The following is a 288,358-nucleotide window of genomic DNA, read 5'->3' on the forward strand; positions in this document are numbered from 1 at the left end:
CTTATATTAATAGGCTTAAATTCCTTTGCAAAACATGTCATACTACAGAGAATGAAATTATTTTGAAAGTCCCTCATTTTAAACTTTTAGCAGTTTACTTCCTTTGTCTTTTAATCACGTGCAAAGAACTTGCACAGCATTTTGCAACACGTATGGCAGCGGACAACTCTACTGGCAAAGGTGTCTCAAGCTACAGGGCGTAATTGCAGCACTTCAAACTCACTGCTCGGTAAGAGCAAACTAAAACCTTCGCTCTCTAAGACCCAGCCCTGCGACGCTCAAATCCGCTCACCAGATCCATTTTAATGGAGGTTCGGGAGGGGGATCAAAGTGTTTTCTAGAGCGGCCCCTGAAAGTATAAGCCCCGCCGTAAATGTACAGAATATTATATCGAAGTAAATAACCAGAATACGGGAAGAAATAAAATGACCTGTAAAGGCTAAAAAAAAGAAAAATCCCCACGCAGTCAGGTGAAGGCCACCCGGGCCGGGGAGGGCCCTTCGCCGGGCAGGCCGCGCCTGGGGCAGCCCGGGCCCCGGCTCTCGGTTCCGCAGGGCAGCGCGGGGCGGAGCGGGCCCGCGGGAGCGGCCCCTTCTCCGCCGAGGCTCCGCCAGCGCCCCCAGCGGCCGCTCGGCCGCCTCAGCTCCGCCCCGAGCGCGGCTCCTGCCGCGCCCGCCCACCCCGCAGCGGGCGGAGCGCCATGGATGCCGCTGGCCGCCGCCTGCCGCGGGGCTCGGGCTGCCGCCGCCGCCGCGCCGCCGCTCCGGTCTCGGCGTGGCGCTGAGGAGGGCTCGGCTCCGGCGAGGAGGCTGCGGGAGGCTGAGGTGAGCGGCGGGGGTGGCGCGGGGCCTCTTTGGCCTGCGCTGGGGGACGGCGCCTTTCCCGAGCAGCCAGGCCGGGTCACCCTGCGCGGCCTGCGGCTCGCCGGGAACTCGAGCGTCGCTGCCCGGGCCTGTCGGGCCGGGAGGGAGCGGGCCGGAGCTGCGGGCGGGGAGAGGCGGCGGCTGCCGGAAAGTCTGTGCGAGGGGCCGGGGGCAGAGCGGGGCGGCGCTGCCGGGGAGCCCCTCACGCCGCCGGGTGCCCCGTGCGGGGGCGGCGAGGAGGCGGAGGCGGTGCCTGCCGTGCCCCGGGCGGCGCCGTGTGGGGAAGGGGCCCAAAGCCCCGAGCGCCGCGCGGGCCCGGGGCCCGCCTGGCTGGTGCGAGCAGGCCCGGGCGGCGCGGGGGGAGCTGCGCTGCGGCCTGGCCCCTGCTCCGGGCTCAGCCCGGCCGCTCGCCGCGCTCCGGGTCTGCGCCGTGCCTCCTGTACGGCCCGGCTGGGCTGGGAGAACAGCAGGTGCCTGGGCTGAACTTACCCCACTTTCGCCGTCTCTTAATTTTCTTGTTTCTCTCGCTATCACTCATCTCTGCGCTCCCGGAAATAACGATTTAGTGGTGTTAAGGCGAGGTAGAATACTTAAGATGCGATCCCACTTTTTTTGTCTGAAAGTAGTTTTATGTAGGATTCGAGCAGGAAATGCAGTCTGTAAACATCTTGGAGAATCATAGGCAGTGTTTAAAACACAGAAAACCAGTTTACTAATATTAAATTAGTTTTTAGAGTAAGATAATATCAAATATATAACTGGTAAGCAATAGCTGAGGGGCCTCTAATGTTATGGTCCTAAATTTTATAACAATCCTATCTGTTGTGCTTCTGTAACATCTCTGAGTTTTAAGCTGTTGTGAAAGAGCTGATTCAGTGTGTGTTTCTTCATGTAATACTAATTTCTGATTCCCTTTTGTATACATGCCCTTGATGGGGTTATTTTTTAACTATTAACTCATTAGCAGCAAGTAAACAAGTAGGCAGACTTTGTCCAGATCAAGCTTCTTCCTCCCACATCACCTCCCCCCTGTTTGTGGTGATACTGCATTTCATATTTACCTAGGAGTTTGATAAACTACTTCTTCTTCTCTAAGCTGTGTTTTGAAAGAGTATTATTTTTCTTGTGTGTCTAATTTGGAGAGATTGGTTTGTAACTCATTAGGTTTTACATGAAAATAGTCATGTGTGCTGGGTTTTTGGGCAAGGGAGGTGAATTTGACTGTTTGTTAAACACAAAGTTTAGGCAAGGGGACATTTTTGGTCTTCAGCTTGCATGTACAGCTCTGGCATTGGGCCAGCAAATAATGTTGTTTTCCTTATATGTATGTGAATTGTTTGAATTATTCACTGGATTTTTTGAAAGGTGTGAATTAAATATTTTTTTCAAAAAAGTATCCCAATAACCGAACAACCCCCTAACTCTTGAAAATTGAAGTGATTTTTAAGTTGTCTTTTTATATCCTTTGACATAAAAAGCCTCTTTTCCTTATGTTTGAATGTTGTTTTAAAAGATGAAGGATTTGAACTTTTAAAAGGTTTCTGAAGATTTTGAAAGTCTGGAATTGTACATTTTGGTTTTTTATTTTATGGATTTCTGTTTGAAATGTGAAATTAACTATCTTTCTACATTTGAATATTTTCATGAGGAGGTAATGCATCTCATAAAGCTGACCACTTTCTAATAAAGTGATATTAAAGGAGAGGATGGTCAGGACATCACTTTCTTTCTCTTAGCTTTAAGAATGCACAAAAGGGTTGAGCACAATTTTTCTAGCTGTAATTTTGAGTTATCCTCAAAGCAGAGCAAACTCTTTAGTATTTACCTGCTTAGAAAAAACTCCATTTGCTGGTAAAATATGTGAAAACTTCCTTAATTTCATCCCAAACAGATGCTATACATTTTAGAGAGGAGCAGATACAGAAAATTCAATGACAAGGTTGTGGTGGTGTTTACTTTTTTTACTTTTTCTTGCCAGGTGAAAACTGCAAAAGCGCGAGGCTGACTGAAGAGAGAAATTAATTGTGCTGAAGTTAGTCTGGCTTCTACAATTAAAGGATATTTTTGGTACTTTTTAATTGAAGTGGAGACGGCTTTTTTTTTTTGTAAAAAACCATGGCGGATGTGGATCCAGACACGTTGCTGGAATGGCTGCAGATGGGGCAGGGGGATGAGAGGGATATGCAGCTGATAGCACTGGAACAGCTCTGCATGCTGCTTCTGATGTCAGACAACGTGGATCGCTGCTTTGAAACGTAAGTGCATCTGCCTGTCCTTTTTGGAATGTTATTTTCCCCTTTCTGTGGCTGAATGTCATATTTAACATTCCTAGAAACTTTCAGCCTCAAAAGTGTTTTTGCAAACTGAACTTCAGTTTAGATCACTGAAATCAAGAGTTTATGTTAATGTCACGTGAAGTACTGTTGTCTGATTAAAAATGTAGTGTTTTTTGGGTGATACACAGTGCCTGTTCTGACTCAGGAGCTGGTTGCAACTCTGAATGCATTTCTTTCAATTAAATAATGTGCATTTGTATGTGTATATGTGTGGGATGTTGGTTTTTCTTTTGTTTCTTTGTTTCTTTTTACTTTTGGAGGTGGTTGTATTTTTGGTTTTTTGTGTGTGTTTTGGTTTGGTTTTGGTTTGTTTTGTTAGAGAAAAACTTTTTTTGCACTAGGATTATGATCACCTAGATATATTTAAGCATCCATACTCTCACAGTACTTTTAGCAAGGGATATAGTAGCTTTTTTTTTGAGTTGTGCAAGTCCAAGCAAAAATCACAAACAATAACCACTGTTCCCACAAATATTTTGCCCCTTGTTTGGGGCACGTTGCTGTTCATGCCACCCTCCTTCTCAGCTGCATTTGTACACTTTATACAGCACAGTCCCTGCACTCAATCCTTTTTACATTTCTCACAGCACAAAATGCTGATTTAATCACTTCTGTTACTGGAGTGTTGCTGGGCTTGTGTTACACTACTTCCTGTGAGAGCCCACCACTAGTCTGGAAAAGGTGGCAAAAGTGTAAGCAATCTCAACTTTTACTTTTTTGGTTGCTTTCTTCAGTTCTGATTTTCATGCTCTTCCCTCTCTTCCTTCCCATGGTTTTGTTCATTGCTCTCACTTTCTTTTCATAATAAAATATGGCCAGTGTTTTTGAGATACATCCTGCTTTTTAGGAGTGTGGGTTTAGAAGCACATGAGAAGGTAGCTGTCTGTTACACTGTTTAGTTTTGTAGCTCTGATGGAAACAGTTTTCAGACTTACCTCTTAGAAGTTCTTCTCATGACTGTATTTATTACAGGAAATGTAAAATCCATACACCTCTAATATTTGGATTTGTAGTAGTTGCAGAGCGTTGAGCACAATTTTGTACAGTGCTTTAGAAATTGAAGCTGCCTGTTCTTTGCCTTGGTGAACTTATGGCTAAAATTTTGACTTGAAGAGCCTTACTGTAGTGAGATCCATTCAACTTCCCTGTCTATCCTCATACTGCTGATGGAGGGGAGCCTCAGAATTCACCATTGTAGAAAAACACTTGGTAGTTAAGAATGAATTTTTCTGATTAATCTGGGCGAACTGCCTGCTTCAGGATATTCTGTTCTATACTGGTGCAGAACTAGGCATAAGCATTTTTAAGGTTTTCTCCTGGGTATTTGAGAGTCAGGAATGAAATATCAACTTTAAAAAACCAGTTGTGGGTTTTATGCATCTTGTTTAGAACAGGCTTTTATTTCAGTATAAGTGAATTAAATAGTCCAAGTGCTTCTTTTTTTCTTAAAGTGTATGTAATGAATGCTCTGTTATTGCACTGTTGTGGTTTTAAAATTATTTATGTGTGAAAGAAGAAATATTTAAAATGCCATTTGGCATTTTAATTTTTCTTTTGAGCGTCGGTATAGTGTAATTTTACTGGTCTTCTCTGTTTCTTTTGTCTTGTAAGTTTTCCTTAAAAAGAAGAGAATGAAATGTAGGTAGGGGAAGAAGTTACCAAAGTTCTCTGCGTGTTGAAGTGATTTTGCAATAATGTTGAAACTGCTACTGCTACTTTTTATTGGCTCTGTGACCATAGTGAAGTATGTGCTCTGGTACCATGGCACCTGGTGAGCTGACATGGTGCATCATTGCCTTCTTCCATTTCTCACCCACCCTTTTTATTCCTCCCAACCATACTGTTCTTCCTGCCACTCTCAGGGCTTGCCGGACTCCTAATTCTTGCATGTGCAAGCTGCTCATTGAACCTGCTGAAGGAGGCTGTAAGTTTTCTGCTGTTACAGTGAGTTACAGCATATAGGGAGGTGTCAGATGAGCACTGGGGATGGAACTGCACAACTGGAGGTATGGGAGAAGCAGAGAAGAGTGTACAGTCTTCAGTGGAGAACTCAGTGATTGTCTCGTGTGCTTATGTGTGCCTGCATTTCAAGGTGACTTTATTTTGGAACTCTGTAAGGAACAGATATTTTGGAAAGTGTATTTAAAATCTTTCCAAATGACAGTTAAAGTGTTGTCATGTGCTGAGAGGGTATAAATAAAATAATAATGGATAGTATTTTACAGTTCCTTTTCAGCTTGTTTTTTAAAGGAATTGCTGCTTGGTGAAACAGGAGATTTACTGTGTGACAGAGGGGCTGCTAAACTCTTTTTTCAGGAACTAATCTTGAAAATATTTTCAGCATGCCTGATCTAGAATATGGATGTATTTTTCTGTTGGTTAGAAAACTAGTCTCTAGACTTCACAAATTTTTTTCTTCTACTAAATAAGAACAGCATTTCCAAGTTTTTGGATGCTGTGCACATGTTATTTGAAGATCCTGGAATTGTTCATTTGTATTAGTTGTACGTAGACAAAACATTAAAGAAAATTTTTCATCTCAGCAACTTTGAGATGGACTTTTAAAACAATTTCTTGGAGAATGAAATGGGATGTTTTTCACATCTTATTTAGAGTAACTTTAAATATTAAGTATTACTCCACTTTTACGTAAGATATTATATGCTTTTGTGGTGTAAGCTAAGAAAAAGCCCATCATTTTAGTGAAGTACATCTGGTGATTGAAGCTGGGTATGGTGAGGACTGGCAAAACTGAAACAAGACCACATCAGAGTATTGACATGAATGCTGTGCATCTCTAAAACCACAACACAGTTTCCATACTGCTTTCTTAAGGAGTTTAGCATAATACACAATCTCACTAAGCCAAGGAAGCACAAGGCTGAACGGAAAAAAAAGGTATTGCAATGTTGGATTCAGAATCTTGCACTTCATTTTTGCAAGAGTTACTTGCAGACATGTTCTGAAGGAAATGATATAGCTAATAACAAAAGTAATAATTTGCTTTTGTACAAGAGTAATGGATAGTGAAACTAGTGTTTCAGGTCAGCTCCAAACTGGAAGCAGGCACACGTGCAGGATGGTGTATTTCATAATGTTCTTGCAGAGTTCTAGCAGCATCACAGCAGATTTCAGGGTATGCAGCTGATGAACAGGTAGAGCTGCCAAATAATTGATGTTTCTTTACTTCTTCCCAGATTTATATATTACATCCAATTAAAAGATTTTGGAAGTTACTCATATGTTAACATTACAAAAATCAGTGGCATATTCATCTTCTGGTGATAATGAGTCACAGACTCTGCTAGTCAATTGTCATGAAGAATGGCTAACATTTTACCAGCAACAAAAGCCACTAACTTGAACTACAGAAACTTAATGAATGAGGAGAAATGCTTTTGTTAAGTATTTTAGTTGGAGTAAAACAGCATAACTGTTGTGATTATAAGTGTTAGTCCCAAATTGTAGTTAAAATATATGCTATTAAATCCACTTGAATAGGAGTTTAAGGAATGCATTTAATATGAACTTGAAATTTTGGGGTTTTTTTTTTGTCTTTTAAATTACCTGTAACAGTTTAAATGTATGTAGAGGCTCTTAGTTGCAATCTCACATTATTAATGTAGCTTTTTTCTGAGTAGGCGTTTCAATTTATTCTTTTTTCACCTCGTGCAATTGTTTCACTTTTTTGGTGAAATAAAATTAGAGCTCTTCTGGATGGGCTTTCTGTTGCTGTCAGAGTTAAAGTACCTAGCAATTAATTACAATGAAAATTTGTAGATTAAGGCACTGCTATAACAAAGTAAGACCTGCTCAAAACCTTTTTGCAGCAGATGAAATAGGCCTTATTAATGCTGAGAAGGAGAAAACATCTTCCTGTTTGGCTGTTCTGTAAGTTACCTCTGTATATTTGGCACTAACAGATTGTAAGCAATAAATTATCAGGAGTTATCAGCTCATTTGACAAATACAAACAAATTGTACAAAGGGTCATATGTTAGGGTTCTAATGTGTAAAATAGAAATCCTTTCAGTTTATTTTTTAGATCAAATATGTTTACTTTAATTCACACTGAACCTTTTTCTTTTCAGAGTATCTGTTCACTGGGGAAGAAGTGTATATCTTTATATTGTATTTGCTAGCAATTATAAGAAGAAATTCTAGTGGACCAAAGACTGTTCATGTGAGCCAGTGAGACTGTTAGAGTAATGTGGAACAGTTTAGCTTTACTTCCACCTGCTTAAAACTACATTCTCCTGTCTTTATCAGGATTGCAAAACTCCAGTAAATCAAAATTAGATACATGGACAAAAAAAAAATCCTTTAGAGATAGGGATAGAAATCCAAAGTGCTGGTTTTCAGGAATATATTTACAATCTGGGCTGCCTTTACAAAGCATCTTTGTAACTCAGACAGTAAAGTGCCCTTTAATAGGTCTGATAATTATGGAAAAACTAACAGGCTGAGAGAGCTGCTCTGTTGGTATCAAGGTGCTTTCATGCTTTGTGTCTTATAGATTTGCTTGTTTTGTTATTCTAAGGAAAAAATAAAATCAGATCATTGTTACACTTTTGTGCTGGAGTGCAGCAGTGAGTAAATTAGATTAAGTATTGCTGTCAAAAATAGACTACAGTTTTCATTATTTTTAACCATGCAAAGCATATGTTCTTAGTGAATTATTGGCTTTTGTTGCTGGCTTGCACTAATGCAGACATCTCTCCCAAATGAAATTTTGTAACCTTTGCAGTGGCAAGTCTCATGTGATTCCTACTAAGCTTTTTTTCTTTGAATGAAGGCAGAGGGTATGGCAGCAGTGGAATACCAGTAATTTACTGTGTGGCCTCCAATACAGGGGGATCTTCATCATCCTATAGAGTGGTTTTCTGAGATGGAAGTAGGGGTGTGCTCTGTATTTTTCCAGTCTTGTTACAACCTAATGTTTAGAATCATTGCTGATTTTAGGGCTGTTTTTTTGTTGTTGTTTTTGGTTTTCTCTCTCTTTCAGTTACAAGAATTTTAAAATACTAATGTCTTTCTGGTTGCTCTTTGTAAAATGGGAATTGTGGACTCATTGTCACTGGTATTGTGGAGATTAATTAACCTTGTCTAGTTATTTTGAGAATCTTAATGGTTGCAAAGGTCAGAAGGGAAGATTAAGTCTAAATTGACACCTTCTTTTCTGTCATGGCCGTTATATTTTATATGGTTATTACTGGATTGAGCATCTTGTTTGATACAAGCATAGTGTGTAGCTAATGCTTTTGAGAGGGCATCCTACCTAATTTTACCCTCTCTTTTGCTATTAAATCTGCAGCCTAAGTTGTCTTTGTTGTTGAAATTCACTTGCTCTTTTCCATAAGAATTGGCCAGTCTGATGAATTCTGTAGACAGCAGTCTGTTCACCTTGTCCTATACAGATTAAAAGCCTGCTCTTACTGTAAATGTACCTGCACACAAAGGCTTCATCAGCTCTTGATCTTCCTCCCCTTCTCTAGTTCTTCAGTTTACAAGTTCTTCAGAAATGATTTCCAGTGTTGCCTTCATCCATGCTGTTTATAGTAGTGCCTCTGAATTGCTGTTACCAGTTAAACATGCCAAGTTGTGTTAGATGTTTCCAAAACTTTGTACAGGAAGTGTGGTTTTAGTTATCTGTCTTCAGAATTGCTTTCAAGGATATGAGTGCTTGCTGCTTAGGTATGGCTTGATGTATTACCTAGACTAAAATCTGTAACTTGGCATTTGTGTGTGTCAAAACACATTTTGTTTAAATGAGCCCATGCCTCTGGGTGTTCCAGACAAATCATCACATTGTCACTATTTACTAGTCTGGCATTTAAATTTCTTTTTCTAGTAATATCTTCAAATATTCTTTGTTTTGTTCAGAATTTTGTGTGTGAAATTAAGCTGAAGTGATTCCCACGAGTACTGTGCAAAAGTTGGGTGCAGGATGTTAAGGCATCAGGTTAATGACTTTTGAAAGTGTCAGCTCCTAAGAGATTGGAGACCAATAAAAGATGTTACAGGAATTTCAAATTGCAGGGTTCCTTTCTTGCATGACTAGTGGTCAAGTGATTTTTAATATTGGCCCCTTAAGAAGAGGTGTAGATAGCACAGATGTTAACTAGATTGCTAATAGGGAAGTGGAAGTTTTCTTGTGTAAGTCAGTTATTTTTTTTGAGCACCTGGGAATCCAAAAGTAGCTAGTGGTTATATGTGCATATTTAGGCAGGCACAAAAAATGATACTTTTTGTTTAAATTGCTTATTTCCTTTTGAAATGTTGACAGATGCAATCTGTACGCAAAGCATTATCCGTTTGCACAATTGAGGTTGCTACTAGTGGAAGTCATAGGCAGAAAGACCTGTAGTTTCACATTCTTTAATTTATTCAGCTATTGTGGACTAAGAGTCTGTAAAATATTTACAAAATGCTGGAGATTGGAGAACAAACATGTGGAGTTATTACCCTGAGGTATGGCATAGCTTTTATGAGATGCTGAAAAATGATAAAGTCAACCTAACATGTCCTTTATAAATTCAGGAATAAGGCAAATGGTAATTTATTTAGAAATTCAGAAATTACCTATCCTGTGGAAACTGTTTCCTCATATGGATTTTTCTTATGTTTCATTTTACACAGCTGATATTTATTGAATGTGTAGTTGAATACTAAATGTCCAGTACTAATTGTCTTCCTGCCTAGTAATGAACTCTCAGAAGAGGGTTCAGCTCCATTATTTATTTAGCTAAAAGAAAGTTTGAAAGTTTTTTTTAAATGTCAAATTCTAATTCTAAATTAATTTCTTCTAATTTTTAATAAAGTGGAGCTTGTACTGGAATGAATACAGGATGGAATTGTTAATTCTTCAGTTTAATTTTATTGGCCTGGGCTGTGGTGGCAATTAAGAGTAGGGATTCAGAGTTGTGCAAGTTTTAGTGTTTTGTAATTCTGGAAAAAGTTCCTAAACTGTCAGTTAATTTTTTGCCTTTTCTGTGCACATTTAAAATACAGTATGGTGTGTCTGATGTCTTGTACATAGTGGTGTTTTCTGGACTTAATTTGTATTGTAACAGTGTTATATGGAAACAGTGCAAAGTGTGTTTTGGTAATGGATCCAGAAGAATACATACAGGCAGTGCAGGTGTGTGAGTTCTCTTGTGGATGGTCTGGATTACTCTGCTGTTGGTTTTGGTTCATATGTGAAAACAAAACAGTCTTCCAGTGAAAGAACAGTGAAGGCAAAGGCTGAGATCTCTTCCCATAGAAAGAATTACATAGGAAAAACAAATTAATCAAAAATGAGTTGAAATGACTTTTGCTTTAAGAAGAATCAGTTGTGCAGGATGTTCTTAAAAGTTTCAGAGTTGTGTGACGTGTTGCTGTAAAAGCTTATCTGATAAATTTTTCTTCAAAAACTGTTACTAAAGGGAGTTAACTTCAGTATTTTAGTTTTTATTTAAAATTAATATATACTAAGTAGTGTAGACATATAATCCTTGTTTTCCCACTTTTAACTGGTTTCAGCAGATGGTATGCATTAAAGATCCAGCCATTGTTGGCAGGCAGCTGAGCTTGGTTTTCTGCCACAAGTCACATGTCTTGGACCAGGCAGCTTCGCTGAAGGCTTCGTCACATGCCAGGGGCTCCACATCGACTGAATCCAGCGGTTACTTTGGAATTGAGTGACACACCCTAATGCTAGCAGCACTTGTTAACTGTTTTGGGGATGAATTGAACTGGTCTTTTTTCCTTCCTTAAGTTCCTCAAGTTGTTTTTTTTTTCAAGCATGGCAGTAGTGTAGTCTTCACTATTACTGTTTCTGCTAAGGATTTTAAGTGCATTAAAATATGAAATGTAATTACAGAAATGAGTTTACAGTGCCTATTTTTACTTCCTTGGTATCTTTTTACATTGGCAAGCTGTAAAATCAGCTGAGTCACTTCATTAGAGTTTAAGGGATTAGCACTGGCAGGAGCTTACTGCTGTAGCTATTTAAGAATTTTGTATCCGTATGGATATTTCTGTTCCTAAAGAGGTGGGTGTGTGTGTAAATGTTCAGAAGTGTGTCAGCATATGGAGTTATGCTGATTATAGTGCTGTAAATTCTGTAGTAATTTAATTATTCTGACAAATTTTCTTAGTCTTTCTTGACATCAAGATGATTATGATATTTGGAAAATATTTTTAGGTCATGTATATTTTTCGCAGAGAAAGAGTGCATATTAAAGGATTAGTGTTTTATGGTTTTTACAACCTAATAACTCACTTTAACACTGAAAGTATGACTATATTTGTTTAAATATAAATTATACTGCTATATTTGTTTAAATATAAATTGTACTGAATCAGTACTTTTCAATGTGGTTTTCTTCTTGATGTCAGTACAGAATGCTCTAGTACCCTAATCTTAATGGATCATAATATAGATGGGAAATATTGATGAGGAATATTACCTATTTTGGACAAACCTATCTTTCAGCAAGATCTTTGAAACATGGTGGGTGGAAAATTTGGAAGATAGTAACTAACAGCAGCTCTTCTCCTGGAAGTACAGGAATAGAGTTGAGTGGACATTGAGAGCTGCAAGATTAAAGTAATTAGCAAGAGCTCTAGTGTGGGCTGTAGAGTAACCTCATTAACTTGAAGTCGGTCTTTCACTAAGGAGTAACACTGAGTGACCTCATTAATTCACTAAGTAGTCCCTAATCACTCTTCTAAAATACACATTTGAAGCACTTTAGGAAGTGCCTAATGTGGTATTAATTCAGCCCCCTAGAAATAAAAATCTAAAAATATTTTCCTTTCATTTTCATGTTTATTAAAAGAAGGGCCTAAATAGAAACCTGAACTTCAGAGGTACCTTTTTGCCATTATTTTCTGATTTGAAAGAATAAACACAAATAAAGAATTTTTCTGTAGTAAAGAAAACTCATCATCTTTTTGCTAGTTGCACTGCAAATAGGTAATTGTGAACAGTGATTCTTCACCTACAGCTTTAGGAATTTTTCTGTCATAGTTTCTTTTTTTTCTGAGATACTACTTTTAGTTAATGTGTGGTCTGTATAAAAGCAGCATGTGAACCCAGTTTTGATACTGGAATGGTTTAGAAATTATGCACTTAGCCTTTTTTTTTCCTTGGTGGGTGTTGATCCTTGCAGTAATGGCAGGTTTATTGGTGTATTTTTCTCTTGGACATCACAAGCATCATTTGTCCGTAGATGGAAGTGTACTAAAAGCTGACCATTGGTTTCTGTCCTGTCACATCAGTTCATTCAGTGCTGTAGCTTTGATCTCAGTTTCCCTTATGTCCCAGGAAGTTTTGACAGCCTTGTTTTTCTCATGTAGACTGTTTTCTAAAGGTGAGTCCAATGTTCAGCCTGTGTCTGTGTTATGGACACTCCTGGAATGTTTTGTTTTACTACCTGTCAAAATACAGTTTAGTTCTTAGCATAGCCTTAGTTGGAACAGAAATAAGGTCTATATTACTATAGGGTCCTAGTATTCCTCAGCCAATATTTGAAGCAGTTTTAGGTCCTTTTGATTTGTTTTGGACTACCTAAGAAAGCCAGTAAGGATTTACCTTGGAATTGTGGTGTAATAGTGATGCATACATAACATGATTTGTCTGATTCACTCTTTGGCTCCTGCTGATGTTGATGCTATTTGCTTACTTGGTGCTTCATTAAAAAGAGGGGCTGGTCCTGAGAAGGTGCTTGGCCTGTTTGCTAGTATTGCTTCCAGGTAAGCTGGAGATTTCTCTTCCCTCTGCTGCCTTTACTTATGCTTTAGTGCCTTTGCTTGGGATTGGATTGAGTGAAGTCTTAAGGGCTACTCTGAAAACCCATTTTCACAGTTTTGAGGTATGAAGACCATCCACTGAATAAAAGCAACACTTTCCCTCTCTTTTTATTGGTCAGATGCCTGCACAGAGAAAAACCCAGTGGAGCTGCCTCAGCAGTAGGGAGTGGCATACTTTGGGCATTTCCTATGCGGCTCTGATGATGTTGTACCTCATCTGTCATTGTGGGGCTGGTGTTCCCACCTAGCCCTGCTAGTGCTTTCTCTGGCACTACTCACACAGGCACATTCTTCTCCCTGAGACAATGCAGAGCTGATGCTTATGGTTTCAGCCACAGGAGACCCATGTCATCACTTAAAGCAGATTTGGGGATTAAAGGGGGATCACTGTAAAGCTGACCCGTGTGCTTTTGTTTGTATGCAGTTATTGATAGAGAAGTTAGCTACAGCATCAAGATTGAAGTCCCTCAAAATGGCAGCTAGGCAATTGTATACTGTAATTTTTTAGCCACCTGTTTGAGAAGATCATGGCTGGAGCACCAGGGATGTGTTCATATATCCTGGCCTCCTATTACAGGCTGAACCATGGATCGAGACTGCGTGTGAATGACACAACTGGTACTTGTAGTCTCTTGTTTTCAGGAACTTTACACCTTGGTAAGGCCTGAGGGAACTTCAGCAGGCCAAAAGAATCTGAACTTATCTTTATGGGCTGTGTGTGCTTATGAGTGTAATCTGTAGATCTCCAGAGGAGACTCCACAACCTTTCTGTTTGTAATTGCCAAGTCACTCTCCAGGAGGAGTCATTGCAGTCCCAAGTTACTAGAAAAAGAAAATTTTGGAAAGGAAATATTGTACCTATCTGTAAAGGTGGAAGGGAGGACCCTGGGAAGTACTGCCCAGTCAGCCTCTCCTCTGTGCCTGGGAAGGTCATTGAACAGATCCTCCTAGAGGCTGTGCTAAGGCACATGGAGGATAGGGAGGTGGTTTGGGACAGCCAGCATGGCTTCATCCAGGGCAAGCCCTGCCTGACTAACCCTGTGGCCTTCTGTGATGGGGTGACAGTGGACAGGAGAAGAGCAACAGATGTCATTTATCTGGACTTCTGTAAAGCTTCTGACAGGCTTCCTCCTAACAACATTCTTTCTAAATTGGAGAGAGAAGGGTTTGCTGTGTGGACTGTTAGATAGATTAGAAATTGGTTGAATGGTCACATCCAGAAGGTAGAGGTCAATAGCTCAGAGTCCTGACGGACATCAGTGACAAGTGGTGTCCCTCAGTGATCTGTTTTGGGACCAGTGTTATTTAATATCTCTGTTAATGCCATGGACAAAGAGATTGAGTGCAGCCTCAGCAAGTTTACAGATGACACCAAGCTGACTGGTGTGGATGACAAACCTGAGGGGTTGAATACCCTTCAGGGGAATGAACAAAGTTGAGACGTGTGCACATGGGATTCTCAGGAGTTTTAACAAGAGCAGGTGCTGGTGCTGCTCCTGGGTTGGGGCACGCCCCAGTCTCAGCACAGGCTGGGGATGAGCAGCCCCAGGGCAGCCCTGCCCAGAGGGACTTGGGGGTGCTGCTGGCTGAGAGGCTGCACATGAGGCACCATGGGCACTGCCAGCCCAGAGAGCCAAACGTGTCCTGGGCTGCAGCCAGAGCAGCGTGGGCAGCAGGGCCAGGGAGGGGATTCTGCCCCTCTGCTCTGCTCTGCTGAGAGCCACTGCAGGGCTGCACCAGCTCTGGGTGCCAGCACAGCAGGGACATGGAGTGAATTCAAAGGAGGGCTATGAATGGAGGGATGGAGCATCTCTCCTATGAGGAGAGGCTGAGAAAATTGAGATTGTTCAGCATGGAGAAGAGAAGGCTCTGGGCTGACCTAATTATGGCCTTCCAGTAGCTGAATTGAGCCTACAAGAAAGCTGGAGAAGCAACTCTTACAAGAGCATGTGGTGACAGGACAAGGTTACTGCCAGGCACTGATCAAAGCCTCTCTGTTGTTCCCCCCTGCAGTTGGACAGGAGATAGAGAATATGATGAAGGGTTCATGGTTGAGATAAGGTGTGGGAGAGAGATCACTCAATAAATACTGTCATAGAAAAACCAAAGTTTAATTTGGGATATTAACTGAATTTATTGCTAACAAAATCAAAGTAGAATAATGACATGTAAAGTAAATCTTAAAAACACCTTCTCCCCTACCCTTTATTCCTTTCCAATCTCTACTTCATCCCCCACCAGCAGTGAAGGGAGATGGGGAATGGGGGTTACAGTCAGTTTATCACTGATTGTTCCTGCTGCTGCTCAGGAAGAGGAGTCCTTCCCCTGCTCCAGTGTGGGGCTCCTCTCATAGGTAACATTCCTCAGGAACTTCTCCATCCCATGGGCAACAGTTCCCCTCAAACTCTTCCATGGGGTGCAGTCCTTCAGGCACAGCTTGCTTGAGTGTGAGTCTCCTGGGTTGGGAACCATCAACCCAGGGGATGGGCTGGCCATCCATCTGCTCCAGTTTGGGTCTCCTCTGTGGGCTGCAGGTGGATCTCTGTGTCCCTGTGGTTCTCCATGGGCTGCAGGGGAATCTCAGCTCCAGCACTTCCTGCCCCTTCTCCACCTTGGTGTCTGCAGAGCTGTTCCTCTCACGTATTCTCACCCTGCTCTCCTCTGGCCACAATTACATTTTGCAATGACTTTTTTTTTTCTTAAATATGTTATCACAGAGGTGTTGCCACCATTCCTGATTAACTCAGGCTTGGTGAGCAGCAGGTCCATCCTGGAGCCTCCTGGCACTGGCTCTCCAGGACATGGGGGAAGCTTCTGGCAGCTTCTCACAGAAGTCACCCTTGTAGCTCCCTCTGCTACCAAAAGCTGGTCACACAAACCCAATATAGTGTTCCAGAGAAGCTGTGGATGCCCCATGCTTGGAAGTGTTCAAGGCAAGTTTGGGTGGAGCTCTGAGCACCCTGGTCCAGTGAGAGGTGCCCCTGCCCATGAGGTCCCTCTCAACTCAGGCCATTCTATGATTCTGTGACGAAGCCTGGTTTTCTTATGGGGAGGCTGGAAATCATTCCTCTAAGTCAGAAAACAAAGGTACTGACAGCAAGTGGAGATTGTTCTGTACCCACTGATTGAAAAAGTGGTCTCTGATTAGTGTAGCTAGAGGTTCTGGCAAAAGGGTCATTTTAAAACACCCTTAATCCTTAAATTTGTGCTAGGGAGCTGTGCTTTTATAGGGACAGCACTGCTGATAGAGTGCACTGGCATCTGTGTGCTGACAAAGAATTCAGTATAAGTGATATGCTCTTAGTAACCTAGTATTTTACTGTGTCTGCTGGGTAATTAGTGGATGGGTGATGGAATTTTAATTCTTTCATTTTATTAAAAAAATACAGCTGAGTTTCTTTTGTGTTGTGCTTTGTAAGCTGTTAAATCATAGGAAAAAATGTAGGTTTTAGATTTGCTAAGTATGGTTTTTAGCTTTCTGCAACTGTGTGGCCATCTAAGAAAAATGCTCTTACTAGTATTAAAATAGACAGTGGAGCTCACTGCTTTCCACTTGGTAATATATCTGTGGGTTTGGTTTGTTTGGGGCTTTTTAAGATTTGTGTTTATTGGATTTTTTTTCTTGTAATATAGTTTGAAGAACCTTGTTCATAGCAATGTTTTAGTGATCTGCCTGGTGTTGCATAAAATTCAGTGTAAAAGATCCAACACCAAAACCCTTGAATACATTGTCCACTTGTAATTTTATGTACTGAAATGCTTCTTGTGTCATCATATGGTGGTCATCTAATAAGGAGTACAAATTCAGAATTGCAAAGTTACTGTTTAAACCCTCCTTAAAGATGTAGAGTTAAATAACAAATTTCTTAAGAACAACAGACAGTATAGGCTGGATAGGCCAATATAAGTTTTACATTTGTGTTTGGGCTTTGTTGAAGCTCAACTTTTTTTTGAACTTCAACTTTGTTGAAGCTTCACTTATCGATTTGTCATTAAGTATTGTTGGGTAATGTATTTAATTGTCAGACAGCATTATTAGTTACTTCACAAAGCATGGTAAGATCTTGAAGGAAGCTATTAGCATTTTGCTGTCCCAGGATTTGGTGTCTGTGTGAGTCACTGCATACCAGATGGGATACTGAATGACCTCTGAGTCTTCAGAATGATTCATCAACAAGTACTTCACCTGTCTTCCAGACTAAAAAATATGTTGTTATTCTTTATTTTTTGGATTTAGATAAGTTTTAGGGCATCTTTTTCAAAACCAAAGCCCTACTTGAAGGAAAAGTTGCAATATTTGCTTCCTGTGGATTTAGTCTGTTCTCCTACATCTAGGGTTGAGATATCCAGCTATTTTGACTACTGTTAGAGCATCTATCCCCTTCACTTAATTCCCCAACACCTTGGAAGTGCTTTACCACTGTGGTGAGCCATCATAATGCTAAGTTTTGCTAAATATGCTACTGGAAGATAAATTGATGTGAAATATAGCTCAATGACTTAGAACTTCTGATCCAAATCAGTCTTAGCCACAGTAGTTCTAATAATGAAAAGTATTATTTCAGTTTATAGTCTGTAATGTTAAGAGGAATAGAAGGAGGACCATTACAGCTTGCTTTTTTTTGTATTGAAGTTTTGGGGATATTCTTCACCATTCTTGCATATGGAAATGAGGCTAACAATAAAGAGGAGAGCCAGAGGCTACTGAGACGTGGATATGGAGAGAAAATGCAGTGGATGCAAGCTACATTAATTAAATACGTTTGCAATGTGATTAAGGGGAAATAATGAGGCAGGGGAGGAGACTGAGATAGGATAAAAAGACAAGGGAAATAACATAGGGAAGAAGGACCACTCAAAATCAAATTATGTATTAAACCCAAAACCTTTGTATATAAAATTTCATGATTAAGTAGCTATTAATCATCATGAACCTTGAAGCACTTTTAAAGAAACATGCATTCTGTTTGGTGACGTGAGGTTAATTCCCAGAAAAAAATCCCAACAGGTTAAATTTTTCCCCTGTATGACTGTAAAATTTCAAGAGTATCTTTTTCTTCTGGATTCTTAAAGCAACATCTTTCAGATTACCTATTTGAATTTTCATGTGTGTATGAGATGTAGGGTTCTAAATGAATGTTTTGAACCAACTCTCAACTAGTTGAGCAGATTATGTGTATGTGGAAGGTGTTAATGTGGGAGTGTATTAAATTGCTTAATGTAGAGAAGTGTGCACAACATAGTAATAATGTCTTGTGGTTTTTTTCCTGCAGATGCCCTCCTCGAACTTTTTTGCCAGCACTGTGCAAAATTTTTCTTGATGAAAGTGCTCCAGACAATGTACTGGAAGTAACAGCTCGTGCCATAACTTATTACCTGGATGTGTCGGCTGAGTGCACCCGTAGGATTGTGGGAGTGGATGGAGCTATCAAAGCACTTTGTAATCGTTTAGTAGTTGTTGAACTTAACAACAGAACCAGCAGAGATTTGGCTGAGCAATGTGTGAAGGTAAGTATACTTAAGTACCTCTTGTTTTTAAGGAGCTGGATAATTTGCTATTTCCAAAGAGCATCCTCTTATTCCAATCCTTTTTGTTTATTAAAATGTGATAAAAAAATATGGACTATGACAAAAGTGTACATGCGGATACTGCTGCTTATGCTTACTGTCAGTCTGGTGCTCTTCACAGCTCAAATTTTTCAAGAAATGTATAGAAAAGGAAACAAAAAATATTAGAAGGAATTTCTTGTTTGTCTTCTGTGACTAGAACGCTAATGGAATGCCAAGGGCTATTTTTATGCTACCAAAGAAATGAAGAATTGCACCAGATACTGATAGATTATCTGGTGTAAAATAATTGTCTACTACCTCTTCAATAGCATTAGATACAGCTCCCCAGCACCCTTGTGAAGTTTTTAGTGCAATTTAGAAGGCCTTAAATCTCTCATTTAAAGCATAACTCGTGGCCATGTGGTAGCATATAGTTGGAGTTCTTGATTACCATGGCATCAGAATTTATGCAAGTATTTCCTATTTACTGTATCCAGTCAACTCAGAAATGCATCACTGGGATAATGGTGCTCTTACAAGTTTCAAAACTTTCAGTTGTGTGTTTCTCCCAGGATGAGAATTTATTATCTACTTTCATGAACACTTGTTATGACCATGCCTTTGGGGAATGTTTTTGTATTGGCTCCCATATTTTTGAAGAAAGCTGTAACTACTAACTACTAGAGTACTGGGGGCTTTGGCCTGTTTTGGATGTTGAGGAAGAGAGTTGTGGTTTTTTTTCCTTATTGTTTAATTTTCTTAACCAGTTCTGTAGATGGATATAAGTATCTGACTATGGATATAAATAACTGACTTTTTGTGTGTAGTTTATTAAAATTAAATTTCTTTTTGGCATAGGTGTTAGAATTAATCTGTACCCGCGAGTCAGGAGCTGTGTTTGAAGCTGGAGGGCTGAACTGTGTTCTGACATTCATTCGTGACAGTGGACACCTTGTTCATAAAGATACTTTGCATTCAGCTATGGCTGTAGTATCCAGACTCTGTGGCAAAATGGAGCCTCAGGATTCTTCATTAGAGATCTGTGTGGAATCACTGTCTAGTTTATTAAAACATGAAGACCATCAGGTAATGTAATAGTTTGCTCAATGTGCTGTGAATTTAGCTTTCAGTATGTTTAATAAAGGAATGACTAGGTAACTTTATACAGCTTCCCTAATGGTGTGTTTACATAGGAGTTGTTATATTTGGGTATTATGGTAGTTTCCTTTATAGTTGTAATCATAAGAGAATAAAAAACACGCCTTAGTGTTTGGCTCCAAGTGCTCATGTTTGAATATAATCTTATTCAACCTCTGAAAACTGTATTGAAAAATATCTTGTAACTTTTTTCAATGCGTTTTGAGACAGTTTCTGAACTAATTATTGTTCTTTGACTGTACCTCAGTCATTATGACATTCAGCATAAGTAAGAGGCAATAATTAATTTAGTTTGTGTTTCTTTTGCCAAACTAAGAGAAGTAATAAGAACATCCATAGTCAGTGCTGGAAGCCAGCTTAAATGATAGGAGTAGAAATACTGGTCCACTTCTTTATTGCAGTTATAACTTATTTCATCTCAAGCTTCTAACTTGAGCTGAAGTAGTCCTTGTAAAAATCTAGAAAATGAATCCCAGAGGAATTATCTTTCTACTGGTAGAATCCTTTTGTGTATGTCATATTGCTCTGGAATAGCCATTTAGCCAAATTCTTGCTGTAGCCTGGCCAGGCTTCTTGTCCAGACTCAGAACTGAGTCCCCATTTTACTCTGACCTCTGTCCTCATTCCTTTCTCTACATGCACAGATCCAGCCTCCAGTCTGGCTTATTAAGCACAGCATATTTGGGAAACTAAATCTCTCTGCCTGTGAGATAATTTTTTAAAATATATTTTTAGATCTTGAAAATTTTCAGGGGGCTGTCATACACTAGGCATTTCAGAACAAGCTATGATGTTTTTCGCCATTAAATAATTTTATTAGTACTCTAATCATCTGAGGCAAGCTAAGCTTGAAATTCAGACCATTAAGTCTGTACTATCTTAACTGTTCCCCAATTTATAAGGTGTTAGAGAAAAGCACTTGCTGGGGCTGTTGGAGATCTGAATGAGAGTTCAAATTAACTTAATTGTTCAGCAGTTAAGCTTAGAGATAAGCATGCTTATGATGGGACCCAGATGATAGAAAATATATCTGTACTGGTATCTTTGAGAAATAGGTTACTCATGGAACAAGCCTCAGGATTACAGTGGATGTTGGATGTGTATTATGGATTTGTCCAGTAATGTCCCTAGTCAAGTTAGTTGCTCCCTACCTTGTCCTTTTACACTGCTGGGTTTGGTCACTTTTTGTGCAGGCTGCCAGTTAGTAACACCACTTGATGGATAAGTTCAGGCCAGATGAATGTAGCCCCAAGAGCAGCTTATCTATAATTTTGGGTTTTTAGACTTTGTGTTACACTTGCAATTTGGGAGAAGAAATGTAAATACTTTCCAAGTACTCATTCGCTTTGTAAGTACATTCCAAGTACTCTTTTACCAATGCCACTAATGCAGTGTGTTAAATAAGTGATCTTTTTTGTGTATTTCTGGCAGCTGTTAAGATACAGATCTATTGAGTACTTGCAATTTACATTAAGATTGGCAGAGTTGTTTATCTGTGTTGTCAAAGAACTGGAGCAAGATGCCAGAGGAAGACAGCAGAAAAAATGCAGTGCCAAAGAGTACTGATAATGCAGAATGTTTGGCATGTACAGACCATACCAGAAGTCAAGAAACTTAATGGAGAGTTAAGATTTTTGTCTTCCTGAAGTCTGGCTAATACTCTAATCTTGTTCTGTGTATTGATGAGTAACTGCCTTGAAGTCCTTGGTCTGTGATAGCAGACAGTTGTTTTGAAAATGGACTGTGAGTTGACATTTTGGTGAGTAAGAACTGTAGTGATTCAGAGTTTGGTTTGAGAATAGGTATTGTGGGGCTTTTTCTACTATTTCTTGACATCAGTCTGGTTTGCTACTGCACATCTTTAAAGCCAAATGTGCCTGAAGCAAGTTATCTCGATAGGCCGGTGCAAACCTCTTGATCTGAAACACTGAGACACTTCTAGTGTATAGATAGATGTTGAAGGCAAAACCTTCCTTTATTTTTAGTATTGACATGAAAAGATGTTGGGTCTTTTCCTGGGCAGTTGACCAGCAGTATTTTTTGCTGAATTGTTAAGAGGATCACCAGTAAGCCGTGTTTCCACAGTGTCACTGGACTTTTTAGTGTGCAGTTGGTTGGTTGGTATTTTTTTCCTTCCTTTAGTAACATTCCTAAATTTGGAAGTTTGTGTTTCATTATCACAAAAATTCTTGCATGTCCCTGTGTCAGGTGCACAGTGGATAATCTGCCTTATCCAAGAGCAAAATTTCCTTTTCCCCCTTTGTCCTATTTTTAGGCTTGTTCCAATTGAAAATTTATTGTGCTTAAGAGAAATATGTAGACCTTTAAATATAACTTGAATGATCAAGCTTCATGGGAAAATCAAGTTCCTGTATGTGGTCTGTATTCTTGTGGATATCCTCTTAGCACCTTCTCACCTTAAGTAAAAGATATTTCATTGCTTTTTCTTGCACATCTTTCTTAGGTTTCAGATGGAGCTTTGAGATGCTTTGCTTCATTAGCTGACAGATTCACAAGGCGTGGAGTTGACCCAGCCCCATTAGCTAAACATGGATTAACTGAGGAGTTGTTATCTCGCATGGCAGCTGCTGGTGGGACAGCCTCAGGACCATCTTCAGCTTGCAAACCTGGACGGAGTAGCACTGGAGCACCATCTACAGCTGCAGACTCTAAATTAAGTAATCAGGTGTCAACTATTGTAAGCCTGTTGTCAACCCTGTGTAGAGGCTCTCCAGTAGTAACACATGTAAGAAATCCTTTTATGCTACAGCTTTTTGTTTTCATGGGGCTTTTCCCTTTGTATACTTCAATATATGCAAGATCTATGTTGCTATTTTATAGATAGATATACACATAAATATTTATAGATCATATTTTTTAATAGATATACATATATTTATACACACACACATGTGTACACATATGTACATGTAAGTTGCTTTTAAAGAGGGGTAAAAAGGAAACATTTCATATGGAAACGAAACCCAATTCTGATAGTATTTTCTAAAGCCCTGTATATTTTTTATTGTTCAGACTTTTAATTATTTCCAGGATCTCCTAAGATCTGAACTTCCAGATTCTATAGAAAGCGCGTTGCAGGGTGACGAGCGATGTGTGCTGGATACCATGCGGTTAGTAGATCTTCTTTTGGTGCTACTGTTCGAAGGCAGAAAAGCCCTGCCAAAATCCAGTGCTGGATCTACAGGCAGAATCCCAGGATTGAGGAGACTGGATAGTTCTGGGGAACGTTCTCATCGGCAACTGATAGATTGCATCCGCAGTAAGGATACTGATGCACTGATAGATGCAATTGACACAGGAGGTAAGCAAAAATACTCCAAAAAGAAATTATATGCTTGCTTTAGCTTTAATTTTTGTAGTCTGAGTTGTCACAACAAATGCTGAGGTAGTTAATTGAAAATCATTATATACAAGTTGGCTTTGTTAAATACTCAACAATGTTGTTAGTAATCACACCTATGCCACCTTTTTATTGCAATTCAGAGCATAAATGCTTCTCCAGAATTACTGAGGACGCTTAATTTTTTAAGACCTTCTTTTTATTTAAAGAATACTGTTGAACTTTGTGGTTGTGGGAACTTTAACTATTTCATTTAATTTTATCTTTCAGCTTTTGAAGTAAATTTTATGGATGATGTAGGACAAACTCTTTTAAACTGGGCCTCAGCTTTTGGAACTCAGGAAATGGTAAATTAGATTTATAGACCCTTAAGAAGTTGCATTATTTATGTAAAGGAAGATAAAAAAGACTGGTTTCTTTTTTCTTATCTAACAGGTAGAATTCCTCTGTGAAAGGGGTGCTGATGTTAACAGAGGTCAGAGGTCATCCTCATTACATTATGCAGCATGTTTTGGAAGACCTCAGGTAGCAAAGGTATGATTTAAGCTGACTCTTATAAAACATTACCTGCTAACTTTTCATCTTGCTCTATTCAAAGTATCTTCAATGCAATATGCTGGACACATGCACTGTTAAATATTTATGTGTTCTTTATAGTATTTATCAAAACACAGATTTGTCATTATAGGGCAGTAGGGCAGTAATGAATAAAAGTAGTTTATATTAGCTCTACAGATATAAAAAGCCCAGAATACTTACAAACATGAGAACACTGTAGGAGTGATGTATGAAAAGCCCATTTGCTACTTTGGAAGAAGAAATGCAATTTTTTTTCATACATAAAAATATGTATTCTTAGACTCTCTTACGACATGGTGCAAATCCTGATTTGAGAGATGAAGATGGGAAAACTCCTCTGGACAAAGCTCGGGAAAGGGGGCACAGTGAAGTAGTAGCTATTCTTCAGTCTCCAGGTGAGTGCAATATTTAAGTCTGTAACACTTGCTATAGTAGAAATGCTGATATGTGTGAAGTTATGCAGTTATGATAATTTTGCTCTATTAAGGTTATTTAAAGAAAATAAATTGTGACTTACCTTCCTTAACCCATAAAGTATGCACAAAAACATTAGTATTTTAAGATGATGTTAAGTGAGGGGAATTACCAAAGAAATAACTGAGCAGGCATGAACAGTGCCTGCTCTTCAGCTGTGGGATCAGGCTAGGCTGGGATTTTGTTGTGGATTCAGAGCTTGTCAGCCTTGGTAGCTTCTCTGGTATCCTTTCTGTGTGGGAACTGCACTTTCCCTGTTCCTGAGAATTCTGGTGCCACAGGTGATACTTGCTATTAAATACTTTTATTCAAGAAGTCATGCACATGTGAATTTTATATTTTTAGGAATGCATGTTCATGTTCAGGTACTTGGATATTAGTAAAGAAAACTCGGATATTTACATGGTGGTTTTGTTTGGTTTGTTGACTTTTGCAATTGAATGTGTTGGGGAAAAAAATTTTCCAGGGGATTGGATGTGTCCTGTCAACAAAGGGGATGAGAAGAAAAAGAAAGATGCAAACAAGGACGAGGAAGAATGCAATGAACCCAAAGGAGATCCAGAAATGGCACCCATATACTTGAAAAGACTATTGCCTGTGTTTGCACAAACATTTCAACAAACTATGTTGCCTTCAATAAGGTAATATTATCATGAGGGACAGTTTGTTAATATGTCCTTAGAAAAGCCAAAGTAAATCTAAAAGTTCAAGTAATGCTAGTGACAATATGTATTTGAATAGAAGTGATTGTTTGGGAAGTGTTGCAAGAGTGATTTTTACTTAGCACTTTAAGCAAAATTTTTTCCTTTCTGGTGAAGTGTTGTGTTGGAAAAAGCCTGGTTAGTCATGGGAGAGCAGAGCATACTCTTGACTGTAGCAGCACGATGGAAGGGTGTTATGTTCATACAGTATGCTGTATACACTGTGCATCAGGATTTGGTTACAGTTGTTTGTAGCCACTGTAATGAAAGCTGTAATTTAGTAGAGGAAAATGAATAAAATCATGTCAAGATGCATTAACTGGAAAATCAGCAAGACTAGAAAAAGCTATTTTAGAAGGTTTTAGGAGCCTTACTTAACAGTGTATTAACTGGACAAGATGCTGCTTCTAATTCTGTTGAATTGCAGAAATGTAATCTAATTTATTGCTTAAAAGGGAATACTGTGCATGGCATAATGCTTGTGATAAGTTGCATCTGATCATAACCATTTAGCCTTTTATATTACAATATGACATTTATTCCAATCTCTTATGTTCCCAGTGTTTACAGGTACTTTGAGTGAAAATGCAAGATAAAAAGGCCTCTAGTAGAGACAGACTCCACTTGAGCTGATGATAGAAAGCTTAAACTAGGTTATTTTAAATAAAAGAAATAAGAAACTATATTAACAATCTCTGTGTGATTAATTGTTGTTGCAGATTGTGCAAAGTAGTTGGCTCTCTACTTGAAAGTTATATAGACTTTTGGAACTTGGTCAAAAAAATTAATCTTTAACCCTACAGGAGTGATTTCCTTTCATATTAATTATAGTTCTTAGTGGGGAAAACTGCCTAATCTAATAGCATGTTTAGAGTTAAAAGAAAAAGGGATCTCAAAATATGGGGAATACATGAAAGGCTGAATACTCTGAGGGTGACAAAGTGTGCAGAAGTGAATTGCCAGCACTAAAAGTGGGTAAAGACAGGACGTAGAGTAGGTTTACTTAATAAAACGTTGAGGAGAAAAGTGTATGTCAGACTGATAGTGCTATAAAATACCAGAAAAAATACCAGAGGTGCATTATTCTTGAAGAAAATCCAGAACTTAGTAAGAGTAATACAAGAACTGAAACAGGTTAAATTTCTTGTGTTTTGAAAACATGCATAAATAGTGTACAAAAGAAGTCTTATCTTGAACCTTTTTGCTTGCTTTATCACTGTAAGAACCTTTTTTTTCTATGATCTTTTACAGGAAAGCAAGTCTTGCACTCATTAGAAAAATGATACATTTTTGTTCTGAGGCGCTCCTGAAAGAGGTTTGTGACTCTGACGCTGGCCACAACCTGCCCACAATACTGGTTGAGATAACAGCTACAGTGCTTGATCAAGAGGTAGGAAGAATGAAGATGTTATCCTTTGTGAAACTAGTACAGAAAAAGGATTTACACTAATTGATTCCAAGTATTTGTTAATAACTAACCCTAAAAATTTTACAGTGTTCATCTGTGACCGCATGTGCAATTCAGTGTGTAAAGTAACAAGATCTCCTTTCTTATTTTCTTTACATCCCAATGTTTTGCAGGATGATGATGATGGCCATTTGTTAGCCTTGCAAATCATAAGGGATTTAGTGGATAAAGGTGGTGATCTTTTTCTAGACCAACTGGCTAGACTTGGCGTAATTAGTAAAGTGTCAACTTTGGCAGGGCCATCATCTGATGATGAAAATGAAGAGGAGTCCAAACCTGAGAAGGTAAGTGTGTGCAATGGATTTATTTGCTTTATTTGTTAGTGTAAAACTGACACTTCTAGTGAAATGTTTATTGTTACAAAAATAGCCAGGGCTAGGGAATTAGGATATTAAATTAATGCTTATTTTATACCACTTGTTTTAATAATTTTCTTCTCTACCTTCATTTTCTGTTAGCATATTATTATCTGCTGAGTTTTCCTATTCATACTTCCCTGTGATTGTTATTTGGTGCTTGATTTTACCTAGTGTTTGGAAAGTGACTGGTAAACAAAATGCAGCCTTCCTAAAGTATTTATGTCAGAAGTGTATCTCTGTTGATGTCCATGCATTAAATAGTTTGAGATGTTTTAAATGGTGTCATCAAATATGTTAAAAATATAAAAAAGAAAATAATTTTCTGCTTAATGAAAGCCAGGTGTATTGAAGTTATTTATCAGTTTCTAAGTCTTATTACCAGTCAGATGAACTGAATGGATAACAGACTTTTTCTGTTACCAATTCAATTAAATTTATAGCTAAATCTTAAGTGTGTAGTTCAACTTTTTTACTGTGGGGTTTGGGTTGTCTGGGGTTTCTTGGGGGGTGCTGGTTTTGTATTTTAGTGGTTAGATATTAAAAGTCATATGGACATGGTCCTAGATAACCAGTCATATGTGGCCCTGCCTGAGGAGGGGTTTGGACTAGATGGCCTCCAGAGATTTCTTCCAACCACGATCATTTTGTGCTTCTTTTCTCACAATTCAAGTTTTGAACAGAGGTGGATGTTGCAGGCAGTAGGCCATTGCTATTGTTGAGTAGATAAAGCTGTATGTGAAAGGAAACTTCTAAGAAGTATCTTATTCTATTAAAGAATACTTTTAAGGATATGTTTTATGGGCAGAAGTAGTATAGTTCCTACACTTTTGGTTTGAGTAAGTCTTCTCTCCTAAAGAGAGAGAATCTCCTCCTTTAAAAATGTCTGTGGTGGTTTTTTATGTTTGTTTGTGGGTTTTTTTTTTTTGGTTTGGTTTGGTTTGGGTTTTTTTTGGGGGGGGTTCCTCTTCTTTAAATGGATTGGAGATTTTTTTTGGTTCTTGTTATTGCTTAATACAATGTTATTGCAGGAGGACGAGCCACAGGAGGATGCTAAAGAACTGCAGCAGGGTAAACCATACCACTGGAGAGACTGGTCAATCATTAGGGGAAGGGACTGCCTGTATATCTGGAGTGATGCTGCAGCCCTGGAGCTATCTAATGGTAGTAATGGATGGTTCAGATTTATCTTGGATGGAAAGCTGGCCACAATGTATTCCAGTGGGAGCCCTGAAGGAGGATCTGACAGCTCAGGTAGACTTTTTGTAATTCAAGTCCAGGTTAAGTTTTGAGACTGTTACATTTGTTTATATAATTTGATTTGAGCTATTTTGTTTTGCAGGAATTGGCTTACTAAATAGTAAAGGATGTAAACAGGTGGAAGGTGGTCAGTTAATTGTGATGCATTTTATCAGATAGCATGTGTCCATAACTTGACTTTCTTGGTGAATTGTGTTAAGTAAACATCTTGCCAGCAAAAGCGTATTAACTTTTTGTTTTGATTCTTCTTCATGCGTACTTAATTTTTTCACCCCAGTCATTAAAAGCACTTTGTAGTGGCCATCCCAGGAAAAGCAGGTTGAAATGGTGATTTGTTGTTTGCTTCTAGCTAGCAGAATGAATTTGCATGTGTTTGAAGACAAAGTAATGGAAAGTTTCTCATCGAGATTGGGAAACAAATTACAGTGTCTTAATTGTTTGTTGGAGAGAGGATAAGGGAACAGACCTTATGCACTGGCAATGCACAGCTGGTTCTGATTTTCTGTACAGAATACACAACTTGTTCTGGATGCAGAAACAACCCTCCTTTTATTGTTTCATCTTTTTTTTGCAGCAGTTCATGCATTTATGAACCTGCAGGCATAAAATGCTTTGCAATATTATGATGTTTTCAATGAGCCATTGACTGAAATAACAGAACATATTATGATTCAGGATGGAAATGAAGTGCTAATGACTTCATGCATCAAGTTTGGGGCAAGAAGACAAAATGCAATATGTTTCTGATCGTAATGCAGCTGGAAACCACTTATAGATTTATTGGGTTTTTTGGTCAGAACATGTGACTTTGCATTCTTTTTAATAAGGTTAATGCCTTTAAAGGTAAATAAGTCCTGTATTGCGATACTTGTTTATCATACAGTACAGCTTTAAGAAGATTCATGAAGACAATTTCTTAAATTCTCATACAATTCTTAAAGTCTCATTTGGCATTCCCTGGATGCTGAATTTTTTTGTTTTCACTTCCCAATGGTCAAGGCAAGGGGATGAGACTATTTCTGTATAAGATGAATGGAATGGTGACAGCTCAGATGAATTTGGAGTGAAGAGAACTTAGAGGAAGTCAGTTTGAGCATTTAAGATGTTACTTCAAATCAGTCTTTCAAAACAGATTGCATAAATCCAAAGTTTTTTAACGAGATACCTTGTCTGAATATAATGAGGGAAAGGAGCTAAATGTAGGATTAAATGAGGCTTCTTAAAATATGTACTCAAATAGACATCTACTAAGATTGCTGATGTTGCAGTGTAATTTGCCTGAACTTTAACCATGAGCTCTAAGCATGTGCAGCAGCCTTTTTTACTTAAAAAATTAATACTTGTTAACTAAAATGACTACAGTACAGTATAGGCTAGAATGGTATCAAGTCCTGAACTGTACTATATGTTCTGCTGTCCTAAATCATTAATGATCAATCTTGTGGTATACTTTTTAGTAACTTCACAACTGGCAAAAGTATAGAGGGTTGAGTAGTGACATCTGTTAGTGTGTATTGCATGATGACAGTTGGGGTGGATGGTCAAATATATATACTGTGAACATTTTGGAAGGTCTGTACTCACCCCTCTCCACATTAACTCTGTACTTGTTTTGTTTGAATTTGTAGAAAAAAAAATTCAATGCAAAAATTGAAATTTAATGGTATTTCTGAAGCTTTTAGTAAGTCTCAAAATTTTGTCCAAGGGAACCTGAATTTATTCCCAACCACGTAGAAATACAGTACTTTCAGTGAACTGTGCTATATAAATGTATTAAAATGTAATTAAGGGAATCTGAAAACACTTAATTAACAGAATTTTCATCTTGCGTATCATATCTCAATTATTTTTATAAGCCTTCTCTGTATATGCTATGAAATTTAAACAGTAAGGAATGTTGTGCCTTGAGGGCATATTTATTTTTGCATAATTTTGTGTTATAACAAAAGGGCATATTAAAAAAGCCTAGAGCTTGTCATTGCAGCAAAAGGCAAACAGAAATAATCTTTAATGAGGTGCTTCCATTTTTACTTTAAATGGAATTTTTGAAGTTATGTACTTAGCATTTAAATGATTAAAATACAAATATATAATTTAATGAAAATTTTCATTAATGATATTATGATATTTAAAAAATTTCTTATTTCTGAAAACCCACTTTTGAGAATAGTTTGTGCTCACCATTCCGAGACCCATATTTCAAGGACTAAAAATTTATACTAAATTTCTTTGATCTTCCTATTATAATTGTAACAATGAATTAATACATCTCAATTGCATCTCTCAGAAAGTATTGCATTGTTGCATTGCAGCTTTGATGTGATCGTAGAATAAATCACTGTTGAAGTACAGAAATATACTACACAGAAATTTAGGACACTTTAAGACCCTTAATTTCAAAGTTAATTTTGCATTGAATGTACTCAGTTGTTTTACTCTTGAAAAAAAATCTGCATAATGATGGGAGCAATTGTTGGAAAAAACCAAATTTGTTTCTTTTTAAATAGAAAGTAGGAGTGAGTTCCTTGAGAAGTTGCAGAGGGCTCGAAGCCAAGTAAAACCATCTACCACAAGCCAGCCAATTTTATCAACACCAGGGCCAACTAAACTTACTGTAGGAAACTGGTCACTGACCTGTTTAAAAGAAGGAGAAATTGCTATTCACAATTCTGATGGTCAGCAAGCTACAATACTGAAAGAAGACCTGCCAGGCTTTGTGTTTGAATCCAACAGAGGAACAAAGCATTCGTTTACAGCTGAAACTTCCTTGGGTAAGTATGTAGGTATGTGTTATGTGCAGGTAGGAACAAGTGTATGTGAGAGTTTTATTTGTTGCTTTTCATAGCTATAAGAAAATGCAACTTTTCTAAAATATATGTTGCAGGGTCAGAATTTGTGACTGGCTGGACAGGTAAAAGAGGAAGAAAACTGAAATCTAAACTGGAGAAGACAAAACAAAAGGTTGGTGATCTGTAAATTTTATATTTAGAATTTAATTGAGCTTGTTTTATATTATAATATTCTTAGGGAGGTTTAGTTTCCTCTTAGAAGATTAAAATCTCTGATTTCAATGAGATACAATTTTATGTGAGACTTGAAGGGGAAAACATCAACAAGAACAAAACACTTCTTTGGGTGATTTTATCCAAAAGTCTTAGTAAACTGTGTGCTCCTTTAGAGGAAAATGAATTTTTAAAAAATGTAGGAAAATCCAGGCTTCCTGACTTGCATTAATTCTTTAGGTTTTGTGGTTTGCTTTTTATGTCCTTATTCTACAAGAAAAGATGTTAAAATCGATAATATGGTTGTGCCAGAGGCATATAATACTTCTCTTCATCTAGGTACTAATTTTAGACTGGATTCAGTGACAGGCTGCTGGAAGTAACAGTCTACATTGTTAAAGTCTACATTGTTAAGAGTTTGGTAGTGAAGCAAAATGAGTAAACGCCCTCATTTTAGTTATCTTTAAAATTCTTCTTTCTCTTCAAAATGAAGGGGGAAAAGGAGGAACTAAGAAATCAAGTATTAAGCTCTTTACAAAAAACCCAAAAAATAACAGTGCATTTTGTGATCCACTTATGCCAAGGGCTCAGGCTGATCTTTAGTCTTTATCTGTCTTGCAGTTTCTTACAGTGCAGCCAATATATCCTGTGCCTTATATCTGCAGCATTTTAGGACATATATCTTAGGAAATGTGCACTAAATTGAAAGCTGAAGTACTGTGTGTGAATGATAATATGTGGGATGATAAAAGAAAGACAGTGCTCTCTTATGCCTAAGACTGTGCAGTTCTAAAGCTTATGTAATGTATTATTGTAGCACATAGAATGATAATAAAAAGCAAAGATTTTTGGGGAAATTTCTTACAAAAGAAAGATGTTGTTTAATCAGAACTTACTTAATCTGTATCTTGTGTGAGCCAGACTTTTTAGAAAGAGTAATTCTTACTAAAAGAGGTTGCATAGGGACTTAGTGTGAATTGGTTTAAGTAATGTTGATAGAGCATTCAGAAACTGTATTAAAGCTGCTTATGTGTACATTTAAAAATATTACCTGAGCCATGATACAGTTCTAAAAGAAAGATTGACAGACTGAGAATCATACCTTTTCATACTACCCTTTATGCTGTAATCTAATACATGATGGTAAGTTCCATTTCTGTCAATAAGATTTTGTGTGTTTCCATTTATTTCTCCTGTACCTTTTTCTTTTCACAACCTTAGCATTCTGTGATGCACATGGGTTTTTATGCTTCCCTATTTGTCTGCCTGTTGGGACATAAAAATAATGACCAAGGTTGTGGTATCTGGGAGTGTAGTAATGATCTCATGACAGTAAGGTCTGACTTCTGATTATCAAAATCCATTTGTAGGTGCGCACTATGGCAAGAGATTTGTATGATGATCATTTTAAAGCTGTTGAAAGTATGCCTCGAGGAGTAGTTGTAACACTGAGGAACATAGCAACACAGTTAGAGTCTGCATGGGAACTTCATGCAAACAGGCAGGTAAGTGTATCTCCTTTATTTTTAATGGGTTACATCAGTGGAAATCAGATAATGTTCAGACTAGTCTGTCATGATGTGATGCAGAGTCATGAAGCAAAGGTAGCATGTCTGAGATGTGGAGAGTTTTAATGCATGTATTAGCTAGTTAGGTACTTTCCTGGGTAAGGAATGATTTTTCAACTGAAGCTAGTGGACAGATTACTTTGTTTCATGATAATGATCTTTTTGTCTTTCAGTGCATTGAGGGAGAAAATACATGGAGAGATTTAATGAAGACTGCTCTGGAAAACTTAATTGTACTGTTGAAGGATGAGAATACTATTTCTCCATATGAAATGTGCAGTAGTGGCTTAGTTCAATCGCTACTGACAGTTTTAAACAATGTAAGTTTATAGACATAAGTGTTTAAAGGAAAATTTCCTAACAAAATGAAGTTAAGATGTGCACAATGTAAAAGATCTGTTATAAATTTGTCTTTTTCTGGTCTTGGTGAAAATTTGGCAGACTTGCTCCAGTTACTGGTCTACCTATTGAAAATAAGATATTAGAGTAGATGACTAGTTTGAATGAAAATAAACCAGCTCTGTTCAGGTCTAATGGCTGATGACTAGCTTTGGGATTGGGATTTCAGTGAGACTACATAGATGTCTTTGCCTGTCTGTAACTTGGTTTTTTTCCTCCTAGAATGTTGATTTGGATGTGAAACAAGACTGTAGTCAACTGGTAGAGAGGATAAACGTTTTCAAAACAGCATTCAGTGAAAATGAGGATGATGAAAGGTAAAAATAATACCAAACCAGGAAAATCCTCTTTGAAATTTTGAAGCAGTATGGTATGTTAAAAACAATTTAAAGAAAAAGTATCTGTTCTTTCCATTTCAATGGAATAGAAAATTGATCTTGAAAGACAGCATCTAATATTGAAGTAGCAATTGAAAGTTTTTATCTCTAAGAGTTAACGTATAGAACATCTATTGACAAAATAAAGGTGACTTGTTCATCACTGTGCAGATTAGTATCTTTCTTACTGTGCTGTAACCATGTGACTAGAACAGATACCATCAGTATAAATAGCATGCTGAGATAGTTTCCTCAGGTGGATCCTGTTTTCTGAGATACTGTAACATTTTTTCTTTGTTTTGTTTTGTGGTAACATAGTACCTGTTCTCTTCCACAGTCGTCCAGCAGTTGCATTAATTCGGAAATTGATAGCAGTGTTAGAATCCATTGAACGGCTACCTCTCCACTTGTATGATACACCAGGATCTACATACAATCTTCAGGTAAATGCACAGTGATAACAGCATATCACACTGAGTGGTGCTCAGCTGAAGGTTATATGTTGCACACCTTGTCTGCAAGAATCACATTCTTGTAGATGTGGGTAGAATTAGGTAAACACCAAGCAAATTTTGGCATCTGTTTCCTCTAGTGCTGAAATGCATGGCTGTTCCTCTACTGTCACTTAAACACTGTGAGGTAAATTTTGATTGAAGAGATAATGTGTTCTTTGTTTTGTCTTCAAGTATTGTCTTTATAAAGGAACATGCCCTCTAGTTAAAGGGCACGTTACTGAGATTACGAGACAATTATTAATAAGAACGGGGATAGGCTTTAAAGCGTCATGTCTATGGCTCTGTGTTCAGTTGGTAATGCAAGATGCCTCCAGGCTCAGCAGCTTGTTCTACAGGAAACTTGGCAGTTTGGCTGAAAATATTACTTTTTTTTTCCCAGTTTGTGTGGAGTCTTATTTTTTTCTGTTTGAAAGCACAGTTCAGAGTTTTGCAACATGGGTTGGGAAGTATAAATCTTTCTGGTTTGATATTAAATGTCTAGGAAATAGTTGGAAAAAGTTGCGAAACCACTTTTGCTGTTCGGTATTTTTGAAAATAGTTTTCAGTTTCTATATTATTGTATTTGCTAGTCAACAAATAAAAGCTGTGAAGACATAGGAAAAGTGAGAAAATGTTACCTGAGTGTGTAATTGACTTGCACATCGTCATAGTAAAGAATTGTTTGGATAATTGAAGAGAGGTAGTACTAGGAGATGACTTTTTAAAGCATTTCATTAGAATATAGTGTTGAAGTAAAAGCAACAATGATACATGATAGGCCATTAAACAGTTGTAGTGAGGTACACTGTTTTTATTAAAATCCCAAACCTAAACAGGAAAGCCTAGATGAATGTTTAGCTGTTCTTTCAGATCCTGACAAGGCGCTTGAGGTTTCGTTTGGAACGTGCCTCGGGGGAGACATCTTTGATAGATCGAACTGGTAGAATGCTCAAGATGGAGCCACTGGCAACTGTTGAATCTCTAGAACAGTATCTGCTGAAAATGGTGAGCTGCATAGCACACACAGAGTTCCCAGGGAATACTTACATTCTGCTTCTTTAATATTTGACTTTTTTTCTTTCATATGTAGGTAGCAAAGCAGTGGTACGACTTTGATAGGGCTTCATTTGTTTTTGTACGAAAACTACGAGAAGGTCAGACATTTGTGTTCAGGCATCAACATGATTTTGATGAAAATGGAATTATTTACTGGATTGGAACAAATGCAAAGTGAGTTTTTCAAAGCTAGATGTTTTAAAGCCAGACACAATAAACTCTAATCCATGAGGCAGGATGGGGACAAGGAATTCATAATGAAATGAAATCTGTTCTTTCTTAGAAGTGGGAGATATATTTTAATCAATAGAATTAAATTTCTTTTGGATCTGCATAAATAATAGAAAACTATGAATCACTTGTGTTCAGAATTTGTTTTATGCTTCCGTAAGAAGATTGGGAGTGGGGAAGTTTGGGTCTTTGTTTTTGGTTGCCATGGTTCTATTTGATTTTGTTGGTTTGTTTTTTTTTTTCTTTGCTACAGTGTTTTAAAAAACACAAAGTGATGTTTGAAACATATCTAAAATTATATTGATAATTTTGGTGTGAGAAACTCAGCTGTTATATGCAATTTACAGTAAATGTCAAATATCGCTCAAACTAGGTTTTTTTATTTAAGTAATAATTGAACAATATATTTCTCTTCTTAAATACAGAACTGCATATGAATGGGTAAATCCAGCAGCCTATGGATTAGTAGTGGTTACATCCTCAGAAGGAAGAAATCTGCCTTATGGTCGTTTAGAAGACATCCTGAGCCGTGACAGTTCAGCTCTCAATTGTCACACAAATGATGATAAGAATGCTTGGTTTGCCATAGACCTTGGCCTTTGGGTCATTCCATCAGCCTACACATTACGCCATGCTCGAGGTTACGGACGATCTGCTCTCAGAAATTGGGTTTTCCAGGTATCTAAGGATGGACAGAACTGGACTACTTTGTATACTCATGTTGATGACTGTAGTCTCAATGAACCAGGGTATGTCAGTGTATTTTATTACTTTTCATAAGACTGAATGCTGTTAAAAATGTACTTGACTGTAGACTAATTTAGTGTGTACTGTGTTTGTAATAATGTATCTATCTAAAGAAGTGGTAAGTGATACATATTATCGAGGATGGGCTGGAGATTAAGTGATTCACAGGTTTTCTGTGTGGTGCACATAATGATGTTTGTGCTTTTTCATCACTGTAAATTTTGCATTTTGTTTTTTAACAAAATCATAACGCCTACACTCATCTGAAGTTTGCCCTGGTGTTAATAGGTTTATATATCTTGTAGTGTGCATATTTGATCGGTGTTAGGGTTTTGTTTGCTTGGGTATTAAGGTGTTTTGGTTTTGCCTTTTTCTTTATTCCTGTTACCTACCAACACCCCTTTCTAATAAACTTAAAGGTCTACAGCAACATGGCCTTTAGATCCTCCAAAAGATGAGAAACAAGGTTGGAGACATGTTAGAATAAAACAGATGGGAAAGAATGCCAGTGGGCAAACACACTACCTCTCCCTGTCTGGATTTGAACTTTATGGCACTGTGAATGGAGTATGTGAAGATCAGCTGGGTAAGAAAAAGAAATACATCTCCTACTTGCTCTTTTAAAATGCTAATGAGCATACCATATAAAAAAAGCAGTGTGAAAAAGGAAGTTAACTTTTGCAGTTGAACTTGCTTAGAAATAAGCTCAAAATTATTCCCTGTCCAATACTTTCAAGTGTTTTCAATTTACATGTCTTGTAGGAAAAGCTGCCAAAGAAGCTGAGGCAAATCTGAGAAGGCAGCGACGTCTGGTCCGTTCTCAGGTGTTAAAATACATGGTTCCAGGAGCTCGTGTAATCAGAGGAATTGATTGGAAATGGAGAGATCAGGATGGAAGCCCACAGGGGGAAGGCACTGTTACAGGAGAACTGCATAATGGTGAGCACGAATTGCCTGAATTTATGTTGTTGAATCACATCTGTCACATGATTACATCATGCAGAATGGGTAGCATTAAAGTACTTCCTTTGTAATGCCTTGATAAAGTTGATAAAAGTTCAAATACTTTGGAGGGAAGAGGCTTAAAATACTACAGCTGTTGGGGTCCATTTGTGAAATTCCATTTGAGCGCATAAAAAAAATTCTTGCTGTAAATGAAACTTTCATACAGTTTTGGTTAATAAAATATTAAACTGTTATTCAAATATGAAACTTATTTAGACATCTGTTACAAACTATATGAAGGTGAGTGATGCAAAGTGATAAGTTAAGCTTTGGGTCTGCAAAATCTATAATTACCTTCCTCATTTCTTTTAGCTGAGCATTTGCAATATTTTTCTTGACTTTTGTTATATCCTGTACCTTTCCTACCTTGCAAGCTTCTTTGGGATCAGGTTTTTGTTTTAGAGTTAAAGCGTGAAAATTTATTAACTTAAGGAGCAAAATAAAAACCTGCAACAGCCAGGGAAGTCAGTACTGAGAAAGTTATTCAGGAGGCTCCAGGAGAGGTGGTTATCTTGTCAGCTGAACATGCTTTTCACCATTTCCCTGCTCTTCCCCCTATTTTGAGGTATATAAGGCTTGTCTTGTTTCTGAAGCACCTTCAGCTACTTTGAGGTTCATTTTTAGCTAGACTTGAGAGTTTCTTCTAGTTAGTTGAGTTGTCAGCTCTCAAACATGGAAAAATCTCCCAAGTACAAATCCTTAAAATGATTTGAAACTGAACTTTATTTAAGCTGTTCAATACAGCTTGTGGGGAAGTCTTCCATCATCAATATATTTTTCTTATCAGATGCAACAGTACCCATAGCTACATTATAACTTTGAAGACTTTAGGTATTATTAGTGAGTAGTATTCTACCAAAGCAGTGATTTTATTCCTGTATTCCAGTAAAACTTCCCCATTTAACCATAGGTAAAATTGAGGTTCATTTATCAAATGGTGATGCCAACTCATCTCATTCCTGTGACAGATTTTTTTCGTGTAGAATTTTGAAAATAGTGTCTAATTTACTTTCTTGGTTGTTGTTCACAAGTATAGACAAATGTTGCTTTATGGCTGTAATGATGGAGCAGTACAACTTTGAGTACATAATATGTACTGAAAACTTGTTCAGATTTAAAACTGCTTGTAATTAATATTTTAGGGAAAGAAACTATACAGAACAGGACCAGTTATTTAGTAATGCTTTGAAAAAAATACCTAGTTCAGATATTCATAAAGGGGAAAAATTATACTGTTGAGCTCCAGTATTGAGCTTTTTGTGTTTGATAAAAAAGGCAAATCATGGAAGAAAAAAAATTCAGATTAGCTTCACAAGTTTACCCTTCAAAGGTTTAGTGGCATGAAGCTACTCAACTATAGCTTGTGAAGAAGGAATAAAATCATACAAGAATAACGTGATCTAAACCTGCTTATTTGGGGATGAGATGTCTACTTACCATATCTGAAAACTTTATCCTTTTTTAGCTACTTTTCCTCCAGAGTGATATTTGTAAATAGCAAATTGCCTGTGATCATCTGTTTCAGTCTAGGAGTGGTGGTTTTTGAATAGTTAAAAGCTGAAGGTGTACGTGACAGTAATAAAAATAATATTTTACTTGATATTAGCTCTTTCCTGTTTTAATAAAGAAAAATATGTGTTTATCTGGACCTGATATTTGTTTTGACTTTGTCTGAGATTGGAGAAGATAACTAAGCTTTAGAAGTTTCATTTTTGGATGAAATGGGTTTCAAATAAAGTAGTTACACCAATATTTGCTGCAGTTAAGATACAGTGAGAAATATTAGAAGGAATTTTATAGGTGACTCATAGATTGTGGTACATATTTAGACAAGTAAAAATTAAAACATTTTGTCCCCATTTTTGTCCTAGTTAGCTAAATTTTGTATGTTACCCTCATTATTGCAGATTTATTATAGTTAGCTGTGAAAAAATTTTGCTACTCAAAATAATAATTTAATAAAGGAACTTAAGAGTAGCATCTTTTTGGAGTGTTGTTCTTGTCCCAGGATATGTTTCACAAAAAAAAACTATTCTCTTTGCAACCCTTGCAAAGAGTTTATGTAGCCCTTACCTGATTGTTATAAGATTTTTTTATGATTAAGGAACGTTTGAGTATTTGGAACATACTGAACTAAAAAGCTGGGTATCTATAAATTAGTTCTTTCAATCTAAGAATAAGAAATCTCAAACTAAGCAGTTTCATGACATGTCATCTGTTGGGTAAATATGCTTATCCACAAGCATCCAACAAAGAAAAATATTATTGAACGTTCATGTAATAATTACATCTTCTTGACAGATGCTAGTCAAGTTATGATACATTTTAATGTACATTTTTGTTACTAGAGATTCCAATTTTGATAGATATGAATAAAATTTTGAGAGATTCTAGTACATCAGGTCCCTTCCTGAAGGAAACTTTATTTTTGGCTGGATTCTGTGGCCCTGAAGATTAAGGTGGCAAGAATGAGCAGCCTCTAAATTGACAACATTATGAAGTCCTAAATTGTTTAGACTTAAGCACTTCCTTTTTAATTGGCGTTAAGGGTTACTTAGTGGTTTCATTGATTCAGACATACAGCCCTTATGAGAAGCTGATCCCACATTGTGGAGCTGCTATCTGACACGCCTCCTGTCTGCTTTCTGCTGGATCTCACAAACTCCTGTCCCTTTCCAGGCTGGATTGATGTCACCTGGGATGCTGGTGGCTCTAACTCTTACCGTATGGGCGCAGAAGGAAAGTTTGACCTCAAGCTTGCACCAGGGTACGACCCTGATTCAGCGGCATCACCCAAACCTGTTTCATCCACTGTTTCAGGCACAACGCAGTCATGGAGCAGCTTGGTGAAAAACAACTGTCCAGACAAGACGACTGCTGCTGCAGGCTCCTCAAGTAGAAAAGGAAGCAGCAGTTCTGTGTGTAGCGTGGCAAGTAGCAGCGACATCAGCTTGGGTTCGACCAAAATGGAGCGGAGATCAGAAAGTGTATTGGAACAAAATATAGTTTCAGGCCCTGACGTCCATGAACCAATTGTTGTTCTGTCTTCTGCTGACAGTATGCCTCAGGCTGACATAGGGTCATCTTCCAGTGCGAGCACCAGCACCTTAACAGCGGACATGGGAAACGAAAATGCAGAGAGGAAGTTAGGTCCTGATAACTCAATACGTGCTCCTGGGGAGTCCAGTGCTATATCCATGGGAATTGTTAGTGTAAGCTCTCCTGATGTGAGTTCAGTCTCTGAACTGACTAATAAAGAAGCAGCTTCCCAACGACCCCTGAGCTCTTCAGCGAGTAACAGACTCTCAGTCAGTTCTTTGTTGGCTGCTGGGGCACCCATGAGCTCCAGTGCAAGTGTTCCGAACTTATCATCTCGAGAAACTTCCAGCCTGGAGTCCTTTGTACGCAGAGTGGCAAACATAGCACGTACCAATGCCACAAACAACATGAACTTAAGCCGGAGTAGCAGTGATAACAATACTAATACTTTGGGAAGAAATGTTGTGAGTACTGCAAGTAAGTAAGCTGTTTTTATTTTTAGTTGATGATTTTGTTGTCTCTTTGGCTTTTGTTACACTTGAGTTTGGATTGTGTTGGCTTAATTGAGAAATGTACTTAGAGCAGACCTTGTGTAGGCCTGTAGAAATTATGAAGGACTCATAGAGTTCCTGTCAGCTGAAAAGTGTTACATTGCCCTGTAATGTCAGATCACAGGTACCCATCAAACAGAAAGGAATTTGAAATTGATGATTGAAATTGATGTTGATTATATGTTTAAGGAGAGAGTATGGATTAGACCAAGCGATGGAAGTCTAGCAACAGTAGCTAATGTCAGGTACTTAGGCTTTCTGACCTGTGTATATTTTGCATATTTCTGTTATTTTTCCATTTTCTCAGGAAGGGCAGTTTGTGCATATTGTGAAGTGTCTGAGCATATGAGCTAAGAACAAAGCACAAAGGAAAAAGAATGGCAGTATAATGAAATGTTAGCAGATTGCTGATTTTGTCAAACTGCATAACATAATGTACTCTAATACTGAGTGTGTTTTCTAGAGATTGTTATTAAGGCTTAGATTCGGTGAACTGTTCAGGAATATTAAATGTAGGGAAGTTTGTAGTTAACAGTGTTTTAAATGACATTATATACATGCTTTAAGCATTTGAATGCTCTTAGATTATATGTAGGAGCAAGGTATTAGCAAGATAAGTTGTAAACCTGCTTGTTGTGAGTTCACGCTTTTTTTGAGCATGCTCCCATCAAAGTTGTTGCTTGTTGGGTATTTTGTTCTCTGATGATGATAGTACTTTAAACAGAGAACTGCATTTCATGGGCTAGGCAAGTTAGAAAAAGTGAAATTACCCAAGCTAGAAAAAAGCATAAATTTCTTGTAAAGGTTTCATTCTTGTAATGATTGTCAGTGAAGCTGGTGAAGGGTCTGGAGCAGCTATGGGGTGTTTAGCCTGAAGAAAAGGAGCCTCAGGAGAGATGCAGTTGCTCTCTGCAGCTACCTGAAAGGCGATGTAGTGAGGTGGGGGCAGCCTCTTTTCACAGGTAGGAAGTTACAGGGCAGGTTTAGATTAGATAATAGGGGGAATTTCTTCATTGAAAGGGTGGTCAAGCACTGGAATGGGTGGCTCAGGGAAGTTGATTTGCCATCCCTCAAAGTGTTCAGAGGTTGTGTGGAAGTGGCACCTGGGAACATGGTTTAACAGTGAACATGGCAGTGCTGGCCTAACATCTGGACTCAGTCTTTGAGGTCTCTTCCAAACTTAACAATTCTATGACTCTGTGCTTCCTTATTTAGAAATGTGGTGCTTGCTTTTAGTATTTTAAAAGATTTTTAAATACTGAATGTTTTCTTTTTTGATGGGGAGATTTTTTTTAATGTATCCTTATATTTATGTTGTGATACTGGGGATGGGGCCGAAGTCTAACTTGCAATAAAAATGTAAGTAAGATACTCAAAGAAAGCTTTCCAGGAATTGATCCTCTTATAGACAGATAGTGGCTCTGGTTCTGAACTAGTTTTATATTGAGAGGAGAAAAAAATAGACCACCTTTAAAAAATATGGTAAAATACTTCAACAGCTTATTTAAAATTTCATGAATGTTTGATACTATACACTGCAAAAGCTAAAAATAAGAATGAGGCATCTTAAAAATTTAATTCTGTGATAAAAATAGTCATACTTTATATTATCTGTCATGTAGGAGTTATTTTGGTTTATGCTTTTTATATGATTAGAAACTGTAAATGGTAACTCACATTCCTAAAAGAGATCAGAGATTAAATTTGAGCAATCTCACCAATTAGAGCTCAATTAGAGCATTGTAAAAAATTTGATTTATTAAAAATTTTTTTTTTTTTAATTTTTTGGGTTTTTTAGCCAGTTCAGGTTAAAAAAACCCAACCAACCAAACCAAACAAAAACCCCCATCACCAAACAAACCCACAGCAACCCAACACCCCAAAAGCCAAGACTGAAATCATGGTTAGTGAGATAAGTCTCTCTGGACTTTCTGTACTGGTTGCATTGAAAACATCAGTATTTGCCAGAAGCTAAGTAGTGTCTAGAGTAGCCAATTTCCATTTGCTCTTGAATTCAGAGCAAACAGAATGCTGATGCTTAATGGCTTTTGTTTACTGTAACAGCAAAGAGTTTGCTGTTATTAATTAGCAGAAGGTAAAAGATGTGAATACTGAACAGCTTATTTTCAAGCTCTTGAGCAACAAAAGAAAAACTCTTTGGTTTTTCACTTCCATGCTTTCATAAAGAAGAACATAAGTTTATTAACAACCCTAAATTTAAAATTTGCACTTTCCCTCATCATTATGCTATGATTTCACACCCCCCTGCATTGTTGTATTTTTATTTGCAATATGTTAGCTATGTTCTTAAGGGGCAGGGATGTATGTAGTAACTGTATGTAACAGAGGAGGAAAGCAGAGATAGTAACTTCCCCCCCCCAAATAATGAAACTTCTTTTAAAACTGAAAAACTTGCATTTGATTAAGTTCAGAAAAAGTAGATTGAAAAGCCTAAGACTTAAATTCTTAGTATAGATGGCCCTTCAACTTTTTTTCTCCAAACAGTGAATTTAGGGTTTTTACTGAATTTAGTGAGTTTAGGTTTTTTATTGAATTTAGTGAGTCTACAGTAAATTCAGGTTTTTTTCAGTTGTTCACTAAAATGCATTTGATGTTTTATTTGAATGTACAGTAAGGTAACTTTTTAGTTGTTACTGGCTTATTCTAAAAATTATAAATCATCTAACAAATGACTTATGTTTCACAGTAGTGTCAGTTCAGGCGTGTTGACTGTGATGAACATATATCTTAGTACTTGTTTGATAAATAACTAGTTAGAGCTAATTTAAGAACCTTAGAAAAATGCACAGAAATCACAAGTTTCACATTTGTTTTAATATGTTCTGTTCCCAATTCCCTTATATAAAATTGTTTGCACTATATAATATTGTTATTTAGATGTTAAATTTCATTTTAGGCTTAAAGACAGATCACAATGTTGGAGTAAGAGATTTCAGAAATTCTTTATATATATTGAAAATGAAATTAAGTCATTTCAGGTTTATAGGGGGATTTTTGGGATTTATTTGATAAAATTATTTATTTAAAATGTTTGCAAGGGAATAAGCTCAGAAGTGGGTGTACATGTGTAAAGTGCACTTTTGCATTGGGAAACCCTTCCCCTTTATAGTCTGTTGTTCTTTATTATAAAATAACACACTGATAATTTTTCAACCCCAAATATATTTTTCAACACAGGAGTCATGCATGTAAGTTGTACTCTTCAAGTCATCAAATCATTTATTTTATCTTACCGTATCTTTATCTATAGCTTCTCCTCTTATGGGTGCCCAAAGTTTTCCTAATCTGACTACAACTGGTACCACATCAACAGTGACCATGTCTACATCCAGTGTTACTAGCAGCAGCAATGTAGCTACAGCAACTACAGTTTTATCTGTTGGTCAGTCGCTTAGTAATACTCTAACTACTAGCCTAACATCAACATCTAGTGAGAGCGATACAGGGCAGGAGGCAGAATATTCTTTATATGGTAAGTTTCATTTTTAAATGAACATAAGCATTAGACTTCCCATTAATGACTTTCCCTTTGATCCCCTTGTTATGATTTTCTCATATAGTAGCTTATTTACTGAAAAGCATTTGAAAGTTGAGCTGTTTGTATGTTACTTGTTCTGTAAGGCAGTAAGTAAAATAATGTTAATGTAGTAGTATTTTCTTGTGTTTTCAAATCTTTATTTTCAGCACTTTCTATCCCATATTACTATTATTTATGGTATAGTTTGTCTAAGCACTTGAATATTTTCCCTCATCAACTTTAGTTCCTAATGTAGTTTGCATATGTACTTCTAATTACAATCAAAATGTTTGGGTTTTTTTGTTGTGTGGTATAGGCATGCTACATGCAAAGTTTCATGTACCTTGTACTACTCTGATTGAAAAGCATCCACCATTAGGCACATTGTACCCTTAAAACAGCTTCCAGGTATCTCAATACCGTAATAGTAATTTCAAAAAATTGGAAAAAACACAAAAATTGTCAGGAGGAAAGAAATTACGTGATTTGACAAACAGATCCAGAGTTGTGTGCACACTATAACCTAGAAACAGACTTAGGACAGAGGGTACTTGAGACATATGAATACAGGGAAAGAAGATTTAGATCATTCGGTCAGTAATACACAGGAATCAAGCTGATAAAATCAAGTCAAGAAAAACGTGGGTTGTATATTGGAAAATACTTCCTAAGTAAAGTTTATTCATTTGTGAGATATTCTTGGAAGATACTTGATTTATTTAAAATATTGTTAGATTGTGTTATATTTTGTTGCCTATTGAAATTGCTTGAAAAATTTCTGGTCATTTCAATGGGTATTGGAATTGAACTGCTTGGAGGCAGTTGATTAATATATCTGCATATACCATTTCTCTTTACTCTTTATTTAAGTCTAATTTGATACTTTGATTGAGTGACATGTTTAAGATATATCACCAACAACTGAGCAAGTAGAGTGCATTCTCGTATCACTAGGGGTGATAGCAACAATAGGAAAGGTGTTTGGGCAGTACAGATGGTTTCCATGTGCATAGAAAAATGTAAAAGTTCAAAGCTTCATCCCAGTCCACTTAGATTGCTGTGAACTTCTTTTCTGGTTTTGGGAGGTTGTTTTTTAAATCTTAGTACTAAGTGAGTAAAATGGAACTTTGCCTTCAACTTCTTATTACAGTAATTAATTAGCAATTGAATCTTTAAGATATTTTTATCTTATATGTCCTTTACATTGTAAGTTAAGGTCTAAACGACATGTTTTTAGTGGAAATTACATCACTCACCTGTTTTTAAATTATTGAGACACAGAAACACACATGCATTTGTACACCCTTTTCTGGTGATCTTTTGTAATCTCCAGTAAGTATAATTATAAAATTTTATAATCAAATGAGGAACAGATCACTCTTGCTGATCACTATCAATTGTACCAATAGTAAGTGCTTCTGTAGTTAGGCTGTTGACTAGATCCATGGACTTTTTACCAGGTGTATACTTTTGTCAAAGATTTTATTCCTGTTCTGCAGTAAGTAATGTTTTCTTTTTCTGGTTTAAGTTTGAGATTTGTTTTTGCACTCTTCCCAATGCTTCTGTTCTCTATTTAAAAAATTCTGCTTTAAAAGTTACTCTTGTTGTTTGTTCTGTATGTAAATATATATATGTGTGTTATAGATTTTCTTGATAGCTGCCGAGCTAGTACTCTGTTGGCAGAGTTAGATGATGATGAGGATCTACCTGAGCCAGATGAAGAAGATGATGAAAATGAAGATGATAACCAAGAAGATCAAGAATATGAAGAAGTTATGGTATGATATAGTTAGCATTGATGGTATCTTAATTGACTGACAGGTGCTTTAAAAGCCCACAGATTTTATTTGGCAATAGGAAGTTCTAGCTACAATATTTCCATTAGTTAAAACAAGTTTATTTAGATTCATTTAGTTTCTTGCATATGGTCAAAACCACAAGTGTTTTTAAACACTAGCATACCCAAGAAACTTACAGGTCAGAGTTAATGTCTTAAACCAGGCTAGGAACAAGTTGACAGACGTTAGAAATGATGGATCGCTAGTTCACAGGCTGATGAAATGGTATAACTGTGGATATATAATGCATGCTGCTGCATTTGTAGTTGATTCAGTTTGGGGTGTGTTTAACTGTAGGCCTGTATGAAGCGAAAGTTTGCCAGAGGAAATCTCTCTCTTCTAAAAAATACTCCAGCAGAAAAATCAATGGGGTGGGGGTGGGGGGGGAGGTGCTGGACAAACCCAGCATGGTAGTTCACATGGTTCTTGCTTAGACTATCAGGAGTTCTGGCTTTTCATTTGGTTGTTCTTAACTGGTATGAATAGTGCTTGGTCTTATACTATCACTGAAGTGATCAGAATGAATATTGCAAAACCTAAGAGGAAAAATAGAAGACTTCACTAATGCTAATTTAATATTTTCCAGAATAAATAGAATATTGTTTTATGGAATTATAGAAACTTCATCTTGTAATTAATATGCAAATATTTTTTTCATTTGAACCAATATATATAGCATTTTAATTATGGTTTTAATAGAAACTCAGACACATGACTAAACATCTTGTTGTTTCACCTTCTGCACAAAGATACAAAGTTGGGAAAAAATCAAGCCAGTACAACTTAAGTGGATCTACAATGCAGACAGTAACTTTAGTTTGTAGAATGTTGATCCGTTTAAAAAAATGGTTTAATGGCGTTACTATTATTTAAAAGTATAATATATTATATTTATAAATTCATAAATTATATTTATAAAAATATAATATTATTTTAAAATTATTAAATGGAGTTACCACAGTGTGTCATATGGTCCAGCCTCCTTGCTCAGTTGGGGTCATCCTGGAGCACATGGCACAGGATTGTGTCTTGATGGTTCTTGAATATCTCCAGATTGGCACACAGCCTGTCTCAGTGTGTGTTTGCTCACACAGCAAAGTTCTTCCTCGTGTTCAGGTGGAACTTCTGTGCGTCAGATTCTGTTTCTTGTCCTGTTGCTTGGCACCACTGAGAAGAGCCAGGATCCATCTTTTTGACACTGTGTCATCAGATACTGGCAGACATTGATGAGGTCCCTTCTCATTTGCCTCTTCAGGAGGCCTCTCCAGGAGCTTCACATCTTCCTGACTGAGGAGCCCCAAACTAGATACAGCACTCCAGATGCAGCCTTACCAGAGCTGAGTAGAGTTGCAGTTTAGTGTGTGGCTGCTGTATTCATGAACTCTCAATTTTTTAATCAAATTATTCTCTTTAGCAGAATCAGAAAAACAGCTAGGATTTGTTTTTTTTTTTTAATTTGCCTTTTTTATTTTTTATTAGGAGGAAGAGGAGTATGAAACCAAAGGAGGCCGTAGGAGAACATGGGATGATGATTATGTGTTGAAACGACAGTTTTCTGCATTGGTTCCTGCTTTTGACCCAAGACCTGGTCGTACTAATGTGCAACAGACAACTGACCTAGAAATCCCTCCACCAGGTATGCTGACAAAGTATGTGATGCTTAATCTGGCTTTAGGATGGAGATTTACTGTTAAGTGCCCACTGGATCTGGGGATGCTGTCACTATTAATCAGTACAACATGCTCTTGTGGCTGTGTGGCTTTTCTCTGTTTGAATGAGAGTTTCATCTACCCCTGCAGATATAAGCATTATTGAGGGAAGAGTAAATTAAGTGCTGTGTAAAATAAGCATATTTAGGAATTTAACTAGGATCATTTCTTACCATGATAAATAATAAAATTTCTTGATACATTAAAGATGTGCTAAAGATGCTTGGCTTGACCTGCAGGGACTTAACTGTGTTAATGCTACCCAGAATAGTTTTGATTGGAGAGGCTGTGCTGAAACAGTGCAAAGCTGAGGCAGGGACGAGGTAATGCAGTGATGGAGAAGTGTGTACAGTCAACAGCACAGCACCTGATCTTGCTCCTTGGCTCCTTAGTTCATTCTTGTTCAAGCACAGTGGATGTACTCAAGAGTTCATTGCAGAGAGGAATAAATAGGTTTTAGCATAGATGGAAATAAGCCACTGCTTATTCTGAAGAACTGAAAGGCAGGTACTGTGTAGGAAAAGAATGCATGTGCTGTGATAATATATAAGATGTTACCAAGATACAGGCATCAGAAGGGATTTCAGAAATTTCTGTTAGTTTTGTTCCCATAAAGAAATGCTTCAGTCATAATTTAGTTCATAGTTAGAACTCTGTCTCATCTCTGGCATGTGTGCAGTAAGTCATTACACTTCCTTCTTGAACCATGTTATTGACATTGAGGCCACCTTGCCATGCATTATGTATTTTTTGGTAAGGGTTCTCAAATGATTTTTGCAGGTACACCTCATTCAGAACTCTTGGAAGAGGTGGAGTGCATGCCTTCACCACGTTTAGCGCTTACCTTGAAAGTTTCGGGTCTTGGAACAACTCGAGAAGTAGAACTGCCCCTAACGAACTTTCGATCCACCATCTTTTACTATGTACAGAAATTGTTACAGCTTTCCTGTAATGGCAGTGTGAAATCAGACAAACTTAGACGGATTTGGGAGCCAACATACACGTAAGCTCACCACTTCATTATTCTGTGTAGAGACCGCTGTGGCTGATTAGCAAATGGATGTTAATTTTTTAACTCTTCCTCTGTAATAAGCAATGCTAGAATTAGATTTTTTTTTTTTGTATTTATGTCAGGATGTTATTACTGGTTTTAAAACTACTGCTGTGCCTGCAAAACCAGGGGAAAAAATCATAACCTTTAGGGATCTGCTTGGGAAGATCCCATGGCGTTATAGTCCTAGCAAAAAAACAGCCAGGAGAGTTGGTTGATGTTTTTCCAGGATCACTTTCTCCAGACTTAAGAATAAGTCTATCCCAATATGTAGGAAGTCAGAGTCAGTAGGAGACCTCCATGGATTAACAAAAAAGTATGAAAGGGAAGCATGCAAGGAGTGGAAGAAGGGTCAGGTGATCTAGGAGGAATCCTAGTTGTCCCAGCTTGAATACAGAGCATTAGGAAAGCCAGAGCACATCTGGAATTGAATCTGGTGATATGTGAATGGCAAAAGATTAGTGAACACTTTTATACAAGTCCATGGGACCCAATGGAATGCACCCATAGGAGCTGGCCATTCTCAGTTATCTTTGGAAGGTCATGAGGGTTGGGAGATACTTCTGAGGACCGGAGAAAAGGAAGTGTCATTCCTGTCTCCCTCAAAGACAGGAAAGATCTGGGGAACTACAAACTGGTCAGTCTTTCATCCCTGGAAAGGTGATGGAGATAGTCCTGGAAACCATTTTCAAATGATGAAGGATAAGGAGGTGATTTGAAGTAGGTGGAATGGATTTATGAAGAGAAAATCATGCTTAACCAGTCTTATAGCCTTCTACTATATGCCTAGCTCAGTGGATGAGAAGAAAGCAGCGGATATTATTTTTCTCAACTTTGGGAAGGCTTTCATTGCTTTCTCTCTCAGTGACAAACTTAGAAAGTATGGACTAGATAGTGTTTCAGAAGTGTCTGAACTGTTGGGCTCAGATGGTTGTGTCCTTGGTGTAAAGGCCAGCTGGTGTTCCCGAAGGGTTGATGTGAGTCCAGGACCTTTTAAACATCTACATTAGTGGACTGTATGATGGGACAGAGCAGACCCTTAGCTTCCAGACAAAACAAAACTGGGGAGGAGTCACTGTTAGACCAGATGGTTGTGCTGCCATTCTAAGAGACTTCATCATGATGGAGAAATGGGGAGACAGGAGCTTTGTGACATTCCACAAAGGGAGATGTAAAGTATGTCAGCTGGGGAAAACAGCTCTGTGTGTTACGGCTCAGGCTGGGAGACAGCCTGGAAAGGAGGTTGGTGAAAAAGGCCTTGTGGATCCAGGTGGGCATAAAGTTAAACATGAGCTAGCAGTGGAGCCCAGTAGCAAGGAAGATCAGCAGCACCCTGGGCTGCATTAGGAAAGTTGAGTGAGGTGATCATCCCCATCTGCTCAGCACTGTGAGTTACACCTGCAGTGCTCTGTCCCAGTTCAGGGCTCCTCAATACCAGAGGGACAGGAACACTGGGGTGAGTCTAGCAAGGGGCTGCTAGGATGATTAAAAGGCTGGTTGCTTCTGTCATACAAAGAGTCTGAGAGATCTGTATCTGTCTAGCCTGGAGGAAAAAGGACTTGTGGGCTCTTACTGATGTGTATCAATACCTGGTGGAGGACATAGGGAAGCCAGACTGTGGACTTTTCTTTGTTGTGACATTTGAGAGGGCAAGAGTTAAAAAGGGCTCAAACTGAAATACAGGAAATTCTATTTACATGTGATATTTGAGGGCCCTTGCTGCCTCAGTTATTTTTTCAGTGTTAATTTGACCTTAATAGCTTTATAGTAATAGACAGAAATTGTATGGCTTGTGGTGGGGATTAGGGTAGTAAATGGGCTCCATTTACTACCCTAATCAATGTAACTTCTGTCATATTAGAAGAGTGATGTATATAGGAGTGACAACTGCAGTAAGGAGGGGTGCAGTATTTTTAACTGTAGTTCAGATTTTGTCAGTGCTTTTCTGTGTGCCTATTTTCTGAGTTGTCTTCTGTCAAAAATTGCATGCTGTAACAAACTGGTTTTTTGTTAGAAATAGTTGAGAAACATGAGAAATAGTTGTAAATGTGCATGTCTTCTAAGTTAATGCACAGCAAGCTTCTCTAGGACTTCAAAATTTTAAAGAGTTGGTGCACGTGTAGTGAAAAATCTAAAGTTGATTTGGCAAATTGGCACAATGAAGGTTGTTTGATTACTCCAGTCTCACTTAAAGAACATGAAAACTTTGCATGATTTATCATGAAAATAGAGCTTGAGAAATTTGCTGCTTCAGGGTATCTCAGATGTTTAGTGCAACAAAGAACAGCTGCTGTTGCTGTTTTACATCACAGTATCTAAATGTCACTGATACCTAACAAGTTGATGTATAGCCTCAGAATTTAGAGGATGTGCTATGAGTATGAAATATTAATTTATTGTTTTGATGTCTAGAATCATGTACAGAGAAATGAAGGATTCTGATAAAGAGAAAGAAAGTGGGAAAATGGTAAGATCTACTTCTGTGTCTTTGTTTTATGGCTGTTTAATAAAAGCAAAAGAATATTGTTGCAGTTTTTGAAATGCTACATTAAAAAAAACTAACAGTTTTCAATTACTTAAAGAATATTAGTGAGTGTATTTGTAAATGCATGCTCCCTTAAAAAAAGACATTACATGTTGCATGTGAAATCTTAAAGACTTTACAATCAGGAAAAACCAACATTTGGTGGTTCCTGTTGTAGGGTTGCTGGTCAGTAGAGCATGTGGAGCAGTACCTTGGCACTGATGAATTACCAAAGAATGACTTGATAACCTACCTGCAGAAGAATGCAGACTCAGCTTTCCTGCGCCACTGGAAATTAACCGGCACTAATAAAAGTATTAGGAAAAACAGAAATTGTTCCCAGCTCATAGCTGCATACAAGGTATACGTCTGCATCCAAACTTTTTTTATTATGAATGGCTATGTGCTTTGTTTTGCAGCTTTAAAGATTCTTGTTGAGGGAGAGCCATGATATTTATAGGGAAGTTGAATGTTCAAAAGCCAGTTTCAAGTTTAGGTTTTGCTGCTTTTGCCTTTTCATTTTAATGTCTTCTGTTAAACATAGTTGTGTTAAAATGCATTTGGATCATGATTTGCACCATGCACAATTTGATTAAGTGTTAAGTTTGAACACAGTAACTGTTTTGATTTTTTTTCAAATCAGTTTGGAGTACAGTCCTAAAGACAGCAACACACACAGTTTTCATTCTTAACCATTCTCTTTTTTACAGGACTTTTGTGAACATGGATCAAAATCTGGATTGAGTCAAGGGGCCATTTCTACTCTTCAAAATTCTGATATCCTTAGTTTGGCCAAGGAGCAACCCCAGGCCAAAGCTGGCAGTGGACAGAACTCCTGTGGAGTAGAAGATGTTCTGCAGTTACTTAGAATTTTGTATATAGTTGCCAGTGACCCTTACACAACACGGACTTCTCAAGAAGGTAACTTAGTTAATTGGCAGAGCTTCTGAAATACTTTAACGAAAAGAAATAAAGGAAAACTTTTCTCTTGATTATTTTCAGAAGGAGATGAGCATCCTCAGTTTAGCTTTCCACCAGATGAATTCACAAGTAAAAAAATTACTACAAAGATTCTGCAACAGATTGAGGTATTACACTAATAAATTATATGCAGTGTATATCTGTGGTATTGTTTTATGACCCTGTTATTCTATTCCTTACCATGACTGTTGGAAATTATTGGGTTTTTTGCCATTTTTGATTTTTGAATTGTTTCATAAATGTTTTATTCCTTGCATTAAACTACAGGAACCATTGGCACTAGCAAGTGGAGCTTTGCCAGACTGGTGTGAGCAACTAACAAGCAAGTGTCCTTTCTTAATTCCGTTTGAAACGAGACAGTTGTACTTCACATGTACAGCATTTGGAGCATCAAGGTAAAAAAAAATAAAACACAAGAAGTATGATTACTTCCTTTTCATTTTTTATGTATAACAGTTTGTAAATGCTGATTTCCAGAAGGACCTTAATCCTAATGAGACAAATTTTTCTTGCCAAATGTGAATAATTTTGGGTGATGGAAGCAAGAAGATGGAAAAACTCAGAATGACAAGGAATTTAATTTTTTAACTTCAGCTGAAGACTTGCTTGTGTACTTATATAAGCCAGGTTTTCCTATTGGCCAATTTGTCTGAGTTACAGTTCATTGCATAAAGAACTACAAAATAGAAAACATTTGGAGAATCATATGAACTGGAAGTTTTTTGGAAACATGTACATTTTTATTGTTCCAGCAACTTGTGATTGTTTTGGTTCATTTATTTTTAATTCATTAATGTTTTAACAAAACAGAAAAAAACTAAGAAAAATAGGTTATTTTGAAAGTTACTATAAGTTGCATAATGAAACTGGAACAAAGTCAGACTTTAAAACATACAAGGGTATTCTCTAGAGTTCTTTGTTACCTCAGAATCATTAATATTTTTATTGCAGCAGTCACAAATTTTAGAGTATGTAGACAGTGTACACCTTTTTGCTGGTATACTTTTTTTTGTAACAAGAAGGAAGAAGTAGGTTTTCTTGACAGTTGCTACACTTGATTTTCCAAATCAGAGGGTAGAGAGAGAGTTGCCAAAATGACAGTTTTGTCTTACATGCAGTAGAGGTGCATTATGAGGAATGTAAAATGAGGTATTTAGAAAGAAAGAAAAAGGAAGAGAAGAAAAGGTATTAACTTGCAAGACATCAGTTTAAATCTTTTTATTGTGTAAAAATTTTAACTTCTGCAGAAAGATGGTCCATATGTTGTGATCTTTTTTGTTTTGTAAGAAGGTTGTTTTTAGAGAAGCTGCATTTTTAAGAGATGCCTCAGGAAAGATTACATGTTAGTTACTTCATAAGTAAAAAGCTTTCTTAAGCTCTTAAAATACTGAAGTAGTTCTTGAAGCTCATATATTCTGTATGAACTCTGTGTACACTCTCTGTGTCTGTCATGACATTTGACTATTTTTTCAAAACAATCAACAGATGGCAGCTTTGAAGGTAGCTTATTGCTGCATAAATGATAATACATGCAAAAATTTGGAAATTTGACTTTGTGTAAGTACTGCTATTAAATGTAGCTGTTCTTCACTGATATGGGTCAATTTGTCTATGATTGCACTTGAACTTTGATTCTGTGTTGCTCTAAGGAGTGTGTAAGTAAATAACTGCAAAATGGGGTGATGTGCAACTGCCTCACAGTATATAGTGAAAGGTGTCATATGTGTCTAACAGTTTTGAGCATCTGTGATTAAAAGCTCAACAGTAAATGCTACCTTTTGTTCTTTCCACTGTAGTGTAAAAACTACAGAAATTCAGATCAAGAATTGTATGTTTTCATTGGTGCCATCATCAGAATCTGGCACTTAGAAATTATTTTGTTTTCTGACTTCATAAAATATGAAGCAGCCCATATTTTGGGGCATTTCTGGCTGATAAATAGTTTAGTTTGGTTTATACCTAAAAGAAATTAGGAGGCAATTAATACTTAAACAAGTCACTTTTTATTGGTGACTACTTTCAAGTTTTCATGCATGGAAGACATGGAAGTTTTAAACAGCTGGTGTTTGGTTTTTTTCCAGAGCAATTGTGTGGCTGCAAAACAGACGTGAAGCCACTGTGGAACGGACAAGGACCACGAGCACAGTGCGCCGGGATGATCCGGGGGAATTCAGAGTTGGACGCCTCAAACATGAAAGAGTGAAAGTTCCGCGAGGTGAATCCTTGATGGAGTGGGCAGAAAATGTCATGCAGATTCATGCAGACAGAAAATCTGTTCTAGAGGTAAAGCATATCTGCCTAGCAGAGCGAGGTTAGATAGCTGTTTCCAATGTACTGGACAGGATATTGAATATCCTGCTCCATTACCAACGCTGAACATTTCACTAGGATTTTCATTTACTATTAACTTTCCTTGTGTTTTTCTAGGTTGAGTTTTTAGGGGAGGAAGGAACAGGCCTGGGTCCTACCTTGGAATTTTATGCATTGGTGGCAGCAGAATTTCAGAGGACAGATTTGGGTGCTTGGCTTTGTGATGATGATTTTCCAGATGATGAGTCCCGACAGGTACATTTTAATTTGTATTTTAAACTGAGTACTTGTGTAAAAAAAAATGGAAAGTGAGCTAGACATCCAGGTAGGAAGAATACATGTTCATACAGCAGCTAATAATCATGGTCAAGAATGATCACTGGTCCGCAGCTTGTTTTTTTAATTCTTCCCTTTTTAACAGAGCAGTAGGGTATAAGAAGTTAGTGCAGATATCTAATGAAATCCACCTTTAATCATGTCTGCTTTTTTTGTCTCTCTCTTAAATCAGGTTGATATCGGTGGTGGACTGAAACCACCTGGCTACTATGTACAGAGATCATGTGGACTGTTTACAGCACCATTCCCACAAGATAGTGATGAACTTGAAAGAATAACCAAACTCTTTCATTTCCTTGGAATTTTCTTGGCTAAATGCATTCAGGACAATAGACTTGTGGATTTACCCATTTCTAAGCCTTTTTTTAAACTCATGTGTATGGGGGACATTAAAAGTAACATGAGTAAATTGATATATGAATCACGGGGTGACAGAGACTTGCACTGTACTGAGAGTCAGTCAGAGGCTTCCACAGAAGAAGGACATGATTCCTTGTCAGTAGGAAGTCTGGAAGAAGACTCCAAATCAGAATTTATTCTTGATCCACCAAAACCTAAGCCCCCTGCCTGGTTTAATGGAATTTTGACATGGGAAGACTTTGAATTAGTAAACCCACATAGAGCTAGGTTTCTAAAAGAAATTAAGGACCTTGCAATTAAAAGACGTCAAATTCTAAGCAACAAAAATCTGTCAGAAGATGAAAAGAACACAAAACTACAGGAATTAATGCTGAAGAATCCGTCAGGTTCAGGGCCTCCTCTTAGCATAGAGGACTTGGGGTAAGTTTTCATATTTATTTATACATAGGCAAATAATCTTGTGTTAGAGAAAGAAGCCAACACATAATTACAAATGAATTAGTAATAAAGCTTAGTTTTTAAATAGCATCTTTGCAAGGGGGAATCCATGGAGATGCAGCCATATTCTTTTTCTTTGGTTTGAGGATTTTTTCTTCTCACTTGCTCAGTTTCCTAATCTTAAATTTGGCTGTGTTGCAATGATGTATGACTCTGGAGACATAAATACTTGTAAAAACAACTGCTTGTAAAATTACAGCTTTAAAAAAAGGGTGATTCAGTAATTTCTTTGCTCTGATAACTTGAAATGTATAAAGTGTTTTGGAGAGCTTTTAAAGAGGACAGATTGACATCTCTGTTTGTGTTCCTAATACAATGTATAAATCCATGTTAAACAGAGCATGTGTTGAGTTCTAGCAACTTTAAAAGACAAACTACTCATACCTTTGTAAACCCATGTTAGGATGTCATCTTCCCTAGTTTTAAATACTTCCTTTGAAACAATAATTTTTCTACCATTATATTATAATCATATTGTGCCACAAAAATTGTGTAGTGTCAGAATTCAGTAATTAAGGCTTTGGAATCATAGACTGTCCTGAGCTGGAAGGAACCCCCAAAGATCAACCTGCACAGCACCATCCCCAAGGGTCACACCCTGTGCCTGAGAGCATTGTCCAAACACTTCTTGAACTCCCCCAGGCCAATGCTGTGATCCCTTCCCTGAGGAGCCTGTTCCAGTGCCCAACCACCCTCTGGGGGAAGAACATTTTTCTAATACTCAGCCTAAACCTCCCCTGACACAGCTTGAGGCCATTCCCCTCATGTCCTGTCACTGTCACCACAGAGAAGAGATCAGTGCCTGCCTCTCCTCTTCCCTGTAACTGCAGTGAGGTCTCTCCTCAGTCTCTTCTCCAGGCTGAATAGACCAAGTGACCTCAGCCACTTGTATGCCTTCCTCTCTAGACCCTTTCCCATCTTTTTAGCCCTTCTGTCAGTGATCTCTAATAGAGATCACTAATCTCTAATTATATCCTCAAAGAGCATGTGGAATTTAGCCTGGCTTGTTATAGAGAGAAGGCAAGTAGCACTGTTGAAGAGCCTAAATGCCTTATAGTTCAAATGGCTCTGTAATTGTTATTGCTGGAATTTAATGGAAATAGTTTTTCTGAATTTATGAACTAAATTAAATTATTTGAGTAGTTTTGAAGCTGATAGCTCTAAAAAAGCTGATAGCTCTAAAATTTCAATTTATGAAATTTTCAGTGGGTATCAAATCCAGGTAAATAGAGAGTAAGAATGTGTTTGCATACCATATGTTTGAAACACATATTATCTGTGCAGTCCATTACTGTTTGTAGTTCTGTACTTTTGTATATACATGAACAGTGGTTCAAAGTGATCCACTCAGAATGGTTTGAAATCCAGTGAGGTGCCTTTGGGTGTGACAGGTTGTAAATCTGGTGTGTTTACAAAAGCAGTAGCAGACTTGTTTTCAGTTATTAACTACTTTGTATTTTGAAGTTTAAATTTTCAGTTTTGCCCTTCGTCCAAAGTATATGGGTTTACAGCTGTGGATCTCAAACCAGGTGGTGAAGATGAGGTGAGAAAAGAACCTACCTTTACAATTTAACCATCAGTTCAATTTTTATGGTCTCAATAATAACTTTAATGAACAGTGAATTCTTAGAGTATCTATCTACTGTCTTTGCAGACTGTAACAATGGATAATGCAGAGGAGTATGTAGATCTCATGTTTGACTTCTGCATGCATACTGGTATACAGAAACAAATGGAGGCCTTCAGAGGTAATTGTAAATATAACAATGTATATGAGGTTAGGTGGAATAATGGGTGTTTAGGGGATGCTGGTTGAAAGTGGTGGCATAGAATGGCTTTCAAAAACAAACTTTTTACTTAAGAATGCAATAGGTAAGATACTAATTTCAGAATACATTTGCATTAGTTATGCTGTTTTTAATTGTGAAGATGTTCCACTTACCTTAATTAAGAAACTATTGATTGATTCTGGTTTGACTAAAATACAACTTAAATGCTGAGATTATTTTATAAACATTATTTGGACTCATGTTTATGACTGTGTCTTGTGTAAATTCAAGATGGCTTCAATAGAGTCTTTCCAATGGAGAAGCTGAGTTCCTTCAGCCATGAAGAGGTTCAGATGATTCTGTGTGGAAATCAATCACCTTCTTGGGCAGCTGAGGATATCATCAATTACACCGAACCCAAACTGGGATATACAAGAGATAGGTACTTTTATTCTGAGTGATTTTTAAATAGTAACTAAAGGAAAGTGTTAAGTGATAGAATGTCCAGGATGTTCATTAGATGAAGTTGCCAAATTAGATGAAAGCGGTGGTTACTGAGGAGCAGGTGATTGTCTAAAATTGCATGAAACAATGTGTTACAACAGATAGGTTAGAAAGTACTTGGTAGTTTTTTGATGAGAGAAGATTAAAAAATTCAAAGACAAGTAACTAATGAAAACATAATGGCAGCTAATGCAGATTACTAAAATTAGATTTTAGAGTTTTTCTTCTCATATTTGAGAGTAGTTATACTTTTTTTATGACCGTGCACATTTGTTACTTTGCTCATATTTCTTATTCCATTCTCTTGATGTGTAGTTAAAAAAAGAAAGTGTACTATGTAGGGGACAAATATACTTACTGGTGGTTGGTTATCAGAAGGTGGTCTTGATGTTTTTGGGTTTGTTGGGCTTCGGTTTCACTGCTTGTCATGTTTGGTAGCAATAACGTAAAAATCACTTCTGGAGCTGTGTTAGAATAAGCCTGCTGAAATGTTTGAGCTTTACTTCTCTACCCAGTAATATGCATTCAAATGCAAGATACCCAAATAACACCCCAAGATAAGTATGTACCTATAGTTTTTTGTCTAAGGAGATTAAAGACACTGCAAGGAGATTAAAGACTATTTTTTTTTTATTTAAGGATGTTTTATTCTTAATACTCAACAGGCCCTAGAATCTTACAATGTCTGCTTAAACATGACTAAAGATTTTAACTCTACTGTGTCAAGTTAAGAGAAATTTTAAAACTCCCCACGCTCTCTTCTAGTGTTATCAGAACTAATTGCTTTACTTTATTTTCAGCCCTGGATTCCTTCGATTTGTGAGAGTCTTGTGTGGAATGTCCTCAGATGAGAGGAAGGCGTTCCTGCAGTTCACCACGGGTTGTTCGACGCTCCCACCCGGGGGGCTGGCAAACCTCCACCCCCGGCTCACTGTTGTGCGCAAGGTACGGCTCTCACCCTTGGAGCTGCTTGGGCTGGCACTGCAGGGCGTTCTAATTAACAGTGATGGCGTTTATTTTGGTTATTCAATTTATGGCAGTATGCTACGGTTTTAGTACTAACCTCTTGTTTCAGGTCTGCTCTCCGATACCATATATATATTTTTCACGTATAATTAATATATTTAAATATCAAAGTATTAATCTACATGTAAAGCAAGTATATTTATAAATTGGCCTGTAGCTTTGCTGATGCTATTGTTCCTTGACAACTGGTGTTAGGTACGCAGCAAGTGCCATGACTTAGAGGACTTTACAGCTTTTAAATTCCATACTGAGTGCTGTCAACAACTGCTGTAAAATTATTTTTTTTCCTCAGGTTGATGCTACAGATGCAAGTTACCCATCTGTGAATACATGTGTGCATTACCTAAAGTTGCCTGAGTATTCTTCCGAGGAGATTATGAGGGAGCGTCTGCTAGCTGCTACCATGGAGAAAGGCTTCCATCTCAACTGAGCCGCTGAGTGCAGCCCGCGACATGGAAGTGTTTTTGATCCTAGCGAAGCCTCTTGTGTTTGTGTGCAAAAATACGATCTCCACGCTGTGCTCTGACGAGACTTGCCTTTTTTCACCTGTGAGGCTTTAGGAAAATGTGGAATGTTTGTTAGCTGCTAATGACAAAATAAATCCTTGTAACTACACAGCCAGCAAGAAATTGGCACAGAACACTGTGTGATGCTTCAAGGGCTTGCACAACTGGAAATTAAGGTGTTTCTGTTTGACTGTTCCAAAGAACAGATCATCAGATTTTCAGTGTTCACTGATACAAATTTCTAACAGTGTATTGTGTAAAGTTTGTCTTTTAATACCCTGTACACTACGGTTGCCATCACTGATCCCTGTTTTGCTGGCTTTAAGCTAACTGGTCAGAAACTTGCTTCCTTTAAAATTTAGACTTAATGGGCATCTCCAGCCTTTTCTTTTTTAATGGTGCCTGCACTATTGGAGTATTTTAGTGGGTTTTTGCGTATAATCATGCACAACAACTTTTTTTCTTCTTTTTCTTTCAAGTGGGAATATATTTTGATTTCTCAAATGCCCTGCTATAAAGATCAAATCCTTAAGTGTGTTTGTGCAGCTCAACAATAAAGCTAATAAAAAACACTGGTTCCTAGTGCAAGGCACACTTAAAGCAAGTTTTACTTTCGGTTGTATTTTCTTTGTATATTATAAACATTTATTTAACTTGTTGCAGTTTGAAGTTTAAAAAAAAAGCACCCAATGTGTAAGCTCAAAAGTAATCATTAAAATGTTTGCAACATATAAAAATGTCTCTTCTGAATACTTCATTAGTACTTGCTAAATCTCCGGACACGTTCTGAACAATGTGCCATGCTTTTTTAAAGGTTTCAAAGAACTACATAAGAGAACTACGGATCTCACAAATTCATCTCTGTGTTCAAATCTTTTCAGAGTAAGTGGAAATTCTTAAGAGTGATCTGGCAGTGATCACCTGCATGTGGCAGGTTTTGGTGCTCTTCAGTGAGCCCATGTGATTTGAGACTATAGCTCTTTATTGCACTGGAATAAAATCTGGGTCAGATGATACAGCTGATGCAGCTTTACTTGAGCTGGACTGGCTTTCTTGGTGTTAGCACGTGATGTTTATTGGAAGAAGAGTAGCTTACAGTAAGATAAAGCAAGATATGGTTTTAAAGATTTTCAAGTAGTTGATACCAAAAAAAAAAATCTATTGTGGTTGAATCTATGTAATAAGTTTTACTTTGTTGTCTTTGGTAACAACTTCTTCTCAGGCCACTGCTGAGAGGTGCTTGCTGAAAGATTCTGCCTTGCCCATACGCATCAGGCTGGTGCCAGATTTCTTTTCATGGCATTGTTTGTAAGACTTTACAGCATTGTTTTTTAGATTTTCCCTAATGCAGAATTGGAGGGGGAATATCCATCGTCCTGCCCACTCCTGTGCCTGATGTGCTTCAGACAAACACCTGTGTCCAAGTTCATGCAACTCTGCTCCGGTCCCAACATCACGTTGTTTTGATAAACATGTTGCTGTGTGAAAGCCCTGTGGATTATTCTCAGACACAACACTCTTTGCTCCTTAGACCCTGGTTTCTGAGTGGTGTTTATGTGACCAGGGTGTGCTTTCACACAGAATACGCTTGTTCTGTACCAGGTTGTATGTAGGGTTGTGCTGGAGGTTAAGGAGGAGGCAGATAACAGTTCTACAAAGGTAAGTGTGGAGGTAAGCTGAGATTGCCAACTGCCCCCGACTGACAGAGTAGTGTGCAGTGTGAATCAGCATGCTGGATGCCTGGGAATGCAACTGAGCGTGGCTGCAGCTTCCTGCTCAAGAAGGGAGACTTCATTCGGTACCTACCTGGTCCTGAGAACTTACATGTCTTATATTACTCACCTTCTGTAAGAGTTTTAATCTTGATAAATAGATAGCATATACAAGAGGAAAAAAAAAGTACACTGGTGTGCCAAAATGGATAAGATTTTGTGTAATTTATGAAGCCAACATGACAAAAGAGCATTAAACTTCTGATTTTAATTCTCTTTTATTAATATTATAATATTTAAGTGCTACATAAGTTACAACTTGCAGAGTATGCAGAAATACTTAATACATCTGTACTTTTCTTTTTGTGTCCATGACTTGAATGGCAAAGGGAGGGAAACCAGCTTTTTGATAAAGGATGGATATAGTCCAAAAGTAGGCATAAAAGTCACAGAACTATTATTGACAGTAAATTTGTATGAAAATAAATCAAGTTGGTGATTAGGGAAGGACTGAAGCTCAGTGTGAGTTTGTATTTCTATGTATTTTGTCTTCTAGGTCTGGCATGATACTACATAATTCAAAGGGATACCTAGTCAGTCATGGTAAGTTGCCATTTTTTCATCCTCAAAATGTTTTATAATTACTGACCATTCTAGGAAGATTTCTGCTGGGTCAGTGAAGCTGCATCTCAATGCATCCACGTGTTTAGCTGTATCTTTCCCATAGGGTACACAGAGTATAAAAGAAATGGAAAATATTTTCCAATTAATTTCAATGTTGCATGAGTCAGTCTTGCAACAGCAGAAAACTGCTGTGGGCACATTCTTGATGGTTTTGCCATCTTTTGTAAAACTGAGTCACTCTTGCATCTTCCTAGCCTTCTGCCACTTTGTCAAGCACAAAGAGAGGGGCAAGAATTCTGTTCCGGTTTGTTTCCACAATGCAACCATTTAGCACCATTTCATCCAAAATGATGTGCACTCTGTCCAAATTGAACATGATCTGGAAACATTTCAAGTTAAGTGTATTTTGAACAACGTGAAGATAATTCAGAAAAAAATCTCAGGCTCCTAACTCTTCAATGAAAATAACAAAAATCAGTATTTCTTAATTTATTCTAGTTTATTTAACATTATTTTAATAAAGCTAAGGAAACAGTTCAACTGATGCTTTTTTCTGATCACAGAGTGGTCAGAATCAGAGAAGTTGAAGCCCCAGCAGTATCCTGTCCTGGAATATAGCACTAACACATAGTGGCAAAAACCAGGTCAACTTACACTTAGATGTAGGTGGTTAATTTTACTGTCTGCCTGACATGTGTTGTCTAGATATGAAATGTTATCAAGGGGTCACAACCTTCTACGTGAAGATGCAAAAATTCTACATTCCTCCAAGAAGGTAATTAGCAAGTTCTTAAGCACTAGATTCTCAAAATTTCCTTGCCCTGAATAACTAACAGTATTTGATCTGCTTGGACATAGCTTAAGAGGAGTATGCTGATTCATAAAGTTGATCTAGCAGTAAATCTCATAAAGAAGAGGAAAAGTAAATAAATAAGCACATTGGTCCATAAGCACATCTACCCTAACTTTATCTAACAGCATCTGTGTCAAAAAAAACCAAACGATGACAGGCCTTCCAGGGGTATGAAGTGGGCAGTCATGACACATGAGTGTCCAGCACATCCACTGAACAACTGCCAAGGGTTATGCTGTGAAAAAAATATTGGGATGTTGCCATTTATCACCAGAACCTGAAATGGAAATGGGCACAGCAAAGCAGCCTGCTGGCTGCATCTGTTGTGCCTCACTGACATGCACAGAGCATGAATAACCCTTTATCTGCCTTGCTCTCCACCTGTTGCTACTCTTTACATGTGTTCTATGCTGAGCACAACAGCTCTGCATTGCCTTCATTTTGTACCTTCTAAACCCTCCATGTACTGAGGACTGCTGCAGTGGAGCCAGCAAGACTTTGTACGGTAACTGCTAAATACATCTCTCAACACTTCCCCCTCCTTTGAAGTGTCTCTTGAGTGTCTTCTCTCCCATTCTGCTACTTATGACACTGTGAATTGAACTCAAAAAGACAGCCTGGTTTTGTTCTAGTGTTTCTATTTATGTTAGTGGTTTTCCCTGCTAATCAGTGGAGTAGTGAGAATCATGTTTTTGAAATCATGAAGAATTTCCTCTGCTCTCTGTGGTAAATATCAGTCTTATTTTTTGAACACAACTCAGGCATTGAAGAAGACTGCTGTCTCCTGGCTGCCAGTGGCTCAGACTTTGGCAGTCAGCCGTACTGCTCTGCCAAAGAGCTGGAGCAGTGTGAGTACTGAACTGCAAATGACAACAGCTCAGGAGCCAGGTATCTATGTATTTGTTCCTCCTTGCTGTGAATGCTCTGGGCTGAACTTGGTGCTACTACTTGGTGTGTTTGTGCAGAAGGGGAAGCAATTGCAGCACTGCTCCAGCAGCAAGTGCTCTGCAGACCAAGAGCACAGCATGTCTAAGTATGTGTAGCAGCACAATTCAGGTCCCCAGATAACTCTTCTACTAATTACTGTTAGGTGAGAAACTACAGCTGTCAGCAGGGTCTTGGGGATGGCCATGGTTCATCAGCTTCCAATCTGCTGACCTAAACTTAACTACCTAATTTAATTCTAAATAATTTTTTAAATAGCAGACTTCTTCCTGAATCTGACCATAGGTCTGCATTGTTTCTAAAAATCATGTCTTTTGATACTGAGGAGCAGTGCTGTCCTTACAACTTCAAACAGTCATGATTTCTGTGGCACCAAAGACAGGTGGTAACTTTACTTGGCTTGGCAGTTTAAAGATTGAACCAAATTTCTTGCTGTGATAAACTTACTGAGTAAATCAGCCTTTACAGAAATATTTTAATCTGAGAAATTAGGATTTCTTTATTACAGTAATGTGAGAATTTTTAGAAAGACAGCTGTTCTGCTGCTTAGTTGACCTCTGGCACTGCTCTGCACTGGGCTACAGGATCTGTTAAGGAAATTAGATAACATTACATTCAGTTTCTGTTAGTGAGAAAGCTAACTCCTCCTGGCTTTTAATATTTACACTTTACCACTGATTCACACTGCCCCAGTTCCCATGGCAGAGCCCAGATATTCCTCTTCCTCTAACAGTTCCAAAAATCTAAAACCCAAACAACTTAATCAACCAAGATCAGTGACAATGCAGCAACCTGCCACCCCCATCTTATTATTTTGCATTATCCCATTCAAGAAAACATTTAAATCACATTTTAAATGACATTTTGTCATCACTGTTTATTCCCCTGCTGTATTTCCAGAAGAGCCAATACCACGTCAAAGGAAAACTGTACCCATGCAAAGAATCTTGGAGCTGGTTCACTCAGACCCAAAGTGGTTCAATGAGATGACAATTTCCCTGCAGGCCTTTCCAGGTTATTTCCAAATGGGCTTACTCCATTGCAGAAAAGTGGCATGACTTCTGTCCATCTCTAATATGGTAGTGTCACAGTCATCATTCCAGAAATAGTAATTTCATCTGCTGTTTGAATGGGGATACTAATACCATTCTGGAAAGATCTATCAACTTGATTTTGGAAGGTCCCAAAGCATTTAACCTTTACCCTCAACCTAACATTCCACCTCCCTTCACCACAGTGTTCTTGGCAAACAACTGAATTGCACAGGGAGCAACTCTGTCTTTTCCCCTTCCTGTGAGTTTCACCTATGCTTTATGGTTACATCTTGCCCAACACAGCTCAGCCATTCATGTCTGAATGCCCTGCCCAGGGAGGGATATGTATTTCATGCTTAGCAAGGCTCATCCTCCCCACCTGTTAACTTGTTTGGCAAGTGACCCCAAATTTCAGGGTTTAAAGCCCTGAAGTCATAATCCACACCCAACTGAAAGCAGCCAAGCAAACCAGTTTGAGCAGCTGGCAACAGGAAAAAGCTGTATTTGGTGTTTGCACTGCCATGTGCTCCACCCAGAGCTGTCATTTAAGGTGCTGCTTCCAGTAAGAATCCTGGCTGCCCACAAATGGAGCACCAAGGGACTTTCACTAGATCCAGGCTGAGGAGAACAGGACTTTTTAAAACAAGAATGCACAGGAAAACATGTTAATCTCTACATGCCAGCCTGGGCCAAGGGGAGTCCCCCCTGGCTTTGGCTTCCCAGTTTCTGGCAATGCTGCAGCAAGCTGCATACCAAGCAGTAGAAGTAAATGGTACCTACACAACTGGCATTTTAAATGGTACACTGGCTTTTGGTAACTTAGAGCTCCCCTTCTCAAAGACATTAATGTACTTTCTATTAACCCTTTTACAGCAAATGCATGCTAAGAGGAAGTACCTGTGACACAAGTATTGTGTATATTGACAGCTGAACAGGGAAGAGGGGAACGAAAGAAGGGGAAAAGGCACAGCTAGGACTTGCATGTAATAAATAACTTCTTCCTAGGGAGGCATTTTAAGAGACCTCAGGGTTTTCCAGACAAGTAATTGAAAGGTGTGTCCACACTTTAAGGGATGATGAAGTGCACCTTGTGATCACAGACCACACCCAGGAGCACAAACAAAGCTTTCTAGATAACAGTACAGGTACATATGGGGCAGAGGGTTTGCTACTGAATATACAGCACTACAAACCCTTGATTTCCATAATGTACATTCATCTTCAACTAGAGATTAGTTGGAGTTGCTTCTTTATTTAGTCTAGACTCACACATTCTGACTTATTTTTGCCAATGTTCACCTTCAATAACTTTTAGCCTTTCTAATGGGGAGGCATGTTTAAGGCACTGAAACCCATTAAATGCTTTCTTGACTATTTCTTCCTCAAATGACTACACTGATATTAAATAGGAGACAAAGGTGCCTTCAATTCTGTGAAATTCTAGAACAACTAAGCTATTTTTAAGCGAGTCTTATAGGCTTCCATTTTACCCACTTATGTTACAGTGCCAAGTGATGTGCATCCTTATAAATTCAGAGAATGAATTCATCATTCAATTTTCACACTCCTTAAATGCACTGTATTCTCAGTGTTATCCCACGGGGAACTGAAGAATAGTTGATTCACATGAAGTGTTCCCTGTATCAAAGCTTCTTATCTATCCTAGGAGGAGCAGCAGCAGCTAGTTGCAATAGAATGTAATGGCTTTTTTGGATCAAAACAACATTCTTCAGATGCTTAGTCCTAGAGCACTCTGTCACCCCCTCCCTTCCCACAAGGGGAGCATAAGTATATGTTTCTCTAGAAGTTAATAATGTCTTCAACTGCTTTCACCAGTTCAGGCAATAGAAAAGTTACCTTTAGTAATTTTAGAAACTGTCATACTTACCAGTGTTTTGTTCCTTATAAAGCTGCTGTCCTAACACGTGTTTTTATGGTCTCTTTTGTCGTCATCATAGCAAGAAAGTAGTTCCTACCCCACCCAAGCTGGAGTTTTAGTGCTTCAGAAAACCCTGCCCACTTATTTTATAGACAAAGTGAGGCTTATCCAGTGCTATTAACACATTAGGGCATAACACCCCAAGGACAATTTCAGTACTTGTTCATTCAGCTGGCCAAACAACGCTGCTTGCTGGTATTTTAAAAACAATCCAATATCATTCTAGCCTAGGTACTTGTAAGTGTGCAACTGACTCTCAAAATGAAAAGAGACATCATAAAATGGCTAAGTGGTTCACAATTCACACATGAAAGCTTCTATTAAAAGCTGGCTGTTCTCAAGTACTTAGCCAATAGATAATCTGTGTTCATTTTTGCAGAATACAGGAGAGAACTGTGCAATTGTTCATGCATTGTTTAGCATCATACCTGCTTATGTCACACACCAACATGATGTGTAAATCTTGTTGGGAAGGATTCAGATCTGCCCCAGTCCCTGCCTTGTGCCCAAGGCACCCTTCCTGACATCTGGCTCCAGACAGACCATGACATGAGTTATAGTGTGGATGCCCTGGATGAATTCAGGTGTGGACCTAAATGAAAGCTGGAGTTCTGTCCCTGCTGGAGCTGCATTGCCAGGAATACTGGGGTAATGCACTATGTCTGGGAGCTGCAAGAAGCAGTGCACGTGCTGCAGGCTTGGTGTGGGCTCCAGGGACATCTCAATTGTGTGATAGGCTCAGTCTTTGGATTTAACTGGGCTTTTCTCTGTGCATGGCTGAATAGCCTTAGTAATTATGGTCTATTTTAAATGGATTTTGAGTTCATGTAATTTCCTGCTATTTTTTTCATGTTAGTAAACACTACTGGCAATATAAAATAGTCACTATCACATTTAAAATAAACTTCCTATGGATCTGTACACAAAAATAATAGCAGGGAGTCAGGAAATTATGAGTCTCCTGCAAGATACTCTGTAAACAAAGACTCTGTAAATAGTACTTGGTGTTCACTGTTGCAGACCACAGAGGACACCTTCTCCAGCAGATATTTTGCATCCAAGCTAACTGCACTGAGCACAAGAGTTAGTGTGAGACCATTTGGCAAAGGCAATGGTTTAATCGCAGGTGAGGACATTTTCTTTCACATTATGAAAGGCAGGTTGATGGTTTATTTCTTGCACTGCAATAATAGCTAAAGGCACTTGCCCAGATTGTTCTTCTGGGTCAGCTATTCAAGCTGTTGTCAAAAATAAATACAGTCCTGAACAATCCACTTCATCTTAGTTACACCTCTGCTTTACATTTAATAAGGGAGGGTATCTCATTTGGACTATTTTAGGTAGCTTTTCAACTTAAGAATTAAGCTCTTCCTAAGTGGGAGGATTATTTTGTACATATATAAAAGTAAGATGTTTTATTGTAAAGTTGTTCCTGAAATGTATATCAAAAAAGTGCACTTCTGAATGCTAAAGCTTCATACTTTGTGCATATGTCATATGTGTTAAGGAGAGATGTATCAGACATGAGCTTTTCCAGTATTTTTCCACTATGACCAAGTAAGTTAGAAATACACACTCCTATTTTCTGAATATTTATATTCAGATCATCATGCAGATGAGACCCATGTAGATCAATTTCTGCAGGAATCATTTAGACATGGTATTGCACCCGTTTCCAACATTAGTGTTGGCATATAATGCAACAACTTCTCCAAACAGTGCAGACTAAGGACAGGGTGCCATCCACAGGGATCTGGACAAGCTCCAGGAGTGGGACCATGGGAACCTCATGAGGTTTAACAAGACCCAGTGTTGGTGCTGCAGCCCTGCCCAGAGGGACCTGGGGGTGCTGCTGGCTGAGAGGCTGCACATGAGGCACCATGGGCACTGCCAGCCCAGAGAGCCAAACGTGTCCTGGGCTGCAGCCAGAGCAGCGTGGGCAGCAGGGCCAGGGAGGGGATTCTGCCCCTCTGCTCTGCTCTGCTGAGAGCCACTGCAGGGCTGCACCAGCTCTGGGCGCCAGCACAGCAGGGACAGGGAGCTGCTGCAGTGACTCCAGAGGAGGGACACCAAGATGATTAGAAGGGTGGAACATCTCTCCTATGAGGAAAGACTGAGAGAACTGGGATTATTCAGCCTAGAAACGAGACTTAGGAGTGACTTAATTGGGGCATTCCAGTATCTGAAGAGGAGCCTTACAAGAAAGCTGGAGAGGGATGTTTTCCCAGGATGTTTACCAGGGATGTTTACTAATGATAGGACAAGGGGGAAATGGCTCCGAGCTGAAAGAGAGCAGATGTAGATTAGATATTAAGAGAAAAATCTTTACTGTGAAGGTGGTGAGGGACTACCCCAGGTTTCCTAGAGAAGCTGCAGATGTCTCATCCCTGGAGGTGTTCAAGACCCAGGGTGGATGGAACTCTGAGCAACCTGGTCTAATGGAAAGTGTCCCTTCCCATGGCAAAGGGGTTGGAACTAGATGATAATTCAAGCCTCTTGCAGCCCAAACCATTCCATGATATGCAGCAGCATTTTTCAGCTATTAAATGGGCTAGTGGGAGTAGCTCAAAAGTGTAGAGCTGTTGGTAGGAAATTGCTGAGCAGAGGCAGCAGCAGAATTCAGAATAGTCAGTATACCAAATGACTCAGATAATCAGGCAACTGCATAATCAAAGTACACTACATGGAAACATAGGGGATTCTTTTTATGTGTAATTACTAAATAGGTCAGATCAGTCTCTAATTTGGCAAAGCTCATATACATGAACACATAGTTCAGGATTAGAACTAACTGAATACAAAAATTGTATTTCTACAATCTCTCACACACCTTAAATGTCCCTTCACACTGGAATACCATTACTGTTCTTTCATAGTATCAGTGAATTTAAGGGGGTTTTACTAACACCACAGCATTTTCTAAATTTCAGGAAGGAAACCTGGATAATATGTGTGAATGTATGTACAAACATACATACATACACACATATATATGTATGTGTGTGTGTATATATATAGTCAGCAAATGAGGCAGAGTTACAGCATGTAGCAAGCTTTAAAATATTTTCAAAAGTGAAATTAATTCTTTCCTGTTGTTTTTTGTTTTGTTTTTTCCTTTTTCAGTAAAGAAGTAAGAACAAGAAAAATTACAGACTTTTTCTATGTTCTTCATAAGTGGTAATTCATAAATAAACTAAATAACTTGACAGTACTTAATTGCAAGATGGCAACTGTATTTCAGGTGTGTAACTGAAACTCCTTCTACCAGCAGATCTGCATTTAACCAACAACAAATATAAGCATAAGAACTGCTGGAGTAGAGTCATCACACAGTGCAATTGGAAGGACTGAGAAGGAAGACTGTGCTACATTCTCCTGGCTTAATTTTTCCAGTATTGTGTTTTATTTACTTGCTATTTGTGTTTAATTGTTCAGGACTGTATTTTAGTATTTGTATTTGGGTGAGTTTTAAATCATATTTTAATTAATACCCTGCAAAACATAAGCATGAAAATATAGCAGTGTAAGGGTAGGAGTGGGAAAAGAAGTTAACACCTGCTTTCCTAAATATTCTCCTCCCACGTTTTTCCCTCCTTCCAAACATACAGACAGTAAAACTCACTTCTTGCTTTCATGAAGTAAGATCAAACTGCAAACATAATCTTACAAATAGTGCTGCTATTTGACCCAAGACACATTCAGTTATTACAGTAATTTCAATATCTATTTTATTGTAACTCAAAGTGAAACCTTAAACTACTGAAGCCTCAAAGTTCCCCATGAATTTAACTTTTCATGTATTTAGCTCTCTCAAAGCAAGCTCTCTGTGTCTTACTTTAAATGGAACCAGGCTTATTTTAATGATGGAGGATTTAAATAGGTGAACATCACCTATGCTTTCCGAAAGGTGCCAAAATGGTGCTACTTACTCCAAGTGCAGAACTGGTGAACATCTGCATTGACTTGAGTGACAGTCAGTGCTATGAAGACAGTATGAACTGGAACATACACCAAAAAGTGATAACAAATGGATTTCTCATACTGAAAAGGATACATCTAATTCACTCTGCAAGGAAAAGAGACAGCCATTGGTTATGTTTTGATCTCTTATCTCAGATGATCTCATCTCATAATCATTAAACATAACACATCCCTTCAAAGGATAAAGAAAGTCTTCAAAACAATGACAGAAAATTTTATAGTGATTCAGATTTCTGTTCTGGACTGGACAATGACAAGCTCTTTCCTGCATCACTGCTTTGCTTTACATGTGGTATCTGTCTCTGTAATCAAAGCTAATGTTTTACTTTAAAAAACTCACTGAGGTCACCTACAAGCAACAATTTGAATATAGGCAGTGCCATCTGAGTGAGTGGGTGGAAAACCAGCAGCTCTAATCATGGCAGTTCCAGCCCTATATTCTCTCTTCCTCCTTCTGCAAAACCAGGACGTTAATGCCAAGTTTACACATTTAAAGTAGTTACTGCAGATCATTTCAACAGCAAAATCTAGACACTGTATATTCCCATGGCTGTGGTAGTGGCTGCATATATTAGGAAAGGCAAGACAACTCCAAGCTTTGGACCCTTAGCACTTCTAAGTATTCTCCAGCCCCAGCAACACAATTCTTCATATAGTCATAATTTCCCTTTTATTTTTGGATTCACCCCAAGCAGTATTACTCACTTAACCAAAATGTCTGAGTTAGAAGCCCTCATGGTCTCTGTGCAGTCAGCAGCAGAGATGGGGACCTTCCCCAGTTGACTCGGCACACTTGAGGCATGACTCACCTTCTCGGGATACTCATCGGCCTCCACTGCCAGTAAAGGGAGCTCAGGATGACCAGATTTCTAACTTAGGTGCCTCAGTGAAATAGCTAAACTTAGAAAGACTTAATCACAGCCTTAGCACTTAAGATCTTGCTGAGTTGGGTGGAGATTCCCCAGTCTCTAAAAGAGGGAATCTTTACCTGCTACTGAGAGAATTGAGTTTGACAATGTGGTTTTCATTCATGGTATAAACCTGGTTTTAAGGCAGAGTAAAGCTGGTAAGGTTTTACTGGTAAAATTGCTATTACTTCTGTGGTCTAAAGATGATCTAAATTGGACTAGTTCTAGTCTACAGGCCTCTGCTGAATAACTCTGCCATTCTTCAATCAGAAGTTTTTAATGCATCACAGAAATTGCATTTTAAGGGCCTGATCAGTTTAAGTTTTCTCAGCAGTAAAAAGTAGTTGGAGACATTGAAATTCTGACCAGTATGCAGAAATTTTCTTGGGTAGCCATATAAAAGTGAAGGGGACTCAGAATTACATCTCACAAGCCACTTTGAAAGCTTTCCCCCTAATTCCAATTATGTTTGTTCTCATATCTGAATTCAAGCTCTGTAAACTCCATTAGATAAAAATAGAGTACATGAGAATGTTTAAAGCTCTCAAGTCTAAAAATAATAGATGACAAAATGTCCTTCTAGAGTGGGACACATGTTCTCTCCTTTCCCAGGGTTCTGTCTCCATTGCCATCATCATAATTTGGGATTCTGCTAAAATTCTGCAAATCCTAAACAGTAATTTGTTGAAGTACAGATTTATCCTTTCCTGCTCTGTGGTTACTGCGAGAAACCCCACCTAGAATTACAGCCCTTGTCTTTGTGCTCTGCCATTTATTGTGTTATATGATATGAAAACTAGAACCATCAAATGGCATGAGATTTCTTTTAGCACCCCCCTTTTAGGTTCCTCTGTGTCAAACCCAAAAGGATATGGAAAATAAAAAAAAAGCCCTCTGGTATGATGAACTCAGCACATTTCCAGCAGCTATCAGTGGTTGGGTTATATGTGTGTTCAAAGGATTATATATATACTACATTTATATGTATAAGAACTACATCTATTTTTGCTCTGCTTTAATTGATAACATTTGAGAGGTGGTTGGCAACTATTAACTCAATCAGACAAATAAGACTAAATTTTATTGTGCATTCCTGTGCTGCTGAGATCTAATCCCATTCCTAGTCATCACTGCTTAGTCTGGGACTACAGTCAGCAATTTTAAGAGAAATTCTGAGCTCAGTGCAGTCAGAGAGGGATATACTTAGTGCCAGCAGTTTCCATGGCTGGGGCAACGTCGGTTGAGATAACAGCCTAAAGCATCTAAAGAGTGAAGGGAGCAGATGACTTTGTCAAGCACGTCCTTGAATTCACAGAGGGAGCTCTGCCATGCCTGCTACAGTACTAGAACTGGGAAAGCAGTTATAGAACCTGCATACTGATATTTTGTTTGTACAGTTACCAGTGTAGTACCCTCAAGTACATGGACTACAGAGGAAACTATCCAGTCCTCTTGTCTGAGAGGGATATCCAACACATTTCAGCAGAGGATAACTGAAACTGTGCCAAGTATGATTCCAGTCAATTTTTTTGGTAACAAGATTATTACAAACCCTATATTAAATAGAAAATATTCCAACCAGAATTACAATGCTGCATTTTCAGACTTTGTAAAACAAGCAAGCAAAAAAATCTCACCACCAAAAGGAAGAGTGTCATTTTAAATGGAGCCATGTCTGATGTTGAATCCTTAACAAAATTACTATCTCTATAATAATTGTTTTATCAGATATCCACTGTTGCCTGACAACAATATGGGGAGTACAAGTACAGACTGGTTTTTGAGGTTTCTTTTGCTCCATTCCTCTGATCTTGTTCAGTGAGAGTGATGTCAGTTCCCTGCTTCATGCTTACACCATCTTAATAATGAATGAAGTTCATTTGGGGAATATAATGCTATAAAGTGCATAAGAACTGCAAAGTATACCCACTTTATTTCTTTAAAACTTATAAAATGTCCATGGCTAACTTAAGAGTATATGACCCAAAGAAACCCCATAAAACCCATAAACCCTTTTCTAACAGAAATATTTCTGGTATTCCTTTTCTGATAATTTATAACCCATGTATACTTTCACTTCTCTGAAAAATCAGCTCATACTGCCTTTCCCTACAGTGATAATATTTATCAAAATTCTAAAATATTAAATATTTTTCTCCTTTGATTTATTCTCTGAAATTACACTTCCACCAAGTTTTGAAAGAGAAAAAATGTTTCATAACAGATTCAGTGTCTCACTCACCACTCTGCTGAAGTATTTGTCCAAAACTTCCACAAAATTATGAATTAGTTCATATACTGCCATCTCATTCTGAAATTAAAACCAACAGAATATTAAATCAACATCTACAAAATGTACTAGTATTCTTTGTGTTAATTCAGTTTGTGGCGAATGAAAAGCCATTAGGCAATGGAGCAAGCTCAGGCCATGCAGTCAGCCAGCTGAGGTGCTGAGAGCTGGGCACCCCTGGGCAGTGCTCAGGGCAGGAGCTCTGGGCTGGCCACACAGAGCAGCTCTGAACAGCCAATGGATTGTCCCACTGGGTGCTGCCACCCCCTGCAGCCCTTGTCCCACCCCCTCCCAGCTCAGCTCTGTGGACACACACTGCTAACTAGGTTAAGCTTACCCATGCTGAAGTCACACCAGCCAGCTGCAGCACAGAGCCAGCCTCTGCTGGGCAATTTCTGTAGCAAAGCCCAAATAATTTGTCCCAAATTGCCTGCCATGATAACCCTGACTTGAAGATACTGTGGTAGGCAGCAGCTACCTTCCACACCACCCTGTTAAGGTCTCCAACAGTAAGTGCTGAATTAATTTCTGAATTAATTTTTGAGTCATCAATGCAAACACTAAGACTCCCAGGTGCAACCTGAACATATGAAATAGCAGTACTTGTCAGGTTTCAGATACCTTTTTTTTTAATTTCCCTTTTTGAAAAGTAAAATAAATTGACATCTTTATATCTGACAGTACAGGAACTTTTTCTTTAGGACATTAAAAAGAGAGAATTTTTTACATTGACTCTTTGAAATTCTCTAATTGCAATTGAAAAATTCCATACTGGATGAAGACTTGAGTTCTAGGCTGTGATAATCACTATGAATGTTAAGTGCAAGAGAGTACATAATTTCTTACCTCTGTCTGGTCGATGCCAACAACTATGAAAAGGGCTGCATACTGTCGGTACACCAGCTTGAAGTCCTTATACTCAACAAAAGAGCACTAGGCAAAAGCAAAATCAGTCAAATACAGCAGCTGCCATTTAAGCATACAACAGTATAAAGCACATTGCTCAAAGGACCTGAGCTTTAGACCCACAGTGAACATGGATTTGCCAAGATTCATCGATTTTAACTTGAAAGAAATTTAGCACGGTAACTGTTATACCACACTTCATCTGCTGACAGAAAACATGCCACCACTTTTTAAATGGAGAAACTGAAACATGCAGAACTTAAGTGACTTGTTTGGTGATATAAAGGCATCCAGTACTTTCCCACAATTTTCATTTGCAAGCCCTTTCAAAAAGAGACCTAAAGGTAATTTTCCTATTTAAAAAGTATCGATATTTTAATGTAAAAATTAAAAACACTAGACTTCCAGACCCAGCGGGGAATGAACGTGTTTCCCCGCGGGAGGGAGCCAGGAGATGGCGCCGTTTCCCGCCGCTGGAGGAGCTGCCGCCGCCTTTGCTCTCCGTGTCGTCGAAATGGCAGCGGCAGCGCCGGCAGCTCCTCCTGCGCCGGAGCTGCGCTCGGAAATGCCCCGGCAGGAGCAGCACCAAGATATTCCTTTCTTCAGCCACTATCAAAGCTGCCAACTAAGGGGCTTGTAAGAACTGCTATTTTGATTGAGGTTTGCTAGAATGAAGTATGTGAGGAGTGCTGTGCAAGGACACACAACATTAAGGAAAAGTAAAGAAGCTGACTTCAGAACTGAAACCAATAAACTTCATTCACTGTCCAAGTCCCATACTTCTTCTCTAATTCAAGCCAATGTGCCAAAGTTTGGTGCTTTTCTTAAAGAACCACTGATTTAATTAAAGAGAGCAATGAAAATCTCAACTTTCATCCAAAAAATTTTTCAACTTCTATGTTTTCTTTCTTGCAGAACACGTAAAAACTTCTTTTGAATAAAGAAGTCTAATACAGAGGCCTAAAAATTTGTGTTTCCAAACTCTCCTGTGCTTTAGATAATGTTTTCATAATTTGGGATCCTCTCCCCTAAGTTTAAACTCGGAGCTGTCAGTACTCTGCCCTCTACCTCCAGGCAAAACTGTAATATCTCAGTAAAACCAGCAATAATACTAATAAAAATGAGTTTGTCATGACTTCTGAGCTTCTTCAAACAAAGAAGAGGAATCTTCATGACAGTGATACACACAACTCCAAAATCTCTGAAAGCCTCAGAAAAACATATTTATTCAATACAGAATAACAGGTCAACTGACTGAACCCACAGTCTAGAAACTCAATCTTTTATATTGTGGGTACAAATGAGATAATGACCTGTGATAGACACTGATAGGTTTCAGAATTATCAATAGGAAAGGTGTGAGATGTGGATAAAATAAAACCTACAAAACCTACCTCATCCTTTGAACGAGAGAGACAGTTTTTGATTACTTCAGCTTCCAGCACTGTCCGTTTATTAATTTCTACATGCTCATAATACCTGGACAGTCTTGTTTGACCTTGTTTGTTAACCATAAGAAAAAATTTTATCATTTCTTTTTTGTTGATTTTAGTGGTAGATTTCAATTTTGGGTGCAGGAATCAGGAGAAGTATTTCTGGGAGTAGAAAAAAAAAAAAAAGTAGTAATACATAGGAATAAAGACTTCCTAAAAACTATCCACCCCAGGTATGCATATACTTATGACCGAGTTTCTTGCCAAAATACACAACATTGAAAAAAAAAAATCTCAAATCTTTGCACACATCCCATGGAAAAACTCCCTTTTTTCCCCACACAACTATTCACAAACTATCTAAAAAATAACAGCTTTCACATTAGAAATTTGCACATTTCAATCAAATTAATTTTTTATAGGATTTGGGAAATTGGAGGAGCAAACAATTACTTCTTCATAACCATAAATCTACTGATCATTTTCTTCCTGCATGCTAACTGCTTTGCGAATATCAGAAATTTGCCCAGTACCAAACCAGACTAATGCACTTCCTAAGAGCAAAGTTTGCCCATAAGCACTTTTTCCCCTCCCCAACTTGTATTTAACAATTACATTCTTCCCATTGACACATCAAATTGAATGGAGAGATGACAAAGGGAAATGCATGGGCAACAACATATGGTCATTTCTTTAATGCAGAATGAGAAACTCCTAAATATTTGGGTATCTGCAGTATCAATATATATCTTGAGCTATTATATAGCTCCTGGATATATATAACTATATATATCCAGGAACTATTGAAATCCATCTTCTCTTGTCTGATTTCTCACCCTGATGCAAAAGGTAAATTCTGCACTTAATGAAAACTAAGTGTGGATCTTCAATAGCTGAAGAGAAATTGGTTCACATTAATTACTCAAAAGAGCTTTATCTCAATATAAATAAATATTGACCCACCCAACACCACTGAAATATAGCTTTAAAATACACCACATGCAACATACAATGAAAAAGAGCATTAAAAAGAGCGCAGCATATGTCAGAATCTGCTTGCTAAACAGCTGACATCTCTGATGTTTTGAAAAGCATGAAAATAGAGTAAGCTGCAGATGTAATTTTTTGAAATAGAAGATCTGGGTTATTTTCTTTAATGCCTGAGAACAATCACTGTAATGTTTTCCATCTGACTTTCTATTTGCATCCCAGATTTATTGGCCCAAATAATCTTGAGGTTTGTGCACTGGAAATAAAACAACTACTGCAATAATTATTCCTTTTTTTCCCGTTCTGAAGAGTTGGTCCTTACCTGGTGCACCTTAGGTCTCACAGCTTCTGTGACAAAGTTTAAACAGAAAAAAACTATCAGGAATCCACAATCTATATACAGTGTAGCTCTTTCAGTAAAAACAGTGTATCTTAATGCAGATAAACAATAGGAGAAAAAATACAAGGCAAGCTCCATAGGAGCTGCATCATATTACTAGCAACTTGAATAAACTGGCTATACACCATCCATGGGTGACAAATCTTTCATGACAGTGATGCAACAAGTCCCAATGTATTGTGTTGACATTAATTAGTGCTTACTTCTGATTCACAGTGGTCACTGTTTTCTGAAAAGCCACCTCTTTTGCCATCACTTGGATCTCAGGAAAGTGACCTTTTTTTTCTCAGTGTACTGTGGTTTACTCTATTTACAAAGAAGTTTAGATTTCCACATGTAATTTCAAATGTATTTTTACTAATTCAAGTTGATACTGAGAATTCATTCTTGAGTGACACATAGCTCAGGATCAGTCCTCAAGATAGCACAGTCTATTTGGAGTCATGACAGTCTCAGAGCCTTCTCACCTCCTCCAGGCACGTGAAGCCTCTCCAGGATCACACTCCTGCTCTGTCACTCCCCCAGCAGAGTTGTGGATGCTGGTCACTGCTGCTGCTGTGGCACACGTGGCTTGTGCACTGCACCCAGGGCTTCTGAACCAGCACAGTTTGGCTCTGAGAAACAATGAACCAGGTCACTGAGATAAAAAATGGCCCAGACAGAAATATATGATGGGACCTTCACTGTTGGAGGCAAGTAGACTGACATTGATGACTAAATGGGAGACTACCATCTACTATCTTTGCTGTGTTTAGTATATGGCTCTTTTCCCCCCCACATTCTATTTTGAAGTTAGAGTTGCAATAAGATGTATTACTATTTTAAAGCATAAGTTAAAATACTAAGATGATGTAGTCAGTTTTTGATAAAAAACTTCCAAGAAGGACAAGAATGAACAACTCCTTCCAGATCAGAACGAAGCCCCCTAGCAAGAGCCAACCTCATGACAGAAGGAACCCAAAACTGTAAAGCTGCTTAAAAAGGGGCATGAAAGAGAAACAATCTCAGAAATGCTGCCCCTTGTTTTAAGCAAGCTCAGACACAGGAGACCAACTGAAAAAGACGTCTGTCCATGCTAAACAGATAACAACAGGGGCGTAGACAGCTTTTCTTTTTTCATCTGAGTTTCACACTTCATCTTTGTGTTCGGTGCTGCTGAAACAGGAATTAATGGTTCTCTGTTTTGATCCAAGCTATTTTAATAATTTAGTCATAAATGGTACCAAGGGCTTGAGAAAAGGAGGACAGGGAGAACAGTACAACTACTCCAGGAGCACTGACAGAGCTGTTGTACTTTGAGTTACTGTTAAGCAATACATAACAGCAAAACATATGACAAATTCATATGTATGATCCTATTGCAGGATTGGCCCCTAATCCTAATTATTCCTTTATTAACCTAATCTTTGTACATGGTTAATCCCTTCCTGATGTTATGACTATTTTATCTGCATGTATCCTTATGAATGGCCTGGATTGTTTTACAGATGAAAATATTAAGACCAGACTGTTGTTTTTAGAATCTGCACAAATGCTCTTATCCAGAATAGATTAAAAAAAGAAAAAAAACTAATAAGGTTGCAACAGAGGTAGAACCATAGTAGCCCTCAAAACTGTTAACTGTAATATTCATAGGATTGGAAAACATAATCAACAACTTTTGAATCTGTAGGAAAGAGGTCCACTCTTTGTGTAGCCATTTCTTTATTTTCCTACCAGTCTCAAAGATAGGCTTCAAGATTTCAACCAGAAATTTTGTTCATATAAATGGCAGCACAATCACACAGTTTTGTGCAGAAAAAGAGGAATAAATTAACAAGTTCAAATAATAACTTTCTAAAAATTTACAAAAAAAGTATGCAAGCATAGTTGACTTTGAGAATAATGCTAGTGTTAAGAACATCTTAAGGGGTTTCTTTATTTCCTTTAGAACTAATTCTGAAAAAAACCCACTTGTAGTAGTAAAAGCATCTGCTTGTACAATTTAGGCAAAAGGGAAATGACTGAGTTTTGTTTCTAACAAACAAAATTTATTTCTTCTCTTTTCATCTTGGTTTCAAATACAGAAAACACATTAAAATTAATTTTGCTTATATAGGATGTACAGAAACCAGTGAAGTATAATAAAGAAACAAAAAGCATATCTGTGTATGTTGATGGGTAAAGAAACCCCATTCCACCAACTTCTTTGTATTTGAGAAGCTACCTTTTATGATCAAAAATCAGTAGTCTGCTTAAAAAGCCAGCTACCTTTCCTCTGGTAGAAGTCTTACACGCTTTTCTGAGCATTCTCACGCACATGTCTGCGTGTACCCACGCACACACACACAGATTACTATGCTTTTATGCATGCAGAGTCATATGGTTCAAGAGAATTGGTGACAAGATGCAAGCCTTTCATATCTCTGCCATTATTTTGCTCATTTTAGTAATGAAAAGACATTACTATCTGAAGGCTGTTTGTCAGAAATGAATAGGCTCTCTCATTCCAGGTCACTGGACAACTATCTGCATCACAAATGTGCTTAGGAACCAAAGAGTGGAAGAGACTGCCGAGATCCTGATGGACTGTCAAGTCCAACTCTCTCCATCCCAGTCAGCCATGCATTAGAAACTTTGTTCAGAACAGCCTATGGGATATTGCTGCCTTGCATGTCCTGCATACCCAATCTACAAAACACCTATGGAACTCTAGCACAGAATGAAGATTCCCTATAAACAAAAACCTCAGAAGGTATGGCTTGGGGAAGATGTAACAAGTCTGGAAACTGCAAACTTTCCTTCAAAAGAAATTACCTTCTGGAGTGACTATGTAGCACTCTCCTTTACTTCCCCTACAAAATATCCTGTCAAGATAATTTGGCATGCATGCAGATGACATACAGTTTTTCTACTGAGATTCAAATATGAGCTGTTACAGTGTGTTAGATCTCACCCTCATTAAAGCATCTCTTGCAGATAAGTATCTATGAGAGAAAATTCATATCATGATTGGCCTGTGTGACTCACACTGCCAGGCTGACATGGTTCAGGAGCTGCTTCCAGGACGTGTCAGCTCTGCAGGCTGCACAACCACATCAGACACCCCCAAGTAACTTGTCCCTGTTTGAGTGACACTCCTTTTCAGATAACAGCTGAGACCTCACAGAGAGGCAAAGCCTGCAATACCTGTTCTGCAGATAAAAAGATATTAAGTCTCCCAGGAGGCCAACCCAGCTGATTCTACATGCAGTAATATAAAGTATATTTTAAATACAATTTTAATTATTCCTCTGGTATAGATACAAGCACTGAATTTAGTTTGTCACAGATTTCGCCAATATTTATACATAATCTGACACATAAATTATAAAAAAAGAAACACAACCTAAGTTTGAATTGTACTTGCAGTACAGCTGCAATTCAAATTGAGACATGTGTCTCTCAAACAAAAACCACTCCAGTCAACGTCTACAGATTTAGAAGTATTTTAGTTATTTCAGTCTAAGAAAGGTTTGCAACATTCTAGGGCTCTTAGCTAGAATGTAAGAGATAAAATCTCACAAAGAAGAAATGGCATGACTACATATTTTCAGAACTGCTTCACCAAGAATTAAAAATAAATGTTAGATAGAGCTATAGGCAAATAATGTACTTCTCTGTCCAACTCCAAGCAAGTTGATTTTCCGGATGCAGAAATCTAATGGCACTTTATGTGTGTATGAAAGTGGAATCATAGGATATTCTGAGTTAGAAGGGACCGGCAAAGATCACTGAGTCCAGCTCCTGGCCCTGCACAGAAAATCCCGAGTCACGTCCTGTGCCCAAGGGTATTGTCCAAAAGCTTCCTGAACTCTGTCACTCACCCAGCTTAGCGCTGTGACCACTGCCCTGGGGAGCCTGTTCTGCTGCCCAACCACCCTCTGGGTGAAGAACCTTTTCCTGATATCCCACCTAAGCCTCCCCTGGCACAGCTTCAGGCCACCCTCTCAGGTCCCTCAGGACCTGTCACTGGGCCCCACAGAGCAGAGCTCAGTGCCTGCTGCTCCTCTTCCCCTCACAAGGAAGCTGGAACTGCAGTGAGGAGCCCCTCAGTGCTCCTCCAGGCTGGACAGACCAAGTGACCTCAGCCGCTCCCCATATGCCTTCCCCTCCACGCCCTTCACCAAATGTAGAATAAAATCAGTTAAACTGGTATTAAAGCATTAATGAAAATTTAAAAGTGGCTAAATGATACAGGCATGAAGCACAAGGAGGTGTAGCAAAAGTAACAAGTATTTTTTATATTTTTCTTTATTGACCTTCCTATAGATTTATTGCACAAAGCCATGTAGCAAATGAAAACCACATACAGAATCAGAACCCTTGGTCTTTCTACTTTTGTTCTGTCAGTGAACAAGGCTTTAATAAAACTACATATTATTTTAAATTTACCAGTAAGAGTAATTTTTGTTGTCTAGTTTATTACTCTGCCCATAACAATTCATCAAAAAGATGAAACAAGTATGTCTGCATGGCTTTAAAATAAAATACTGTGTTCAGTTTCAGGACAGGGATTTTTTAAAAAAGCAACCTTAATTATCTAGGGAAGTCAAGAGAGGAAGGAAAGAACAAAAATGTTTTCCTTTGCTGTTGTCAAAATGCTGGCTGAATATAGTAACAGAATTAAACTGCAATAATTCCTGTATACTCAGGAATGAGCAATGTCCTGAACAACTGCAGCTAAACAAAAGGTTAAACTAGTTATGAGCTAAGTCTCAGTTTTTAATAATGACTAGGTAACTGTCAGTAGACAATAAAAAGAAATCAGCTGAGGTGGAAAGGAGCTGGACTTAGATTGCCTAATCAGCATGGAATCAGGAAGAATGGACAATGACATTTTAGTAGGAAATGATTTAATGGAGAAGAAAGGAAGGACGGGATGAACTAACTGAACCATCAATACACACCTAAAGAGAGATTGGTAATGAAAGGAAACACCAGTACTAAGACAAACAGTGCTTTTTTCCAGTAATTAACAGAATTCCAGGTCTGTCAAGAATCGACCTTTTTTAGGAAACTACCCATGTAGTGAATGAGTACAGCATGCAAAAATTTTGAAGCGAGGCAAAACCAAAGACCTACTTTACTTAAAATGGATGACCTATGGATCATTTGAAATGGGATGTGATTATAACTTTAAGTATTACATTTCAGAGTGGTATTTTGCAATCAAGGCAATTTCACCATATTCAAACTACAGCCTCCAATACTGCATTGCTATCACTGATAAAGCTGAGCCAGATAAAACAGACCAACAATTTCTTGCAAAAGCATCCTCACGTGGAGGAGTTTTGAATAGCGACCATGGTGCACTCCTCCTCCTTAAGGGGGGAATGCATCATACACACACGAAGATGACCAGAGATTAGCCAGCTTCCAGAAACATAGCATAAATTTAATGTATCTATTCTAAACCACCTCCTTGTAGGGCAAACTCAGCGCACCATTAAACCGCGCAGAGTCTCAAACACTGAAGTGCTGGGCCCGCGCTGCGCTGCCTGCGCGTCGCTTTAGGCCGCAGGCCCCGGCCTGGCCGCATTCCCGCCGGCTCTTCCAGGCGTTGGGCACTCCCGAGCGGCGAGGCGAACCGAGCCTCGCCGCCACTTCCGACTGTCACCCGGGGCACAGAGGAACCCGCGGGCCGCGCCCCAGCCCCAGCCCCGACACCGACCGGCCCGGGGCGGGCGCAGGAGGAGCCGGGGCCGCCCCGCCGCAGGAAGCTCCGGGCCCCGCCGCCTCCCCGCGCCCGTCCCGCTCCCCCCGCGCGCGGCGCTCACCTCCCTCCCGCGCAGGCGCGTGGGGCGGCGCAGGCGGCGGCGGAGGCCAGGCCGCGGTTTCCCGGCAGGCGCCGCTCGCTCCCCGCCCGGCCGGGTGGGAGGGTGGGAGGGCCGCGGGGCTGTAATGGCGGCTGGCGGCGGCTCCGCGCTGCGCTGACACCCGGACCCGCTCGGCGCAGCCCCCCCGCCCGGCCCGCCCCCTCCTCCCCGCCCCAGCCAGCGCCGCTCGCCCCCTCCCCGGCCCCTGCTCCTGGCCCCCGCCGCGGGACGAGGAGGAGGGCTCCCCGCAGACAATGGACGAGCACCCAGGAGCCGGAGGAGGCGGTGGGATGGCGGCCGCCCCGAGACCGCAGCAGCCGCCGCCGCAGGCGGGTGGGAACATGAACCTGCAGTCGGGTGGGGGCTGCGTGGGGGTCGGAGCCGGCGGAGGAGGAGGGCAGCAGCCGCAGCCCCAGGGCCCCGCGGCCCCGGCCGGTCAGGAGGCGGCGGGCCCCGCCGAGCTGTCCCGGCCCCAGCACTACACCATCCCGGGGATCCTGCACTACATCCAGCACGAGTGGGCTCGCTTCGAGATGGAGAGGGCGCACTGGGAGGTGGAGCGGGCCGAGCTCCAGGTACGGGGGGCCGGGGCGATCTGGGACTGGCCCGGCCGGCTCCGGGGGCCGGGCCGCGCGCGGCGTGCGGGGGCAGCGCTGCCTGGGCGAGCGGGGTCCGCGGGGGCCGAGCCGCTCGCCGTGGCCCGGGGCCGGTACCTGGGCGAGGTCCGGCGGGCGGAGCGGCGGTACCGGCGGAGGCCCGAGCCCGGCTCCCTCCCCGGGGCAGCCATTTTGGTTTGTAGCATGGCGCCCGCCCGGCTCCGGAGCGGCCCCGGCCCCGCAGGCCGCTCGCCCGGAGCCGCGGAGCGGGGCCCGCAGCGCGGCCCGGGAAGGGCGGGCGGGCGGCGCTGGGCCGTGACCCTCCTCCCCTCCTCCCCGCCCGCGGGCCGAGCTGCGCTGCGCCTTGACAGCTGCGGCCGGCTCCCGCAGCACAATGACTCCGGGGCTCCTCGGGCCCGTGCGGGTTACCGGCAGCCAGAGCCTCCGGGCCTGGGAGGAGGCGCTGACGCCTCCCTGCAGCCCAGCGAGCTCTGGCTTTGGAGGGAAAAGAGGGAGTTAGGAGGCGGCCCTGCCTCCCGAGCTAGGGCAGGACGAGGAAAAGGAGTTCAGGAAATTCCTAAGTGAAAGACTTAGGTGGGCATGCAATTAGACACGGGTCGAATTTGTTCTCTCTTTCTTTTGGACTCGCTTCTTTGGAGATTTCATATCGGAGAAGAGCGAGGAATCGATAAGTCTGCGGTGTGGTCATTTCAGTATACACGAATAACCAGCTTCGTCTCGGGAACGAAAATTGGCTAACTTTTCAGGATAGAGAGCAAGTGTTGGAGTTGCAATATGCATTTCTTGCCACTAACGTTTGCTTTTAGTAATAGGATAATTTTGCTAATTATTTTTGCAAGTAAAAAAAAATCATGCATAGACTATTACCAGTTTATGAACAGATTGCGAAATCCACTGAATGTGAGGTATCCACAGAGGAGCTATTATCTTTTTATAGGACAGAAATGTACATAATAAAAATGTAAAAATATATTAGCAGACTTCATTGCTTCCAGAAATTTTTTGTGATTTTTGTACTGAGTGAATGTTTATGGTCTTGAAGTAGCATTCCATCAAATTGCACTGTAACAGCAGCTGGTGTTTGCAAGGCATGTACTTTCAGATTTAAGAACTAAGAAGTAGGCCTGAGCCTGGGCAATTCTTTAGGAACTTCTTGGCTCTATAATAAGCATGTATTTTGCATTGTTTTTGTTATAGCTATAATTAAGAAAGAATTAAAACCCAAAGAGGTTTTACTGTTTGTTTCACTTACTGTAAGTCTTACCATTTTAAACCTCGTGAAATGGCTGAATTTAAAATCCATGGTGAACATTGGTGGGTGTTTTTAGTGAAGAGCAATTGGCTGTTTCGCGTTTTCTCTAGCATCTTAGTGATATGTTAGATAGCATGTTATAAATAAGTTACTTAGTGTTATTCATTACCAGATAAAACCACCTTGAAGTATTTGTTTTAGGTATGGGCTTGTTACTTAAAAACGAGGTACCGGTGTACCCTAACATGAAGAGTACTCTGGAGACTTGAAAAGTTGTCTCTGACTGATCAAGTGCTTCTCCGAACTCAAGTGGCCTCTGGACTCCCTGATGCACTCTTAGCCAGCTCTGCTGCTTTTTGTTTGTGCTTGCTGTTTGTTGTCCATGGCCATACCATTTCTTTGGCGTGTGTGTGGAGGTACAGCAGCAGTTCTGACCCTGATTATGTATGTGCTGATTGACATACATGTGCAAATATCATGGCACTGAGGCAGCAGAGTTGCTGCACAGTGCCTGTGCACAAGGGTATTTTGGTTGGTTCTTTTATAACTTTGGAAGCCAAGGGTAGAAGGGGAGGAGGACCTCACTCTTGCATTTAGGTCTTACACTATACAATAGTGAAGACTGATACGGGAATGTGTTGTGAATATTTTTTGAAGATAGGTGTTTACTAGGTCTGTGGGTTTTTTGTTTGCTCTGCAACTTAATTTGTGAGGTAATAGCATATTTTGTGGCCAGTAAAACTAATAGTTTGGATCCCAAACAGCAGTTTTGTCCCTTGAAGCTAATGAGAATGTTAATCTTATGTCAAGTGTGAGTTTTTTGATGATTGAGGCCTTCTGGGTTGGAAGGAAAACAGGAATTCCATAGCTTGGCAGTGGATAATTTATGTGGAAGTGAGTATTGGATGATTTACCTGCAACTCACCTGATGCAGGTAATTTAATTCTTATTTCTTCATTCTCTCAAGATGACAGTAAACTCTATAAACAATGCTTCTCAGTGCTGGCCATTGCAAGTTCTTTACAACTTTGCTAAACATGCTTTATAAAAAGTATGTGAAAAATCAAATGACTTAGCAATGTGTGTGATTTTATTTATGTGTTCTGAATAGAAGAATTTATTTTTCCAAAGAAGAAGATGCTTTCTTATCTGTGTGTGAATTAATGAGCCTCCTGTGTGGTTTATTGACCCACCCCCTTTCTTTACCTGTGTAGTTCAAGTGACTGGGGGAATTGGCACCTCTAGTAGGAGCACTCTTTGCATAGAGGGATGATGGTGAAGGGAGATAGAATGATCAGTTACTGCAGAACCTGTCTGGATTCTTGTAATGACTTTTTTTGGTTGTTGTTGTTCCACCTATGGAACACAATTTTAAAATAAAGCACTTGTTACTTCGTTGGGTTGGGGTTTATGCCATGGCTGTGATGGCTGACAGAGGGTCTCAAACCTTTTGGACCTGAAGTCTTGTACTGGTAGACTTAGATCTACATTTACATCAGACTGTGAATCTAAAATGGTAATGGTTTTATGCTGTCTTTCCAGCTGCTCATGCTGTTCTGCCTGTGTGTAAAAGTGAAGCAGCATAATCATTAGACAAATCTGTGTGTGCAAACCAGTATCAGGCACAGAGATGTCAAATATCAGGAGTGCAGTATTTGAAACATAGTACACTTCTTTCCTTTCCCTGGTAATACTGGCTGCTGCAGTGACTGCTCAGGCTTTCACTGGTTGCTGTGTTGAAAATAAGCTGCCTGGCCTTGCATAGTGTCTTGTTCACTGCAAGTAATGGATGTGATCTGTTCACTATTTAGTGAACTAAAAGATTTTCACTGTAGCAATGTAACTTTGATCTGCCAGTCTAATGACCTTGATGTTGGTCAATAATGACCAGCTGTTAAGCTGAGATACATGGTCTTTTCTAAGACATGTATGCACTTCAGAGGAGTTATAGCAAGTCCATATTTAATGTTACATATTTGTTAGAAATAACCAGTTGCTTAAGGTGGTGAGTGGCTCCATAGTATCCTAAAAGAAAAAGAAACTTGGATGGGAAAACACTGGAGAGATGCACAGAAACTCTTAAGGAAGGTAAAGTTGTGTCAGAAAAGGAGTAGCATAGAAAAGCTTGTAACTTTGGGAGATCCACAGTCGAGAGATCCACTTTCTTATGGGGCTTGCAGGCTGATAGCGCTTGTCTGGAGTAGAAGTCTCAATTGTGCAGTTTATTCAGGTTCTCTGAACTACATGAAAACCATATTGAATATTCTCTGATACTTCAGAATCACACAAGAATATGTTGGGAGAGAATTGCCAGTAGATGCTGCTTCCAAGTCTTTAATTAATAGGAAGAATAATTAAGAAACATAAACACTCAGAACAAAATATATACGATTTTGGTTTACACATTATACAGCCTCTCAAGTAACTTAGGTATGTATAAAGATTACTAGGACTGTTAATAGCTTTTCTGTCCTATAAAATGACATCTTTGGCACCACTGAAGTTCCTAGTTTATCCTGTTTTACAAATGCTTTTCCCCAAAAATATTTAGAGACATTATGGAGCATATTTTCTAGTATTCTTTATTTAGATGTTTAAAAAACCCAAACCACCAAAACCTATGGATTTCAGATTTTACTTGCATGCCCCCCCACTTCCCTTTCTGCTGGGGATGACAAAGCAGACTCATTGAAGGAATTTTATACAGCATCTTCTTTAAAAGAGAAATGGATCTTCAGATAACATATGTAAAAGTGTTGATATCGTGAACAAAATGAGATAATGTTCAGAGTGTATATACAGTCATGCTGTACCTCAGTATTTCCAAAATGTAGCTGGAATCAATAGTTGAAATACTTTCCTGCATGTTCCTTGTTTTAGTTTGTTACAGGTTTGAAGGAGGGACAGGGATACTGTTGGGAATGTTTCTCTCTTAAACTTGGAAGAGCAATTAATTCTTTTCGTAACAGACTTTGGCTTGCAAATAATTTGTTTTGATGATAGATTGCAAGTAGAAGTGGTTATGAGGGTTATAGAATGGTCGTTAGTTTGTTGGCCACAATCTGTTTCTCAGCAACTAGGGGGGCATGCAGTAAAAAAAAAGTATTAAAAAACCTCCTGGCTTTTCAGGAATTAGTGGCATTTTGTGCAGGGGACTATTGTAAATGCTAACATTTTCTTGGGTCAGAAAGTGTTTGGATAAGTTCATTGAAGCAAATTTCCTCTGGATGTCTGAAAGATTCTGTCTTTTTGATTTACAGCTGTTCTGGGATTTGAAATGTTTTGAAAGGTTTATTCTTTAGTTTTGATGCTAGTTCTGTGGAACTGCCTGTTAGCCCATGGTCACAAGTGGCATACTGAGCTTGGGGGTCTATTGGTCTCACCAGGCAAGCTATTCTTATATTCTCTTGGCCAATAAGGTACCTTTGAAATGGACTCATATAACAGTTTGAGCTTGAAGGAACATTAAAAATCATATGGTTCTAACTTCTCTGCCATGGGCAGGAAAATGCTTTGATTTGATTGTTTGACAATATATTTAGTGCTGTTTTGATTCTATTTCAGTACTGTTTTTCTTAAAAAGCAAACCCTGATTGATATCAGGGTCATTAATTGTGATATAACAAGTAAAGTTAAGGCAGGAAATTCAGATGCTGCTGTTGTGAAATGCAGTCTTTTAACCACATGATTGTTTATCAATTGCTTTCTAGATAGTTGGAATAACTAATTAATAAACTATTTCATTGGATCTTACAGGTGAATCTCCATATTTATTATGAAATTAGCTTAACTGAATCTGAAGCAATCCTTAAAAAAAACCCCAAGGGATACTTGATCAACACTGACTAAAAATAAAATGAAGTAGGTAGTAAGAAGTTGGCCAGCATTCTTACTTGTGATAGTTGTAAATGCCACGAAGGGTGTGGGTAATGCATGCATCAGAACTGTCTGACTTCTGTTTGTGCAAACTGTTCAGGTGCTTGCTGTAGCGGGGTGCAGAAATACATCATGGTCCAAATAACTAATGTTTATTCACATGATAAAACATTTGAGTATTGAATACCTTTTTTTATAATGACAGTTTTTTCTGTATAAAATAGCGTACATATAAGATGTTAAACCCCATAAATTTCTGTTCATTAATCATTTTTCTAAGATAATGGTGAAAACAGCTGCATATTTTATGGAGTTAAGTTCCTTTTAAGTTTAAAGCACTGAATTGAGAGTTCTGTGTATTTTGGTTAGAGGACAATTAGACATAATCAAGGGTTTCCCTACTGTGGCTTCCATAGCTGTTTAGCCAACTGCATTAACAGGCACACAGTTTCTTGGTAAAACTTCAGGTGCCTGTTCCCAGGAGGTTGGAAGTCTGTTCTTCTGTGTTTCTGGGTAAATACTGTCTTTCTCCATAGGCTTCTTGGCAAGACTTCCAAATTAAAGCATGCAAAGATGCTTCCTTTTTTATATGGATAACCCTGTTCTTCCAATTTTATTTTTGATTTAGATCTTTAGCATTTACATTTCTGTAAAATTTTCTTGCAGTATTCACCTCATGGAGGCAAAACAATAAAGGAGTGCAGGACATGGAATTACATTAAGCTCCATGTAAAAACAGGAACAGGAAATACCTGGATAGCTCTGAGCTTTATGTACGGGATACTGGTCAGTGTAGTAGTTGTGTAACTTTTTCTGGAATATTGTTTCTAAATAATTCCCTTCTAGCAGCACTTGGTATCAAAGTGTTTTTTACTATGTAATAATTGCCTTTTCATAAATGATTATTTGCAATAATAATACTCTTAGAATCAGTGCACAGAACTGTCATTTTATAACAGTTACTCTGGTGAGGTTTTCTTTTAGGCACAGTGTAGAAATGTGTGGCAGATAAGTTATATAACACTTCCTGGTGAAGAATTACTTCTTTTTTTAAACACTGGGCATGCATTTTACTTCTTAGTTTCATTGCAATTATACCTATGCATATTTAATAGCACTTTGGGAAATCTCATTTCAGAGAACTTTTAGTGAGGATTGAAGTATCTGTGGGTATAATTATTTGTTTCATGCTGAAAGTAGGTTTTGAGGTAGTGGTGGGTGTTCTTGATCCTTCTTGTCATTTAAGAAATTAGGAGAAAATTATAATGGATTTATTTTTTCCTAACTGTTGAAGAGAGTGGCTAGGGAAGTTGGCTTCTCCAGGGATTTGATGTATCTTCAGGACAAACGTATGACTTGCAAGAGCTTTGTTTGCTTATCGGATGGTGGTTACTTTTTGTCACTCAGACTGTTCTTGCATTATCCTAAGCCGTGCTCAGCAGGATACTTAGTTTAGTGATACCTTCTTCCTTTATCAGTGCAACTCCTACAGATATTAAGAGCCAGTTATGAAGCTGGCTGTTCTTCAGGACCAGTCCTGAAGGTACAGCATAAATTTAAGCAGTCTGTAGGTTTTTCTACAGTATCTTCTACAGTATCCACTATAGTATCTTCATAAAAATGCCTGATTAGAGGTAGCCTGCTGTTGGCAATTAAAGGTAAAAATACATTTTTATGATTCCAGAACAAATTCCACTTGATGAGAGGTGAAGTGCATTCCTAGCTTTAAGTAACTGTATATGCAAAAATCCTGCATGTGTTGGCTGTAATGTTCTGAAAAAAAATGTGCTTTTCTGAATGCTAATTAAAATGATCCTGAAATAGAGAATGACCTTCAGTAAGTCCAGATGCCTGAAGGTCTTTCTGATTATATATATATATATATATTTAAATGGGTTGGTTGCTCTAAAATTTCTTCCAGTTGTTCACCTTGTTTTCTTTTCACCCAAAATACAGTCACTCCTTACCTGCTACCAAATTTGAGGTTGATGATCCTATAGTACTCCTCCTAGAAGAAGAAAAACCAAAGAAAGTCCCTTGACTTTATGCCAGTGACCACTATAAGAAGCTGGAGAATGCTTGACTCCAGTATTTAACTTGAAACTGTGCTGGTTTGCATTCCTGGAGGATGAGACCCCAGGGTGCCAGAACAGAATTCTGCTATATGCCTTGAGACCCTGGGAAAAGAAAAGATCCTGCTTTGGCAAGCAGGAGTCCCAGAAGAAAGTTTAAGCAGAGCATTTAAACAGGTTTACAAATTTTATAACACATATTCTGTTTCATACCTTCAGCAAGGTTAGTACGGTTGTATTGGTAGAAGGCAGGACTACTGTCTCTGTTAACTCCCTGGTGAAGTGGTGTAAATTAGACAGTGCTGGTGATGTTCTGTGCCAGGAAGCCAGATTAGCATTTAGGAGGTGCAAAATACCTGCTCCTTGTCAACTTTCTGTCATGCCTCACTGAAAATACTGCCTTACACACTTTTATTTTAACTGCCTTACTCTTCCATAACTTTAATTTCATTAACTTGATTATATTAAATTTTGTTGGTGGTGGTGTTGCCATTGCCTTAATGCAAAGCTCTGTACATTCTGTAAGATTCTAATCTTTTATATATATATATATATATATATATATATATATATATATATACATACATATATACATATATATATATATATATATATGTATGTATGTATGTATATATATTTTTATATGTATGACTTCTTACATTCAAAGACTTTATTAGTTCTTGGTCCCTTAGGAGTGTGTGCAGCTGAGCTGCAGCTGATGAACACTGGCATGAGTGTTCATCATTAGAACAGCCTAAGTCAGTTAGATCACTGTGTTCCCAGTCTGCTGTAGATTATGCTTTTGTCTTTATTTCTAAATAACAAATAGGTGTTCCTAATTTTGGAGAGGAAGGGTACATTCTTGAGGATGTTTGCCACACTGCAATTCCTCCCTTTCCTTTCCAACTCTGTAGTGACTGTAAGAACCTGCCACACTACAAAGTGTTCAACTTCACTCTTATTCATGTACTCTTGTACTATGAATACTCATAATAGTAAAGAGACCTAGCTTAATATTCTAATTTCTATTTAGTATTAACTGTCTAACAAAGCTCCAAATGTGGCACTTGGTCAAAAGTAGCTTCATGTTAATGGAATACTATACCAATATAGTGGTGTTAACAGTAAAGATACTTTTAATTTAACTAAATTGAAATACTGTCTTTTGGTGTGTATATATAATTAGTCTTATTGGTTTTAGCTGTCACATTATTGGAAAGAAATTTCTTTTACTAGCAAAATGTATTGCCAAAAATGTCAAACAATTTAAAAGACTGTGTGTGAATCCTTTTAGGTGGTGATGGTCCAAGGTGTGTAACTACTTTTGGGTTTTGTTTCAAAGATGTTATTTGCAAGATTCATGCATTTAGGAGAAATACAGAAAACAGAGGTTATGATGACAGAATGAGCAACTGCAACTGAAGATGAACTTGTGCTGATGTAGTCATGCTGAGTTGTTGTCTTCCATGACTCCTGTGAATTTCCTGCTAAAAGAAATTAATAAGACCTCTGAATGATCCTTGGCTTTGCAAGTGCTATAAGGGAGTTACAAATACTGAAACTGGGAAGTGATTTCTGTCTTGTGATCTATGCAGATCTGGCAGAATCAACATTGTAATATAATGTCTCATTGCTTAGTAACAGTTTTAAAAAGAATGCTGAAAATTCGATATAAAACCATTTTGAGGTCTGGAAATAACATCTTGAAGACTGATCCATTTAGAATTCAGTCTTCTCACTAAATCAGAAAGCAGTCTGTGAAGTAGCCTTATTAGGTGCCTCACTGGGTTTTAGACTTATTCAGAGGTTTTTTAGTTTACAGTAGAAAATAGTTTCATTTAAGGGGTATTACACAGCAGACTGGAACTTCACCTTAAAAGAAAAAATCCCAGTGAGAGTGTGATAGATATATGTGTGAAGCTGGGTAACTGCTTTTTGTTTTTGTTTCTTGTGTTCTTTGTGCGGGTGTTTTTTGGGGTGGTTTTGTTTTGTTTTGATCTTTTGTATTTTGTTTTGGTAGAACAGCCAGAGAAATAATCAAGCAACAAGTGTAAAACTTACTGACATAATTTTTATACAATGAAAATTTATGAATCCTTTCTGCATGGAGACACAGGAAGGAAATTGAAATGGATTCACAAGAAGCTATCTATTGCTCTGTAGTCTAATCTACTGCTATTGAGTTTGTATGTTCTTCCCATGCTTTTTCTTAAGGCATTAGACTTAAATGAAGATCTGGACCCTTGGAACTGAGGGAACTAAGGGATTTCTTGGTTAAATGAGAAGGAAGCCAGTGCTATCTCTACTGTAACAGGTGGAATGTAGCTAACATAGCTAGTGTCTGCTAAGGCAGGCAATGACCTTTTTGTTTGATAACTAAAGCAGAGACCTCAACAGGTTATGGATAGCAAGTATCAAAGTACAAGTAGTTTGATAGCTTGTTGCTGGATTGTTGAATATGCCTGTCCAGGGCAGAAAGCTGTTCTGGAAAATTAAAGGTAGAAGAAAATGTGCAAGAACCCTTGTGGTGTGAATTCTAAGCCTCAACAATTGCAAAGTAATCTTGACCTTTCTTGAAGAATTTTCCTTTACTGTTGTTCTGGTTTCATTGCACTTCAGTGTGTTTTTTGCAATCAGTTTGTGCTGTAAGTTGGGATAATTCCATAGCATTATGTGAAAGTTGCAGACCTATTTTCAGCACCCTTATTATTTGTATTTCAGTAATATAGAGGGAAGATAAAAGCATATTCAACAGTTTCTTTTGAATCTCTGATTATTGTTGCATGGTTAAATATGAGTTTGGGTCTGGACAGACAACTACTTTGGAGACTTCAAAGTAAAGTGAAATTTCCTTAGGCATTATTTTAGCATTGCTTTATGTAGAACTTGTCATGAATAAACGACATCAGTGATGATGCTAAATGTTTTCAGAATACATGCTGCACTGTGGTGACATGGCTTGTGATAGCCAAGAGTATTTCTCAAGTGTTTGAAACACTGTGCAATCTGTGGTTAAAGGGCATTTTGCCACTGGTTGTTGAACCTGGTCACTGGACTCATACTTGTCCACAAGCTTGTCTGTGTCTGTTTTCATTAGTTTTTCTGCACAGAAGGTACTGCTCACAAGCTTTGCATCTCTTAAGCAGTTCATACTGGAATAATGTAGAGAATATTTTAAAATAGAAAATTTACATAGGAAATGCTGTATACACTCTTGTTAATTGACTGAGGGAATACTTAGAGTTGATAGCTGATATTTTAACAAGAATCAGCTTTTGTCATTGGTATTGAAGCTGTGTTGTGGACTTTTTCCAGCAAAGATATTTGGAAAATACCATGACTTAATCGATTTTAAAAGTGCAAACCTGCAATAATTTCTTACCACATGATAGTCCAGTAAGAATTCCTTTTCATTTGTGAAAAAATGCTAATTTTTGGCTGACATCTGGAGATGTGCCAATTGACTGTAAGCTGACTAACATCCCAGTTTTCAAGAAGGGTGACCCTGGTCACAACATGCCTTTCAGTCCCTCTTCAGTGACTGGTGAAATCATAGAGAAGCTTATTCTGGGAGCTATTGAAGAACACCTGAAAGACAACGCAGTCACTGGTCACAGGCAGCATGGCTTCATGAGGGGAAAGTCCTGCTTATCACACCTGATTTCCTGTGACTGGGTAACCCTTCTTGTTGATCAAGTAAAGCCAGCTGATGTAATCCTTCTGGATTTCATTTAAGTTTTTGATTCTTTCTCTCAGAGGATAATTCTGGACAAAATGTCCAATGCACAGCTGGATAAACACATCATGCAATGGGTGATCACCTAACATCTTGTATAAACTTTGTTTCTGTAAAAGGCATATGAACACCTTAAATTTTTATTTTATTTATTGGAAAAACTGATGTGAAACAAATTAAAATTCCATAGAAAGTCTGTTAAGAAAATAGATTGAGTTTTAATAGTTTTACTTTGTGACTCGAACTTCAGGAAGTTCTTTGGGGGAGGATACTTATATTGTCAGTCTGAATTGTAAAGAGAATTAGTTTAATTTGTGTTTGTTTGCAGAGCTTTCTTAAATTATTATTAGAAACATGACTACCTTACATCTTTGGAGCTTGCTTTGAAACATGTTTCATGGATTACTTAACCTGCTTAAGAAATGCAGTTGAAATACTGAAAGCAGTGTCTGCTGCTCAGACACTTCATAGAATAGTAAGTGCTTATAACTAATAAGAATTACTTTTGCTGCCTATGTTTTACTTGGCTGTTTGATTATCTTGTGTGATGACATTTGATATTTGAATGGAATTATTGTAATTCCTCAGTAGAATTATATTGATACTGGTGAAAAAAACTTGGAGATAAAAATGAATGGGTTTGTTTGAAGTCAAAATAATCATTTGTGTCTGCTTAGATTATGTAGTGACTCCAAGCATTCCTGTTAGCTGTCAGTTGAATAAAGAAATGATGCCTGTTTAATGGCCTTCAGATAAAATCTGCTGGATCTCAGGTCTGATGTCTGATTTTGGGGAGATCCAGTATGTAGGGACAGTGACTGTTATTCTGACATTGTGGCATAGAGCATTTTGGTAGTTCTTTTAGTCTGTTAATGATAATGACCAGGTTATTTTCACTTTCCTGAAGTTAATATTATAATTGAGTGTTACAGAGTAGAATGTGCTTTCAGGAAGATGAAAGTTGTTTTACACATTCCTAGGCAGGAGCTTACTTTTCTGAAGGAGTATCTCTGGGACTGAAATTGAAAATAAAGACTAATTTATAAATTAAATGTGCTCATTGTTTGGTAAGTTTTAAACTGAAACAAAATATTATAAGCCTGTTCTTGCATGAAGAACACTACTACAAGAGTGGTCAATGAATGATAAACTCCCAAGGCACTTGCATTTGTTATTAAAAAAAAAGTTGTATAATTTCGAGTTTTTAGAGTTGTACATTTTAGTCAACTCTAGTCAACATTGAGGAGAATGCGACCAGAGTGTGAATCCATTGTTTTTAGGCCTTCTGCTTCTTTTGGACATGTGGTCTCTCTTTTTTTCCCCCTCACATCCACTGGTTTCTCTGTACTGGATAAAAGTGTAGGGACAGAGAGTTGGTTTGCTTTGTTTACAGACCAAGATGTTTAGAGAGTTGTTAGACTTTGAAAACACAATTATGAATTGTATGAGTTTTGTTACTGTACTGTTCTTAATACCACTTTGGTTAAGAGAGTGGTTGTAAAAATCCTAAGAAAGAAATTATTCAGTGAAAAAATTCTCAGGAAGAGTGACAGAATGAAGGCAGTCATATGCTGAATGTAAGCTGTAACTCAGAAGTTTGACCCTAACACAGAAGAGGATTTTCTCTGAGTTGGTTGAAGAAGCTGATTGAACTTGGCAGTAGTGAAGAGGCAGACCTTTGAGTGTGACTGATGTGGTGAGTGTTGGAAAGAGGAAGGACAGGTTAAGGAAAGGAGAAAGTTTTGTGAGCCTGGTCTTTCCCATACCCACTGCAGCCTGATGGGGACTTAGGAATGCATAAATCCTCCTGTATGGCAGCTGTGTCATTAACCTCCTTAGACCTAGCTAGGTTTCTTGTTTCTGCTGCTCTTGTCCAAAAGTTGCTCCACTTTTTTACATCACTTTTCTAGTGGTTAGGATTTGCTTTTAACAAGCTGTCAGAAACTGATCACTGGAGTTTTTCAAAAAAGTATAAATTGGGGAGCAAGAGATGATCATCAGCTCAAATGGAAAAGATCTGTAAAAGTGTAACCTTCAGGAAACATTTTAGCTTTGCTGCTCTTAAGTGTAGTAGTTTGCTATCCCCATATTTAACTGACCCTTCATAAGGTTGTGCAGAAAATTACTTTATTTAGTTGCAAATGTTGTTCAGATGTACACTGCTGTTAACCAGTTGTTAAAATCTTTTTTCCCCCCACATCTTTTACCTGAGCTTATTTTATGAAGCAAATATCTTCTGTTAATATATGAGGTGTTGTTTCTAGATTTTTTTTGTCTTCCAGTTATTTTTTAGTCTACAGGGTCTTTAAGAGTATTATGTCTTTAAAACACGTATGGTCCTGATGTTGCCATTGGCATGTATTGTACTGTGCAACTTACTAGAGAGAGTATCTCAAGACTTTAATTTACAAAATAAATATTTATTCATTTATTTATAGTAGTCAAGGTCTCTTCTTTTAGTCCTGAATTGACAGTTTTAAGGATTAATTGGATTCACGATAAATACATAAATATAAGCAGATCTGCAAGAATGCACTAAAACTCATGCTTTTAGTTGTTCTGAAGGAGTTGAAGTTTTAAACTGTGTTTGTTGAAAAATGAAGGTGAAGGCTTCTCTTATATTCAGTTTCCCTTTTGTGAATGGGAACTGGAACTTTGATACATGCACAGATGTGTTCACTCTTAAATGAGAGTGAACTACTACTACTACTTCACTTTCAGGATAATAAACATCTAAAAATCACGATTAGATTAGTATTATTGTGTGATAAAATGTTCCTGTTGTTTTGAGGTTTGTGACCTGCCCTATGAGGATAAGCACACGCTTAATGTGTGCACTGAGTAGTTTCAGTGTATTGCACTTCTTTCAAAATTTACTGGCAGGCTTTTCCTACCTTCCTCCTGGAAGTCTGAATGGACTTTAGAAAAGCAAAACAACAAGCAGTGCCTAGCTGGCATTACTTCACATACAGTTGAGTTTTTTCAAAATAAATTTACAGATATTGAGAGTTAACAATGTTTAGAACTGAAATTGAAAGAAGGTATTTTCTGAGTGTAGTCCTGTATCGGTAAACTTATTAGAATTTGATTGTTTGAATTGTATGGGAAAGTGGTAGTGCTTCAACAGCAGAAGAGAAGGCTTTTAATCAGTCTTCCATGCTTTACCATCCACGTTTCTTTTATGCCTGTTTTTCCCTTTAATACGTTTCACTAGGTTTGAGATGCTCAACAAGTATTTTAAATACGGCATGTCAGAATTTATTAAGAAAATAAAGACTATCAAATCCTATATGGATATCCTAACTACTATATAACCTTTAGGTTACATATGTAATTTTACCTTCCCAAAATGTTGTAATAACTTCCCTCTGTTTTCCTCAATGGTTTAGAGAAATACATTTGATCAACAAGAAGTTTGTCCAGCTTTTCTGGGCTGTTAAAGGAATAAAGTGCAATTTTAATGTGAATGCTACTATGCTTGGTGCTGTATGATGTGTAGAAAATAATTCTAAAGTTTTAGGAGCTTCTTTCAAAATAAAGGGGGGGAATCCTCATTTTCTTTTCCTTTAAATTTTCATATATGAGTTTCCAAATGATATACAATATTTTTAATAATTTAAAGTTATGTATAAGTAACTTAGTAAACTACTTTAAGTCTTCTGTTACACTTTCATCAAACAGTGTAATTGTGTACTAGGGATGTGGAGTATCAGTGAAATGTGATTTTAATTATTCTTATAATTTAAGGGAAAGTTTCTTGTTTGAGCTCTTAGTGTTTCTGTGGAAGGCTGTTGACTGTTTTGAGTATCGTCAGACTTCCTATTTAAAAGATGAAACCCCTTTCAACTACAAAATGCATGTATATCTTAAATGCAGCATGCTGTTAAAACAATACTAAGTTTGCAAAGTGTACAATATTACATGTTAGATTTTTTATTTGTTCCTTTCTTTATGTGCATTTTGTAGTTTTTTAACCCCAGATAATTCTTTGTCCTGAGATCCATACTGTTCAAGCAGCTATTCAGTAATTCTTTTTATCCTTGAATTCTATCTTGCCTAGTTTCAGGCATTATTTAATGCATCCTTGCACAAATACAAAGTATGTGTCACTCTAACTACTTCTCAAAGCTCCCTGAATTCTCTTTCCTAATAAAGCTGAGCAAGTTGGTGTGGTGGTACTCTTACTTGGAGCTGAGGGCCAAGGTGTAGAGGGAGCCCAGAGTTGTTTAAATGTCAGTTTTGCAGAAACATAGTAGATCTCAGGGCTTTGTGAAAATACTGAAAATACAAAAATTTACAGGCTGGTAGAAGAGAAGGAACCTCCCCTGAAAATTAAAGCCTTGGTTAAGCTTTGAAGAATTGAAAATACAGTCCTTACCCGAATTGAAAACTGTTCTAACAGAAGCTGTGCACAGCTAAATCCAGCTGGATTTTTGTAAGCCATGAGTGGCCATGTTGTTACTTAGAGAACTATTACATGCTTTATAAAAGAATGTGGTTTTCTCCCCCTTAAGAAATGTTCTTGCTAATACATTTTTTAAAATGCATTTTAATTGAATTTACAATTCAGAAGAGTTAAGACTCATATTTGACTTTCACAGTCTGTCTGCTCATGTTTTTTAAACCCTAGAATGCAGGTTATGATATCATGGTCAGTTTAGGCTGAACGAGGACAATGTTGCCACTGAAAGGGGTTGTTACTTCAGTATTCCATTTGCATGCCTTGTGCCAGGCTGAGTTACTCCCGTGGCTTTACAGACAGAGTAGGATCAGGAAACTGATGTAAGTCAGAACCAAGTAAAAAATAAACAGAATGATTTTCTCAGTAGACTTGATGTGTGTGCACACTAGCAGCTAAGTCAGCACAGTGGAAGGAACAGAAATAGGAGGTGGAGGAGGATTGGTCCTCTTGGTGCCAGCCTGACGACTTGCAGATCATTTGAAGGCAGTGGAAGGAATTCTGTTGTAACTGGGGAGGGTGGAGTGTGGGGTGGAAAGGTGAATACAAATTTGTTGTGTGCCATTTTGTTTCCCATTTTTGTGCTTCAATCTTAAGTCATCAGTATATTTACAAATGGTATCAACTCTATCTCTCCTGAGAACTGTTTCAAAGGAAATGAGTATGTAAGGATTGTGAAAGTTGTGTTATGTAGATACAATTTTTTGAGTATTTGTCTTGTGTGTGGAACCTAAGTTCATCATCCCTGAGGGCAATTTGTTTGCTTTGTGCTTTTATCGACCCTGAGATTTACTGCTTTTTTTTTTAAAGAAAGGAGGTGTGTTAATTCATAAGGCTCATAGTCATGCAGTGTATCAGGTTTGACACTTGTCCTTTCTCAGTTCAAGACTGAAGGAAGCAAGTTGATTAATTTCTAGAGCAGAGTTTTGGTGATCTGATTCTTGGTTTTGTATTGAAGATCTTGATGACTGAGTATACCTCAAATCTAAATTGATTTTCTGTGTTTCTAAAGAGTGAGCTCTTAACTGCTGCATAGCTAACTTCTGCTATGTTTTAGCCATGTGATGGTTACAGTGAGAAAGAATAATAAATCCCAAAATCAGTCAAACATGTGTACAAACAATTACAGAAAGCAATTCTGATAAAAGAAGTCAGATAATATTGACAAAAATGTCGGAGCCTTAACTGCATAGTGTGTTCTTGTGTGGTAGCCTTTCTGCTCAACCTATTGGACTCTGTAAAGATTGTTATAAACACTGTTGTATAGAAAAGTGGTTTTTGGGCTCTTTTTGTAAAGCAAATCTTTAGGGGTTTATTATACTTTTTTAGGTTTTGTTTTTATATCATTATTCTGTACTAGATTAATTCTCAAGATCATGTAGCTCATTAAGTTGTCTGATTGAAAAGTATGAGATCTGGGCAGTACTGTCAAGTATGGAGACTTGATTCTGTGTGGCCAGGTACTCCAGAAATGTTTCCAAAAGGAAAAAGTTGGGCTGTGAGCATTTAGGAAGCAGATGCCTCCCTCTGTGTAGGTTACAATTACATTATTTTCCTCTCTGAGGTTGCAATAAGAGTCAACAATTGCAGCTAAGATTTGTCAAACAGTTACAAAAGGGTGCTGGCCAATGGAAGATAAGTAAAGAGGAGAAGCTCAACGCTTAAAGAAGACCTTAATTTTGGAAAGCGTTGAGAACTGCATTCAAGTCAAAGGGCATAGGAGCTTTCATAACTCTCATTGGAGAACTACCAGAGTAGTTCTGAGTTTATTTTTGTAGATGGAGTCTGTGGGCAGCCAGTAACTCCCAAGTGTTTGTAGTATGCTGTTGTACAAATGTGCAGGTAACATTTTTTTAAAAAAAACCACATTTGTAACTCTTTGTGTGCTGTGGGACAACTGTGCATTGACTAGTGAAAATTGGGATAGTATCTTAGACTTGTGAAATCGATCAGTTGCTGCCCTAGGTACTAGAGGAGTGGAAATTATGGAAAATTATTGTAGTTTTCTGTAGAAGGCTGTTAACTTTCTTTTTGATTAGAATAATTTTTGGAGTATGTTTTGGAATCTAGCATAGTTGCAGTTGAGTATAGTTGGGTTTGTTTGGTTTGCTGATTCTGGATCTTGTTCTCTACCTTTTATCTTTACATATCTGCGCAAACAGTACAGTCTGTTTGGGTATATTTGCGGTTTTTTGGTGTTGAGTTGGTGTTGTTTCCTCCCCAGTCCCTCTTCTCTTGCAATACACTTTGGTTCCTTACTTTTTCTCACCAAGTGCCCGTGGTTAGTTGAGTGCTTTCATGACAGACTTTTAATTGCAATACTCTTAACTGCCTTGTTCTCACTAGGATTTTAATTGATTAAATCAGGAGTTAACTTATGCAAAGTAAAGAAACATGTTTGAATTTGGTTCACCATTGAGCACAAGGCCAGAGTGGCTAAGATGAGGGCTGATCTGTGAAGTCTTACACGGTGATATCGCTTGGGCTCAGAAAAGGAGCCATGCAGAATGCATCAATGCTATCACCCTGGTTAGCCTGTTTCAGGCTGTAACCACTGAGAAATGGAAATGTGCAACCACGCCCTTTACAAAAATCTTCTCAGATAGATTGGGTGCCAATTGTAGCACTTCCTTCCTCCTCCCCATGCCTCCTGTGGTAATGAAATGGTGGTGTTCTTGAGCTCAGTAGAGCAGTGTGGTCTCTACTCCTTAGTCTAAATCCCTTTTCCAAGAAATTTTATGTTGGATCTAGCACTCAATTAGCTATTCAATGACTTCAGTCAATTTAAAGTCATAGAGAGGACAAATGAGTTTGTAATGATGTTTCTGTGATGATGGCAAATCCACTAATGTCATTAACTGTTTAAATCTTGTATTTCCATCTGCTAATTCACTTGTCTTCCCTAGGATTTTGGCTTGCAAAAATCAAAACACAAGTCCTTTCACTTTGTAGTGAAGAGACTACTTTTTTCCTCTACAAACTTACTATGTTTATTTTTCAACTATAATTTTTTGCGCTAGTTGAGATGGCTTATATGTTCTGCTGAATTTATTATCTTCTACTAGGTTAGCAGGCAAGTAGGAGTTTTCCTTGCTTCTTTTTTATGTTAGGTGGGTAGTATGACTGATGCTTTGAAAAAAAGAAATCATTATTTTTCTTCATATAGAGCAGCACACTAAACCCAATTGTCCCTTGATAGTCTAAAATTCAGCTGTTCTCAGTATTAAATAAAATGTGAATCCATAAAATAGTTGTTTCCTGCATAATGGATTTATAAATTCTGTATTTGAATTTAGGTAATAATTTTTTAATCTGTTCAGTATGGTGGCATTAAAAGGTGAATTGCTAATTGCAGTGTAGCTAATTTAATATGGCTTTTGGTTTGGAAGAAAATGTATAATAGAACTTATGCTGAAAATGCTCTAAGGGCACAAGTGTTGTATATAAGAAAATGTTTCATATGATTGTCATTTGTGCCTTCTTGTGGAGTTACTACACAGGCTGTAATACCAGTTCATCTTGAAAAGAAAATAATTCTCAGTCTAGGGTAGAAATACTTCTGTTGTTATTGACTTGCTGAAATAATTAATAAAATACAGTTTTTTCTTTTTCTTTCTTCCATCTTATATTCTTCCTTGTGTGACAGACTTTGTTGCTTTATTTTGGGTACCAAAAGGAATAAAATATGTTTTTGCTTTTTTTGTGTGTTTTCAGGCTCGGATAGCGTTTTTACAAGGGGAAAGAAAGGGCCAAGAAAATTTGAAGAAAGATTTAGTGAGAAGAATAAAAATGTTGGAATATGCATTAAAACAAGAAAGGTAAGTATACAAACGGTTTCGTTTTTTTCTGACCTGAAAAACTTAGTAGACTAAGATGAATTCCCTTCCATTAAGTGAAATGCCTTATTAGTTTATTGTGATTTACTTTATGTAAACTTATCTTTAAGTTGAATGTCTTCACCTTGTGTTTTCTAACAACTTACTGTCTTTTAAAATAAAAAGACATAAAGAAGAATTTGCAAAATGTTTGGACTTCTGTCTTAAATAGACAAACGGGACAGTTTCTCTTCTCTAGGTTCAAGTTATGGTATACTGAGTAAGAGTGAACATACCCAAAGGGTTCATACCTTATTACTATACCTTCATCTGTGCTTCAGTTGTATCAAATTGGAAAGGATGAAAAATACTGCTCTCTTGTTCCTTTTCAACTATGTTGTATGTGTTGCATGATGAAAACTATTTTGTGAAGGACCAAAATCCTTTAAAAATTGATTTTTCATTTTGTAGATTTTTTTTTAATGTGGTAGATGCTTGCATATTTAGCCTTACCAGGTGTGTTTTCTGTAGCACTAATTTCCTGCTTAAAAAAAATAAAATTCCATTCAGTCTGTACAGGCTAATGTCCTTCAAACCTGCCTTCTTTTGTTGCCTGGTTATTTCATTTAACCAAAACTGGTAGTTAATTTTGTGAAATCACTTGGGAAATAATCTTGTCAAGTGCCTATACTTTCACTAGAGGACTCAGTTCTTATTTTTAATTTTAACTTGCTTCTGAAAAGTAGCTGAGTCCAATGTGAAACATCTTGACAATCAGGCAACAAAAATATGTAGTTTTTATTTGTGTACTTTGGTTTTGGGGGAACATTCCTGTCAGACTAAACTTAAAATTTTGTAGCAAAATGTAGTGAGATTTCACCTGGATATTTTTAAGTTAGTTGTCCAAGCGTAAGTATGTCTAAATATATTTTACATTATGGATCAGTGTTATCAGTAAGGGACTAGTACAGAAATAAGTTTCAGTTGTTTTCCTATTAAAACCTAATGTTTTGGCAAGATAGCTTTGTTCTTCTGTGTGAAGTGTCCAGTATAGAGGTGTTTCAGAAAACATTGTATATTCATACAGAAAGCCACATCAGCAAATCATATATTTTCTGGTGAAGTAATGGGCATAAAGGATCTATTACTTCATTCAGCCCTGTCCTTTTAATGAAAAGTAACTCAAGGTTTCCAGCCAGTGTATGGCTAAAAGTTGCATTGTCATATCAATATCTTCAGGTAATGTGCATGTCACTCTGGGTTCAAGGCAGATGAAGGGTATGCAGGGTCTTGGGGTGTAACTAACACCCCATATCAAAGAAATAATATGCTGTTATGGCAGATGCAGGTGTCTTGCATGTAAGTAACTTTCTGAAGTTGAAGGAAAAGGTTTTGCGTATTTTGGCAGGAATGAACTGTGTGCTCTGTAGGGACTTTCTGCAAATGTACACCATAAAGCAGTGAGAATTGCCCACATATTGAGATAAATCAGAGGCACTTAATATCACCTGCAGTGTGAAGGCATCCTATAACAGGATGCACAATTTCAAGTTGAATGGCGTTGGTGAAACCTCATTCCTTTCCTGAAATGAAGCTGCCCTTATAGTCTTCCCACAAAATTCTGAAATTCATCTGATGGCTAAGAAGCAGAGGAATACGAGCAGGAACGTACTATTTACTTTAGTTCTTGTGGCTATTGGGTGCAGTCCTCCACTGTAGCAGGTTTCAAGAGGAAGATCCTGGCATAAGTTTCAGCCGTAATTCTCATGAAGATTGCTAGAAGTGGGAATTGAAACTTGAGTTGACTGGTGAATGTGTGGGAGGCAACGAGGAAGCTACAAATGCTCAGTAGTTTGAAGGGATCTAACTGTGAAAGTATGATGGATTGAGTAATTGAAAGCAAGCAGGTACTGACTTGCCAGTAAATCATCCAAGAATTATGTTATGTTGGTTTCTGGCTTGTTGCACTCGGTATTCAGGATAATGGAAGTTATTTTTTTTGTCATTGTTCCCCTGAAGAATCACAGCTAAAGAAAATACTCCATCTCTGAAGCAAAAGAAATTCTGAGAATTTCAGACCTGAAGATTGTTGATAGCAAATCTCAGTGCTGCACCTGATTCCCCCGACCCTTTTTCTTCTTTTCTTGTTGCTCATTCCCTGATGCCATCAAAAAGTTTCATGCAGTGAAATACCAGTTATGAGTCAGGAACATATTCATTCAGACAACTGTTGTGATTTCTCAGAAAAAGCTTATGAGGCAGAACATCAGTGTGTAAGATTAAGTAAAATGCAGTAGTTGTTACAAAGTAGTTTGATATTTCTAGTATTTATCTCTAAGTATGTGTACTACTGTTTTAGACAAGTAAAATGTTATTATTTTAGTGTCCTTTAATGCTTTGATAGTTTATAATTTTTTAGTAATAAAATCAGGTCCTATGCAGTTTCATGCATGGGGTTCCTTGGTTTGTATCTAGTGTGTATTCTTTTATGGTGCTTTGCAGACCCAGGCAGATGTTGTCTGTTGTGTGCTCTGAGCCACTCTGAGATTTGTTAGCATAGTGTTGTGCTTAAATTAATGAGACTTGCTGAAATCATGAAGCTGTGGCTCTGTTTTGGCTTTGTGGGCTTTGGACTGGAGCTAACTTACACCCTTCCAACTGAGTGGTGTGATTCAACAGTTAAATAGCAAGAAGCAGTTAAATCAAGTTAGATGTTGTTTCTTCTGCTCTTTTTTACTCATAGAAGCCCACCCTTAGATAAGTCAATACTCCAAAGATTGAAACATTGCCCCTTGTAGAATTCAGTTACTCTGTGGTGTGGAGGAGTATTGTCAGTGACTCGTCAATGACATTGTAGCTTGTGCGTGTTTTTTAAGATATTTAGTAATACCCCCATCAGGGAAAGGAATAGATATGCAAATACATAGTTGATTGGAATTTAATAAGGTTAAATTTTCGCTGTGAAATTGAAGTTGTGATTTGAAAGACAACTGGTCTCATTGCATGCAGCAATATTTTCTCTTATTTGTAGTGGCTAGTCATTGGTATAATTCTAGATCAGATACATCGTTATCTGTGCTAATGAACAGTTAAAGTAGAATTTTAATTAATGTTTTGAAATTGTAACTCCAAAATGGAACAACTGCTCCTAAATAGTATGTCACAGCTCTAAATTGAAGAAATTTAGGTTGGATTTTCAATTATCGTGCTTTATTGGCTTCACTTATGAATTGAGTTAAAATTATTTTGTCAACTATATTTGACTTGAATTATTTTCATTTTAGTTACTTAGGGTTGCTGGGGTTTTTTACCCCCCAAATGGACAGTACTTTATAGGGCATATAAATTGTAGTATGTACTTGTAGAGCCCCAGACTAGCTTGACAAGTTTCTTAAAGGGGTTTAGGTTTTTCAAATATCCCGGGGCAGGTGCATGAGAAATTGTGACAAAGTTCTCAGGAGATTGAACAGCAAGGTTTAGAAAATAAAGGCAAATTTTAAACCAAACATTCGATCAAGAAAAAACATTTCACAAGGGATTGACTTAGCAAACTGTAGCCCATCCAACTTCAAGTTAACCGGACACGCTTCAGCTGTCTTGAGCCAATAATCATTTTCTCCGATCTCTCAGTGTACGTCTCATATTTGGGAAGCTTGGTGGAACATTGCCCTATTACAATGGGGCCCAAAGTTTTGTCTCTCAGTTTAAAGAGAGCACCTGAGGTAGACAGTCTAACTAGTGCAGGGATGAGCTATGAACATATTCATAAATAGTTGAAAAATATGCTTCTGTTTAGTTGGCAGTTGGATTCAGGTCACAAAAAGTCTTCAGGAGCTTTACAATTTTTCAGTTACAGTGTGAATCCCATGAAATGAGGGATTTTATCTTACTGAAAAGGGTCAATAGTGCCATCTACTGACAGTTTGTTAATGAGACTGCCTAATTGCAATTTTAGCAGAAATTTGTGTAGTCTTGAAGAAAATCCTTGCCATCAAATAAATAAGGCACCATTTGAGTATCAGCTTATACTTTCAGTTTGAAAATACTTGCAGTAGTGGCTCAGGCATTGGAGAAAGGTATTTGGAAATCCTTGATTTTTGTCCTGCACGTGTTCTATTATGTGTCTTTGCGTGAGAATTTTCATATTCAAGAATAGTTTTTATGAGTGATGGAAGCTAAGTGTTGTTCAGTTATTCTTAAAGCTTTGGTCAAATGTTTCATTTGGAGTGATAACTATATTGCTTAGAGGGCTTCATCAAAATATGGCTGCTAATGTTTTTATTGATATTTTTCACTTTGGCTCTAGTGCAGAACACCTAGAGCTCTGTACCATGAGATTTTGAGTATTTTTGCAAAGGATCTAGGAGGCAAAAGTCAAAATGTCAGAGATCAGTGATGAAATTTGAGAATTCTAGTATATAGGCATAGGTAGTTTGGATGAGATTCCTGGTTGTAAAGGGAGCTGAAGACATTGTGATAGGCAACTTGGGTAGAGGATTTTGAAGATTTTGAGGATTTTTAGAAGATTTTGAAGGCTTATGTATACTTTCATAGAAATACTACCACCAAGACCAGTATTTTACAAAGTGATGGTGTTTGCCCAATTGATGAGGGTGGTGGGATGGACACAGACGCCCGTGGAAAGAATGGTCTTAATTAAAGTTGAGGCAGATGTAAGGGGATACATTTGATAAAACAATAAGCATATTACTCATTTGGCTTTAGCAACAAGCAAAAATAAGCAAGGTAATACATCTAATCATTACTATATGAGAGAGAGAGACTAGTGATTGAGGAGGATACATCACCAATTGCCCAAACACTTCACTGTTATCCAGAGTCACAGTCCTTGTGCAGTGAGGACCTGGAGAAGCCTTCCCAGGAATTGGGAAGATCCTATGTGGTATGTGTCTGCTTATAGGTGAGGTCTCAGGTTTGCCCAAAAACAGGTCCAGCTTTTATAGGCCCAAATCAACAAGTCCAAGTGACTTGTTAGCCTTTTTTGCAGAAATAATCTGGTTCTGATGGCATGCTTCCTGACTAGCCAGGGCCAGAGCCCAGGCCATGGCTGGGAGGCTTTTTGCCTAAAATATTCCACTAACAAGTCTCTAGGGATAGTCTGGGAGGATTTCTCCTGCTAACAAGCCCTTAGGGACATTAGTTAGGAGAATTTCTTAATATATCTTACACAAGGTTATACAGATGTCTCTACAGCAGCCAGTTTGGCATTAAGAACAACTAATATAAATAATTTGATCATCTATTTTTAACTAAAGAATCTTGATGGTATTAATTGCATCATGTTCAGGATTCATCTTATAAATCAGCTCAGGCCTAGGCCTGCTGTTCAGGCCTTGGCATATCAGATGGAGAAGGAGAGATTAGGGTTAGTGAATCAGAGATCAGAAGATGGGAAGGACTGAGGTGCTTTTGCATAGGAGGACTAAGAAATCAGAAGCTAAGCCTCCTGTCAATGAGGAGGAGAAAATCCAGAAGAGAATACAGGTGGTGAGAGAAACAATCACTCTAACATGGCTCTTCTGAGGGATAGGTATCGTAACCTAAAACGGAGCAGGAGACAAATTGAAGCAGAAATCAAAAGTAGCAGATAGGCAGGAACCCCAAATCAGTTCATTCATTGTAGTGTGATTGGCTACCTATGACAGTGGTACAACTGGAAAAATTATTTCTTCTAAGTTCTTGAACCTGCTGGTTCTCTTATTAAAAAATACACAGGAAAGGTTCTTTTATTAGATGATACAAAGGAAAAACCCCACATTCTTGGAGAACACACTAAACTCTTGTCTGTAAGTTACTTGATAATTGTGAGTAATTGCCAAAATACTGTCTCAAAACTGTGTTCTTGAAAGACTAGAAATAATTGCTTGATGCAAGAATTATCACAACAGTTCTAGCTGGATTAATTGTACTATGTTGGTATGGTTGCTTTAAATGGGAACGGTAGAATGTTTTGAGTTGTTCAAAGTCTTGTCGACTAATTTGATAAACATCTGCATACTTTTTCAGGGCAAAATATCATAAATTAAAATATGGCACAGAATTGAACCAAGGTGACTTGAAAATGCCAACTTTTGAATCAGGTAACTTTTTTACAATAAATTTTTGTCTGTTTAATTTATTGCAGCTTTCTTCTCTGCACCCTTCTCATAGGTCTGTTATAGGGAATATGTCTAGGGAAGTTATGAAGTAAATATTTTTTTAATCTGAAAATCAAAATTAATTGACCTTTTTTTTTCATAGAAGCTGTGAATGTTTTTATCTTAAATCAAGGAAAAGACTCCAAAGAAGAAAAAAATAGGCTATCCTAACTGCTTTTCTGGAGTGCATCTGATTTTGCAGTTGTAAATATCGAGTTGATAATACCAGTTTTGCTCTTCAGAGTATTGCAGATGGAAGAAAGCATTTCTCCTAATAATGCTGGGCTCTTTGATAAGTTGAATTGTGTTTGACTTCTTTTGAAATGTTGGTCTTTGGGCCTGTATTTGTATAGTGTGCCTTAAAATTGTGGTCTACAGATTTATATGCCACCCGCTCCCTTTTTCCCTCCCCATTCTGATTTCCGAGTACCACATTTTGGGTACATTTATACCCAGTTGAAACTAGAGATCATGATGCATATTTCTGACTTGATGGGAGTTTTTGTTTGTGTCTAAAAGCAGTATAAATTAGATGTTAACTACGATGCTGTGTTTTTCAGAAGATACCAAAGATACAGAGGTTCCTGCAGTACCTCAGAATAGCCAATTGACCTGGAAGCAAGGCAGACAGTTACTGCGACAGTAAGTAGCCTTGTTGGATATTGGTGTATTCATACTTTTTCTTGCAGTTTGAGGAGCTATATGAAACATAACTGAGATGGGCAAATAGTGGTTTGTTCTTCAGGACCTCAGAGTCCTGAGCTTTAAGCAGTACAGAGTAAGGTTTTCCATGTGAGAGGGATTGCGAAGCTTATTTTTCCTTAAATGATACAACAGTGACATTCATTTTTAGCAGTGAATACTGAGTTTCCTTTTTCATTAAATCTGCTTTGTTCTTTCTTTCTTCTCTTAACATAACTAGGTATCTTCAGGAAGTAGGTTATACAGATACAATATTGGATGTACGCTCCCAGCGGGTAAGGTCTTTGCTTGGGCTCTCCAATTCAGAACCAAATGGTTCAGTAGAGACAAAGAACTTAGAACAGATCCTGAATGGGGGTGAATCTCCTTCGTCAAAACAAAAGGGACAGGAAATCAAAAGGTAAGTGAAGAGATAAGAAATGCATAAAGCTTGATTTGGTTAGTCATTGATACGTGCTGGTCAGTCCACATTGAACTTTTGGCTAGGGAGCCTGTGAGCACCTGTGAGTGTAGCTGACCACTAACAATTATGAACTTAACTGAAACTGATTGTACATATTACATACATACATGAATACTATACTAACATATACAGGAAAATTGTGTGTTGATGTTAAATTATGTAATGTAATCACTTTGGAGTCGTTATTTTAAGGAAGGAATCTGTTGAATGGTGCTTTTGTAATAAGGACTTAAGCAGATGTAGCAACTTCTTCATTCAGCGATTTCTTGTTTTGCTGGTTTTTAAGATATTAAGCTGTCAGGTAGCAATTTTTTTTAATCTGGTTAAGCTTCTAAATCTCTTCAGCAAGTAAAATGGATTCTCTCTTAATGTTTTTATTTTTATAGGAATTCTGGTGATGTTCTTGAAACATTCAATTTCTTAGAAAATGCAGATGATAGTGATGAAGAAGAGGAGAATGACATGATAGAAGATATTGCAGAAGGAAAAGAAAAGCATCGGATAAATAAGAAACACAAAGTAAATTTTTTTTTTCTTTTTATAATAGATCTGAAATTCCCTTTCAAAAGGAACTTTTTCTCTGGAGGTGATAGAAATATGTAATGTCAAAGTATTTGTTGCACTGTTGTTATCAGAGTGGATTATATGCAGATGCATTACTAATAGATGTGGTGGTTTACTTAATATATTACATTGCAAACTTCAAAGTAGCTAACCAGGCTGTTTGCAAATATGAATGCTGCGTTGGATTTTCCTGAATAGTTGGCAGTGTGAGTTTGGCTTGATGCAAGTCTTAAATCTCCCAAACTGATTTGTCAGGAAGGGGTTTTCACCATACCTTGGACTTCTGGTAAAGAGATTATTCAAGCATTAAGTTAAATCCCTTTTTTCTATTAAAAGTCTGGTAATAAGATTATCAAGTAAATCTCTAAGCATATATTAAGATCTTACACTCACTTTTTGACTTTTGACAAAGCTTTTTTTAATAGAAAACAAAAGAATCCTTTATAGTTATTTTTATAAAAATGGTCTCTTTCTGCAAAAGTAAAAATGTTGTGCAAATAACCTCATGTGGAAAATTTCTTGAACTGAACAATAAAATAAAACTTTTCACTGATGCCTTAGCTTCAGCAGAGAGTTTGTTTGTTTTGTTTAAGGTGAAGATATGGTTAGAAATAGTAAAAAGACAGTTTTCTTAAAATATATTCCAAGCTTATGCTTAACACCGAAATAGAACTGGAAAACAAAAAGAAGGAAAGGCTTCTGGACCATAGTTTGTAAGCTCTCTCTGCAGAGCTATTGATAGGGCAAGAAAATCAACAAAGTTTTCTAATTCTTGTGTTAAATAAAAAAAGTGAAGGCTGAGGTGTGTGGGATTTTTGTTGCTAAAGCTAGTGTCAGTGTTCTTTTTATTTCCTAACATTCAGCAGACGGCGCTGTTCTCTTTTTTGTTCTGATAGGCCAACTGAGATCAGTTTCTTCTTCTGCATTTTAAATTGGAAAATGTTTTCATCTGCAATAAATTACTCAGTGAGAATAGCCTATATATCTTCTAACCTAAATGACTAGAAAATCTGTTTATGATTCAAATGCAGGAAAATATTTATCTTCTTGCAGATTGGTAATGAAGGTTTAGCTGCTGACCTTACAGATGACCCTGATACTGAAGAAGCTTTGAAAGAATTTGACTTTTTAGTGACAGCTGAAGATGGTGAGGGAGCTGGCGAAGCTCGAAGTTCAGGAGATGGAACAGAGTGGGGTAAGACACTAACAAAAGCATTTAAATATAAAGGAAAACTTGTCCATGATACTTCTTAAGAGTTTTGTAATACTTACTAAATGGTGTGGATGTGTGGATGAATGTGATGATAAAACATTGATGATTAGAAAATGATATATTGTAGGTGAAACTTTCATATATATGTTGTTGTAGGTACAAGTACAATTGTAGTCACATTTCTTTCAGGTTTTGTTTCTGATTTCAAAACTAAGAGGAGAATATTTTCTTTGTTAGGTAAGAAAAGCTAGGATTCTGAATGTTTTTATACCTGGATTAAATTTGCTTTCAAATACAGTTTTGTTTTCTTTTTTTGTATTTATTTCTTATCAGGACCTTCAAACTTCTGTACCTAAGTTAAATTAATTTCTTGGGTGTACTTAAAAATGGACTATTCTTTTATTTTTCTAACTGAGATTTTTAGATGTTATTGCTAATATGGCTTGTATTAGTAAAATTAAAAAAAAAAAAAAAACCAAAACCTTTTCTAATAGCCCAACTTTTTATTAGTAACTTGGTGGGAAACAAAATATGTTAAGTCAGTAATTTCTGCAACCTACATGCTTCAAAAGAGGAGCTTGAAAGGAGAAAATTTGTATAGGAAAAAGAATAGTGATCCAAGTAATGGATATCTGCCTTTAAATGGTAAATTGCCTATGAGTGAAAAAAGCCCCAAACTGCCATTAGATTGTGTTGTTTGAGCATTTTATGTGACAATGAACTCATACTTCAATAAACATCCCAATGAGCAAAAAAAATAATAAAGATTTACAAAAATTAAGTAATGGCCCATCTTCCAGGAAAATAATACAGTCTTGATTTTGAAGGTAACAAGGATTTGAAAGCATTCTTTCCTAAAAACTAGTGTGAAAGGATTAGTCACCTTTATTTTTAAAACTCAGTCTTATTTCTAGTTGGAAGATGAAGCTGAGCAGGCTGTTACCTTTAGTTTTGGTAATAACTGTCTATTTTTAGTATCATTTTAGTTGCTTGCTGTTGTTCCCTTTTGAAGTTGATGTTATTTAAACAGTTTCTTGATGATCTTTTCATTTAGGCATACAGGCAGATCTCTTGGTAAAAGATATCTTATAGCACCTGAAGCAAGAGTTTTTCACTTTGCTTGCAACATCCCTTCAGATATATAGTGATGTAGAAAGTTGTGGTTCTAGTATCAGTCTTACTATTGTATATAAAAGGCAAGATAGTTTGATACTGTAATTCATGCAGTCAAAGATTTATCCAGACTTTGAAACCTACTGTTTGAACTAGCTTGTCCATTGAAATTCCCAGTCACTGTTTCCAAGGATTACTTTCCACTGTGTTCCATGTCTGGCATTTTCTCAAGTAGTTACCCAGTTTTAAGGTCTGTTTTAAAATTGACCCACCATGCTTTTCATACAGCTGTTTGAATGTTTATTACATTTTCAATGAAGCCATAGCACAGTAAGGCAGAGCAGTTTAGGAGTTTGTACACACTTGTGACAGCTGATTTAACTGCAGCAATCCCATTGCTACCAAAAAACTTATATCTGAGACAAGAAAAGTGGGAAGGAGGAAATAAAACATAAACTTAGTTTCATCTTTCAAAGTATGTTCTCAGTTTTGTCGTATGAAGACAATTTTCATTAGTTTTTTTATATTTTGTAACTTAATATTTAAATCAGTCAAAGACATGCCTACAAATGTAATAGTAATATTTTTTTCACAGTATGTCATTGATTTTAGTACAGGTGTTCTTTCCTTAAATGGGCATTTAAGGATACAGTCTGTCAGATCTTGGGATTGTGTTACTTTTTAACGATCAATGTAAATATGACAAGACCTCTCTGTTAATGATCACAAATAGCATTTTAAATATTGTCCCACTTAAATGCTTTCTAAAATGAAATAATACAGTGCCTAAACCAATTTATTTTAGTTATTTTAAACTCTATGAAACTGTTACTTCAAATATCAGGTCCATCCAGTTAGTTATTTATGTTGAGGGGAAACTTAATTTAAATGAATATGTACTGTTACTTCCTAAACAATTGCATCAGTCATGAACTTAAATATTTCAGTTTAAATCCATATTTTTCTTCATAATGTAGGAGTTGCTCTGTTTTGTTTTCATAGTTTTTTCTTCCTGTTTTTGTTTTCCTGTCATTAGCCTCCTTCTGTCTCTTCTTACCTTTGCAAACATTTAAGCATTCTGAAAAAAAAGTTTATATTTACTTCTCTAATTAGTTTTGTTTTGTATCTGGAAAGCATCTGATGTTTAGGCTTTAAATATATTGCCTAGTTTTGCTTTAGTAATATTTACATTACTTAATTGGAGAGTATTATCTGAAGGTCCAACTTTCAATATCCTAAAATATTTCAGCACCAAATTTGATAGTTACATTTTTGCTGTTGATGACTTCTTCAAACCTGTCAGAGTGTTTGGAAGTCTGGATTGCTTTTATTTTCTGCTGTATTACAGCTTTTTATGAACACATTAAATTTTATGTAAGTGCCTTAACGTACTTTGAGTGTTAAATTAATTCCAAACATTGTGATTTAAAGTGTTCTGTCATGGAGCATGGTTTACTTAGGAACAGCTTTTCTTCAAAATAGTGAAAGATGAGGAAGTTCAAGCAGTGTTAAATGAAGAGCCAATATGATGTGACAAACTTAAAAAATATGTACAGTTCTAAATGAAAAAAAAATCCTTGTGATTTTAGTATGAAGAAAAAAAAGCATTTATAACTGCAGTTTGCTTAAGCAAACAGCAATTTATACATATTGTTATATATTGTGCTACACATTGCAGATGTCACTTATTACGAAGTCTCTTTATTCTTCTTATGGTTTCACGTGTTCATCGCTGGATTTCTCTTCCCCATGAAACACAAAAGTTCTCTTTACAGATGGACCATAAGTCAGAGAATGACTGTGCCCAGAATTCTGGGTGGCAGTGTGTGACTGAAATTCAGTCTCTTGGGCCATCTTCAAAAAACTTCTGAAAAATAGAAAATTTAAAGCCAGCCTTTCTCTACTCAATTATATAGATCAATGGACATCCAGGGTCCTCTGTGCTGTCCTGTATCACTTTAGTGCAGGGAAGGCAACTCTTGGGGGCAATGGCAGAGGTCTTCTAGGTACATGGCTCTGTTCTGAAATAGCCTAATATATCTAGGCATGCTGGAGAGAAACACTGCTGGGTTTTCCTAAAATTCTTGTTTGAAATTCATTTCACAGCTACCCCGTTAATCCGAGTTTGTGTTTTATCTAGTTTTCTAAGTGCAGCCTACATTTTTGCAGCCAACAGGGTTGGTTTTGAATATTTATGTCTGCAGGCTTGTGCTTCTTCTGTTGACTGAATGAGCCCAGTTCCTTCAAATTCTTTGTCTTTATATTCAGTGCCCTATTTGTTTTGCACTCTACAGACATTTTCTAAACTTCCAGTGTAGAACACAGACTGAACATGTTACTTTAATTTTGTCATTACCTGCACTGTCCCAGTTTAATGCACTGCACCTTCTAAAATGTACCAAAATGGCATGTTTTTAGAATAGCACTACATTGATGTTAGATGTGATCATCTTCTGGTTCTGTTTATTTCCCTAATCCTTCTCTGCAATGCTGCAACCTAGCTGATTATTTTCATTTTACTAATGGTGCTTTGGAATTTTATTGATCAGTTTTAACTAGATTTTAATGGAATTTTTTTTTAATTGAGTTTTTAGCGGTTTCAGTTTTTTTCCTCTTTGACTGGGCATGTTCTCTGACTTACCTTTCTGTGCTTCTTGTGTTTCCTGAGTAATCACTCTTCCTCTCTGTCAGTGCTTAGGCCCAGTGATCAGAAAGACTGAGGTCTTTGTGTTTGCAGTTTGGTAGATGTAGCTGTAGTTTGGTATAGGATGTCATTGTTCCCTTCTCATCGCCAGGGCAGCTCAGGGGACTCTGCCATTATGCTCCTGTTTCATGTTTCACTGCCCTTGCCATCTCTGTATTCCACCCCTTTGATCAAGATTGTCATTGAATGATGACAGATGCATCAGTATCCTAGGGTATCTGTCTGCTCATTCATTGACATGTTTTGTCATGAAACATGTGCTTAGAATAACTCCTGTTTTTTTTTATTTTAAATGCATGCTACTTCATTTCTGCTGTGTATGACTCCTCTTGTGTACTTTCATGATTATAATGGTTATAACTTCAAAAATTGGTACAATCATATTGTAAATATTATTGGAAGTTGGGAACTGAGGAACTAAGTCTTGTGATTTCATGCCTAAAGAGTTTTTGAGTATAAAGTTAAACTGGCATACAAACCAAGTTTGTTTGCTGCCTGATTGTCTACTAGCAAAAGTGCTTCTGCAAATGTTATATTTGCCTTGTCATAGAAACAGGTTTATCTTTTTAGTAATTCTAAGTTTCCAGAAATTACTGAGATGGATAATTTAGAAAAGTAGAGAACTGACTTTTCATGAAGAATAATTAACTCTGAAATATTTGTCAAAAAGAAAAATATATGTCTTCTGAAACTACTGTGGAATCTTGTATTTCTCCTAATTATGATTTAATTTCTGGAATGCAGTGGGATGTCCACCTGTACAAATTACTCTTCTTCATCTTTGTGTGAAAAACTGTATTTATAGACTTGTTTCTCTGGTTATATGTAGGAGCAAGGTTTCTTTCTTGTGCATGTGGAATGAATGCGAAAGGATGCATGGTGGTCTTCATGAATAAACTGGCACTGACTTACTCAGCTTGCATTTTCATAAGAGATATAGCATGAATACTTTTATTTGCTTATTCAACACTGGCTGAATAATTTCTTAACACTGTCTTTCTAAAGATGCAGTAATTGCTTCTAAATACCAATGATTTTTTTGTGTATTTCGAAGTATCTAACACAAACAGTTACTTATGAAATTTAATTTGTTTGTTCTTTGGTAACAAATTAACGTACAATTTTCAAATATGTAACTGATAATATACAGTGCCTTGGAAAACTGTATTAAATGAAACTTGGTCTTTTATAAACTTAAAACGGAGACTGCACCTTTAAAATAAAGATTTATTAATAACTCTTATTAATGCTCTTATACAGCTATGACAGTAAATCACCAAGAGCTTGCATTGCCAATTGCTGATTTTTTTTTCTTTTAATAATATGCTGCATGTAGACAAAGATGACCTGTCCCCAACTGCTGAGGTTTGGGATGTAGACCAGGGACTAATAAGTAAACTGAAGGAACAGTACAAGAAGGAACGAAAGGGGAAGAAAGGGGTAAAGAGTAAGTGCAGATTCTGAATCTTGTAATGCAACACTTTTTTGCCTATTTATATAGAAGACATTTTTTCTCATGAGTTCTGTTTGTTGTTTTGTGTTTTTTTTTTTTTTGTTAAGCATCATTTTCTGTAATGGAGGCAACCAACTTTAACTTTCCACCTGCTGAATGTGAATATATCAAAACTTTTGACAGGCATTTCATAAATGAGAAATGTTGAAAAGGCAAAAATTCAAGGTTAAAGAGGTGAAGAAAACTAAATGCATAGAAATGTTAGTGTAAAAATAATTAACAACTTGCATTTTGAGAACATTGCTACTCTAAGAAGTTTTCTGCAAGTTTTTGACTTCATCTACTCCTTAAAGTATAATACTGTGATACTGTGGTGGGACTGGTGATTGTTGGGCTTTTTCTGGGGTAGTGGTTTGGGGTTTTTTATTTAGTTTTTGGGGTTTTTTTTCTTTTTTTTTATATGAACTTGAATCAAGTTCATATTAAAACCAGTTGCTATTTATGGTCTTGTAATTATTTTTACAGCCCCAGGCATGGAGAATTAGGAAATGTTTGTAATGTAAATACAAACTTTTTGGTGGCTTTATTTAGGAGATAATCTTTATTTTATAATGCCCTTCACTTTTCTGTGCATTTGCCAACATCTTATTTGATGTCTCTCTATTCTGGTCAATTTTCTGACCAGTTGACCTATTTTAGCTATGTAGTTTAAACCAAACTTCAGGGTTGAACTATCTGATAAAAATGCTTTTGGAAATTTATGTTATCAACTGTAACTATGAAGTTCTTAGTGCATAAAGTGGTATTAAATCTGTCATCATAGATTGGTTTGGTTTGGGAGGGATATTAAAGATCATCTAGTTCCAACCCCACTGCCATGGGTGAGGATAACCACCAAACCAGGTTGCTCAGAGGGCCATCCAACCTGTCCTTGAACACTTCAGGGATGGAGCACCCATAACTTCTCTGGACTCCTATTCCACTGCCTCACTACTCTTACAGTATAGAATTCCTACCTAATATCCAATCTAAACCTACACTTTTAGTTTAAATCCATTCCATACATCTGGAGTCACTGCAGCAGCTCCCTGTCCCTCCTGTGCTGGCACCCAGAGCTGGTGCAGCCCTGCAGTGGCTCTCAGCAGAGCAGAGCAGAGGGGCAGAATCCCCTCCCTGGCCCTGCTGCCCACGCTGCTCTGGCTGCAGCCCAGGACACGTTTGGCTCTCTGGGCTGGCAGTGCCCATGGTGCCTCATGTGCAGCCTCTCAGCCAGCAGCACCCCCAAGTCCCTCTGGGCAGGGCTGCCCTGGGGCTGCTCATCCCCAGCCTGTGCTGAGACTGGGGCGTGCCCCAACCCAGGAGCAGCACCAGCACCTGCTCTTGTTAAACCTCAGGAGATTGCCATGGACCCCCTCCTGGAGCTTGTCCAGGACCCTTTGGATGGGATCCCATGTCACTTTACAGGAGCTCCCACGGTTGCTGTGCTTTTATTTTGGAAGTATTTTTTAACAATTTCTGGAGATAACTAGTGAAAAGTTTTTGCTAGTTTGTATTGTATGGGTATACGCTAACTAAATTACATGATAATTAAAATACGACACTGACGACTTCTGTAATTATTAAGATTTCAATTTACTTTGTAACACCTAATGGTTACTGGTCAGTTAGTGCATGTTAGTTGTTTTTTCAGCATTTTTGCATGACTTGTACACACACATAAACATAAAAGTTTTGACAAAGCAAAGATTTTTAGTCTTTGCTTTAATGAGAACCTACAGTAGTCATCTGCATGCTAATCTGTATCAGCATGTAACATGTAAATCGGCAGTTGTCATCAAATTTGCATAAAATATATGGTAGCATTAGAAATTTATTTTTAATACCAAAATAAACTTCTTTTATTTGACATTTTCTTACTAAATTCTTTACATTTTAGACATTTTGAACCATAGTAGCTGCAAAGTAACAAAATTTTCTTCATCTAAAGGAATTTTGAAATCTTTGGTTCACAGAAGACAGTATTTAGGAGACAACTGTGTGACAGTGCTGAGAAATGACGTAAGTCATTGTTTAGCATTTTAAGTTTGAATTCTCCTTTGGGAAACCTTGAACACATATAGTCTTCAAAGGTGGTTTGTGAGATTCTTGGCTTGACACATTCATGATAGTTTCTGGTTGAAAATTAGCATCTACATCACTGAGCTAATTGGATGAGTGAACTCTGTACACAGAATAAAAGTATTCATTCAAGGTTGGGCAGATTGATTTAAATACGATTTTGAGACTTTTTCCCTCAGCTTTTTATCATTCTGAATCTGGAAATAATGTTGAAGGGCTTTTTAATTCCTGCTGCTCATATCTGGTCATTTGGGGACTTCATCCTGAATACATATCTCTTCCTTTGCCCTTCATTGTTTTGACTTCTATCAGAATTTGAGTCCCATCAGAGCTTATCTGCATGGTAATATATATCATCATAAATGTCAAACAAATGTGCATTAAATGTCATCTTTTGCAATACTTTGAAGACAGAATAATAAGACAGACATTCTGATGGGTTCTTTTTTTGGATATGCATCTGTAACTGCCATAATCTGTATTTACACTGTAACATAATGGGGCAGAGACAGCCCTGGTCTCAGGTATGGAAACTTTCATTCCACATGTACACATAAATAAGTGAACAGAAGTACATCTGATTCTATATTTTGATACTTCTCTGTATCAAGAGATACTAGTCTGTATCCTCATGTTTTCTTTTGGGTGGAACATCTTAATTAAGGTCATCTTCTGTTAGCACATACATTTTCATTGAGTAATCTTGTTTGCTGGGGAAAAAGAGGGCGTCTGTCCAGGTAGTCGCCATGTTATGTGGAGCTACTACCTCTTTATAAAAGGATCTTTAAAAATACCTACCAAAACAAAAATCCACCACCTCACAACTTTAATTTCCTTCACAATGCAAGCTGTAAAATAATGCAAAATCTGTTTATTGAAGATTTCTTGTGTTAAAAAACCCCAGAAGCAGAGAAACAAACCACACCTATCCAGGACTTACCATGATACATAGATAAAGAGTTAGGTTTGATGTCTACAAAAGCAGATGTCTACTTCTCTTTTCAGTAATATGCTGAATTTAAGGCCTCTTTCTTGCCCAAATTTGATAAGATCAATTTTGGCAGGTAAGTCAGGGTATGGCTATTTTTCAGATATAGCCTGTTGCCTTTGGAGGGTATGATAGTGGAGGTGTTGCATATCTCATTTCATTCTGTGAGGTCAGCATAATGTGTTTTCAGTTTGAAAGTTTTCACAGCTTGTGCATATATATATATATCACTGTAGAAATGAAGATACTTTTACTGTTTTTCTTTAGCTTTTTTGTGTTTTTTAAAAAACTTTCCTGCTCTTTTTCTTCAGTTTAATTGTTCTGAACTTACAAAACAGTATCCGTACTGTTCACTTTCCTACCCTTGATTTCTGGAAATCATATAATAGTTGATAGGATTGAAAAGAGATCTGAATTTCACCGTCTTCATTATCATCACCTCTTCTTGACATATAAGAAGCTCTGTGTTATATTCAGACTTGACTAATACATCTTCCACCTAATAAAACTCTGCTTAAGGCTTCTCAGACTAAAACTTTTCATCACTGTATATTCAGTTATCTTTTTCACTTTTGATCTCTGAAGAACAGTACACTCAGATGGTACTGTTAACTTTTGCTTCTGTTCATACCAGGTCAAGTTTTTTTTTTTGTCCTTGGCTTTTTTTGAGGGTAAAAGGATCATCCCGTTTTGTTCCAAGACCATAGTTTCTTATGCGGAGGTGACACATTCTTTTCTTTAAAAATCTCCTTGTAACATTTACTATACTTGAACATGAAGGTACACTTGCACTTACATGTAAGCAGAAACTTGGGCAGTCTTCTGTAGTGGCGGCACAGTCTGGAATGCTGACACATGTTTCAGCATGAAATGCACAGAAGTTATTCAGAGCAGCAGCTGCTCCTTTGTAAACTTCTCTCTGTATTGTATGATGTTTGAGGACTGTTCTGAGGTTATGCCTGAAGGTCAAGAAGTGCCCAAACATACTGAAAAACACTAAAAGGCAAGGATATCAGCCCCCCAATTAGTGACAAACTAAATGAATGGCTGCTTAAAGATAGCAGAGCAGAGGGGCTACTTTTAGTTTCTTCTGAGTATGCCTCGAGACAAACTTGTCATGCTCATATGTTTGGCATGAAAGCACCTGGAGAAGATGCTTTCAGTTCAGGTAGAGGAAGCATTGATTTGTGGCATTTTGCCTCAATGTGTAGAACTATTCATGCATAGCAACATGGAGAAGACACGCTTTTTCTTCTGGAAAGCAAAGCGTTCATGAAAGTAAACAGTTTAGTGTCCCAGTCATTACTTTTATCCTGTCATTTTATTGATTGCTCTGTAATATCTTCAAGAATATATCTACTCTGTCACTGTAGGTGCCTGGCTGATGGCTGACTGTAATAAAGATGAAGGCAAGCTTTGTAGTCTGTGTGGTGTAGAGATCTGTCCATTCTAAGAGTGACTTTTCTCATGTGAGATCTCACCTGCTGGCTGCAGTATTGAGTACTATACTTCAGAAATGAAATCCTTTCAGCATAGAGCCTGTTTAAAAAAAGAGTGTTTCATTCTCATTATTATCTTACATTCACTTCATCAGCTGGGATCACAGGTTTCTAGACATTCTTCTACAGGAGAATGAAATGAAACTTAACTGCTCAAGTCATCTGTTTTATGAGGAAAGCTTTTGGAAGCCAGTTTTATTCTCAGATTGCTTCTGGGTAGCAGTCTTTGTATATTTAACTAGAATACTAAGTGTTCTGTGAAGGAAAGAAAAAATTACCCAAAGCAGAAAAAACATAAATATAGTGAGTTTTATTACTTGGCAAAATTAGAATGTATTGCAAATATTAATGAGAATAGTCATACAGCATCCTTTTAGGGGTTTGTGAGGTATACTTCCTGTAATTCTTCTTCAATAAATACTTTTTGTTGTCTTCCCTCTCTGCAGGGAATTCTCCCATTATCTTTAGAGAATTCTGTTATTCATGGACACTTATTTTTGAACACATTGATTTAAACCAGTAACATCTGAAATGATCAGATACTTTGTGAAAGAGTACATTTTAGTGTTTAACTGTTTGAAGAACAGTTCTGAGTTTAAGTCATCTGTAATCATAGTATTTGCATTTAACTTTTTTGGCAATAAAGGCTTTGGTTTAGTTTCAGTTTCCTGTTTAATAAATGTGAGACATGTCGCTTCAATATAAGAACTTGTTCACTAATGCTTCCTTTACTAAATGGCCTACAATATCTCTGCTTGCAGTCCCAGGAAGAGCTGTTTTATTGGTTTAAATTTGGTTATGTCTTTCATCATTATGGATTGTTTTCTTTAAAGAGGTTCTCTCACTGAAATACACTTTATAATTGAAGCTTGACTTTTTGATGTGGAAGCTATAAAGGTGAAAGCAGGAGTGGATTTAGTAATTTAAAGATATTCTAAATTATACTTTTTGTTTGCTAATGTCTACATATTAATTAAGTGTACATATAATTCAGAATGCTTTGTTTCTAGAAGCTTGCTTTTATAATAATTTTAATATACATCTGCAGTTTCATACAGTGGTGGAAGCATTCTTCTGCTGTGTTCAACAAACATTTCATACAATTTAAATACCATTCAAAGCAGGGAAAGTTAATTGTTCGTTGCACCCCCATTATGAGTTGTCTGTACTTTTGCTCTCATTTTTAAGCTTATTTTTAATTAGCACTCTGTTTTTTAATGTTAAATTGTTTAGTATAGTTAAAGTTGTGTAATATTATTAGAAAATGTTTAAATCATACATTTTTTTGTTTAATAGTGAATGTTCTTTTAGTATTTGGCTTGACTTTCCAGTAGGGCTGTAAGATGATTTTTTTTCTCTCTCCTACAGGAAATTGTAGAATAGCTCTACGGAACACAAAGGAGTTATTCTTTGATTTAGTGAATTTCAATTGTTTGCATGTAGTTTTCAGATTTGGTGTATTAACTCCTGCTTTTGATTTCCAAACTCTTACTAAACAAAAGCAAAGCACTATTTATTTTAAGGAGGTCCCATCAGTAATTATTCTTATTTAATGGATTTTTAGACTTCAGTCAAGTCAAGCGGTAGCAATCAAATGAATTTTTGCTGCTGACATTAATTTACAGGAGTCAACAGGACAAAACTTCACGACATGATAGCTGATCTGGGCGATGATGAGATACCCCACATCCCTTCAGGAATCATTAATCAATCTAGGTCACCCTCTTCTAGAATGACTGATCATGAAGGTGCAAGAGCAGAGGAAGGTACAAAAAATTCAGCTACTTACTATATTTCAGGAGATTTCTTTTAGAAAGCACACGCTGTCATTTATTATCCCCTCTGTAAAGCTGAATGCAGTTGCAGATTGCCACATTATTATTTTACTTGCAGTTCTTCCCAAATGGTTTTATGAGAATATGGCTGTAGTTTTTGTGGCTTTTTATAACTCAGCATTGTTTAATAAGTTTTTTTAGATAACTTCATGTACAGCAGTGTGTTCTGACAATATTCACTATTAAATCCCTGTTTGGAGACACACTCCCATTAGCAAAACCTTTCACAAATAGGTTATTTATTGAGGGGAAAAAAGGTGAGTATAAACATTTGATGCACAGTTTGGATTTTGAAATGAAAAGTGGTGATTTAAGTTACGGGACTAATTAGTCTCTTTTCCTCAAATTTAATGTTCTCTTTTATAAAATTCCCTTGATCTATGTACACAAGTTTACAAATACACTATTTCTTTCTTTACAGAGTATTTATTTCAGTTTCAGGATTTTCTTTGAAATGAAATTTAGTGGCAGCAATGAAAATTAGTGGCAAGCTATTATATATAAAGTTGAAAATCTTGTATTTAGCTTTTAAATTTTTTGTTTTAAAGGAATGATTTTCCTGTATTAGCTTTGAAATTAGAATACCATTATGTAAATTTTCCTCTGCTTAGAGCATATTAATTCAGAATACTCAGATGTATTCAGATTTGGCTCTTTTAGGATGATCTTTGACCCATATGCCCTGGCATGGTGTCAGCTACGGCAGAAATAGAAATTGCATTAGTGCTGATTCCAGGAATCAATTGGTTCTCCTGTTCTTTTTCATCCTTGGCCTCACAAATACCTGTCAACAGGCAAGCAGAAAACAACCCCAAACCACACTTCAAGGAGGTTTTTTTGCTGTTCTCCAAGACTCTCATTTTACAACAGTCAGCTTATTTACTGCCTTCCTTTTCATCTTTGTTTTTATTTCCATATTCAAGATGAAGCAGTATCAAATTTACCTGTGGAGTGCAATTGAAAAAAATGTACAGATGAAAATCCACTTGCTAAAACTTGTAGACGTATATTTAGGTTGTTTTTAGATTCAGTGTTTACATGCTTTATGTTGCCTTTCAGACATGTTTAGGTATTTAGGCCATACATGTGCAAAGAAACACAGACACAAACCTTGTTATGGACAGGGTTGCTGTCTCAGGTAGAGGCCTTACATCTAAAATTATACTGGACAAAACCAGTATGTATTTTTGAAGAAATAGATGCTAGATTTGAATTTGATAGGGGCTGACTTTTATTTCCTGGTTCTTGTAGCACAAACATTGTGTCAGCCTTCAAGTAAAGATTGTTCACACTGTTCAAATAAACTGCTTTCATGTTTATATTTTCATGCTGTTTAATGTGTCACTGTCTTTTTAACTTGTCAGTGTAGTTTGCTCTTTATTTATTAAGTGTAATAATATTAATATCTCTGTCATCTTATTTGCTCATTTTGGTTTCTGCATAGTTTTTAAACTTGAATATTAGAGTGTAAGTTCTGCTATTTCTATCCTGAATGCCTTGTGGCTTCTGTACCATATGGTGCAAAACTGCAAATAAACAGGCAGTGTTTATTTGAATTCCTTCTAGATGTATTACAAGGCCAAATACTTCATTATCATAAAATACAGATTTTACTCAGTTATTTATTCAGCTGTGTTCTAAAAGCTAAGATTTTGCAGATAACTTCAGGCTTTCTTCCTAGGATACACTAGCCTATGCTGAGGAATTTTGTCAAGCTATAGTTGTCTTTTGACAGTATGGAAGTTTTATGCCATACTTTGAATATTACAGTTCTGACATAGTGGTTGATAATTTTTTCTTGAAGGGGGTTCAGAGAGGAACTAGCTCTAAATGGCTTGGAATATCTTTTTCATACCTCTAAAGGTGTGAGAGTTTGGGTTTGGGTTTTTCATTGTTGTTTGTTTTTCATTTGTTTGTTTATTTTTCACTCTGAACTGCCTGGTTAATTATAATGTTATGCCATAATCACACTTGATAATTTTGGCCATGAGAAATTGGAGTTTCCATTTCAACATATTCTGTTATTTCAGAAATGGTATCAACATGATTTTCCATCCAGTGTAGAGAAAATTGCTTTCTTCACTGATTGTTTTTCAGTTTTAATATCTATAGATTGCAGAGGTGTCAATCTACAGATTGACAGAAAAAAAGCAGTAACAGCTAATTACTTGGGTATGAACAGCTGCTTTTGATGTACCACATATTAGCTTTGTGGCAAACAAGATGTCCCTGTTGTACAGTAGACAACATCAGCTATATGAGTTTACATATGTGATCAGAGATTAAAGCAGTTTGTACAATCACTGCTTGATTTTGACTTAATTGTGTATGATGTGAAGAACTTGAAGAAGTGCTCGTTAAGATTGACTAAACAAATATTTAATTTTACAATTTTATATTTCAATATTTATTTCACCTAGTTTCACCTACAAACGAACTTGTACTATCACATTTTAACTTTAGATTTATTGATTGCAAACTCAGTTAAGCATTTATATTATACTATGAGAATAATATTGTACTGTGTGTTAGAAAAAATTTTTTTTTTCTAGATTAAAAGCATTAAAATTTCATTTATTGAACTATCATTTGCATGTACCTATTGATGCATTGTTTTGGTATCTGACGATGTGGGTCTTTATTTTTAGTAGCTGTAACATCATGCATTTTTCATTGTGTTACTATTCTGCCATTTCTTTTTTTGCAAAAGCAGTTTGCAGCCATTTTTTAAACTTATCAAATATGCCTCACTTTAAGATATAAAATTCACAAATAAATTATAGGACACATGTACATACATACTGGCAGCTTTACTATTCTGAATTAGTCTTCTGAATTTTGAGTAGCATGAATTTTGAAGCTTTAAGTAAAGAAATAGTCACTCATGCAAACAAAACTTGACAAATTTGTGCTATAGGTTCTTGATGTGGTAGTCCTTTTTTTTTTATTATAAAGCATAGGGAGGTTGATCTGTTAAGGTTAGGAGATGTTAGTTTTACAAAAAATTAGTATGACAGGTTACAGGGCTTACCTAAACTTTGTGGGCCTGTCCTAAAGATCAAATAGGAGTAAGGGGAAAGTAAATAGGTCTTTTGTAGGAATATATCTTTTTTGTAATACAAGTGGTTTGTAGTAGATCTTCAGATGTAGAGTTTTAGTAAATTACTGATGGAAATAAAAAGCTTATTCATATAAGGCCAAGGGAAGCCGTTTTGGGCTGTTAATGTAATGTAGCATTCTTATGAGTCAAACTTGTATGGATTGTGAATGTTTTCACAAGAGGTGATTGTGCGTAGTTAGAATATTGTTTGCTCTTTTTATGCAATTGTAGGAACAGCAGTCTGTATTCTTAGGTTATGTTCTTGGATTCTCAGAAATAGTTGTATTGACTATGCTAATGAAGTTACATTTCTTAATAGTACAATAGTTCTGAAGCATTAACACCTGTTTTATTCTTGGGAAGTGATGTCTTTTGATCTAGCTGGACTGGCTCCTGTTTGCCTAGCCCTAGCAGTGGTGCCAGACATCTGTAACTCTACACCTGGGGTCAGTCATTTTCGTTCCATGGGAGTGGATCAGACCTAGGTTACCATTCAGAGAGTGGCCGTATGGAATAATGGACATGTGTGTTCTAAACAGGAATGTGTTAATTATTAGTCCTCTTGTTTGGAACTGCTTCTAGAAGACAAAATCCCAGGAAACTGGAAACTCTTTTCGCTAAGATTGAAGGGTTTTCTAGGAGGATAAGAAATAAGGAGTGGCATTAAAGTGAGGCCATAATTCCCTCTGCCAGATCAGTGACATTCAAAAGTCAAGCAAGTTTAAGTTTTCAAGATGTCACATATAATTTAACATATTTTGCAGATGCTTATACTTAGCTGAAGTTCACACAGACCTTAATTTCACATACTCTACTTAAGAAGTGTTGCTATTTCTAAGTGGAAAAGAAAACTGAAAAGTAAAAGTAGCTTCTAAAATGTGCTGAAGCATTACAATGTTTAAGACTTCATTCCTGTTCCTTATTTTAAAATTGGTATTTGTGGGTCAGCAGAGATTTACAAAATCATTGAAGAGGGTAAAAAATATGGGTGAATATTTTAAACTTTATTATTCAGATGCAAATTCATGGTGAATGGTTATATATAACTTTTATTCATTCTAAATGATAATTAACAGAAATGGTTAAATTTTAATTGAAGTAGGCGCAGCTAGACAACATGAGTATCAGTTGAGTGTTCTTTAAAATTAGAATCCAAAATCATGCTGAGAAACTAAGAGAGGAAATGAATAAATAATGGATGCTTTCATTTTTTCAGTTGCCTGAGAAAACTCAAAGTGGAAGAGATGTTTTGCAGGAGTCTTTTGCTTGAGTGATTAAAAATATTTAGTGTACAAGTAGAAATATTTAACTACTATAAAACACAAAGACATTTGCAGGTGGATAGAAGGCAGGAAGCATAGTGTATTGAATGAAAAACTCAGCTGAGAATTTGGAAACCTGGGATGTACATTTGGTATTGCAGTGTAAAGTAATATCAGTCAAGTCACTTGTCAGTATCAACAACTCTGTAAAGTAAGTTGTAATCAAATGATGAAGCATGGTACAAGAGTTGTGTATATAATGTGTGTGTGTTTGCACATGTGTGTGTGTCCTCATGCTCTTGGTTTTTGTTTTTTTTTAGTTGGGGCTGTATGTAGTACATACAAGTTCAGTTTAAGCTCTGCTTTGCTGTTAAGTGATGAATAATGCAGCTTTTCATCGGTTGGAATTACTCTGTTGAGACTTAAAGAAACTGTTTTGTTCTTTGTAGCTGAGCCAATAACGTTTCCACCTGGAGGAGGCAAGTCATTTATTATGGGTTCTGATGATGTGTTGTTAAGTGTACTGGGCCTTGGAGACCTTGCAGACTTGACAGTAACAAATGATGCAGACTATAGTTATGATGTAAGTGCAATTTTATTTTAAAATTCTTTATACAGTTTAACCAATAGTAGTTGGGTCCCTTCTCCTCAATCCTGAACATTACTGATGCACTTCTTTAGTAAAAGCTGTTACTTGGAACGGAAGAGCACCTTGCAAATGAGCTAAGTAATTTGGGTTACCAGAATTAAGTGAGATAACTTGGGTTTTTTCTACATTAATAATTTAATTCAGATTTTGTCACTGGAGGGGGAATTTGTTATGACCTAAAATACATATTAATGTCTTAATATGACCAAAATTACAGTTATACATTGAAATGGAGTGTTGAGTAGGCATGGCATAAAACACAAATGTTGATATTAACTCATTTATTTGCTGTTCTTCTGATGGGTAAGTAGTGTTAACAGCATAGACTATATATATATAGTAGTATATTTCAGATGTAAGCTATTAGGGGGTATTTCTGTTGTAATCCAGAGTGTTCTGACATTCCTTTGACCATATTCATTAAGCATCTACCAATAGTGTTAAACAAATTTTTCCTTGGCCTGTAACATAGGATGGCTGGTTAGGGAAGTGTTCAGGTAAGTTTTGCATGAAGTATTGTATTTAAAAAATCTTGTATTGGCTTGACTGCAGATTGCAGCTTTGTATTGCTGTCTTTTGTGAACTACAAATTCTTTATAAAACAGTGTGTAGCCATTTTGCTTATTCTGAGATGGAGGGATATTTAGTGGCAAGCCAGGACTAAGGTCAGAAAGCATTGCAATTAATATACCAACTAACAGAACTGTTACATGAGACTCTGCTAATTCTGACAAACATGACAAACAAACCTGTCTGTGGTGTGGAGAGTGAGGCAGAATAGAGGTTACCTTTGCTCTTGGGGAACTTAAAGGAGAAAATAGCTGATAAATACACAAATATGAAGTGCTGCCTGAGCTAATAAGAAATTTGCAGCAAAAGCACACATTTGTTGAAGGTTGGAAGGTGTTAATCATCCTGTAGATGATCTTACTTTTTCAGTGTAGTTGAATTTTCAAAATTTTTTTCACTGAAACACTTAAACCCCCAAGGCTCTTTATTTTCACCTATTTTGTGCTCTAATAACTGGTGTATACAGGAGACAAAAGATAGAAGTAGAGTTTTTCTTACTAGGCCATTCACTGAAAATGAGTTGTAATTGACCATGATTGTCACTTGGTTTCCCTGCTTCTTGTCCAGTCCTCTCTTCCCATACTCACGGGATATTTTCTTCTTTTTAAAGCATAGCTGAAAAATGCACAGTGGCTTCTGACTTAATGTGTCAGAAAAAACAAAGTATAAAATAACACAGATGGCAACAATTTTTTTAATATTTAAGATGACCCTGACCTGTCACGACTTTGAATAGACTGAAATTCAAATGCTGTTAGTTTTTCATCACAATGTTTCTTTAGGTTAAAAATTCCATGATAGTTTTTAATTGCTGAAGTTGTTCCTTCATAGCTATGGATTTGCAGCACAGTAAGACCATCTCTTACCTTGCACCTGTAATGCAGTACTTGTAGGGCATTGTAGTCCAATGTAATCTTAGGTAAAGTCACTTCCTTTTCCAGTATATCTCCAGACAAGGAGGTGTGACACTAAGTTAATGTGTAAGTAAAACAGGAACAATGAAAAAACCTCAAACCAGAACACTTAATGCATTTGCTCCCAATAGGTGCATGCTCTTCAGATAGCTTTTGTGAGCTATTAGAGTGCATTAATAAATAAAGCCACAACAGGCTTCCATTAGCTTTCATGTGTCACTCCTTGAGGAGTGTTGTATTTTGAAAAGGAGAGGACATGAATACAGGATAGGGGTTAAGTATAAATCTTAAGAATTTCAACTACAACTCAAAAGATTTCTGTATGTTTGATTAAATTCACAGGTCGTGTCCAAGACTAGTCATCTGGTAAACAGTAGTCAGCTCAATTCATGTCTTTTTTATCATCTAGTTACTTAAATTGACCTCAGTGCATGTAGTTGTTTGCATGCTGAGGGAATAATGTTGCCAAATCAGATGCCTCCATTTGTATATTTTTGATTCCATAGCACCAGAGAATGGGGTTTTTCTGCAGTACAACTGACTGAAAAATGGAAAAGTTTCTTTATCAGATCATGTAAACTTGGAAATCTCCAATAAGTTACAAAATTATCAAGAAAAAGTAACATTAAAACACAAAAAGACACTGCAGCTACTAATTATTGTTCTATAAAATTTTTGTTTGCTGTTGGGGAGTACTTGTTCGACATAGGGAAATGCATGTCTCTTTACAATTTCTTAGGATTGTCTTGACTGCAGGGGCAAGGAAGATCTTCATTCCCTGATGCCTTTTTTTGGTGGGAAGGAGTTGTTGTTTATTTGTGTTGGTTTAGTTCAGGTGTAGTTTCAGTCCAGTTTGCCTGTGCTTTACAAGGCAGAATGAATGGGTTGTTTGATCCTTCTTGGTCTTTAGTAAAACCCGCTAAAGTCCACAGAAAAAGGGAGGAGCAGCTAGTGAAGTAGTCTGTGCTGTATGACTTTGATTATCTTGACTCTGTGTGTATGTATAAATACACACTTAGAGCATCCAGACTCAGTGGGCAGTGTTTCCATCCGCACCTTATGTTTTGAGAAGCTTTGAGGATGTCACACTTTTGAACATTACTATATACTGTCCCATTTCACCACTTTTCCATTATTCCTCTGGCCTGTTTTTTGAAATAAATCTCACATTTATCCTTTGTAATCATCAAATCCCTTTTCCAAATCCTTGACGGTGTTTTTCTGAGGTGGGATTGGGTTTTTTGCTTGTTTTTTGGAAATACATTACTGATTAACTTTTTTTCTTAGAGATTGCAAGGACCTCTTTGAAGATTTATCAGTTGTTCTCTTACTCTTGCAGTAAGGATATCAAGATCCATTAGAAACATGAATAGGGAAAAGAATTTTAAAAAATTGGTTTATGTATAGCTAAATTTCTAATAAAGTGTATGTGGTGTCTTCTAAAACAACCATGATGTTCCAGTCCATTTAAAAAAAAATTAAAACTTCAAAGCTATGCTTAAAATGGGAAATGTACCTTACTTTTCATAACTTATGTAAATTATATACCTTGCATTTTAGCAGATTTCTCTGTACTGCTGAAAACAAAATTACCCTTGCAACAATCCTTTTAAGAAAAAATTTAAAAAAAATAGAATCAATTCTTTTCATATTTTGAAAAATAAGGATCACTGTATCCAGTTCTGATTTTCTTGAATGACTTTTCATCACAACTGTGGTGGATATTGTTGTGTGGCTGCACATTGCACCCAAAAAATTGCTAGTCACCTGCATAATCTGGGATATTTCATGTGCTAAAATGAAGGATTGTTATTTCAAGTTTTTGGCTCTCATTTCTGTAAGCCCCAGATCACTGCTAATACATGAGGGAGCATAAGTTAGCTAAGTGGGTGAATATGTTACGTAATGACGATTTAAAATATCAAGGGACTCTATTTTTTAGAGAGATACCTTTTTTTTTTCTTTTCTCCCCTTGTCTTGTCCATTTGGGGAGGGAAATAAATCAATGGTTTGGTCCAAATTATGTTGATTGCAGAACTCCAGAATTGCACTCTGTTCTGTTTCCTAAAATGAAAGGTTATTCTTTTTATGAAGCTTGCATATAATATGCAGTGTAGGGCTAAATAACTTAAATCTCAGTAAAAATATTGCAGTCAGTATTCAGTGTACTCTGAAGTAGGAAGATTGCAAGCAAAATGCTTTGTTATTATATGTATTTCTTGGTTGGCATTTAAAAAACCCTAAAAATTCAGGTTACATGTCTGGTATAACAAGTTTCTGTGACTTGATTGGAATTAGGTAAAGTTTGCACTTAAGACAGAAATTTACAGTAATATAATGGAAAAGCAAATGTCTGCACTTCTGTAGCTCAGAACACTAAATTTTATTGTCTAGACCTCTTTGTTTTGTTGATTGGATTTGAATTTGGTTTGAGTGAGTAGTGATAATTCAATCCAGATTATAGACTTGGTCCAAAAATAGTTATTACAGTATATGCTACACTATTATCTGAATATTTTCAGTCCTGACAGATAAAAGGTAGTAAGATTTGATTAGCTATGGGAGATTTTAATTTCTTATTATTGTTGCTGAAATTAGTTTGAGATGTCAAGCTATTCTGACCTACAGTCAAGAAACATACTTTACAATTACACGCTGAAATAGATAGTGTGTAAGATGAAGGATACTATTAACTTCCTTTTGTGTAAGACAGAGGATAAAATTGGGTTCCATTTATTCTTAGTTTGCTTATTTTGTTCATCTAATTCAAGTCAGTTTTCTAAACTACCTTTAGGGGAGAAGAGAAATACCTGGATAAGTTGTTTCTTTATGATGGAGGCCTAGGATGGGATGTAGTCTGCTTGCTGCATAAATATAAATTGTATTCAAAGCTGTAAATTAGTCTCTTGGAATCGCTAGAAGGGCTTGTATTTTTCTTGTAACTCTTCTTGGTTACCTATAATGAGTATGAAGCAGCTGTAATTATTGTATTTTAGCCTAACAGTCTGCAAGTTAAAGTATGAATTGGATGTTCACAGTGTATAAATACGGAGTTTGCATATATTGTTTCACAAAGCAGCTAAGTTATTGTCTCACAGATACATTTGAAACTCATTAAAGACTTAAAAAATATTTGTGTAATGTTATGTTTAAAATCATGACAAATGTCTATTGAAATTTTGATTACTGTGTACTTGACTTCACCTGTAGAAGTATTCAAGAACTATGTATGTTTCTTGTCAACCTTAGTCAAGTTACTCATCGAAGGGAGATTGCTCACCAAGCACCTCAAGCTCATTTTTATTGTGTTTAAGTGATAAATGAGCTTTTGACGGCTGTAATCTCTTCCTTGGGTGCAGACAACATAATACACAATGAAACATTTCTCTTTCTGCAAGGAAGAGGAGTTAGTGTCATTGCACAAAAGGATTAAAATCTGTTCTGAAAATCAAGTCTTCTTTTCTGTGTGTTTAATATTATATATCATTCCAGCCTGTGTCAAAGGAAACTGTTGCAACAGAAAAATTTGCAGACTGTCTAGCTGGCCAGATAAGGTTGTAGATGGATATAGATAAATCAATAGATAAATACAAACTTAAGGTTGAATATATATTAACTGAATCAAGCATAGGAGGTTTTCCAGAAATACGAGGGGATATATATAAAATCCATATTTTAAAATCCAAGATAAAATGACTTCTTTCCTTTCTCTTTCAAGTTGCCAGCTAATAAAGATGCCTTCCGAAAGACATGGAACCCTAAGTATACGCTACGCAGTCATTTTGATGGAGTGCGGGCATTAGCTTTTCATCCTGTAGAGCCTGTGCTGGTTACAGCCTCTGAGGACCATACTCTAAAACTCTGGAATTTGCAGAAAACGGTTCCTGCCAAAAAGCAAGTATATGGGTTTTATAAAACATCAGTTGTGTTTAAATGCCTTTGAAATGGATTAAGCTCTTATAGTTTCAAGTTTTTCAGTAGAGATTTCACGTGGCATAATAACTCTTCTTTTTTTCTTTCAGGAGTGCCTCTTTAGATGTAGAACCCATCTACACATTTAGGGCCCACATGTGAGTGTTTGATATTATTCATGGCTAATAAATAAATTGTCATTCATAACGATGTATTCTATCCTGTAGGCAGTTACCAATCAGCTTTTTTCTGTCTCTCAATAGTGGACCGGTATTGTCATTGGCAATTAGTTCCAATGGAGAACAGTGTTTCAGTGGTGGTATTGATGCAACCATCCAGTGGTGGAACATGCCTAGCCCTAGTGTGGATCCATATGATACCTATGGTAAGTTCCTTTTAAAAGATAAACAACTTCTGACCATTGTCTTCAACATTATTTTTCTACTTGATGTTAATCTGCATTCTGGAGCTTTTGTGAAATATTACTGCCATTTCTCAACTATGCTGTATGTTTTCAAGTACTTATGTGTGGCAAACATTAGTTATTTATTCCTACTTGCACTGATGATGTACTTTGTGTAGAACAGTAATAGGGAGACTTAACAATTCCTAAGATTTATGCAGTAAAGAGAAAAATAATCATAATTTATATTTTTGAGAAGCCTAATATTTTGAACCAGAATTACAGCTTCTCAATAATTATGCATTTCGTCTGATGGAAATTTGCCAGAAAACCAAGATAAGTATGCTCAGATTCCATGTCCCATGTTTCTGACTTGCATCTCAGGTCCCTAACTTTAGATATCTTTAATTTTAGATCTCTGTAAAATTAAATAGCTTGTAACTGCTTGGAAAACTCTGCATAGATTTAAAAACCCTCTAGAAAAGGCAACTGTAAAGTATCAGGGAGACGAAAATAAGATTGCTAGCTCCACAAGAAAAAATTAGTCCTGTTTTTATCATTAGTGCGATTGAGAGTTTTAGACCATACCTGTGTGTCAGCAGAGTAAAAACTGCATCAAGTTTTAAAGTGTTAAAGTGGAAAGCCGATTTTGTGCACCTTGTACAAAAGAAGGGCTGTGATCAAGCATCCTTAAGATGTTGAATTTGAAAGGAAGAAATAAGAGAGGAGGTAGTAACAAGAGTGAATAATTTGGGGAAAAGGGACATAGTTGAGTTGTTTGTGGGGGTTTTTTTTTGTTGACTGGTTTGGTTTGGTAGGATTTTTTGGTTTGAGTTTGTTTTCCTGGTTGATTGGTTAGTTGGCTGGTTTTTTTTGGAGAAAGATGGCAATGGTTGTGCAAAATGACTTGTGCAATATTCTAGCTGTTGCTTAAAGAGAGAGGGCAGGGGGAATATTCAGCTGGTTTATGTGGAATTTAATATATGTTGAGGTACAAGAAATAATGAATGCTTCTTCACTAAAATGGTTTCCTTTCTCAACTTTTTTTTTCCAGAGCCAAACGTTCTAGCTGGCACATTAATTGCTCACACAGATGCAGTCTGGGGTCTTGCTTACAGTGGTGTAAAGAATCACTTACTCTCTTGTTCAGCAGATGGCACTATTAGGTTATGGAACCCACCGGAAAAAAATCCCTGTATTTGCACTTACAATGGAGAGAAAGGTAACTTTCTGCAGTGGTTTTGAAAATCTGTTATGAGGCAGCTGATGATGCATCCAGACTCATTGTCTCCATTTATCCAAACTAGGTAACATAGCTAAAAGAATAACTTGTGAAATAATCATGGTGCTGTAGCATTATTTTAAAGAAAAGAGCAAATATCTTCTTTAAGTATGACCTTAAATGCTTAAATTGTCAGGAATTTTTAAAGCGTTTTGTTCTTTCTAAAGATTTTTTTTGCTCTTTCTAGAGCATGGAATACCCACATCAGTCGACTTTATAGGTTGTGACCCTGCTCATATGGTGGCATCTTTTAACACTGGCAGCACAGTCATCTATGATTTAGAAACATCCCAGTCAGTGGTAATGTTTTCATCACAAGTAGAATCTGGTAAGTAGAGCTCTTCTGTAATAAATACACATCTTGAATGAGGTACCTGTTGCATCATTGTGGTACCTCATTGTATGGTGTAGTAAATGAAAAAATTTTACTCCTCCGCTGCATCATTCAGTTTGAAAGATGGTTAGATGCTTGGAACAAACACTGTGGAAAGGTGTTCTAACTCCTCTACTCTGCTTTTGTGAAACCCTGCCTGGAGTGCTGCCTCCATCTCTGGCGCCCCAGCATAAGGACACAGCCCTGTTAGACTGTGAGTCCAGAGCAAGGCCATGAAGATGATCCCAGAGCTGGAGCACCTCTCCTGTGAAGACAGGCTGAAAGGGTTGGGGTTGTTCAGTCTGGAGAGGGTTCTTGGGAGATATTACTGTGATCTTCCTATACCTAAAGGAGCCAGAAACTTGGAGAGGATCTTGTTTGTACAAGGCCATGTGGTGACAAGACAAGGGGGAATGGTGTCAAACTGAAAGAGGGTAGGTTTAGATTAGATATTAGGAAGAAGTTCTTTACTGTGAGAGTGGTGAGACACTGGCACAGGTAGCTCAGAGAAATTTGGGATCCTTCATTCCTGGGAAATGTTCTAGGTGAGGCTGAATGTGGCTTAAAACAACCAGATTTGGTGGATGGTGGACCTGCTTGTGGCAGGAGGGATTGGAACTAGGTTATGTTAAAGGTCCCTTCCACTCAAGCCATTTTATGATTCTGTTAGCAGGATTTGAAAGTAGTTAGAGGTAGTGAAAGCAACAGTTACTGTTCGCTAAGATTTCTTAAGATTCAGTTTTCTGATTTTTATATGAAACCACAGTTTTCATTATATAGGCTTGACATGGAGGATATTAAGTGGGTGAATAATAGGTGAATTAAACAGAATATTTAATTCAGTGTAGAATTCTGCACAGGTTGGGATTAAACACACTTTCTGGTAGAACTTTGTAGAAATCCTGTTGCTGCAAATAAAGTGTTACAGAGAGGTAGGTCATCAAGAATTAATTGCATGTATTTGATGAAACTCCTTATGGAGGACTCTTTTTGCCACGCTCCTCATGTGATTCGTAAGGAAAACCTCCAGTTTCTGCTCATTCCTTTCTAGAAAATGTGATTTAAAAGAATAGTGCAAGGGGAGAATCTGCTTCTCCCCTCTAAGTAGTGTAGTTTACTTTAATAATTAAACTTACACACTTCAACACAGGTTATAAAACTGTGTGAAAGCTATCTTATAAATACCTTTTGCAAAGCCTGACGTTGAAGTGAGAAGGAACATCATGATTTGGAGAACTACCTTTTCTAGTTTGAAGAGAGACTTTTAAATGGTTTTAAGAAAAATTAAGCACAGAAATTAAGATACCAAGATAGTTTTGTAAAAAGAGTATCCTGTAGACTTCTAAAGAGATTTTAGCCATTCATTGTTTAAGTTGAAGTCACAAATGTATCTGACAGAATCTAAGAGTGTTAGGTTGACTTCAGTTTCTTGGATTCTCTGGTCTAGTAGGTGTCCCTCCCAACCCAAACCACTCTGTGCTTCTGTCTTCACCCCCAGACTAAATATTTTTTGATGCAGAGGTGTAAGAGCTGTGTGCTAAACATACATTACTCATGCTACAGTTTGTTTCCACTTGGCTAGTGCTGCCCTGCAGTACTTGCTGGGTTTTATCTCTCAATAATCTCTCATGGGTGAAAACTACTTGTAAGCTTTAACCTTACAGTACCATGGCTAGAGTCTACCTCACTTTGCCCCATCCTGTGAAGCAAGAAGCTTTATTTCTTAGGAGATCCATTGGTCCTAAGATAATACTTACATAATGTTAAATAATATGCTAATCTTAAGTGTAATGCTAAAATACTGTCGTTTTAACTTTAACATTTTCTTTAAGGCAGATGAATATTCTTTTATTTTCAGGTGTACAATCAAATAATCATATTAACAAGGTAGTAAGTCATCCCACACTTCCTGTAACTATTACAGCACATGAAGATAGACACATCAAATTTTTTGACAACAAAACGGGTAAGGATAAAGAAAACCTAATTTGTCTGTATGAATATGTTTTAAAAAATCTGGATGATGTAGGGAGAATCTGTTTGTAGAAAACTTACCACTGATTTAGTCTTATGTAAAACAGAACTTTTGGTATTTCTAAGATTAAACCTTTTCAGCACATTCCCTGGGAAATAGTGATACCTGTTGCAATTGTGACTTCAGAAGTCAGAAAACACTCTCAAAACAAGCAGAGATAGTTATGAGGGACGAGAAAGTGGTCTTTAATTTAAAGCTTTCCTGATTTATAGAATATGTCTGCTTTCCTTTCCATGCTTTTAACTCTAAGCATGTGTCAGTTATGTTTTTCAATTCTTAGTAGTAAAAAAGATCACTTAGTACCTATTAGGGCAAGAAATATCCCTAAATTCATTGTGGTAATAAAATCCTGTGTTATACTTAAGTTGTTGATAAGGTTTATAAAATAGAAAAGGATCTGGAAGAAAGAGGGTAAGGAAGGCTATAGGAGAAAGCTGCACTGTCTGTTGTGACAAAAACATTAAAATAATTGTAAGGACAAACTTCTTATTTGTGAAATTACCTGTCACTTCCTACATGGTACCTATCAAAGTTGGAAGGAAAAAAAAATCAAACTCACTTTAAGTAAGCATGTGCAAAACACCTGTTTGAAGTGTGTTTGGTTTGGTCCCAGTAGGAGATGGCAAACCCCAGTAGATTCCTGGGGTTTTTGTTTTCTAAAGCAAAAAGCTGGACATGTTTTCTACTTTGCACCTGCCATGAATGTATGTATTTGAATTGTGGTCATTAAATGCATTACACTGGTGTTGCTGAAATTAAGATTTATTACTTCAAAGAAACAAAGAATAAGGAAAAAAAATCTGCATGAAGAAATAATTGGGTCAGTGACAGGAATCAGAGGGTAGAAGTAAATGGTCTGTTTGTGGAATAAAGTATCTGTGGATCTGGAGTGATGAGCAATATTTCAGCATAGTGAGTCATCAGAACAGGGAGCAGTATATTGGCAGTTAACTGACATTCGGTAATTCAGGTTATTAAACATGAAGGCTGACAAAGAACTGGAGATCTTAAAAGACATAAAAGCAGGCAAATTAAATTCCATGTGGATAAATGTGAAATTATACATGTAAGGAAAAATAAACATTGTAGTATAAAATAATAATCACTAGGCCAACTGTTCTTATTTAAAGTAAAACCTCAGTTATAATAAGAGGTTAGATAAAAATACTGCTTTGTTTCTTAGCAGTCAGAATAGCAAAATGCCTATTAGGAGGGAAAGGAATAAAAGGCAAAAGTGGACATTGTTAATACCTTTGCATGAATACTTTGAATGAAGTCTCCCTTACATCAAAGGGGATATAGCCAAGTTAATATGTTTCAGAGATGATCAAAGATCTTCAGTAGCTTTTAGCTTCTTCAGGAAGAATCTTAGAAACTGAATAGTCTGAGATTCTTCAGGAAGAAGAGCAACTGAACAAAGCTGATTTATGTTCTTCGTGTTGGTCATGGTCTTACAGGGATTTATTTGCCCTCTTTTTCAACACATGAACTGAGGTTCAGTTGCTAATCCCCAACAGGTGGCAGACTCAAAACAGGAGAGAGGCAGTGATTCTTCTGTGCAGTTAAACATTCTGGAACTCTTTCCAAAAAGCATCATGAGGTGCTAAAAGATGTTATCAGGAGTCCAGGAACAGAAGTCAACTTAAAGAAATTAGGAGTACTTGCATTAAGAGTACTTGAATGCAGAGTTAACTGTTCTGGACATAACCAAACAGTTAATTGTTAGAAGCTGGAGAGTATTTTGGGCAAGTATCACCTATAGTTGCCTTATTTTTCTCTCCTAGCAATGACAGAGATAGATGGACCATTGATATGGCTCAGTAAGTCTCATTTTATAAAGCTTCATCAAGACTCTCCTACTGGGGCAGTTATTAGGACATTTAAGAGATAAAGGTTCTCATTTAGTCATTTTAGGTCTTCACTGTTGTTGCTGCCAATAAAGATGCCAAGTGGATAAAGATTGTTTACAATGGGAATACCTTTTTGAGAGTTGTGTGTCATTTGCCCTTATGTTTATATAAGAGTCCGCAGTTGAAACTTTGTAATTTCTAATGGAATAGAATTATTCAAATATTACTGGACTCTAAATAAGCATGTTGTCTTATATTGTGTTTAAGGGCGATGGATTGATGATTTTTAAATAAACAATACTTCACAGGAAATTCACTGTTTATTTTTCTTTTAGGTAAAATGATCCATTCTATGGTTGCTCACTTGGATGCTGTCACAAGCCTAGCTGTAGATCCTAATGGAATCTATTTAATGTCTGGAAGTAAGGGTTGTTTTTTTTCACATTCTATATGTTTTAATATAAATTATGCATTTATGATGCACTACATTTCTGACAAATATAATCTTTTATTTTTCCTTTCTTTCTTTCCTAAACAGGCCATGATTGTTCCATTAGGTTGTGGAATTTGGACAGCAAGACATGTGTGCAAGAAATAACAGCTCATAGGAAAAAGCTGGATGAATCAATTTATGATGTAGCATTTCATCCATCAAAAGCATATATTGCCAGTGCAGGAGCTGATGCCCTTGCCAAAGTATTTGTGTGACATAGCAGAACAAACCTGCATCATAACAGCAGGTCTGTTTGGACAAAAAAGAGGGAATGCGTCACTGCCATCAATTATAAGGTTACCAATAAGACACTACATCTGATCTGCCTGGGTGAAGGCTCTTAAGTGGGGCAGGTAGAAGTTGGTGAAAAGTCACCACATCCTGAACAATGTCAGGCTCATTCATTTAACTGTAATTACTGTATTTGGGGGGGTGGGGACAAATACAAAAAAGAAAACCAGTATTTGTAGCCTTGACTGGATATGAACTGAGCGTATGTCTGTTCTTTAGGTGTCTTTAAGCAAACGTGGAGTCTGATCTTACAAAAGACTTTTATTTTGGACTCTGTGTGCTGCCTTAGGGTTAGGAATGTGGTGCTCTTGTGGGGGGAAGTGAGCTCCAAGAGTAGCTTTCTTTTCATCTCTTAGTAATCTTCTGTTTATCAGTTGAATGCCACAGATTCCCCTTTTAAACTTTTATTTTGCTTTAAAGAAAAGGAAATTTAACTTAAAATATTTTAGCATTAGTTGCACAAAATGTTTGGATAAAATTCTAGTTTTTATAAGTCTTTTTATATATTTAGCCTGTCACAACAGTGCTCAAGATTGTATTGATAATGTTTTTCTGCATTATAGAACCCTAAAACACAGAGATCTCACTGACCCGCTGCCGTGTAACCACAATCTTCCCTTCTTTTGCCTAATACAGCTCAGCTAAGTCCTTGCTTAAGGATGCTAATTCATCATCATCGCATAACTGTCTTCATAAATAAAGGACTGTAAAATGTGTTCAAATGAAACACAGAGGGGTTAACACCCCTAAATGAACTCTTAAAAAAATTAATCTTGGCATCCTATCACTATGTGATATTTTGTACATCTTACTGTATTTACGAATTTATTTATCAAGGATTACCCATCTTGCTAATGGCCTATTGTTATTTATTTCACTTTTTGTTGGTCTTTATATCCTTTTATGTAGTGTGTTAAAGGGCCCTGTATATCTGTTATGACACTCTTTGAACAGTCTAAAATAGATGAGAAAATGGGACATTTGATAATTCTGAAGTTGCAAACCAAGAAATTCTTTTTCCTCTGGTTACAAGTACCTGGAGTGGAGTTGATTCCAAAAAAACAATCTTGTTTCAGAACCTTTGGAGTGAAAATTATTTTTATTTGCATTTCAAATAGAATACAAAAGTAGTTAATTCAAGATTCATAAATCTGCTGTGTTTTGACTAGTTACTCCCTGCTTTTATTTTATTTTTCAGAAGTGCTTCAGTTTATGGTGTAACTAAAAATTTTGTTTGTGTAATGCATGATTAATACAAAAAAGTATTTTTTCTAGTCTTCCACAAAACTTTTCTGATCAGTTTGCGAGTTTTGATGAGTTTTGTAAGGTTTCTGTTTTACAAACTATGAATCAGCAAATTTTTAAGATTGTACCGCATAGCAAAAGTACAGCTGTTGAAAAATAATGTATATAAAATGCATATAATAAATATTAAATGGTGTACCTGTATGTTACTGTTGGCTACATTATTTTGTGTTGCACAGTTTGAAAGAGTCATTCTACAAATTACTAAATTAGGTCTCAATTTTAGCAAAATGACCATTTGTTTATTATGCTTATAAGCTGCTTTGCTTTTGCAAGATTGTAATAGTTGTCTGGATGTTGAGCAACTGTTCAGTTTCAAGCAGCAGTACCCACATATAAGAACATGTTTCCACAGTGTTTAAAAAAATTTTACAAGAACAAATCGAAAATTGCTGGTGTGTTCTTACAGCCCTTCTAAGATGATAATCTCAGTGTTTTTTCATTATCTTTGCATATGAGGTGAATCTGAAGTGATTAGGAGCCAGAAAGGTACTCTGTTTTTATTTCAAACTGCCACTGAATAGTTGTGTTGAATTATAAAAAAAAAACCAACTAATTTCAAAATGCCTAACGTTTGCCCATGTATTTTACCTCTGTCCATTTCTTTCCAAGTCCTCCTGTAAAGCTGATGAACAAAAAACTAAACTGAAGGTCAACATTTACCTATTCTGTGATGAGTCACTTTGCTCAAAGCTATCAGCAGAAACAGAATACCACAATATGAATATTTTTGTGTAAAGTAGTATGTTTAGATATGAGTTAACTAAAACTAGAACATGTTCCTATAAGTGGTTTAACTGCATTGTTCCATGTAAGTTTCCAGTTTTCCAGTAAGAATGTATTTCATGCCATCTCATGTCAAGCAAATTAGAACCAAAAAAAAAAAAAAAAAGGAAAGAGGTGCTCATGATAGGCAGTTATATTTTGGAATTAATTTTGTTTTAGTAATAATGTTGCATTGCTTGAAATGTTACAGTAAATTATAATTGTGTAGGAATTGGAGAATTTTGTCCTTTATCATGAAGATTGAGGTGAGGCCTTCCAGTAATTGCTTGTAGGACACTAAGACTTTACTTTTGAAAGTAACATTCAGCTGATTTGCACTTTTTGTTCTTTCCAGTCTAAAGCATTCAACTAATCAACAGACAAGAGAGTATTTGAATTTTATTGGAAGTAATTTAATAATCGCCTTTTCTGAAGCCAAACATTGTTTCTGGCAGCTTTTCCAGACTGCTGCATTTTAATGCTTAAATAAAATGTGATTGTTTAATAAACATTACCATGCATAACATTTACCTTTTTTTTAATTGTATTAAAATTGAAATGATAAAAACCGAAATATTTGCTTATTTTCCTTAATTGAAATCTTAACAATTATCTTAGTTCACTAATGCACAGTGGATCAAGTGCTGTAGTGAGGCATCAGTTACTGAATATTACCAATAATTTCTAATACCTCTTAGTTTATTTATTGTGGGGTGTACCATGCTGAAACCTTTATTTGTTGGGTTTGAGTTTTTGAAAATGGAAGAGCTATAGTACTGGTGATGGGGAAGATGAAAGATGATAGTGCTCAAAGAAATGGTGTTATTTAGCAAAACCACCTCAGCTTATGAAAGGATTTACTTCTCTTTTGTGAGACCCAAAGGACTGGTGCTCAGAACCCGAATGGAAAGATATCTGAATGTGTTTATCAATACCTGTAGCATTTAGGGTGTGATTGATAAGTCTGTGTTAACAGACTTAGTCTCCATCTTGCTTTTTATTGTGGGAACTGTTTTAAGCAGATCAGTGGTGACTGTAGCTCACTCCAGCATAAACAGTAGTATGCTGTCCACATAAGTAGTGAATACACATGAAAAAGAATGTAACAAGCCCTGGTTAAGAATCTTCCATAATTTAGAAATACTAAGGACAAATTTATTTGCCAGGAGAAAATTGGTAGGTTTACCAAGTGGAAAAACTGGACTTGAAGTTGCACTATCAGTGGCCATGTGTTTCACATATTGTATGCTAATTTATTTTGAAACTGATAGCGTGCTCTGTCAAGGCATGCTCTTCTTATTATGTGCTTTAATTTACTTTGGAACTGATTACACTCTGCTCCAGCACTTCCCATTTCGCATCAGTGGAAAGCCCCTTGCTCACACAGCGCTGATTCCTTGCATTTTTGTTCAGTTTGGTGTCATAGACTCGTAGAAAGGCCTGGGATGGAAGGGACATTGAAAATCATCTAGTTCAAGCCTGTGCCCTCAACATGGACATGGGCAGATTCCATGAAAAAGGTTTTTAATGGCCCCATCCAGCCTGGCTCTCAACGCTTCCAGGGATGGGGCATCCACACCTCTGGACAGCCTATGTGCCAGTCAGTCACCACCCTCACAGTAAAGAATTATTTTCTAGTATCCAATTTAACCTGTTCTCTTTGAAGTTTGAAGCAGTTTTCCCTTGTCCTGTCACCACATGCTCTTATAGAAAGTCCCTCTCTGGCTTTCTTACAAGCTCCCTTCAACTACTGGAAGGCCACCATTAGGTTAGCCCAAAGCCTGCTCTTTTCCAGGTTGGCCAGTCCCAACACTCTTGAGACTCTTGAGACTCTTGAGACTCTCCATCCCTTTCATCGTCTTCAAGGCCCTCCTCTGGAGTCACTGCAGCAGCTCCCTGTCCCTGCTGTGCTGGCACCCAGAGCTGGTGCAGCCCTGCAGTGGCTCTCAGCAGAGCAGAGCAGAGGGGCAGAATCCCCTCCCTGGCCCTGCTGCCCACGCTGCTCTGGCTGCAGCCCAGGACACGTTTGGCTCTCTGGGCTGGCAGTGCCCATGGTGCCTCATGTGCAGCCTCTCAGCCAGCAGCACCCCCAGGTCCCTCTGGGCAGGCTGCCCTGGGGCTGCTCATCCCCAGCCTGTGCTGAGACCGGGGCGTGCCCCAACCCAGGAGCAGCACCAGCCCCTGCTCTTGTTAAACCTCAGGAGATTGCCATGGACCCCCTCCTGGAGCTTGTCCAGGACCCTTTGGATGGGATCCCATGTCACTTTACAGGAGCTCCCATGGTTGCTGTGCTTTTATTTTGGAAGTATTTTTTAACAATTTCTGGAGATAACTAGTAAAAAGTTTTTACTAGTTTGTATTGTATGGGTATACACTAACTAAATTACATGATAATTAAAATACAACACTGACACCAGCACCTGCTCTTGTTAAACCTCAGGAGATTCCCATGGGCCCACTTCTCCAGCTTGTCCAGGTCCCTCTGGCTGGTATCCCATCCCTCAGGTGTGTTGAGCACATCACTCAGTTTGTCACTGCAGTGCATGAGTGAGTGTGTGTATACATGCATATATATATATATACACACACACACACATATATACGTACTTATGTTCTGCCTCTAAGAAGTTTTAAAAAAAGAAATAACAAAAGCAGATAGCTTCAGAATTGTTTTGAAATGCTACTTCTGAGATGAGCAAGTGTTTAAGAGTGTTCCATTTTCAAACGTGCTCTGTTGGTACTTTGAGAATGTACACCCTTGAGTCTTGTGCAGATTAAATTAGTAACAGATTTTTAAAAATAAGTAGTTCAAGCTACAACAACTTTAAAATGTCATAAAAATGCATTGGTTTGTTTTTAATTTTTAATATAGCAATGAACTTTGAGTTGATAATATAAAACAGCAGCCTTTCTTTTTAGTCCTCCCTGTTATCTCCTTCTCCTGGGAGATCATGTCGTGTTCCAGGTGACTGGAGTTGAGAGGATGACTTCATAAGCTCGGTGCAGTCTTGTGGCCCACCTGCAATGGGTAGAGGGAGCTGCTGGGGCCAGCCAGGCTGTGATGGCCACTTCTGGCTGGGCACAGAGCAGGGCTGCAGGAGCCCCTCAGCAAGCTGAGGAGAGGCAGGGCGGGAGAGGTTTTGCCCTCTGTGCCTTCAGACACCATGGTGTTGGCAGAGGGAGAGCTGCTCGTTTGTCCACTGTTGGTCACATATCCTTGAGGTGTTCCCTGAGGCTTGTCTCCATCTCACCTTGGCTTGCCATGTGGCTGTTGGGAAGCTGTCACTGATCCTGGTGTGCCTGGAGTGACCATCTGGGCACTTCCCAGACCATGCCTGATGGCTGCTGGGGTTTTGCTCATGCACAGCAGCTGGCCAAGGAGAAGTGGTTTTCCTTTATGAAAGGAGGGCTGCCCAAGGTGATGATATTCTTCAGTGACTTTGTGGTGACTGGCCTCATTGCCTTTGTTAAGCACCTTTTTTTTCTATTGTTTCAGGTGTCTTTCTAGTTACTCTTTTGTACCTTGAAATGGATGGGTATCTGTTTTTTTCATTTGTGGGCAGCTGGGGGCAGGGGCTTAAAAGCAGAAGCTCTTGGAAGGGCCTGCAGCTGCTCTGCATGCACTGGTGCTGTGTTGGAGTCTGAATCCCAGCTCTGTCTTACATTCCCTGTACTTTTGGTGGACTGGCTGGTAGCCTGAGGTTTTTCCCTCTGCTGGAGTTTTCTGGTGTTAGAAATACTATTGCACCTTAACAATAGCAAGTCTTTTTAAAATACTGATACGTCCTCATTACTAGGGTAGATGTTGGCAAAACCAGGAGCTGTGTGTTGGCTTCCTGAATTACTGGTGTGTCTCTCTTGCCTGAGGTAACCCAGGTGACTGACTCTGCTAGTCTTAATAAACAGTTTTCTGTAAAGATTTATCTGACAGCTATACAGAAGAATTTCTTAGCAGCGAGAAATATTTTCCCCAGTTTGACTGACCTAACACCTGGCAGTTTCCATGGTACAAATGCATTATATTCTGACAGAAACCTTTTTTGGCAGATATTTGGGTTTAACAGAAGCAACTGATCTTGGTCACTTTCTCCTAATTGTTTGTGTTAGTCTGGTCTCTGTTCTCTTTTGAGCAAATCTGACCATCGGGGAGTAAATTCCTTGTTGATATATTTGCTACCAACGTGCTGTGCCAGACAGGTCTGGGTTTTTTCCTGAACTGGCTCCTAGTCCTCACCAGAATTAGTTCAACAAGTTAGTGTATCTCAGCTAATTTAGAGTGTTTAGATGAGGGAAAGCTGTTTTTGCATCTGCCTTTTCTGAACAAGTATTCTTAAAATACCCAAGGGTGTCAACGGAATTTCAGAAACTACATAATAGTGAATTTGCTTTTCATTTGAAAAAAACACTATTTTGATTATATAGCTTGTTTGATTTGGAACTTATCAAAGCTTTCCAAGTGGTGCTAAGTTAGTAATTTTTGTAATTTTCCCATCTAATTTAAAGTATTTTCCTAAATCTTGCCAGTTTTTTTCTCAATCTTTTGACTTTTTGTTGTCTCTAACTTGTATTATTTGGCAGATAATTGTTTATCATACTTGTAATCTGATCACATCCACCAGGGCAGAAAAACAGTTTTATATCCCTTTGCTTACATTCTGCCATACTCCAATTGCTGTTAAGTAGTAAAGGCCATATCTGACCTCAGCAAAGGTTGGAAAAGTTTAGTTAACATTTGCTAGCAAAAACAGCAGTGCAGGATTCCCATGCTGGTGCCCTAGGAACTGGTCCAGTGTGAAGTTCAGCTGTAGGTTCAGTTCTAGCCTGGGGCTGAGGGTCTGTTTGGGCTCCCAGGAGCTGCTTGGCAGTGGGGAGTGATGCTACCTGCTCCTTGTGCCTGTGGCAAACCCTAACCCTGCCCTTCACCATCCTGACCCTGCTGCTGTTCACAGGCAACTGCTCTGGGCGTGGAATGCAGAGACAAATAGGACACGATATTTGCTTGTGTATAGATGCAGGTGAATGTAAATAAATACCCTTAATTTCATGAAAACAGCTTATGATCAAGGACACTTCACTAACTAGACTTGATTGTTTGGAAGGAAAGGAAATTTTGATCCTAATGAGATTAAATTTAAAATGGTCATTTGTTTCAAAGCAGAGATTAAATCCTGGGATTTAATCATAGGCAGCAAATTTTCAGAACCTATTCTTCATTCAGCTGAAGCTAGAGGCAAAATTTTTGAGGCCAATGAGGGCAGAAGAATGCCCGCTGCAGTTAGTAGACTTATATGATGGAGAAGTGGCTCACACTTCAGTTCTAAACTGTTTGCTGGAAGTTTCCATGTGTTTTGTGTCTCTGTTTGGGTGACAGGTGATCACAAGATAGTCAGCCACGTTCTGCTTCCACTTCCCAAAAATACCACTTTTGTTTACTGTCCTAGGGCCAAACCAGAACCATTGATTTTATTAAGCTGTGGATTTAAGTCCCAGTTTCCAGGCAGTTTACTTAAGAATAAAGTTGATTGCCTTTGACAGTGCTCAGGCCTTCTGTGACACTTGCATGGAACAGAGAAATTTTCTGTCATTTTTGTGGCTTTGATACTTTCTGGACCTGACTTACCCTTCAAGCTAATGAAAGGAAGGAAACTCTTGACAAAATTGGTGGAGCTATGTAGTGATATTGAGAATTGCCCCATAAGGACAAAGCAAGGCATAAGCAGTTGTTCCTGCTTTTCTTCAGAACAGGGAAGGTAGAAATTCTGTATTTTATGGGGCCATGCCTGATAGAAGGGAAAGCTCACGTGACAACACTAATATGAAAGGCAAATGGAAGTAATTAAAATATTTATTGGAGAATCTGCTGTTCTGATGAGACTATACTAATGTGCCAAAAAATCCAACCCTGTTCTTTCTCTCTTCCCACTTCAAAATTGCTTTGTAAGTTGTAGAGAACTGTAATTGTTGACTTTTGATGCAAATGATTTTGGCTCGTTTCTGCATAGCTCTTTATTGGCATTGATTTTAAAAGGCATAGTACTTTTAAAGTGACTATTTTCTCTTAAGAATGTTAGGATGGTCTTTCTTTTGAGTTTTTCTTGTTCCTGGCCAATGCAATATTAATAGTTTTGCAGTGATAATAAAAGTTGGTTGACTTCTGAGACCAATTTTGCATTCTGCTTAAGGATATAAAGTAGAAGGCCTTTACTACAGGTTTGCAGGTCTGGCTGCAGTTTACTGGCCTTCAGTCCTAGACTGTATACCTGCTTTTCATGTACTGCACTTGCCAGAGCTAGAAATAGCCATGCTGTCAAGGGATGAATACACATAGTAATTCATGGTAAAGAGAGGACCTAAATGCCTAAGATTTGTGCATGGTGCAAAATTTGAGGTGCAGAAAATTTGTAAACAGAATCAGAGACACTGGCCTGAGTTTCCTTGTAAGACTGAGACATATTGCCCCTGACAAAGGAAGTCATGCTCCTTTCTGTTATAAAATAGCCTGTGAGTGGAGAGTTTACCCAGGAAAGATCTTGTGGCAGGGAATGTTCAGGCATGTGTCCTAACCAAAGCATGGCTGTAGGTTGTAGCTCTTCCTGGAAGTTATCATGTACAAAAAGGGATTTCACTTTATTTAGGACAGCAGTTTAATAAAACTAAATAAAACTAAGTGGGAAGGATGAGTTTTGAATGGTGTTAACTACTATTTAATGTAAAATTCCAAACACCTGCATGGGAATTACAGTTAAGCACCTAAATTCCTAACCTTTTCTAAATGAAGGAATCCTGATTTTTTTTTTTAATTTTTTTTTTTAATATGTTGATGTGATATGTCATCAGGACTGGGATTGCACATCTGAGGCCCCCTGCATCTGAGTACTGCTTCGGGAGATACAGCATAGAAAATCACAAAGTGTTTAAGTTGGAAGGGACCTTTTAAAGATCATGTAGTCCAGCCCCTTCACAATGGTTTTCATTAGTCTCACAAGAGAACAGAATTGATCTCCTGCAGGCCAAAATCTTGACTGCCAGCCCTAGATCTGCAGCAGTTTTTCCCAATGGAGTTTGGATAGCTGATGGTAGCTGCAGCTCTCTTCACATTCTTTGTACTGCTTGGTCCAGCAGCATAAAACTGAATCCTTGTGCGTGGCTTCACTTACCTTGTTTAACAAACCAGAGCTTCAGCCCTGCCCTGCCCTCTGCCATGCTGTTTCTACTCCAAATTTGCCTTCTACTTACAGCACAGTCCACATCCTTTCCACCCTGCCTTTGGATCTCACCAGGTCTCAATCCTTTTCTGTATCCCACCAGTGTTTTTCCCAGATCGAAACTGCTCACAAATTCTTGCTGGCACATAAACATTGTATCTTTAAAAAGTATTTTCTATACTCCCTATCAGAGTGTAATAAGAGTGTATGAAGGGTGCAAGTAACATGGCATCACCACTCCTGAGAAATGGAAATATGTGAAGACTTAGCTCTGCAGTTTTCAGTGTCCCAGAGATGCAAACCTGCTTTTTGTCTAATGAGTGATGTGAGTTAAAGCTGCCTATTTCTTTGCAACAGCAAAAGCAAAGTAGGAGAGAAAATGTGATTCTATCAGCCAGCGCACTATTTATATTCAGATGATTTTACTAGCATCACACCTAATGTGAACAAAACTAAAACTTCAATATTGACTCATTCAAATGAAAATATTTGTAGAAATAATACCCTTATTATTTGAAAATTATTTGGAATTGAAGATCATACAGTTAGGAAGTACCACATAGAACTTACTCAAGCTAAACTATATGAGGTTCATCATAAAAAGACTTCTGTGTTATGAGATATCAAAACAGACAGCAGCACTCCCAGTTTTCTTGCAATATATATTTCTATAAAAAGTTTATAAACTAAATTAATTGAATTTTTGCACAAAGTTGATATAGCATATGAATTTATACAGCAAAGGCTTAATACTCTTACCTATAAACACATAACAAAATTAGGGATAACAATTGCTAGAAAAATACAAGGAATCTTTGCCATTTATGTTTAGAGTAATATATAGTCAGTTATAAGTTATTAAAAAGCACAGCAAAAGCCCAATGAATACAATCCTTTCTGTGCCACTCCATAACTACTAGAAATTTTACAATCAATAGTGGGGGAGAGGAAAAAAGGGAAACCCCAGATTGATAGGAAAAGTGCTGTTTTGTTTTCTACTATACATTTTATTTGCAAACTCCCTTTATTTATTCAGAATATTTAGAGTATGTTATTCACACCAGGACACTGGAATAACTTAGAGAATATCACATCATTTTAGCCATATATGTGTCCATATAAATATATCAACATTACTAGGTATGCAATCAAATGAAAGCCTTTTCCAAGAAAACTGTTCTTTTATTTTCAGAAAACCTCACACATCTATAAAGGTGTTTTTACTACCATTATGAAATTGTTATTCTCTGAACTACTAAATCCAACTTAATGTGTCTACCTACTCTCTTCTTTTCTGACCATGTAATCTGATATAAATCCATTAGGTTTAAAGGTTTGAGATACCTCTGGACTTGAATTTGAATGTTCTCAGTTCCCACTGTGTGGTCTTATTTAATCTCTTGGCCCAAGATTCCTGTCTCTAACTGTCTGGCCAATAACAACTTAGTCAAATCAAGACAATACAAGGCAGCAGACAGGAAATATCCGGTTGTCAGTTTTATTTGGAATATCACTGTTGACTTCAGTGGTGCAGAAAGCAGCAGTAGTAGCTAATATATTAGGACCTAGATTCTCTACTGTACCTTAAATGCCTTTAAAATTCTGTGCTAAAAGAACCAACCAAATAGATCCACAGAAATCTGTGGGTAGAAGTTAAATGACTTTTGATATAAAATTTGTTCCAGATCCAACAAAACCCCAACTAGTAAAAATAGACTCTTTCAGCTACAATCTGTCATATCTTTTCTCAAGCTGCCTGGCAATAATGGATGTTGCACATCAGGAGCACTGAAAGTACTGTGTTATCAGCAGAACTCTTTCCAAAGATACAGAATTGTAAGCTACGGAAAGCTTATAGAAGGTAGTACCTTATATTTAAAGATTTTTTTAACTCCTAAGAAGGTGTTTAGCAAGTGTCAGGAAAAAATGTCAGAGCTGTATTATTTCCTCTCAGTATCTGCTATTCTTAAGTGCACAATATGCAAAGCTTTGAACTTCAGGATGCTATATGCATGTCAAAAATATTAACTGTTGGCCAAATCCTGCACTTCAGGATCAAGTACAAGCTCACAGAAATCTTTGACTGATTACAGAAATAAAAAGTAGCCCTTCATCTTCCTCTGTATTGTGATAGCATATATAAGAATAAAACATCTGTACTTTAGAGGGACCATTTCAATTTCATGACTTTTAGTTTCAAATAGTAATAGTGAACTGCAGATTTTTTTATTGTTTAGAGTCCAAAAAGTCTTTACAGATGCCTCTAATAATATCAGGAACCATCTGCTCCAATCCTGTGAACTCCCTGGTGAAGAAGGTATGAGATTCTCTTGGTTCAGAAGCCATGTCTTTCAGATCATCCAAAGGTGCCCAGGCAACACCAACAGAGAAGACTGTTATTCCTACAAAAAGGAAATTAAAAAAAAGAGACCATTTTGCCTGCAGATACAAAAAACCCCCAGCCATTTCTACATTAATGAATCAATGTGGATTTGAAAAGCATGTTTCAACACCTGCAATCTGTCAAAGATAATTAGATTTTGCCATTAAATACCAGGAATTAGATTTGACTCAGGAAAAATCCTGAAGGAAATATGAGGCGTCATAAGAGCTAATGTCTGAGTTGTTCTTGTAGTAACACATAGGATTGTAGCAGTTACAATGTCAGTCTTGAAACATAAGTAACGCTGTGTAAAATAGTTTTGAAAGTAAGTTTGGTTCCTTTGTGTATGCTTAGTGCCTTTATATACTCATACTTCAAGCATCACCAGCCCAATGAGCTTTCTGGCCACAACTGCTTATTCCCTTCCTAGATGATGGTGGAGCTACTTGGCTCATTATTCTTACTCTGCTGTTTGGGGAAATGAGATTGGGTATATGTTGATCCCTAAGCTGCCATGAGTGAGTCTAGTCATACCTGGCTCTGTATTACTGGTTGCTGGGGTTTTTTTCACCCTAATGGAAAATAGTTTCTAGGGGGTGCATTACATTTTGCTGAATTCCAAGTATGATACTTTGCAAACTTCAAAATCTTAACATTTGCAGCACAGCAGAAATAGGATGGAACAACTTCCACCGCTTTTCAAAACGCATACTTTACCTGCTTTTTGTGCAGCTGCAGCAGGTCCTCTAACATCATCATAAGACTGACCATCGGTGAGAACGACGAGGAAATTCTTGTTAGGCCCATCTTTCACTGGCCCAAACACGTTCCTGGTGGTGAAGGAGATGGCATCGCCGGTGGCCGTGCCCCCGCTCATGTAGTGGATGCCGCGGATGGCCGACAGGACCTTGTCCTTGGTGACAAAGTCGGTGAAGCCGAACTCGGTCCTCTGGTCGTAGGTGAACTGCACAGCCGCCACCTTGGAGCCGATGTCAGAGATCTCAAAAGCTTTGGCCACGTTGCTCACGAACTCCAGCACGAGGCGGAAGTTGCTCTCTCCGATGCTGCTGGAGCCGTCTATCAGGAAGCCGATGTTGACGGAGTTGTAGCAGGTCTTGCTACACAACATCTGCTCGTGTGAGCACAGCTTCTGGACAAGAGGTTTGACATATTTGGTAGTACCAAACCAGGTGGGCATTTGGTAAGAGAAGAAGCCATTGTTTCGACAGACAGCCTGTTTGAAAACATAAAGGGAATGGGTGAATGCCAACTGAGCAGTTCGGTGGATAATACTCAGACACCTATGATTTTTCTTTCAAAAGCAGGTTAGAAATGAAGCCTCGTGGCTGGAACTTAGGATGGGTTTTTGTGTGCTTGTCTTTAAAGAAATTGAAACAGCTGTACTTGAAGTCAATGTAAGCCATAGAGCAGCTTATTTTATCCAGTAATAAAGCCAACCCTGCCACCCAAGCTCTGAAAGTTTTCAAATAATTTACCTTTTTTCACAAGAAGTGCAACAACTGAAAATTGTAATTTTGTTTTGTGTATGTGAAAAAGTCATGATAGCCAAATAGCCAAAGGATTTAAATTTCTGTATTTTTGCTTATACACTTGAAAATTATCCTCTGTGTTTTTCCCTTTGAACTTGGTGATACCTTTGGATTTTTAATATATAATATGTCACAAACACAGACAGAGTTGAGCAGAAATACAGCTCCTGATCATTCAGAGGAAAATTTCTTTTCCCCTAGCTTCCATCAGATGCATGTGAAGTACAAGGTAACTGAAAAAATGGGTTAAATTCAAAATCAGCTCTCCAACTAATCCAGCTAAGATCAAAATGCAGAAGGAGAGCAGAGGCCTCAGCCACTTAAGGTCATGTCTTTCTGTGTCTGTACAAGGACAGACAGCGATAGTACAAGGCAAAAAGATCTCCTGAAGTAGGAGAGATCTAGAGTAGATATTGGGAGAGAATTCTTTACTGTAAGGATGGTGAGGCACTGGGACAGTTTACTCAGAGTAGTGGATGCCTCTTCCCCAGAATGGTTCAAGACCAAGCCTGAGCTACCTGCTCTATTGTGTGGTGTCCCTGTCCATGGCAAGGGGGTGGGAAATACATAACCTTTAAGGCCCTTTCCAAATCAAACCACTCTATGGTGCTTCTGTAAGTGCCTAAGGGTTGGACCAGCCTTCAATACCTCTGGGGTCAGCAGCTAGGTATCTTATCCCTAGAGCTTCATTCTGTTCATGCCATTTCTGCTGAAATTAGGCATCTGCAACCTCCCTGTGGAAAATGACTGATTTTCTCACTGCAGAGTAAGTAAAGACGGACTGAGCAGAAAGCTCATGTAAGAGTAGGTGTTTGAATTCCTGCTCTAACTCAAAAGGAACAAGATCCAAAACTCTGCTTACAAGATCAAAGTCTTGTACACAGGCTTGCTGGGATGTGTTTTTCCATAATTTCTGTTCTCTTGGTAGTGAAAGTAAGTAAATAATTATCCACAGAGCTGGTAAGAAATAAGCACCTCCCTGTCTGCCCTTTTGTGAGAGAGAATGTATCACATCAGTATGTCATTGCTTTGGCGCATTCAGCCATACCTGAGATAGGGGAATTTCCTACCCTGAGAGTCTTCATGCAATTACAAATTCCAGGAGCTACAACTTGGCCAAGCTTCTGAACTGGGAGTACAATGATACCTTTGTGTGGCCCCTTTAGCAAGGAAAAATCTCAGTGTTTCTTTAACCTTCCCTCTGCTCATCTTTTAAATCACTTATGAGCAGGGCTAATTTAATGAGCTGGTTTGAGAGAATATTTTTATGTCTATACATCTATGTGAGTTATTGTATATATATGTATTAGTTCATTAGAATTTTACTCTAAATTCTCCAGAATTATATTCATGACTGAAAACCAAATAATGACATTCTTCCTTACTTTGTCCACAAAGCCAATGTCTTGTACCATTCCCAGCTCCTCTGTTGTGGGTTTTGCTACAGACACAATGAACACGTTGACTCCAAATTCTCTGGCCACTATGCCAGCTTCTTCTAGGTCATCTGAGGGCCAGCCATCCAGGAACACTACAATGATCTTGGGAATTCCCTTCCGTGCTCCATTTTCCAAAGAGAAGAATTTCTGAGCTGTGTACTTCAAAGCTTTGCCTTGGTTTGAACAGGAAAAGAACAAGAAGAAATAATGCATACAGTGATGGTACATTCTGGGATCAGCTTTCCATCTGAAATTGTGCAGGATTTATGTTATAACTACAGGACTAAGCCAGTGTAGCATTGAATGGGTGCCCCAGGAAATTTGATAATAATGAAGCTTGGGCGACCTCCAAGTTAAAAACTAATGACATCAAATCAACACCCCTCCCCTCACCAAAAAACCCCACAGATAAAGCTGAGGTGGAATTCCCTGAGATTATTTTTGCTCATGGGCCTAGTTTCCTACTAGGAAGTAGGTATATTAGTACCTGCCAAATGGATTGGAAGGAAGAAAGTACCTAAATTTAGCTTGTGAAATGCAACATAATTAGATGCTTAGTTTCAATATCTGGCTGGTTTTGTCTGTGATAATTTTTTTTTTTTTCAGATTAGCTGGTAGGGACTGAGTTTTGGATTTGTGTGGAAAACTGTGTTGACAGTAGGGGGATGTTTTGTTATTGGTGACAGCTCCTGCACAGTGCCAAGGCCTTTCCTGCCTCCTGTGCCACCCTGCCAGTGAGAAGGCTGGGCGTGCAGAGCCAGGAGAGCTGGCCCCAAGCTGGCCACAGGGATATTCCACACCATGTACGTCACGGGCAGCATGTGAAGGTGTGGGAAGGAGAACAAAGGAGAGGGGACATTTGGAGTGTTGGCATGAGCTGCTAGGTGAGCTGGAGCCCTGCTTGCCTGGGGATGGCTGAACACCTACTTTCCCATGGGACATGGTGAATGGTTTCCTTGTGTTGCTGTGCTCATGTGAGTGGCTTTTGGTTTCCCTAATAAATTGTCTATCAATCTCCAAATTTTCTCATTTTCTTCTTCCCAATTCTCCCCCCATCCCACTGGGGGAAAGTGAGCCAGCAGCTGCATGGGGCTTGGTTGCTGGCTGGGGCTAAACCATGATGTCTTCTCACCACCACTCACTCCTTACTCCTAGTATAACTCTTCCATTAGCCACCCAACAAGAAAGAAACACTAACCCTTTTATGAATTTGTCTCAAGATATCATTCTGTTACTAGTGAAAAGTCAATTACTGTTTAAATGCAGGAAGATTTATACAAGTATGAACAGTTGTACTCTAATTAAATGTGTAATAAGCATGCCTAACTTCTAGAAATTAAATGTGAGATGTGAAAATGTTCTAGTGGAACATCACTGAACCTGATTAAGCTAAGTGTGGCATCTAAAACACTTCCTGGCCTACGTGAATTCTAGGAACTTCAACATTTACTCACATACATATACATACATATATAAAAAATACATAAAGAAGTAATTTCTGTTTTAGGGGGAATATGAACTCACCTGTATTGGAATTGCCTCCTCTGAAGCCTAATTCTTTTATGGCAAACAAAACTTCTTTTGTAGCAGTAAAGTTTTTCAGATAGAATTCAATTTTTGGATGTTCACTGTGGAAAAATAAAACAGAGTAATAAGGTTCACTTTTCATACTGATATTAGCAAGCTAAAACACACTTGGAATAGTTTTGCTCATGATAATATATATTCTTCTCTGGATTCCAATTCTAAAATGTAAGTGTGCTTCTTGCTTAGTAAGTCTTGCAATCCTTAGGAAGAGGAATTATCTGCCTGAATGGATAAATTAAGGACAGCCTGATCCTCATGCTTATCAAACAGATGATAGCATTAGGTTGAAAATACATAAAGAAAAAACTTGAACATGCCAGACATTAAACTAAAGGAATCTGTGTAACTAAAGATTGGCAGGTTTTCTACTATTTGTATGATAAATACCTTCCTTATAAAAAGTCCTGCAAAGTGCAGTTTGAGTGTTTTGATTTGAGAAGTTCAAGGTATGCTAGCTACTGACAAAGAAATTAAAGACTTTAAGTATTCTGTCTCTGGATTTCATTTTTAATTTACAGTAGAAAGCAAAAACAAGTGACCAGTTACAATTTGAAAAATATCAGCTGTAATATTTTATCAGTTAAAGAGAAAATATGTATTAAATATTAAAATATAGATCAGGTAAGAGAAGGTTTTTGTTTTGTACATGCACATAGCCATTAGGGACTATTCTCTCTACAATTTTTAGAAACTGGCATCTCTCCTTTACAGGGTGTTTCCTGCTGTTCTACTAAGATGAGATGCAAAGCTACAGCAGAGGAGCTGTGAAACATCCAGCTTCTCTCTATTCAAATATCAAATATCAGAGAACAGAAGATGTTCAAATTTGTCATGTCCTGTCACATGCACATCTCAGTATAGCACAGAGCAAACAGTGCTATGGCTTAAGAGATTCTTTCCCTTGCCATTCATCAGCCCTTATTGAGTGGTATTGCTCTGGAAAAGGAGAAGTGACACATTAATTTTCTCTTATCAATTACTCCATTATATTTTGTGCAGGTCTGTTCTTACCTGGCCTGTACGACCCCAACATGAGGCCCTTCTGTTCCAATTCCCAACATTACAGCTACTTTTCCAACAAAGTTTTTCTGCAAGTTAAACCTGCGTTGGCCAATGTTGTAGCTTCCATCAATGAGAAAGGCAATATCAGCTTTACAGTCTGTGAACATCCAAAATAATTATACTTGTTAACATCAAATAAATGTTAGGATTCTGCTTTGCAAAAGTTAAATCTGCGTGTTCTTACCTTTGTTTCCAGCCTTTTTATCAAGAGTCTTCTTAGGTCTTTTACCTTCAGTGAAAAAAACCAGCATGGATCATTTAAGAACAAGAAGATGAATGGACTGAGGTAAACCAGAAAGAGCTCTGAGTAAAGAAATTACAGTGCAATCTATCTGCAGTAGGAATTGTCAACCATTTTAATAATTAAAATTGGGCTACTACTGCTTTGCTCCTTGGAGAATATTCTTTTTCAAAGGAAACAACTTAACCTTCCTTTCTACACCTGACTGACTGATTACTGAGTTGTACAAAGCCAGGTAGATTTCTCTACCTCACCTTCCCAAGTGCTACTGTTTCTCAGTTAGCAACCCTGCTGTACAATGGATTTTTAATGGTTTGGAAGCAAACCGTGGTTTAAACTGTAAACCAGGTGGTCTATTCACAAACAACATCAAAGTCCAGTATTTATCCAGCACTAACTTTCATAAAAAGGGTTTAATGCAGCATTTTCTGTGGTGAAAAACAACTAAATTTCTGCTATGCATGTCCTGACAGCACTCAGCTGTTCAGCAGTTCTGTAAGAAGGAATGCATTAATTCTGTCTTCTCCATGGCTTAGAAAGAATGAACATCACATGAGCTCATGAACTCTTACCTTCCTCTGTGTTATCTCTATTACTTTTCAAAAACCATTCAATTTTTTCTTGATTTGCATGAAATCATTTGCATGATTTCTTAATTCCAATCTCATTAGTGAGATCAGAATCAGTCTCCAAGATTACATACAATTCCTATTTTTTTCCGGTGGAAGAGACACTGCAAAACCAGACACTGCAGTTGTTTCCTTCTTCAAAAGCAAGTGGGTCTCATGAGCACGTTCCCCTGGCCAGGTCCTGCCCAGTGCAGTGCCTCCCTCTGGGGGATGCTCTCCCCTCGCTGCGGGATCACGCACCTGTGGAAGGACGCGCTGTGGACACCGATCGTCCCACGGCTTCCAGGGCTGTGCTCTGGGCACCTGCTGAAATGAGAGCACTTTTACTGCATTTCAGTCTACTCAGATGAAGTTACAAGTGCTTGAAGAATTACTGTACTTGCAATAACCTTTTTTTGCCATCTGCCATTAGCTACTCTGGGAGTTGGACACGAGCCTAGACAAACCTTTGGTGTAATCCAGTCCTTGTTTTACGGGTAATTAATTTCTGCATTTTAAACAACAGCAGTTGATGAGTAACTACAGCATATATATCTGATGAGAGGTTTTGAGCTGTAGTAGCCATTATTTCCAGCAGATAAAGAGAGGACTTCATCTGGAGACCTGGATTTCACCTTCACCCTCACCAAAAGCACCTCTAATTTTAAGTGCTTAGCTAGCAACTTGCAGTGAGCACAAGGAATACAAGTATCTTAGAGATAGTAGGCTGAATTTTAGCTGTGTAAACATAAGAACACATTACAGAGATCTGCTTCACAAATTTTCTATACTAGCAAACACCCACTTCAATATTTTTGAAACCACAACAACGCACACAACCAATATGTTTCTGCATATGATTTTATGAGGGTGGTTTATCTTCACTGAGTGGCAAGGCATGGCAACAGGCTTGCAATTAGTCAATTAATAATTAACAACTACCTCAACAACAGGGACAGAAACTTCTGGACTAAACCACAACATTGCACTGTAGCTTAATGACCACATCACATGTTAAGTTGATGTTATTACTATTTTTGGAGGGCCAGTTTGCTCTTTGCATGGAATGTTGCACAAGGTAATTGAAGGGCCCGACAAAGTGCTGTTCCCTGCACAAATGCAGGCAGAGGGAGAGAAAGGATAAAACTGAATGGCTGGAAGTGGCAGGAGGACTGGACTGCAGTGGCAGGATCAAAGCACTGACTTTGATCAGCCTTAACTGTCATGGAGCTGTCCACTGCCTGCTATCATGTCATTATATTCCAAATAACTGACCCATCTTTGCATCAGCTTCTGTTACAGACTAGCTACTCTAGCTGGAATAGTTTTTCTTTAGGTAATTGAGGAAAAAGTTAAAATAATGAATTAGAAGTGAAACCTTCTGTTGCTAAACAATCGCTCTCTTAATGCATACAGAAGCACTGAGGAAGTGTCCCATGGTTCTGCCAGAGCTTCAAATATAGTTTGCAAAACAGTAAAACAGTAAGTGTGATCCACCTACCAGTCACTGAGAAAGATGAAGCCCATCTAGAGAGCACCTGAGACTGGATGCCATTAGCATTTACAGCAGGGTAGTTTTCCTGTCCTGGGAGAGTCTGCACCCTTACAGCTCCTCCTGTGTTGGTAATCACCCCGCTAAGGTTGAAAAAGAGTTGGTATGAATCAGACATTTTAGTCACAAGAAAATGCAATACAGGTGACGCCATCATTAGAATTTTTGTCACCAGCCTTCTCAATAAGATCTAATAGAGGCAGGCAGTTGTGTTCAGGCTAGAACAATCTTGCCTGAACACTCTATAGAATAGTTTCCCCTAAAAGTCTTTAGGAGAAACTATTCTATAGAGTACCACACAGATTTATTTTAAAAAGTCAGGAAAGCCTAAAATTATGGCACTTAAACTAATGCAGAACAGTGATGCTTCAGGCCATATCAATTCCTAAGTGACAATAAGAAGATCAGAACTGTCAGATCTCTTATTATTTTTAGAGGTCAAAAGTCAAAGTTGTACTTCTCTAAGAGGGAGCAAAACTTGGTGCCTTGTAGTGTGTGGGCAGGTATAGCTCTGTGGGAGACAAGCAATCATTTCATGAGTATTTAAACACAGCAACGTGTGCCTTGGTGTTTGCTTTTTTGTTCTGTTTGGCTTCCTGCTTGAAAACACAACCTGATTTAACACATTGTGAAAGTAGAATAATCAAGACCAGAGTTTAGAAAGCTTTACATATATTTCTGATAATACGAGATCTGGATATCTATGGTAAAGGCAACTTCCACATGAAATTCTATTTGGAGCAGTGTTAAAAGACATTCATTCTTCATGGATGTGACTTGCATTTCTAAATTGAACTACGATTATATACATTTATACATGTGTCTGACTTGCATGCCATGGCTGCTTTGGTTAAACTGAGCTCAGCAGATTTTCCAGGAGCAGCTTTCACTTCCCTACTTATTACGTTATATGCTACTGCCAGTGCTGCTTAACAGGGGCTTTATGTAAAAGCTGCTAGTCTATTCTCTTGCCTAGCTTGTTAATAACAACCTGTAATTTATACCTAAATGGTATTTTTCACTCAAAAATGGACACAAACAGAAAAGCAGATACACACAAGGCAGTAATCCTGTACCTCACTGCACAACAGCTTGTGAAGGAAAGTGTACCAGTCAAGAGTAGCAGAAAGATCTTATAAAATACAGGACTAAAACACACTTAAAAATCAGCTAAAACATACTTAAAAATCTGAACTGAATTGAGATAAATCACACATTAACTGCAAAGTTTTTAAGATCCCCATGCAAGAAGCATTTCTTTGCACTATTGGAGAAAGAGATACGGGGTGTTGCTGAGTTTTGAATGAATTTTTCAAGGAGTCTACACATCAAAACTGATGCCTAGACCACAAAGAGTCTCCTGGCCATGGGAGATGATCCTTATAGATGTAACTGCAGTCAGTTTATCCTCAGGGACTTTAGGCAAATGGCTGAATTACCTGAATTCCCATCTTTCCTTCCTACTATCACCATCTGCAACCTCCTTCCAAATAATCAGCCTTTCTCCATCACCCCAAGAATTATCCTCCTCATCTCCAAACTGGTGTCCTGCTGCTGCCTGATTGCCATCAATCACGGATATGGAGCCACTCAGGATTTCACGCCAGCATCCTCTGGACCCCTAAGCTGTGTTCCTTCTTTCTTTCTTCCTTTCTTTCTCTGCACTCCTATTGCTTTTGGCAGGAAAGAAGTTCAGCAGCAGAGGCAGGCATGATACCAAAATTTCCCGGGGACCTACAGCTGCTCAGAAATCCCTTTGACCAGATAACATTTCTGTCAACATTCTTGTAGCAAACACTGGGGCAGCTCAGTGCCACTTGTGTTTATGGGCACATTGTGGACAGCTGGGTAATACCATGATATGCTTTTGTTAGACTGGAGTTCTGCGAGCCCAGTGCTTAATGAGGACTGGTTTCACCCTTTGACAAGTTAGGAAGGTTATGAAAAAATTTACATGCCTATTGAACATCTAAATGCTACCACATTGGGCTAGGTCTCCATTTAGTGGAATTGGCACTGGAACAGAACTGCACAAGCTGAGAACCGAGTCCTTCATTTGACCTTTTGATTATTAATCCAATTAATCACTCAGTGGTAGATTTAACTCAGTTCTTCATGCCTACATAGTGTCAGCCTGGTAGGAGGTTCTCTATTCTTCCCTCAACAAATATATCTTTTATCCTTCTGCCCAGAAAAAGAATAATATTAAATAAATATTTTGTTTCCTTTGAGTAATTACACACAAAATGAGAGAAAAAGCCAAATATAACAAGCTAAAACAGGCAGAAAGATTATTCATCTGTAGAACACAGAATTATTTGTAGCTGAATTCTGCTAAATTATTTTCATGTATTACATAGCATTTTCTTGCATTAATAACTGCCTCAAAGTAATGGAACTACTCACAGGACTAAGCACTATTTGATTTATATGAAATTAAGGAATCCAGCCTCAATGTAGACCAAGGATGCAAACTGAAGTGTATGTACAAAATTTTCAAAGCACAGATCTACTTACATCACAATAATGGCAAACTCCAATCACCTCTTGGGAATGGCTTCTTGAAGTTTCCTTCATGCCAATATGGATTTTAGACATTGCAACATAGGGCAAGAAGGAGCAAGTATCTTCTATGTTTTTGTTGGATTTTGCAGCCTGCACTGAATTTAGCTGAGAACTAAGCAGCTATTGTCTCTTCTCCATGCATCAATCCTTTTTTGCCAGGACTAGTTATGGCTGTTAACAGTTGCAGTAAAGCCACCAAAACATTCTCATGTAGCAAATTCTGTTCTGACATTGAAAGGCCAGCAGAACTAATAGCCCCCAACTTAAAGGCAGTCTTCAGAAACAGTAGTTCTCCTAAACAGATAATTTTTCACCTTTAGTCTGCTTTTTCAAAACCCCTTACTACAGTCTACCACACTCAAAGACTTGAACAAGATTAATTTAAATCCAATCTGGAAGACAGATTACAAAGATGAGTATATTTTAACCTCTTTGTCACTATTAGAGCCCTCATTATTCTCACAATGTCTGCGGAGAGAGACTGTTGGATGCAGGATGTACAAAAGGGGTTGCATATTTCACCAGAAGTACAATTTATATTGACTCTTACTATGGAAAAGCATGGATTTTTCTACAGCCTCATGTTCCTGGGCTGGAGAACAATAGTACATATGGTTTATAAGGTACAAACTTCAGTGAAGAGCTAAGTGATTTATCATTAAAAGACTATGCAAATCATGAAAGAAATATGCCTCTGCCGTTTCTTGTACCTCCTCCTTCTGTAGAAGTATTTCCCAGCTGTGACAGAACTGAGCCCAGCAGCTTTTGTGGCGGGACTGTGCTAGCAGTCAGTCACTGACAGCCTGGCATGGGGGGTTCCAGGACGCTGCCTGGTTGGACTGCTCAGGAACAGCTCAGGAACCTCTGTGTCTTTCCAAAATGTTCAAGTCTTTAATCGCTTTAGAGCAAGGTCTTGACAGCAAGAGCTTTTTTCTCTTTAAAGACATCTTTGGCAAGAAATAGAATGTTAAAATAAATGGCTGCATCACTAAATATGAACATTGTCTCAGGAAAAATAAAAAAGACAATGGAAAGAAATCTCTGTTTTCCTCAGTTCAAAAGAAAAACAATAAAAAAAGGAAATTCAAAGTCACTACCTGCATTCAATCTAGACATTCTTCACAAAATTTTTTTATATTCCTTAGCTAGGAAGAGTGAAGAATAGAAGAGTAATTTTTTTAAACCTCCATGAAGACTCTTAAAACACACTAAATGGAGATCTTAGTTCTTTATACAGAAGCATCAGAAGGAAGACTGTCTAATAATAAAATACACATGGAAACATGTGAATTTGAGACAAACTCTTCAGCTTTAAAAACAAACATATCCCCATGACACCTCCCAAGCTCCTTCTAAGTCCTTCTATAATACCTTAGCCCCTAGATTCTTTTACAGCATTTGAGAAGTTCCAGAGTTTCTACTCAAAACTCCTCCTTAAGTCAATTTTTCTTTTTAAAAAACAGTTCATTTTAGTTTACCTAGGAGTTTAATTACCGTACAATAAGCCCAAGTTTTGGAAATCTTGTTAAAAGTTATAAAATTTTAATTGACACTTGAAATAAGATTCCAGATAGTAATGACAGCTTCCTAAATATTACTTAAAATGCTTGGCGTGTTTTTTTTTTTTTTTTTATGGCATTTAAAGTGTCAAGCAAGGAATGTTAACTCAAGAAGGTTTTATTTTCCTCATTTATCTTCTAGCAATTTAAATTTCCGTAAAATTTTAAGTTTATAGTTGTGAGTGTTTTAACATAAAAAATACTCTGATAGCTTGATGCTAAAAAAATTGCAACCACTTTTCCTCCACTTCTTTTAAACAGTTTGTTTGACACAAGATTTTAAGAAAGTCAGAAAGTGAATCTGCTTTTATTCCTCAATTAGTTACTGTTTATATTGTATCCCTCCGTATCTACTAGTGATACAAGTGATTTCACAGGGAAAGGCCACCTGTGGACAATGCTGGGCCCTGTCAGAGAAAGTTGACAAAGCAGTTTGGAGGAGCACTCAAGCACAACTCAGATAACTTGCAAGCTGCACAGACATCATTTTTATTTTTCCTTGCTTTCTCTTCTCCCAGTGACATTCCAATTGAGTTAATAGCGCCCAAAGTCCAGAGAGATTTCTGCTATGATGGCACCAAAAGGCCAGGATTTGTAAGTGTGGCAGAGACTTCATAAACTCACTTAGCACATGGATTAGCAATGATCTGACTTACCTGTGTATGGCAGCTCCGCAGACGCTCGAAAGAGAGGCGTAAACTCCATCCCCAAAGACATAGAATTGCCACAGAGGACAGTTTGCTGGGCAAAGGACATCTTCTGTCCCCTTTCTAAGGTCAAGTCCTCTTGTAAAGCACGTGATAGGAGTAGAAGCTAAAGAGAAAAAAAGAACTTTTGACCTGAAAACCTTAAGAGTTTGTTGTTGGTTTTTTTTTTTAATGTCTCTACAGTTTCCAAGTTTAAAGCAATATCTGAGTTTGAAACTAAATACAATGTCTGTAAAGATGTCTTTGGAGCTTGCAAATGTACAGTTATGACAAGGAAACACACACTTCAAAATTACTTATGGGAAAAAAGGGGCAGGAAAAAAACTCCCATGAACAAACAACATTAAAATAACATCAAGGAACATTACACAAGGAAAAGCAACACATTTCTGTAAATTTGCTGCAGAGACAGAAAGGCAAGGGAAAAACTTTTGAGGGCTGACAGACCACAGATACAGGTGGCAATTTCCAAGGAAGAAACTAAATCACTCTGACAACCCCACAGAAAACTCCAGCCATAAGATATCTATGAGTCACTTGGGGAATTCTGAATCTTCTCTCCAGTGGCATTCATGGAGCAAGTTGACAGCAGCATTTCCCTTAGCCTCTTGCAATAAATCCTACTGAGGCCAGTGTTTAAAAAAGAAAAAAAAAAAAGAAAAAAAAAAAAAAAAAAAAAAAGGAACACACATCTCGTTTCTCCAGTAATACAGTAACATCTAGAACATTGGTATCAAGTCATTACAGTGAAGTTTACATCATTATCATTGTGCAGAGGACTCTCAGATTCATACAGTGATACAAAAGTTATCTATTCAGCTGAGGCACACGCATTTTTTGTGTAGAACTCTGCCTTTTTTCAGAAGTTGCTCTCCAGGTTCCCATCATTAAGCTTTCACTGTGCTTGCCTGTGTGCAGTGAAGGTATGCAGACACAGATCAACATCAGTACCCAATTTCACTTGGCAATCTGGTGCTTTTTCTTTTGAAAACATTGAGGTCTTTATCTTGCCTGGTCACTACCATCCTTCTACTACACAAGATAGCACAGTCCCCTGCTCCGTTGCACAGCAAATTAGAGATTTGGCTTAGATCATTATCAACTCAGCAGCACAAGGGCAACCCATGCCTGCCTGTTTACTCTGAAGTTCCCAAGGCATCTAGAAGGTGCAAGAACCATTTCCAAATGCACCTGGAATACTACCTGTGCACAGATGAAAGCTGGCAGAGGCTGGCCAAGGCACCAGGGCATGCACCACAGCATCATATGCCAAGGACTTTATGTTTCAGGGATCTGTCTCTCACCTACTTTCCTGCCCACTATTTTCATTCTCGTTGACTGAATGTGTTTTTTGACCCCAACATATGCTGCTTATAAATGAAAGCCCTTGGAGCATATGCTGTTCTTCATCAGGGGATGGAAAAGGTGATACCTCCAGCTGATCTCACTGACTTTAGAGCTGAAAAGCAGAACAGTTGCAGCCAGAAATGCAAAGTGAAACACGTCTGTTCATTCTGACTGTGTGAATTGAACACACATTATCAGCTATGCATGCAATTTTACTCTTAATTATATACAATAGTCATTAATGCTATGCTGAAACAATGTTAAACTACGTTATCACATCTTCCTGAAAAATCATTGCTGCCATTTGTCAGCACAAACATGGGACTTGTACATGCTGAATCTGCCTATATAGTTCAGACTAAGAAGAAAAGAAAGCAGTAAGCACTTTTTAATTTTTCCCTTCTCAAGATAATAAAAACTGTCTACCTAGCAAGAACTAAAGTGATTCAATCTGATTCTCAAGTATTCCAATAAATAAAAAAAAAGTTTCTTTTAGGACTTAGTCCTACCTACTCACATCCTAGCCATGCTTAATCTTATTTAACTGCCTTAAAGACAAAAGATGGAAAAATCAAGCAGAATTGGTGCTTATACCTAGATGCTCCATGATTTCAAGGTCAAAAATGCAATATTATTGGTATAGATTGGTAAAAAACTCTGATTTGCTTTCCACTTTGAGCCCCCTAATCCTTTCGTGGAAGTTCTACAAGTGTGTTTGCCAATTAATGGGCACTGAACAAGTGGTATCCACCAAATGACACCCAGCAAGACCATCAAAATCAAACAGCAGCTGCAAGGCTGGAAATCCTTGGAGGAGTAATTGCAACAAGCACCACTGGCAATCTCTGCTCTCACAGCACTGCTTGTGCCTCTCACCCTGCAACATTTTTCCAGCCTCTACAAGTGCAAGACACCACAGGAAGTTTTAACTCCTGTCGTTTCTAATGTAATGTACTCGACTGAGTTCCCTGGCTGGCTGCGCACACAAGGACAGCAATTAGATGTGTCTAGCTAACAAACCCTGCATTGCTTGGAGATCTCCATTTCCCTCATCACCAGGTACTTACTAATTACTGTCATGTGGCAGGCTTTTGCATAGCACAGAAGATGGGGGGAAAAGTAATCTTTCTGTGTTTTCCCTGGCAATCAAAACACAGAAATCCATTGTAGCCCAGCCACAGGATTTTTCTGTACTGGCAGCCTGAAGACTGTCATGATCCTTGTCTCAGGCTTCCCAGGGAAGGCTGCACGGAGCTGCTGTGTGAACTGAAGAGCTGACATGCTGGAGCTAGGAGATTTAGCAGTTCATTCCTCAGCTGGATCAGCACTGAGGTAGAAAGACACACTTTGAGGAAAATAATGCTCTTAATTAAAAGCAAAAATTTCATTTTAGTATTTTCTGTAGGTAGATTCGGTTTTCTCCAAGCCATAACTCTAAAATAGAGACTACACATTAGAACACATTAGAAGTGTTTGGTGAAATATCAAAATGGAAGCAAATCTTTTTGTTGACTACCAAAATTAAGACTTAAGATATCAGCTCTGCAGTGGTTTTTGTTCTTCCCTGTTTGTTAATGCATCATCAGCTATCCAACCCACAAAACTTTAATTAATTTATTTGCAAACATTAAAATTAAAACATTATTAATGAGGTCAGAATACTAGAATATATAAAATTGTTTTTTGGCAACTTACATACTCATAATTCTCACAAATTTCATATATGACATTACTATCAATATTGAAGAAGTGCTTGCTTTTGTTAGTCTATCCAAGATACTTCAACATGGCAAAAAATGCCAAAGAGCTGTATCTATATACAAAGTAACTGAGATAAAACCCCTGTGTTTTAATCACTGCAATTGCAGAATGCAAGAGCAGTAGCAGTGGAAGCATTTCTTTCAATACTTATGTGGTGCAATACTCTAAATCCAAGTATTTTTGCAAGGAATAAATAAGTTTACAATATACAGGAAAGGATTCAGTTCTAGACTCCAACCATTCTGGACTCTGCTGAAGATGTGAGACCTATGCCCTGTTACATTCAGTTAGGCTTTTAGAACCACAATAAAACAACTATCACCCCATCCTGTCAAGACACACATCCTTCAAGCTTCACAGAAACACACTACATCAGAATACCATACAAAAGCAAGGTAAAAAGAAAATAAACTGTAATTCTTCCTGATTTAGGCCATATTTAAGGGTAGGGATGAATGTCTTCCATCATTGTTGATCGTTGACCTAAAAAAAGCAAAAAAAAGCAAAGACTCACTTATCTCTTAAAACAATCATGTTTTCAATCATTCCATCAATTTCTACCTTTTTGGTGCCTCTTGCCATGTAGTCTGATTTTGCCATGAGTAGCTGCCTCTTATGTCAATCTATAAAAGTTGTGACTCTATTTTCAGCAGGAGCCACTGCTTTAAGTTATTCTAGAGGAATAAAACCCATAGGCAAAATTGGATCTTTTCTGATCTTGAAGCTTTCATGCATTGCTTTGTGAAAACAGTTTGTTTATGCAAAGGAAAAAAGGAATCCTATGTACATTATTACAAAATTAAAAATAGGGGTTCCTACATGAAAACCAGCCTTATGAGTTGTAATATAGAGAAGTACATCCCTATTATGCTTTCTAGTATTTTAGTATTTAGTATTTTTTTTTCAAAATAGAAAGATTTTAAGTCCTTTTTTACTTTGAGGCTTCAAACAAGCCTGTTTTTTTCTATCTTATGCAAGGAGTATCAACAGTTGGAAAAAAAAAAGACATACTAGTAAACCTACGTTTCATATTTTGGAAAACGTGTGCACAGATTGCATACTAATTGATGTAAATTTCTAGTACACATCCTGATCTGGACAGGGGCAATGGGATTTAGAGTAACCTGGTCAGGGCAATAGAATTCATTTAAATCTGAGCCCTCTGCCCTTTTCTCACCCATGTAAGGCCCCTTGCCATCACATGGCAGCATCCACCCACCCACACAGCCCCGTGTGTGGCAGCCAGAACTGCTGCACTTGGCAGCATTTGTATCTATTCCAGTCGGAGCATAAAGAAAGTTTTGGGATGCTCCAAGATCTTCACACACACTATGAGCCTAAATACAGTAGATTCTTGAGGGAATTAATGCTCTTTCATTACTTTGTGCAACAGAATTGAGGCACTTCTATGTACGCAAATTTCTAGTTCAACAACCAAATGCTGCTGAATTTAGGCTCAGAATAGCGGTAAGAGGGAATATCTTACAAAAATTGTTCACATTAATGATATTTTAGCTGGTTCCAGATACCTTCAGGTTACAGTGTCTTCTCTGGCCCTGAATGAAGCATCCCAGAAAATATTCATTTGCTTTCTGCCAGACTGTCAGCACTTCATGTATAATGCACCTGCAAAGTAAAAAAGGGAAAGGAGCTGGGGGGTTAGAGTAGGTTTTCCATTGCTGTGCATTTTTTCCCTTTTTTAGCCATAGCAATTCTGTAACAGATAGCTTTTATCAGATTAGCACAAAAGAATTTTCCAAATCTTTGATTCACCACAAAATGAGCAGCAAATCCTGATTCCTAATAACTGTGAAATCGTTAACAGCCATTCAGAAAAGCTTGGGGTCACTCACCTCCTGCAGGCCAGGCCTGCATCTGGAAACATGTTCTTCTGGAGGCTCGTGTCCTCCTTTGGTGGAAGGTTCCACTGAAAGGGGCAGACAAACTGCTCGCGTCCTTCGGTCACACATTTCTCCAACTGCTTCCCGCGGCGCCTGGTTCCCATGGAATTATTCTGGTTCTGGGAGAGCCTGCTCTCCAGCAGCAAGGATGCAGTCCAACACAGGATGGCACAACAGGCAGTCCCTGCCATAGCCTGCTAGGCATCCTAAGCGTGTTCCTTCGCTTTCCAGGTCGAAATAATGGCAGGGCAACTTTAAAATGTTTTAATCAATTCCATGGTCTAAAATATGCCAGAGATCCTCAAATTGCCAAGCACCGTACGAGTGCCTTTATAACACACGCAAACACACTCCCCCTCACTCTTGCCACCGGCACTCCCCTCGATGGGGCACTTGTCACCACGGCGCTGCTTCAGCCCGTGCCAGGGAGGAGTTTTCCCCCCGTCTGGAAGCGTTCCCAGACACGCTCCGTGCCCCTCTGCAGGTTCCCACCGGCCGGCTCCGCAAACCCTTCCCGGCCCGGGCTGGGCTCCCGCGCATCGCGGCCAGGGCGCCGGGACAGGGCCGGGCCGGGCACGGACGCTCCGAGGGGGAAATTCCCGCGGGATGCGGAGGGGGAACAGCGGCCAACTCACCCGAGCCGTCGCTGCCGCGCACCGGGCCGGAGAGCAGGAAGGCGCCTGCGAACAGACAGGGAGAGGGTCGGGGGCTGCTCCGCGCCCGCCCCGCCGGCCCCGCCGCCGCCCGCGGTACCCACCGAGGAGCAGGGCCGAGAGCCACATGGCGGAGCCGGGCCGAGCCCGCACCGGGGGCAGCGCAGAGCTGAGCCCAGGAGAGCGGCGTGTCGGCCGGGTCACTGCGCCGCGCCGTGCCGTGCCGTGCCGTGCCCGCACCTCCGCCGAGCCGAACAGCCCTGACAGCCGCCGCTCCCGCTTTAAACCTCGGGCGGGCAGGAGCGCGGGGCGGGCGGAGGGAAGGAGGGCCGGGGCTGGGCAGCTCCGCCGCCGCGGGGCCCACAGGTGCTGCCGGCCCTCCCCCGCCGCGCCCCCCGCGGCTCTTCCGCTGGGAGCGGCGGCCCGGAGCCGCGGGCTGCGGCTGTGCGCCTCCCCGCTCGCCGACTCGCCCCTCCGGACCGTGTGCGGACGCTCCCTGCCCGGGGAAGCGCCTTTGCGGTTTGCATTCCCGCCCCTGCCCGCGCACCCCTGGATATCCCCTGCACCCGCGGGGCTCCAGCACCCGATGGCAGGTGTCTGTACTCCAGATGCCTCGGGAAATGCGGGCGGGGTGTTAGCGACTTCGCCGCAGCCTGTGCCCCTCGCTCGAAGCTGAGGCAGGGCCGGAGCTGTCCTGGGCGCTGCGAGGTGCGGCGAGAGGTGCCGGGCCCGTCCCGCCCGCCCCGGGCCCGGTGCCGCAGCCGCTTGGTGCGAGGGCCGCACCCGGTGCCGCCGAGCGCTGCCCGGGGAGAAGCGACGCGTTTAAACCTGACTAAATCATTCGGAGAGATGGAAATGCCCGAACAGGCGTTCCGGGTATCCCGTTTGGTACAAAGGGTTAGCGCAAATACTGCAGGTGCCTGCCTTTAATTTAACTTAAATTATTAAATTAAATTAAAGGAGGGAAAAAAAGCAGCAAAACCAAAACAACCACCCCGCTATAAACCAACCAATCAACCGAAAACCAAACCGATCAAACCAAGCCCCCAGTTTACAGCCCGACCCCTTACGCCCGTGTGCTGTGAAGCCCCGGCTGGCGCTGATGCGCATTGGGGACGGGTCACTTGGGAATCTTGGGCAGAGGGCAGAAGTGCGTGAATTTTAACGAATGCCTAAAAATCGCATTTTGTGGTGGCTGTCAGCATACACTGCTTGATTTTTGCTTGGGATAGCTGCTCCCGAAATGAACTTTTAAATATAACTAAGCCTTCAGACTTCATAGGAATTAGGATTTGCCGGGGCAGAAAATTAAGTGCGGGCGGGCGTTGCAGCCAGCCCTGAGAGCCAGCCCTCCCAACTTTGGGAGGCAGCTGCTCAGGGCAACTCGCTTTAGGGCTTTTAAAAAAAATATTATTTTTTCTTCTTAAGGTCGCATAAAAATGCTCTTTGTGAAATATCTCTTCGTATGATTGAAAAGAAATATATTTGAGGTCTCTGCGATCCGTTCAGAGATATGTGGCCTTTAAAAGCAAAATAGGAAGCATGACCGGGTAAGTTATTAGTAATTTATTGCTTTTCCGGAGTTTAATTCAAGCAAAGCGTAGAACTGGTGAGAACACGATACCCCTTTCCCCCACAGCTTTGATCATCCCAGTAACACATTTTCGCGCTTCCCACACAGGATAAAGGTGGTGATGCTTTCCTCATGACAGGGTCCTCTCCTACGGGTGCATCTCAAATGCAAAATTATGCAAGGCAGATGGTGCAGATGTCAGGAACTTCTACTGGCGTTTCTCTCAGCTTCTCAGGACCCTGAGATCTTGTCGAGAAGTTCCTGCTCGTCAGCAGGCTCTCTCCACAGCAAGAGGCGCCCTCGAGTGGGTCGGTCACATTTCGCCTCCGCGACAGAGGCCGCCGAAAGGTGTGTGTGTGTCCCTGAGCTCTCCTGCCGTGCGGGGTCTCCCGCAGGTGCGGTCTGCTCGGCACAATTTCCGTGGCAACCCTCGTTGCCATTTCCTTAGAGCTGAGGTATTTAAGAGAGAAGGGACATTCGCTCAGTGTTTTGTTTTTGAAGAAAAGCTCTGTGCAGCCGAGGGGCGCTCCCCGCTCCCGCCGGTGCCGCTCCCGCCGCTCCCCCGCCAGCCCCGCTCCGGCCCGGCCGCGACAGCGGAGCTCAAGCCCGGCCCGGGCGGGGGAGGTGGTGTTGGCTGCTCCTGGGCTAATGCTTCAACTTCTCGGGGGGCGAGGGCAAATTGCTCCGCTGAAACTTTTGTCACACGGGCCGGCGCGTTTGCCGCAGTGAAATGTCCCGGGAATACCTTCCTCCGGAGGTCGAGGGACAGGCAGGAAGGACAGGGAGAGGCATCCCATTTATGCCGGGAAATACGGGAAATGCCTGAACCGAGGGAGACTGGCTGCCCTGCCACACAGCCCCACAGAAACCTCTCTGTCCTTTGTGTGAAGAAAGGCTTTGTGCAAAGATCAAAAAGGACAGAAGAAACCGCTAATTAAATTTTAAGCCCTATATTCCACTTGGGTAGGAAGGACCCTTCCTGTGCCTTTCAGTTTACTTGCTGGGGAAATACATTCACCCATCCTTATTGTAGTCCTCCGTTACCTCCTTTCTACATTTTTATTTCCTGGAGTTTTATTTTATTTAATATATTTATTTATTTATTTAGAGAAATTTTATTTCATTTTCTGGAGTTTTGTGTTTCTGGCTTCTCCCTGCATTCCTTTCAGACCTACAATGCTTTCCTTTACACCTTCTTCACAAAGGCTACTTAAATCAAAACTCTTTGGCATTGACTTGTGCACGTCACCTTCAATTTTATGTTCAAAAGGTTCTGGGCTGTGCTTGAATTTTTTTGTTTGAAGCCATGCTGTCTTGGGAAAGGCACTCAGGAGTTGCCAGGAGTGCTGGTATGAGCCAGGCAAGCTGATGCCAGGCTGATGGAACACACACATGTGCGTGGTGCTGGGCAGCCATCTGTAGCAAGGCTGTTTGGTGCCTTAGAGACAGATGGTTTGAAGGGACTTTAGAGGGGTACCTGCAAGTGTTACATTGATTGTGGACACAGCCCTTTTCCTGAGATGGGGCTCGATTTGTCCATTCACACCATTGCCTTAGTTAGGCTTCTTTATGAAACATTAATTTTTGTTTTGTTCCCAACTTACTGCCTTGCAAGTTAGGAAAACAGAATCATATCCCCTTAGGAAAAACATGTCGAATAAATAAAAACATTCAAGCCAGAAGAAGGAAACATATGATTGTGCAAGCAGCACCTAAAGTAAGGACTGTCACAGGATTTTTTGATACCCTCTGTGCTGGCTGGCAGGGGAAGCACTTGTTTATGTAAATATAATGCATGCATTCAGATATATAGCATTAAGCAGCACCAGGGCGCAGGCTGGAGCTCTGGAGCTCGGCCACTGTTCCTGTCCCACTGCTGAAATGCTCCCTGGCAGCCCTTTGTCCCCCAGCACCTGCTGGGCTCCCAGCACAGGGGCTGCTCCATCCTGGAACCAGCGCTGCCTTCTTCCTGCGGAGGCAGAGAGCGCTCCCACGCACGGACAGGCACCAGAGCATGGCAGATGGCCAAGGCCTGTGGGGACACCTCAGCAGGGGCTACAGGGACAGCAGCCACCTTGTCTGGCACTGCACAGCCTGGAGTGCTGTCCAGGATGGCTTTTCTGCAGTGGGCTCTCTACTACAGCCAGGAGCAGTGCGGAACCACCCTCCAAGGCACCAGCCTGGCAGCCCGAGCTCTGAGGAAGGCAGGTGGTTGCAAGGTGCCCCGTTCAAGAGTTCAAGCATGACTGCTAGCAACAAATTCCTGGTGGGCAGCACACCCTCATCTACCTGCAGTTTACACCTTTGAGATCAGCAATTTGTTTCATACAGTGACTGCAGGGATCTGCAAGGAGGGACTGGATGTGAGTCTGTCTCCCCTCCTCCCAGAGTTCCCCCTGTGAGAAGGGAGAATACCGTGCATCTCTCACCTGTGATCAGTACTGATCTCACCTCTGTCCTGCCCTGTTGTGTGCTCTCCAGGCTAACCTGAAGGCTGGTCCCTACTATGATGTCTGAGGAGATTTTATTTTTCAAGAAAAAAATTTAACTATGTTTGTTACTATGGGTTCTATTACTGTATTAATTCAAATAATTGTCTTAAATATTTCACTGACTGATATGAGGATAAAAAAGAGGCCTGGGGACAAAATAACAGGTAAGGGCAAACAGATTAAATTTACTTCACATATGAATTTTAAAAGCACATGTGAAATTGTAATGATTATTCCAGAAGTAGTTATCTGGAATTAGTAGTTAACCTGGGTTAATCCTTGGATTCTTAACTTGGGATATTTTGAAGATATTTGTTAGCTTGGAGGTGTATTTCTATTACATTTTGAAAACTTCTTTGTGTTAAAACATTGAGGACTCTTAAATAATTAATAAAGACAAGGATGGAGCCCTGCTTCCATTTGCTGCTCATTGACTCTCCTGTTTCACTGTGTGCAGGAGTAAACTGCCAGTCAGAAAATCTCTTTTGTACACTGAGAACTGGGGATGCTGGTATCTGTGGTGAAACACAGAGAAAGGTGTGTTCTTTCTGGAAACAGAATTTCAAATCCTGTTCCTGTAGCCAGCACCTGTAGTCTGAGGGTTCATCCATCTGTTCAGCCAAGAGGCTGCAGGTACTGCTTCCGGTTCCTTGGGCACACATTTCTTGGAGAAATACGCATCTTTCTGTAAGCAAGGCCCATTTTTCTGTTCCATATAAACATTATGTTAACCCTGAATGGAAGAGCCTGATCAGAGCCTGCCTGTAGTCGTATGGCTGTTGTTGAATGTGTGGCTTCTGTTATTCCTGGCTCTGTAGTTGGTGAACATGCTGTTCCTTCCACTTCCTTTGGTAGCGGTCATCTGCACATTCTGAGGGTAATCCAGGGCACCACACACACACACTGCAGCCATTCTTAAAAACACAAATTCTTTGTCTTTCCTTCATGCGCACTTACATTTGCACACAGTACTTGCAAGTCTTCATCGTGAAAAATACATTTTTTTACTAACTGTAAATTCAGCTTATCCACCTTAACCCCTTATAATTGACATCTAAAGACCCTCTGTAATGCGCTTTTATTGCTAGTCCAGAAAAGTACATATTGCCAAAACTAGCCATTACTTTGCCATTTTGACAAGCAGAAGTATGTCCCTGGTGAATTGTCCAAAATCAGAAACATGCAAACCCATTTGTAACTCTTTTATTTCACTGGGCTTTTGAATATAATGAACTAACGGAGATGAAACCTAGCTGTGTTTCACTAATTGAATGAGAAAACCCATGGTTTTGCTGAGCATGAGTTCATCATCTACACAGATAGTTGAAAAGAGCCACTTTTCAGTTTCTAGAAAGAACAGACATTATAATACCTGTATCATAATGTATTATTATATTAATTAATTATATTATTATCATAATGTCTGATCTCTGTATTATTCTAATTTTTTGTTTAAAATATTTTTTGCAGAATTCTAATGACAGCAAAGTAAACAGATTTATGATATCTATTCAGGTACCATTATACCTTTATTTAATACTGAGATTCTGATAGCACTCAGAGATTTCAGAAATAATTGTGTTTCTGTCTTGTTCAATGCAAGATAGGCTTGGAGGAGAATAGCTGTTGATCCAGGGCAGTTTTGTAGTCTCTAGAGATGAAATGTCTCTTTTTTAATAGCAGTGGCACTGTCATCCATTACTTACAGGGATGATTTACTTACAGTTCAGATTTCACTTTGGCATGTATTGTAAGCATTTATGTGAGTTTAAAATATTTTTATAGTTTCTATTTTGCCCATTTAAAAAAAAATCTGACACTTGTAAAACCACTATTTTTTACACTTGGAGCTTGATTTATTCTTCAGAATTCAGCTCCTTTAGCTAGAACTCATATCAGTCTACCAAGTGGTAGATTTGGCTTCTGAATTTTTTGCAGTTAAATTACTACCCATCTCCAGCAACAGATGGAGCTGTAAGTATTTTTCTCTCTATTAGTCCTTCATTTTTCTTTTATTCCCCCTTCAGTGGTTATTTGAATACATTTTCTTAAAAGGGAAATTATTTACTACAACACTAATTTACCTGTAAGTCCGAGTTATGCATTGCCAGAAACACAACTTCTCCAGAAACTTCATCCAAGGTATGGAAAGGCCAAGTTACAGAGCTGAAAGCAAATTGCTTGCACTCTTCTTTCTCTGAAGGCAATGGCAAGTGTCAGCCTTTTTCTGCTTGCAAAAGTAAAGAGAATGTGGCATCACAGAATGGTGGCTAAGGATGGCTGCGTTTGTCTGGTAGCTGACTTTGTGTGAGGGTGAAGATCAGTAAGATTGTTTAACTCTTCTTGAGTCAGGCCAAAAGAAGACTCCACCCTGTGCACTTCCTTTGCAGCAAAAATGATGGTTTGAAACTAGAAGTATTCTGAAACCCATCTGAACTTAGCCAGGTCCATCACTCATCGCTGCTTGGGCACATACCTGGGGGGCAGCAATGGATGAGAGGGCAAAGATGCCATCCACACAGGGATGGCTTCCTTGCAGCGTGGCGCTCTCAGTCTGGCTGGCTGAGAAGCACAGCCCCAGGCTGCCTCTGGGGGTGAAACACCTCTGGGGTGAAACCCTTCATTGCAGGGGGATGCCCAGCACAGCCCCAGGCTGCCTCTGGGGGTGAAACACCTCTGGGGTGAAACCCTTCTTCTCAGGGCAATGCCCAGCACTGAGGGTAGATGGTTTTAAGGTCCCCTAAGGATGTACTGAAGGCTTTTCATGCTTTAGGCTCGGTAAGCAGGTATGTTTGGCCTTTTGTGAGGCTGCTCTTTGAGCCATTTCAGTGTCTGCACTGGTATGGGAAGAGACAAGCCTGGTTCCTCTCAAAAGAACACAAGTTTGAGGGGAGAAAGCAAACAGTATATTGGCCTTTAGCTCTGCCACTTCCAGTCAATTCAGAGAGATGATTCATTGTACAAAGAGTATTCAGCACAGTGTCGGAGTGAATAATTAATTTCTTTAAAACTTTTTCAAGTGAACGGTACTTTTGAGCTACCAGAGATTTCTGGATTAATTCTTTTGGGTTTTATTGATTTTTATTTCTTTCTTTTAACACTGTATTCTGTCTTGTTAAATGTGTCTTAAAAACTTATTCAAATCATGAAATCAAAGAGAGGAAATATTTTCCCCAGCAAAACAGCAGAGACTAAAAGACAGAAAAAAACAATGCTTCTTTTGTTTTAAAAAGTCATGCTGAATGATGAATATAGATTTTCATTTTGGTGCAAAACTTTTTTTTTTCCCTGTCAGCTATTGCCAGTTTGAAAGAGATATAAAATATTTTGAAATAAAGAAGAAATTCAGAAATTATTGGCCGTTCAAATTTTTTCCCATGGAGAGAATTTTTAAAAACAAGTGCTGCTGTAACCCTTTGTGATAGAAATCCAAGGTATTTTATTCCCATATAGCTAGTGTAGTTTTGTAGGACCAGGGTCTCTCTGAGCTCCTAAGTTCAACACTTACATTGAGAATATTACACAAACATTGAGAATAACATGGGTTATGGTGGAATTGCTGGAAGTGTCTGGGATGACAATGTTTACTTTGATGTCTCTGAGACTCACACCCTGTAAGGGATTGAAAGGCCATAAACTCGTACGCTTTGTTCTCAGATTTTTGTTTTAATTCCTTCTGGTTTTACTGGTATTTATTTCCTTTCTTTTGACACTGCTGTCTGTATTGGCTCTTAAAATCTTACTCAGATCATGATATCAAAAGAGAGGAAGTATGCTCTTCTATCGTCCAGCTTGGCAGGGAGATTGGTTAATTCTGAAAATGGGAGTGTGGCAAAGGATTTGAAGCTCCTAATTTCTTACCTCAAGGATCATCACCATTCACTATCTCTGAATTGCACATTTATTTCTATATACCATCACTTTTGCTACTGTGATGCAAGTAATTTCTTTTTGTAGTAACAATTGTGATACACTTTGATTGTTAGAAGAGAAATTGTTAGAAGAGAAAATAATAGATTTTAAAATTTATACCTGAACCTTAAATTAAAGCATTTTATTTCAATTTGATAATGAACTAATTATTGGTGTTTTATTTTACATTAGGGTTACAATTAATGGAGTTTTGATTGAAAATATGAGCAATTTTATTTTTAAAACATTGAAAATCCCCTGCTTTTCTGAAATGAAACATCTGATTTTGAAATATTAGAATATTCTAATATTACTAGTAGTTAAAGATAAAAATATCAGATTTTTTCACCAGATTTAATCTCACTTTCTAGAATATCTGTCTGCAGTTCTGTTTCCTGAATAATTCAGTCTTCATAAAAAATATAGGTCTTTAGGGTTTTTCCCAATTTTATGCATTTGCTTGTGTGTGTGAAACGAGTACTGTAAGAAATATTTACATCTATCATATAATATTTGCATCTATCTATTATATAATTAATGGTCAGTACAAATAGCTTAATCCATAGTTAACCCTTGTGGGACTCAAGTGTCCACAAAGCCAAGTGCTTTTTGTTACTTTCTTGCCAGCAGCAAAAGCGGCAGTCTCACTTTCCCCCCCCCCATGGAGATGCCTCTCCAAGATATCTGCTTTTATTAGCAGCATTTGATCTCTCTCTAATGAGGTGACCACATTACAGCTTTGTCAAATTCCTTCCCAAGAATGGTACTTCATGTTCAGATGTTTTGTTTATGTCACACAGTGTCACAAAAAGGGCTGCTGCAACCCTCAGATGTTGATTTATTGCAAGTACTCCTTGCTGGGAAAGATTGTTTTTATTTTTTGGTAGTGTACGTATTTTTAACACTTACAGGGAAATATTAAACTCTCAATTTGTTTGTTTGCTTTTACTGCAGCCATTTAATTAACATTAATTGGTTACATTACAATTAAGAATGTTTTTCATGAAGATATGCTAAAGGAATGCCTGAATACACTTTTTTAATGTTTCTGATCCAAATATGGGCAATTTCTTAAAAGAACACTAGTAGGAGGTCCATTCTTCAGTTTTATAAACAATTCTGTGCCTCACTAAGGCCCACAAGAGCTGGGACAAGGCCAATGTAGACCAAATACAAGTTGGCTGATACATGCGCAGGACTTAAGGCCAATATAAATGCATCCATGAAACGCGTGTGTATGAGAAATCTGGGGAAAAGAGTTTGAAGAAGACCACCAACAAACAGATCACACATGAATATTTCTTTCATGTGCCTGAAAGAGAATCGTTACAAATATGTTTCGACAGTTTTATTTGTAGATTGTAATTTACCATAGGGCAGGAGAGAAAATGGTGCTTTACAACTATGTCCAATCCAAGAGATGGAAAAAGTAACCTATTGTGTCCCATTGTGGAGGAACATATCAATTTTTTAAAGAAGTTTGTGGAAGTGAGGCAGCTGATAGTATGGAAGAAATAAATGTCTAAATTTATGATGCTACTTTGTAATATGTGTCTGAAGGAATGTTTAGTCATTTAGGAAATGCTACACACAAATGCTAAGCTGAACTGATAAAATATGTGCAAGTTACCACTACGAATGCTGCAGATTTGCACTGTTTATTAGGATTAATTCTGTATTCTAACTTTCAAAGGGAAATGTCACACTAATGCCAGCATTTATTGGTATCCAGAAAAATTTAGAGACAATGAACCCTTGATCTTTCAAAATCAAACACTCCATGAAGCAATTCTTTCCCCAGAAAGGGATTTGAACTCATTGTCACATCTGGCATATGCAAAGCCACATCTAACTGTTTTGGGTTTTTTCTTTGCTTCCAGGAAAAAAAATGCAAAAAAACCCAAACAAACCACCTCGCTTCATAACTCTAGCTACAAAAAATATATTGTGCTGCAGCTGTCCCTCCCTTCCTGAGTTTCCCCATTCTGTCCTTTGTTTTTGGAGATAATGCTTTCTTTTCATTGTGAACAATTATTAGATTCATACTTTATGCATTTTTATAGTGCAAATCTCTTATTTGAAAATCTCTACACGTTTAATGACATTTAAGTTTTTAATTTTTAACTTTGTGATTCAACTGTCAGTAAAATTTCAAAATACAAATGGTGTAATTTCATGGGGGCAATATGTAGTACTGAATTAAGTAAGTTAATTTCCTCATTGGGAAACACACTGATAAGATATACTTGTTCAGATATTTGAATAAAATTTTGAAGAAAATAGAATATATAGAATGTATTTTATAAGTTTTGTGTCACATACTTCAAATACAAGATGAAGCTGTAATGATGTCAAGCTATGTTAAATGGGATGCACATGCACGCTGTTGGTAAGTAGAAACTGTAATGGCAATATTGGATATTACTGTCTGGGAAATATTCATTACTCCCTTATTTTGGACTACAAGCTCATCTGATAATTTAGAAGTTAATTTCCCTTGCCTTTTTCTGCAGATACTCCAAAAGGTAAAGGAATAATTTCATTCAGATGTGCTTCATTGAAAAGGGAAGGGAACAAATGGAGCCTTATGTTCCTTTTAATGTGGGGCCCCCTCTCTAGCGTGACTGCTATCTGGCAGAGAGGTACAGGGTGAATAGTATCAGGCTGAACAGGCCAAGGGCTGAATCCTGTCCCTGGTCACAGCACGCCCAGGCAGCACTGCAGGCTGGGGGCAGAGTGGCTGCAAAGCTGCCAGGTGGAAAAGGACCTGGGAATGCTGGTCAAGGGCAGCAGGACATGAGCCAGTGTGTGTCCAGGTGGCAAGGAAGGCCAATGGCATCCAGGCCTGTATCAGCAATGGTGTGGCCAGCAGGAGCAGGGCAGGGATTGTCCCCTGTACTCAGCACGGCTGAGGCCACACCTCAAATCCTGTTCGGTGCTGGGCTCCTCACTGCGAGACTCTGCAGTGCTGGAGCATGTCCAGAGAAGGACACAGAGCTGGGGAAGGGTCGGCAGCACAAGTCTTATAAGGAGCAGCTGAGGGAGCTGGGGGTGTTCAGCCTGGAGAAAAGGAGGCTCAGGGATGACCTTATCCCTCTCTACAAGTGCCTGAAGGGAGACTGTAGCCAGATGGGGATCAGCCTCTTCTCCTGGGACCAGGACCAGAGGAAACGTCCTCAAGCTCTGCCATGGGACGTTCAGGCTGGACAGCCTGAAGAATTTCTTCATTGAAAGGGTGGTCAGGCATTGGAACAGGCTGTCCAGGGAAGTGGTGGAGTCACCATCCCTGGCCATAACACTTGGTGCTGTGGTTTGGTTGACGTGGTGGCATTGGGTCAAAGGTTGGACTCAGTGATCTTGGAGGTCTTTTCCAACCTTAATGGTTCTATTCTACGATTCTCCTCTGTGATTCAGGAGATGACAGTCCTCTCTCCCATAAGTAACTGCCTTTAGTGGTCTTGTGCCTGGGACCCCAGTTGCTGTTTTCTGCCATGCCATGGGGACCCAGGGACTCTGGCTACTCCTGGATATCCTATCTCACAACTGATAGTAAGTAAAGCATGGATTTGCTTTGCACTCTGTGTAAAACTGAGTCCCACATATCAGTGCTGATGAAAGTTGTGGAAAAGGCTGTTAAATGTGTGAGATGATTTTGCATTGAAGGTTGAAGTCGGGATGGTGCAGCAGCAGCAGCCAGATGACAATTTTCATACACTGGGGGTAGGTTGGGTGTTGATGGGTAGAGGAGCAGTCAGGAAAACCAGAGATGGGTCTACAGGTGTCACACAGTAACAGAGGGCTGGAGGAAGTAGTCTGTACATGTCAGTATATATACTTGGGTTGGCTCTTTTGGGGGGGGCTTAAAACACTGGTATTTGTACTCATATAAATATGTGTATCTACACATATTATACGGACATTCATTTATAAAGTAACATTTATTTATAAAGTGTGGTAACTGCAAGGGTAAATATGATGGGTTAGCAGAAGGCTTTAGCATGTTGACAATAACAGAGAGAAAATAGCATGCAGTGTACATGTTAGCACTGAAAATTTTAGGGGCAAATTCACAAGTATGAGCATTGTAAATGAGCTGTATTGCTACAATCTTCTGCTGGAACAGCAGTTGGTTGCAGAAGTGATTTTTTGTCTGATATTGCTGTGGCAACAAGATGTCAGCTGGAGTTCAGTAAAAGAAGAGACAAACTCTTGAAAATGAGGGTGAGACCCAGTGAAAAAAGCCCAGAAAAAGGAAGAGGCAGGGAATGAGGTGTTGAAAAAAGATGACAGGTAGGATATAGAATGAGAAAAAAGACAGGAAAAAGAGATCTGACTGCTCTATTTCATGTTCTTTTTCCCTGCTTACCACTTAAAACACTGATTTTATTGAACTTTCCTCAAGTGCTTTGACACTTTTGTCCAACCAGGAGTTACAAGAAGTAGGCAGACACGGTGAATATTTATTTAGTTAACTGAAGTATAATATTGATAACAAAGCAAAAGCCTTTTAGCTACATGGCAAAGAAACAGGGTTAAATAAAACCCCAAATCCTCTTTGGCTACAATATGAATCCCTGATCAGTCTCAGAGTGCAAGAGTTGTGAAAGTATCAAAAATAACCTTAAATTAAAGACTAAAATAACTAATATTGATGTCCTGTTTGGGTACAGAAGGGCCAATTGAATCAACTTAAAAATAGTTTGTTTATACAGCCAGTCCTTCAAATAGGCATCTAGGAGCAAAATTACTGTTAAAGAACACATGGAAGTGCTGAGAGAAAAGACAGTCCAGGGAGTGGGTTTTTCCTTTGCTGCTGCTTTGTGAGCTAGGAAATGTCCTCCTTATTAAAAAAATTCTTCCTAGTTCCCAAAAGCCTGGAGAAGAGAGCTGCTACTGAGAGCGAAGGGCAGGACTCATCCAGCAACAAATAAAGGAGAGAGAACTTAGGAAGAAGATTTCCGCCTTCTAGTGTTTATTCAGTGCTTATAAGTGTAAATACATGAACACCTTCTTGGCCTCTGTGGATGGGAAAGCACTGACAAGTCTCAAGTACAGCTCTACTCTCCCATTTTTTCAGAGCTGTGCCCCTCTTCATTCCTGATTGAAAATGCCATTTTTTTATCAGTGTGCACAGATTTTTACTTTTATCAGAAAAGTAGTGCTCTTTCCTCTCTGTGACACCATCAGAAAAGTGGTCTGGAAGGTGCTGGAATTAAATGCTTCTGCTGAGAATCATGGCCATCGAGTTTATTAACAGAGATTTCTCTTATGAATGTCTCTGACTTCTCAGGACTCAGATTTCATAGTCCTTTAGAACAGGCAGTTAATTAATTGCACTGAGAGGATTAAAAAAAAGTGAGGAAATAGTTATTTAATCCTGTAAGATTCCTCTCTCTGTATTTTTAGCTATGGGGACAGAAAAAGAAAGGAAAAATATTCTGATGACTTAAGCATCTTGGAAAGTCATGGTTCTCTCATGGCTATGACAGAGAGAGTATTTTTCCTGCTCTGTGTATTGAACATGCAATTGTTAACCCTGGCTGTGGTTTCACAGTTCCCTCCTTCAGGTGGAAAGGCAGACTGAAAGCTCCTCTCCATCCTCCACCCCAGCCGCGCTCTCTGACTCATTATCCTGCCCCTCTTCAGCCACCCGTGTGCTCAATGGCTTGTGAGCCGCCCTGCAGAATGGAAGGGATCCGGGTTAAAGTCGGCTCTGCTGGAGCCATGAGCTGGTGGTTATTTTTATTTTCAGCAATCCGGCTGCCCCGTGCCCTGTGAGCAGGTGCAGTGCCGGCTGCAGGAGCGGCGGAAGAGCAGGACCACGCAGCCGGGGAGGGCGGGAGCCAAGCTCTGGGGCAGGATGGGCTCTGTGCCATGGACACCTCCGGAGATACCGCGCCATCCTGCTCCTGCTGAGAGCAGCGGGACATGGAGGAGGTGGTCTTATCTCATCTCATCTCATCTCATCTCATCTCATCTCATCTCATCTCATCTCATCTCATCTCATCTCATCTCATCTCATCTCTCATCTCATCTCCCTACAGCTGCAAAGGCTCCAGGTTTGTTAGTGGCCTTTTCTCTCTGAGAACCCTTCGCTGTATTAATAGTTCTACAACTAGGTAATTAACACTTATTAATAGTTCTACCACTGCCTTACATGAACCATTCTTTCCTGTGTCTGTGTATTGGATTGCTTGTGTCCATTGCATATAAATTAGAAATCTGCAGCCAAAAATTAGCAACTGAGAATATTCCAACACCAATATTTAATATTCCATAAACCAACACAAATTTAACTTCTGATCTGGGTACATATCAAAAGGATATGTGGTTAAAATTTAGTAGGTGATTTTGGATGTCTCAAAGATATTTTAAACAGTTGAATGGGTTTTCTATATCAACAATTTTTTCCTGTTTCTGAATCTTAAAACCAAATAGATAAAAATAATTTATAAAATTATTTTAAAAATAGTTTTTAATATACAATTTTTAATTTTCAAATTTTAAAAATAGAGCTTTGAGTCATATGCTCTGGTCCACTTATTAAATTAACTGGAGATTCTTTATTCTCTTAAAGCTTTTTCTCTTAAACTGTGGCTTGGATGTTGCTTAGGTACCACAGGACAGTATATTTTTATAATATTAAATTTGGGAATATTTATAGACAGTCCACTTGGCCGGGAATAGGAGGCTTGTGAAGATGTGCAAGAACAAGAAACATAAATTCACCCAGTTTGAGTGGGCTTTTAGTGAGCAGTGCCTGCTCTTCAACCTGCCCTGGAGAGCACGCTTAGAAGCTCCTGCACAAATCAGAAGATTTGGGCCCAAAGGAAAACCAGCAGAGGGAGATGCATGTCATTTCAATATGAGCAGAAAAACTATGTAGTCTTTTAATTCTCCCTTCTCAGTTATTTAGAATTAGAATGAGTTATTAGAATAAAAATACTGCTTTAATTAGTCTCGTTATAAATTAAGAGCTGCCATAATTTCCAAGTCTTCCCCGTCTCACAGTCTTGTGGTTACAAGGTCTGGTTACACTTTCTCTTCTGAACCTCAACTGTATTAAATAATGAGCTTCAACTCATAAAACTCTTCTGAATAATTTTGATATCCTCAAACCCCTTCCTTGACTTGCCCTCAAGACTCCCGTCCGTCTGGACTGGTAGATGGTTTTAGGGAACAGAATGGTCCCCACATTATCCAGGAAGAGGCAGTTATAGAACTATTGAAATGTTTGGACATTCACAAATCTATGGGACCAGACGGGATCCACCCCAGGGTGATGAGAGAGCTGGCAAATGAGATTGCAAAGCCACTCTCTATCATTTATCAACAGTCATGGATTACTGGTGAGGTTCCGGATGACTGGAAGCTGGCCAATGTGATACCCATTCACAAAAAGGGCGCAAAGGATGATCCTGGCAATTATAGACCAGTCAGTCTAACATCTATACCTGGCAAAATAATGGAACAGTTTATATTACGTGCCATCATGCAAAATTTGCAGGATGGCCAGGGTATCAGACCCAGCCAACACGGATTTAGGAGGGGTAGATCATGTCTAACTAACCTGATCACTTTTTATGACCAGGTGACCCGGCTAGTGGACGCAGGGAAGGTGTAGATGTTGTTTTTCTGGATTTCAGCAAGGCCTTCGACACTGTATCCCATAGCATACTCCTACACAAGCTAGCTGGCCGTGGTCTGGATAGGAATACCCTTTGCTGGGTTCAGAACTGGCTGGATGGCCGGGCCCAGAGAGTGCTGGTGAATGGTGTCACATCTAGCTGGCGACCAGTCACCAGTGGTGTCCCTCAGGGGTCTGTGTTGGGACCAGCTTTGTTCAATATTTTTATTGATGATATGGATGAGGGCTTAGAGTCTTTTATTAGTAGTTTCGCTGATGATACCAAATTGGGAATGAGTGTAGATCAATTAGAGGGGTGTAGGGTTCTTCAGAGAGACTTGGAAAGGCTGGACATATGGACAGAATCAAACGGGATGATCTTCAATAAGTCCAAGTGCCGAGTATTGCACTTCGGCCATAATAATCCCCTGTACCGATACAAGCTGGGGATGGAGTGGCTGGACAGTGCCCAGGTGGAAAGGGACCTGGGAGTGCTGGTTGACAGTCGATTGAATATGAGCCAGCAGTGTGCCCAGGTAGCCAAGAGGGCCAATGCCATCCTGGCCAGTATCAGAAATGGAGTGGCCAGTAGGAGCAGAGAGGTCATTCTTCCCCTGTACTCGGCACTGGTGAGGCCTCACTTGGAGTATTGCATCCAGTTCTGGGCCCCTCACTTCAGGAGGGACGTCGAGTTACTTGAGCGTGTCCAGAGGAGGGCAACGAGACTAGTAAGGGGCTTGGAGCACAAGCCATATGAAGAGCAACTGAGGGAGCTGGGGTTGTTCAGCCTGGAGAAAAGGAGACTAAGGGGCGACCTCATCACTCTCTACAACTTCCTGAAGGGTGGCTGTAGTGAGCTGGGGGTCGGCCTCTTTCTCCGGGCGACAACGGATAGAACAAGAGGACACAGTCTCAAGTTGCGTCAAGCTAGATGTAAGTTAGAAGTAAGAAGGAAATACTTCACAGAAAGAGTGGTCAGAAACTGGAATCATTTACCCAGTGAGGTGGTGGAGGCATCATCCCTTGAAGAATTCAAAAAAAGACTGGATGTGGCACTTGCTGCCATGATCTAGTTGAACAGTTAGAACATCGGCTGGACTAGATGATCTTATAGGTCTCTTCCAGTCTTGAAAATTCTGTGATTCTGTGATTCCTCTGCCCTCTGCCCTTTATCTGCTGTGGTGGAGGCTGGTTGTTCACGGGCTCATCCAGAACTTGGATCCATGGGGATAAAATTTCCTCCTAGTGGCTGCATCAGCTGTCTCCTCCATATTGACCTGGTTCACATCTTTTGCACAGCAGCCTCTTCTCTACAGAAAGACAAATTCCCTTGTGTCCCTGTCTTGGCACCAGGTTGAACATGTCTGCTCTTTCAGATCTGCAGCAGTTGTATCCTGATGATATGGATAGGGCAATCAGAAACTGATCCTGGGGATTAAAAACAGTGGGTCTTGTGTTTAATAGGTGATGAATTTCCAGCCCTCTGACCACCTGACTCTCCCACCAAGTGCCATGGGAGTTAACAAACTCTATGGGATTTGGCCCAGGAATAAGGAGAGCAATTTGCAAAATGAGTTGTCAGGTGTGAATTCCCCAGGCACAAGGAATGTTGTGTGCAGAGAGGTTGAGATGCTGATAGAGAACTGATCCTTAGGCTACAAAACTGACTGGATATTGCTTTGGGTATTAAAATAATTTCTGTGGTTCTCCCCTTTCTCTTCAGCAATACTTAATGAGAAAATTAAAATGTAATTTTAAAATGTAAGCTATACTAAAGGCAAATTCAAACAAAAAATTGCTGATAAATTTTTGAAGTTGTGGTTGACGTATTTCTTATACCTAGAAAAATGACTGACATTCTGGTGAAAACAGAGTTCATTTTGCTGTTTTGTCATTATTGGTACAAGGATAGATACAGCTTCAGCAGTGGGACAGCTTGCAATCTCTCTTAGTGCAGGTGCTTATTCATGGGGGGAGCAGAGATACAGGAATCTGCATTTCCATAGGTTTTAAGTACATATTACTAGAAGCATTGAGTGTTTTTTAAGGGAGGATAGCTGGCCAACAGAGGAAAGTTAAGTGTCTTAAAAGTACTGTTGAAACAAGAGATCTATGATGTTGCCATTTTAATGAGTGCCAGTAATCACTGCAAAAATAATCTGTTGACAGACACTCACAAAAATGAACAGAAAGAAGCCAATAATCATTTATAAAATACTGTTTTTAAAACCACATTTCTAACATGGAGTTTTTCATCCAAAACAGCAGAAGATGCTAGCCTGTCTGAGATTTTTTCTGATGTTGAGAATTACTTGGAAAAAACTTTGAATTTAACTTTTCAAAGTAAGAAAACTTCACCAATGGGATGCTAGCAATTGGGAATGCTCAATTCTGAGAATTGTCTGCAATGGTAGGAGATGATACTGAGGTTTAAGTTGAAGTTAAGATAAGTTTAAAATACTTTGGGGTTTTTATAAAAAAATATGCTCCTGATGTCTGAGAGCATCTCATAAGGAAGCACTGCTGTAATGTAGGGATGATTCAGCAGAGTTTTGGACTTTCTCTTCACATAAGGCAAACTGACTTTAATGCAGCACAGCTGTAGTATCATCAAGAGTAATTATACTCCAAATTTTAATGTTACATTTCACCTTACTTTGCTAAAACCTGTCACCCATCTTCATTAGTTGCATATGCCTCTCTTGCACCAGTTTCCTGCCTGGAAAGAGATGATTAAGTGTAAAAATAGATGACTATAAGTGTATCTAGATTCTTGTAGCCAAATACCACCACCCACTACATGCAAGCTGATTTGCAGCCTGTAGCAAGCCAGCTGGATCAATAAGCAGTGAAAATTCATCAGGGGCAAAGGAAGAAGGGGAACAGAACGGGTCGAGTTCAAACTGCACAGTGTACACGCACATGGCTGTGTTCCTGTCCACAGAAACAATCTGAACAACCATGTGAACAAAAGTCATTAAAAATATGGATGTAGTCTATACACCTAGAAACCTAACTCAAACCATTCAGAGACTTGAAATGTAAGAGAAAGAAGTTCAATTTTCTCAACTTACATGAAGATTTTCATCCTCTGTTTTCAAAAGTAAAATCCAATGACATTTCTCTTCTTAGTCTTCATAAATAGAGACAGATTTATATGCAAATTTCCTCTTGTAACTAATCCTAACTAGAGCATCATGTCTGCCAAACTGCCAGAATTCTGTCCAACAGTTACAAGTCTTGGCAAAAAAGACATATGTACACACATACATATAGGTTTACAGAACATTCTGCCATCATGTTACTCTGTGGCCTGGGAAAAAGTGGTACTTGGGAGTTTATGAAATTTTACTAAGAAAGTCTTGACTTATGGTGTAGACAGATTATACCACAGAAACTAGAGCTCTTTCATGAAATTTTAGGGCATGAATAGGTCAACAGTTTACTTTGCATGCATTGTGAGAGGTACAAAGTGAAAGATGAAATTCATTTGCGAGAATACAGAAAATTACTCGTTTCTGTGGTTTTTATGATCCTTAGGATATAGTAGGATTTCTGAGGGAGCCAGATGAAGCTGGAGTCTGGACTGGCAGCACAGATCCTTGTTAGCACTGTAGAAACCTTTACTCTTCTGGCCTTGATCTCTTGCTCCTTGATCTCAAAGCTTGCATTAGTTCTCCCTGCTGAACCACTCAGTCTGCTCTGAGGAGACCAAAGCTTTGGTAGGCTACTAGCTTTGGTAGTTTTGGGAAAAAAGACAGCTACTATCTCCCCATATCCCATTCTCTCACATCTAAAACAGGGATAATAGGTCCTTGCTTGGTGAGGTTGATGTAAGACAGCAGCACATGCACATGTGGCTGCTGTTGTTATTTGTGAGTTGGGACCAGCATGATGAGAATACTCAGTGTGACCTACAAACCAGGCAAAACCTCAAATCGTCAAACACTCACTTATCCTCAGATAATAGGCAATTTTTTCTATTATCTACTAAACCCTAGACATGAATCCATTTACTAGTCAGTCATTATACAATGATGTAAGCCTGATGCCACATCAGTGGTTCTGAGGGTTTTGGTGATTCTTCCCTCTGAGACTGAGAGAAGTTTTAGCCTCAAAAACTTTTCTCCAGGGAAAGCTTTAAGCTTTCCCAAGCTCCTCAGTTTATCACTGACCTGTGGGTCAAGATCTGCCTGGTCCAAAGGATTGTTTTCTCCTGTCAAGGATCAGCCTCTGTTCTGGCTTTGCCAAGGGATGTGTTACCAGCTGGATGCCACCACTTGTGTGTCAGCCTATTCTAGCTTGCTCAGAGCAGAGCACCTGCTGGCAGGTGGTGTGCCAGCTCTCTGACTCCTTTCATTGCTGTAGACTGGCTACTGTTAACTTCATTTGCACAATTTTTATGCACTAATGCCGAACAAAAGATACAGTTTGCCTCCTACTCTAAATCATAGTTGCAAGTCATGGTAAGTCTGGGTGTGAGAAGTTGTATTCCCCCTCACCTCTGCCTCTGTGCAGCTTGGAGGGTCCCTTGTTCCTTTCTTCAGTGCAAGCCCACCGCTGTACCAACCCCACAGCTGCTCCTCGCCCAGGCCAGTGGTGCTGAGGGCAGGATTCAGGGCACACAGCTCCTCAAAGATGACATAAATGCAATTTACTCCAGCCGAGGAGCCCCTTTGTCTGCTAGCTTGTTCCATCACCCCTTTATTTTGGCTAATTAGTTACATTTTCTTTTCAGATGAATGAAAATCTCTAGCCTTAAACGAAAGCTTTGTGTCTCAAATGACTTCTTGTTTTTTCTTTTTTTTTTTTCCCACTAAATCTCTGTTGAAACAATTTCTGTGTCTAAGGACATTCTGAAGATTTGGATATAAACACCCAGAGCAAGTAGATGTCTGTTTTACTTGTGTTGTATCACATTGCACTACGTCTGTTGACATTTAGTCATTCCAAATACACTTTTTTATGCAAGCAGATGTAAAACACGTAGTTAAGTAAGAGAACATGTTGTATATTTTGTTGTATTTCAATGAAACTCTATACCTAGAATAAATAAATGTAAGTGATACTTGTTGATTTTTTTTCCTGTTGGGCCACAGACTGAAAAGCTGTAGTATTCCTTAATGCCATTTCTATTTTAATTATGTAACATTCCTAGGAAAATGGGCAGCTAATTTTGGCAGATAAAGATAGATATTGTAGATAAAAATAGGTAGGTATTGTAGAAAAAAAGACTATTTTTTTGTGGTGGTTTTACAGCATTCATAAGCTTGGGTAAAAAACCAAATATTACAACTGGGAAAACTGATATTCATGACTGACAGAATCGTTTATCTGAGCGTTCAGGTCTTCTGGTACTTAAAAATTTCCATAGCTAATCTGATTCATCCAAAAGGCTTCAGTCCACTGAAGGCAGAAATTGTGGGCTTAGGAAAAACACACTAAAGCCTTTTAGAAAAAGGGTTGAGAAGAAATAACGTGGCAGGATAATAAGGATGACTGGAAGAAAAGAGTAGTGGGAAAAGTTATGAGATCAAAGCTTAACTTTGTTTTAGTCACTTGTTTTGCTGCTTTCATTTGGCAAATTGCTAGTGTAGTTTCCTGGGAAATATTCTCTTACATAAAGCTTTATTTCTAGTGACAATTTAGCATGTCAGCTAAATAGTGGCTGGAATTATTGGCTACAGTCTTCTCTATGTGAAGAAAACATCTGGGCTGTGATACCTGGGAAGACAGGAATAAGTAAATAACACTGTCTGCTTGTAAATAAGGACAGAGTGTAACTGTTGTATTGTTTTGGTTTTGTTTTAGATATTTGGGAAGGGTACAAGAAATATTTTGGACTATTTAGAAGATTAAAGGATTAAAAGAATTTTATTAGAACAGCACCAGTTTTGGAACATAGCAGTTAATCTTCAACTATTTTTTATTATGTTCCTAGGCTGGTAAAATAAATAAGAATTTCACCAACACATTTACAAGTGTGAGAGAAGAGTTAGTGAAGAATAAGAAGTAGTGAGTGGGTGAGCTGTCTTTAAACCAGCTACAGGCAGGAGTGAGTGTTAGTAAAGTGAATTTATTGTGAAGGCATTAAAGGTCTGTCATCATAAGCCAGGAAAAATGATCAATCTGTGCTGTTTATCCTGGTGTGAGAACACATCCATTGCTCTTCAGATCCTTGCAGAAGTGTTGCTATAAACCCATGAGAAGCACATTCCTGACTTCTCAGGATGACTGCTGCACTGACTGTAATGCACCTCTGGTGATCCCCACCTGCAGAGAGCTCAGGTGGGAGCTGGCCAGGCATTGGCACAGATGGCACAGCAGAGTTTGCTTGCATGGACTGGAGAGCGATGCAGGAGTAAGTCTTTACTAAGTAGAAACATGACATCTGCATCACAAATACACAACCCAGCTGTGATCAATCAGCTTTACCTTTGACCCACCAGCTCCTTTTCAACAAGTGTCATCCTCACCAGATTTCATGGTGTCAGCCAAAACACTGCTGAGCCACTCTTCCAAAGAGCTTCCTATTTGAAAGTTATTATATTGAAATAAAAATAAAAAGGTTACAAAGACCATACTTTAACAGGTTTCATTGTTTGTGCAAGCCAATCCAAGGCACGTTTGTTTGAGTTTTCATGAGATTAGTCTAAGATATGCTATGATATTGTCAGTTATTTTTTGCATTTTACTGCAATTACGTCCTTCATCAAACTATTTACATAATATATTTAATAGAGTTAATAGTTCTCTTTGAGTATGAAAGATAAGGATGTAATAACAATCCAAGACCAGTGGGACCAAGGGAGAGGAAAAATTAAAATTACAGTTTTCAGAATTCCAAGCCAAAGTCCTTTCTGATCTTCAGCTCTGAGATTTTCCTCTGGCGGGCTCTCCAGAGTACTCTGTCACCAGATTACTCTCGTTACTGAGGAGGTAGCCCTGAAGTCTGCTGGGTCTGGGTATGTGCTCTGAAGAGTGTGCCAGGTTTTGAGGAAAGTGATTTGGATTAGGTTATACCCTTCTTGGAAAGCCTTTTAGTGCTGATGGAAGTGCTCTGCACTGCACAAGCAGTCCCACAACTCCTCATTTTAGCAACAAAGCCTTGTTTGACACTGCCTTTCCTGCCTCCTTTGTGGCCTCTGACCACAGCACTGAGGCATGAGGGACTGACTCCCAGTTTTCCAGACACCCCTTTGTATCTGCTGCATTCTGATATTGCTGCAGCTGGTTACCATGGTGTGAATAGCATCCCTCGGGGCTGCTGACACCCTGGAAAACAAAGGGCTCCAAGTGATCCATGGACTGGAGTGCAGGATCATCAGCCTCTCCTTAACCCTTGACATTGAATGCAGATATTCCCTTTTTTCCTGCCTTTTTTTCCAGAAAGATTGATTTGCAGGGTCTTAGTCCTGGTTGCCACCAGCCATTTTCAGAGTGGCTGTCAGCTGTAGCAGAGGAATCGATGTAGAATGTAGCAAAGGACAAATCCTTGGCAATGCCTGGATGTGCGTATGACCAATGGTTTTGGTGTTAAATCAGACAGAAGGAAAACTGCAGACTTGAAGAAAAAAGACGGTGCTTTGCGGGGTGTGTTGAGTAACATCAGCTATAGGGTTTATCTGGAAACTGAGGCAGAGTGGAAACATTGGGTTTTCCTGTGTGTTAATGTGTATATGCACACCAGCACTACCCCCTGACAGCATTGGAAGGGTTGTAATGAAAATCCCCTTTTCTTCTCATATCTTCCCAGTGGGTTTATCAACCACATAACCAGCTCACAGAAGCAATTTAGGATCAAAGACAATAAATTTGTGTAAGTCAAGTGGCTTTTTTTTATAGCCTGGCTTTGATATCTCTCATGATGCCAAGTAGCTTCACTGACAGTGGCTGCAATGTTCATGTGTTATTAAAATTCACTCTTATGCTAATTAGGCCTTAACAGAAAATACAGCATTTTTAGGATGTTGCTGGGATGAAAGTGTTAAAACCATAAGAGGAGGAGAAGGGAGTAGTTTCCCTCAAAGTGACCTTGATGCTGGGAATGCTAAAAATGCAGGTGTGGGAAAACTCTATTTCTTATGCCCGGTGTTGCTCATGCCCTGGCTGCTGTGGGAGGTGGAGCCCCTGTGGAGGGAAAACACACTCTGACAGACAGGCTGGGGAATGAGCTGAGCCCCTGTCCCTGGGCAGGCAAGGAAACAAACCTACTCATCACATTTCACCTGTGCCTTAATGGGTGCCCTTGCTTACTGATATGTGTTGATTCACACAGATGTGGGTAATTCAAAATTCATGAGCAGCCAGAAAAAAAAAAAAAAAAAAAAAAAAAAAAGGACATTTTAAAACCATTATCTTTCAGGAAAACTTTAGGTAGCCCTCTATCCTTATTTCACTGAGCTGTTTACTTATTGATTTCTGTCTTATCTCTCAGTGACTGATTTTATTTTTTAATTACACTGATCCAAGATGATTATTATTAGATTATTAATAAACTTGATAATTTTCAGGCAAGTTTTGAAGAATACTTCTCTCTTGACAGTCTCAATAATAACTGTTCCCCCAGCAAGATTCCTTTCTTTATTGTAATAAATACTACTTGCTATTTTCAAATGAAATTTAGGAATGCTACCTGATTTGTCCAACATCTAGTAACTAATTTTTTTCCCCTTAGTCCCCAGAAAACTTGTGCTTTATTTTAAGCATGATTTAAATTTAACATCTCTTTGTCAGGTGTTATGGAGAGGATCTTTCCTGATACCCATTAGTTAAACAATTCCTTTTTTCTTTAGTGACCAGATTTTTTTTCTTCTCTGTATGAATTTCTTCCCAAGTTTGTTCTGCCTACCTTTTACCTTTCCTATTTTGTCATCTCTGTGATTATTTGTTCTGTACTTTGGGCTTAATCTTCCTTGGTAATGGGAGATGGGTGGAGGGGCAAAAATGTCAGAAGCCTCTGGAAGAGAAGAGATCAATTTCTTCATCTGAAACTTAAGGTCATGTTATTTCTCCCTTTTCCCCAGTCTGAATTTTCAGTAAACTCAAGGTCTTGGCTAATTAGGGGAAAAGCCTACCTGATTCTTGTAATTCTACTTGCTTACCTGCTAAGAATTTAGTCTTATTTTCTCTCTCCTGTGGTTTGGGGTAGTAGGTATGGAAAATTTCTGTGAATAAATAAATATTCTTTTGTTTTTATTCCACATTCACTTTTCAGGGACTGACTTTACTTCCATGTTTAAAAATATCTTTTCACTTGTCAAATTCACTGACTTCACTGTCACCAAAACAATTAATCTGGTACATCTGTAAACTTTCACTACAGGTCATTTTATTTTAGGAATATTGAGATAAATTAGAAAAGGCATTTGGGAAATTTTCCTACTTCGGAAAAATAAGATTAACTCACTGCTTGAACACTTTCTGTTTTGGCTCATTATATCTCCAAAATAGCTCAATATAGGACTTCCAGATGAGTACATTGGCCTAATCTGTTAGCTTTGGCACCTGCTAGCAGTGTTGAGTGGACTCTCCTTTCACTGATAATGGTTAAGCAGTTGTGGTTAAAATGACTTTGTTGATAGACCAGTTTCCACATACGTAAAAGGCTCTGAAATGCTCGTGAGCAAAGCCATGGGTAGTGCAGTGTTTAGAAATTCTGGAAATTTGTAGAAATGTCAAATAATTTGTTTCCATGCGTTGCTTTTGATTATTAGTTTTCAGCCTAGACTGTGAACCTTTATCTTCTGATTTAGAATTTGTGAGTGTTATCCTAACTTTAAATTAAGGGCAGGATTGCTGGAGGGTCGGGAAGAAACAAAACAGTTTTTACCACTAGAATTTTACCTTCTTATACTGAATGTTTTAAAGTGTAACTTCAAAGTGAATCACTTATCCTTTTCAGTATTTAAGTGGTTTTGAGAAGGAAAAAAATTCAAAGTGCTCCTTTGACCTTTCCTTCTCTATGGCCTCATTATGTTACTGATTCTCAGGCTTTGGAAATTAAAAAAATTCTTTCCCTCCTGGCATGTAACACTCTTCAAACTTTAGAGTCTCCAACCATTTGTGCTTTAACTGTAGTGAAATTTTAATTGAAACAATTGTGGCATGGACTAGTCCCCTTGCCTGGCATAGGTGGGCATCTCTATGGGTGGCTGTGCATGGAAAAGGGGCAGAAAAATGCATCCCTCTCTTGCCTGACAGAGGGGTTTGGAAGCAGAGGATGTATTTTAACATTGCTATATCTGATGGCTCTTATTTAAGTTGATTGTATTAAGATACTATTAGAGATCTAAATAAAAATAAATATTCCCATACAAGGATGCTGATTTTTAAAAATTATTATAGTGAATGCCAAGTGGCGTTCATTGTCACAAGTGAGTGAGAAAGAAAACAAATGTGTGAGAAGTGTCTGGTGAGTAAGCAGAGAAAAGAGAGCAGAGAACTTGGTAGAGTGAATTGTCTGGAGAAAATTAACAAGTCAGCAATGGGTGATACCATTAGCATTAATAGGGAAATAATTTTAGTACTTCTTCTTAGGACATGGGCCTGCTAGAGTGGGTCCAGAGGGCCACAAGATGATAAAAGAGAGGGAGCACCTCTCCTGTAAGGAAATGCTAAGGGGTTGGGGCTGCTCAGCCTCGGAGGAGGCCTTGGGGTGATCTAATTGTTGCCTTCTTGTACCTGAAAGGGCCCACAAGAGTTCTGGAAAAGGACTTTTTATGACAGCAGGTAGTGACAGGGGACAGGACAAGGGCACACTGAGAGAGCGCAGGCTTAGGTTAGATATTTGGGAAAAGTTCTTCAATATGAGAGTGATGAGGCACTGAAATGGGCTGCCCAGGGAAGCTGTGAATGTCCCATTCCTGGAAGTCCTCAAGGTTCTGAGCAATCTGGTCTGGAGAAGGATGTTCCTGCCCATGGCAGGGGCTTTGGAACTAGATCATTTTTAAGCTCTCCTCCAGTCCAAAACATTCTATCGTTTAATTTCCTAGAAGCAGCATCATAAGAGCCAAAATAACACAAGTCACATTTAAGATTAGTAAGCACATACAATTCAAACTTTCAAGGAAATGAAGACACTAAGAGTTTCCTTGCGTTTAAATTGCATATTTTTTCTGACTGTTATGGTTGTGAACATTGCCTGAGTGATCCATTAATGGAGGCAGCACCCTTTAAATTTTGCGTTAGTTTCCCACCACGGCCAATGTATTTGATTTTTAGAAGACTCATGTTAAACTGTGAGGAAGTAAGAGAGGGGATTGGGGTATTGTAGTTTATCTTGCTCTACCTTGTCTCATGGGCAGAGATTTTTGCTGAGCTGCCCTCACTGTTTGCAAATGCATAGCTCTGAACTTGCAATTGGCGATGTAGTTTTCCTTGGCAAAAATGACTGTGTGTTTTATGCATGTATATTACAAATTTTCAAGAAGGACTTGAGCTGGGCTGTAGTTCAACTGCTACCATTAAACCTGTGATTAAAAAAAAAATAAATTCAAGCAAGCTAGGACACAGCTGCCCTCTCTGCAAAATATCAGTGAGATCAAATGTTCAGACAGGGTAATCATAATGACAAGATTTTTTGGCTATGAAGCATAGAATCACTAAGGCTGAAAAAGGCCCTCAAGGTCATAGAGTATGAAGAGAATATGATGCCTTATGTCTTATGAAATACAGTTAGCTTGGACTAATTTATTGGCACCACCCAACAGTGGGTGTGAACCTGCATTAGAACTGAGTTCTGAGCTGCAGGAATGTTTTATCTCTGAAACTGCTGGTTCTGACCCGGCTGGAGGTGCAGGACTGGATGGATCTCTGTAATATGGCTGTTGCTGTTTCCTATGGTTTTCTGACTTCACTTGCAGTAGAATTAAGATAAAAATGAGCTATTTTTGAAAAATCTGATTCTATATAAAGCATATGCATGTTTTAGTAAAATCAAAGTAACTTGCAAATGCCTCTCAACTCACAAGCCTTTAGAAAACATGATACCTCGGGACAATGAACACAAATGTGCCACAGACTTGGCTGAAAACAGTTTTAAGTGCGCTTTGTTATTGCCAAGCTTTTAAAGTTGTTAAAATTTTCTTAGTGAACTCTTTGCATAGATACCAACAGTTTGGAGTTTTGTTTGGTAGTGGTGGTGTCTGTAATTTCTTTGTTATTGATGGCAATAATTAGGCTGACCATCAGAGGTTTTAATAGGTGCAGTAGTTTAAGTATTTGTGTAGTTTCTAACTGACTTCATGGCAGAATATGGTGGCGGCGTGTGTGTGAGCTCGTTGCTGTGCCTGCTGGTGCTTAGCAAAGAGGCTGCTGGAAGTGGAGCTGCCTCAGGAGCACGGACACTGCATGGACAGCTGGACAATGTCCTGTTTGTGTCAGGACTGCTTCACCCCTCAGAGAGCAACTACGGAAAACTGTCTGTCTCCCGTGATTTGCATTGTGGTTGCAGTTTCTGGGATTTTAAATATATTCAGCTCAGCTGATTATCCTCAAATGTCTGGACTTCTTACTAGAAACATGATGCATTCAAAAGCTCATGGCATTAAGTCAGGACTTTGGATAAACTGAATGTCTTCAGAGGCAGCTCTACAACTCCTGGATAGGCGTCTTTTCATAAAGGCTTGAACATTAAACAGCTTTGAATGTTTAACCTCAAAAAGAAAGTGCTCATGTCTAAGTGGTTGCTGTAGACAGAAGTAAGAGTACAACAGTAAATACTGCTGGCCATAATATTTTTTTTCCATAAACACATATATAATTTATATATCTTCACTATAAATTATAGCATATGTATTTGAATATTTTACTGCTGCTGGTGCTGTAGAGAAATTTGAAGTTATGTTATTTTAACCTTTTCCTATAAAAATATTGATGGTGGAACAGCATTAAGATATGGTTTTTGGGCAAGGATTTTTCAGGCAGTGATGGGCAAGAGCAGCTCTGAAAATAGTTCAATCAAATTGATGTGAAAGTTGCCAGTCAAGAACAGAGGCTTGTCAGCAATACATTTATGATGGGCTCTGAAGAGTCAAATAAAGTGCTTTTTTGCCCACAGACCTGCAGAAGCTCTGGGTAGGACTTGGACACCAACTGCCCACAGTCTGAGCAGTGTGCAGACACCTGCAGATTGGCCCTGCAATCACTCCCAGAACTCTGTCACAGAGGAAGAACTAATGAGGTGGGGAATTTCTCAGATTTCTTTCTACTTAGATAGCAGTTCATTTATTCAAACTTCTGGAAGGTAAGTTTGTGCTGAGCAGCCTTACTTAATTTTTTTCATTGTGAATAGTGCCATTGCTTCAGTGAAGGCCTGTTTCAAAATGAGAGCTGTTTAAAGGTCAGGCATAGTTTATAGCATCATTATTCTCTTCATGTGCTCATTCTTTGGGAAGTACATTCAGACACCTGATTGTTGAAAAAATATTTTTGCAAGGCAAAGGCTCTTTTTCTATGTGCTAGAAGTGTTAGTTTTGAATTGGAGCAAAATGTGCTATTTTACTAAGCCTGCAGAGTGATGTGTCAAAAACCAGATAAGATTAGTATTTTTTGTGCACTCTGGTTTGATAAAGCCCATTTTCCTTTTGGAGGTACCTTTCTTGGCCTCCTGCCCCTAATCCTCAAACAAAAGTCTTTAGCTACCCATAGCTTACTAGCTTAAGTGCACTTTCAAAATGGTAATTTAAGAGCCCTGTATAGCCAAAATAGCTCTGTTCCGGAACGACTCACAGCATGGTCTTTAAAACAGAACACCCAGCCACTAAACTGTTCTGTGTCACCTCAAAACATCTGCTGGAAAACAAGGCTATAATAGATACATTGTTCTCAGATCCTTTTTTCTTTTTTTGTTAAGTCCTATTAAGTAGCCAGTATTTCATTTCAGTAAAATAGGGCCCTTTTCTCTTGAAGGAGGAAAAACTTTCCTTCTACAAGGATAATTCTGCATGCGTGCGTGCCAGTTCTTTCTTTTACATCTTTTCCTTTAGTTTCCAGTTAAGAGCTGTTCTCTCTCAAACAGGAGCTTTTTACTCCTCTTGGGTGCTTCTTTCCCACCGTGCCCATGGCTCCCTCCTTCGCTCCCACTCCCTGCCGTCCCAGTGCTGCCTCGCTGCCTGAGAAAGGGCAGCGTTCACGCGGGGGCTGTGGCGCACTTTCCCTTTGCTCTTTGCACCCTCACACACAATGTTTGCTGCTCCTCGGGTTCTGCTCTGCACCCACAGCTCTCAAAACAAGGGACATGCATTCTTCCTACAAACATAACCTCCATTGTGGTCCGTGGGACAACACTGTCCTATGGGGAGATGTGCAGATGAACTGGGTACTTACGCTGCAGCATTGGCTTTCCTGCATGGTGCCCCTTCCCTCTTCCTCAAAGGCAGCGTGTGAAACAAGATGAAGTATGCTTAATCTACAAGAAAGATTGGTAGTTGCTTTTAGGTTTACAGGTCTAGAAATTTAGAAGATAAAAATAGAAACTATAGGTAGCTTTGAGATTCAGAGAGCTCATGACCTGAGAGGAGCCTTTGGAGTAGTTGGCTGAGGAGGAGTCTCCCGAGGCCTTTCTTTTTATTCATCCTTTGATCAAGAGTGCTTGCCTCTGAAATGGCAAAGTTTAAAGACTGCCTACAAAAGCATCTGCTATGAGCCTAGTATGGCTGTATCTGTGGGCAAACTGGAAACAACATTTCCTCTGCCAGATGAACTTTCAGACAGTTATATTTTGATCATAGTGGGGAAAGAAAAAAGGAACACTGAGTTATGAAAAACACCTTTATTAAAATAATTTTTAAAAAATCAAGTTAACTACATTCCATTTAAAGTATAGCCCATAATACCAACCTGCCAGTCAGGTTTAAAATAAATAGCAAGCAAAATAACTTGATGTAATTTGATGAGTAATAATTTTACTTTAATTCACATAATCATGTAAACTCTTCCTGTTTAAAAACAAGTGACTACTGACTTCTTAAATTTAGATGTGGGGATCTTTCAAACATGTAATGAAATAAAAGCATTTCATAAGGAAGGCAACACATTCATCTAATTATAACTTATATGGAAAATGTTAAGATTCTTAAAATCATATTTTTTATTTAATAATGAAATTTGTGTGTGGAAATATATATTGCAGATCTGCCAATAGCACATAAAGTATTGATGTTTTTTATGAGTTCTGATGAATTCGGGGAGGAACAACAAACACACAAAGCTGCATAAGATGCTGCAGTTAAATATTCCTTGCCTTTTGGTCTTTCATTATTTTACAAGAATTAAAACCTCACAGAGTTGTGTATCCTTGTAGGAGAACTAGTCTCTTCAAAAGACTTGAACCTGATTGTGTGCATTGCAAGGCAGTCCAATGGCATAAATTGATGTTTTCATGTGCTTTCTTTCAAAACAGCTGTAGTGGTATTTGTAGCAAAAGACGACTTTAGTTTAGTTTATATCCAACTTTTGTCTGATATGTGGACATGTGACTGAGATATTCTTGCCTTTTCAATCTGGGATTTCCAATAAAATGACTGTAGGATCAACCTCATGATTTTTGTCTCCACCTTTATTTTGTATACCAACCAAGTTTTATAGGGTGGAAGTGGAGCTGTGGCACCAAACAATGTGCAAGATTTCAGAGGCACCTGTAGTCACTTGAACTGCATTTTCTTTGAGCATTTATCTTGACAACAAATTCTCCTTGCATAGGTGGCATTCTTTTCCTGGTATCTGCTCCTGTGCCTAAATGTGTGAATTTATTCACTTGTTCCTTGGGAAATGGTTCCTCTGGTGAAGAATGCCAGCATGGATCCACTCTCACACCTGGCTCAGCAGGGTGTCATTTTAGATGCTGGAGTTTCCCTCCTGGCTCTGTTTAGTGACTGATGTTACCAACCATATGTGGTCATTGAGGTTCATGACTTAGTGCTTTGCTCTTCCCCTGGCCATCCTGAGAAGGAAGGGAGAGAGCAGGTCTCTGTCCTGGGATAGAGACCCGCTGGGTTGGAGCCCACTGTTATTTCATGGTCCCCTGGCTGTTGTGGGAAGGGCCTGGGAGCCTGTGTAGTGTCTCTGTATGCTTGCTGACCAGTAGGATTACTCTTTCTCCTTTACTTTCATTTTAGGGGAGAATCTCCCCCTTGGGCTTGTGCTGGAGTCTTTTTACGATCCCTCCCCCTTCACATGCTGCTGCCTGTGCGATCTCTACACCTTGGTGCCTTGGGAATGGCCTCTTTCTCCACTTTCCTTCTATATGACAGACTGAAACTCCTCAGTTACCAATCCTTATCACTGGACAATGAAAATTGCCTTTAAGTGAATACACTTAAAGGTCCCTTAGATTTTTCTATTGCCACTGGAGGAAAAGTAAATATATATATAGATGAACAGCTTCAAAATGTGGCATATTAACTAAATTATAGAGACATTTGTCCATAATATCTTGCTGTGAAAATTTCCAAAGAATGCAGTCCAGATCTCATCCTTTCTGTAGACAGAGTTGCACTTATTTTCTTAGCACTGTTTTTGTTCCCAAAATGTGTGTTTATTAGAAATAGGTAACAGAAAGCAAGGTCATGTTGTGCCAAAGGATTCTTCTAAATGTGATGTGTTTTTGCTTCAGGAACTTTAGCTGTACAAATATTTCTGTGGGTTTGGGAAGGGAACTAGTTGTTTCCTCTGAGGTATCACTACAAGTATTTTGAGGCTAAATCCTTGTCTCTGCTGGGACACTGGAGCCTGGCTGGGGTACAGGTGAGCTTGGCACTTGAAGTCCAGATCCTGACTAGGCAGAGAGACTGCACATAGCGAGGCCAGGCCAGGACAAGAGCAGAACAAATTACCAATGACACCTAAAGAAAGAAAAGCAATCTGGAAAGCATCACTGTTTGTTCATGATTTGACTGCCATGATTACAAAACATCAGATTTCATGAAGTTTTCACTGACTGTTTGACAAAGCAGGATCCAACCCGACAGTATAGGGACTGTTCTTTTGATCATTGATATTGCAGTGAACTGAGAGGGAGAGATAAGAAAAAGACAGAAAATTAATTCTAACTAATAAGTGAGAGGTATTATCATTAAAAAACCCCTTAAACTGGCTCTGCAGAAGAGTGACCTCTTTTAGGTTCCCCTGTTTTCACACTGGGCCCTGAGCATGCACAAATTGAACTTGTCCAGTGAGGAGAGAGCAGGGCACTATTCTCCTCCCTGAGAGCCCTGGGCTGTTCCTTGTCCTGGGCAAGGCTAGGCTGACAGACAGATGTCCCCCTGGGGAGAAGTGTGATCTGCAGAAACAGCAGAAAGGTGGTGATCTGGTCAGTGAAGACCTGCACAATTTCCCTGTAAGAAATTCAGAACAGTCCCACAGCATAATGTGGGGGTTTTCCTCCCTGCTCTCCTTCAAGCTATCACTTATCTCTCATATGATAAAGGTGATTTCTAGCCTGACAGAGGTATAAAGCCCACAGAAGGTAGATTTATATAGTTACCTTCCCTGTGTTGCAGTGTTTATATTCACATTGTTTGCTTTCAAAGCTATCACTTATCTCTCATATGATAAAGGTGATTTCTAGCCTGACAGAGGTATAAAGCCCACAGAAGGTAGATTTATATAGTTACCTTCCCTGTGTTGCAGTGTTTATATTCACATTGTTTGCTTTCAAAGAGCTCATCAAAGCATGATCCCAGTGAGGGAAAGCCAAAGCTTTTCTCCCTGGGAAGACAAAAAATATCCTCAGTACTGCAGCAGACTACGACATTTAGGAGTAGGTATCTTTCCTTGTGAGTTAAAAATGTGGGATATTATCTAAATTACAGAGACATTTGTCCATAACATCTTGCTGTGAAAATTTCCAAAGAATGCAGTCCAGATCTCATCCTTTCTGTAGCCAGTTGCACTTATTTTCTTAGCACAAACAATACCTGAATGAATGGGGCCCATGGCTGATCTATGGGAATGGATCAGATTCACATCCCAGCTGGAGCTCAGCAGTTTAGCTGCCAACAATCCCAGGAAAATGAAGCAAAAGACATCCTCTGAGATGACTGGAAGATACTGGTACGGGAATCTAAAGAAAAAATGGCAGCACCTGTGTTTCACTTCTTCGACATACAAAAAGAGGGGGTTTATTTCAGTGCTAGCAAAACTGGCAATACAATTAGCTTTGCTATTACACTAGCTCTACATGAAAAAAGTGTGCTTGCCTGTGAAACATTTTGTGTCATAATCCATCATCTCTCCCTCATTAGTTTTTGGTTTTGTGACCTGATCTTTGTTATGGATACAGAGAACTTGCTGCACAAAAGAATGGACAAACCAAGTAGGAAGACACCGATCCCAAGGGATTTGTACATGGAAGAAAATGTTGACCTTATTCAATCTATTTCATATGATGAATATTGTAGTATAGAAAAAGTGAACAAACACAGATATTTGCACTTGGAACAGATAAAATATATATGTGTTGATTTATGGTTTAAAAAGTCTTTTGAGAACATGTATCAGATTGAATGTAATAAACACTTCAGAACAGAATTTCCATTGTCATTTGGCAACTTATACAACATATTGCAATTATTCCCCTGGTTTAGAGATGCAGAAAGAGCCCAGGAAGCTTTGCCATTGTAGCTGAATGTACAAATGGTCCTAGATCATTTCAGGGAGTAAACTAAACAGCTCAATTAAGTCTAACTCACAATAAATTATTGACCTGTGTAAGTTTACTCTGCAAAATGAAATAGGAACAATCCTATTATTTGTTAAAACTGTATCTTCAGTATGATTTGAAAGCCTTGGAAAGTCTATATGTAGAGAGAAGATAAAAATTTATTTGGGGAAGGAGAAAAGGTGGGGGAATGGTTTTAACTGTAGGAAACACTATGGAGAACTCTATTCCTGTCAGAAAATATTGATTCCACACCAATTATTGTTAAGGAAAGCTACATACGCCTTCTAGGACTTAATTTTCATCCATTAATTTTCATCCATTGATTTTCATGCTACCTACATAATACAAGTAAGAATTCAGAGCAGTAAATGAGTTGTATTACCTGTCTATGCTGAGGTGCTAAAACCAATTTTCTGTAAAAGCAGTATGCCTTTGATCTATGCCTTTTGTACTGCCAGAAACAGGAATGCACATATGAGATGGGGAGACTGAAATAGGACCTGGAATGGATAGTTCTGAGGCTTTTGAGTATAGGAGTCTGGTTTCAGGATAAAAGGATAAAGACCACTCTTCCATTACTAAATCAAACAAATCAACCTATGCATCTATGAGAAGGAGCTGGAATAACATTTTAGGAAAATAAAATCTAGTGCTGCTTGATTTACATAAGGGGAAAGACACGAGTAGATAAAGGGAAAGATACAAATTTATCATTAGAATTTAAAATTCCAGTGGCAACTGAGCTACCTAATGGTTTATAATTGTAGAAAAAAATATGATGCATTGATGGATTCAACCTGCAGGTTTTTGTGTGCTGGTGAAGGATGGTGTGTGTTGCAGTGACATGTGACCATATTAAAGAGCAGAATGTATCTGAATGTTGCTGAAAACAACTGCAACTGCTGCACAGAATAGGGTTACTAAGCCACTTCCAAATAAAACAGAAGTGGGTCAATTAATCTACTGATTCACAGTAAGAAATATTAACATCTTCTCTGGTCTCTGAAGCTACACAGAATTCACTGACACCGTGGCTCACTTTTCTGTACCACCAGAACACTGGGCAGGCTTGGCTTTCTCTGAGCCAGAGCCATCTGTCAGCCACAAGTCACAACTAAGGAATGATCCAAACAAAGAGAGGGAGTGGGTGCCTCCACTGTCAGTAAATAAGGGATACAATGCTCCAGCCCAATACCTTTTATTTCAGATCTCAAGAATGCAGTTGTGGTAGTTTTGAAGTAAGTTCCCATGTACCCTCTTATAAACCTTCTACCTCCTAAATCTCATAGGACTGCTCTAGCCAGCACACTGAACTAGCCATTAAGCAATTCCATTTTGGAATATATAATTTAAGTGAAAAGAGAAATGCTGCCCTTTGTTCAGCTTTAGTCCTGAAGCCATGCATGCACAGCTGGGTTGGCTCTGTTACTGTGACTGATAGCAGTGTTCCTGTTCTCTGCAGAACCTCTGGGTTTTGTGAAAAACCTCCTATTTTACATTCTGTTCAGATTGATGGGAGCACCATCAATCAATAGCAAAATTTACTTCAAGCCTAAGAAAGATTTCCATCTGATTTGCATCAGAGAGTGTCATACAAATAAGGCCATTTAAATTAAGTGCTGGTCTCCAGAAGCTTCTTTCCTTCATTCTGATTAATTTTTTTATTGTTACTTCTTTAGAGTGTCTAATTCTGAAAAAACAGAATTTTCACTGAATTCACCATTAAGTCACGAAATATCCATCTAAATATTCTAAAATCTTCAAATTAAATCAGGAAAGGAAGCAAAGGGCTTTAATTTCAAAATGTGCATGTATTCTGAAGTATGTGCAACTGTTTATAAGAATGGTCCATAGTTCCTGAAAGATCAACTGAATTTTCCACAAGTGAAGACCAGACTGCTACTTTGCTAATTTTCTTCCTGAGAAGAGGTACAGCACTTGACACTCATCATTGTGCTGTCTTTACTTACTTAAATGAAAAGTAGATACCAATGAAAAATTGCCTGTCTTGAGATGAGGAAGCTGGAGCTGCTGTGCCAGAAGCTGGCCCTGCTGTTGATGCTGCCTCACCAGCTGGCCCTGTCAGAGCTTTAGCTACAGAGAAGGGGCTAAAAATGTTCCACACCTCACTGGTCTTCCATGCAGCACCCAAAACATTTATTAACAACATGAATGCTGCAATTTTACTTAAAAGACTCACTGAGCCAGGCATAACCTCTCCTTTAAGCACAGGCCTTTTGAGGGACCTTTGAAGAGATGAAGGGCACTGTGACAGCTGTACATTGAAGCAGCTTACAAAGAGAGAGCTTATTTTTAACCTTGTTTGCCTCTAAATAACCAGAGACTTTTTGTACCACCGTCCACATTCCCAGATCCAGAGGTGCTTGGGCAAAATTGCCATGTAACAAAAACCTGCACGCCATAACTCAGGTTATGTTAGCAAGGAAGAAGCCTGAGGCATGCATGCTGTTACAGGGCAGTAGTGCACAGCTTAAAGTAACAGAGAGCTTCGGGACTACTACTACAACTCAACCAGAAAACTGTTTTGGAGATGAAGGAGAAGAAGGTTTGCAGTACAAAAACTGTATTTATTTTTTAAAACCTGAACCCCAAACTGACCAGAGCCTGCTGACACAGCAGACCCAAAGATCCAGTTATAAAGCTGGGCACAAATGAAACCTGTCTCCAGAGTCACTAAAGATGGAAAACAGATTTTTGAATGTAGCCAACAAAGTAAGTTCTTCTATCTTTACACAGTTTACTGCAAAAGCAAATTCTGTAAGCTGGGATTTAGGAGTGCTTCTCGTTCAAGTGAGCAGCGCCAAGATCTGGACAAAAACCAAGTGGCAGATTTCTCCTAAGCTGGTTGTCAGCTGCAAGGGTAAAACTCTCTGCACAGGAAGCACAGTTGAGGAGGGATCATTTCAAGCGCCTGGAACAAACTCCCACAAGAAGTGATAAACACTTTAAATGTAATTTTCTTTTCCTGACATGCTTTGGCCTTGTTTTTGCTAACAAAAATAGCACATATATGTGTATATATATATATGGAATTAGAATAACAAACTGCATTTGATAGTGAGTCCTTGCTTATTGAAATCTGGGACAGTGTTCACATGCAACAACTACAATGAACACCATAGTAAATATATTTATTGACTCAGAAAAATTAGAAATTTATAGCAGTATTGTGGCTTAGATTACAAACAACACTTAGATAATTAAATAACATTATTACTTTTTGATAACATGGTCTAGATTAAGCATATTATTCTTGTGATACTTTTAAGGAATAGATCAACTGCATTTCTTGTACAGATGTTCTGAAAAGCAATCAAGTTGGGGAAAGGGCATGGTGTTTAGTGCAAAACTAACATTCAACATTGAAAAACAGTGCAAAAAGCACTACTGAAAAATTTACAGTAAGCCAGTAATTCTCACAGTTGGCTAATAAACCCACAAGAAATGTTTTCACATTTTGAGTGTGTTAGGCCTTGTTTTGAAGTCATATTATTGCTTCACAGTAACTGTTTCCAGAGAGGAGGTTTCTAAAGACAGAGACCTCCACCCATAAAAAGAATTTGTTATGTTCTTTGATAAGTAATGATAATTCTCCAAAATTATCATTACCAGTTTCTTTAAACTACTAAACTGCCCCTACTTAATGGAATTGTTAAAAACGGTATTTTAAATATGTGCTGATACAAGTTAAGAGCTGTTTTGTGAGTATGACTTGGGTTCCTCCCAAACATAACAGTCAAAGCAGTTACAACAAAAAGTGCAGAAGAAAATTAAAGATTTCAGTTTTAGTTTGAAACTGACTGTGTTGGCAATCAATTTTCTCTTAACTTTAAAAGAAAAGTAAAATTTCTGTACTAGAAACTTGTACTGAAGGTATCTTCCAGTACATCTTTCGACCACAATGCAAAGACTGCACATATCAAATGACTTTGCTAAAATAAAAGGGTAAGAACTAGAAGTAGTTCTCTTACACTAAAGCTCTTTGTCTGTGGTCCTGAAAGGCAGTTCTGCTCTTTTGAATTTTGTTAAATACAGATATTCTGGCTTTCAAGAAGAACATAACTCCTAAAGACAGACTTGACCTTTTCTTAGAGCTGTTGCCCTGCTTACTGTATCAGAAACTTACATATAAGAACTTGAAAATGCCATACTTTTCAGCCAGTTCTGTCATATACCATAGCTAGTACTGCAATAAAAATGCAATAATAGTGAAACTGACCTCCACCAAAAACACAGTAGGTTTTAAGTTTTATTTCTGAAATGCTGATATACACCGTATTAATTACAGATTTTTTTAAAGTTATCATATTAATGAAATGGGTTAAAGTTTTAATATAATGACAAAAATAAAGATATGAAGATATCTGAATGTTGTAACAATTCTCTGTTGTCACATTTCCATCCAGGTAATGGTGTTTCAGTTTTATTTCTGGCCAAGTTGGGACAGCTAAACATGAAGAGAAAAAAGTCATTAGATTGCTAATCTTATTCTTTCAGTCAAACAAACATGCAGTTCATGCAGCAAATATTTCTGTCACATATGCTTTGTTTGTCTCTGAGAACCAAATGTCTTCTGGTGATAGACTATTTAATTCATAACCTCAGAGGAGAAGACCTGAGCTTCAAATTTTTATGAATATATCTCATGAAGCAAAGGTACAGTGTACACAGTCAAGACAAAAAAATGTTAATTAAGCTGAATGAGGAGGTAAAAGTCATCAAGTACTATTTGTCTCCTTCAAGTGCAACAAGAATAAATGTAGTTCTTTAAATTGCAGCTTTGAATAACAACTTATTCTCATTTTAGTAGGACATCAAACCATGGGAGGTGACAGCTACTGAAGGGCTGCTATTTGCTGACCACCATGAATAATTTTTATTTTGTATTCATATTGGAGTTCTATAGAGAAGTAATGATGTTTTTAACAGCAGAGTTTAGTACAGGTATGGACATCAAGCTCCCAGCAGGCCACTACTGCCACTACTTTTATATCTATATATCTGTAGATGTTTATAAACCAGGACAAAAGTGTAAACATCTTGTAACTTGAAAAAGCTGCAAGAAAACCCTAGAAAGAGATACTGTTTGTGAAAGTTCCAAGAACTGGCTCAATTTTTTTCCATAGGATTAAGACAATTATTATGAACTTGTTTACCTCCATTACCTGTGTGAACTCACATTGATAACAGGCCTTCAACAGCTACTTTAAAAAAATGACATCAAAACCCCACTTCAAGCAAATAAAAATAAAATTTTTTTTTTTTTTGCAGGTAACATGCATTAATCTTTCACAGATTAATTTGAGGTTTTTTTTGGTAAAAATCCATGGAGATGCAGAGTTACATAAATCAACTTACAGATAAAGAGTAATAAATATTATAGAGGTTATCAAAGTTATCTACCTGTTTTATAAACTGTGTGGCATTAAAAAGTTCACTGCAGCCATACAGGACATGTTTGCCTTGTTTACCCTAAAAGAGAAAAGTCCATAGGAAATCAATTGTTTAACAGTGTAGTAGAGGATTAACAAGCAGTAGTTTTTAAAGCATCTACAAAGGGAAATTACAGGATCTACTAAATTCTTTTGCACACAACAGTATGCTAGCCTCCTCTTGGAGGCTCCCTATGCCTTGCAATTTTGATGACACATTTTCAGCATGTTGAATTGAACTTGGACAATACATTTATTTTAAGGCACAATCTACCTCAATGACGGAATAAATATTTGCTTTTTGACATAGTGAGATAGTCTATTCATAGCACAGAACTACAAATAATTAGATTTGAAGGTTTCTCTTAATTCTTCTACAAAAAAATCCCGGAATGTCAAAGCTGAATGAACATTGCTTCCTGTTTCAGAAAGTTTTCAAATACTTTCTCTGTGCTTTCAGGAGCAAACTGGCAAAACAGATAGTGCTTAGAAAAATAAAGCCATGAATAAAATCTCTGTGGTATCTGCTTGCAAGAACGGAGTTGTTGATTTTTCTCTTTTTTATTCTGGAGGAAGACTCATTGAATTTGAGAATAATTAATAAGCTACATCTGTGGAAACAACAGATGATGAAAGTCTACCACATGGAAAAGCAAATTTTGTTGGATAAGACTGTAAGTGTCACCTGGGAGAGGCACACAGGTTTCCAGGTGGTGGGAGGGAGAATAAAGGTTTTCATTAACCTTCCTTGTTTTTTCAAGAGCAAAGGGCTAAGTGGAATAAAGGTGAGGGAGTTCCACCTTGGGAGGTCATCTCCCACTGCTCAAGTACACAGTCTGAGTGGAGGAACATACAGCAAACTTCAGCTGTGACATTGCAGTCACAACTGCGACAACCATGATGAAAAACCTCTGTTCACAGCCTCCATAAGAAGAAAGTATTTTCAACTTCCAACTCTCCATAAGATCTTACATTATAATTTCCATAGTTTTCAGTTTCTTCTGTTTGACAAATGACCTCCTGTTTGCCCTCTTATTCCTGTCAAACTTCAGCTTCCTGACACTTTGTATGAAGTGCTGAGTGTTTAATCTGTCATCACACCAGTACCCTGTATAGACACACACAGAGCAAACCTCAGCTCTGTTAGCATGCAGTTACAATCAGGCAAGTGAACTACCTCTAGGGGATTCAGAAGATTTTTTTTAATAGGAAGTAACACATAGTCATCCTCTTGGGCATCTTTTGGATTGATATAGTAGCTAAAGAGGCTTTGGGTAGACTAAGGAGCAAGCTAAACGTTTGCCAATACACCCTACCACAGGCAGATGCTTCACTGAATTTGTTATTGAGGACAGTGATGAGTGCTAAGCCAAATCTAAATGATTTCTTTAATTTACATTTCTCTTCCTATCCTTTCCTCTATCCAGACCAGCTCTGTTTCAAAATGGCTGCCTGTCAGAGGGAGAAACTCAGCACACACATTCTGACATTGCATTCTTCAAAATTTACCTGGACATCAAACTCTCATGTGCTTTGTAGAATAACTGGTTTTCAATGACTAATGCTCCATATCTACTCTTATGTGTGAAAAGCCTTAATCCAGGCTACCAGAGGGCAGGACAACTGTACCACAACAAGGTTAAGATCAGGAAGAAAGAATGGTGTGCTGCTGCTATGAAATAATTTATTACCTTCTTCAGAATTTTACTAAGGTTACTTGGGCATTTTTTTAAATTCCTGGAAAGAGCTTGAATACGACTCCTGCCTCCCAGGAACTGCAATGATTTAGTTATTTTTCTCCATCCACTGATTTTTGGTATACATGTGTTCTGCTAGTCTGGCCAGTTGGAACCAGAGAAATTAAATTTGTTACACCAGCATTACATAGTTGATTATGTATTTTCTTACTTGAGCATATGACACCTTTTATGATTTCTACACAGAATTAAATGATGCAGTTTAACAAGAATGAGCTTCTACTAACTCAGTAGGGAAAACTTCTAACTGTGGGTAAGTAATAAATGCTTAGATATTGGTGCCAATCTGATATTTGCTTTAACAGATAGCATAGTATTTGCATTATGTTGGTTTCTGAAACAACATACTTCATGCACAACTAAGATTGTCATACAATAAAACGGTGTTATCTGCAGGTCTAAGCTTAAACTGACTCCATATTGCAAAACTGCATACAAAAAAGCACTAGGGTATCTCTTTTGCAAGATTTATGAAAACTAGAGAATTCTCAGCAGTTCCTTACTTTCAAGGTTATGATATGCTACAGCTGCTTTATTTAACACCAGCACGTGAAAACTACTAACACAACTCTGAAACAGGTTAATTCAGTTTGCTACATTTGCTGACAGTTTTCAACCACGTTGGTGTGTATGAACACAAAATAAAAGAGAATGCAGTTTATTTACTCAACTCCAAAGGGCAACATGAGCAAAATCTCAGAAACAGTAAGTCTTTGTTGGTCTAAATTAGTAACCCACAATTTCTACTGATTTCTTACATTCCTTTTTTCCCAGACTCTGTATAGAATAAGGATGTTAAGGCTAAATTCATAGACTTTGTCTTCTAAATACTAAATATTACAGAAAACATGCTCTATCTGGTTTCTATCAGTAAGTTAAGGACTACAACTGACAGAAGTACACATACCTTTATGTAGTCAATAAGATTTTGATATTCAATATAGTTGCCTCCTCCAACTACAAACACTATGGCCTAAAAGGCAACAGACATATTATTAGAGTATGCATTCAAATTCTTGAAATTTCAGTAGTGATATACCAGATAATTAAACCTACAACAAAAATCATCACAATCACACTGTGGTCTTATAGGAAACTGGATACAGAACCACTGCTTCCTATCTTAAAGGAGATATCTGAAGTTTTGGTAGGATGCAGAATAGCAAGCTGAGAGCTTTTAACATGTCACTCTCTTCTATTAAGACATACTCATATATATACAGTTTCAACATGTTCCTTTTTTTGTCCAGAGATGTCTCCAATGACCAGAGGAAGTGTTAAAGTCTTCATGGATGTTTATCTGGGCCATAAATAAAGTACATCTATCATAAAGAAATACACTTTTTTATAATTTTTTCCCTTCCCACCTACTACCGGTAATAATTTCTAGTATTACAGGTAAAAGCCGTCAGTATTTTCTGGGCAGTGTTTAAAGGAGAATTCATGTCTAGAAAAAGGAGACTTAATGGTTGTATTATTATTTTTAGCATTCATTATCCAAAATTGTTTCATCATAGTATATGAATTTTATACACTTTATCTCATTACTGACATTTTTGGTATGACCATCTGTAGCCATCTATCTATCTATCTATCTATCTATCTATCTATCTATCTATCTATCTATCTATCTATCTATCTATCTATCGATATATCTAGGATAGTGTTTCTTTTGTTCCTGAGGATAATTAGGATATTTCATGAGAAATAGGAAACATTCGTATATTGCCAAGGTAAATACTTTGCTTATGAAACTTTGTAGTAATCAGGTAAGACTTTTTCTATTTGTAAATATTTACACAGAAAAATACAGAAAGTTACAGGCATTTGTATGAAATGGTAATATTCATTATTTTGTATTTTTTCCTTTAACTGCAGAGACTCCTTAATATATTCATTTACATCAATGCTGTTGTTTAAGGCTGGACAAAGGATGAAATCTAGAGAGCATTCTGAAAATCTGGTCTAAAAATGGGGGATTTAAATTGCTCACTCAATTATGATATTAGTACCTTCTGGAAAATTTTCTACTTTTTTTTCTCCAGTATTAGTTAATACTTACATAGTCCTATGAAGATGAAAAGCTTCAGAATAACAGCTAATTATAATTAATACTAGATATAATTAGTCTAAGTGCTTTTTTGCAAATAACACCTCTCATTTTCTTAATCAAAAATGACTGCACTTCAGGATTTATTTATTTTTAACACATGAACATTGAAAAATAATTTCTACGTGACTTACCTCCTGGAATGGATTTTTATTTCTTGGAACTGAACTATAAAAAATACAGCACAGATTTCATTACACATTAATAGAAATATGCACAATAAGCATCATGTACCCATCATATGAATGGACTACTATATACTATTAGACAAAAATGTAAGATAGAACAATAACTGCCTTTCCATTTGTTATGGAAAATCATTCATTCTACAGAACTGAATACATGAGAAAATAGGAATTTTACTTCATCATTTCTAATGTTGCTGTTTGAATAACAAACTTTATGACAACAATTCTTCCATGGTTTAAAAGCTCTAACTACAGTGCTGTTAGCTAGGAGCAAATAAAATGAGTTAAAAGGTGATCAGCATTAGTACAACTCAAGGCACCTAGAATTCCTACCTCCTGGAACCTTAGCTAGGTAAGGCAGTCAGTTTGCAGTGCCTGCATACACTTACTGATGCTTCCAAATCTCAAAACCAGCTATGCGGGATCAGAATGATAAAGGGAGGAAGAGGGAAATTACAAGTTTGGGTGGTACAGACTCCTCCACTTGAATACAAGGACAGGTAGCAGGTGGAGAGGGAGAAACCTCTTTTCCTGCATCACCTTGGAGCTTCATGGGAAGGGGAAAGTGAAGAAAAAGCTGTGAAGGGTCAGTCTGCTCTCCTGCCCTTTGCTCACACACCACCACTGCCCTCCTGCCCTGTACTGGCCTGCAGCCCCAGGAAGTCAAATACATCTTATGTTCTAACATAGCTTAAAACCACTGCACATTCCCCTTCAAGTTACCTTTTCCTTTATTTCAAGACATTTTCTCTGAGTGACCAAGAACAAATGAGTCAACACAGATTCCAGTGTATCAGAAAAATAGGTTTTAAAATGGAATGGCTGTCTCTAATGTGTTGCCTTGTCTGTCAGGAATACTACAGACTTCCCATAAGTAGAACTGTTACCCCAATTCTCTCATTTTTTGAGTATGATACAACAAATCCACATACATCTTGTGTCATCCTTTCAGAGGACAAAGCCTGTTTATACTTGAGGTAGGCTTTACACAGGACTGAAAGACACTGTTTTCCTAGGACTGAATAACAGCAATGCAGTTATTACTCTATTTAGAACAGAAAGTAAGTAGAAATGTCAATATTTCTTAAAATGAGAGATTAGAAAATAAAATCAGTAACTTTTAAATTAAATCCATTAATTATATTATTTTATATCACAATTCTGTCAAGAAAACTAACATATGTTTTTATTGTCTACAAAATATTTGAAGGGAGAATTAGGCAAACTACTGCCTGAGTTCTGCTATCATGCCCAAGTATGATTTAAGGAACATAACTTGAGTTTATGTACAAATCCCAAACCAGAAATTAAAAGCTATTCCCTATGACGACTATTGTAGATACGCAGAATGCCACATTTATGAACTGCTGTAAATGAATATTTCTACATTGTTTAAAGCAATGTAAGAACTATACAGAGGGCAGAAAATGGAAAAAACCCTTCGGCTTGAGTAAAACAAATCTTTGCACTTTTGCACAAAATCCACCAAAAGCGCTATAAAAGCATCACTAATAAGTGACAGCTGAAATCAAAATGAAACATAATACAACAGTGCTTTTATCTTTGATAATTTCAAAATTTGCTTATCTTTGAAATCTTATAATCTGTAATACTTTTCCATAAAACATAAAAATAATTTGACATTTATGTCCTTTTACTTTTCATGTTTCAAGAACAAAGTAGAGACAGAATTTTCATGCAAATAACTAAAACCAAGCCGGAATCTACTTTATCCACACTGATCCTGTAATAAAGTGGTGCAACCAAATGACATTATTGTTTTCCCACAGGTTCAATGACAGCTATTCTTAGAAAGAATATCAAAATTAGGTATCTTCTCTGTTGCCAGGATATTAGATTAGGTGAGACTATGAGACAATTATTAGTTAAAGATACAAAGCAAAAGTTAAGATTTATAAACTTCTGATGTAACTCCTCTTCCTCTCTTTTACTGGCAAAATAAACTATATCCAAGCCTCCCTTCCTATACACATGAACATAAAATGTGCACCTACCTAAACAAAAATAAATGCAGTCAAATTTAATTTTTTTTTCGAACTTAGTAACAAATTACTAAAGAAGGGTTGTATTAAAATCAGAATTGTAACTGTTTAAAAAGTGACAAGGAAATTTTGGTGCACTATGCAATGACTATTTAACAGTGAAAACTCACAAAGTTTCTAAGAAACCAAGCAGTACAACTGTGAAGAACCCCAACACTTATTATTGCTAAATATTAATGCACATTCCTGTGACTAATGTACATGTTAGCACTTATTTTTCAGATTTTTTTTTGCAGTGTTATAAAAATTTATCTGATCGATCCAAGTTCCCACTTGTAAATTCCTTCAAGACCAACTGTCTTGACTTAGAATTAATGATCAAAATAATTACTTGTAGTCAGCAAGCAAAATAAAACAGATTTCTTAAGTTAGTCTTTTCATGGAGTAAAAGGAAAGGAGCAAAACTCACCTGTCACTGCCTCGTAGCATCTTGGGGTCAAAGTACCGGTAGTCATCTGTCTCCTATTAAAAAGTATGTTTTTATCTCAAAAGATTGGAATTTTGGCTAATGAATTTTTGCTTGTATCTATGACATTAAACATTGTTCAAACCAGTATCATTTCCCATCACATCATTCAACATTAATTGTGGTGTCTACTAGTATTTAAAAAGTTTGTATATAACTGAACGAGTACAGAATAAACAATAGTGAGAAGCTATGAAGGGTGCTATTGAGCTTTTTATTTCTGGTTCATCTAAAATTGACTATCACACACTTTCCAAAAAATACACTGGTTGCATAATGAATCCCAACAGAAAGACAGCATGCAGAAAGAAAAATTGTTACCAGCTTTAGAGGAACACTGATGGTTAGTAACAAACACGAACATTTTCCAGGTTACGGAGATCTGCTATTGATTTAACATTATAAAACAAAACACTTCTGTGGCAATGAGTGCTAAGGACAAGACAGATCAAAATCTGCTACTGGTATGTAACTTATCCTTCTCATGTCATGATTTATGACTACTATTAAACCAAAATTAAGCTCTTGAAGAAGAAATGAGTTCCACAAAATTTGAAAAGTTTGACTCTAAACTACAGAAAAAAATTTTCTTCACACAGAACACTGAGGCATTTCCAATATTTTTATTGGCAACAAGTAGGATTTTTGCCAATTATTATGGATGAAAAACAGGACTTCTTAGTAACTCCTTCTGACAACTTCTTGGCTTTCTCCTGTTTCTATACTACATTTTCATCCAGGTACTGTTAAGTTTAGTTTGTTGATAAACTGCATGCAGAACTACAGTTTATCTGTGGGCTTACATGCAAAAACCTCTGAATTCTGCTGATTCTGTAGAGCAGAAAAAATACTTCTTGAGTAGTAGACAAATTATCTGGGGAATTTACTAGAACTCACATAGCATAACTACCTCTAATATGAAAAAGTATTTAATATACATGCGGTGGTTACACACACACACAAAATAAATCTATTTGATATTACAAACTTTTATATAATTATATAAAATAATCCTGCAGCTTGGCTTTTAAAAAGAAAATAATTTAGATCTAATTTCCCACTGAATCTCTGTAAAATGCTTTTATATGGTCCACTGGGAATTTCAACTGCTGGAGTCTGCCAGCATTCATGATTTTGCAGCTTCATACCTAAAGGTGGTATAGTGACTCAGTGGTAAAGAGAGCTGGGAATGGACAGATATTGATAGACTAAAACTGAGAGCTATTTGAGAAACTTTTACCTGGGATAAAGAGTTTATCTTTCTCTGCTTATTAGAGGGAATTACAGATTAATGACAAAACTAAAAATCAGAGTTAATAAACATATTACAAACATTTACTCCTGAATGTTTTACTGCTGTGTTTTTTCACTGTGGGCTTGTGTAAATAGACACACAGAGAGTGGTAAAGCAATAGAAATGTGATAACCTAGGGATTTTCCACTGTTGCTGTTTAAATACACTGTTCCTGCTGAAATCAGTGCTGAGGGTTCAGGGAAAAGAAAGCGTAGTCGATTTTATTTTCTTTAACATATAGCAAGTCTGCCAAGAAAAACAAGTGTATAGCACTTTCCTTACATACAACTGAATTTGTGACTTCCCTAAGCAATTCCAGAAGAAAATAAACACTTCTGAATGTATAAACTTAGTTTTCAATATTTCAAATAAAATGGAAAAAGATCCATGGAAATGTCTTTGACTTGCAGTCTGCATTTTTTTTCTGCAGAATCTAACAGGACCAATTTGGATTAGAATTTTTCTTTGTAATGCATGAAAGGTATATCCTAAGTCTGAAAGGTAGCATATCTGCTGAAAGGGACAGTATTAACCAAAATACAGTTTCATTAATATATATCACAAATAAGATCTATCTACTTAAGTCAATACAAATGTACACACTGTATTGACAGAGACTTAACCACTTTGTAAAGGTTCACTTTTCAAATATTTTCCCCACTCAATAATCAAATAATTTCCCAGAAGATCCTTAGAAAGATGTCCATAACTCTATAGTAAATCATGGTAAATTTCACAGATATGAATTAAAAGTTGTGTATACTTTTGTTTGTTAATGAAGATTCAATGTTTTAATCAACCTCTATTTAAAGCAACTATGTTTTAGTTTTACGAACACAATATTCCTTTATTAAAATAGGACCTTAAAAGACATGGCCTAAAAGTGTGCTTCTAACAATAAATATTATTATTTAAAATACTCACAAGTAACTGATTACTTTTAAGGTCATCAAGGAATGTTTCTGAATATGTTTTTCAAGAAAAGGTGCAGCTATAGTTAAACAATCTAGAAAAATTTAAAAAGTTACAAGATAGTAACTTAGATCTTATGGCCCATAAAATCTGTTCTAGCTGTTCTTGCTTCTGAAAAACTTGAAAAGCATGGGTGGCACGGGCTTATTTGTCCTTGCCAGAGAGACAAAAGAAACAGCAGAGACAAGCAACACACAAAGTGATTTACAGACAACCCCACAGAGTTTTGCACAGGATATCATTCTAAATAGGATGAAGATTTCAACTGACAATAATATATACTGAATGTTTGTGGTACAACTTGTATGCACATTTCATATATTTCCTTTATTGTTGCAGTTAATATCTAGAAAATAAATTATTTACATTCATTGTATATAATTACTTTACTTCTCAATAATCTGCTCTAATTTTGCATTACACCTTTTATCAGTATGTACATTTCATACACGGATTACTGTGGTTAATACGATTTCTTCAATTATAAAGGAGACTTTTTTCTGTGTTGTAAAAAAATAAAATCTTGAACTTTTTTCCTTTCCCTTTGTGTTTTGCCTGCAGTGCAATACTTTTCTATTCTGGGAAATAGAAAATGATCCCACACATCAGAAGATGAACAGAAGCCACAATGGTGTATTTCCACACATTGACCTTTTCCAGATACAATTTCACTTCTGTTGATAGTACAGCAAGTCTAAACACATTCCACAATGACTCTCTGGCTTGCTTCCTTGAGCTGAAACTTACTCCAAACTCGCTGTCAGTTTTCCTGCAGGTTAGGAGAATCAGCCTTTAGGGATTGCCTGGTCTCCTATGACTGGAAAAGTGGGACTCCCTGTTTTGTGCCATGAGTATCAGTCTCTGCCATGGCAGTGGAGCAGGAAGCTGCTGACTGACAGATTGGCCCAAATGCTGATTTTTTAAATGAGAAGATCTAAATTATCAAAGTGCTGGTAGCTGTTTTCTACTAAGTAAATGTGAAAAAATCAAGTCAGAAAAGAAACCTCATATGACTTGTAAACTTTTCTCAATCAACTCCTAAACTTGTAGCCTAAAGAAGCTAGTGTTTATTAAAAGAAAAATTGGTTTAATTTTTCACCTTCTTGTAAGTTCTCTATAGTTTTAATTTCAGCTTTCTATGGTAAGTGTTCTGGGTGACCTCTGCTGGTTGACTAAATGAAGTTAGCCCTGTACATCCTTTCCAAGTCTTTCAAACAGGAACAACAATCCACTAACTCTGGAAACAGTGTCAGTTCCTTTCTTTGTTAAGAGAAAGCAAATTATCTTAGATTAGCTAAGAATCACAACATATATCATCTATGAAGTACAGTTTAAGAAAAGAAAGGATTACTTGCACGTTGATAATTTTCATATTTTACCATTATTTTTCTCTCTGTACATACAGTTAATACATGCAGGTGAAAGTGGACTAAGAAGAATGTTTTGAATCTACTAACCAGGCCTACTTTTAGTTGTAAGTTCTAGCAAATGCCTTGACTGCGTAGCTAACACACAAGCAATTAAAAGATTTTTAACATTTAAATTTAAAATATCTGAGTAAATTTTCACAGAAACAAGGCAAGAAGAGGAATTTTCTGACAAAAATGACCTCTGCTTGTAAGAAGAATGACTGAATCAGTAGTAAAATATTTTCCTCTACATAGCAAAGTTTAAAGATGTGGGAGATGTAATTTTCCCTAATACAACTCTCTCTAAATATTTCACTTCTGAAATTGTGCTCTTTTAACAAACAAACACTTTGATGCAAAGAAAATTTTAGTCTACGCTTAATGTAGAAATTTAGGAGCAACAGAAGCTTAGTACAACACAAGTGTAATAGAAGCTCAGAATAGGAAAAATCTAAAAAATATTAGTTCCAATAAGACACGGTAAATTGCCATTGTTTAGACTACTAAAATGAAAGAGGTCTTACTAAATAGTTATGAAAATGGTGCTATTCTTGACATACAGCATGATTGGATTTTTCTACCATGAAAAAAATTAGCCTTAGCATATGACATATCACAGCCTCAAGATTTCATTTGCTCCACCTCTCTCTGTATGAAGGCAATTGTACTCACAGGGTTTGACTTCATCTCCATAAGGTTGTCCAAAATACGTGTGACTGGCAGATTCTGTAAAACATAATGTGAAACTGATGGAATGCTGAAAAGCTTACTAAGAACTACTCCCAGGCACATCATTACTTATGGAAGAGTTTACAGAGCATCTGAAATACTATTTTAAACAGTTTCCTCTTATGCTTTGTTAAGGTTAAGCTTATTTATTATCACCTAAATTACTTTTCTGTAAAAACATGCAAACATCTGAGGTCCATATGGCTGGGGGATAAAGATAAGACATAAAGTGCAAAAAAAAGTGTGAAGATAGGAACACAGCTGTATTTAGGTATTACCAACACATGCAGATGTGATCAAATATGAATTCTTATTAAAAAATACGTTGCAGTTAAGGAAAGAATTTTAAAGCTGATGCTGATAATTGTGTGATTCTAAAAAAGAACTAATGTTGTCAAAGAAATGGGTAAAAAAAGCAACCCTGGCAACAAATTTTTGGATGACCTGCAAAGGAATAAACTGAGGTGAAATTCAAGATTACTGTTCCTTGTTTAACACAGGAAATGTCAGCTGGAAAAAAGATCGGAATATTAAGGAGTTAAACTACTTCAGTTATAATAAACTGAGGGTGAGTTTACATAGCAACAAGATTGGAAATGAGTCTTGTTGACAGAATGTATCAAAAGAGGACATTCCAAAGGATGAGCTACATATTACACTGGAAAATTGATGTGAATCCCTGAATTACTGAAGGAAAAATAAAAAGTTAACTTTAACAGAAATACCACAGACCTACATTAGCCTTACAAATATGAGGAAGAAAGGCTTCTCATCTTGCTAGCCTAAAATACCTGGAGAAGAAATTAAAAGCCAGAAAGGCACATCCTGAAAACAAAGCAAATTGGCTTTTTGCTCCCTCAGAAGGCAAAACAAGGCAAGCCATTTTGTACAGAATAATATTAACTCTTTAAAGCCACACATTTAAAGAAATTACAGAATGTTTACTGCAAGGAGAGGAGGAAGTCTCCTGGAGACTATGCTTGTTTTCTATTATTATAAGTAACGGTTATCTGAAGAATTCTCTATAAAATATAACACACAGGCAAGCTGCATATTTAAATTTTCCTCAATCATATATCATGATATACCACTCAGTTGTAACTCTGCAATGCAGCTTATCATTCTAGTCATAGTGAAAGCAGAATTAGCTTCATTGACTGCCCTACCAACCTGAGACCCCAATTTTAAACTTTTCTGTGATAGCTGATACCTTTCATGTATAAATTATGTGCATAACAGGCTGAATAAACAAACAATGACAATGATATGATTAAGTAGGTCAAAAGGATAAACCTTTAGTTTAGATTTCATTTTATTTAGTTCTAATACGTTGTATTTCTAATTTGAATTCTGACTCTTCAACTGAATTATAATATGACGAATGATCTTTTTTTTCAGAAATCTTGATGTGAAAATACTACAGAATTAAGATTTTAAACCATAAACAAATATTTATTTATTGCCATCTGATGAAATTACATATTGGGAAAATAATGTATCCTCTGTAGAGAAGGAGGTTTCTGGGAACCACAATTCAACATTCCAGCTACAAGTTATACAACCAGTTTATTTTATTTGTGCTGTTGTTGTTGTTTCTTTTCTTTGGGAGGATGTATATTTCATGCAAGTTATGCTCAGAAATATTTTACAAAGTTAAGTGAATATTTGAAGGTGGTCACGTCATTATAAACATATTTGTATTTTCATGCACATTACAAGATTATAGTTGCTGTACATGACACTCACATGGGAAAAAAGAAATGCTTTGAATTGTAAGTAAACAGAGAACTAACACTTTCAGCCTTTCAATCACTCTGAAATAGATTAACTTAATGCATGTAATTCTAAGTAAAGATACAGATAGTTATATTTTTTGTTTATGAAGGGCTAGTCTACTTTGAGTATTCCACGGCTGATTTTTTTTGTAATGCTGAAATCAGTCTTAATTGCTACAAAGAGGTCTTCAAAGAAAATGTGAATCATTCCTTACTTATTTGAAATCTGGAAGTTACAAAGTTACAAAGGAAGTTACAAGATCTATCCATAAGCAGAGATTTATGTTTACTTTTTTCACTGCACAATGAATTTTTATTAATATGACAAAGGTACTGAAATTTGTTTTTGCAAATGTTCACAGTACTCATGATAGACTTTCTAATTATTTTTTAAACTTACTTGTTGCTTCAGTACCAAGTTCTTCACTCCTTCCATTACAAACTGTGATCCTGTATTCATAACACGTGAAAACAGACTGAAAAAACAAAATTAAGATGATGTATGAGTTCTTTTTAATTTTTATTCTTAAGCTTTATACTGACATCCAATTCCCAATGAAATCAATAGGACCTAATTACCAAGTAATTCAGTTTGTCATAAAATATATTCTTCAAATCACATGGCAATCACATGTATGGGAATACACTTGTAATCTACCAGACAGATCCTCACCTATCAATGGGAGCAATGGATTTAATCCACTGAACAGTTTATTCTACACCCAATGACCAGGCTTAACAGAGAGGCTGAGCGTGTTCAACAACCCAAAGAGCATTTTCCCAAGAGAAACAGCACCAGAATCCTCTCTAACCATACTATGCCAAGATTCCTTACAACACTTGTTGGAAAAGAAATGAAATTTAGCAAAATATTTAATTATAGTGAGTTGTGTGTGAACTGGTTTGTTAAAAAGCAGTTTTGTAGCCGTTGAAAAGTGTGTTGAGTTTTGTGTGTAACCTAGCAGGTAGTCTTAGGGATTTAATAAATAATTAAACTAGTGCAAGAAAGTAAGAATGCTAACCTGTCTAGAGGCAGCATACAATGCTCTTAGAATAAGATAAGCAGAGGATTAATGATCTTGTTTGTGAACCAAGGAATGTATCACAAGGGGTCTGTGACCAGGCAAGGGGAACGGGGAACTGTTCCTTGGAGGCTAGGCAAGGGGAACGGGGAAACTGTTCCTTGGAGACTTTGTTGTGAATCGCATGTATAAGAGGGAAGCACCCATACGTGAATTTGGGGGCTCGGACTTTAGGGACGTGAGTCCCCCAGTTCCCCGGGCCCTTAATAAAGCACCCACAAAACTTATCCGAGTTTTGTGTCATTTATCAATCGGGCAACACTGACAGGCCATTCCTGAAAGTAAAGCTGGTAATGAGGACTGAAATCCTCTGAAGAATGGGAAGATCCTACTCCTATATCCTTACTGCATATATGTAACTTCAGCACAGTAATTTTTTTCCTTGTATCTTGAAATAAATAACTACACCTTTCAACAAGTCAGATACCCAGCCCAGGACATTCCAAAGTGTCCTTGCACCCCTGACAGTCTCCAAACCCAAGAGAGAAATGATTTTGAATATACAGGGCTGTTTTTATCTTCTGCCACTGACTACTTAGGGCTCAAAGTGATAGCTGTCACAGATCCAGTTCCTGCTGCTGAATTCCTCTCCTGTGAGAGTTCATTTAATGTGCAGGTGCAGAGAGCACTGTATTAAGACAGTTTGTGAATTTAGTCCCAGATCCTCTTCGTGTACTATGCTGTTAAGGGTAGATGAGTGCTTGTAATTGTCTGTAACTTAAAAATTTTACAAACAGGGAGATGTTTTGTTCTGGGCCTTGTAGAATGCTAACCACACTTTCAACACTACTAAAATAGGATAAAAGAACCCAAAGGCTTACAAAAAATTAATCAAAAGCATACCCCAAAGGTTTAGGTGTAGCGTTTCCATAGCTGGTTGGAGCTGAAGCCATCTTAGTGAAAGCTCTGTGAAAGCAGGGATAGAAATCAAATATTTATCTAAGGCACATACTTCTGTAGAATGTTCCACTCTAGTCATCTGAAAGTGAAAAAACTTCTGCATTTTGAACTCTTTCAGGAAGTAACTATTTATTATATGCATCCCTCTTGCCTACAAATACAATAGGAATTAGATTCTATAGTTAAAGACAAGTATTTCATTTAAATACCATGTAAAACTACAATAACTGATATCCAATATGACTCCCTGGTACGAACTAAAAAAACCTTTGAGGTCTGAACTAGCACAACTTTTCAATTAATTCAGGAAGTTGTTTCTATCCTGGATCATTAAGGGCATGTCATGTTCTATAGTGTTCTGCCACTACTGGAGCTTAGTTTTAAATTAAGATTTGCATGTATTACCAGAATAGTAACAGTAAAAACTTACACCAAATGAATATTTAAGGATAATTTACAATTTAAGAGAACTAACACATAATTCCTGAATACAATGCTAGGTTCTATATTAACCAGTTAGCCTCATACAGAAGAAAAAAGAATTTACTTACTTCCATTGTTTTATGTAGCTCAAAGGAGCAAGATTACAACCTGCATCCATCAATGCTTTTTTATACTGCTCCAAGTCAATCTGAAATCATAAAGTGGAGAATTACAAAAGGTTGAAGCTACTCTTAACTCCACGTACAAAGACAAGATATCCTTATCTAAATATTAAGTAAGTAGTGCAAAGTTATAGCATTGGCCCAACTTAAAAAGTAATTATGAATCTTAACCCCATTTCCTACCAAGTATGGAAATGCAACTTGAAATTAAATTTGCCATGAGCAGATCCCATTAAAATGAACAGCATTTGTGGAATTAAATCCTGTGCACTTTCAGATATGGAACAATATTTGTACTAGCACCAACAGAATGTTGGTTTCTATACAATGTCAAAACAGTAAAAAATAAACAAAGAGTAGCTAATATACATTAATACAAATACTTTTTATTTGCCTAACCAAAACATTTTTTGCATCAGATGATAATGTTTCTATAGTGTAAGAATTTTCCTTGAAATCAATCATCCTAAGTTCAAAAGAAATATGAAGAAATTGTTTCCTGAATTACTCAGATATTGGCAGATGCATTTCTCCTTCATTCTCCTGCTAGTCAACTGACTCAATCATTCTTGAATGTATGAAGTGAAATGAGTAATATTTTTGTTTTGCTTTACCTACTTCTTTGAGTAGTGAAGCAGAGTAATAGAAAGCATGCAAAGATGTGTCTTGCAGTAACTCTGATCTAAATATATCACAATGTAATATTCCTTCTTACCAGTCATTCATATTCTTTGTAATGGTGGCTAAAGCTTTGTGAGCAGATTTCCTGGCAATAAGACAAAATTTATTTTGTCTTATTATTTTTGTCTTAATAAAGTTTTAGAATTTCCTGAGCATTTCATACTTCCCTTTGCAAAGACACAGAAATATCTGCTTAGTGCTGAAATGAAAATCCTTTGTGGTAGAATCTGGTGTTGGAAGCTGTAAAGAACATAGGTACCTCTGAAGGTGCCTGAGCTGAGCTTATGTAATAGATGAGAAATAATCGCATTTTGTCTTCAGGAGTTCCTGCTGCAGAAAGAAAGAAAGAAAAAAGAATTATAAACTACAATTGTAACTATGCTACTACATTAACTGCTCTTCAGCAGCCATACATATGTATATGACAATAAATGTTATTGATAACCATGTCTATAATGGCAGACAATTTTATTAAGAGTTGGGTTAGATGTGCTTATTCTTTCTGCAAGTTTTACACTTCCCCCTTTTGTCTGTAGTAAATATTATTCTTCAAATAACATACTAAATAAATTGTGTAGAGAAATTATGACTTATTTTATGTGGAGATTGCAAATGTTATCTGGAAGTAGGTCCATGAAAAAGCAGACTAAAGAAAAATCATAGAAGTAAAAGCCACAGCATATTATTTTTTAGCTTTACAACTTGCTTACACAGCTCTATGGTTCACTGTACTGAAGTACCTGAGGACTGCAAAAGCACTTTTATGAACCTCTGGTCAGGAAAAAAACCCTGAACTTCCAACTTGCCTTCAGAAAGGATTTGACCTCCTAAATCCTCTTTTGTTGGAGAAAAACACTTCCCATTCTTGGGACACATTATTCATATAAAATCAAAATTCATCTCTAGAGATCAAAAGGTTGATGTAGCCGTTACTAAGACTATAAATTATTACATCAGATTTTGAAGACTATATTTTTTATTTTTCTAGATGAGAATCACTGTGAGTGAAAACAATAGTTTCAAATGAAGTTTTCAGAAGAACAACTTCTCAAAACAAACTTTTCAAATTAAAATTCATTATAAAAGCCTGATACTTTCAGTACAATATTTTAGAAGACTGCACTTTCTTGTACTTGTGGGTAAGAAAATGACTTTTTTTCCTGTTTTTCTTTTTCTGTATTGTTTGTTTTGGGCTGTTTTCCCCTACTATGGAATGTGGATTATGTCAGCAGGAGACCATCTGACCTAATCTGCAACTTTTATTTATAAGTGAGCATATATTTAGTCTGGCAGAAGTTAAGAGTAAGCACTGTCATAATGAGCATTTATGACTTGGTACAATCTTCTCAAAGTAGGTTTTACTAACCTTTACCAAATACCATAAGTTAGAAGACCAAGAACTGAAGAAACTTTGTATTATCAATACCAGAAGCCAGCTTTCAAGGTACAGATCCACCTGGAATTCACTTGGGCAAAAAAAGCTGTGATAAACAGCTGTAAGACTCAGATCAATTGCCTGTCAAATATTCACAATTTTTTCTAGACTACAATCTGAGACAACACAGAGAGGCAAACTGCTCAACATTCTGAAGAAAACCTAACTTGGCACAACTAGAATGGACCACTTTTATACTCAGTTGAAAAATCTGCAGGCAGCCCCTAGCTTCCATTTTATCCCTACTCCAGGGTATGGTAATACCCACTAAAGTGGGAGGCAGCTGGTAAGAGCCAACAGAGTGGTAGATGAGCACAACACAGTAACAAATGGAGGCTGAAGCCTGCAGCTGTTAAGTGCTCACATCTAAGTGCTTTCATCAAGAGCTCTGCAGATCCCATTGTCCACAAGACAAATATCCCCACACATTATGCCAATAAAAAATCCACCAGAAGCACAGAAAGACTTGATGTATTATTCCTTAAAAATGTTTTTTGATGGTATTTCTCAGCGAATCACACAATATGAGGCTGGACAGTTTAACAAGACAGCATGCCTGGAAATAATCACCATGGTTTAACTCAAATCTTTTTCTTACATAAACTTAAACCTAGACAATGAATATAAAATGCCAACATAATACTGTGAAAACCTAGTTTATGAATACTTAGCTTATGAATAAAAACTCTAGCTTATGAATCTAATCTTTCTCTTGTATAAAACCCAGGAACCTTGCCAATAGGAATGTTGGTAAGATACATCAGGCTTGGAAAACAATTTGCTCCTCACTGAACTTTAAAAAGGCATAAAAATGTGGATTCAAGTAAGAAGTAATTGTATTGATGCTTAATAAAAGTACAGATTATACATATTCTTATTAGCTTCAAATAAAAAATGAATGTATGTACTGAATTACAGACTGATGTCTGACATTAGATTTTCTGAAAGCTTATTAGTTTCTAGACTTGACCTATTATGAGATCTTTAAAATTTTAGCTCAGATTTCTACCAACTGTGCACTATTTCTCCTACTGCCCTTTGATTATACAGCATGGACACTATTAAAAGATTTTTGCAGAATGTCAGCAGGATGTATATATACTCTTTCTACAAATATGAATCATTATACAAACTCCAAGCAGGCATTAAGCTCAGTATGTAGCTGTAAGACTACACACATAATCATGCAGTAACAAAACGTTTTCTTGAAAAGCACACTGGAAAAAAAGCAGGAACCCTGGGTCTCTAAATGCTTGAGGTTTGCCAACATAAATGCCAGTTTGCAGACAAGTCAGAGATCCTAATTTAAGTTTTACAATTTTGCTCTGCACGTTATTTTCTTCCAGCCATCTGGTATCAGATCATACTGAAATCTGTCAGAGTGTTTTGACACACATCAGGCTGTGACAGACTGGAAGAAGAATTGATGCTGAAATAGTACAAAAAGCTGAGAAATCATTTGGGTCAGCCTTTCAGAGGAAGACCCCCAGTGACTCCTGCTAACAGAGAACCCGAGCACCCCTGGGGTGCAATGCTCTGATATGTCTGACCCCTCTCTGACACAGAAGCTGGGATGCATTGCTCGTGCTCTTACATGGTCAAAACAGACCTGGCACAGCTGAATCAACACATGCAAAGCTTCAGGTGAGTCCAGTGAACTGGCCAATTTACATCTTGTGTCTCCTCTCTCCACCTGTCCCATTCATCTCTTTCCTCACACAAGCAGGAGCTATCTACATTACAGTCCCTTGATCTGGTCAAATTCTATGATGTTTTCATTGTGCTCGTGAGGTATGTATATGTTATAAAACATGCAGGAGGATTTTAAAGAATTACTGTTGTTCACAGAATGCCATGCTGGACTACTAAATACTGCAAAAGCACAAAAAATAAAATATATTGACCTTCAAAAATAAGTGGTTAGGATAGGATTTTAGTAGAACTGCAGAAGTAGCTAATATTTTGGATATTACTCAACTGAAGCATTAAACTCTCTAGACTGCTACTGAAAAACAATCAAAAGCTGCTTTCGTTACAAATCTTGCACAGGTTGCTCTTTACCAACCCTGAAATCCAAGCAGGTATAGATTTATTGGATAGCTTGACAAATTTTATACCAAGTTCAGATTTAAAGTACTCACCATCTGGGTCAGAAATCATGTCCAGAAGAGATTTATCCAGAGTGGATTTGCTCATTATTTTTTCCTCATACTCAAAATACACATCCAGCTTTCGACTCTGTTTAAGAGTAAGTGTTAGGGTTAACATCTTAAAATTGTGAAAGAATATTTATTGTCTCTTTTAAGAAGGATGCAGTTTAAGTTAAAAATACAGTTTTAAAAATTTTATTTTTAAATACATTATCAGTAAAAGTAACTAATGCTTGTATTATAATATGTTTTTATTAACTCTCAGAAAGTTGATGTGTATTTAATTATCATATTAAAAAGTGAAAAAGCAAGTTAAGCAAGGGGTGTCTGCTGTGAATATTGAACTGGAAGAGAAGCTTTGTTTTCAACTATGGCTTTGCCACAGCTGAAAACTACATGCCATCATACACATTGCTATGTTGTAAAAGGAAAAAATAATGATCAAGTGAATATTATGTCCAGTTTATTCTGAACCTCCAGGCTCCCAGACCACAAGGCAATTATTCAATGCAGATAAATATGGGAAATTCCTTTATACATTAAGGCATCATCCTGAAGAAACGTTGGCAGCTGCCACCTTGGGCTGGTACAGAAATTCTACCTCAGATCAAAGGCTTGCCATAATTCACTCACACCAAAGATGGAGAAGTTTATGATTAGATTATCTTGTTGACACTGGAAAAGAAGTCTCTCATTATACAATGACACATCTAGACGTTGTGAAAATCCTTTTTGGGGAGGATGGCACAGGGACTACACAAAATTATTGAGGCAAAAGCTTTATGGAAGACATCACATGGCCATGCAAGTAATGACTGCATTGCAGCAAATCTGCACAAACAGACAAGCTTTGCACTTATTGATCATGATCTTACAAGCTAAAAATAGAAAAATGCACTCCAGAACTTATTTTAAAACATTCCTTCACAATGCAGATCATTATGTGTGTTTGAGCATTAAAATGTAGCATCACAACCAATGTTAGAGCTACTCAGCTTACAAAACCTTAGTATCTGGTAACTAACTAAATCCTGATGTTTGAACACATTCAGCCATGTATTGGCTCCAACAGGAGATTGGCAGAGTGGATCTCCCTCTTGCTGCTTTGGAAGTGTGTCAGGTCCACACCATTGCTGCTGTGAGACTGAAATGATATTGCCAGAGAGAGCAAGAGTCACCTTGCTTTTCTTGGATTAAATGATTTGAGAAATTTTGCCTGATAATGCCAAAGCATTTAAAACTGCTATGGCATATTTTATTCAGTGCAGTAGTAGTTCTAATGACAGGACATAAAAACTTTAGAAGTCTGGTTTTCACATATTTCTGAATTCTACTAAAATTATTCCTGAGATCACAAATAAGAAATTAATTTCAAAAAAGTTATTTTACCACCTCTCTAAAAAAAAAAAAGGTATTTCTCTAGTGTAAGGCTATCAGGATATTTCACCTTCTGAGTACTGTAAGTTCCTCAAAAAAAGAGCTGGAGAAGAGAAAGCAAAGTAAAAAAGATATGAATTACAAGAATATTTTTATATTGAAAGTATTTGGTGATTAGCTTATGATGCAGGTAGCTATACAAAGCTTCAATTTCTCAGTTGCCACTTACTGAACTCCTTGAGAAGAGCATTTACTTGCAAAGCAACAACTTAATTTGTGGATGCTTGCAATTATACCTTATGAAGTAAATTACCATGAAGAGCACTCAGAGATGACCCCTGCTACTTTTAGGGGCAGAAGAATGTCTTCTATGACTATGACTACATAGAAGATGCATGAAATGAGGAAAACAAAAAGGACTAGAGCTTCTTTCAAGCTATATTTCCCTTGAGTTTATGTTAAAAGAGCAGTAGGAAGTCTGACTAGAACCCAGCTACCAGCCTTTTTCCAAGACTTTACATCACATGCAATTTGTATCTGGTAAACCATGTGAGACCTCAACTCTAGAGCTCCTTGGAGATTTTCTGCATTACAATTTCCTTAAATCTCTCTATAGGCATAAAGCAATTGCAAAGAAACTAATACAAATTTTTAAGTATTTCCATTACATTCACTTGCTCTTTGTATTTCATCTACATTAGTATCTTGTTATGTGAGGCTAAATTCAATGTTTTTAAGTTTAAAATATTTTTCCCTGACAAAAGGCATCCAATAAAAAAGGGATTGTCTTGAAATGTGGAAACTTGATCTTATAAAGTTAAATATATTACTGTTGAATTTGGCAAAGCCCATATTATCTTAGCTGGTGATCTGTTTACGAGAAATTTATTCAGATGGCATGTAAAAATGTACAACATAAAAAGATTCTCTATATTTGTTTACAGATCAACTTCTAAATAAAATTTCGTAATTCAAACATCAATTTCAATTTTAAGAACAGATTGACAATTGTTAACTTACTTGGAGCACAGGATAGGTAAAATTCTTCTCAGCCATGTGCAACTTTATGGCTGTTTGACTATGGCTGCTGAACAAAACAGATTACCAGCAGCAAAGAAAATTCACTGTTTGCATATATGGGCTATACTTTGAGCCTAAACTGAAACATTAATGATACATGTGCCCTCTCTCTCTTCAAAAATTTTGCAGAATTACTTCTGAAGTGTGAACTCAGCACTCTTTGGGGGAAAATCCCCCAACTGAAAATCCCAAAACTTCAGGTCCATGGTTTTTTTCCTACCCACTATTTTTTTCTATCCACAATAGGGACATCAGAGATAAGCAGCAATGTAAAACTTTTGAGACTCTGTCTGATGTGATAAACTAAAGGGATGGATCAATGTGGTAAGCCTATTCAGCTGCTTCTTCATTAGATAACTAATGAAAGTTACTATCAAAGATCTAATTAAGGCAATATTTTTCTTATACTGGTTTGCTAGGAATTGGATGGACACCTAATCAAATTTCATATGGTTACTGAATAGCCTTAAACACTACTAGTTACCTTTTGATAGATATCCCAGATATGCCACATCAATGAGACAGTTCTCGAAGAGCCAACTTGTCTAAGAGGTGCTGATAAGAAGCAGATGTCCCATTTAATTTAAATAAGTGCAATTTTGCTCACTCAATGGCAAACTCACAGGCATGCCAAGAGGAAAAGCTGGGGAATAGGAGCTAAACAATCCTGTAGATTCAATAAAAAACACAGCAAAGAATATGTTCTTATGGGTGCCAAACTGGCAAGCAATGTGAAAAAAATCAATAATAATAGAAAATAATAAAATAAAGATGCATTTGCTTTTACAGTTATTCCTTTTCTGCCTCCTGCTCTTGACTTTCTATTATGACATCTTGTTCCACACCAATCTCATTCAAGAGACCTTTCTGGCTGCCCTTTCAGAAACAGGATCTACATTGCAGTTAAAGTGCCACACTTCAGCTTGCTTTTTTAAAAAAATATATTTGTGGAAGTTTTCAACTGATCATCTTTAGAAATAGGCTGTTTGCAAGCCAAAACTTATTTTAGGGAAAATTACTGAAGTGCATGGGAAAGTCTACTTGAGCACTGTACTCCAAAATGAACACAATTCTTTTTAAAGCAAGTAAGTGGAGGCAGGACCCATTAAAATCTCTTAGAGGGTAATTTTTGTAGAGACTTGCTGGAAGCTCTTCTATCCTCTTTACACTACAAAAGTTCTTAATTTTAGAGAGAGAGAATATGCAGAAGAAGAAGACATTTTCTAAGAAACTATCTGAGGTCCTTTTTAAAGATGCTGACAGAGAAAGACCAGAAATAACTGCCTCCAGAATGAGGGAGGCTGGTCAGGTAATCACAGTGGGCTGCTATGGAGAGGAAGAGAAACTCTGCAAGAAGGCTGGGAGTGGCTGACACAGCCAATTCCTTTTCACTGAACTGCACAGAATGATGACTGGAAGGTCACTGTAACTGAGCTCAGAAAAAGCTGTTGTTACTAGAAGGTTAATGAATTATCAGTTCTGAACTACAGAAAACAGCCTGGTCCACCATGACGTACATATTTCACAAACACATACCTTTTCATGGTATGTGTAAGACCAAAATGTAACCTTATTTAAAACAGAGTACTTCAAATAGTGGAATTCCTTTAAAAATATGAATTTGAAAAGTTGAAAGGCTACTGTCAATCCCAATTAAGGGGATCCCAATTAAGAGATCATTCGAAGTATCAAACCTTGAGATCAAGCAGAAATAGAGATACATAATAAAACCATGTAGGAATTTTAAAAATAACCTAAGCCAAATACAAGTAAGTTAATAATACATATACATTTATACATATAATTTAACAATACATATAAAAATCTGCCACTTAAATTCACATCTGTAGAATTCTAGCAAGAGATTATCTAATCTACCCCCCAATCATCATTTTACAAAAGTATATGTGTGCATCTTTTTATATTTATGATTTAACATACATCAGTAATTCTACTAATATTATAATGACATGCAAAGATATGCATTACTTGAAACTTTAAAGCAGCTACATAGGCAACTCTAGCTCTAAATCTGTTATCTGTTGGGTCCAGACCTTCAGTCACCAGCTTCAGCAGAGGAAAAAACCAATAAATGCGAAACAAGGATGCATTTGTTCTAAGCACTGACAATAAATACTTGATGGTTAGCTTCATGAAAAAGTGATGCATACTTTCCATTATTTCACTAAATCTTAAGCCAAAAAACTGCCAGGACCCGTAAGTATGTGATTAATTTCTGGTTTCCTCTTGCTGTGTCTTAGAAAATGATCCAAGAGAATGTGGAAAGCAGCTGTAAACTGAACATTAAAGTATAACCACAAGAAAAATTTAGTTCATTTAGTATATCCAAAGCAGGTCTTTTTGCATTCTTTGCATAGAACCTTATATATATAGGGAAGAAAAATGCTCAAATAACTAATAGAGTAAAATCCCATAATGGATAATGCAAATAGTCTATTTTAAAGTATGAATGCATTTCTTGATTATTTTAGAAGTGAAAATACAGTAACCTGAAGAAGAGCATGGCGCCCCACTAGCTCCTCATGACCTTAGCACTTAGTTGCAAAAAAGAATCAGCCTTATCCTAATCTGGTTTCATTATGTAACTGTGTATAAATCCTCTTATTCACAGAGTCAATGTCTCATCAGAATTTCTTTTAAAAGTACTGGATGAGACACTGTCCTTTTTGAGAGTATTTTTGAGGAATCCATTAGGTAGCATAATGTCCTGTCTAAAATTCCACAACTAAGACTGAAAGATACTTTTTCTACCACTGGAGGGTGAAAAGAGAGGAGAAAATGGTCAGGAGAAAGCAGCTGGAATAAACTTTACGTTGATTCAGTTAAAAAGCTTTACCATAAGCAAATTCCAATAGAAAAAATGCGTCCATCTGCATTACTTTAAGACAGTTTCCTAAATATCCTGAGATGAACTGATGCTTTTTAAACCAAGAGAAAAGATGATGGAGATGTACATATCAATATATTGAAGAAACTGCATGGCCATTTGTCTCACAATTTTCTTTGACATTTATACAACAGGAAGGTAAAGAGCCTGAGCACTTTGCAGTACCAGAATTAAGAATGGTGGAGGAATGGACCACCCCTCCTAGGGCACTCCCTAATAGCATCTTCCCTATCAGAGCAGCAAGCCAAGGGCTGGTTGAATGCCCAGACAAGGCACTTCCTTCCACCTCTAGGTAATCAAGTGTGTTGCTATCATTTAATGCATCTGACTCCAGCTCACTGCCAATAGGATACTGGAAAGCCAAACTGATGTTACTGCCATTCTACATCTTGCTCTGAAACTTGTTTTCCAACCAACAAATCATATATAGAATACTACTGCTCTAGGCCTGCCATTATCATGCCAGTATCTTTCCTGGAAAAGCGAATTTAGAGTCAAGGGATCAAAATATTAATATTGTTGACTTCAATTTTTTTCAGTGGTAATAAAGTACTGCTTTTAAATTGTCAGATATGAAAATTGACATATCTAATAGTGTAAAAGCCCATATAGTAGCCCCTACAGTAATGACCTAAGTGCAGGCACTTACCTCTTCTCCAACTTTATAAATTTGCATATGAATTTATCAATTTAATTGCAGAATTAATCCTTTATTCATATGGAGTACTTAAAAAAACCAGCAGCAATAATAACTGAGGACAGATCTTACATTCTTTACAAATGTTATAGCTAGCTTCAAAACACATTGCCTTCCAAGAATTTTAAGTAGCTTGGGGTAAAACTATCTAACTACTGATTTTCAGTGAGGCTTGGTGTTTGAAACACCTTCCAAAACTGAAAAGAATTTCAGTGTTTCTGAAAGCCTCATCTACAATTTCTGTTTTCTTGCTGTGAAAACAAATCCATTTTCCAAGTTATCCTGGCAGTAACCAGGGGCCTTCACTTGACATGAATCCCTCTGCAAGGTCTCTGACAAAGGCAGCAGACTTAAAACAGGAAAGACAAACTCCCTTGTGAAGTTCTTAAATTATGCACAAGACATCTAACACAGACCGTGCTGGAAAGACCACTTCAGTAAGTTGCATCATTATTGCCACATCCCTGGGTATCAGTTTTGCTGGTGAGCAGTCAACAGTGCCCTTCTGACAAACACATATAGAACAGAAGATTGCTTAGACCGAAGTAATGAATTGCCATGATACATCTCTAAAATAAACAAAACGCTACCCTCATAAACTTATTTTTTTAAACACTTCAACCCAACACTTGTGGCCACCATTAAAAAAAAAAAAGACTATACTAGTAAATTCTGATAAGAAAATAAGTGGTGTTCTTTGCTTTCCATGCAGAGGCATTCAGAATTCATTCTCTCTCCCCCTTCAACACTAAGTAATGCTACACAGTGAATTCTGAAAAAGTAGTACCATTGAGAAGGCTCATTTTTTTATCTTCACTGCCTCAAATATATCCCTGAAGTTAAGGAGTACTACTGACAGAAAACTTAAGTTAGAGAGCAATTGTACCTTTATGTGCTCCAAAACGGCTGTTGCAACATTTGTATGAAGATCAATGAGCCTCTTCTTTTCCAGAAGTTCTGGAAGAGAGCTGAAGAGAATAAATACAAACTAACCTGCTGATTTGCACTGTTAATGGAATTGTGCACTATATACAGTAGGCACTAAAACATTTATGAAATAATAGAACAATCTGGGTTGGAAAGGACCTTTAAAAGCTATTAAAATCTAAAATTACAGAATAGGGTTAGAACTAAAAAAAGACAACATATTGATGTAATGATCTCATGACACCTGAAGAAGGGGATTTCACTATTTTTTTTAAATGAAAGAATGCAGAGGTTGGGGATTTTGGTGAAAGAGTGCAAGCAAATCTATGATGCACTTAGATTACTTGTCTTTGCTGAGAAAAGACTCCAAAGTCAAACATATTGTGGAAGTTACGTACGCAAGCACTGGTTTAGGACACTGCATTTAACTTTATCAGAATTATAAAGCATTTTAAAATATTGTAGAGCTGAACAGCCTCCATTTAAAGATATTTATTTCAAAGAACACTAAAAGTACAATAACAAAAAAAATTAAAAATGGTTCACAGATAACTAAACAACAATAATGTATTATTGACTACTTACCTGACAGCTGAAGTTAGCTTAGCTGTATTATCTGAAAGCATACTTATTGCTCCTTCATCCTCCCCTTCAATGCCCTGGGTTTTGAGGAAGGGTTTGAAAAGAGGAATAAAAATAGTCATAATAAATACAAATATCATGCATGCAGATAAAGTCAGTATATTTAGAATCTATTTTATCATAATGGTATTAATGTCTGGATTGGGTTTTTCAGTTAGTATGGAAGTTATATAATTGCAACACCAATGAACAAGAAATGGAAACTTCTCATGAAATATGGTACTTATAGTCCTACTTTTAAGATCATATCATGCCTAAAATTCAGCATGCAATGTAAATTTTTGTCCATGGGATGACACGGGTGGGGTGTTATCTCTACAAGCCCTATTATGTGTTTTATTACATAAAACACATACAGGTGATAAAACTTACCATGATACTTTTAAGTCTTTTGACTTCATCTTCTTGGGCTCTGTAAGATTCCAGTTCTTGCTGAACAGACTCAGCCACCTCTGGAAAAGGACTAATGCAATAGTCTGCATTAAGCTCAGTTAAATCAACAAACTGAAATACTAGAACCAGACAATAAAAACCTTTTTGGAAATAACAATACATAAATCACACAGCAGAATCAAATCAGTCAAAATAATGACATCTTGATATAATGGAGGTTTACTTTAACTTTTTTACTGTAGGTTTACTTTAACTTTCTAAGATATATTCACTGCTTTCAATAATTTTATGTAGTTTTGGTAAGAACAATTTGAGCTCTGTAACAAAGAAATAACAGACAATTATCATGGACAATGAATACTGGCAAAAATCATTCCTTATGTGGTGGTTTGACCCTGGTTGCATGCCAGTTGCTCACCAAGTGACTCTATCACTTCTCTCCTCAGCAAGACAGGGGAGAAAGCAAGGTGGAAAAACCCCAAAGTCATGGGTCAAGATACAGGTGGTTGAAAAAAGGAAAGCTTATGTGTCAAAGCAAAGGAAAATGAAAGGTTTTATTCTCTATTTCCCATCAACAGATGATGTCTGGCCATTCCCCAGGAAGCAGAGCTTTGGTAGGCAGAGCAGTTGCTCCAGAAGAAAAACATTAAAAAAAAATCCCATTGAACACTGCACACTTCTCCTTTCTCTTGGCTTTTACTGCTGAACAGTGGAATGGAATGGATGGTACAGTATGGTATGGAAAGGTATGGAGTATCTCTTTGGTCACTTTGGGTGAGCTGTCCTGGCTATGCCCCCTCTGAAGACCTTGCCCACCCTCAGCCTGCTGGTGGGGAGGAATGTTGGGGAGACAGTGCTGATGCTGTGGGAGCACTGCCCAGCAGTAGCCAAAACACTGGTGTGTTATTGACATCTTTCCAGCCACCAATGCAAAGCACAGCACTGAGGGCTGCTGTTGGGAATGAAGTTCATCTCAGCCAGACTCAATACAGCTTAAAAAGAAAGGCCCCCAAGCTAGAAAAGATTTTCAAGGAAGCTTAAAACAGAACTGCCATATATGAAGAATACTTAGAGTTTATATTGACTAAATGAATATAAACTGTATACCTTTACAGCTTACCTGCCCTTATGCTTTTGCCAGAATTTATCAGATGTAGTTAAATCATAGGACTTCTTATTTTTTTTCTTAGGTCTTGCACCTGCTGGAGTGCTTTCTGTTCCTGCTGATTCTTCCAAGTTAACTCTATTCAAATGGAAATCCTACAATAAAGAAGAATCTTATGTAAATATTCGACAATTTAATTGTTTATTCAGTCTTTTATACTCAACAAAATATTTTCTAGAATATTTTCTAAAAAAACTTCTAGAATATTTTCTAAAAACTAGCAACTCCCCAAAACTTCGAAGTAGTAAGTATCTATGTTGCAGACAAAAAATCTGTTCACTTACATAGCTACAAGGCAAGTATCAAAGCTGCCAAGAAGCTGATGACAACAGCAACAGGATTACTCACTAAGAGGACTACTTAGCCACACCTTCACAGCTCTTTCCCTAATTTTTTGAGCACTAGTAAAATAGTGAATCCATGATAAAGCAAAACTTTGCAACAAAGCTGCTGTTTTTCCATATAGTTTTTCTTCTTCCACAGATGCATGAACATAGTAACTACATTCCTTTGCTAGAGGACACAATTCTGCTCACATCACCAACTGCTCCCTGTGGGTCTTCTGGTTCTTTCCCCCACTGCCAAAGACTGCCCTGCATTTTCTGAAGCTTACCTATTCTCTCTGGTTTTCAACAAAGAGTATTAACAAGTATTCCACTTGCTGACTTTGTCCTAGCTCTTTTCAAGGACACTTGAAACTTCAAAGGTGCTCTTTGCTTGAGAAATAATGATAGAGTGAAATCTTCAACTACACAGAAACTGTTATGAACCTTTTAGAATAGGTATTTTTTCCAGAAATAAAACATCACTTTATTAGTTTCATTAAAGTATACAGAAATGGATCCCTGTGAGTGAAACTGTCAAATAAAGTTTTAAAATGTTTCTAGTTAAACCCTGGCAGGGACTTAATACTTCAAATGATCCATACCAGAATAGAAACAGAACCAAGTAGCTACTCAAAGGAAACACATAGAGTTGATGAGCACAAACCTCATCTTACAAGAGGTGTTTTATGTTTCAGCAAAAAATACTACATTTCAAGGACACATATTTGATAAAAACTTGAAGAGAAAAACATTAATTTTATAATTTATAATTTTATAATTATAGCCAAATTATATTTAGCTACAATTTTTAATGGAGATACATGTTTTGGATCATTTTAACCAGTGACCTGCGTTTTAAAGTTAGTTTTGGCATTTACAAGTTTTCCTAAAATAATTCTTATTGATTAGTGTTCTTCTTTTCAACCCCCCATTTTGCCCTTATAAGGCTTTCTAAGCATGCCTCCATGCCTCTACCTATTTTTCTGTATCCACTGATGAAAGGATTTTTATTCATAAATACAAATCCCTTCATGTAAGCATGTTTCTGTGTAGAAACAGCATGGTTATGATCTCAATGGATGCAGTACTCAACTTCGTGCCTGGGTAGTTCAACACTGCACAGCATTCCTGGACTATTGTAACTGAGACCTTAAACAAAACTCAGTTTGTTTGAAAGCATAGTTTACATAATCAACATCTTGGTAACAATTTCATGGTTACAATTTATGGTGTCTTAAAAGACTACTGCAGTTATTTCATGGAATATTATGCTCAGTATGTGAAGAGTTTGGCAAGCTTGCCTTCAAGGTAACTTGACTAGTTTTGAAATAAAACTTTTGCCCTTGTCATGGAACGACAGACCCCTTGGTTACAATTTCATGAAAAAAATCCCTAATCTGTGCACTTTTAAGATACAACATTTAACAGGTTAGTCCAGAGAAACTACAGAACTCTACTGATGCAGTAGAGATCCAATCTCACTGAGTAAGTCTTCCAGGGTTACTCCAATATCCCACCAGATTTGTAGCACTAGCTGTCCTCAGCTTCCAGTACATCTTTGATCACTGCATCTTGATGAACTGAAGTCCTATCCCAACTCATGCTTGAGGGCACCCAACACTAATTTAAAAAGAAACTTGTAGAAATTCACTACTTCTATCTGCAAGTCTCTAGCCAGTTCAACACTTACTGGAGAAAACCTGGTGCAAACTGTGGTTTTTCCAGACACCCCTTTCCCAAAGAAACTAGGCCAAAAATTGTTATTTGCAGAAAGCACTCTTAAGTTTAATAGGACAGGATTTGTGATAATGAATTAATTACATAAAATAAAATTTACAAGTACCCTAAAACATTGTATTAGTGCTGAAATATTTTCATCATAGCAACACAAGTTTCTGGACACTATGGATTACTATACAGTTCACCATCAACTCTGTATATCAACACATATGTGCATATTTCATGTATGCCTATAGCAGTCTCAATAATAAATCTAAATAATTCCCAAAGACAGATATTGAAATTATTTTCACAGTAACTCTCAGCACATAAAAAAGCTTCAGATACTAATTACTCTTATTCTTGTTTTTTAATTATTTACTTCACATCTATATACAAAATGCACAAATCGGAGGTAAACAGAATGAGCTATCATTCAAGTACATTTCTACTATTGGTTTTATAAAATAAATCTGAGGAAATAACGGCAGCTTAAGGTTATCTAAATTTAAAAAAAAAAATTAAAAAATCTGTTTTAGATTCCTTTCAGTAGGACTGTACACCACTCTGCACTGAACACCTACACCACCTTGTGGAGAAAAACAGGAAACAGCATTTTCAGAAGTTCAAACTAAAATCAAAACTGGTTTAAAAACAAATAAAAAGCATTTCTTTTTCAAAACTGAATTGCACTAAATGGAGTTTGGATATCACATAACCTACAGATCATGAGCAACTGAAAAAAAAGCCGGGATTGCTGAATTTGCTATCTTCTGATGATACCAAGATTTCAACTTTTAAAATATTTGAGAAATTATTGCTAAATAAACCTTCTAGAGAAAAATCTTTCAAGTTATTCTTTATTAAAACAATAAAACAGACAAAACAGATTTTGGATTAAGAGAGAATCTGATAATAAGTTTTAACAACAAACTGAGTGAAAAAATAGTTTTGGTAACAAAATCAGATTTATCCTTACCAGAACATCATGCACTAAAGCTTGGTATGTCCAAGTATGATGTAGAGGAGTTGCTAAATCTATGTTTCTGTCAACAAGGACTAATAAGGGCCTTTGGAAGCTGAAAAGATGACACTGTGTTAGTACTTCTTTAAACATGGTTAAAGCACCCCACTAACATCCTGAGTGATATCAGCCACTTACATATCTACTTCAAGATAAAAGAAAAACTGCCTACTGCTGAGCTCCTCCAGCCTTCCCAAAAATAACTGGGGCTGATCACTACGATAAATTCCATTAATCAAATCTCAGTAATGATAAAGAGATTATTTTATACTTAGTGAAATTACCAATATAAAAATATTGAGCAGAAGTTGAAACACTGACTTTTTAGGTATTAACTAACTTATCCACATCTTTGTGTGGATATATGTTTGAGTTCCAAAAAACTGTTTCAGTGGGTACTATTTGACCTTAATCCCCATTATGATCCTCAAATATAGAATCTCACTTCCAAGGGTTTCTAATTTCATTTTGCTCTTTGCTTGTACATAAAGTCCATACAAAAGTAAATTATGAACTTCTGAGATGCACTGTGGTAATTCCATCAATACCCAATTTTGTAAAAATTGTAAAAAATGCAGTCATGCCTAAAGGTCTTGGGCTATGGCTACATGAAAAGCTTATAGTGAAGACAGGAAGACTGTGAGCTGACAGAACATTATAATAACCATTTCTCTTAAGCACATAATCCCTACAACATGCAGTTGAAGTGCCTTTGAACAGAGAAAAAGCATTTAAATTCCATGCTCTGGATTTCCTTGCAGTAAGTATATTCACTTAAATGTATAATCTCAAAAGCCTTAGCTGATTCTGAAAAACTAAAGTAAAGATCTGAAGCCATTCAACTGGTTAAAGTTTCCTGTGTTTGCTTTATCTTGCATTTTAATTTTGAGGGCAATGATGCTACACTATCAGGAACACAAGCCATGCCTCTGAAGGAAAAGCAGTGCTTACAATGCAGTTCCCATGAAAATGAAGAAACTGGTATTTCACAACTATTCTCTCTCCTTTCAATCTCATTCCTTTTGCCAATGTTGATGTTTTTGTGCCTTTTATCCAAGCCTTGATTTTAATTTGAGATAAAAGTATGATGATTGTTTTATACTCAGTTAGCAGACTGTAAGTTTCCTTCAGCTATGGTCTTGCCAATACCTCTCCTCCTTTTCATGAACAGAGGCTCTCATAACACACCTTCCTAAGGCAACCTGTGGAGTATTCACCTGTCTGGAGGCAACAGTGTACAGGGATGCTACTGAGAACACATTATCAGATGCTCACAAGCATCCACAAAGGACTCAAATGGTCATGGCTTAACAGACCTTAATTATCCAGGTGGTAGTCCTCAAGCAGTGTCCTCTGATCAAGACAGGGATCAGCTGGGAAACACTTGCTTTTGATATAACTAAACTGGTAGTAGTGTTCACAAGCAAGAAGATGGGTCTGTCTCTCTTTTTGAGGACTTCAGAGCTATGTTCAGACATCCAACTGCATTTCATAGCCCTGTAAACAGAGTGTATTTACAGAAGTTTGGCTCCTGCTGGGTTTAGAGGCTAAACAAAATTAACTGGTTCATAACATAACTTCTGACTTACTGTGCTAGGGCCATACTCTTAATAGTTATAGAAGTTTTTAAATGGGTTATGCTGTGGGATTGGAGAACTCCCTTGAAAGTATGTAAATTCTATTAATATAGAATTTGAACCAAATTCTTGTAATTACAGTTTTCAGTACAGTGGTGATTTACCCAGACAACCGAAATGTGAAAAATAAAATGACTAACACAATACCTGAATTGGCCAGCTCCAAGTGTATCACCTGTAAAAAGACTGTTTCTGGCATCTCTTAGATTCTCTCTGAGCTTCTTATCCAGTTTCTGAGGATGGAAAAAACAAAGCCACTTTTAACAAACCAATGGTTTCCTAACCTCTTTACATGATCAACATTAAAAGATGTATTGTGCTGTTTTTGTAGCTTATAAATGTCTTAAATGCAGAAGACTAGTGTACACGGGAAATAAAGAAATCTTACATCAATTTTGTCCCTCCAGCATTTCTATGTATGTCCAGGACTACACTGAAGATGTTTCCTTTATGTCTACTAATCCCATTCCAATTAGCACCCATTCCCTAAACATGCAAGTGAAAAACACCAGTAGGAAGCATCAAGAGGGAACGACAAAAGAAGCAGCAAATTGGGCTGGCAGACACTACCATACAATTGTTTCATAAAAGTGAGATTATCCTCAATATGAGTGCATGCACACTGCATGCTTTAATCAGTATTACCATTTCACTGACAAAGAAAATGCAAAGAAGATGGAAGAAATGAACCCCAGTGACTCTTAATGAAGACAGTTCTGTAGAGGTTGTTAATTGTGATTTAGTTTGGTCATTCCATTCCTATTTGATGATCAAGTTCAATGTCAGTTTAATTTGCTATACTAAAAATGTCTTGTACTTGCAGGGTTTCCCAGTAAGATAGATAAACATTTCTTACTGATACACACAGAGGAACACAGGTCCAACAGCCACTTTTAAAGTTGTAGATGCAGCTTAATTATAACACATATTAGAAAATCTCGATAAACTCTATATTAGGAATAATTATTTATATTTAAGTTTCCCATTATCTGATTCCCTAACATTACAGCTTCTACAGAAGTTCTGTGGAACTGGAATCAGAAAGGAAAGTGAATGTACCTCTTTTCCAGTTTTATTTCCTTCACAAGGAGAAGGATACAATGACACTAGATCTCTGTCTAGTACTGAGGAAAGTGAAAGTGATGTTTGGAAGGTTGTAAAGCAATGATAGGTGCTTAGAAAAACAGTTCTTACCACTGCCACCATTTCAGCTGCAGTTCCTCTTGAGCATCTGATTATAGGTATAGCGCCTAATAAAAGATACATTGACTTCTACATGCATTGCCATTTCAGATTCTGTATTACATTACTTTTTATAAACAACTTTAACTAACATTCTCAGATTAAATACAAACTTACATTAAACTTTTCTCTTGCAGTCTTTTTCTATGAAATGAAAAATACTATATAGAAATATTAAATAAAGTTTTACAGAAGTGAATACCCCATATAACAATTTATGAGAAATAGAGTAGATATTAGAAAGAAAGCTCATCCACTGTTGGAGGGGACAAACTATCTCATGCAGATGCATTAGAAGTTATTTTCAAAAGATTAGAAGTCCCTTGTACACAATAATAAGTATTATACCACCACAATGTATCCATTACTACTCACTGCTATGTCCAGGACTATCTATCTATGGTAATGCTATTTTCAAAAGCACATTTTCCAGTGGCTTTCAGGTTTCAAAACATTTAGCTACAGTTTTTCACTTATCTATACAAATATGAAAATTCCAAAACCACAGATTTTAAGTGACTGAGGAAAAGACATTAATTTGTATCACACTAACATTTGAAAGAACTGAATGGGTCAAAGGGAATCTCTCTTGAAGAGACTGCCCCATGGCAATCCCCAGCTCCCCTTGTAGGAAAGCTATCTCAGATGGACCAATTTCAGTTACAATTTAAGTTAAATGTCATCACTATGAAAAATGTATCAGCTAAGCATAAAGGAAACTCACAATAAAATAAGTAAACTTAATTTATCTTCCTATTCCGTTAGGAAGTTATTTCAGTTAGATCTTTGCAGGGTTTGTGTGAGGAATTTTTTTCTTCTAACTCTGTGGTGTTTAGGGGTATGGTTTTTTCTTGGAGAATGACAAATCCAAACTCAAAGCACTACTATCTTCATTGCAAACTAGAATTTTGTTAGAACCTAGCATCCAAACCTTTGCATTTCAGTATTCTCCTCCCATTGGTACTGAAGACTAAGACTCAACTCCCATGAAGGCCAACCTTCATTGTACTTTGCAGTGATATAAAGCAAGATATTTGAGTGATAGAAAGCAGTGATATTTGAGCAAGATCATTATCCCACCCTGTGAATGATTGAGATTTTGGTCACAGATCTAATTCTGCTTTTAATTTTCTATATGAAATCACTAGACTTCTAGTTATCTCACTGAATATGGAAAATATGCTAGAATTTGGAAACTTACCAAGTGTAACAAAAAAACAGAAGAGACTATCAACAATAGTGTCCATTATAGTTTCCATTTCTGTGTCTGTTATATCTGGTCGGTTAATGGCTAAAACAGTGTGGAAAAGAGAACAGAGTTAAATAAGTTTATGCCATTTTAATAGTGAGAGAGCAATCATCTTCTTATCTGATGGCTGTTAGTAGTCAACAGCTTTTGTTGCAGAAGAGATTACATCCTGAAATGCTCCTCTCACCACACCTGTTATTTTCATCTCCCTTTTTTTTCTGAGAAAAAAAATGGCAAAATTATTGGTTACTGTAGAAGGTCAAACACTATACAATAATTTCTGAGTCTCTCTCACTGCACACATATCTTTTGGATTGTTATTATTGCATAAACAAAAACCTACTAAGAAACGGTACTCAAGAGAAATGGCCATCCACTTGGCTAACACTTTCAGGAAGAAAATCCTCAAGAATTACCTGTATAAAATAATTATAGAATGCAGTTATCTATATTTAAAATTTCTAAAGCCCACCTCTTGTATGGAGATTCCTTTTTTTCTCCTAAATTCATCATCAGTCTCTAAATCAGGGGTAATTGCCAAGTTATAAAACTGTACTTGATGGATAAGAGAGATTTCCTTCCCACATTTAGGTCAAAACATGAAGCAATGTTTCTCTTAAGTAACTAACCCTGACAAGAATAAAATAGCCAACAGGAAACATCAAACCAAATCTTATCACAGATCTCAAGTCAAGCACTAGCTAGGATTCATGCCATAAATCCTATCCTTGTTTGTTTTACATTACCTTTAAAAATTTCTCACATAATTACCTGTCTTATCCTCTTTCTTCAAAAATGAATTTCAAAGCTCTAAATATTAATAAGCCTCCAATCCTAAATTTATGCATGGACAGTCACAGCCATTCTATAACTTTAAAGATGCTCTTTTCCCCCCAGCTTCCTGTAAGAACTTTAGAGACATGGATTATATTTTAGCAACTACCCTTAGTAAGCTAAGGTTCTGACTAGGCTGACAACAGCAATAGAAGTTTCAAATTTCTGATATATCAGCACCAAGAAAAGCAGACCATTCCCAATATCTGTATTTTACTATAATGACAAAGCTTTGAAGAAATTCACTGGGGCTATCATTCTGCAGTTATCTCCAACTAATGGTCTCCCACTTTACAGGGAGGAAAAAAACCTAATTTTTACTTTCTTAACTTTTCCAATTTTAAAATGTATTTCCCATCCTGTTAATATGTTTAAAGTACTCATTTCTGGTGTTCAGTAATCTGCACACTGTCAGTGCCTTCTAATTTTGTCTACCATGAACATTTTATCAGCACATTCCTTTTCTTGTACCATAGCAACCAACACAGATACTTAATTAAATTAGATCAACCTTTGAGAAACTTCATTAAGAATCTTCTGGTAAAATGTTCTGCCATGTTTTCTGTAAGTTTTTCTCTTTCCACTCTAACAAGCTTATGGGGAATGCATCTATTACAGAAAAGTAAGCATAGGTGTCCTACATTTTCCTGTTGTACTACAAAATTCAACCAAATTGTAAAGCATGGTAAAGAAGCACTCAAATAGCATGAAACAGGATGTCTCAAATACCAACTTTATAACAATATTACTCATTTACTCTTCCTTATACACTGTCGTAGGAAAACAGAATCAGAGGGAGCCTGAGGGATTACCTAGCTGGTCCTCCTTTTCAAAGATGAGTTAAACCCATGTAATTTCTGCATCTAAACCAATTCAAAGAACTTCCCAGTCACAAAAATACCATAATATTTACAGGTAATCTAATATTTCATTATTTTTAAAGTTAAAAAATGCTCCTAACATCTTATCAGAAACATTCTTGTTGCATTTAAATTCATCTTTTCTTGTTCATTACTAAACAGAAAGAATGTATTGTGTCCCTTCTGTGTAGGAAAGTCTTTCACATCATTGAAGGATTTTATATTGCTTATTTGTCCTGACATTACCTCTTTGTAAAAGCAGCCACACAGCCAAGGAATCAGGAAACTGAAAATTAACCTGTTTTGTGATATTTGATTTTAGCTCATCCATTCAGATACCTTTATGGTCACACAGAGCAGTGCTGCTGCAAGAACAGCAGCCATCTTTAAGTACCCTCAGATTACACTGACTTTTGCAGATTATAAACTGGCAGTCTCCTGCTAGGGATACTCTCCCCAGGCAAAAAAGCCCACCTCTTCCTCACCTCTGCACTCCCACTGCCTGTCTGTGCCAGATCTAGAACTCACACAATGAGGCAGATCAGCTACCAAGCTCTAATGGAAAACTCATCACTCTCTGTGGGGGATCAGATTTCTGCTCCCTGAGCTTTTGGAAACAGCCCACTTCTACATTGGTTTAAACATGCTGGCAAATTTCAGCAGCACAAGACAGGAAAACAAGCCAGATAGAAACTGATGGGTGTAAAACCTTTTCAGTCATCTTAATTCAAATTCCTTGTTAGCATAAGGAATCTTATGACAGTCAATTAATTATATACACAGGAACACATCACAAAATAATTAGTATTAAAACTCTTCAACATCAGGTTTTAGTGAAAAAAATTATATCTGCTTTTCAAACAAAAATGCCCTTCATTCTGCCAGTGGAATCAATCCCCAGTGTGAGACACCCAGTGTGTGACACACATCTCAGTTATTATGGATCCAGTTTTAAAGAAAAGGTACTGACTTCAGATATTGGGCAAGAAAGCAGAAAAATCTCACTGCTAAATATCAGACGTACAGAGACTTTTCATCTCTATCTGGTCACTAAGGAGTATTTCATGCACCAGGAATCAGCTGTGTGACTTTAACTCCACTAAAGCAATGAGGAGCTGCTGCAAAAACAGGACTATCTTGACTTCTCCTTCTTCCCTTTAATTGCATTTGTACATCACACAAATGAGTTGGTATTTTTGAAGGAATGAGTCAATTAAACACACCCTGCAGCTCTGAAATTACTGGTTCTGGTGTAAAAAGAAAGGAAGAGTAAAACTACAGCAGAAGCAGCCACACAACATACCCTGTAATATCTGTGAGTTACATCTGCCCCCAGAGTAAGGGGCAGGAGTGGTGGTTCTCTGTACATTCAGCACACTGAATGGGTCAGTGGTCTACATAAAATCAGCACAATGGAGGAAGGAAAACCATGTGGACAATTATGACAGCTAGTTTGTATGTTGACTTGAGCTGCCATAGCACCAAGGTAACTGATCTAAAGCCACTTGCTTTTCCTGCTAGGTCCCAAACCAAGTTGAACAGAAGTTTTTAGAAAAAATAATAAGAGTTCCAGGAGGCTGACTTCATTTGCAACTCTGAAACTTTATGAAGAAGCTGACATGCCTGGCTCACATGCTTGCAGAAGCAAATTAGTACTGCTTATTGTCTAGAATGCTCTTTCCCACCCACAGTGACTATCCCCATGTGGAAACAATATGTAATTTTTCCAATGTTATTTTTTGCATAAAAACTGTTATTATCCATAAATGTCTATACCACAGTTTCACTTTGTATTTATTTTTCAGTATTACAATCACCATATAAAAAAAGATGCTGAAATGAATATCTAAGAACTGCTTCTTTCATGATTTTACATATCTAACAGATTATCCTGAACTCTGAGCAGATCAAAGTAAAATAAGGTAATTGCTGGTTATTAGCTACAACTTCTAAAGTAAATTTCAACTTCAGATATTCCTGTATAATTTTTATATAAATTCTACTTACCACGGTATGAAACAAGTTCTTTGTTTTGGTTACACAATACAAACATATCATCTTCTAAAGTAATAAAATTAAGATATTGATCAAACACCTAGAAAGCAAGGAATAATGGTCAGAATAACCCAGAGTGAAGCATAAAAATACCTGTATGTGATTTACTGCTACATTTTACAGAAGTATCTATTAAAAAAAAAGCAAGATATAATTTATGAATTAAAAAGCCTGCGTAAGGTTTGAGTGATTAACCCAAAATATTAGAGAACTGGAAAGTGCCAGAACTGTCCAACTTAACTGTTTCTGTGCACAAAGTTTTAGCAGCCAAGTACCACTGAAAAAAAACATGTGGAGGCCATTTTAATATTATAGGTTCACTTTTTATGAATATAAAGGACTACAACATAATCAGCACTGAGCTCTCAGGCAGGAGAAAAAGAGGGCAATATCTGAACAATAAGACATTAGAGCTCATGGATTTTAACTTTTCTGTAACACCATGTGCATTTAGGAAAAAATTTAACTCCTCTATAGCATAAACTATTAATGAGACATCACAGCTGAAAAACAGATTTAAGAAAGTTAGTTTACAGTGCTATACTAATTTCCTGCTGCTGAGGACCTAAGGCTTAAACACTACTAGTACTGTTCATTTTATTTCACAATGTTTTCTTTCTCTCATGCCTGTAGCACCAGCTGGAGTGAAAAATGGTGAATGTATTTAAGTGTATTACTTGGTAATTTAAAGGTTTTAGTGCAGCCATTCACAAAAATAAAAGTAAATCTCTAACACATGCCTTTAAATCATAAAGGTACAGGAGAGTACTCAGTAAAAGTGTACATATAAAGTATTATTTCAAATGAGAACTGCACTCCTACTGCTCTTTTTGTTTATTTTGGAAATAATACAGAAACATATATGCACTGAAAGCACTCATTCAGCTGATGTGATCAAGAATCCTCTGAAACCACTGTATTTCCCCTCCTATCATTTAGCTCAAAAGTCTTACAACACTTTGACTTTTGACAGCTGAAGTATGGTACTAAGCTGCATTATTGGGATGGCTGTAGTTCTGCTTTTTTCCCCAGTATGCCTGAAAATGAGAATGCAGTCTTATACCTTTAATGGTGCTAATATTAGGGTCTGGGGGACTTTCTTACCTTAGCCACTTGAGTTACTGCATTAGCACCTATAGCAGCATTTGCAATATCTTCCAGTTTACTTCTTGAAATGGCAGAAATGAAGTTTAAATAGTAAGACTCATAAAGCTGGTTTCGAAGATCCTAAAAGAAAGGAAAATTTTCCTGAATAAGTACTAATACATTCCTGACTAATTAAAAGAAGAAATCATACTGTTACTATGTAATGTTACAGTTTTCCACAATCAAACTAAACCTTCAGAAGTGCTTAGCTGTCTGCTCACACAGCTCTTTTTATGAATATGAATCAAAACATGGTGTTTTGATTACATATCCAGATATAAACAACCTACCACAGAACTGCAAAAAACAGGAAATGACACTTAAGCTAAAGGGCAGCAATTACTATTCCACACCTTACTGCTGACCAAAAATACCCTTTGCTCTTCTCCTTACTTTGGCAAAGATGTCAACTTTCCGTCTCCTTACAAGAAATGTGAAAAATTGAGGTTAGCCTAATCCAATCTTCCCACTCAAAGCAGTCTCAAATTGTGCAGGTGGCTCATGATAGTGCCCAGTCAGGTTTTGAACTTTTCCAAGGATGGAGACTCCACAAACTCTCCAGGCAATCTGTTTCAGTGTTTGGCCAACCTCGTTAAAATAGCTTTTTCTATTGTTAAATGGAATATTTGTACCCACTGCCTTTTATCTTTTCACTCCCCAAAGTCCCTCTGAAACATGAGACATGTTTATCTTTCAACTTGCTGGGAAATTGAAGTTTTGCATTGTAATATTTTGGGTAATTCTTTTCTGACAAATCTGTGCTAGTAGTTACAGTCACATTCTAGTGAGTGCAGGATTACTTCACACACTTTGTTGTGTGGGCCCTTTTGAAACATTACAGATGCAAGTTACCTGGCACATTCTGTCAATATTTTCTTCTGTTGGCATTACAAAGTAAACAGCTGGGACATCAGGAATAGCATCTCGATCTGAATGCAAAAGCCTGACAGGAAGAAAAAAGACATGTCCAATGTGTTTTTTCTCTGATATGTATAAAATTAAAAGAAGTTAAAGAAATTATTTATTTGTACAGACAAATGAAATTTCCTACAATTTCCTTCTATATTTAACTAGAGTTTTAGCAAGAAAAGAAATCACATTTGTGTATTTTTGGCTGAATATATTAATAGATGTGTTCAAAATTTATTCAAAGCTTGAGAAAAGGCTTTACAAATGTTCAAAAACAGATTATCCATTTAGAGGAAGCTAAATTACTGCACTCACGAAGTTCATATGTGAACTGCTGCTGTGGTAAAAAACCACTATATTTAATTCTATTAAACTTGCCTTTCCTGCTTGAAGACAAGGTGCTTACATGTTTTTCTCATGTTTCTGCTGATCTGTAAGCAGGTTAAACTGTTTCCATTTCTAGCCTTCACTTAGCAAAAGTTAATAAATTTGGAAAAAAATACAAGTTATGTTCAAAGTTTCTTCATGAATGCTAGGAATGACAATGGACTAGGTAAATGTAATCTGGCAAAAAGACATGAGAAATCTCTTAAAATAATACCTAAAGATTTCAGATGTTTGACAGCCGACAAGTAAAATCTATGTGTAAAAAGACAAGCAAAGAACATACACAGTCTCATGAAACAGTTTGTGCCAATACAATTGTAACATATATGATTGCAACAGGATTTGTAGAGACAAATACCAAAAGAATACCTACTGGATAATTTTTATTTTTGAACAAGGGCCTCCTGTTTTGAGCAAGAAATCCTAGTGAACATTGTTTGGAACGATCTCTTCATTTCTTGATTTTGCATAATGGCATCTGATTTTAGGAACAAATCCAGTAAGTTTATAATTTTTATTCTAGCAGTTATTTATTCAATGATTTTTCACCGATTTGTTAATTATTTTGGGGAATATTAAATAATGTTCTTTTTACAAAAGAATTCCCAGTTTTAAAAAGAACTTACAGATGCAAAGTGATCCCCATATCCCTCAGCTCTTTCACTGACAGCAAAGGTGAGATGATATCTTGGCCAAATCTGTCATAAATGAGAACCTGAAACAGATACACATCATCTTATAAAGTGCTGTAAAAAGTGGATACTGTAGAATACAGTGGATACAGGAATCCAGTTTTAGGGAACAACTACCCTAACTTCAAAAGTGCTTCAACATCTAAACATCTACCACTTTACAATAAATCATTAATTTGTCATGGACTTCCATTTGTGCTTACCAATAAATAAAATATGAAAGAAAAAACAAGGGAAACTCAGTGATAAAGGGGGAAAAAGAACTATCACTTCTATCTCCTTAAAAGTGCCTTGTCAAACAAGAGTTTGCTGTTTGAAGTTTGTTATTGTATGTGCAGAGTTTTCCTGACTGCACTTGGGAGAAAACAAGAGGAAAATCAGAAGAGAAAATAGGAATTAGTGAAAAAAGACAAGGGATAAAGAGACAGAATATATGCTTTGCAGTAGCAAAAACTCCTCATGACCTAAAAAATTACATTTTAAAGGTAATAAAGCTATCCTGAGCTCAGATTCTTTAAGCTATCAATAATTCTTCCATTTGTTTGGGCTTCTTTCCGACTCTGGTATTTTTTCAGCAGTTCTGATACTCAAGTGTGTGTATTTACAATATAGGAAAAATATTTTGTACAAGTTAATAACACAAGAAAGATGAACTTGCTTTAGTTAAAATCTGCAAATTTGAACTTTTCTGAACACCATAAAATTCTCATAATCCTGTTCCAAAAGTTCTTACCTTCCATACTGGTTCTCCTGTGCTGTTTTTAACTGGAGGAACATTGAAGTTCAGCATACGTTTCAAAGCCACTGGAAAATAAAGCCAAAGAATGCTTTATTCTCTTTACACTTCAAAAACAGTGACTTAAAGACTTTAGCAGGATTTTATTATACATTTGAAAGGAAAACCATTTGAAAGGAAAACCATTGCAAAATATAAATACAACAAGTCACATTTTCATTATTTTTATGCAGCTTTGACTGACAAGTGGCTCACATCTGCTAGAATTTATGGACTCCAGAGGACACAGCAAAAGGCAAAGAAACAAGTTCTAAAACATTTATTCTCCTTAGTTATACAGGCTATATTCTAACAAGGTTTGCCTTAAAACTAATTGCAGTATCTTCCTGAAGGTGCTTTCTGTCCAGTGGGAACTAGTTTGCTTCATTCCCTGATGTGCTTTTCCTACCCCACAGGAACACCACTGTACACACCAAACAAAAAATACCTTTATAACTGACTAAAATCAATACACAATTTGAAAGATTTTGAGAACTCATATGAAGAAACTGCTGGTTTAAGATACAAAAATACCCTTAGTTTGTAGCAAGAAAACTCTGAAAGATGAATGAACTTTAATTTAGCTTTCCATTCCACATACAAACCAAAGGAGATTGTTCTACCTACCTCTAATTTATAAATCTATTATGTAATGTATCTTTCCTCATTTATCTGATTAAACAACACAGTATGTGCTGCTCTCCCATCTTTGACTAGCAGCAAAAGACTATTCGTGCTATAGCGCCGATTCTCTTAAAACTCCTAACAAAATCACCGCAGAGTTTTGCAAAGAGGAAAAACTTGCAGAAATCAGAGTGATGGATACCACTCAGCTCATAAATAGAGAGCAGTAGAAATAATTGACTTCTGACTCTGGCTGAATGAACATAGTGCAGTTCCTGGGATCTACAGCATCACAAGGAAGACCTCCAGTCCAACCTCCTGCCTAAGGAGGCTCAGCTCTGAGGCTACGCCAGGCTGCTCAGAGCTTTATGCAGTCAGCTCTCCACGGATGAAGATGCCACAACCACATTGTGCAACCTGTGGCACTGACTGTCCTTGTGGAGAAAAAGCTTTTCCTTACATCCAGTTTGAACATCCTGTTTATGTTACACAATTTATGCCTGTTGTGCTTCACTGTACGGCCAGACACCACTACAAACGGGCCTGGTTCCTTCTCAGTGCTGCCCAGAGGTATTGGGGAGCTGCTGTAAGGTCCACCCTGAAGCCACCTAGAGAACAATCCAGGCAGAACAAGCCTTAGTGCTAGAGCCTCACCAGAGCCTCTGACCACCTTGGTAGTAGTCCCTGCTGACTCCCTCCAGCTGATGGTCCACTGGGAACCCCCCGCAGGTCTTTTCTGCAGAACTGCTCTCCAAGTCTGGCAACCCCCCATACTGTTGCCTGTATGTGCAAGGGGCTCTTCCTTTAGAAGGGCAGGAATTTGTCATCGTTAAATTTCATAAGATCTCTGCTGGCCCATTCCTCTTGCCCATCTAGGTGCCTCCAAATGGCAGCTCAGCCCTCAAGCAGAAGAGATTCCCCTAGTTTGCTGTCACCTGCACATTTTTAATCAGAGTACACTCTGACATGCCCTCCAGGTGACTGATAGACATTTTAAACAGGAGGGGTCACAGAATACACTCATGCAGTGCTCTAGTTGTTACCAGACTCTAGGTAATTATGTCTGATTAATTACAAACCCTCTGAGCCTGACCATCCAACCAGTTTTTTTAATGTAGTTAGTTGTTCATCCATCTAGTCCATGACATCCTAACTTGGATATAACACCATGGTGTCAAAAGCTTTGCTGAAGTCAAGGTAAATTAAATAATCCTGTCCTGTTGCCTACAAACCCAGTCATTTTATCACTGAAGGCAATTAGGCCGGTCAGGTATGATTTACCATACATAAATTCATGCATGCATTTTCCCTCATGTGAAAAGAAGTGTTTTCCAATATGATTCACTCAGTGATTGACTCCAAAGTGACACTAAGGCCTGGAAGCATTTGTAGGTGAAGACTGAAGCAAAGGCAGCCCTGGTTACCTCAGCCCTAACTGTGTCTATCACCATTAAATGAGCAGCTCCATTTAGCAAGGATCCAACCTCTTTCCTTAATTACATTTTTGCTACTAATGTTGCAGCACAAGCACTTCTCCTTTCTCGAGATACATGCTGCACAGCTCAACCTCAGTAGAACTTTGGCTTTCCCAATATCATCTCTCCAAGGCCAGGCAGTGTTTCTGATGCTCTGCTTCCTCCTATGTACTGCCCTTTCAAATGACACTACTAGAAGTGAAACACAAATGTGGGAAAATCCAAGCTAGCATTGAGTGCTAGTCTTGATGGGCTCCAGCCTTCAACTTGCTCCATACTTTTTTCTTTTCTTTTTTAAACACCATGAAGCAGCTCTGCAAATTGATTACAGGATGCTCCTGGGTTCTTTGGCCTCTCACTGCTGGTGACATCTTTAGCCATATGAGCAATTTTATATAAAGCTGTATGGTTATGTGCTTTGGTACTACTGGTGCTGAAGCAGCTGCACTGCAGAGTTTAACATCTAAAGTAAAATTTGGCATAAGCTCTCTGCCAAGAAAGAGTAATCAAACTGGTAACGTGCTGTGACAATCATGTCAACATTCAGCAAGTGCCCGAGTTCCTTTTCTGTATTCATATTGTCATTTCATTTATATTAATGGTGAATGTTCTCTGGGGCAAGGATCAGGTTTTTACTGTGCTTGCACAATGATATGCTTCTGTTATGAAACCAATCCTGGTTATGAACCAGGATAAAGGTCACAACAGATGGTGCACATACATGGTAAGACCATAACTAAATGATAAGAAACATTTTTCTGAGTACATTTTAGCTGTTGAATCTAGCTCCTTGGAAAAGACTTCCTTAACAGAAGACATCATGGATTCAGTTGTAAAGGCTGACTGAAATAATCAAGCAACAATTGGTGACATGAACAGTGGGACTGAGTGCAGCTGCAGCAAGTTTGCCAATGACATCAAGCTGTGTACGGTCACAAAATCCCAGAATCATTCAGGCTGGAAAAGATCTCCAGGATCAGCGAGTCCAACCTTTGACTGATCACCACCTTGTCAACCAGACCATAGCACCAAGTGCCATATCCAGCTGAACACCTCCAGGGATGGTGGCTCTACCACCTCCATGGGCAGCTCATTCCAATGCTTAACCCTTTCCATGAAGAAATTCCTCCTCAAAAAGATGGAGAGAAGGGAGGCCATCCAGAGGCACCTTGACAGGCTTGAGAGGTGAGCCCGTGCAAACTTCAGGAAGTTCAGCAAGGCAAAGTGCAAGCTCCTGCAGCACAAATACAGGCTGGGCAGAGAACAGATTTAGAGCAACTTTGAGGAGGACTTGGGGGTGTTGGTGCATAAGAAACCTGACATGACCCGGCAATGTGCACCTGCAGCCCAGAAAGCCAACTGTACTCTGGGCTGCATCCAAAGCAGCGTGGCCAGCAGGGTGAGAGAGGGGATTCTGCCCCTCTGTTTTCCTCTGCTGAGATCCCACCTGGAGTACTGTGCCCACATCCGGGCCCAACATAAGAAGAACTCGAACCTGTTGGATTAAGTCCAGGGAGGAATAACAAGATGATCAGAGGGCTGGAGTACCTCTCCTATGAGGAAGGGCTGAGAGAGTTGGGTTTGCTCAGCCTGGAGAAGAGAAGGCTCCAGGGAGAACTTATAGTGCCTTCCAGTACCTAAATGGAGTTAGAAGAATCCTGGAGAGGGACCTTTCACAACAGCATGTAGTGACAGGACAAGGGGGAATGGCCTTAAATGGAGACAGTAGGTTTAGATGAGATATAAAGTAAAAATTCTTCCCTATGAGGGTCATGAGGCTCTGGAACTGCTTGTACAGAGAGGCTGTGGATACTCCATACCTGGAACTGTTCAAGGCCAGCCTGGATGGGGCTTTAAGTAACCTAGTGAAAGGTGTTCCTGGCCATAGCAGGCAAGGAGTTAGAATGAGATGATCTTCAAGGTCCCTTTCAACCCACACCGCCCTATGAACACAGTGAAACAGAACAGAAAAGAATAAAGCTGAACAGAATACACGCTCAAAGAAAATAGGCTTTATTAGAAAGATAGCAAAGAGAAGATAAGCAAAGACTTCAGAAGAACATCAAATAGCACTATCAATGATAGATGGCAGAGGAATGAGATTACAAAAAAGTAGACTGGTACAAAAAAATTAAGCATACTAGTAAAATATTTAATGTCCACAGAGACTGCGACTGAGATTTTTAGGCAGATGATTTGAAACATTTCATGCTAACCAAATGCATCCAGAATCCTCTACACCACCAAAGATACTGCAGCTGTCAAGGAGAGAGTGTCATGATTAGAGCTCAACTACTGACTACAACATTGGCAAACAAGGGAAGTAGAGGACTAAGGAGCTGACATCCCCTGTGCTCTAGGAGTATGTCCAAGGCTTTACAAAGCAGCATCAAGGCAGAGAAAAATCAATTAAGGACCCCCAGCAATGTCTAAGAAGGGACTGAACTAACAAACCCTTTACTCACAGAAATCCTCATGCACAATGAGTTTAGTCGTTATTATCGTATTCTCAACTTCTCGAGGGTCAGTACAGACATGGATGCCCCCGTATTGTCTTAACAAGAACATGACAACAGTAACTTTATTTCTGCACCATTAAACGCTATTTCCCGTCGGTCTTTCCCACGGGCAGAAAGAAACCGAAACGGAGGGTGCGCTCGCTCCCACGGCCGCGGGAGAAGGCACCGCTCACGGCCCGGGCCCGGCCAAGTCCCGCCCCGGGAGCGCCTTCCACACCTCGGCGGTACCTACGGCCACGTCCCCGGGGCCTGGGGCCCAAGCGGGGCCGGGGTCCCTCTGCGAGGCCTGCGGCCCGAGGCTCCGGAGCCTCGCCGCCCCGGGCCCTTCGCCCCGGAGGCGAGGAAAAGGCGGCAGAGGGGCCGCCACCCCGTTGCCGGGAGACCCAAGCCGGGTGAGAGAGCGCGAATCCGGGGCGGCGCCCGCAGCCCGCCCCGCGGGGACCGAGGCAGCGTGGCGGCGGCGGCGTGCGGCCGGCCCCGCTCCCCCGCCCGAGCGCCGGGACCGCGGGCGGGCGCTCACCTGTCTGCTTCTCCCGGATCCCGGCCGCCATCTTCCCGCGCCGCCGGCCCGGCCGCGCCGCCCCGCCCCGCCGCCGCCTGCGCAGCCGCCGCGACACGTGGCGAGCCCCGGGCCGGGGGCCGGGCCGGCAGCAGCTGACGGTGGCAAACACAGGCCCGTGCTGCGCCCGGCTGAGCGCAGGCCCGGGGACGGCCCTCGGCACCGCTGAAGTTGCAAGAAGAAATAACTGAAACAGTTTTGACACGACCACCTCATGACTAAATGGAAGGACTGATGTTTCAAAACCAAGGATCTAGCTGGAAATAACGTCTTGTAGTTTTAGTGAGTTACCGCAATGGAATATAGCTACAAGTTTCCTTCCCTCTGCCTTCATGCCCCTGCAGCAATCCCACCGGGAATGAGCCGCCTTGCCCCAGCTCAGTTTTGGATACCACGGATAAACACGCCATATACACCTTTGTGTAAATCTACAAGTACACAAATGAAACTATAGAAAATAGTAAAATAGTGATGACACTTCTAGAGCTAAAGTCCAGAAATCAACAAAATAAAAACACGGAAGCTACATATTTAACCTTTTATTGCACTTTGGACATATACAAGATATTTCCCACAATTAGTGATTATTCAACACTGATGCTACAAAACATCGCTTGAAGATGCAACAGAGTTTAGGCACTGATTCTGCAGAGTTCAAGTTAGAGCTAAAAAAATTTACAAAATTACAGTGTATTGCATAACATTCTCAATACCATAACTTTAAAAATAACATCGTTTATGTAATACAAAAATCAGAGGGTTGGTTATAGATTTTTTACAAACATTAACATTTTGAAAATTATTTTCTGTATACATATGATTTGACACGTCAAAGTTTTTGCATTTTTATTTTTCTTGTTTCCTATTAGATATTCCCTCAGGTAAGAAACAGAAAAGTTTGAGCTTTAAAATGTTTTACCATATAAAACAGATTCAAAATATACTTGAAAGGCATATTTTGTAAGCTTCTATGTTGCAATTCTGTTTAAATTAGATTTTTTTTCATATACAGAATGTGAGTGTGAATTAATTAAAAAATTCTCATGTTTTCAAATTCCAGGACATAACATTGTAATGAAAATAATCAAAGGTGCAGCCCACAATGGTTTAGACTTGTAGTATGAAGAAATTTTTTCTCCTTTGAGCTATATTTCACTCTTCATTCAATTAAAAAACCTAACAGCTTTTTCTGGTAAGCATCCTCTGAATGGGCAAAAAAGCAAGTCACAGATTTCTTATTCCTTGGTTTTTCAAACATAGAGCTAAAATACTTGATGGTGGTTTTTTATTTTATCTACATTATTAAGGAGACCATACTAAACCCACTAATACATTACCGTTTAGTAGAAAATTATCACTCTAGAAAACAAATAGCTTATTTGATGTGCTAATTCCAGATGGAAACTAAGGGTTTGATGCAGAAACTGTGGGGTGAAGTTCTTTGGCCAAACACAAAAAGGACTGCAATAGTTCTTTCATGGTGCTGACAAATCTTATAAAAGAAACAGTGTCTATAATATATTTTATACATTGATGCATACACAATTATTCTCCCTGTGTTACAGAAATACTGAAAGTAAGTAGCCTCCCTAATTTCAAGGTGTGCCTTAGGCTATGCTTATGTAAAATGAAAACTACCCCATAATATTGCACTTCAGTGATCTGCTACAACAATAAAAAACCTAGGGTCCTTATAAATTGTTTGTACAATGTCAAGACAAGGGATACAATTCTGTGTTTGGAAGTTAGCTTATTCAATGGAATTCTAATGAACAGTTCAAATAAATTTATGACTGGTCTATATAAATGCTGAAAATGAGGAAATTCCTTTCCATAGCAGCATTCAGGAATACCACTTGAATATATGAAGTATTATATTGGAGTGTCTAGATAGAGCTGATCAAATAGATAAAAAAGGGAAAGACAACTTGTCCTGAACGGGTACATGTCAGTATCAGACAATGGGAACAAAATCAGTGCAAGAAAAACCCTTTCAGGCAGTATTACATACTATGTTTTTACTGATTTTACCAATTCAGGGTTTGGATACAGGATTGTACAGCAGATCGTTTTAAAGTTGACACTTTTTACATCTGGCATATAGGTTAGTTCTGCCTTTATATAAAAGACTTTTAACCCCTGAGTTCAAAAGTTATAAGCAATAAGAGGTGTGAACTCTATTTTTGTAATCTCAGGTATGTTTTGAAGCCTTATGTTCATATAGTTTCATTATTTCTTTCCCCATTGAAGGTTTTAAAACGCTGTTTATTTAGTTCCAGGTTCTGAACAATTTCTCTTGCCACTGCAGGTACCAAAAGTCCTCGTCCTTTAAAATTACTCACATTCTGCTTGCTACTTTTGTAAAATCTGTACTTCTCATATGGAAGAATAACATCAGAGAAGGAAGAATAACATTAGAGAACATATTCATCATTAGCTAGGCAAGATAAACAAATACTGCGCTCATTTTTAAAGTATGATATGGTATTTGCAGGAAAGTCATTATATTTGAAAAATACAAACATACAACATGAATCTTTATTATGTAAACAAATTTGTGCCAAATCACTCTCCCTGTAATGGTAAACAGACCATTGGAAAGGCTAAGAACACAAAGAATTTATTGACATAATGAGAGTCAAAAATTATGCAAAGATCAGAAACACAGAATATTATTGGAGAAGACACTGAGAAAATGCTTAGTATATAAACAAGCCAAATTACATTCTCCAAGGGATGATGTTTCTTTTAAAGGAGACTTGAATATGCTTTTGGCCAAATGATAAGACTGATGAGATTAGATTGTTTTAAGCATTAGTAATGAAAAATGTCTGATCTAAGACTTGCAATGATTTTCTTAGACTTTCTATTATTTTTTCAGAAGCACCTATCCATTTATAATTACTGTGGATGTACTTCCTTGCCAAAGAATTCAAATGTAAAGCAATCCTCCTTATATTTTCAATTCAAATCAAGCTATATTAATAAAAAAGTATATAATTATTTTCCAGTATTTTGAATAATGTGCATACACATAGACACATACAGATACATATATATCTATATTACATGTATAGCACAGTTTATGTTAAGGACGTATAGCACAGGCAGTCAAAACAGAGGGAAATAGTATAATTTCAAAACAGAGAGCAGCATACATTTAAAAATAATGTATTTAAAGGTCCTTTCAATGTCATAGTTTTAGCATTAGTCACATTAAAGTATTGCTGTATAGGAATTTCACGACTTATATTTTACAGCTTAATGGCCCAGCCATTTGCACAAATTCCTGCAGCACTGAAATATATTTTATACAGTGCTCAGAATGTGCCTATGACTGAACTGGAAGAATTTAGAATAAAAGCTAGAAAAGAATCAGGCCCAGACAAACTTGATGGTAGACTGCCTTTAGTTTAACAAAGAGTTTTAGTGCATGGTCGAATGAAAATACTTAAATGGAGGACAAGTTTATATGCTCTAATGAGCAACAAACTTTTGTTCTTTCATACTTTAAAACATTAAGTCTAACTCCTAAATTTCACTTTGAAAGACCAGGTATTGCTGCATGTTCAAGATTTCATTCTGGTTTTTACTATTTTGGCCCTATGAGTAATTAAAAATTAATGTATGACAGCAGAATGCAGAAATGTGCAAATGTCAAAGATCTTGTTTAAAAACAGAGACACAAGTTCAATCAAATTTTGTTCTTACACTGTATTATTTTAGCTGTTTTCTCCAGATCTTCAGTGCATTAGCCACAATGACCATAAAACTACAATTATTTTAATTTTCCTAGGTTTTTATGAACCATAAGAACATAATGAATCAATACAAAACAATTACTGAAAAACTATATATAGAACTGAAGAACTGCATCACGGTTTTATGCAAGACAATGCTCTACAGCAATTATCTTCAAAATGTACTTGGTTTGTTTTTGACAAATAAGTTACCTAAGTATTTGATACAATCCACGTACTTACCTGTTACAGAGTGTGTTTTTCATACCTGTCTACAGCAAAAGCTGACATTTAAACTACTTCTGCAAGAGATGCAGGACTCTGAAGGTGAACTTCAAGAAGAAAACTATTCAGGAGATAAAGGCTTTTTTTAATTTGAAAATTGTTTTCCATCTCATAACAACTTTTAGCATAATTTTGGAGGAAAGGTCAGAAAATACTAAAAGCACGTCCAAAAATACAGTAGCAAACTGAAAGAAGATGTTCCTGCAGAAAACTCAAGTTTCCAATGTTCAGTTTAATAGCAAAAATACTTAGTCCCTTTCAACTCTTAGTGTGTTTCTGATGGTGAGCTCCATTTTATTTTTGAACTGCTGATACGTCTTTGTTCTAGGAAGCTCTAAGCAATTAAGACGTCTGTTTCCATTGGGATACCTGATATGTAAAAATTTAATAGTAGGTTCAGGATCAAAACCAATGGCTGGTATATAAGAGGAGCCTGTTACAAAGAGCAGAATATCCTCCAATGTCACTACAGAGTCACCACCTAAAAGAAAAGGATTACGTTTTATCACTGATTGTCTATTACACATAAGCCATTACCCCACATGTTAAGTGTTAAGAGGAAAAAACCCCCATCTGAAATCAAATCAATATACTGAAAATGCAGTTATATAGCTACCTAAGAAAAAGTTTATCAAGAAAATCCCACTTCAATTAGTTCTGAAAAACCTTAAGTGAATAAAAAATCTCTTCTGCAAGCAAAAGATAGGAAACAGAGGTCTTTAAGACTTCAGACAATTTATCTAATAAAGGATTTTTCAGTATCACTTAGGTTGTGTGTTGGATTTTCATATTTTAATTCACAGGAATCCTAGAGACAATCTTTCAGATATTTACCACTCTAAAGGTCTGGGCAACAGTTTGAGAAATTCTAATTAGTAAGAAAAAGGGGGAAGAAGGAACAATTAGGAACTGATAGTGACTAAAAAACCTTGATTTATTTACATCACTGAAATCTAAAAATCAAATTCTGTATGTATACCAGCAGCAACTAAATAACCTGGACAGGGAAGGGGAGGACTCTTTCATTTAAAAAAAACAAAGAAAAACCCCCAAAAAATGAAACCAAACCAAAACTTACTTTCCACATCTTGCAAATAGCCCATCCAAAAATCAGCACCTTCAACTTTATTTACATCTGATGAGGAATGGATTGTAAAGAGATTGTAGACAGTTTCCGCTGAAAGTCTTTCAGGTCTATAGCAGAATATGCTAGAGAACACACCTGGGTGCATTTGCATTTTCTCCAGAACACCAAGCGTTTTCAAACCCTGCCTAAAACTAGATAGAAAAAGAGTGACCATGCATCAGAACTCTGCATTTTATAAAGCTGCAAGATGGGGTATAATAAATCTTGTCAAGAAGGTTACATAGCACTCCCATTTTATCTTGGGAAATGCATTTAACTCTGATTTTAACAATCTAAATGTTTCTGTAGAGCTTTTTGGGGAGATGAAAGAAATACCAGTGATATGTAGAAATTAACCTTACTTCCTGGTACTTGACTGTATGTACAAGGCGTGCTTTTAACTTTAGTAAGAAAACATAGCAATCCTCTTTCTTACAAATAGCTCTTTGGAAAACAGTTAAATTCCTTGTCCATAGACAAAATAAGTTCTCTTAAAAGACAGCCTTTGCTTGGCTTTTGCAAGTTTGCATGTGCTTATATGCTGTTATTTCTGCCTGTGGCAAATGCAGACAGAGCATCCTGGGCTGTACTGGAACTGTGTTGCCAGCAGCTCAAGGGAGGTGATCTTTTTCCTCTGCTTAGCAGCAGTAAGGCCACACTTTAAGCGCTGTGTGCAGTGCCAGGTTCTGGCAAAGGGTGACTAGGAAGATTAAGGGACTACAGCATAACCCTTTGAGGAGAGGCTCAGAGAGCTGGGACTCTTCAGCCTAGAGAAGGTTCAGGTGCAATCTCAACACGTAGAAATATCTGAAGAGATAGGAGGTCAGAGACAGGCTCTATTCAGTGGTGCCCACTGGCATAGAACATTTAACAGCTAAAATAACCAACTCTTTAGTTACTCTCAGTCCTTTATAGTGACAAGTAATTTCTTGTTCTACTCTCTTATGCCCACCTTAAGCCCATCTCTCAAATGCTCAAAACTCCACTACCTAATGGTGTTTCGAGTTAACTTAATATTTAAGTGTTTGAATTAGTGCATTTGTTTAAATGCACTAATTATGTTTTACTTTTTAACTCACTAATTTTAAAATATGATCTAGACTGTTCAAACATGCCAGAGGGCCTTGAACTGAAGGACTAAATTCTTCTGACCTTTGTTTAAAAAAATCCTCATATTAAGAATCAGTTTTCATAGCTCTTTGAGACAGAGTAATCAAATTTGTCAGAGGTAATACTATATGTGAAATTTAAATCAGGCTATGCTTGTTGGAAAAATTAGCATCCAGTAAATTTTTACTGAGCAGATGAAGAATGCGAATTGGAAGAAAGGCCAGAGACCAATCAAAGAACAGTCAAGAGCTGCAACTTTTCCAGCTCATGAGGTCATCACTACCTCACAGAAACATCAATGCAATGCTTATATTCTAAGCAGACCAACTTACACTTGTTGACAGTGTTGCACTCCTAATAGCACACACAAACTCCCTAATTAGAACTCTAGAAAACTCATTTGAATTCTAAACATATGTTAAAAATTTCTAAAACAAAGACTCTACATTGGAGCAATTCTGAATTAGAATTGAACATAAGCTAGAGAAATTGTAGAGTGCAAAGGTCTTTGTCATGCTGTAGCTTAAAAATTGTGAATCTGCCTTCTTCATAAGGTTGAAAAGGGAATGCAATGTGACCAAGGAGAAGTCAGAGCAGATATGTAGAGAAAAAAGTTTTTCAGTTTAACTACTTAGTTAACAGCTGCTACTTAATCAACTGAAAATTACAGTACACTTCAGTGGTTTAAACAGAGTAAGTAGGTAAGAATACCTGAGAGTTAGTTTTAGTAACATATTATTTAGAGCTGCAGTGAGGAGAAGAACCAAGAAGTTCGAAAACTCAAGCAAAACAAACCTTTCTAGGGGCAAAGTAATTCTCTTGATTACATGATAGATCAGTATGTCATTCACCAGCATGTTCTTATCACACAAAGCTGTTACAGGTCTTAAACAGCCAGCAGCAGTGAGGAATTCACAGCAGTCTTGTAGTGTAGACTGTAGGCTGGACAGACTATTTGCAAATTTTATCTGCATAAAAACATAAGTTAGGCACTTGTTTACTACATGTGTGTAAACATATATGTGAAAAATATACCTTTGAATTTCAACAAAATTTATATTCAGTAAGTCCTTCTCTATCTCCAAATATAGTCTTGAGCAATAAATAAAAAGAAACTTATTGCATATTACCGTTTTTATTGTTTGTGCTACATCAACATCAGCAACATCTTCCAAAACTGGCTTCACATTCTCTGGACCATAGACAAGACATTTGAACAGTGTTTTGGAAAAGAAACCAGGAGGTGGACCACCATGAACCAGAGAAACGGCGATCATTTTACCAGCTTCAAAATAAAGATTTTCTTTTAAAGCTGCAAATAAAAAAGTATGATTATTTAGATGCGTAGAAATTATTTTTCATCATTTTTTAATAGAAAATGTCATAGTACTGTTTTTCTTAATGACTTTTGCCATCTTGTGACAGTTCAAACTATAAGACTCTATTTTTATATAGGAGTACCACATTCTTTTGCACCAGCTCTTCAGCCACTATCCAGGATTGGGAGATATAACTTCCACTTTACACCAAACTCATATTTAATTCTGAAGCGTAAGAACTCAAAGAAGCTAACTTGGGGTCTTTTGGAAGCACACCATGAGAAATAATGCTCCAGAAATTTGAGGAAAGGAAAATAATTAGCAGAGAAAGCGAGTCAGAAAGAAAGGAATTAAATTAAAGAAAACAAATACACTAACTAAAAAGTTCCAAGTCTAGTTATATGTTGTTTGTCCATGGCTGTAGTCGACTTTTCCAACCAACCCAAATTTTTAAAATGACAAATCCACACACCGTCCCTCTTTAGAATTGAAAAAATAAAAAAATCAATCCCTGAAAAAATTCAGGACTATACTTGTGAACTGACACTCATATTGGCTGAAGATTAAAAAATATTTTAAGCTATATACTTCTCAATTTGCTTTTGAACAAAGCAACTAATTACCTTGAAAATCAAGGGACAAGTTCTTTCCAAAAGAGCCCTCAAACAATGATGAATTCTGAAGGTGAAGCATTAATACTTGGAAGAAATGGTGTTTTGATGCAGAAGTAGTATTTCTCTTCGATCTATTTTTGCAGTTTGAGAAATTTACTTCAATAGTGTTTGTAGGACTGAAGATGCGCTGTCTAAATCCTTTTAAAGCACTACTCCAAATATTTTCTGCATTGATGTTAAGTCTTGTTGTTTTTGTTTGAACTTGTAACTTTAACTCCTTCAGTATATTACAGACTTCCTTTCTTTGCTGACTTAAATACCTACAAAAAAATTGCATGTATTCTCAGATTAAATCTATGATTCGTAATTAACAACAGTTACACTAAAAATAGTTAAATAGGATATTAAGAACACTTTTTTAAACACTGTGGCACATTTAGGTATTGCCTGAGTTATATCAATAAAACATTTAGTATATATTTTAAAATATATAATCTTATAGTGACAAGTTTTAGAATACCTCTAAGAACTGAAAAAAGAGGTAGAAATAATTACCCTGGCATAAATCAAATAGTGATTTTCTTAATTCAGTGACTCCTACACAGTACCAAACCATCATCACATGAGTTGACATTTAAACAGAGTGAAACAAGTAAGAAATTGAAGTTTAAAATTTTGCCTTACAGATGTTTTGAAACCAAATTAGAACAATCATCACTATAATAAAAAAGTATATTTGAGTGGGAAGAAAATTCTCATTAAAAAAACCAAGATGTTTTCTTTATGAGCTTCCAACCAAAACTATCTCAAATACTGTATTTACTAGAAATACCTTATTCGCTCATCAGAATTTTTAGCACATAAGATAGAATCCATAAATTAACTACTCACAAGAAGATAATGAATTTTACGTCCTCAAACTGAATATTCCATATTAAAACATGTTGTTTTAGCACTGACTTTAGTACAGGCACAAAGTATTCATATGGTACAAATACAAAAACATTAAAAATTTAGGACCTGTCTAATTAGAAGAAAGTAATTAGGATTCTTTTTATTCCCTATTTTCTAAAGAATGTTTAGCCATACATCAGTAAGGACAAAAATGCATTTCTGGGTTTTGACCCCCTTACCATCTAACCTAAAAACTCTTCGTAGGTTTCAATCTTTTCCCCTCACACCCCTCTAGCAGAAACAGCAGAAGCCTTTCTCAAGCTATGACTTCTGATTTGAAGTGTAAACTCATCTCATTTTTGACTGACTATATGCATATACACACACACACAAATATTTTTGTATACTGTATAGATTCACACAGAGAAATATATATGGATACTGTATATACACACAGACACATGTAGATACTGTATATACACAAAATCACACACACACAGTCTGTAGGAAATACAGTAAAAAGCCATGTGCTAGATTACTCTTCAAAATAAGAAAAATAGAAGAAATACTTGTGCCTCAGGGACCAGTTCCAGTTTGACATCACTGGAGATGGGGACACTGTCACTCTGTTGGATGCTGGCTGCTCTAGGTGTGAGCAAGGTGACAAGTTCTGGCACATCATCTTTGGCGATCTAGAAGTCAAAACAGTATTTTAAGAAGATACAACTGAAGAATGTATGAACACTTCCTATTTCAAGGTAGCAGTATAGTTTCCCCCTAAATCAGTACTGACTCTCATTTGTATCTCCATTTCCATGAAGTCCACCAGTGCCTGAACTACAATTTTGAAAAGAATGATTCTGTATTTTATTACACCGTGGACTAATTAGGATGTGTTTTTAGTTGCATCTCATACATCAGATGAAAGCGCTGACTGACACAGTAAGCAAAAACTAAAAATATCAGTTTTTACAAACTTGAAAACAGCAGAGCAAAATATTATTATGAACATTTGTCTTTAAGTCAGACTTCTAGAACACTATTAAAATGGAAAAAATTCCAATAAGCAAACTTAAAGCTTATTGCCATTTGTATATTCTGAAGTTACCACTAAATTGTTAAAATTCCTTTAACAAGGATCTATCTCTATCACTAAAAAATGGTTTACATGCCACCAAATCCAAATAACTATAGCAAACTTACAGAGTTCATGGCTTACTCAGAAAGCTTCAATCACTAAATTTTTTATTCTAATTTTATTTGATTTGCAATTTAATGTAAGTTCCTCCTATGGAATAAGCCATTATTTCCTCATGTTTAAGTATTATCTTATGGCAATGATCAATTTTTGTGAGAAAACATGAAACTACACACTGGAGTAGAAAACTGCGTGGAGATCCAGATGACTGCCGAGGGGACTTTGGGGGTGGCTCGTCCAGCAAACAAGGTGTTCCATTTGAATTTGTAGAGGCAGATGAAGCACGCTTTTTCCGTTTGCTATACTTCCCTGTAGGATTACATTATATTAATTTAATGAATTTTCTAGTTGCAAAGTATGCTTATATAACCTGAAGTTATCATTTAAGAGATCACTGTCACATCCACAACTTCACCTGATTTTGCAAAGATACTTCTGCATTCCATGCACTCCCAGTTTTGCTCCCACGACTTCAGAGATGAACAGGCCAAATGAGTCCCACGAGAACCGCAGTACTGGCAACGCTGAATTTCCCATTTACTAAAAGGAAAAACTTTGGCATTTAGAATTAGACAGAAGAATGAGGCTAGTAAAAACAAAGACTAATTGTAAGTGCAATCCTGACACTAAACCAATAAAGCATAATTTTATCAGTCTGGCAGAACTGATTCTAATCAAGGAGACTTTCTTCACATAAGATATACTCATAACTGGCTGCAACAAGAAAAAAAAAGCTACTCATGTTCCAACAGCTTGCACTGAGTGAGGCTATTAGTACTCCTCTGTTCTGAAGTCAACAGATTGCAGGCACTATCTTCTCATCCTGCTAGTCAGCAAACTCCTCTGTGTTTTATGGTATCCACCAGTCAGCTTTTCCAAACAGTAATTCATTTAAAGGAGAACTCTCTAGGGAAACATTCAAACTACTGACGACCTAAGTCTACTACTTTAACAATAACTTCTTGTAAAGGCTATAAGTATTTTAACACTTAATAAATTGCTGAATTAAACTCTGAATGATACATACACAAAATTAATTTAGGTACATGCTGTGTTGATGCACAAATTCTACTTCAGCCTGTAAAAAATGAGGACAAAGTAACTGATAATCCCTTTAATTTGGTTTTAATGGCTTTTATAACCATATGAAGTTAGAGAAATTTAGTACTGAAATATGATTATATTGAGTAAAACAAAAACACTATCTAGACAGTGCGTTGGCTTGACATTACAATGTGATGCCAAAAAATACCCAAACATTTATGTACATGAAAATTATAAACAACAACAATGAAAAATAAGTCAAAAAACCTATTCTAACCCAAGTTATACGTTCCTGCTAAAGTATCATACCTATCAGGTTCATTATAGTCTCTTCCTTTCTTGCAGAGACACCTTTTAACATCACAGTGTTGATAACAATGCAGTAAGTCTTGATATGCATTTTCTTCAAGTTCCCAAGATGCATCCCTGCAAACAAGGCAGAAGATGGACATCAGAACTCTATTTCTGATTGTTTTAATGGGTTTCTCTGTATTTAGAAAAAAATATATGCAATAAACATATGAATGTATTTCAATCATGTCATGTTCTAGGTAACTGAGAGGGGGAAGGGGGGGAGGAAACTCTAGTAACTAAAATAATACTATAAAACACATAGATGGACTTTTTCTTGCATAAATTTACTTTGATTTTAAGTATTTATTATTTGTCATATGACTTCAGTGACACAGGACATTTGCTCTGTCTCTATCCCTTTTTTCTCTCACAGAAAACAAGGATATTTGTTTAGGCAACCTACATGAGTTACAAGTGAAACTGATTTCATGAATGGTAACTCAGAATGTTCCAGGCCAATATGGTGAAGTTCATAAATTATTTTGACTCCTCCTCCTCTCCAGAATCTTAAGCTTCTGTCTCAAGAGGGAATTGATGGTGCTCTCTGAAGACTAATAGTTATTAAGTGATGATACTTCTAACAAAGAAGCATCATTCTGATCGCTTTCTGTCATATTTTGAGCCTCTTAAGGTGACAGAAACAGGAAAACCAGCATGGAATTTTGGAAGCAGATATTATACTAACATAACCTTTGCAATCCCTTGGCAGAAGACAGGAGCTGTATGGCTGAGTAATCCGCCAATTACAATTCTGTCTTGACAGAAATTCAGATAATTAAACTTGAACACAGAAGATACACTTCTTAGCAATCTCTACATTAAGGAAAAATTGTATTTAAGAAGTGCTTTTATCTTCCAATTGGGTTTAGAATTTAAGCTGAATCATGGCATTAAAAGTGACTTTTCAGAGCTTTCTGTTTTGTGTTTGATATAACCAATTTCACCTTTGCCTATTTTTATGCATATCTAAAAGGAAACAGGCTACTCCTTACCAAACTGAAAAATTCTACAACTGAAGGTAGAACCAACATTTCACATATTAATAGCTGAAGTTCTGTAGAATAAAATAAATGTTCATATCAGCTTATCAAAGTTTTCATACAAGAGTAGTCATTAACAAAATTACTTACCTTTCTGGAATGTGTATGCCCATTCTCAACATTTCTTTTTGAAATTTATCCTTGTTATTACACACTGTGCACCTAAAGAAAAATATCCCAGCACTCAAAGCTTGATACTGTGCCAAGAAAAAAAAACAAAAAACACAACAAAGAAACCAGACCAATTATTGAATTACTACCATCCTTAATATGACAATAAATTATGTCTTAATATTCAGACACATTACATTCATGGATACCATCCTGACATGGGTGTTAAAGCTGGTACAATTATGATGTGACTTGACATTAAAGCAAATGGCAAGAATTTTCTCTTCCTTTAAGGAAAGAGCTCATATGCCAGAATAAGATTCATAATCAAAAGCACCATTCTTTTCAGTCAGTGTAAGTAACCTCTCCAGATCCAGTGTAAGTTTACAAAAAGAAAGTTGTAATTTTTTGTAGTCTTGGATTTAGCCAAAGAGAACTGATGATGTATAAATTACATTTTTAGCACTCAGATTCTGCACATAATGACTTGCAAGAAATTTGCTGAACTTCAGTTCCTAAAAGTAGCAAAGGCATGAAATATGTATCACACATGCAGAAACATGGAGGGGCCACAGGGAGAGAAAAATTAATAGCATTAAAAGCTCAAAATCCTTTTGTGTGCATAAAGCAATTTTAGCACTGCTCTTCAAACCTAGTATACTTCATACCTACTACCTACACTTACCAGTAAGCAATTGTTCCATTATTTTTAAACAGAAATGTGATCTCCATGGGTGCAAAAGGACTGAAAGGGAGAACCTGTATTACCTGCAAGCATTCTCGATGAAACCAAGCATTTTTACAGCAAGGACTTTTCAATACAGTGTACACTGGAAGATGTTCAACCAAATCCAGACATATTGTGCACTGTGAAGCTCCTCTAGGTTCTTTATCCATAAACTCTTGGACTGGTCTATGTTCCCAACAGTAAGATCTAAAAAGAGTAATTTATGGTTCTGTTAACAAAACTACATTTTAAGAACCCTTCTTCATAAAATTTAAAGACATCAAAATTAATTCAATCATCAATTTTTCATGAGTAAGTGCTATGCAACAAGCTAAAAATGCAGACATACTGGTTTTTGCTAGGCTAGAGTTAAATTTCTTAATAGTAACTTGTATGGTGATGTTTTGGATTTGTGAGGAAATCAGTGTTGATAACACAGTGATGTTTTAGCTATTGCCCAGCAGATCTTGAACAGAGTTCAGACTTTTTCTCTTTCTCACCCTTCCCCACCAGTGAGCACGGTAGGGACACACAAGGAACTGGGAGGTGAGACAGCTGGGATGGCTAATCCCTACTGACCTAAGGGATATTCCATACCATGACATCCAAGAAATGCAGCTCTAGAAAAAACCTTTCTGAAAATGCCTTATCTTTACACGTACTTGAGGTAATGCAAGTTGTTTTGTGTTAACTGCCTGCCAGACTTCAATCCATCCACCCTACAAACTCAGCTCACAACAAGGATAATGCACTCAAGAGCATTTTGACTACAGCCAAGATGCTAGACAGATGACAGTAAAAGAAAACAAATCATTTTTTTGACATTTGATATTAAGCCCATTTCCCCTGCAGTCCCTCTCTGATAAACTTGGAAACACAACAAAATGGCAGATACTGTGTTGTGAGATACAGGTATCCAAAGCTCTGCCATTTCAACAAAGGCACAGGAGACAGGCAAACAAAAACCCAAATTGACCATTATGCAGTTTATTTCAGAGCTCAGAATTTACTGCTCAGTTTTGTAAACAACTTAACTACTTGTATAAGCATAAAGTCATGTATTTCAAAGTGTTGAGAATTGAGTTTATAAATAGTAGGTGCACAATGTAACTGTTTGACTTTCATGTCTACCACAAATCAGGTATTTGATTCCTAGATAATCTGATGTCATTTGCAACTATCAGCCTATCCAATAACAACCCATGAAAGAAACCCAAGTCACCTCCTGTATAAATATAATAAATTGAAAATAGAAAAACAACGAAGTCTCAAAACTCACCTGAAGTCTTCCATAAACTGGAAAATGCATTCCCTTTGTATCCCACAAGGAAAATGGTAACTTCGTTTGCATTTAGGAGCTACACATCCAATTGAAGCTCCCTTTTTCTTACAGATATTACATTTCTAGAAATAATTTGTTATGGAAAGAGAATATCAACACTTTAAATACAAGTAAAATTATAGGAATTAAACCAATAGAAAAGTTACAAAAAGTCTAAAAAAGAATAGTAGCTAATAGATTAAAACTGTGACAAGACTAATGTGGTATAGCTCTGTTACAAAGAGTAAACACATGCAGTTATTTCCCAGACTTAATGTACTGGTTAATATGCATATTGTCCTGTGACATGTAAGATAACATACAAGTTACTTTACCAGTACCTATAGTTTATATAGCTATAATAGGCATACACATATATATGCTTATATATAGGAATCTGTAAATTATTTACTGTCAGCTTCAAGCTCAGCACAATGTCATGAGGTATTATGAAAGTTTAATTCACTCTTATTTATCTGGAACTTGCCCAAGGAATAACACCAGTTGCAAACTCTAGAGGCCCAGGGAAGCTGACTTCAGTTGTGGGGTGAATTGTAATGGAGCACCCAGGCCACACTGATCTCAGAAACCTTCACTAGGCCTCAGCCTGAACCACCTGCACTGGACTAAGCCTCTCTTGAGGCTCATCAGAACCACTGTCTGCTCCCAGGAACTAACAGGTATCTAATGAGCTCCTGTTTTATAACAAACAGCCTTGGAAAACTGTTTTCTTGCCTGAATAACAACCAAGTGGAATAGTATTTTCGTTACTGAAGCTTTAGAGAAAGTTATCAACTCAAATTGCAGCCAGGATGGAAAATTACTGCCACTAAAGCCCTCTTGTGACCCTACAAACAGTGGACCAAAGTGACACCCTTAGAGCTGGATTCCCAGAAGACATGGGGCTAATGTGCATGTCTCAAACACTGACAACCACAGAGGAGCTGCTGGCAGTAACACACACAAACTGCTGGTGACAACCAAGAACACACCGTGAGAAAGAAGATTTGACTGTAGCAGAGGGCCTGGCAGAGATTCACTTGTCTGTGAGAAAGAACCACAGCACAGTGCAAGCACAGGAATGTGGAGCAGAAGTGGGCATGGACTATGGGGTAGGATTTAGACCCCAAAGCCCTCCAACCCACTACCAGAAAGGCCTGAAACAACAGACTGCTCATGATAACTAATTTACATAGAGGGCAAGAAATCCACCTTAAGGGTGGAGAAACCTATCCCCAAAAAGGTACCCCCACAAAGCCCAGGCCAAGTGTGTACATGACTAATAAAACTTTCTGACCTCTAGTGGACCCTCTGACTTTTGTCACTCCTTTTGCCCAATGAGCAAAATCTTAGGCACTTCCTTCTCCCTTAAGGGTGGATCATTACAATTTCTGCAGGGTTTTTTTTCCTTGAGGCTTCCACAAATCCAACAGACTTGTTACTTAAACGTAGAGTTCAGGTGCTCGAATGGGTTCAGCACATTGTCCATTGGAGGAAGAAAACAAACCCCACAGGCAGTACTAAGAGCACTTAAAAGTTACCTTTTTCCCCTGGTAAATACCAAAGACATAATTCTTACCAGTTTTGCAGCTCTTTTTACTTCTTTCCTAATATCTGTGATCAAAAATCCATCTACACCTTCATCTTCTTCACCCCTCTGCCAAATGCCACTTGACATTAACTACAAAAACAAATTAAGTATTTCAAAATATCCACCTAATCTAAAGATTTAAAATTACATACACTGTGCTTATCAAGTAAGAGAGAAGTTTAGTCTAAAAAGCTCACATGGAAACATTTTAATGATTAAAACTCTGATATAAAACACATTTTTTTCTGACATGACAATAACCAGTAAAATGAAAATAAGTATTACATAACATCAGAGTAATTGTATAATACTGTAGGGCCAGCGATAGTGTATTTTGCCTTCCTTTTTGAAGTATACAGACTATTCAGATAATTGTCAAACAATTACTTTCAGCATATAAATCTTCAGAGGAAGTAAAATTAAATTAGCTTAGTTAATATGAATGACAATTGTGCTGTGAAGATAATGAAGCACAGTAGGAAGTAACTGTACTGAAGTGTCACCTAAGAGGAAAAGTAATTCTCTTTAGAGGAGATTTAAATAAACACAGAATCAACTAACTAGGCAAATCAGAAGAGCCTGATGATAATTTAAAGTTAGGCAGCAACATTACAGTCTTCAAATAACTGAAGAGTTTCACAACTTGATGCCATTTATATTCTTTACAGTCTCATTTTATAATTTCAACGTAGTACCATTTAAACTAGTTTTATCAATATTGTACTCAAGTAAATGTAAGATTACATACCCAAACCAATTAAATATATTTTTCCAACTGTGAGACATTTGGCAAAGAATAATTAAACTGTCACTAATGTGCCTTTTTGTAGAACTCTTTTCTTATATAACATACACTGTATTTAAGTAAAATCACAGGGCTTTGCACATTTTTAAAAGAAGTAGACACAAGAAAATGTTAAAGATACTACACTGAGCTTCCTGCAGTTAAAATAACTTTTAACTCCTAAAGCTCAGTATTGCATGCATGCCTTTTCCTACCTGTTTATCAGGATAGGATTTTTCCTTATCATTTGATATGGCCCTATATAGGAGACAAAATTACCACTAACATGGTATAATGGCCTCTATTTCCTTAGAGCGACTTATAATTTATTTGAAATCAAATTTCTCTATCTTTATCTAACGTCAGAAAACCTCCACTCTCCTTAGTTTTTAAAGGATTCAGTATCCAAACTATTAAGTCATCTACAGTCAACGCTCTTTAAAGAATTTGTTGAGAAAACATACCCCCTACATTACTTCTGATACTCGACACTCATTTTAAAATTGGGGAGAACAATTCAAATTATGTTTATTAACAAACAAAAGATTTTTTTTTTGTTAAGCAGTAATGTTATTCTAAAGACCTGTAAAAATTTAGACTTTGAGAGGAAACTTAAGTATACCTTTAGGAATATGAAACTTGGAAAATGTCAAGGGTGATAACAAAAGCTTCAAGTTATATCCATAGCTTTGTTGAAATTATACACTTGTACTATTTAGTGAAACTATACTGATATGATCAACAGGTTATGTATAACTTCACTGAAAATTAGGACTTGAGTGTTACAATGTTCTGTGTAATGTCAGAGAACAGCTCACAGCCAGCAAGAAATATTGAGAAATGAAAAAAAAACTTTTCTGTACTTTCCACACTGGGTGGAATTTTCACATTTCAAATTTTGAAACTACATTTTTCTTATAGGAGGCAATATGTAAGAGCAAACTGTTCCTTTTGTCTTAACATGTACCTTCATTGCTATTTGCTATGCTAGGTTAGGAGAATTAATGAATTCCTTTAAATGGACCATGAACAGAATTTAGCTTTGAATAGAGGCTTGCTGGGATTTACTTATTTCATCTGCTACACCTGACTAGTACAAGCTTTCAATGCTATGAGTTAAAGCTCACATTTCAAGCTTTGCGACAACAAAATTATTACAAAAACATGACAAGTTATTAGTATTAAATACTTGTTGCACCTTTTTTTCAGATAAAACAGAAAACCCAAATATCATTACCATACACTTACCAAACAGTAATAATGAACAGTGAGATTGTACTCCACATAGGTCCTTTTTTCTCCATACTTTTCAGTGCAGTCGTCTGTCCGTCCACAGAGAACACAGACTAAAATATAAAATCATGTTTATAAGCACAGTGAATTCCAAGAACTGGAATTGCTATGGATCAGCTGCAGAGCAGTAGCTTCCACCTCTTTCAATCACATGCATCTTCAAGTAGATTACTGGATAAAGGACAGTAGACATCCCTTTCCTGATTGTTGAATTTTATAATAGATACAGAAGAATGTACTATTTGTTCCTCCTCTAGTGACTAGCAAGAAAATACTTCACCAGCCTGCTGATTCAGTAGTGGTCTATCAGCCAAGCTAAATTCACAAGCAGACTGTGCTCCCAATTGAAATATTCTTCCCCAAACACCCAAAGAGAATTGTCAAATGGCCAACAATGTCCAGGTGCATGTGAAATGTCATCTAGTTGCTACCACAGTTTTTTAAAACATTTAACAATTTGAGACAAAACTGCATTTAACTAAAACCTTGAGGACTTCCCACTTACCAAAGCTTCTAGCCCACTATCATAGTTCCATGGAGTTTTAATAGCTTCCCTTTAATTCCCAGTAGATGTATAAAAGACATTTACAATATTCTAAGATTCAGAACAGTCACAGTAGTAACAGGGCTACAGCTTCAGCCTAAGAAAGTGCTGAATGGTACATCTCAAACACAGCTCTGTGTGACTTGGCTGCTAAATTCACAAGGTTACTTCCTTGAAACATCTGCAGAAAACACTATTTTAAAATAGTCTAATTACAGCAAACAAACCTAAAGAAGTTTCAAGTTATTTCTTTTTCATTTCCTTAGACAAGTGGTGGTTCTAATACAATTTCACATAATGGTCAGGGTTGGAAGCGACCTCTGGAGATCATCTGGTCCAACCCTAGGCAGGGCCACCGAGAGCAGGTAACACAGGACTTTGTGCAGGTGGGTTTTGGATGTCTCCAGAGAAGGAGTCCATGACCTCAGTGGGCAGCCTGTTCCAGTGCTCTGCCACCCTTCCACATGTTGAGGGGGAAGCTATTGTGTTTTGGTTCATGACCATTGCCCCTCATCCTGTCTGGGCACCACTGAAAAGTCTGGCACCACCCTCTTGGCACCTGCCTCTGAGATATTTATATGTGTTAATGAGATTCCCTCTGCCTTCTCTTCCCCACACTAAACAGGTCCAACTCCCACAGTCTCTCCTCATGAGAGAGATGCTCCAGACCCCAAATCATCTCTGTCCTCTGCTGGACACTCTCCAGTAGCTCCTTGTCTGTCTTGTACTGAAGAGCCTCAAATTGGACACAGTAATTTTATTATTGGAAACTCACCTACTCTTTGAGCATGAATAAAATAAGTCATGACTAACAATATATATGCAGATTAAGTATTTCTGAAATTATTTTATAAAAGCTTTACTCACTTTTTGTGCTTTGAACATCAAAATTATTCGTTTTGCTCATCCTGAGTTCTTCTGGCCGTCATGCAAAAGAAACAAGGTATTAAATACATCCAGTGCATAAATGAACATTATACAGCTCTTTTATGTTTATTCAAAACTGCAAAGGAAGGGTATAAACTCCATAAACCAAAAGTGGTATTATGATAAAAGAATATCATAATTTTTATTGTGAGAGACAGAGGTTCAGCAAGCAGGATGCAATTGTCCAGAAAAAACATCTTAGACCATGACAGATACAGCAACTTTTACCTATTTCCCCAAACTAACAAACAAAATACATTTTATTTTCAGAAGAGAAAAAGTCCAATGCAACAGCTAGTTATCTACAAACTTATTTGTACAGAAGAGTTCTTACTTATTTTAAGCAACAGAAATAATGGTTCACAGATAACCTAAGAAACAGCTCTGACTTCTGCTCAAATAAAGGTTGTACTAATACAAAGAACTTGAAAACAAAAAAATAACTGGGTAGCGATGTGACTATGACTATAGTCTCCATTGTTTGGAGAAAATGCAGGATCCTGGATCAGAGAAATCCTGATCCAAAAAAAAGCCAAAGGAAAAAAAAACCCCACAAACTAAAAAGGTGAGGAACTCAAAACTGGGACATGCATACAAGGGAATTTACACTATGTAGGACAGTGTATTTTACATTCTGAAGTAGAAAGTAATTTATTTAGAAACAGATCTAACTTGCAACGTGAGCTGCCCTTTACTGTGTGCCACACCATGGACCCTTATCCTAAAAAAAATCAACCCAAACCAAATAATCCCTAGTTTCTTCACCACAGCATCAAAATGATTATTCTTTCTCAGCACTCTTCCAGGAACACATCTGTAGATCTTTGACTTGCCTTCCCTTAGGAAGCTGAAGAAAGCATTACTTAAGTTCTGCAGGCCAAGGGTGATGGCCTGCATCTCCAGGCTGGAACTCCGGCAGGCGGACAACTCCGTCTTGCTACAGGGAAGCAGCCAGTCACAAATCAAGGGTCAAACCAGAAGCCTGACAGACTGTCAACTATCGGCGGTCCGGTATTTACAGGTTTGAGGACTACCAGATATCAGCCTCAAGAACAAACTTTAGGTTAATTCAAACTATTGCAAATAAAGCACTGGAGCAATTTTACTGGAGATCTAGGGAAGGAAGCATATTCAGAAAGAAAAAGCAACGGAGGCAGAAGTGTCAGGCACAGGCAAGTGCTCTATGCCACTGAGAACCGGAGTAGTTGCACAAAGGACCACAAAACGGTCTAAAAGGAAAACAAACCAAAAAGCACCACTACTAAACTAGATTAAAACATTCCTAAAGACACACCACACTGATAGTCAGATTAAATAAGTGACCACTCATTTCCCAGAAACACACTTCCCTTTTTCTAAATAAGGAGGAATAACTATACTTAATCAGGTACAGAGGGAGCAAAAGACCCCCAGAGCTCACACACATTCCCCTTCTTCAGGATTTCCCCAGGATGGTCACTGTCAGTTTCACCGTTCTCCCGCTCCTGCGGTGATACAATACAGAAACTGCCTACACACGGCCACGCAAGCCAAGATTATTTTTGGTAGAAAGCCCTACAGGTGGACATACGCGGCTGAAAGCAAGAAAATCACCTTCATACCTTTCCTTGGCTCCAGGAAAATAGGAAAAAGAAAACGCTACACCACCCCCAATTCCCTCTACTTTTCTCAAATTCTTTCGGGTAAGTGAACCCAAAGTTCGAATTTACAAGTTAAAAGATAAGCAGATCACCCATTTAGGCCCCCTGCATAAATCCTCTGGGGCTTTTCAAGGGAACAAAGCAAGTCCGCATCCGTCTGCTTGCAAGGCAGGAACGACCCCATTATAGCCCAGTGTCTTGAAAACCGGTGTAAATAAAACGTATCTACTTTGCCTAAACAGGCTAGAAAAGTCCTCAGAGTGGGTGTTCAGATTTTGCTACATTCTGTGATTTTTTTTACTGCTCCATAGCGTAACGCGTTTCAAGTCTTTTAATTAAAGACTGAAAAAGAAAAACAAAGCAAGCCCCAAGAGGCACGGTATCACGCACACGTTTTCCCCAGCACAGGAACAAAGGACATCTCCCGCACCCACCCGTGCACCCCGAATTTCCACGCAGTGAGACCTCCAGGTCCCCCCGCGCTCACTCCGCAGAGCCGCGTCCCGGGAAAGTCCCGTCCCTCGGCGCCCGGCCCCGGGCGGGCGGGCAGCGCTCCCGGCACGTCCCATCCCGCCCCCAGGAGCCGGGGTTCAGGCGGCCGCGCTCCCCCCGCGCCTCGCAGGGCTCAGCCGCCCGGCACAAGGGCCACGGCAGGTCCGTGCGCCGCTCCCCTCCCGTGCCGCACTCCGCATCCCCCCGCGCCGCCGCCCGTGTCCCGCTAGCGCGGAGGCAAGAGGGAGCATGTTTGCGTAGTTCTGCCGGAGCTCCGGCCGCTCCGAGCGGCGGGAGCCAAGCAGCACCGGCTAGGAGGCTGCCGCACGGCGCTCCCCGCACGGCGAAGGAAGGGGCTCCCGCCTCCCTGCCCCGGAGCCCGAGGGCGGCACTCACCGCTCGGACCCGACCGAACCGGGCCGGGCCGCAGCACCGCGCGCCAACCGACGGCCGATTCAAACCCCAACATCCGCCCCCCGCCGGAAGCGCGGCCCGGCCCGCCCACCGCCCCGCCCCGCGGCCCCGGAACAGCGGGCGAGCCTCCTGTGACCATTCACCTGAGGAAACAATAAGTTGCAGTTTTTAAAAGAAATATTAAAAAAAAAAAAAAATTCTGTCTTCTGCAGCTTGTTCTCAAGGGGCCTAAACTGCCACCGTGTCAGGCCGTGCTGACCCTTTTTTCCCCATAGCTGCAATGAAACGGAGTTTCTCAGTAAAGTTGTGCATTTGATGTTTGGGCTGATGCTTTTCCATTGCAACGCCACTGGTGTTGCACCGCGTCACAAGGGAGCTCATTCCAGCGGCTTTTGTATTTGGCGAGTGCTACTCCCCTGTCCAGCAGAGCTGGAATGCTGCAGTGCCGAGGTCCATACGCTGGGAGTGCTGAGCGGTGTCAGCTCCACACCCACCCCTGCGCACCACCGGGAGCGGCTCTCCGCTCATCCCCGCCCGCCCCAGGCTGGTCTCTCCTATACCTGGTCCGCACCTTTATTCCCCCGGTAACTTGGCTGTTGAGCCCGGAGTCTCTGCAGATCCCCAGGCTAGATCCCAGATCACTTGCCCTGGCTGGAAGTTCTCTAGCTGCACACAGAGACGGAACAGAGAGTTTATCTGGAATCTGGAGTTGGTTAGGCAGGCGTGGGGACCTGCAGCTTGTTTTCACACAACTGGCCCCATTGCCCCGCTACCTCTCTGTTTTCCTGTGCTTCTTCACCTATAATGTACCTTCATCACACCCGTTCCCCTAAACATCCCATAACGCCTTTTGTACCCTAAAATACCATAATGACTTTGTTCTTTCCTGACAAATATGTGACTGTCTTCCCCCCTCATCAGTTAGGAAGTTCCAGCTTAATCTCTATGGGACGGAATGTTTCCTTCAATGGCTTTTCAGAGGTTTGGTCTTTGTCAGTCTCGTTTGCCTCCTGCGTTTGTGTATCTGGGGTTTATCTACTTCTGTGTGTTGGCCAAGTCTTGCATTGTTAAACAGCTGTTAATCCTTCCAGTCTGTACTTCTGAAAAGAAAAGAAGGATGTCTATGGATGTGAAACAGTGTGAAAGGCACAAAAAGACAATTATAGGTAATTATTTTCTTCATTAAAAAAGAGAAAGAAAATTTAACTTATTATCTTGATTTTCCTAAATGTACTGCAGTATGGTGTGTGTCCCATTTTATTCAATAACCGATGACCTACCTGCTATCCAGAACAGCTTCCATTCTCCTTCATGGATTCAAATGCACATTTTCAAGAAATGTAGAATATCATTCTTGTCCGTACCCTGTCTGGCTTGCTAACTATTTTAATATATATAAGGAATTGTCACACTGCCAATGGAAATGATAATGATGCCAATGGAAATGATGTCTTTTGAGAGTTTGATCCCAGTCTGCCACATTCTGGGTATATCTGTCTCAAGTAATGGTGTACCGAATAAAGGTCGTTATTATTATACTACCTCCATCTTTTGTAATATATAACACTATTTCTGCTATATATTACAGAATATATTTGCTGTATACAAACATGTATCCTGTATGATTCCAAATACAGAATGTTTCATTTGGTTCAGCTGTTAAGTTCTGCAGACTTATGAAAATTATTGTTATTATAGTTATTATTGTTATTATTGTCAATTTTCTCGGTCAGAAATCAGGTAGTCCTACCCATAAGGGAGAAAGACCTCTAAGGGAAATATTAACATTTGAATGTATCTGAGTGTTCTCCTGGGTTTTATGAACTTCTCTTTTTTTTAATATAATGATTCTATATTTTATGTAAAACTCTGACAAGCAGTGCATCCTCTCAACATCTGAAGTATGGTAAGCTGTCTAAAACTCCGAGCCACATATGGAGATGCTTAGTGGTCATGTCACAGCTTATAAAGTTTTTAGGATGTATGCATGATGGCAGCATGTTATACTCGATTTATATATGGTTATATAATAATAAAATTAACATAATAACTAATAAAGTCCTTATTCTTTAATTGTTTTTAAAAGAAAGATGTCCAGGTTGCCTTAAAATTTATATATAGATATATATTTAAATCATGGACTTATTATTTTCTTCTGAAGTTCACAAAGCAATTTAAAATTATCTTTCCATGTGTGATGACCAGCTATAGTTTATATATCTCTGATTTTTTATTTGCTAGTTTGTTGAGATTGTTAAATTCAGTTAAAAAAATGTACAAAGTTTTTCCTTTTTCATCCTGTGTCAGAAACACTTCCATTTCTCCCAATCCAAACGATGAAACTCTAGACTGTAGATGTGAATGTGCTGTTTTACTTCAATAGTTCATGATGTGTTTTATGTTTGAAAGCTGTATTTAAATATCAGCTAATACTTGCCTTGCAGAAAGCATCTTGTAGAATAGATTATTGGTGATGCTGATGAAATGCTTTTGATTCAGACACTTATAAAATATTCCAAAAGAAAATTGTATCCATTTTTGCATAGTAAGTAGCTTTAGGGAAAATAGTTAGTTGGGAAAATGTTTTGAAATTTTACTGCCACTTAGTTCTCTGAATGCTGATGCCTTCCAGTGTTTCTTAAACCTTTAAAATAGGTTAATGTTTCTTGAGATGTTTGTTTGAGCATACAAATATTTAACATAATTTGTGAGATACGTAGCCTTGCTTATGAAATTCCTAATCCACCTCAGGCAAGAATCTTACTTATAAAGGTAAAGTAGAATAGAAAACATTTTCTTTGAGCATTTATATAAATATTTATTTTAAAGGTGGACAGGGGTTGTTCCTTTAAGGGCTGATATTTTCAGTTTAATTTTTTGTGGAAATATTAGAGGTTTTATAAATAAGCAGAATTGAGCAAACTTAGGTGAAATCTGCTGAAGCAAAGTTTTTCAGTTGGATAGACTGTAGCCAGCTTATTTGTCCAGTAATAATTGAACAGGAGTGCAGCGAAACAGTTTACCTTAAGCAATCCAAGAAAACTCAGATGAGGGAGCAGTCAGTGGACACAGAAATCAAACAAAATCCAAACCTTAAAATCATTTTAAAGTGCATGTTAGATGGTAATTTTTTTTTTAATTGAAAGTTTTCTGTCTGTTTTCAGCATATTACTTCTGCTAAAATCTTATGGACAGCCTTACTTAAGAAGTGATTAGTACTAGTTTTTCTTTCTTAATAGTCTAGGGCTTATGTTGCTCTTCAATGAAAATGTCAGAAAAAGACCCAGATTTTGGAAAGCATGGAAGCATTTGGAAACATACCCCTGAATTGTCATTAAGGGCTGACCATCATTCAGAGTTGATTCTAAATTCCCTTTCACCTAATATCCAGCCAATCACATTTTCTTTTCCTTTCATAATAATGCCCTGAATATCATTCAGAATTTTTTACAGATACAAGGACAAATCTGAAAAGGAATCTGCCCTTACAAAAATGAGTTGTTGGATTTTTAAATATGCATGTTTTTTTAAGACATTTTTGTTTAACTGTGACAATCAAGATGCTAATTTTGTCTTCTCAGGCAATGGTGAATCATCCTTCAGTGCACCCTGCAAACATTTTGTTTTCATCAGACCCAGACAAGACAAAAATACAAGTCCACTCCCACATGAAAACACTGGTGTACCCTGAGGGTGTAATTGACCTGTGCAGCACAAATACCTTTGAATTACATATGAATGAAGATCCCAGCTCCAAGATCCAGAGTGTCTGTTTGCAACTTTGTTGATTTGTAACAATTAATCTCTTTAGAAAAACATTATATGCTAATATAGGAATTCCACGACAAAAGCTTAGTACTGGAGTCTGACAAAAGCAAGAAAAATGTTGATGGCCTCAATGATTGCTCTGCTGACGTGTTTTGCTTCAGTATGTATGGGGTTTTCAGTATGCCAGGTTTTGGGGGCTGGGGATGGCTACAGGGGTGGCTTCTGTGAGAAACTGCCAGAAGTTTCCCCGTGTCCTGCAGAGCCAGTGCCAGTCAGCTCCAGGATGGACCTGCTGCTGGCCAAGTCCATCAGCAATGGCAGTAACACCTCTGTGATAACATATTTAAGAAGGAAAAAAGTTATTGTGCAGATGAAACACATCCCTGCGGCAAAGAAAAGCGGAGTGAGAAAATGTGAGAGGAGCAACTCAGCAGACACTGAGGTCAGTGGAGAAGGTGGGACAGGAGGTGCTCCAGCTCCTAGAGCTGAGATTCCTCTGCAGCCCATGGTGAAGACTACATGTGTCAGGCTGTGCTCCTGCAGTCCATGGAGGACCACAAAAATGCAGAGATCCTCCTTCAGCCTGTGGAGGAGACCCACGCTGGAGCAGATAGGTGCCCAAGAGAAGACTGAATCCTTTGGGAGCCTGCACTTCAGCAGGCTGGCAGGGACCTGCAGACCTGCGGGGAGTGTTGCCAGTTTTAGGAGCTCTCCAAACAGTCCCAGTCTCGTTTAGAAATCAGACATTGTTTATTCTGTGCAGGGTGCAAGGTGGAGGTTTCCACACATCAAGTACACCAACTATCAAAACTTTTTACTATTTATCTATTTTACCAGCCAAAGGCATTAATGTTTGTTAGCTATAAATGACACGGTTCTTTTATGAATTAATATTCTATCTTCTATTGGTTAATGATTCTCTTGCCTTCTCATGCTAATTAGTCGGCATACTCAGTCTTTCTCTTGAGTCAGTGGGTCCCCCGGGTTGGTGGTCTGTGAGTTGGTGGCTGCAGATTTCCCCCTGCTGGAATGACGGAATTAGGTTTTACTCAGTTGGAGCTGATTCAGCACAGTTGCTGAGTTGGTTTTATTAGTTTCTTCCTTATCTTGGATGTTCTGCCAAATTTCCTTGTGGCCCATAAATGATGCATTCTTTGTGGTTTACCCTTCTTCCCAAGTTTTGTTTCATCTCCCTTTAGGTGTGAGATCATTAGATCCTGTCAAGCCCTAAACCTTAACAAGGCAAATAAGTAATTTGCCTTTCTAACACCTGGACATCACTGAGAGCTTGCTTTTGGCCGCTGTCTGTTTTACAGATTAAATCTTTCTTGTTGGTTAGGCTTGAAAGTATGCAAAGATCAAACATAAAGAACATCCTTTCTTAAGAAAATTTTTACATATTCCACCTTTTGCAAGAATAAGGCATGACCCTATTTCATAACCCCTTCTCATTCCCTATAACTCTTTGGGCATATTGTTAACTTTTTTAATGACTCTTGAGATGTCAGCATCAAGAGGAGCCCACGCTGGAGCAGCTTTCTGTGACCCTGTGGGGGATCCATGCTGGAGCAGACTGTTCTTGAAGGAGTGCACCCCGTGGGAGGAACCCCACGTTGGAGCAGTTTGTGAAGAACTGTAGCCTGTGGGAAGGACTCATACTGGAGAAGTTTGTGGAGAACTGTTTCCCGTGGGAGGAACCCCATGCTGGAGCAGGGGAAGGACTCCTCTCCCTGAGCAGTGGCAGGAATTGACCAAAACCCCAATTCCCTGTCTCCTCGGGCAATGGCAGGGAGTATGAGCGGGGAGGAAACAGAACCCTGAGGAAAGAGGGAGGGCAGGGGGGAAAGTGTTTTTAAGATTTGTTTTATTCTCATTATCCTTCTCTGCTCTGATTTGTAATAAATTCAATCAATGTCCCAAATTCAAGTCTGTTTTGCCAGTGACGGTGTTTAGTGAGTGATCTTGCTCTATCCTTATCTCAACTCATGAACCTTTTATTATAGTTCCTTTCCATCCCCATCCCCTGTCCAGTTGCAAAGGGGAGTAGAGTGAGAGGGCAGCTTTGGTGGGTACCTGGCATGCAGCCAGGAGCTACCCACAAGTAAAAATCAGGAAGGTATCAGGGAGGTCACAATACCTACCTTTTGAAGAGTTCTGGGGGGGAAAGACCTGTGCACTACTCTTATGAAGATCATGGATACATGTAAAGAACATACCAGATGAAGTAAAAGCAGCCAAGGAAGCATCACTCGCTGGGGACAAATGAGTCTGAGTCCTGATTTTTGTATTTACACAGAAAGGAAATTTGATCATAAACCTCTCTATTAC

At 38.0% G+C, this 288,358-nt stretch overlaps 6 protein-coding genes across 27 annotated transcripts; 2 read left to right on the top strand and 4 right to left on the bottom strand.

Annotated features, from left to right (window-relative positions):
• Nucleotides 1–742: 742 nt before the first annotated feature.
• On the top strand, nucleotides 743–60,060 carry HECTD1 (HECT domain E3 ubiquitin protein ligase 1). 11 transcript variants are annotated; one of them, XM_063160418.1, is made up of 43 exons: nucleotides 743–824; nucleotides 2,842–3,118; nucleotides 18,271–18,505; nucleotides 19,406–19,633; nucleotides 22,170–22,451; nucleotides 22,739–23,027; nucleotides 23,337–23,413; nucleotides 23,502–23,600; nucleotides 23,926–24,040; nucleotides 24,586–24,760; nucleotides 26,072–26,210; nucleotides 26,402–26,572; nucleotides 27,676–27,898; nucleotides 27,987–28,031; nucleotides 30,412–30,687; nucleotides 30,789–30,865; nucleotides 32,277–32,411; nucleotides 32,648–32,794; nucleotides 33,096–33,190; nucleotides 33,588–33,693; nucleotides 34,615–34,749; nucleotides 34,835–34,974; nucleotides 35,457–35,780; nucleotides 36,198–36,364; nucleotides 36,541–36,717; nucleotides 39,463–40,299; nucleotides 43,645–43,866; nucleotides 45,556–45,689; nucleotides 47,229–47,385; nucleotides 48,239–48,461; nucleotides 50,922–50,976; nucleotides 51,212–51,394; nucleotides 51,744–51,954; nucleotides 52,036–52,121; nucleotides 52,282–52,409; nucleotides 54,096–54,297; nucleotides 54,442–54,579; nucleotides 54,833–55,440; nucleotides 56,983–57,061; nucleotides 57,173–57,266; nucleotides 57,579–57,729; nucleotides 58,592–58,736; nucleotides 59,110–60,060. In XM_063160418.1, the coding sequence occupies exons 2-43, from the start codon at nucleotides 2,979–2,981 to the stop codon at nucleotides 59,245–59,247; spliced, it is 7,788 nt and encodes a 2,595-aa protein (XP_063016488.1). In that variant the 5' UTR covers nucleotides 743–824; nucleotides 2,842–2,978; the 3' UTR covers nucleotides 59,248–60,060. The 11 variants fall into 11 exon arrangements, with proteins under 11 accessions (XP_063016488.1, XP_063016494.1, XP_063016489.1 ...); XM_063160424.1 differs by having other exon boundaries at nucleotides 39,604–40,299; XM_063160419.1 differs by having other exon boundaries at nucleotides 27,987–28,028.
• A 1,234-nt stretch (nucleotides 60,061–61,294) lies between these two features.
• On the bottom strand, nucleotides 61,295–83,971 carry AP4S1 (adaptor related protein complex 4 subunit sigma 1). Of its 5 annotated transcripts, none has more exons than XM_063160438.1 (8): nucleotides 83,889–83,971; nucleotides 77,806–77,952; nucleotides 77,261–77,286; nucleotides 75,910–76,110; nucleotides 74,456–74,542; nucleotides 73,562–73,630; nucleotides 70,485–70,496; nucleotides 61,295–62,038 (listed from the first exon to the last, which is right to left on the bottom strand). In XM_063160438.1, exons 4-8 carry the CDS (start codon nucleotides 76,045–76,047, stop codon nucleotides 61,910–61,912), a joined length of 435 nt encoding a protein of 144 aa, XP_063016508.1. In that variant the 5' UTR covers nucleotides 76,048–76,110; nucleotides 77,261–77,286; nucleotides 77,806–77,952; nucleotides 83,889–83,971; the 3' UTR covers nucleotides 61,295–61,909. The 5 variants fall into 5 exon arrangements, with proteins under 5 accessions (XP_063016508.1, XP_063016509.1, XP_063016505.1 ...); XM_063160439.1 differs by lacking the exon at nucleotides 83,889–83,971 and adding an exon at nucleotides 82,804–82,891 and having other exon boundaries at nucleotides 77,261–77,283; XM_063160435.1 differs by lacking the exon at nucleotides 83,889–83,971 and adding an exon at nucleotides 82,804–82,891.
• Nucleotides 83,415–142,395, top strand: STRN3 (striatin 3). Of its 5 annotated transcripts, none has more exons than XM_063160429.1 (18): nucleotides 83,415–83,750; nucleotides 102,902–103,005; nucleotides 109,030–109,103; nucleotides 109,721–109,802; nucleotides 110,083–110,262; nucleotides 110,712–110,844; nucleotides 111,943–112,084; nucleotides 117,256–117,366; nucleotides 123,603–123,743; nucleotides 128,624–128,757; nucleotides 134,026–134,201; nucleotides 134,330–134,377; nucleotides 134,483–134,604; nucleotides 135,677–135,844; nucleotides 136,092–136,232; nucleotides 138,136–138,243; nucleotides 140,498–140,584; nucleotides 140,701–142,395. In XM_063160429.1, exons 1-18 carry the CDS (start codon nucleotides 83,430–83,432, stop codon nucleotides 140,868–140,870), a joined length of 2,442 nt encoding a protein of 813 aa, XP_063016499.1. In that variant the 5' UTR covers nucleotides 83,415–83,429; the 3' UTR covers nucleotides 140,871–142,395. The 5 variants fall into 5 exon arrangements, with proteins under 5 accessions (XP_063016499.1, XP_063016501.1, XP_063016503.1 ...); XM_063160431.1 differs by having other exon boundaries at nucleotides 109,724–109,802; XM_063160433.1 differs by lacking the exon at nucleotides 123,603–123,743.
• Nucleotides 142,396–150,863: 8,468 nt separating this feature from the next.
• On the bottom strand, nucleotides 150,864–171,365 carry COCH (cochlin). Of its 3 annotated transcripts, none has more exons than XM_063160442.1 (11): nucleotides 171,241–171,365; nucleotides 171,119–171,163; nucleotides 165,424–165,580; nucleotides 160,593–160,726; nucleotides 159,353–159,415; nucleotides 158,427–158,471; nucleotides 158,192–158,339; nucleotides 157,118–157,221; nucleotides 155,540–155,766; nucleotides 153,322–153,838; nucleotides 150,864–152,623 (listed from the first exon to the last, which is right to left on the bottom strand). In XM_063160442.1, exons 1-11 carry the CDS (start codon nucleotides 171,263–171,265, stop codon nucleotides 152,448–152,450), a joined length of 1,641 nt encoding a protein of 546 aa, XP_063016512.1. In that variant the 5' UTR covers nucleotides 171,266–171,365; the 3' UTR covers nucleotides 150,864–152,447. The 3 variants fall into 3 exon arrangements, with proteins under 3 accessions (XP_063016512.1, XP_063016511.1, XP_063016513.1); XM_063160441.1 differs by having other exon boundaries at nucleotides 159,353–159,418; nucleotides 171,241–171,281; XM_063160443.1 differs by lacking the exons at nucleotides 171,119–171,163; nucleotides 171,241–171,365 and adding an exon at nucleotides 167,889–168,045 and having other exon boundaries at nucleotides 159,353–159,418.
• Nucleotides 171,366–209,661: 38,296 nt separating this feature from the next.
• SCFD1 (sec1 family domain containing 1) lies at nucleotides 209,662–259,721 on the bottom strand. The gene is made up of 25 exons (XM_063160444.1): nucleotides 259,656–259,721; nucleotides 254,476–254,546; nucleotides 253,677–253,765; nucleotides 252,607–252,697; nucleotides 251,713–251,835; nucleotides 250,561–250,648; nucleotides 246,812–246,901; nucleotides 245,563–245,618; nucleotides 244,516–244,601; nucleotides 242,687–242,786; nucleotides 239,618–239,757; nucleotides 238,477–238,567; nucleotides 238,048–238,121; nucleotides 237,422–237,503; nucleotides 230,465–230,561; nucleotides 227,148–227,218; nucleotides 226,154–226,233; nucleotides 225,546–225,608; nucleotides 224,021–224,096; nucleotides 221,789–221,842; nucleotides 217,385–217,437; nucleotides 214,859–214,892; nucleotides 213,522–213,587; nucleotides 210,829–210,897; nucleotides 209,662–209,872 (listed from the first exon to the last, which is right to left on the bottom strand). The coding sequence occupies exons 1-25, from the start codon at nucleotides 259,684–259,686 to the stop codon at nucleotides 209,849–209,851; spliced, it is 1,899 nt and encodes a 632-aa protein (XP_063016514.1). The 5' UTR covers nucleotides 259,687–259,721; the 3' UTR covers nucleotides 209,662–209,848.
• Nucleotides 259,722–260,218: 497 nt separating this feature from the next.
• G2E3 (G2/M-phase specific E3 ubiquitin protein ligase) lies at nucleotides 260,219–282,318 on the bottom strand. 2 transcript variants are annotated; one of them, XM_063160445.1, is made up of 16 exons: nucleotides 282,245–282,318; nucleotides 279,657–279,707; nucleotides 278,201–278,298; nucleotides 276,157–276,258; nucleotides 274,536–274,660; nucleotides 273,298–273,463; nucleotides 272,509–272,615; nucleotides 271,334–271,450; nucleotides 270,396–270,520; nucleotides 270,157–270,289; nucleotides 269,352–269,474; nucleotides 267,898–268,208; nucleotides 267,086–267,267; nucleotides 266,751–266,923; nucleotides 264,798–264,997; nucleotides 260,219–264,200 (listed from the first exon to the last, which is right to left on the bottom strand). In XM_063160445.1, exons 1-16 carry the CDS (start codon nucleotides 282,315–282,317, stop codon nucleotides 263,968–263,970), a joined length of 2,319 nt encoding a protein of 772 aa, XP_063016515.1. In that variant the 5' UTR covers nucleotide 282,318; the 3' UTR covers nucleotides 260,219–263,967. The 2 variants fall into 2 exon arrangements, with proteins under 2 accessions (XP_063016515.1, XP_063016516.1); XM_063160446.1 differs by having other exon boundaries at nucleotides 279,657–279,704; nucleotides 282,245–282,309.
• Between the last annotated feature and the right edge of the window lie 6,040 nt (nucleotides 282,319–288,358).

Source organism: Melospiza melodia, chromosome 6 (assembly GCF_035770615.1).
Source record: "Melospiza melodia melodia isolate bMelMel2 chromosome 6, bMelMel2.pri, whole genome shotgun sequence".
Classification (NCBI taxonomy): Eukaryota; Metazoa; Chordata; class Aves; order Passeriformes; family Passerellidae; genus Melospiza; species Melospiza melodia.

Bases quoted from the DNA above. Each gene is read 5' to 3' on its own strand.
- COCH (XM_063160441.1), bottom strand. From the start codon at position 171,265: ATGTGGCTCTCGGCCCTGCTCCTCG. The intron at 159,419-160,592 runs GTAGGTGGATCA...CTCTCATTTCAG, and splicing joins TTCATCTTTCTCAGTGACTG to CAGGTGCCCAGAGCACAGCC. The intron at 157,222-158,191 runs GTAAGAACAGAC...ATTTTTCCACAG, and splicing joins GTTGGGGTCGTACAGGCCAG to TGAACATCCAAAAATTGAAT.
- STRN3 (XM_063160429.1), top strand. From the start codon at position 83,430: ATGGACGAGCACCCAGGAGCCGGAGGAGGCGGTGGGATGGCGGCCGCC. The intron at 123,744-128,623 runs GTACAAAAAATT...TGTTCTTTGTAG, and splicing joins AGGTGCAAGAGCAGAGGAAG to CTGAGCCAATAACGTTTCCA. The intron at 134,605-135,676 runs GTAAGTTCCTTT...TTTTTTTTCCAG, and splicing joins GGATCCATATGATACCTATG to AGCCAAACGTTCTAGCTGGC.
- AP4S1 (XM_063160438.1), bottom strand. From the start codon at position 76,047: ATGATAAAATTTTTTCTTATGGTTAACAAACAAGGTCAAACAAGACTG. The intron at 74,543-75,909 runs GTAGGTTTTGTA...GCTTTTGCCTAG, and splicing joins TCTCTCGTTCAAAGGATGAG to TGCTCTTTTGTTGAGTATAA. The intron at 73,631-74,455 runs GTAAGAAATTAT...TTTTAATTTCAG, and splicing joins TTGGCATCGACCAGACAGAG to AATGAGATGGCAGTATATGA.
- G2E3 (XM_063160445.1), bottom strand. From the start codon at position 282,317: ATGTTGGGGTTTGAATCGGCCGTCGGTTGGCGCGCGGTGCTGCGGCCC. The intron at 276,259-278,200 runs GTAAGTGTATGG...TTGTTTTTGTAG, and splicing joins CTGTTCATTATTACTGTTTG to TTAATGTCAAGTGGCATTTG. The intron at 264,998-266,750 runs GTTTGTTTTGCT...TTTTCTATCTAG, and splicing joins ATTACTTTGCCCCTAGAAAG to TTTTAGGCAGGGTTTGAAAA.
- SCFD1 (XM_063160444.1), bottom strand. From the start codon at position 259,686: ATGGCGGCCGGGATCCGGGAGAAGCAGACAG. The intron at 253,766-254,475 runs GTAAGAACTTTT...TATCTGTTTCAG, and splicing joins CAGGAGAACCAGTATGGAAG to GTTCTCATTTATGACAGATT. The intron at 227,219-230,464 runs GTGAGTACTTTA...TTCTTTCTGCAG, and splicing joins CATGATTTCTGACCCAGATG to CAGGAACTCCTGAAGACAAA.
- HECTD1 (XM_063160418.1), top strand. From the start codon at position 2,979: ATGGCGGATGTGGATCCAGACACGTTGCTGGAATGGCTGCAGATGGGG. The intron at 22,452-22,738 runs GTAAGAAATCCT...TTTATTGTTCAG, and splicing joins GCTCTCCAGTAGTAACACAT to ACTTTTAATTATTTCCAGGA. The intron at 35,781-36,197 runs GTATGTCAGTGT...ATAAACTTAAAG, and splicing joins TGTAGTCTCAATGAACCAGG to GTCTACAGCAACATGGCCTT.